The sequence below is a fragment of the Phaenicophaeus curvirostris genome, chromosome 1 (assembly GCF_032191515.1).
Source record: "Phaenicophaeus curvirostris isolate KB17595 chromosome 1, BPBGC_Pcur_1.0, whole genome shotgun sequence".
Classification (NCBI taxonomy): Eukaryota; Metazoa; Chordata; class Aves; order Cuculiformes; family Cuculidae; genus Phaenicophaeus; species Phaenicophaeus curvirostris.
This window is the reverse complement of record NC_091392.1, coordinates 75,011,790-75,300,147: the sequence shown is the minus strand read 5'-3', so window position 1 is coordinate 75,300,147 and position 288,358 is coordinate 75,011,790. Positions and strand designations below refer to the sequence as shown.

The window sequence follows — 288,358 nt, the reverse complement described above, 5'->3', positions numbered from 1 at the left end:
AGAAACTTAGCTTGAAGTTGTGTCTCTGTCATCTCAAAATGTAGCTATTTAAATATACGCACTTTTACATAATTGAATGCTTAGGAAATATCCTCACATTTCATCTTTTACCCTCCAGTGAATTTTAAAGCAAAACACAGTCTATCTGATATAGAACCTGAATAACCGTAGCTGAAAGAGCCATTCTGTTTCTTGCTTTTCAGTTATCGCTCTCAGAACTGCATCTAGAAATTGCTTTTAGGACAGAAAAGCAGTATTAAACAGCTCTTAGTGTCATGTATACTATAGCCTCCTTGCCTGTCTTGCTCTATTGTTGTTATATCAATGCCAATATGTGTAAAAAAGTCAAGTAATTTTATAGCCCTTGCTATACGGTACATAAAACAAAAGCAGCAAAGAAGACAGGTGTTTATTCTGTCAAATGAACAAAGCCATCTAATAGCTTTTGTTATATTTTCAAGTAGTTTAATTTGCTTTTCCCCACTTCATCAGAAAGTTATGCTATTTGACTCTCAGAAGGAAAAGAAATGATATGGCAGTTGGAGAGGACAGGAGTGGTTGCACAGAAGTGAAACTGGTGGTATGATGGACAGGATCCATGAAGCCAATGAAATCCCCATCTGTAATCTAAGCTAGGCAGCCCTTTGTGGGCGTATAACACCATTTTCTGAACCATTACCATCTTTGCAGATGAGAGAGTGACTGGTGGCATAAATGCATCTCTGTTTTACATCATTTATTTCTTTGCTGGAGTGAGGAATTATTCTGAAAACCCCTCTACTCAAGAGGCAAGTACTGATTTTATTGAGTACCCCAAAATATTTCTTTGCTTTGTGTAGAGGGAACAGTTCTCTGCTGATGTCAAGCCACAATCTTGTAATTCACCTTACCAAGTAAAGAAATTCCTTGCAATTAAGACAATTATATGTATTAAACCTTTAATATTATCACCTGAATCTTTAATATTATCACTTGGCATAACGCCACACATCCTGTCCTCTTCTGCTGCTGCAGAGATAGGGAGGTTATACAGCAAAACTTTCGGGGGGCAGGAGCACCTCCACTGAAATCATTGGCTGTGGCTTGATTAGCAGTGCTCTATGTGGGACAAGGATTGTATTTGGTGATTATTATGAGGAAATATTGAGCAGTGGAAGAAAGATGAGTTCACAACTCATTATAAACAGCGCAAACAAGGAAGCTCTTATTTGAGAGGAGATGTGGCATAACAGAAAGATAATGTTTTTCTTGATGCAGCTTCAGAGAATAACGAGCACTACAGAATCACTGAGACTGCAAATGTTCTTTGAAGAGGATTGACTAAAACAAAGATAAAAAGATAGAACCAAATAAGAAATGTGATAACTTATGTCAATTATGACAATGTTTTTTATTATATAACCGTTTCTGCTTAGTGGAAAAATAAAGAAAGAAATGCCTTCTACTTCCAGTTTTAACTTCTCGGGTATAACTCAATATTTGTATCAGTCTTGGCCACGTTTTATTTCCTTTTACAGAGCAAAACATTTAATTTCAGAGTCAATGTAAGCATTTTCTGTTATTAGCAATGTTTTACTCAATGTGTTTTACTTGAACGGAAAGGGGAGAAGGGAGAGAGTTCTCCACAGATTTGTTTTATGTGGTCTGAACAGATTTAGTGGTTTCCTTGGTGGAGAAAATTATTGTGGAAGCCCAAATACTTATTTTTCTATAGTGAGCGATTCAGACAGTGAATGAAATACAGCTTAGTTCTGTTTGAGTTTTAGAGTATTTTCCTTTTATTTCTTTCTACATTACTCAGCATTTCCCATTCAGACTTTGACTCTCCTCTGTGTTGCTTCTCTCTCATTCTTTTGATATGGTGCTATGAAGCCTTTCTTTCTTAAAAGTTTAGGAAAAAATTGTCTGTTGCTCTTGTCATCTTATCTCTCCATGGCACATGGAGTGGTTATTTTCAGCCCTCACAGATTATACTTTTTTTTCTGTTCCTAAGACTCATCAACCATGAGGACCTGGTAGCTCAATCTGATCACCTAATGATACCAAACCTGGGTTGTCTAATCAATATATTCTTCCCCAAGATGGTAACCCTTCTTGCACTTAGAAGCCACATTTCAGTTGTAGCACTTCTTGAAACATGAATGTTTTACAAAATGAAAATTCAAAACATCTGCCGTTTTTGAGCACTTCTGAGAATTATTTTGTTTGTCTTGAGTAATTTCTCTGTTTTACATTCTTTTCCTTTAATTCCAGTGTGGAAAAGAAGAAAGGGGAAATAAAAAGTGGAGAAAGCAGACTGAAATAAACAGCAGAAAATATGTATTTTTTAGAAGTTAGGCTTTTGATGACTTTTTTTCCCTAGCAAGAAAAGAACAGGCTAGGGGACAGGGAAATCCGTGGAAAGCTGATTTCTAAAGATGATTTTTCTGGAGTGAGGTGAGCTTGGGGAAGGAATATACTATACAAAATCCACCTATAAACTGCTAAGTATTCTTGGTTTTGTTGACATGGGCACATTGCTATTGCTGACCTAGAGAGTGACAGGTTCTTATTTCAAGCCTTAAGGCACTCTCTCTGAATCCTCACCCATTCTTCTTTTCTGCCAGGAAGGCATGGTGGCAGAGGTATTTTACTGTTTACTCTACCAGCCAGGATTGTAGGAGGAGTATAGTTTCATTACTTCATCCAGAAGCTGGAACAGGGACAAGCAGAATAGTCAACAGTGTAGTGTGTTACCACCCATGGCTCCCTGATGCTGATGCTGATGGGGTGTAAAGCTGTTGCCCATCATTTTGTAGGCAAGATCTATTGTTGCATAGTAGAGAAAGGAAGAAAATTATAGTGACAAATGATAATGTTGTTGACTCCTTGGTAAGAAAGTGGAAGCTGTATTGCTCCACAATAAAACAAACAACTTCCTTTGCATCTAACTAATAGGTTCAGCTTGAAGCTGAGCATAAACTTTGAGAAACCCTTCTTAATATATAAAAGCTCAAAGCAAATAAACTCCCCAAACTCCATCAGTTCTTTCTCAGTGACATTTGTTACATAAATTGCAAGAAAAATATTACATTCAAAATCTCAAAATACATTGGATTAGAATGGTTCATTCTGAATTGTAAGCTCTGAATAAAGCTAATTATGAGAAAATTATTTCCGTGATTGCTTTGAGACTTTAGCCTTATTTCACAACAAAGTTCTAATGTAGCTGCTGCTTACAAGAGCTACAGTGTGCACTAGGAGCAGGCTCTGAAGACATTTCAGAAGTGCAATGGAAGAAAATGGCAGTTTAACTATCTCAAAATTCTGGGTTCAAGAGAGTGCACAGGGAGAAATAGGAAAATATTTGTGTGTGTTTGTTTGTTTTAAAGAGACCAAAACAATTAGTGTATTCATACTGGATTTAATTAAACAATTACATGTCTCTGCTCTGAGCAAAGTACATAGGTTTGAAACTGTCTTCTACAAGACCACTAAAAGTCTGGCATGAGACCTAATGGCTGTTTCTGTAAGACGATTTCTAACTTTGGCTGGATATCTCATCTGAGACCTATAACCTTCTCCTGCTGTATCCAGTAAAAGATTTCTATGCACAAAAAAGTCAAGAAGTCAATGACCACAGCTCATTTTTGCACAGTGACTATGAGGACATCACTATAAATGAAAGGACTTCTGTTCTGGTTTACAAGCCTTTGAAATGTTTCCAGACAAGTGCTTCTGTTTGCCTCCTGAAGCTACTCACAGGAAACAGAAATTTCTGAAGGTCTGAATCTCATCTCTTAAGTAATTTAGGAGACAAATGTTTCTTTGAATGAGAAAGAAGTAAACAGAGTAGTTCATCTAGCTTTGCTAAATACTCTTCAGTTTTGGAGTTAGTGTAAATCAAAGATCTGTCTGATAAACTATTTTTAAACTGCTTTTCTCAAAAAATATTAATTTCTAGGCCCCAGACTAGCAAGAACAGGAAGATGCACGTACTTGTACCTTTCCCCTAAGGCTAATGCATAAATTTGTTCCTGACAATGTAGAGTAGGCAATCATTCAAGGGTTGTTCATTTATTCAGGGGCCAGAATCTGGTATGCTTCCTTAGTAAGTGCCACGACCCTCAGAGTAGAAAGTAACATTTACTTTTTCTCAGCCAGTGAACATGACTTGTTTTCTGAATTTAGCTTCAAAAGAGGAGGTGGAATAAAATATATGAAGGGAACAGTTATGTTTCTTAACTTTTTCCAGCGGAAAAGGGTATGTAAGTCATATCTTCCTTGTACTGGCCAACATAATGAGCTACAGATTAAACATGTATGGTGAGCAGGAGTGGAAAGAGGAACAAAAGACTAGAAAGATCAAGTTCAGCACCCTTTCCACTGAAATACTATGCTTTTTAAAGGATATTGACACCGTGTTTTGAACAAATCTCCGTTCAGTTGATGTGGCATCTTTCAATCTTGTTTGCTGTTTTATTGTTTGGATTAAAAGTTTAAGTAAAGAATCTCTTTTTAGAAAAGATTAAACATCACAGAAGACCTCAATAGCAGGTTTTGTCATTGCTTTGCAACTAGCACTGCAGCTGCCTTGGGTTACAGGAGCAACTGAAACTCTTCATTTTTGTGCTAGTGAAAATTTGGAGATATGTATTTCAAGCTTTCTCGTCTTTTGTTTAATGATCTAGAAAGATATGTTTCTCTGAGGGTTTTGCTTTTCTGAATGTGTGCTAGTTTTACATCTTCAGAGCTGAAACCTCAGGGGAGGTTTAGATTGGATATCAGGAAAAACTTCTTTACTGAAAGAGTGGTCAAACATTGGAACAGGCTGCTCAGGGAAGTGGTGGAGTCATATTGGGCTGATGGTTGGACTTGATGACCTTGGATGTCTTTCGTATGATTCTATGTATTGTGTGTATATACCAAATTTTCCACCGTTTCTAGCACCAAGACATCTATACTAATACTATCATTGAAGCATGCACTTACCCTAGAGGCTGTTTAGAGAAAATATTAAATATTCAACACTATGGTCTGTAGAAGATTTTTGTCTATTATTTTACTTCTTTTCCCATCTGTGACTGTAATGATTGCTTTTGCCTCAATAGGTTTTCAGTGTAAATGAACAATTATATCTCATGCCACAGGCAGTTTAATTTCTTATTACCACATTAAATACTAAAGGCTGTTTTTGAATGACAATATCTGTAAGCACTTGTCTAAAAAAGCTTGTCTGCTTTGGAAGTCAGTGTGGTATCAGACTGAGTCACCATAAAGCTGAAATTTAGAATGTAGCTCTAGCATTCCTGATAACACTTGCAAATTTGAAGACTCTCCCGTGTTTCTTTTTTTTTTCCCCTGTAAACCCTAAAGTTAGCATATTTGAGGTTTGTCAGAAAAATCCATGTATAATTCCTATCTTAAGGAAAACAAGACATCATTTGGAGTAGATAAACATCAGTAAAAGCAATGATTAAGCATCGTACACTTACTTGATATGAATCACTTAATCTTTGCTGATATCTGTGAAAATTTCCTCATTTATCTCAATCAAGGATTTCGTTGAAGTGATAGATTAGAATTAACTGTTGTCCTTCAGTTGTTTCTGTAAGATGAATGGACCTTTCAGGACAGAAAGTCAGTTTTCAAGGAACTGAGGCCTAATTGTACAATTCATTTAATCTAATGTGCTTCTTTAATCACCTACTATATGAAGGGAGGACACAGAAAAGCATATGTCATTGAAAATTATATTGTTTGAATAACCTGTGGTAGCTATCTAGAGATTCTAGTTCAAAAGAGGATAGTGGAGGACGTGATATCTGAGTATCTGAATAAGTGGCAGGAGAGCTCAGATTTTAGCCACAAGAGAAATTGAGCTGTTGATGTACTGGTTAATGATTACAACTTTTCCCTCCTTTCCTGGTGTGTTGTATTCTTTAGACTTCCATGAATTAACTGTCTGGGTAAGCAGCATAATCTAGAGAGAAAAAACACCTCCTAGTTGTCTGATGATTTTCAAAACAGTCCTCCAGCATATATATAGTGAAAATGCAAGGAATCAATCCATGTTGCATTCTGTGATTTCTACCTGCTTTTCCCCTTTGTAATTTCTTTGCTGATGTATTGTCACTTCTACATCAGTCCTTTCTCAATCTGTGATGTGCATCTGTTATTAAGAGGCACTCTTTCAAATGCTGTCAAGTTTCCTTAGAGTCTCATGTTTGCCTACCCAGCTTGTCACAGGAATGAATGAGAAAGTCTGCAAAATAAGAGAAACAAAGAAAAACTCTATGTCCGATAGTTTTGTGGATATTATTTTCTTTCAAGACATGAAATCAAATTAGTTTTGTTCCTTTTTGGAACAACAGATGTCAGCCATTTATGTGACCATCCATCCTTCAACAGAGATCCTTAACGATCTCTAGGCTTTATGTGTTGTTAGTGTAAGACAATGACTGTGGGCATATAAGTCATTATTTCACAGATGCTAATGTGATAATTTTTCTTCTCTTAGATTTCTACTGTTAGTATTCTGTAAAACAAAATCTGAATCATGTGCCTTGTTAATGAAAAAATATGACATTAATGGTTAAGGTAAGGGATATATGAATTAAATCAGCTCCACATATTTCACAGCTCCCTTTTAATGGAACTGAAATGCTTCTCATCTCTGCTTCTTGTTGGGATTTGCATACTTGAGCTCTTCGGGATGTCCTCTGCCTCAAAAAATTAAACAGTAGGCCCTTGGAGGTCTGTATAAAGTGCAAATTCTACCTAGGGGACAAACAGAAGTTTCAGGGAAAGGAGAGAAAACCCTAGAGAATATGAATGGTGGTTCTCCTTGTTTAAGCTTATGCCTCCTCTAGAGTTGCTCTCTTAGTAGTTAATGATAAAAGCATGATTCAATGGCATACATCTTTTCCACAATTCTGCTGTATTTTAAAGGATACCAGAATTTATATATGATTATTATTAAGGAAGAAGAGGCTCTGACCTCTTCTTGGAAAATAAAGTATTCTGACCTCAGGTGGTTAAAGTTGAAAACACCATCATGCTTACACTCAATGAAAAGTTATTTTGAAATGTTGCTTAGCCTGATAAAGTACTAAAAATTGTGTAAATGGGTAAGCTGTGTGTAGCTTTCCTCTGTACTTCTTAGGCTGCTAATATGAATGCATTCTGATACACTTTAAACTCCTTTGCAAACATGTTGAGAAAGTGCAGTGCCACATTTCCTCAATAAAAATGTTCATTTCCCTGTAGGGAAAAGAATACCTTTCCACTGTCTGTCTTAATATTGGTGATTGCATGACCAATGTGGTACATATCAGAGTCATGAAAATAAGTGATTTCCAACAACTGATAACAACCAGCAAAGTCTTCTGACATGCAGCAAAATATTGTCAGCTGCATTTGAACCTGTTGATCCTAACAGGCTTTTGAAAGTGAGTGAACTAAAGTATTTACCAACATCTAGTTACTACTATTGTGGTTGCAGTATAAACATGCTCTTCCTGAAAACTGAAACCTGTTTAAGAGTGACAATATAAATTCTAAAGTTAATATAACACTCTTTTTCCTACATTGAAGACAGGAAGCAAAGGGAAATACTCCTGTGTCAAAACTGAGGTTCCCGTCTAAGCTGGGAGAGAATAAAGTAATTTTAGTTTAGCTGTCACAAATTCCATTCAGAAAAAATTAGGGCATTGCTCTAAAGCTTGAAATTAAGCATATGTGCTTCCCTGAATGGCAATTTTGATAATGCATAGGACAGCATCTTGTTGAAATCTGAGCTAAATAATCTTGATATATAGAGAAGTTTAATTTTATAGTGCCATTGAACCTACTGCTGTTGTCATATACATCCCTCCTATTGATCTCATTTAGTCTAGGTTTACCAGAGTGTGGTTTTCTACATCAGTTGCCTCTCTAAATCCATCTAAGAGGGATATTAATGTCAGGAAAAAGGGTCTAAGAAGAACTTGAAATTATGAATGTTTCTCAGGAAACAGACAACTCAAAAGCATGCAAGAGGGAAAATGGTTTTTATGCTCCTTGTTCCCATGCACTGTCACAGTGGCTAGGCTTCCAAAAAGAAGCTTGAAGGAGCAGAGATCCTGTATTTACATGCGTGTAATTTGAAATTGCATGCAGACCTTGGGAACTGATTGATTGTTTCTAATTTACCACTTAATTTTATTTATTGCACTTTTTCTGATACTGCACAATTCTTTGGCTGTTTAATAGGGATAAGCAGTCAGCTCAGCTCACTACACATTCTTTTTTCCCCCTAAACATAATTGTGAGTTTAAAGAAGTTTTGTTTGGTGTTTACTTTTACCCTCATTGTGCCTATTTTTAGGATATATTGTTCATTGTTATGAAATAAATTACCACTACAATGACAATATATTTTATTGAAATATCAGAAAAGAGTAAGCAATATGTGTAATTCAGATGGCACTCCAAGCATATAGCATCATAGAATGGTTTGGGTCAGAAGAGACCTTAAGAATCACCCACTCCTAAACCTTCTGCCACGGGCAGGGACATCTTCCACTAGATTAGGTTGCTCAAAGCGCCATCCAACCTGGCCCTGAACACTTTGAGGGATGGGCCTTACAGCTCAAGGCCTCCTGTTCCAGGGCCTTACCATCCTCATAGTGTAGAATTTCTTCCTTATATCTAATCCTAATCTACGCTCTTCCTCTTTAAAGCCATTGCCCCTTGTCCTATCGCTTACAAGCTCTTGTAAAAGTCCTTTTCCAGCTTTCTTGTAGGCCCCTTTTAGGTACTGGAAGACTGTCGTGAGGTCTCCCCCGGAGCCAACCCTTCTCTAGGCTGAGCAACCCCAACTCTCTCAACTTGTCTCCATGGAAGAAGTGCTCCAGCCCTCTGATCATTCTGTGATTCTATAATTTTTGTGTCCCTCTCCTGGACTGATTCTAACAGGTCCATGTCCTTCGATTGGTGGGGGCTAAAGAGCTGGATGCAGTACTCCATGTAGGGTCTCATGAGAGCAGAGTTGAAGGGGAGAATCACCTTCCTTGACCTGCGGGTTTGATGCAGTCCAGGATATAGTTGAGTTTCTGTGCTGCAAGTGCGAATTGCCAGATCATGTTGAGTTTCTCATACATCAGCGATTCCAAGTGCTTCTCCTTAAGGTTGCTGTCAATCCAGTCTCTGCCCAGCCTGTATTTGTGCTTGGGGTTGCCCCAACTCAAAGTTCAAGACCTTGTTGAACTTCATGAGGATTGCAAAGGCCCACCTCTCAGTCCCGTCAAGGTTGCTCTGGATGGCATCCCTTTCCTCTGGTGTGTCAACCGCGCCATGTTGCTTCATGTCATTGGCAAACTTACCGAGGACACACTCAAACCCACTGTCCATGTCACTGACGGTTATTAAACACTGTCAGTCCCAATACTGACCCCTGAGGAACATTTGAACATAACCAAGGAAGTAGCAGTCACTGAGATTGTCAGTGAGATTTCATAGGGTAAAGGAAATCAGGCTGCACCAATGCCATCTGTAAAAAAATTCAGACACAATAATCCTTACAAAGGTCAGTGGCTCCTTCATCACAGGATGACGAAATTAAAATTCCCCCCACAGTACTGCAAGAATGTAATGCACCATTACATATTAGCACAATGTATTCTGCAATAAAACAGAACCCATACAGGAAAAAAGAAGTACTTGCATTTGAGACAAATCACCCATCAAATCACCACAATTGTCAGGGATATGATCAGAGGACATATTTTGAATTTTCATTTCCAGTATTGAACCTGTGTTTGTGTTGCTGATAGGGAGGACATTAAGATGAATGCTTTTATCATTTGTACAAAATATTGAGAACATCCACAGGAGTCCAAAATTCAACTCATTCGTCTGTGTTTAGTATTTTTCTCAGACTTCATATATATCACACATGGTGCAGCAGCACATCTACAAAAATGTAATGTATGTAATAATTGCATTAGCTCTGAAAGGTAGCTCTAGCTTGTCTCCATAATAAATACCAAAATTGCTAAGGATGTAATTAAACGATCTTTAGGGCTCCATATTTCGCATGCTACTTAAGCAGTGTTGGAAAGAACTGAAAGCACCCCCTCTAAAGCACATCCTCACCTAAGTATTTGGGGAAAGCTGCTTGCCATGTGAGCTTCCCAGATCTTCAGATCCATGAACTTTCCTAGTACTTTCCAAACTGGTATATTGATCCTATTTTTGGGATAGTCCAGGTTCAGCTGCTGTGGCCCGCTTTAAAAGAAAGTGAGTTCTTTTTGCCGGCTCGGGGCCAGAGTAATTCAAAATTACTCAGAGGTAGAGTTGTACACTATATCTTTTATTAAACAAGGCACGTGCCCTTAAAGCACTGGATTCAAAGGATCAAACAACCACTATGGGACAGAGTGTAATATGGAAAAGCTGCAGCTGGGAAAGTTACCAGAACAGCCCTCAGCGGCAACACCTCATGACACTGTAGCAATCTACTTAGCTGAGCTGCGACAGAAGGGAGAGCCCTAAGGTTTCCCGGAGTCAAAAACTGAAATAAAACCAAAACTTCCTGCAACAGCTGCTACAGCCGCATGTGTTGCAAAGAAGGAAAAGGGAGCATGAAGAAAAAGGAAAAAAGATAGGAAAGGATGAGACAAATAGTTGCAAAAGATGAGAGATAGTCGCCACCTTAGGAACTGCACATGTAGCAGCACGTTTCTTTGTTCCAGTGGGTTCAGATGATGATGGGTGTCCACACACAACACACAAACACAAGAGAAGACAAACAGACACAGACAAAACCAGAGAGAGTTGTGGGCCTTTGTGGGAATTTTTAAACTCTCTGTCCCCACCCCTCACCTGATCAGATGAGGGTGGACAGGTAACAGGCTCGGGCATGTCCCTCCTCCATAGACAAGTCCAGGCATGCTCTCCAGCACTTCTGGCCTTGCCGCTGGGGCTGGGGGCAATCACCTGCTTTGATCCATCCAACTCATGCCAGGCTGGTTCCATACAACAACATAGTCAAGGAGGAATGCAGTAAGCCATCATCTGATATGCGGAGAGATGCGAACTCCCTCAGTTGTGAAACATAGGACAAGCTGTATTTCCATAAAGCTCTAGTTCCTTCTGAGGTAGCTGGAGTCATCACATGCCTAAAAAATCATTTGATCCCATATGTTCATTTGTTACAGGAGTGAGTAACACCGGCCAACAGTAAGAGTGTTGAACCTTTTTGGTAAATCTGTCTTTAGAATGTTTAGGTAAGAAAAGAGACTATAGACTAGGCCAGGAACACTGATACTAAGCCCTATAAATCCTCCACTTTCCAGACAGAGAAGTTTGTCTATCTGGAAACAGTATTATTTGAGAAGAAAACAATGAATATTCACAATGTATGACTGCATAAGATCTACTTTTGAAAAAGGTGTTTATCTCAAGTACATCTCTGTTGCATCTTACTCCTGAGCTAAGGGAACACTGTGCACCCATACAGCAGCCAATTTCTATTGTGTTCTTCCTTTCACTTATGTGAAATGCAAGAAGAGGGATTTGAGCAGGATAACTTGACAGCAACTGGTTTATCTGTCCAACGTTTTCTTTGGGGATTAAATGGTTTATTTTTGTTTGTACTGAATTCATGTTATCCAGTTTAAATACCACTTCATTTCTTCCAAATGTCCTATGCTCCACCTAACCTCGATCTTATTTAGGATGATAAATAACTAGATTGCACTGCTCATTTTTTAAGAGATTAAAGCAAATTAAACCAATCAATAAATCAAGGGCTTCAGCCCCTTGCTGAAATTCTTTCTTTCATGAAATGAAGCTCTACTTTTTCTTTTTATTTCCCCCCCAAGAAGCATCTTCTTTGCCTTCAGAAGATCTTTTCCCCCAGGGCTTCTCATACTGCAAGGCTTAGATTTTGACTCTACATAGGCCATGTAAGATTTCTTTTTCCCTTTAGGTATCATAAACATCTAAATACTTTGAGCTGCTGATTTGCTTACTACAATCTTTGAAACATTTCTGACTCAGTAAGGTTAGAATATGGAGCTTTTTGATAAATCACTTTGACAGTAGACTAAGCTAGATATTTTAAAATAATGATTGTTCGTGAAACATAGAATATGCATTTCACAAATTGTTTTCTTCTGTTTTAACTTGAAAGTAGACTAAGAAGCTGAGGAGGTGTGTCTGGAACAAGTATTTATGAATACTATTACTTTCATCATAGTCTAAACATTTGCATATTGTAGTTCCCCATTCATACAATTTTTTTGCAAGAAATTATTGTTTGGATTCTTTTTCTGATACCTTGGTGACATTTGTCTTTGCTCTTTTATCCACAAATGCCATTTTCATATCAATAACTTTCAAATCTTACTTTGAATTGTACTAAAGGGTCACCTTCCTTAACATCCTGGGACAGTTATTTCCATATGGATTATAAATGCATATGTTGGCCCATGAGAATAAAGCACATTCATGAACTTTTAGTGGACTATGTATATAATACAGAAGAGTTTTTAGAGTCCAAAATGCAGTACTACTTTGTAATTAAACTAGATGATCTCTGTATACAGGCTGTTAACTTTCACATACAGTGTTTTTCATCTTGCTCTCTCTCTAGGGCTGTATCAGCAGCTTTTATTCTACATTTAGTTGTAATTCATTGTTCTTGCAGCAATCTCTATGAAGACAAATGTCAACTAGTGACAATTCTGTTTCTGGCAGCAAACCAGACCCTAAAGCTGTTGTTTTTTTTTTCTGTTGCAGAGATTCCACTCCATCACATGTAGCTGTTTAGTCCTAATTGCTCTGGCCTTAAATTGACTATCTTTTTCAGGAACATAGCTTGCTGCTTTCTGAAGTACGAATGAATAATTCTGTCTAATGTGAGTATAATTTCAACTTCCTCTTTTACTTCCTTTTTTTTCCTGAGTTTCCAGTAACATCAGTGTTTTCTACTGTGCAAGTCTTAAGTGTTATGAATTTTATTTAACAAAGCCCTAAGCAGTTGTCTTTTGCCTTTACTATGTATGTTGCAGTTTGCTAAGTTAAAATTTGTATAAAATTTCACATGACTTCTGGGCTTCATTTAGTCTACCCGAACAGAAAGTGTTTGTTATATTTTCCATCACTATAATACTGTTGGAAACCTATAATTTTGGCTATTCTATTTGTTTACATTGACTGGAAGCATATTTATTACATATATGGCAAAGAACATGTCATGTAAGTATATCGTCTATTTATGCCAGATATTTAAATTGGTTTCACCTTCTTGAACAATTTTCTCTGCAAATGGGGACATCTAGGATTTCTATAAAATCAAAAGTTACTCTTTTGCAGCTGGGAGAATTTGGATTGGGCATGATATACCTTCCTTTCTTTTACACCAAAGTTTGTATCTCTACCCATTTTTTAAGTAACTATCTCCCTTATAATTTACATTCAGTGTGCTGCTTTGATCTGTCTCATGTTTTCTCCAGATGTATTATAAGATTTCTTGTAAACTTATAATATATACATATGTCTGACATTCAAAACCTTTCTTTTTGCTGCTCTGGCACTAAACCAGTTAGGAAAATGCTAGGGGCAGAGGTCTCTTCTGTATCACTATGTCACTAAATACAGAGCAAACACTCAAAGAATAAGTCAAGACACTTGAAAATATCCTGTTTGTCAATGTTAAATAAAGTTTCCATACTTAAACATTCTGATGCCAGGAAGTGTGAAATTTATGACTGAATTAATAACCTGACTTATGCTGTCCATGGAACAGTGAAGTAAAAAACCCCATACTTTGGCAAGTGCTTCCTCTGAGATAGGTGTGGGGTTTTTTTATATTCAATTTTCAAAACCCACAAATTTAATAGGGTTTTGTCCTACAAAATCCTCATGTAATATTTTCACTGGTCCCTAGCTAACATTGGCATAGGTAGGATAATCTCCAGCAGTCTTTCAACCTATGTATTAATATCTGTGTTATAAACCCTATTGTTGGGCTGTCTTAATAATGTAAATGTGTTCAGCAAATGGAATTTGGTGGGATGAAGATCATTTTTTAAAACAAATACATTTCCAACAGTTACTCCCTGCTTCATTGCCTGTCACAGATGCTCCCAGTGGTAATGGATTTGACTATCAACACTACGAATGATGCAAGAATGAAGTTCATCTGATGGATTAACACTGCAGAATGATAACTTATGCTAGTGTCTCACCATATTTCTCCAAGCATAGAGGGTTTGAACTGTGAAATGCTGGTAAACCTCAGACAGCTGTCTGAGTATGTTGACAATGGGAACTTGGAAAGGAGGGACTGTACGTATTATTCTCCGAAACTGAATTCATCCATATGATGATTTGCTTTATGTAGAATTAAAACTGAGCTCAACCCAGCACCTCTTTTTTGCTCAGCTCTCACTTACCATTTAGTTTCAGCCTTGAAAGAAGGAGTTTATAGTCCCTTCTCAACTTTCACTCCCTGCATCCAAATCCCCTGTGCTTATGCTGAAATGAGATGCCATTGACATTTCACTTGACAGGTTTTCACTTATCCTTCTTCTTCCCTACATTTTTATCGGCAATGATATTGCTGCCAAAACCTATACACCTCTGGCAGAGATTTATGTAAATTATCTGCCAGACTGTTTTCTACATTTGCTGATAATTTTCATGCAACTGTAAAATTTAGCTTAATATTTGCATATCGAGCACTGGGCAAAAGCTTCTAAGTGAGAGGTCAGATGTATATTGCAGTCTACACATAGTGGCCTTTTCCAAGCTCTCAGTTTAATTTGAAACAGGAAGCAATAAAAATTGCCTTTCTCTGGAGCAAATGCCATGCAGCTTGGCTCTGTGTAGGTGAGAGAGGAGACTATCAGAATATGTTGTTGCTCTGATCCAGCTCATCCTCCTTTTGCTCTTTAAGTCAGGCATGCATGTGCAAAGACACACATATGCTCTCCTGATCTTTCTCTCCTTCACCCTCACTTACTAGTTTGACTCTGTCTACGTGTTTCTGTCTCTCAGATGAAGGAAGGTGCTCAGTGAAATGTTGATATTGAATTTTTAAGTAATGTAAGTAGCATCCTTTTGATGCGGCTATCTGCTAAAGAACAAACCTCCTTGAAATAAATTTATATTGTACTGTTTGGGTCCAAACATAATTTTAAATTCAGTGGAATATTGAAGTCTGAAAAAACAGATTCCTATTATGATATGCCAAAGATTAAATTTGATGTAATAGTAAGAATAATAAAAACATTGTCAAAATTTAGGGTGGTGATTATTTTAAAAGTGCTAGTTTAATTAGAGTGACAAACCACCTGTTTTTGCAAGTTACTGTCCTTGTCTTAGAACTCTTTTGGTTTTGTTAAGTTCCAGCAATCCAAACAGATCCATACCATGCTGTTTTGTTTAATGGAAATGCAGATTATAAAAATGAGTTAAAACAGTCTGTCTTTGATTGCTTTGCCATGCTCTTTCCTATGCCAATGGTACAGCTGGTGGAAGTGTTTGTTAGAATGAAGTTATTTGTTTTTAATGCAATGTTTTAATTTTTTTCAAACTACAACTTTAAAGAGCACTGGGAAAGTTCTGGTGGGTACACATGGGTATGTGCTTAGAAAAAATGCCTACAAAAAAAATGAAGGTAGAGTATTGCCATCTAACTGTAGTTTCTGAACCCATCAACGAAAGGAACTCTAAACTTCCCAAATGCTTGAAATAAATAAATAAACTGTCAATTACTTACATCTTGATTTTCAGCCTAAAAATATTCACAGCTATGTTCAGGAAAGTGAACATTTCAAATGACTGTTTTTGCTAGTAATTTGTTGTCACTATTTGCACAGGTAATTTGATGAGTTAAGTGAATAAAGGGATTAAAATGGTGAGAGTGGGAACATATGTTTTCTGTTAAATATGTTGAATATTATGATTCGGGATATCTTTTCCTTCTTAAGCACAGTAATAACATATACATATGTTATTAACATATGATATATATGTTATAATATATGATGTCATCATCTGAAATAAGCCTCACAAAAGTTAATAAACGTTCAAGAAAAAATCTCCCAAAAATATGAAAAATAACTTGTTGTGGAAGATATGACATTTGAAGTAACTCTGCACAAATTATAACTTTTTGTGGCACTTGTTTGTCCATAACAGTGAAATGCTGTGTGGATGTAAACATATCAGATATATTGAGATTTGGTTTTGCTGTAGGGTATTTTCCCTGTTAAAATACACACATACTTAATACTGGTAAAATCTTCAGCAACAGGCATTGTCCTGCTGAAAAATTATCTTAAAGGAAAAATTTCAGAAAAGAAAGGGAATCTATGTGTTAAGGAATTCCCTTTGGAAAACTTAGTCTGTTTTATATTGACTTTGATTCAGAGGCTAAACTACATTTGAGTATTGTACTGCAATACTGCCTTTCAATAGGTTATAAATTATTCACTCAGCAGCTTAACAGATAACTCTGGAGCGCAAACTCTCTGTGTCTTAAAGTGCAGATTTAATAGAATAAAAAAACTTCCAAGTTTTTATTTATTGGAAAACAGATGACAGGAAATCTAACATTCTGCTCTGTATAGTATGAACAGATAAACTAGAAATAAAAGCAACAGGGATTGCCTAGACATTTTTTTAAAATTGTTTTTTGAGTAGTCACATAGTGCAATTCCACAATTTATATAAGATTTTGTGCCCACAGTTATGTTTAGAAATAACCTTGATTTTATTTTCCTACTATAGCTTTCACACAGGAATGGAAAAGACAAGTACCCTGTTCAAAACTCAAGCTGGTTCTGAAAATTTAACATAATAATTCTTAACATAATAATTCTTTAACATAATAATTCTTCAGGACTGACCTTATAATATCCTCCTGTGGCATATTAAACAGACACGGACTCTGCTTTCATTTCAAGCTAAGACCAAGTTTATTGTTGCAACCTCATCTTTATACCTTAGTGAAATGTCAACAACAGTCCTGCAAGTCCTTCATAAAAATTTCCACAGCTGTTCTTCTCTTTCCCAGCTCCTCATGACCACTGTTATTGTTTCTATGCCTTCTTGTTTTTGCCACTGATGTTGAATTTTCTCAGGCTGGAGGCTAGCTGGTTATCAAAGCTCTCTGCAGTTTTATCTCCAGAGGCTCTGCAGCATTCATGGCCATTTTTGCTCAGCATCTCTTCTGACATCCTCCTGCTGAAAAGGAGACATCATGTGGCAGCAGAAGTATTGCTGTTCGCTGCTACTGGGACATTTGCAAATACTGCCACTGGCCATCCAGTGACCTTGTGTGCTGCTTTTACTCAGCACTGCTCAGAAAACTGGGGAATAACTTGGAGAAAGGACAACAATCACAGAATCATAGAATCCCTAGGTTGGAAAAGACCCATGAGATCATTAAGAAAAACCATACCTGTCCATTACTAAATCATATCCCCAAGAACTTCATCTACCTACCTTCTAAACATCTCCAGGGATGGTGACTCCACTACCTCCCTGGGCAGCCTGTTCCAGTACTCGATAACCCCTTCTATGAAGAAATTTTTCCTAATGTCCAGTCTAAACTTGCCATGATGCAGCTTAAGGCCATTCCCTCTTGTCTTATCACCTATCACCTGGGAGAAGAGACCACATCCACCTCTCTACAGCCTCCTTTTCAGGTAGCTGTAGAGAGCAATAAGGTCTCTCTTCAGCCTCCTCTTCTCCTCAAGGCTAAATAAGCCCAGTTCACTCAGTCACTACTCATAAGACTTGTTCTTCAGCCCCTTCACCAGCTTCATTGTTCTTCTCTGGACATGCTCCAGGACCTCAATATCTTTCGTTCAGTGAGGTGTCCAAAACTGAACACAGTATTCAAAGTGTGGCCTCACCCACCAGTGCTGAGTGCAAGGGCAGAATCACCTCCCTGGTCCTGCTGGCCACGCTGTTTCTGATACAAGCCAAGATGTTCTTGGCCTCCCTGGCCACCTGGGCACACTGCTGGCTCATGTCCAGTTGGCTGTCAACCAACACCCCCAGGTCCTTCTCCTCCGGGCAGCTTTCCAGTCACTCTTCCCTAGGACTGTAGCTCTGTACGGGGTTTTTGTGTCACAAGGGCAGGACTCTTCACTTGGCCTTGTTCAACCTCATCCTACTGGCCACAGCCTATCGATCTAGCCTGTTCAGATCCCTCTGTAGAGCCTTCCTACCCTCCAGCAGATCTTCCAGTTTAGTGTCATCTGCAAACTTACTAAGGGTACATTTGATCCCCTCAGCCAGGTCTTTGATAAAGATATTGAACAGAAGTAGACCCAGCACTGAGTCTAGGGGACACCAATTGTGTCCGGCCTCCAACTGAATTTAGCTCCATTTGGCACAACACTTTGGGCCTGGCCATACAGACAGTTTTTAGCCCAGCAGAGGGTGCACTTGTCCAGGCCAGTGGTAGCCAGTTTCTGAAGAGGAATACTGTGAGAAACAGCGTCAAAGGCTTCACTGAAGTACAATTTCCCTCACCCATTAAGTGGGTCACCTTGTCAGAGAAAGCAACCAGGGTAGTTTGGCAGGACCTGCTGAGCAGACCTGATCACCTGGTGTTCCTGTGTGTGCTGTGTGACAGCAATAAAGATGTCCTGCTCCACGAACTTCCCGGGCACTGAGGTCAGAATGACAGGCCTGTAGTTTCCCGGATCCTCTCTGCAGCCCTTCTTGCAAATGGGTGTAACATCAGCCAGCCTCCAGTCAAGTGGAACGTCCACAGTTAAATAGGACTGCTGGTAGATGATGGAAAGCAGTTTGGTAAGCATTTCTGCCAGCTCCCTTAATACCCTAGGGTGGATCCCATCTCTCCCCATAGACTTATGAATGTCTGATTGGCTAAGCAGGTGTTTAACCATTTCCTCGTGGATCATGGGAGCTTTGTTTTGCTCTTCCTCCCTGTCTTCTGGCACGTGAGGCTGATTACCTGGAGGACATCCTACCTTACTATAAAAGACTGAGGCAAAGAAGACATTAAGCACCTCAGCCTTATCCTCTTCCTTTGTCACTAACATCTCCACAGCGTCCAGTAAAGGCCTGAGATTCTCCTTGGCCCTCTTTTTGTTGCTGATATATTTGTAGTAAGATTTTTCATTATCTTTCACAGAATGGGCCAATCTAAGTTCTAGCTTGTCTGTAGCCCTTCTGATTTTCTCTCTACGTGATCTGACTTCATCCCCGTAGTCCTCCTGAGATGCCTGCTCCCTCTCCCAAGGTTCCCTCTTTTTTCTGATACCCTCACAGATCTCTATGCTCAGCCAAACTGGTTTTCTCCCCTGATGGCTCTTTCTGGCACACAAGGATGGGGATGGTTTGCTCTTATACTGCCCAGATTTCTTTCTGAAAGAGCATCCAGACCTTGTGGGCTCCTTTGCCCTTAAGGGCTGTCTCTCACAGAACTTTATCAACCAGCCTTCTGAACAGGCCAAATTCTCTTCTGGAAGTCAAAGGTGGCCATTGTACTAACCTCCACCCCTTACTTCTCCTAGAACTGAGAATTCTATCATCTCATGATCACTATGCCCTAGGCGTCTTCCAACCATCAGATCTCTACAAGGCATTCTCTGTTCACAAAGAACAGGCCCAGCAGGGCACCTTCCCTAGTCAGCTCACTCACCATTCACCAGTTGTGTTAAGGAGTTGTTTTCCACACACTCCAGGAACCTCCTAGACTGTTTAGTCTCTGCTGTATTATAATTCCAGCCGGCCTCTGGTAATTTGAAGTCTCCCACAATTACCAGGGCCAGCAATCACAAGACTTCTCCCATTTGCTTACAGAATAACTCATCAGCCTCTTCTTCTTGGCTGGGTGGTCTATAGCAGACTCCCACCACAATATCTGCCTTGTTAGGTGACGTTTACCCATAACGTAACTTTCCACCAAAAAATATTTTCAGCCATTCCCCCTTGGGAATGCTGGGGGAACACTGCCATTATTATTTGCAATAACATTAGTTCCGTTTCGTGAAAATCTAAGTGTACAATGAGGACTCCCTCAGCACTTCCCCCATTCCAGTTGCACCATTTTTTCTTTTTCACAGTAAGTACCCGAGAGGAAGTCCAGGCTAGATGATGCAGCTTCAGCATCATCAACATGCTGAAAACCCATCTCTATTTTTCACTAAAATAAGAGGCAATAGCATTACAGCTTTCTCATTACTGAGTTGACAAGCTGACTGATGAAATAACATGCTGTGGTTCTCAGAGAACTGCCTTCAAATCAACCTCTGCAAGTCAGGGGACAATCCTTTTAGCACAAACATCCAGTGGTTTGAATTGGTATTGGCAGCAATTACTGAGATGGTCCTTCTGCTCTTGTCCATTTACTTTGCAGCCTGTGGACCTTTGTGTCTGCCTTTGTTCCTGGGTTGCAGGGACAGTTCTTGTTATCATCTGGGGCAAACCTGGAAATCAAGATTTTCTCTCCTTTTTTTGTTTGTTATTTGTTATCTGCACTGTAAGTATCTTCAGCCAGTTTAACATAGTAGGTGGGGAAGAACACTTAGCTTCCCATTTAAATATCAAAGTAAATTACTGAATTAATTTCGCAACAATATTGTTTCAGCTGATGAACAGACAGACATCTATTTGCAGGTCTCTTGGTGAAGTGAACCACCACAAAGTTTCTGTGAGGATGCCTTACAGTAAATAATACTCCTGTATACAGGAGAGGTAGGGAGGATGATTTTCCAGTCTTCTTACTTATACTTTAGCAAATTGAGAAAGTGACACTCAAAAACTGTTTGTTTGTCAACTTTGACTATCCATGATAAAGACTCAATCCTGCTTGTCTTCCTAGAGTAGTTGATTTGAAGCTGATAGTGTTTTAAACTGCATCCGGTGAGAAGGATTTGTAATATAGAATGAGGATAGCTGGCAGGAATCTGTGAAATAATCAGCACACAACTAAAACATATCAGAAGATCATCCCAGCTGATCTCTTCCCAATACAATTGCCAAACTAATTTAAATGTATGGTTATATCAGTGCTATCACAGACAGTTCTCCACAATTTTTCCTGTTTTATATGCCTTGTTTTTAAGTCAAGTGTTTATTATGAGATGGTCCTTTACAGAAACAGAGTAAGAGAAGTTTCCTGCACCAGAGATTTTTCAGATAAGTCTCAAAAGTGGAAAAAAATTCCAAAACGATACATGTATCTTTTTTTTAATAAAAAAACAAACAAAACCCAAACTCCACAGGAATTACATCTCGCGTACTTTCTGTGATTTTTTTTTCAAAATTACAGTGATTTCTGGAAGCCTCTATGTGCTTTAGAATGAGTAGAAATTATTTAAAAATCTTTTTCTAGAGAAGAAGTATTAGCCTGTGTATGTATTTGTATGGGCAGAGATGAAAAATTCGTACCTTTACTGAACAAAAGCCAAAGTGAATATTTCTTTCAAATAATGAAATACAAAATAATTTTAGATGTTTCAGCCAAAACATTGATTCATCCTCTGGCAGAAGATAACATATTTTTTTGCCTGTGACTTATTCTTCAAAATCTCTGAAAAAGAGATGCATGAAATATGTTTTCTATCTCCACACTTATGCAACTAAAATGGGCTGTATTTTCCACAGTGCCAAAGGGCTTTCTTTGAGATTTCCCATGGAAAAAGAGACCAAAAAAAGTCTGCAACATAATTTAGTTGTAATATGTAGGTCAGCTATTTTTCAACTATTTGTTTCATTGCCTTTATGGCCACTGAAAGGGAAAATAGAAGGGAGAAAGCACTGCAGAGTCCTCTGGGAACAGTTTTTGCACAGTTGTACTGATTCAGTGATTTCTTCATGTTACCTTGTTTATTATCTACCTATGTGAAAGATGAGGAGGATCACAAGTAACTTCCTACAACTGTACCTGCTGCCATGTGGGTAATGCATATGTTCCTATAATTATCCTCACGTTGTGCTCTAGGAAAGAGTGAAAGCATGTACAGCATATGATGGTGGCACAATTGCTCATGCATGAAATGAATGTATAGGCAAGCATCAGCAAAGTTGTGAATCTGGTAAAATCAAAATGAAATCCTAACCCAGCAGCTGTTCCAAGTATTCACCAAAACATTTCTGAATGTTGGATGATGGGAAGAAACCACAATAAAAATTTTTTTTCCCTAAAAGTTCTTCAGTAATAGTCTGCATACATAGCTTTTCAGGTGCATGAGCTTATTGTTGCAATTTTATTGATTCTAACAAAAAGAAAAAAAAGACACAAATAAGCTGTAATATTAAGTATTGCTTCTAGCCTCATCTTATTAACTGAAGAGATAGAAACATATGCAGCTCTTTGTTGATCAGATTTACACTCAGTTTCCCATCCTATGATTTCTTTAATGAAAGAATTAAAATGTTGTGTAAAAATAAAATAAAATTAATAACCACTTTTTATTTTCACTGTTGAATTTAGTGCAAATAGTAAAATCGTACAAATGATGAAAAGCAATTAAGGCTATTATCTTAATAAAGTGTACACATGATTAGTTCCATCAAACCAGTTAATTTACAGCATGAATTTTTTAGTTATTTAACATGCTTTCAGCATTAATAACTTAAGATGGACTATTTTAAATAAGTATTTTAGGCTTTGCACAGTGCTGCTATTTCCTCTGGCCTCATTTGCAGTGAGATCTATATGAGGAGATTAACATACAGACCTGCAAAGAACAATTGCCTAAACTGAAAGGAGTGAGGAAAGCTGTACTATCTATGCAAAGACTGGATAAAAAAGACTGAAGACCTACAAAGCTAAGTGAATATGAATGAGGTACTGAAGTGGTTGCCTTTTCACCCAGAATATGTTAGAAACAAGTAGATGTCAGCGCCATTTTGGGAGCATATGATACTTTTTTTTTTTTTCCTTAATATTCACCTTCTGTCAAAGTATTTACCTTTCTTGGAACGAAGAGAGGAAAGAAAAGAATTAAGATGTTTGCTGAGTGAGTAGTCATTGTGCATTGCAGCTACATGCTATGCTAACAAACCTCAAAGGATGTAAGAAAACACTTATTTAAAGCAACAGATTTTACATTCCAGTGTAAGAAAACAGATAGCAACCCTAAGGCTTTATTGCGAATATTTTCAGCCCTGCAAACAAAGGAATCAATTAAAGAATGCTCCTAAATGACAAAGAGAAGTTCCTCATATTTTCCTGTATACTCACATTCTTACAAGGAATTAATTTTTTACATTCTCATCAGAAGAAATCACCATAGGATCTGATCGAGGACAGGGAGGCTCCTCGAAGAGTTCTAAACAGTCTGGACCACTGGGCTGAGACCAATTGCATGAGGTTTAACAAGGCCAAATGCCGGGTCCTGCACTTGGGGCACAACAACCCTGTGCAGCTACAGACAAGGGGAAGGCTATCTAGAAAGTTGCCTGGAGGAGAGGGACCTGGGGGTGTTGGTCGACAGCCGACTGAACATGAGCCAGCAGTGTGCCCAGGTGGCCAAGAAGGCCTATGGCATCTTGACTTGTATCAGAAACGGCGTGGCCAGCCGGTCCAGGGAGGTTATTCTCCCTCTGTACTCGGCACTGGTGAGATCACATCTCGAATACTGTGTTCAGTTCTGGGCCCCTCACCACAAGAAGGATGTTGAGACTCTGGAGTGTGTCCAGAGAAAAGCAACAAAGCTGGTGAAGGGGCTGGAGAACAAGTCTTATGAGGAAGGGCTGAGAGAGCTGGGGTTTTTTAGCCTGGAAAAGAGGAGGCTGAGGGGAGACCTTATTGTTCTCTACAACTACCTGAAAGGAGGTTGTGGAGAGCAGAGAGCTGGCCTCTTCTCCCAAGTGTCAGGGGACAGGACGAGAGGGAATGGCCTCAAGCTCCAGCAGGGGAGTTTCATGCTGGACATCAAGAAAAAATTTTTTCACAGAAAGGGTCATTGGGCACTGGAACAGGCTGCCCGGGGAGGTGTTTGAGTCATCTTCCCTGGAGGTCTTTAAAAGATGGATGGATGAGGTGCTTAGGGTCATCGTTTAGTGATTGATAAGAATGGTTGGACACGACGATCCTGTGGGTGCTGTCCAACCTAGTGATTCTATGATTCTATGAATAGCTGGCACTCTTAAAATTTTAAGGATCGTTTCCCTCATCTTTTAGTAAAGCCTGTTTAGGAATCCCTATAATAGCTGGGATGCTCATTATTCTTGTTTGAATAAAATTGCTCATAACCCAGTATCTCCCTACAGAGATAACACTGCTAACTCCCACGGACTCAGCGAAGAAGTTGGAAGAAAAAAACCCTTCACATTCAGGAAGGAAGGGAAGAGAAGGAGGGGCACCCACACACATACACACAGCCACAAGGCTGGGGTTTTCCATTTTTTTTCTTATCTCTCTCTCTTTTCCTTTTTGTTAGTTACTTTGAAATTTTACTTCTCTGTGCCTCTCACATTCCCAGGTCCCAGGTGAATCTACCTGTTTGCCAGCTTAGTGGACATTTGAGATTGAAAGATACCAGAGATGTATTTCTAAGATTAATCAAAACTAATTTGTAAGTCTTATAAATGTTTGAAGCTTCAAGCACTTTCTCTCCGGACGCGCCTCTTGCTTTTCAGTGTAAGCAAGCTGTCCTGCCTAGTTTAGCCACATAATACTTGAAACTACTTGGTGGTGCAACTGGCCAGGGCAACTGGCTGTCAACCTGAAGGTCAGTAGTTCAAGCCCACTCTGGTGTGCCCGCTTTTCTCCTTACTAGTATCTAAAGTTTTAATTCCTGCCAAACTCCAGCACTTTATCATACATTAAACAATTCACGGAGCACAGAACAAATTAACAACACACAACAATCAGAACTCCTCACTCTTTCCTGCATCTCAAACACACAGCCGTTCATTTCGGAGCCAGCCCAACTCACACAGTGTTAGTCACAACCAGTCAACAACAACAGCAACTATTGGATCCATAATTTCTGATGTCATGGATATTCAAATCACACATGGTACCAGGCACATATAACACTTAAAATATGCACATGCCACAGTTATTACTCCAATCCCGTTTATTGTCCCCGTAAAGTCCCATGCGTTGAACTTAAAATGAGCTCTTAGCAGTGTTAAAATATACATGGTATCGGGACAGAATACTTCCAGCAAATGTATACAGTGATAGCTATCCCCAAAATGTTCTCCAGCTATTCCAGCAGGGAGAACTGTCCAGCACACCATGTGTTCTGACACCTTACAAGGTCTTGGCAAGCTATAAGAACACCCTGGCTCACCTCACTACGTGTTCTGATGCTGGTCTTGTCAAGCTATACTATTTCCCTTTGGGCCCAACAATTCTAACTCCCCAGGGCGAGCAACATGGCTCTTCATCTTCACGTGAAGCATCCTGTACACGGCTTACAGACTCATCCCCTGCCCCTCCTGCAGGTAACCCAAGTCACATACCTTGTCCACCCACTGATGAGCCATCGCCCTCCCTGCAGCGACCAGAAAGGGATGGGAGATTCTCTGGAAAAATAATCCAGCGGCGCCTAGAACGTCCTACTCCCCACTGGTCCTGCAGCCAGATAGAGAGGTATGTCCCATCTGGGGTACAAATTGTTTTGCGGAATACAACTCTATAACTCAATTAAGGGTTATAAAGTAGGTATGCGTTTATTCATTGGCAGGTGCGAGGGGGTTAATCCTCCTAACTCATGCACCATTCTGTTTGGCAACAGCTACTCATATTGTAAAGAGGTGCATATTCATAAACGCCTACTACATATTCATGACCTTTCCCACTTCCTATTATAATTAGATTTGAGAAGCTTCTCCTATACTGGTGTAGGCTCAGTGTCTCCTGGTGGTCGTGGCCTGGGGTCTCAGGGATGAAGTAAGATATCTTCCTCTCTGTGAACTTCAGTAATCTTGTTCCTTGCGCATGCTCCTTGGGTCCTTGGCATTCCTCCCAGTCCCAAGACCATTCTTGACCTGTTTGAGTTGCATCCTGAAAGCAGCAAGTTTTGCTCCTTATCAGAGGCTGGCACAGTGTTATCAGGAGCTTCTCTACACAGAGTCCTTGAGCTGAATATTTGAATAATTGTTATTCTATTCAACCTTAAACATTGAAGCTTAAATATCACCGAATGTTAGTCCCCCCGCTCCCTAGCCCTGCATCAGATTCTGCTAATTTTAATAATCCTACTACATGCCCAGATGTACTCGACAGTTCTCTGGGAACGCCTACCAATTCAAGTGGTATTTTTTCCTGTTTTACAGATTCTGTGTTTTCTTCAGAAATTATTTCAGACCACATAACTACCGACTGTATCTCTGTTGGAGTTAAGGAGGTAAGTGCACCAAATTCCTGCAACAGGTCTTGTCCCAGAAGAGATACAAGAAAATTTGGAGAAATGACAAATTACTTTAGGGGAATATCAAAATTCAACAAAGACAAGGTCACTCCTGTGACTACCAAAAAGATGAGAATAATACTGTTTACCATTGCAGAAATTTGCCTGCACTCATCTACCTGAATTCCAAATGGCTCAATCCTTCAGTTCCCAGAGAAGGCAAGTATCATCTGGTCTACTGTGAGCGCGTTCTTGATTGATCTAACAGGTGGAGATCCTCCTTGTTCTCCTTGCAGAGTAACAAGTCTCAAAGGACAACTTCTCTGAATGTGTCCTCAATTTTCACAATAAAAACATTCTAAAGAATTAGAATATTGTGAGATTGGTATCGGCTGAGGGGAAGGATATCTATCCAGGACCCCTCCTTCCCTAGGTCTACCATGTGGAAATCCCTTCCCTCTGCCATGCTGGTGTAGACCGTGAATAAGAGCTGCAACTAACAGATTAATGTCTCTTTCCTTGTCTTTTAGCTCTTGCTTTCTTTCAAGTTTCAATTTCTTTTCTTCCTGGTTTTGCTTCTCTTCTGCCATCAAAAACAAAGGAGGAAGTACTCAACATTTTAGTTAATGTTTCACTCTGCCACCTCGGCATATGTTTTTTATAATATTAACTTATATCAGGAGCCGACTGATCCACAAAAACACTAATTGCTAAAGGTTCCTGAAAATTTTCACGTGTCATTCCTCCATATTTCAATAAAATAGCTTTTAATCATGCCCAATAATTGTTTGGATGTTCATCATGTCTCTACCTGCATTCCATAACCTTTGCCCAGTTTTTTTCTCTTTCTCCTGCCTGGAAAATTGCCTCAAGCTGCTGGATAGCAGCTTTATAGATTCTTAGCCCACCTTCTGTAGCAAAATCCCAACTGGGATGCTGCTCAGGCCAGGGAGTTAAATCTTGGCCTAGCTGAGCAATCTCCTTATCTTTTGGGAATTTTTTTCTCTTTCCTCCGTTTGGAAGAGTTCTGTTAATAAGTTTCTCATATCATTCCAATTAGGGTTATAGTCAGTGATAATTCTGGACAATAATTGAGCACATGTCTCAGGACTGTCCTGTAGTCAAGGCATTTTTGACTGCCAGGCAATCAAATCTCCTTTTTTCCAAGGTTCATGCCTCATGATCACATTGACTGCGGGCACATCAGTTGCAGCACCTGGCCCTGCTCAGGGGTTTGGGATGTAGTCCAAGCACATTGGATACATGGCAACCTCTGGGAACAAAAGCTTAGTATTCTCAGCCTCAGGAGCTGTGGGAAATAAGCTTTTCTGAATTCTTTTCCCAGGATATCTTCTCCTCAAATGCTTGTATGTAGGTCTTTAGCATATACTAACGTCTGAGAAACAAGGTGGCTTTTCTTCTTCTTTTTTGCATCCTGTATTTGTTTCATCCAGCAAATGGTGGGTTTGAAATACTAGCGATTAGTAATAACTGAAAGGTCACAGTGTAGCAGTGGAGGTGGGAACAACAGATACATGATCACAGGATGAGGTCCCTGCTTCTGTCTGTCCAGTGCTATATGTGAATTCCTGGGTAGGGTGTGATCAAGTATCCCTTTTTACAGGTAACTGTTCTGGCAAAAAAAAAAAATATTACTTCCCCTCAGCTCTCACTACCCATCTGGCAGAAATTACTGCCTCTCCACAGACAGCATAGCTACCAGAAATGTCCAAAAATATGTTTCCAATGAATTCACCATAAGAAGAAGCCCATGAAGAAGACTTGGGCAATCATGACTGCTAGGTCAGTGGGGAGCAACAGGAGATGGTAAAATATTGCACTATTAATTCTGGATGATTTTATATGTCCATGTCTATAGAGTGCTTCACTAATGTAACAAACCAGAAGAAATTTCCAAAAGGACAAAACCTCAAACCTTCATGTGATTTGGTAGTCCTAAGGGTGAGTTTTGCCCATGTCTGTTATATTCCTCAACAATATTAAAACCTTCAGTATAATCACTTCATTGTTTTTCCCCTCTGTGGCCTCTCAAGTGGAACAACCTTACTTTTCCCTGCAGTTTAGCAGCTCGCTCCCCATTTTCTCTACCAAGTTATTAATAAATATTCAAATACTAGGTGCTCCACTATCTGAACTCTCCATTAACCTCTTTCCTCTCTCAGAGAAATATGTTCTCTAATTCTTTATTTTCTATTACTTCATCAGTCATTTTTAAGCCTATGAAAGCACTAACAACCTCCCATCAGATTTTCTAGAACAGAAATAGAGGGTTTTTTTTCTCATTAGCAGTATAGGATCAGTTGGACTTTTCTCCATAAAAAGGTGTGTGAACGGGCACTGTATAGTTGATTTTTCTGTCTGCAGAAGGAGTAGCTTAGAAGATCCCCTGTTCTTAGATGTACTCACTGCCTTGGTAAGGGCTCATGCTAAACATTCTGTTCAGCACAGAAGTAGCTTCCCAGTTTCATAATCAGTGTCTTTAAATCAGACATGAGCACCGTTCATGAGCGGTCTGTATGCCAAAGATGACACAACAGTGACCCCAATCAGTTCAGCAAAATGTCTGAAGGCAGTCTTCATCTTGCCTATGATGATCTGGGTTTTGTACATTTTTTTTTTTAACTCCCTCAGCCTGTCTCCAAGCAGAATTGATTTTGAGGCAGAAGAAACAGGACAGTGACTGAGGCAAAGGTACCTATATGGAGACAATTTGAAACTGGGCTGGTCAATGGTGCATGGTTGGGTCAGGATCAGCAGAGCCCACATCTGGGCAAGAGTGATTGGAGGGCTGTCCCTGGTTCAAGGCCAATGGCAGAGTTGGGGCTGGCAGTTGCTGCAGCCAAAGGGCCAGTGTGACCATGCCACACGGCAGCTGGGGCAGCCCCAGCAGGCTCTCTGACCTGCCTGAAAGGGGAAGCCTTTAGCTTAGTTTTGTGCAGGGCTGAGGCAAATCTAAGAAAATAACCTAACAGCTCAGTGGTACATAACTTCTTGTGACTATTTCCTGCCATAAAACATATTTACTGTTCTTCCTGTAGATCAGAAACTAAAAAGGGTTTTCTAGTAGATTTTTATAGTATACCAGAATATAGAGTATGCCTCTACCCTGCATTAGTACAATTACTTTGCACTGTTATTGTTGAAATCATTACACTGAGAGAGGGTTTGCAGCACTTACTGTATGCCAGGATAAACCAAAGGAGGGTCCTGGCCCATCACACTACTTCTGTCAAAATTGCCATCAGATCCTCAGCTCCTTGTTGGTACACAACTATAATCACAACACAGCTGGATTCATGGAGTCTGTGTCTGGGTTATTCAAAGACCCCCTCCCTAATGAAGATCTTTTTGTTCTTTTCTTTTCCTTTTTAAGTATACAAATGCCTGTCCTTTCTTTGGTGCACCATCACTGGGGTTTTGTAGGGCCCTACTGTCATGTTATGCACCTGTGCCCTGGGAAAGTCTGTATCTGCAATAGTGAATGGCTGGGAGTGTGGATGAAGATGCTCAGATTTTGCCAATCTTGAATAGCTTTTTTATCTTGCATGTGGGTTTTTATGGAACAAAGAAAAATATTTTCCTCTGCTGCCCATAAAACAAGGCTTGTGGGAGAGAGAAGACAGGGAAACTCATTTAGGAAGGTGACAGAATAAGTGGATGGGTTCTATGGTGCGGTTTTTTTGGGGTTTTTTTGTTTGGTTTTTTTTTGGCATACTGTCATACTATAAACACAAAAGCAAATGGTAGCAGAAGTAGCCATAGCATCCAAACCTTGGTCAGTGAAATTCTTCCTAAGAAGTAGCAATTATGGCCTTCAGGTAGCAGAGAATAAGACCTCATTATACTCAACCTTTGAAAACTTTAATTTGCACTGCTTTTAAGGCAAAAGGAAAAATTATGAAGGAAAAAACCAAATAGGATTGCCTTTGTTCTCCTCTGGGGTGGATGATGGAGTATAATAATATAAGCAACAGTAATCTCGTCACCATTCTTTCACTCTAGAAAGAGAAAAAAGGATAAACATACTCTGATCCTTTTTTAAGGTTATAAAAGGTCAGTTACTCTTTAGTGATGGTTGTAATATTCCTTCTTCCTTCTAACTCTCTAACCCCAAATTAAACCCTTCTGAAAGCAGCAAAACATTGAAAAACATTTTAACTGAGAAGTAATTAAGTTTTCCTCCTGGCAGAGGTGCCAAAGGATAAGGGAACCCTTTTCAGCTAAGCCTGGTGCCAGGAGGGTGGCTTCATGGCAGAAAGTCTGGGCTGGAATCCAATGCACCTTGAGGCTTCAGGTATCCTGCTGGAAAGCTAAGTGTGCTAGTTTTTTGTATAACAACACCTCAGGCTGACTTTGCTACAGTTTGTGAGAGGCTGAGCCATCTTCTAAAAGAGTTGGACTTGGGTGCTCTCAAAATACGTGAAAAATGAGCCAATAACACACACATCCATTGTTGTTTGATGATACTCTGAACAGTGAGGTAGTATGTTTGATGTGCTGAAAATTTAGAGCAGCAAGAAAGTTGGTCACAAGCAGTTTGTAATCAGCCCTTTTTTAGGATCTGAGTTATCTTTATACATAACACTGTGAAAGAAATAAAGCTTGTTTGGATGGATTGCCAGAGAAGATGGGGTGACCTGGTAGCAGGCATATTTTGCATCCATCAAAAGAAATAATTTAAAATTTCCTATTGGAAATATTCTTCATGAACATTAGAAGTTTTAAGAGGAAAATGAATTTCTATTTTAAAACTTCACTTTTAGCCAGTTTGAGAAAAGAGGTTTTGAAGTCTAACTGCCAGCCAACAGCTATCACACCAAAAGCATATATCTTCAAGAAACTCTTAAGACCCTCAAAGAGGACCCTAATAGAGCTGATATTTTATAAAATATTTGCTAAAAATAATAGGATTTTGTACTCAAAGCAAGACTACAGGACTTTGTGGATTTCTTCCCCTTTCTGCATCTTGACTCACCTAATCACAGAATCACTAGGTTGGAAAAGGCCCGTAGGATCTTCGAGTCCAACCATTCCTATAAACCACTAAACCGTGCCCATCAGCACCTCATCCATCCATCCCATAAACACCTCCAGGGAAGGTGACTCAAACACCTCCCCGGGCAGCCTGTTCCAGTGCCCAATAACCCTTTCTGTGAAAAATTTTTTCCTGATGTCAAGCCTGAACCTCCTCTGCTGGAGCTTGAGGCCATTCCCCCTTCTCCTGTCCCCTGACACTTGGGAGAAGAGGCCAACTCCGTCCTCTCCACAACCTCCTTTCAGGTATTTGTAGAAAGCAATAAGGCCATCCCTCAGCCTTCTCTTCTCAAGGCTAAACAACCCTAGTTCCCTCAGCCGCTCCTCATAAGACTTGTTCTCCAGCCCCTTCAACAGCTTCATCACTCTTCTCTGGACACTCTCCAGAGCCTCAACATCCTTCTTGTGGTGAGGGGCCCAGAACTGAACACAGTATTCAAGCAGCAGTCTCACCAGTGCCGAGTACAGAGGGAGGATAACCTCCCTGGACCTGCTGGTTACACCGTTTCTGATACAAGCCAAGATGCCATTGGCCTTCTTGGCACCTGGGCACACTGCTGGCTCGTGTTCAGTTGGCTGTCAACCAGCACCCCCAGGTCCTTCTCCTCCAGGCAGCTTTCCAGCCAGACTTCTCCTAGTCTGTAGCACTGCCTAGGGTTGTTGTGCCCCAAGTGCAGGACCCGGCATTTGGCCTTGTTAAACCTCATGACATTTGTCTCAGCCCAGTGGTCCAGCCCTTTGCAGAGCTTCCTGATCCTCCAGCAGATCGACATTTCCACCCAGCTTAGTGTCATCCACAAAGTTACTTCGGGTGCGTTCAATCCCTTCATCCAGGTCATTGATAAAGACATTGGACAGGGCTGGACCCAGCACTGAGCCCTGGGGAACCCCACTTGTCACTGACCTCCAGCTGGAGTTAACTCCATTTACCACCACTCTCTGGGCCTGGCCATCCAACCAGTTTTCCACCCAGGAAGATATGCGCCTGCCCAGGCCAGACGCTGACAGTTTCCTAAGCAGAATGCTGTGACAGGACAAGAGGGAATGGCCTCAAGGTCCGCCAGGGGAGGTTTAGGCTGGACATTAGGAAAAAATTCTTCACAGAAAGGGTCATTGGGCACTGGAACAGGCTGCCCAGGGAGGTGGTTGAGTCACCTTCCCTGGAGGTGTTTAAGGCACGGGTGGACGAGGTGCTAAGGGGAATGGTTTAGTGTTTGATAGGAATGGTTGGACTCGATGATCCGGTGGGTCTCTTCCAACCTGGTTATTCTATGATTCTATGATTCTATGAGAAACTGTGCCATAGTCTTTAGTGAAGTCCAAGAAGACCACATCCATAGCCTTTCACAGCCTTTCAGCTCCTTCAATACTCTTGGATGGATCCCTTCCAGCCCCATAGACTTGTGGGTGTCTAATAGGGCAAGCAAATTTCTAACCACGTCCTCTTGGATCATGGGAGCTCTAACTCCTGAGGATGTACACACAGGGAACAACTTTCTTTACAATTAAAGAATGAGGCAAAGTAGGCATTAAGTACTTCAGCCTTATCCTCATCCTTTGTCACAGTTGTTCCCTTTGCATCCAATAAGAATTGAATGTTCTCCCTGGCCCTCCTTTTATTATTAAGTTATTTATAGAAAGAATTTTTGTTATCTTTCACCGACTTGGCCAATCTGAGCTCTAGTCGGGCTTCAGCCCTCCTGATTTTACCACTGCACAATCTCACTTCCTCCCTGTATTCCACCGAAGACACCTGTCCCTTCTTCCGAAGTTCATAGACATTCCTCTTCTTTTTGATGTCCCTCAAGATCTCCCTGCTCAACCAAGCTGGCTTTTTTCCCCTGCCAGCTCATTTTCCAGAACAGGGGGATGGCTTCGTCCTGAGCTGCTAGGATTTCTTCTTTGAAAGCCCTCATGGGCTCCCTTGCCCTTATGAATTCTCTCCCATGGGACTTTATCAACCAGGGTTCTAAACAGTCCAAAGTCTGCCCTCTGGAAGTTAATGTGGCTGTTCTCACCTAGAGCTGAGAATTCTACCATCTCCTAATTGCTTTGCCCTAGTTGTCCTCTAACTGTCACATCCCCGACAAAGTCTTCTTAGTTCACAAACAGCAGGTCCAGAGTGGCAGGAGCCTTCCATTGTTGGCTCTTTCCCCAGTTGTGTGGAGAAGCCGCTATCCACACAGTCCAGGAACCTCCTAGACTGCTTCCTCTCCACTGTATTGTACTTCCAGCAGACATCTGGAAGATTGAAGTCTCCCACAAGCTAGTGATCTTGAGACTTCTCCCAGTTGTTCATAGAAGAGTTCATCAGCTTCTTCTTGGCTGGGTGGTCTATAACAGACTCCCATCACAATATCTGCCTTCTTGTGGGAGCCTCTGATTTTTACTCGATCCTGTCATCACCATAATAGAGCTCAAGGGTATCAAAGCACTCTCTAACATAGAGGGCTACCCACCACCTCTCCTACCTTTCCTGTCCTGCCTAAAGAGTACACATCCCATCATAGCTGCACTCCAGTTATACGAGTCGTCCCACCGTGTTTCTGTGATGGCAACTATGTCGTCATCTCCTTGCCCTACAATAACTTCCAACTCCTCATTGGTGTGAATGCACTTTGGCTGGGATGATAATCTCTCAGCTCTCATAATGGGAATAGCGTTCATTCCCAAATGACTTGGTCCTTGGATTATCTAACCCATCGTTGCCAGTTACATCCTTTCCATCACCAGATGTACTCGACCCCGCTCGCTCTGTGTTGATATACTGGAGGTCCTCACCAGTACACCATCTCTCAAGCACTGGAATTCCACTTCCAGGCTCCCTCCTGACTAGCCTGGCTTCGTCCCCATCCCCCTTCACACCTTGTTTAAAGCTCTATTTATGACCCCAGCTACATTTTTGGTGAGGATTTTTGTACCCCTAGGAGACAAGCGTGCCCAATCCCTAGTAAGAAGCCTGGAGGTGCATGGGCCAGTCCATAATCAAAAAAACCAAAGTTTTGCTCCTAATACCAGATTTGGAGCCAGGTATTAATCTACTGTTTTTTCTTGATCTCTCCCTCTTCATTCCTTATTGTTGGAATGGAGGTAAACACTACTTGTGCCCCAGAGCCCTTCACCATTTTCCCCAGATCTCTGAAGTCCCTCTTACTTGCCCTCAGCTTCCTCCTCTGTATGTCATTGTTGCCTATTTGGAATACTAGTAGAAGGTAATAATCTGTGGGTTTCACAAGGGAAGGAAGTTTTCTAGTGATGTCTTTCACTGAGGCCCTCGGCAGGCAGCAGACCTCCCTGTTCTGTGGGTCCAGTCTGCAGATAGTTCCGTTCAGAAGGGAATCCCCCAAGATAATCACTCTTCTTTTCCTCAGAGGTTGTTTTGATGTTCATTTGAGGGTGGTGCAACCTAGGGAATGTTTCTAGACCGTGGGAGGCATCCTTTTCATCTGTAGGGATTGATTCCACTTGAAGTGCTTCGTATTTATTCTGCAAGGGAACTTCGGGGTTTGTTGTGTGAATACGGACAACACGCTTTCTGTGCCAGGCAGGAACTTGCTGCCTTCCCCATCTTTTTTTTTCCTCAGTCTTGCAGTTGGTGGATGGGTAGTTCACAATTGCGCTAGCTCTGGCAGCCTGCTTAGTTTGTGAGAGGGCACTGCTCCACTGGTCTGTTTCCCTTTCACATTCCCTGATAATCCTCAGCCTAGTTACTTCCTCCCTTTGCTCTGCCACCAAGCGGAGGAGTTTCCCAACATGAGCACAGCTTGCAAAAGTGAAGTTAGTACTGGTGCTGTGAGTCAACGTGGGAGCCCAGTGTCTGGATGGTTGCATGTGCCCACTGAGACTCTGTGATTAATCACATCCAGACACAAGAATGAATTCAAAACAAAGAAATATTTTAGAAGACCAGACAAATGCTTAGATAGAACATTGACTGTATCGATTTTTCTTTCACCAGCTGCATTTTGAAATTCTTCTCTTTTGTGATGTGGTTCGTCCTCTTGCCTTTTCTACTAGGAGGTCTTTGAATGGCACTTTTTGTCTTCCTATAATCCAAAATCAAGATCTTCCTAGTGGGACCACAGCAATAAATTCTTCAACCACAAAACACAGTGCTTGTTCTGATAAGAGGTTACAAAACTGTTACCTTCTACCTCCATAGAACAATCACAATTTCTCTTCAGATTTATCATTTGACTTTTGCATTGGCTTTCTAAAATACTTTTGGTCTCTCAGGGCCAACAGCCAATAATAAGTGCAGTTCCTAACTAATATGCCCTAATTTATATGCATAACCTTATCGTATTATGCATCTACAAAAAGTGGTTTTACAGTTGTTTTCACCCATGGAAGCTCACTGAGCTTAAGCAGGTCAGCCAAAGCCTTGCATAGACCCACAGGACTTCTGTTGCTCTCCTGTATGGCGTATGTGTTTACAGAAGTCTCTGTAGAGAGTGAGTGGGCTGTCTCTTAGACCAGCTGTTACAAAGTTCCTCTCTTTGTTGGTAAATACAATACGATTTTAGCAGAAATCAGAGAAACCCAGTGAAGTTAGTACTTTGATTTCATTTTCTCAGAGAAAGTTTTTATACAATTTGCAGGAAAGCTAACAGAAATAGCACTGTTTGTATAAGCACTCCAGGGAGCTATGCAAACCTTTTGATTTTATCAATAAATAGAAAAATTCTGTTCTCCCATGGCTTGTAAAAGCATGAGCAGGAAGAAGTCAAATGTGGTACCATTTCAGAGCTAGGACTTTGATAATAGGTTAAATGTAAAAACTTGAAGGTTAATAATAATAATGATCCTAATAATAATATTCAGCATTTTATTGACCTGACTGCATATAAAGCTGGACACATATTTTGACCTAATTTTACCTGTTTGAATTAATAAAGAACACGAGTCCCTGACAGAACAAAACCAAAATCTCAAAGTGCACAGTAAGTCCATAGCAAGATGATAGCTGAGTAATGCTGCCCATCTGCACTTTTGCCATGTGTTTACATAGCAGAACACAGATGTTTAAATATTAGATATCTTACAGAATAGAATCATAGAACAGTTTGGGTTGGAAGGAACATTAAAGATCATATAGTTTCAACACCCCTACCATGGGCAGGGACATCTCACTAGACCAGGCTGCCTAAGGCCCCATCCAACCTGGCCTTGCACACCTCCAGGGATTGGGCAGCCACAGCCTCCCTGGAAACCTGTGCCAGTGCCTCAACACTCTCATGGTGAAGAAATTCTTCCTTAAGTCTAGCCTAAATCTGCCCCACTCCAGTTTATGCAAATTCTCCCTCATCCTATCACTACAAGCCCTTGTGAACAGTCCCTCCCTTGTGGATGACACTAATCTGGGTGGAAGTGTCGATTTGCTGGAGGGTAGGGAGGCTCTGCAAAGGGATCTGAACAGGCTGCACCGCTGGGCTGAGACCAACGGGATGAGGTTTAACAAAGCCAAATGTCAGGTCCTGCGCTTGGGGCACAACAACCCTAGGCAGTGCTACAGACTAGGAGAAGTCTGGCTGGAAAGCTGCCTGGAGGAGAAGGACCTGGAGGTGTTGGTTGACAGCGACTGAACATGAGCCAGCAGTGTGCCCAGGTGCCAAGAAGGCCAATGGCATCTTGGCTTGTATCAGAAATGGCGTGACCAGCAGGTCCAGGGAGGTTATTCTCCCTCTGTACTCGGCACTGGTGAGACTGCTGCTTGAATACTGTGTTCAGTTCTGGGCCCCTCACCACAAGAAGGATGTTGAGGCTCTGGAGAGTGTCCAGAGAAGAGTGATGAAGCTGTTGAAGGGGCTGGAGAACAAGTCTTATGAGGAGCGGCTGAGGGAACTAGGGTTGTTTAGCCTTGAGAAGAGAAGGCTGAGGGATGGCCTTATTGCTTTCTACAAATACCTGAAAGGAGGTTGTGGAGAGGACGGAGTTGGCCTCTTCTCCCAAGTGTCAGGGGACAGGAGAAGGGGGAATGGCCTCAAGCTCCAGCAGAGGAGGTTCAGGCTTGACATCAGGAAAAAATTTTTCACAGAAAGGGTTATTGGGCACTGGAACAGGCTGCCCGGGGAGGTGTTTGAGTCACCTTCCCTGGAGGTGTTTATGGGATGGATGGATGAGGTGCTGATGGGCACGGTTTAGTGGTTTATAGGAATGGTTGGACTCGAAGATCCAATGGGTCTTTTCTAACCTAACGATTCTGTGATCCCCAGCTTTCTTGTATGGGCCCTGGAAGTTTGGTGTAAGATCTCCTCAGAGCCATCTCTTCTCTAAGATGAACAATCCCAACTCTTTCAGCCTGTCCTTATATGAGAGGTGCTCCAGCCCTTTGATCATCTTTGTAGCCCTCCTCTGAACCCATTCCAACAGTTCCATATCTTTCTTATGTCGAGGATTCCAGAACTGGGCTCAATACTCCAGGTGAGGTCTCACAAGAGGGGAATAGAGGGGCAGAATCACCTGCCTCGACCTGCTAGACATGCTTATTTTGATGCAGTCCAGGATAAGGTTGGCCTTCTGGGCCACACTACCAAGTCATGTTGAGCTTCTTACCAATCAGCACCCCCAAGTACTTCTCTGCAAGGCAGTTCTGAATCATGTCATCCCCTATCCTGTATTGAAAGCACAGATTGTCCCTACCCAGGTGTAGGACCTTGCACTTGGTGTTGTTGAACCTCATGAGCTTCTTATAGGACCACTTCTCAAGCCTGTCCAGGTCCCTCTGGATGATATCCTGTCCTTTCAGTGTGGTTACTGTACCACTCAGCTTCGTGTCATCTGCAAACTTTTTGAGAGTGCACTCGATCTCACTGTCAATATCATTGATGAAGATGTTAAACAGCACCGGTCCCAGTATGGACCCCTCATGGACACCACTTTTCACGGATCTCCATCTGGACTTGGAGCTATTGACCACTACTTTCTGAATATCACCATCCAACCAGTTTGTTATCCACTGAACTTTCCACCCATCAAATCTATACCTCTCCAATTTGGAGAGAAGGGTGTTGTGGAGGACCATTCCAAATGCTTTACCAAAGTCCAGATGGATCACATCCGTCAGTTTGTGTCCACTGCTGCAGTTATCCCATCATAGAAAGCCACTAAGTTGGTCATACAGGATTTGCCCCTGGTGAAACCATGCTGGCTGCCATTTATCACCTCCATGTCCTCCATGTGCTTTAGCATAGCTTCTGGAAGGATCTGTTCCATGATCTTCCCAGGCACAGAGGTAAGGCTGATGGGTCAGTAGTTCCCAGGGCTGTCTTTTCTACTCTTTTTAAAATGGGCACAATGTTACCCTTCTTCCAGTCACCAGGGACTTCTCTTGATTGCCATGACTTTTCAAATATCATGGAGAGTGTCTTGGCAACCATGTTGGCCAATTCCCTGAGGAGTCTGGAGTGCATCTCATCAGCTCCCATAGACGTATATGTTCAGGTTCCTCAGGTGTTCATGAACCTGATCCTCCTCTACTGTGGTAGAGAGAAATAGACACATAACAGAAATGTTTGGGGAAATTATTCAGCTTAACATCGTAAGAGGTCAAGGAAAATTAGCACAGCTGTTGGAGGCTGAAAATATGCAGAAATGAGAATCTTCTGGTTGGAAAACTCCAAGGAGAAGAAAGCCTGGGAGATTACAAAATGGGTCTGTGCTTATCTGTCAGGGCCATAATCTTGGTTTATGTATAGAATCTGTTTATTAGAGCTGTAATAAACTGTTCAGTTCACTTTGTTCGTGTACTAGCTTGCAGACTTAGGGACAAAAGCCAGTGCTTGAAGACCCAAGGGACTAATTAAGTACACAATGTTTAAGGTAATCAACATCCTAATCAGATGCTTTCAGTGACAGTAAACATATTATGCTGTTGTTGCTCTGCCCTAGAACATCCTCAGGCCAGTTTTTTTAAACACTTTTTCTGTAATCTATTTTATCCGTTAACCCAGAGAAATGTCAGAGATTCTTTAATAAATTTATAAAATAATTCCTTAGCAAAACTTGTTCTTTCCAAAGAAATCATTGTCATGACGAATCATGGAATCCCTAGGTTGGAAAAGAACTTTGAGATCAAGTCCAATCATACCTGTCCACTACGAAATCGTATCCCTAAGCACTTCATCAACTCATCTTTTAAATATCTCCATGGATGGTGACTCAATCACTTCCCTGGGCAGCCTGTTCTAGTGCTTGATAGCCATTTCAGTGAAGAAATTTTTCCTAATGTCTAATCTGAGATGACCTACACAGTGATCCTTAAAATCAATTATATGTGCATCAATTCATACGAAATGAACTTATTGGAAAAAGATTTTTTTTGCAGAGAGGTGATGCCAGGGTTTTGTACTGCTTATTGGATTATGTTGTCTATGTAAATTAAACAACCAGTTAGACATCTTGTTGTGTATTGACAATTGCATTCCCATGCAGTACAACTGAACTAGTATCTCTTGTAAAAAGTGGCAGCCTAAGGACCAGTGACAGTAAAAATTATGCATCTGATTTTTAAACAAGCATCAAGTTGTCAAAGGAATATCTAATCTGGAAGAGCAGGTCAGATGAAGCTTTAAGAAAGTGTCCAAAATTAACAAAAGTTAAAAAAACTCAGAGCCAGTAACAAGATTTAATTTCTAGTGAGTTAGTTCCTTCAGTCATCATGAGATGATACTAAGAAGGCATTGTTTCATGACTTGTTAGTTGAGGTCAGTTTATCAGTGTGTTTGCTTAACTGGGTTAACTGTTTAGCCTGATAGGCTGAGATGTCTTCATCTTCCCTCATCTTTTTTTAGTGAGTGGTAGACTTGATTTCTGAAAGGCTCCTGTGAGAGATTATAGATAATTTTCATAATTTTGTAGTCTTGGAACTATTTGTTAGACTATTTGTTACCTTTGGTCACAAGACTGAGTGTAGCCCTTCTTATTCCTAACACTTTTGCTGGTTATATTAATCAAAGAATTCAGGATGTATTGCCTTTATTTTGTTCAGATATTATCAAAACTTACAGCCAGCCCTCACTGGCTGTAGCTAGCAAGTAGCAGGCTTGTGCCTCAGAGTGCAAAAGTTGTTTTAGACTTTCACCTTCATGCACTCACATACAGTTATCATCTGCCTGTCAGCATTCTGAGTTCAAGTCTATTTTTGTTTACTACAAGAGCCAAGTCCTGAGGCAGCACAGTATTATGGCATACAAAACTTGACTCTGTTCTCTCCTATATGTGACTTGTATCATCATAAATCAGCCTTGCAGAGATTTACATTATGACTGGGGCTGCTGTAAGGTGTACTCATCATAGCTCTTAGTGTGTGCTCCGCCAGGATTGTTGAGAATCCCCAGAGCAGAGATGACTGGCAAGCAGCAGAGCCCACTGGAGGTCACAGTCTCTGTCTAGTGGATTTGTGGTGGTGGAGTGTTATTTTGTGAAAGTTTTCTTCAAGTATTGTGGTATAGATCTCTTTTTTAATGTTAGGTATTATCAAACATTCGTCTATTTAATTTCTACAGAGAACAGATTCTCTAGGTATCTTTATTAACATTTTATCTCCATGCAATCTGAACTTACATGTAGTTATACTTCCTAACTTTCCTGCACAATCAGTGAACAATAAGCTTTAATTTGCCATAGATTAAATATATTGACTGAAAAGTAGTCCCATTTGTCCTCTTTTCCCCAGACTGTTCCAGTTATTAAAGAGTCCAACGGTACACTGTACTCAATCGTAACTTTTATTCTATGGACATAATTTTACAACAGATATCATTGCTGTGAAATAACAGCAATAATAACATTCCCTATTATCTTCCCTTACATTTGTTTCTTTATACTAATAAGTAACTTTCAGAAAGGAAGAGGTGCTACACATATGGAACAGTAGGGATTTGGAAGGAGTATCACAAGTTTTATTTTGTTTTCCTTACTTTTTACATGTGTTGGTGCAGACACATTTATTTAAACCACTGAGTATAAAATCCATGCACACATGTGCATTTCTGAGATATAAGTCTAATTTGTCTCATTGGAAATGCTTTTGCTGTTAAGATAACAGAGTTTAAATTTCTCTTGAGGCCTGAGGCAAGCTGCTCCTCTGTATTTCATGAGGATAAGCTTGACAGATGACCTTGTTTGTATGAAAACCAGTTATTTTAAATACAGTTTAGACTTACTGTAGTGGGGACTGTACTGGGGTCCTAGTGGCCAATAAAGAGTAAATTCTTAAGTACATTTTAAACTGTTTTGTCCAACCACATCTGATAAATTGAAGTAATCCTTATTAGACTATGTTGTATCATTAACATCTCCTCCAATTTTAATTTATTATGGGCTGCAGAAATTCTACTCATGTCCTAGTTTTTCTGTTAGTCATTGTGGGAACTAATAATTTAGAAGAAATTCTTCTCAAACCATAGGCAGGCATAAATGAGCATGGGAACAGGGAGCAGTATTATAGGAAACGTGGCTACGGAGTCCTCCAACAGCTGTCAGAGCTGCGTGGTTGAAATGAACGGTGTAAATAGAAAGTCTGGATACATTTTCTATTGGCCATATGGCCAGGATTTCACTTCTTATTGTTGAAGGAAACAAGAAAATTAAGAGCTAATCATGTACAGTTTACATGTAGTCATAATGAACTAGCTAAAAAATATCAGAACTCCTTCTGTCTGCTCAAGGTCAGATACTATCACTGAAATAAAAGGCTGGAAGTGTCTTCCCTTTCTCTCGAGTTCAGGCAACTGTATTTTGTAAGCTTATCTCTACCTAATACATGAGCTGTTTACCTCTTTTTCTTTTTTGTCTCCCATTGATCCTAGTAAATGGTTATTACTCAAGATCTGTGTTCAGATTTGGCTGGCTGCATTTCTGCTAACAAGATATTATCCTCAGAATCAGTAATTCTACTTAATAATGGCACTGAAGGTTTTTGAGGAAGTGTAAAATGCCCCAGAGTTGTCTTTGTTGTGCCTCAATATTACTGCTAGACAATATAGCAGTATCAGTCAGATCTTTCTTCGAGTCCTGGGATGAAAAATACTGAATGACAGCAAGGGAGACAATCTCTGGTTAAGAAACAATTGAGTTTATCTCTTGGTTTCTTGCATATCAGCAAGTGAGAGATCTGCTTGTATGATGATTTATAGATATGTGTTGAAATGAATTGCTTCATTTTGAAACAATAATTTGCAATTGTCATACCAAAAAAATGCTCAGATGATGCTGAGAAACAATTCTAATTCAGGCTTTCCTCCCTCTTTATAGACTTCTCCTGTGGCCTCAATGCATTTAATCATATTCCTCCTTGGTTTTGGCATGTTTGTATCACTTGGCATTTTTATGAGCTGTAATTTATTTTCCCCTTAAAAATAGCTTCTCCGTCACTCTCTGATCTGTTCTACTTTGCAATACTTTTACTGATAAATCTATTTATTTTGCCCGTGTCAGAGATGCAAAAATATAGCAGCCACATTTTTAAAGAGTCCTTCATTTAAATTGTTTGTGAATCTGAGGGACATCTCAGCCCTTTACCTTTATTTAACATATTTGTCCTATAGTGTCTAAGTGCAAACCAGATGAGCTCTTCTGTGTTAGGCTTTGTACAAGCAGAAGTGACTGTAGTCCCTTGATCCATCTGTATGACAAAGTAGGGAGAAGAGGCAAGCCAGCAAGGTAGGTTTGATAAAGGAAATAATAACAGGATCAGAATAACAAATACGTATACAAATAATTATGAAGTTGGAAACACTAATGAAGTGAGACATTTTCTCCAAAGTAGAAGATGATTTTGAGAGCACTTGATAGAGAATGGTTTTACTTTTCCCTATCTAGAGACCTTCAGATTTGTAGTGGCTTGGCTACAGTTCAGTACTATTTCTCACAGCTAGAAACATAATCCAGGATAATATGGTCCCTCTAAAACCATGATTGGAGGGTTTGTTTTGTTTTGCTTTGCTTTGTTTTGGTTTGGTTTGTTTTCATGAGGCATGTACTGTTATAAAGAATTCATTGCCACTCCAGCTTGAATTAAATACATCAGTTAATTTTTAATATTGATCTCTTACAAAGTAGCATCAAACCTTAAATAGTCACAAATTTCCTATGGAATGCTTGTTTGTTTTCTGGCTGTAGCTTCTGCAGGCCCGAGACTGCACACCAGTCGATGGTTTACCATTGAGCAACGTGATAATTCGGAGGCTGGAAAGGATGAATTAAAGTAAAAATGAGATCAGGTAGCCTGAAGAACGAAGGACTGAAGAAGGGTATGATAAGATTTAAGAGATGTAAGAGGCTGATGCCGAGGAAAGAGAATAATAGTTTTCAGTGTTTGTAGCAGAATAGGCAGGAAATAGTTCAGTTCAATTGCAAAACAGATGACTTGATATTAAAGCATACTGGCACTGCAAGGTTACATGTTCTCAGCTTCTGAATGGGTGTAATACCTGAATAATCAGGACAGATGGAAACTTCTCCTTGATATCTTTTTCTTTTTCTTCAATGTCAGTAAATATTTTCGAAGTACACCTTATTTAGTCAGTGAGGGTATGTAATAAAAACAAACTGTATTTTCTTATCCGGCGCCTCAACTCCCATTAAGTTCCTCACAGCATTTATTGCAGCCTGCATCATCAGCCTGAGGGAAGTGGAGCCCTGAGACTATAATCACAATGCACAGGCCATTACACATGCATGTGCTATAGGGCAGCCATAAAATAACTGGCTCTAAAGGTGCCTCAGGAAAGAGAGTAACAATTTGATTCAAGAGTCAGCTCCTCAAGGAGAGGCACTCCCTCACACTTTCCACACGGCAGTTTGAACCACCAGGACTAGAGTCTTCATTTTGGGGACACCAATCTCTCTATGATCATTTTCTGTGTAGTAACTGGTAATGTGTTTCACAGGCTCATAGAGTAGCTGGAATTGGAATGGACCTCTGAGACCAACTAGTCCATTCACTGTGTTTAAGCAAGGTCTGCTGGAGCAGGCTGCCCAGGGTAGTGTTTGATTTGACGTTTTATGTAAAAAAAGTACATTTCAGAGTGCATGTTCCTGTTAACTCAGAGAAAGAGCACCAGCTACCCGGAGGAGGGTATGGGGGACAGCGCTTCCTCCACTTCCATTGCAGTCACAGAAATTAAAGGAGATTTGCCATACTAGGATAAGAGACCTTGTTAGAAGGGGATTGTATGATGTAGCTCATTATCTTTGCTTGAGTGTATTTTCAATGGAACATAGAAGGAATTCTCTGCTACTACTTATGTGTCCCCAGAGCAATTACTAGAAGATAAATGGGAATATTACAAAAATTAAATTCTGAGTCATGGAGCTAATGATACTGAACTTTGATGCAGCTGAAGTTTTGGTTTTATTAGCGTGCCAGCTTGCACAAAGAGATGATTTTCATAGCTTCTCAAATACATTCTTGGAATTGTTTCTCAAACAACAGTGTTTCCTGGGCTTGTTATGCAGTTAAACAAAGTTAGATGATGGGTCCTTAAAACTCTTACAGCAATTTTGTCCAAACAGTGTCAGGAAATGATGAGCAATTTAAGAAGAATTCTTCTTCTGCTAACTGGAATATCATTTTTAGAGAGAAAAAAATGCATTCAACTACTAAAGAGAAGAAAAAATAGAATTACTGTGATGTTTATTAATCTGATATATGCAGAAACTGGAATGAAACTGTACAACTGACATGAGTGGAAATAAAATTATTACATCATAAACATTTAACTTGTCACTTGAATAACAAGCAGACACTTTCAACTTGTTACTTGGATCTATGTGTCTGCAGAGAGAAACCTGCTGTAAATCTTCTTCTACCTTTTATTTGACTTGTAATATTTTCACTTCCACATCCAGAATAGCTCTCTTTGGACACTTGCTGGCATATCTGACTAGGGTGTTTAGGTGCAAATTAATTCCTTTTTGAACGAAGTAGGGTTGTACTCCTGCAAGTCATTATACCAGACTTGCTGACCACTCAGCAGTTGTTCCCCATGCAAATTCAGAACACTGTCTGCAACCTCATCTAGCCAGCATTTTACCTGTGCCAGAGCAGCAGGGATCACAAGCACTGAGAGATGGAGCTGGCTCCTCCTCTCTTTTACGAATCACTGTTGTAAAAATTATAGCTGTGAATCTGTCTCTGTAGTGCAATGTAAGGCTGTGAAGAGTAACATCAGGCTGCTGTTGGTGGGTAAATTGACAAAATCCATCAGTCACAGATACAAGTGGGAGCGGAATCTGACGAATACACTGGGGCTAACTAAGCATTTGATAATAATAATTATATCACTTAGACAAAGAAAAGAGGTAGCAAAGGTGGCTTACACAATTTTAAACTGTAAACTGATTAGGATAAATGAGAAAATAGGACAGCTTTACTTGCAGATTCAAGCTGTATTTATCAAGGCAGGTGGTAGTCAGCAAAGAGATATTTCTCTTCTAAACAGCACATATGAAGTGGATTCACAACAAAAATGGAAACCTAGGGTGCCATTTTTGTCACGTACACTGTCAGAACAGAACTGCATTTGGACCTGTTTAAATAATATGACTTTTCACACTGAACTAACATCAAAGACAATTTTCAGTCAGGTACTTGTCCTTAGTCACTGTAAAAGTGTTGAACAGACTATTGAAGAAGGAAAACACTTCACCTTACTTTCTGTAGTTTTTTTCATACATATTTCAATTATTATTTTAATTTTATCCTATTTACTTCAGAAAGTAGTGAAAACAGGGCTTTAAAGAGTCAAAATATATTTCTCAGAGGGTAGGGAATAAAAACCATGAAAGACTGACAAAATTTCAGTCAAAGTGTTAGTCTGGAGTCAATAACAGTGAGCGGTACAGATATTGCTGAGGACAGCTGTCAAGCTGACAAAGATGGCTTTAAAGAGAGGAAACAAGAAGGAGTCACAAATAACTACAGAATGGATGCAAAACTGATATTTACTGTCTCATACAGATGGTTAGGGAAATGCATTTATACTAGCTCAAAAAATCTTGAAATTAAATCAAAATAACTGCTGAATATATCAGCTGAGGTTTTTATTTTTAAGCTTGATCAGGGCTGGATAGAGAAGAGTGACTCATCTGACTTGCAAAGTATTTCCCCTAGGGCATTCCCAGGAAAGACTTGTAGGGATACCTAGAACTAAATTATTCTAACATTGCCAGTCAGCCACATTAACAAAGCTTTTCAGACATGACTGAAATATTCAGATTTCTGGATGTCCAGTTACTGGGCAATGCATAAGGCTTTACCTTCAGTGGGTAGGTACTGAGCACTTTTTAAAAATTGTGTCCATTCACTGAATTGTGTTTGGGTATCTAATAACAGAAACATCTCAAATCATTAGCCACTTCTGAAAACTTTAGCGATTGATGTGCCATCGATGAAAGCATAAATTGAATGTGTTACATTACTAGATCTCCACATCATGAATGAACATTTGGCCATATTTCTTCTTCTGAGCTCACTGAGTTTCTTTCCTTAATGTCAGACCTTCTATGTACATAGTATTGAGGAGTCCTCCCAGCTCCTGGCCGGGACAAAGTTGCAGATGCGCAATGATTTGTGGCTCTACCCAACTTACCCTAGTCAGCCACTGAATTCTTGTCCTGGCAATTTTCTGTTGGTGAACTAGTGATCAATGAGGTATAACATGGTTCCGAGTTCCTCCTTAAACCAAAGTATTCCTTATTGAGAGGTGGAAACAATTGTGTTTGAAAGGCATATTTTCAGATCACAAGTCCTAAGTGATTATTTTTTTCTTCTCTGTTGAATTTTCACCCCAGAGGTACATAGGTTTTCTTCAGACAAAGCTCTGTCTGCATGTGCCATAGTTTCAGTATGGCTGATCTAAGAGAGTTTTCTGCCTCTGAAAGAAGGTGACCTTCTGGGCAAATAGGTCTCCTTTAATTTTCTTGTCTTCTTTAACTTTTCCTGTTTTAGAGTCCTTCATGTCCTCCTGAGTGAAAGAAGGCAGTTGAAGTTCTTGTGAGCTAGTCTTACTGTTTCATTTCCAACAAATGCCCAATTATGTTGAACACAATGCACTGTAATACAAAAAAATTTAAAACAGATAACTGATAAATACTACAAAGCATTCCTACATCCATCAGTTCACTTCATTTTGTTATGTATAATCTTCTGTGCAAATGTGGCACATTTCTGCAGTGAATTCTTTTTCTCAGGAAGTAGCTTCACTGCTGTTACCAAAATGAAAAACAAAAAGTCATGGACATCCTAATTTGCCCGATGCTATATTCTAAGGAACCATCATCATCCTGATGATGATAAAATTTTGCAATAAAGATTTATGGATCTTGTTAAATGAGCAGTTTGGATTATTTTTTCATATCAAAGCCAGCAAATTATTAAATACCAAGATGCTCCCAATTTATACCATGCTTATATATCTTACCAGAATTCTCAATTCTCCTCTGTGGTGACACTAATTTCTGTATGTATTTATGTTCTTTATCAGTGTTATTTCTGATTCACTGTATCTTTTTTCCTCCTTGGCCTTTTGATCCTCTTCTCAAACTTGATTCCTGCTATTACAGTCCTGACTTGCATCTTAGCAAACCTAGTCAATTATCAGTAAGCTTTAGTTGAGATCATTTGGTCAACCCAGTACAATTTAATCATACAGATCCAGAAAGAATAATTTACTCATTTTTTTACCTCTTATTGAATCTGAGTCAACATGCTTAAAGTTCCTCTTTATGACCACATTCACAACAATGTTTTAAAATACTCAGTAGTCCTTTGATAACAGCCTAGAAATTAATGCCCAAATGATTGGGATGTCAATAGCCATTATATCAGCTGGGACTGGCGAACTGGTGATGATGGAGAGCTAACTAGAATGCAAGTAGATTATCATCTTTTTGGCTCAATCCATGATCTAAATCTTCTAAAATTTGTGACAGTGACAGCCAGTGTCTATGAGGATGCTATCTTGACCTTACCTTTGTCAACAGAAACATTGTGAGACTTTTTATGAAGCTGTTACCAACTCTTTTCCGCTCTTCAAGCCCTTCCCAAAAAGGTTACAGAGGTCTTAACAGTAAAGCTACTGACCTTATGTTGCTGTTTTCTTCCAGGACAGTCTCACTGAAGAATTTGATGCAGTAGTATAGAAAGGAGAAACAAGGGAAGGAAAGTTGTGAACTGTTTGTTGAAGCAATGCACATGCTCACTGCAAAACCCATTCTAAGCAGCTTTCTGAGGAGATAAATCTGTTTCCAAATCAGTAAGAGACATGGTGATCAAAATAAAGCCTATAATTATATGCATGAAATAGACCCATTGACTAAAGAAGCCACCATAGTTGGCAAAGGATTGGCTTATATATGGGGACAAAGAGAAGACAGGCCTAAGTGGAGTTCAAAGAGTGAATGAGTGTTACTCACAAGAGAAAGATCAAAACTAGGAATAACCACATGAAAGTTTATCTTCTGACCAGGACAAGCAGTGTCATGACAGACCTGGCTGTACTTTTATCTCTGAACAACAAAGAAATCCTGAGAATCACAGGGTTTTATCTCATAAGAGTTAATGTGGTTTACTGGACTGAGCTATGAGTACTGCTCAGAGTGGGTTCTGATGAGTTATTTCAGAACACATAACTGCTTTTAAAAGTATTTTTCACTTGTGACAAATAGATCTGGGCTGGTGAAGAGCAGCCCACCATCTCCAGTTCATACTTCTTCATATGAAACCCTTCACCTTATTGGGATAAAAGATCTGAAATACAGAAATCAGAGGTGAAAAGAAGGGAGAGAGCAAGCTGAAGGTAAGAACAGAAAATTTTGATCAAGACAAAATGTATAACTGACAGACTAGGGGAAGTAGCTGAAAAGAGACAGACTATAGCACCAGGCTGCTTTGTTAGGGTGTGAGAGCCTTCCTCCCACAGTTGACACACCACCCAGCCCTCTGCTGTGAATGCAATGGGAAGTGTGGGAGCCATCAGCTTCCTGAAACCAGGCTGCATGTAGGACAGTGGCTGCTATTGGCATTGCTTGCTCTGCGGGCTCCACAACAGAGCTGTGCTGTGCATGTGACAGATTTTAGACTTACAAAAGCCTTTAGGCATCATTATGGTCATACTAGAAGAATCCTGTACCTTGTATTCATATTTTTTAGGAAACAGGAATGTGCACAGACGTTTGCAGCCCTGTGAAAAGCTAAACAGTGACAACAAACACAGTTCCGTGTGCCTCCTTTCAGTCATTTCTGACTTAACACTATCAAAGCTCTAACAGAAATGTTGAATCAGTTTCAATCTTAATGCAGATATCCACTGAAGAACTGTGCTGTCTTAACTTTGCTACCTCATACAATGGCATAAGATTTCCCTCAGCATCTCAGCCACTTAACAAATAACCTCTACTGGATTTAGATATGCTGGTGGAAGTGGGAGCTCCCAGATGCTAGTTTACACCTCCTTCTTTGAGGCTGCCATCTGAATAATGTTCTGGCAAAGTAGGCTGTGACTGCTCACTAAAGTGTTTAAGACACAGTCAGCTGGCTTGCCTTAGTCAACAAGTTCAGACCTCATGAAATATCTTCAGTGTAAAAGGAGATGTTCTCTGACAGTACAGTTCTGATGTAATCCAAATCTTGTCTTGGGGTTAGATGATTCTCATCTCATCCTTTTTGGGTAACCGATGTATTTGGCTACTAGCATGCAGAAGTAACTTTTTATAATTACATCCCCCAAAATACCATACAAATCTGTACCTAGCCTGTCAGAATGTATACAGGAGTCTTATTTGTATATACTTTAATAGTTGTTATGGTAACTTTATTCAGTATTGTTCAGAGTACAGTGTTAGATCATTGTACTAGCAGATGGAGAGAGAACTAATAGTGCTTCAAAAAAAAATTTATTTATATGAGAGCTGTGAGACTACTTCAAAGTGCCCTTATGAAAATACAGTCTAATGAAATTAGCTCAGCCTGGTGTTTGAAAGTTTATTAGCTCCCATGAATATTCATACAAGCTGTGATTTTTTTTAGCAATCACATTCACTAAAAAATTTAAAATTAATCATGCCAATGTGTGCTTGCCCTGAAAGTGTTGTGAATTCTCAGACAACTGTGTTTGCATGAATTTTCACTTCTATAAAACTTACTCGAGTCCTTTTCCTTTTTCTTATAGTGTGATTGAATGGTGGAGACGACCAAATGGATGCTTTGGGGTTTAGGATGGTAGCAGCACTGTATAAACAGTAAAGAGTGTCAAAACCAAGTTTAGCCTGAGACACATGATCACAAAAAATTCTTTCTTATCAATGCCAGCCAGAATATTTTGTAGAAATGAAATCAAATTATTCCTATGGCCAAATAGCAAACACAGAAAGAAGGGTCCTATATTAAATACATTTTTCAGCCAACTATAATTAAAAACTAAGATAAGTATCCATTCCTCTTTTTCTAAAAGATTTTATCTCTGCCTTAGGATGATGAACCCTTTTGCTCTAGCCTGTGTGGTATAAGCAACAAATTATCTTAGTGCTTTACTACCAGATATCAGGAAGCGGTTTTTAATGAACTTAATACATTTGTGACATGCTGTTTATAATTCTAACAAAACCCCAACATTGTATCCTAATATTTCATAAAGCCTTAATTCTTGTAAGCTAAATGCCTGAATTAGTATGTTCCCTTGCACTGGACAGTAAACCACACATGTGTTGAACAAACCACAATCAGGAAAGGAACTAGGATGGGGGATTTGAAAAGATAAAACAAAGCTGTGTGATTTATCATTTTTTTTTATAGTCATACTTTTCCCAATTCTCCTTTCCCAGCGCTCACATATAACGCAGTGGGTATTCCTCTAACTCTTTACTATGAGTTATAGCTAAGATAAACAGCCAGATGATCATCTGCATTGTTATTAGGTGACCCTTAGCAGCCTGTCTTATTAATGGTTTCCAGAGATTAATCCCAAAAAGCTCATTCACCAGCAGATGTAATTCTAACATTGTCAGGTAGAAAAGCATGTAATCAGGAGAAGAAGAGAGAGGAGTGAAGATGAAGGGCAATATATGCTGAAGAGGAAATGAGGGTTAACTGAAGCTTCACCCGCAGAAAAGACAGGGCAAAGCAACATGAAGAAGGAAGAAGAATTCGATTAATGCCTGGCTCTGAGCCTGGTGTGATGAAAGGGGCTTTGGCTTCTTTGATCATGGGGTGGCTCACGCACCCCCAGGCTTTGTTGCTAAGGATGGGACACGTGTGTCTCCTAGGGGGTCTAAAGCCCTTGCTAAAAACCTAGCTAAGGTCGTAAATCGAGCTTTAAACTAGATGTGAAGGGGGAGGGGGTTGAGCCCAGACTAGACAGGAACGAGCCTGGATGTGGGGCACTGGTGATTCGGAGAGGGTGTGCTGGAGAGGACCACCAGTACATAACCACACAGAAAGTGGGGGAGAACACACCTCGGGGTGCTAAGGGAGATACAAGCACTCTGTTGCTAGCTACTCCAGTTACCAGGCAATTGGGAATGAACTCTGTTCCCTCTAAGAGGGCTGAAGGCTCGGCACCTCAGCTGAAGTGTATTTACACCAATGCATGCAGCATGGGGAGTAAGAAGGAAGAGCTGTAAGCTGTCATAGGGCAAGGAGCCTATGATGTCGTTGCCATCACAGAAACGTGGTGGGACGACTCATATAACTGGAGTACAGCTATGGTGGGGTACAAACTCTTCAGGCGGGATAGGAAGGGTAGGAGAGGAGGCGGGGTAGCCCTCTTTGTAAGGGAGGACTTGGACACCGTTGAGATGGATTGTGGCGATGAGGAGATTGAGTGCCTGTGGGTTAAAATCAGAGGAGCCCACCAGAAGGTAGATTTTGTGATGGGAGTCTGTTACAGACCACACAGCCAAGGAGAAGCAGCTGATGAGCTCTTCTGTAAACAGCTGGGGTTAATCTCTAGATCAATGCCTCTTGTTCTTGTGGGAGACTTCAATCTTCCTCATATCTGCTGGAAGTACAATAGAGCAGAAAGGAAGCAGTCTAGGTGGTTCCTGGAGTGCGTGGAAGACAACTTCCCTGCACAGCTGGTGAATGAACCAACAAGGGAGGGTGCCCTCCTAGACCTGCTGTTTATGAACAGAGAAGGCCTTGTGGGGGATGTGGCAGTAGGTGGACGCCTAGGAGAAAGTGATCATGAGATGATAGGGTTTTCTGTTCTAGGTGAAGTGAAGAGGGTGGTTAGTACGACAGTAGCATTAAATTTGCAGAGGGCAGACTTTGGACAATCATCATTGTTTATTTTCCAAGAAAATAATTGCTTTCTTAGCACAAAATAAACCAATAATCATGGAGGAAAAGTAGTTGAAACACTAAGGTTTTACTTGTGCAGCCTTTTCCATAGCCTCTGAGACTGACACTTTTTTATGTTAGACTTGAAGAGAAGCGTATATTCTGTTTGCTTTAAGGTGAACATCTCCCATTGCCACTAACTGGGCTCGTGTCCTACCTGCTAGCTGTAATACAGTTTGCCTTTTGAAAGATTTATCTGATTTTTGCAGCAGCTATATCCAGAATGGATGCTTAACCCTCACTGGCTGAGAGATCTCATATCAACCTTATAGGCGTTGACCTTTAACCAGGTCACTAAGGCACTAGATAGGTGTGGAAGCCGTGGAAGTACCTAAAGTAGGTACCTTAAAAAAGATTGATTAGACAACAGTAAATTATCTCACAATCACCGATAAATTTTGTAGCAACTTCTTCATTTTTTTTACTGTCAGAATCGAACTATACTGAATTCTTCCATGTCATGTATTTTTTCCTGTCTGATGCTGTTCATGTTACAAAAGAGCCATTCTGCCTAACGCTGTTTATGCATTTAGAGACTAGCATTTAAAATCTTAATGAAAATGGTGATTGTAAAAGATGGAAAATTTCTAAATTTCCGGGATCAATTCAGTAACAAATGGGTTTCACTGAGCACACGATGGATCTGGTAGTAAGATATCAGTCAGTGAGGAGGAGGAGGGAGCAGGTATGTTGCTTTTAAACACCAGCACTGTTTAACTGCTGATGTATGCTCTGTGCGAACAGACTAGGACGACACAATGAGGTAAAAATATCAAGTGATGGACATCCTAATTAATCAGTCAGGAACCTGAAATTCCAGGGAACTCAAATGACTGTTTGCACTTGAATTCAATTGTTTTTATGTGTGAAGCATCTTAAGATCTTGAAATTGCTTCATTCAAAGCTTTCTGCTCTGTATACTACAGATTAATAATAATAATAATAATAATAATAATAATATCATGAGGACAGGAAAGCTCGAACCCATGTCTCTCAATCATACCTGTTAACTACAGAAAGATGCTGTGATATATGCTTTTTCCACTCCATGTAGTGCTCTGAATGTAAAAATAATTATGCAGTAGCACTGAGTGCTGAGCAGATAATGAAGAAGTTTGGCTCCCTACCCTCTTGACTGACTTTCATCTGCAAGTCAACTGTATATCTGATGTTTGTAGAATGATGCATTCATTTCAAGCACAGCTGGGGCCTAGAAACTTATGGACTTCACAGAAGGCACTTTATTTTTCCATACCCTTAATATAGACCCTGCCCAGCTATCAGAGTTGTAGGCTACATTTGATCTAATTGGCACCAAAGACAAGGAAGAGACTTAGCTCAGATGTTTTCTGTCTTCTCTTACACAAACTGACAAAAAGGACAATGCATGGATGATTTCAGATGAGGTTTCATTTATTCAAAAAAAAGTATTTTTTGCCAGCTTTCATTTGTGTTTCTTAGCAAGCAGCAGACAGGACTTTGGTCAGCAGAAACAGGAACAAATACACATAGAGTAATACCAGCAACATATTTTGACACTAGTGAAAGAAGAGATCATTTGTTATAAGCTACTAACCTACTATAAGTTTGAATATTGTATATAGTTTCTGTGATTATAGGACTAAAACATAGGATTAGCTTGAACAATAACTTTTAGCTAGCCTGCGCCTGGATACTTATGCTTGCATGAGGAATTTTAACAAAGCTGCAGTTAGAAAGAATGGGAAAGAATGTTACTGTATCTAGTGAAGCCAGATAACAAGGACTGGTGCAATGAAAAGAGGAAGAAGAACCAACTGGAACCAGAGGTGACCTTGGACAGGGGCCCAGAGAATATAAGAGCAAGCTCAAGAAGGAAAGTTGGAAAGTTCAGTGCAATGAAGACTGCCTGCCTTTCTCCCCCCAAAACCCTGGTTGACCACTACCACTAGGAGGAGCTCATGCGCAAGGATGGGGAGATATATGTTAATGAATTATTTGAACTAATCTTACTAACCCAACCCACTCCTTGGAAAAGTCATGACTATATATGCTAATCTAATACATATGAATAATATAGCACAATAAAAATGTGCCAGCTTGGATGTCTGGTGTGCAAGCTTGGAAGAAAAATCCCCCTTGCACCCCATGCATGGCCACATACCTGCACCTAACTCTGAGCTGGGTGTCGTTATTCTGTGAGTCACTAGAAAAATGTGTCTTACATAGTGTAGCAGAACACATTTAGAAATTATTAGAGGGCTGGGTGATGCCTGACTCTAGGCTGGCAATGGAAGGAACAAAAAAGAGTTAAAAAATTCTGGACATCGCTTTACCTCTGAGATGGTTGCTAAAGGACTATTTCACTTAGTTTGTTATTTCCTGTAGGTGTACAGGTAAGAAATGAAGCACTGACACAGCCGAGACATCTCGTTCAGAGTTACGAAGACTGGCTATCCTGGCTGTGGCCAACAGAAGGGAAGAGTCCTTCAATACATGGGAGAAATAGGGAATTTCCAACAGGCTCACTGCAGCTCCCAGTTTTCTTATTCTGTTAAATACTTGGAATCTAGCCAGAGATGGGGAAGCTCTCTCAACTTTACCCTGGTCAGGATGCTCACAGAAACCGGGCTTAGTTTAGGTATTTAACTCATGGTTCATCTGAAAACATGCAAAAAATCTTGGTTTGGATGATCCTGCTTTACATTTTGTCATTTAAGCAAGTAATATTTCAGCATGGCACTTCCTCTCATGCTGCACAATGTAAAGTGACACCTCACTTCACCAGCAAGCCAAATGATTTCCATCTTCCCTTCTCACCAATCTGGAAAGACAGTAGCTTGGATAACTCCTTCTCTGGGAAAATTCGTGTTATTCTGTGTGGGAAGGGAGGTGGAAACAGCATTTTAAGCCTGCAGAATAAACTTCTCAAACAGTCACAGAATTACAGAATCATAAAATATCTTGGGTTGGAAGGGACATTTAAAGTCTTGAGAGGATTCGCTGTATACTTAGGATGAGACACTTTGCTGCTGTAAAAAACTGTGTAAGTTACAATATGTGTCATATGGTCACATAAGCCTTTTGTATCTCCCTGTGAGCAACCCACTGTAGAACCACTAGTGAGATTCTTCTTGTAAAGTACTTTAAATACAAGCATAAGCTAATTTTGTTACATTTTATACGTTAAGTACATTAATTTAGTCCCAGGCAGGTGGGTTATCATATCTTATTTAGACCTACATTAGGCTGTCTCAGTATTTCTTCGATTTTTCACTCCAACTTTTGTTTCCTCAAGTAGTCATTTAGCACCCAGAACTGGATGCTGTAGTGATTTCTAATTGATCATTCCTAAGGCACTCAACACACATTCATGTGAAAATTCAAAGTTCTACCAATGCCATGATGCACAAAGAGTTAATGTGTTATTTTAAATTAAAAAATATCCAACCCAACAACGTTTCTTGCAAGGAATAATTACTGAAGTTCTGAAAATTAATTTCTCGTTTAACAGTGAAATAATAGAAAGACCAAAGCTGTTTCTGAGATTAGAAAGCTGTCCACAGATTCTTTCTGTGAATGGACTTTCAAACAAAACTCCCTACTAAGCCAGATTTTTTTGTTACTGTTTTGTTTTGTTTCGTACCAACAGAAATGCAGATTAATCAATGGAAAATGTACAACAACTAATATAATGATTGGTATAATTGCCTGAAAGTAAATGGCTATTCTTAATTGATCACAGAGTTACAAACTTCGAAGTTCCAAAATTTCCACATCTGTATCTTTGTGTGTAGAGCTTTTAAATCACTTACTTAACACTTCCACAGTCATTGTCCATCCTCTGCCAGTCATCTAGAGCCTTCTCACAGGGCTAGGAGGCATTAGTATACATAGGAAGGATGCCCTGCTTCTGCATCATTCTGTAGGAACAGGAATAGAAATACAACGAGAAATAAGTTCTACAGAGTTAGAAATGAGAGACTTGTTGATTTTCAGAAATCTCTCTATTTGAAAATCTTCTTTAGGTCTTATTCATCTGGGATGGTTTTGTCTTTTTAAATACTCAAATAGTAAAGAGCACACATCTTGTTACTTTTTTTCTGTTCTAGAAACCTGCTTTACCCTTGCACATTCTTAAGGTTGTGTATACCTTCATTATTTGTAGTAAGTGGAATTCCACATAGTTTTCATAATATGATGGCCTTCTTTCCATATGAAATATCCTTTTCCTGTGGGTGCTATCACATCTGTATGAGATTGGCAAGATTGGCTACATCCATTCCCTGTAATTCAGTGTTTTGCCATTGACTTCAAGGGGATGGAGTGAGCCTGCATTTTGGATATCTGTAAATAGCACAAACCGAATAAATGGCTCATGGTCTTTGCAGATATAGAACAGGCAGTACAGTGTTAAGAACAGTAAAGAAAATCAAATATAAAGGAAGTAGATATTTGTGCACATCTGAATTGTGCACAATTGCTTATTTTGTAAAAGATCTGAGGTAGTTTCAGAGGAGCAGTGAAAACGTCTTTAAGTATCTAAATTGGAGAGATGAGGGTTTGATACATGGGCTGTTTTGTGGATAATAAATGGGTTGGACGGTTATATTCAGAGAGTAATTGTCAATAGCTCGATGTCCAGATGGAGATCTGTTGCAAGTGATGTCCCTCAGGGGTCCGTACTGGGACCAGTGCTGTTTAATATCTTCATTGATGATATTGACAGTGAGATTGAATGCACCCTCAAAATGTTTCCAGGTAACACTAAGCTGAGTGGTGCAGTTGCCGTATCAGAAGGACAGGATGTCATTCAGAGGGACTTGGAAATGTTGGAGAATTGGGCCTGTGTGAATCTCATGAGGTAAATGAGGCCAAGTACAAGATCCTACATCTGAGTTGGGGCAATCTGTGGTTTCAATAAAGGATAGGGGATGATTGAGAGCTCCTCTGCAGAGAAAGACATGGGGGTGCTTGTTGTTGAAGAGCTCAACGTGAACCGGCAATGTGTGCTTGCAGCCCAGAAGGCCAACCGTATCCTGGGCTGCATCAAAAAAATGTGTAGCCAGCAGGTTGACCTCACCTGGAGTATTTTGTGTCTAATTCTGAAATCCTCAACATAAGAAGGATATGGAGCTGATGGAACAGGTCCAGAGGAGGGCTACAAAGATGATCAGAGGGCTGGAGCACCTCCCATACAAGGACAGGCTGAGAGAGTTGGGCTTGTTCAGCCTGGAGAAGAGAAGTCTCTGAGGAGACCTTATAGAATCATAGAATCATAGAATAACCGGGTTGGAAGAGACCCACCGGATCATCGAGTCCAACCATTCCTATCAACCACTAAACCATGCCCCTTAGCACCTCGTCCACCCGTGCCTTAAACACCTCCAGGGAAGGTGACTCAAACACCTCCCTGGGCAGCCTGTTCCAGTGCCCAATGACCCTTTCTGTGAAATTCTTTTCTCCTAATGTTCAGACTGAACCTCCCCTGCTGGAGCTTGAGGCCATTCCCTCTTGTCCTGTCCGCTGTCACTTGGAAGAAGAGGCCAGCACCCTCCTCTCTACAACCTCCTTTCAGGTAGTTGTAGAGAGCAATGAGGTCTCCCCTCAGCCTTCTTTTCTCCAGGCTAAACAACCCCAGCTCTCTCAGCCTCTCCTCATAAGGCCTGTTCTCCAGCCCCTTCACCAGCTTTGTTGCTCTTCTCTGGACTTGCTCCAGAGCCTCAACATCCTTCTTATAGTGACCTTCTAGTACCTGAAGGGGCCATACAAGAAAGCTGGGGAGGGACTGTTCATAAAGGCATGTAGTGATAGGAAGAAGGAGAATGACTATAAAATGGTGCAGATTTAGGGTAGACATAAGGAGGAATTTCTTCACAGTGAGGGTGGTGAGGCACTGGAACAGGTTGCCCTGGGAGGTTGAGGATGCCCCATCCCTGGAAGTGTTCAAGGCCAGTTTGGGTGGGGTCTTGAGCAGCCTGATTTAGTTGGAGGTGTCCCTTCCAACTCAAACCATTCTATGATTCTATAATTCTATGATCTGCTGGAAGGCTGCATTTAAAATAGTCTTATAAATGCTGAAAATATTACTTACTCATAGATGTTCTTGCCAAGATCTTAGATCCTTTTCTAGTGATGCTGATGTTCAGCAATTTTGTTGCACTTACCCTGCTGAAGATCTAGATACTCACATGGAAAAACAACCTGAAATGACTTTGCATTAGTGCTATGCAATTATTGTAGGTAAGTGTTCACATTTCATGTATTATAAACTAGACAGCAACTCAAATTCTACTCAGTGCTTTGAATGCAGAGGATCAGCGCAGCAAAAGGCACAATCTGATCCTGCACTGCGAGGATCTGCAGTGTACACCTTCAATGTGTTTCTGTGAAGAAAATTATATCTGTGGTCAGAAGACATCTGTGAAGCTCTTGCAAGCTCTTCAGATTATATGAAGCAGATTCTTTATGAAATATGCAGTTGGAATTTATTAATAAACCTTTGTCATGCCTCTAAATATGTACAGTATTTTCAGGAAATGAGCATTTCTGTTCAGTGTGAAGTGATTGGAAAATTATGAATTCATCTGAGAGATGAGGTCTAAGCTAAAAAGCAGAGTAGGGATGATAAAAACAATATATTTACTTTTGGCCACACAGTTTGTATTCAGGCCATGTCTTCCTCCTATGTGCCTCAATTGCCTTGTCCACCCCTCCTGAAAAAGATTATTCAAGCATTCTCCCTTTAAACGGCCTCCATAGAAACAGCTTATCTGCACAATGAATTGCTTAGTCTGAGTGACAAGTTTTAAAGGTTGTGCACAGCACCTTTTCATTCATTTGTCTAGCACAATCTTTTTCACTGGCACCCTCCAGGCTCACTCCGCTCTCTGTGTGGGGGAGATAATGAATAGAGCAAATTTTTATAAAGAATATCTTCTGTATAATAGACTGTGGTATCTATCTGTTATTAACCTTCGGAGCAATGAGTGAGACAGGATTACCCTATAGGTGGCAAAATGGCCATAAAGCTGATAAACCAGGCTTCGCTAGGATGTTTCAAATTTTCTGTTTTCAGCTGCCCACATCAGAGAAGAGGGAGATTATTTAGAACTTGAAGGTGGTTTCTCTTATCTGCTGCTCACCACTCCCTGCTCCGGACATAAATATGACATGTACAAGGTAGGACTGGGTGTTTCATAAAGCCTGCTCATAAAGACAATCTTTCTTGATGTTTTTTGTGTGTTCTCAGAAAACTTTGGAGCTCAATGTGTCAGTGATCCTGAACATCTCGAAGAAAAGTAAAGAAGCACTGTGATTGTGAGCTAAACGCATGAAGCCTCTCCTTCCCGGTTTGTTTTTAAAAACATTCTGTGAAAGGTAAGCTAAATATTACATTACAGAGAGATCCAACTACTGTTTTCATTGCCATATACATATACATATGCATTTATATGCATACATTAAAGAAATAATCTACCCAGACTATTTACATGCAGTACTTTCCAGCTGATCTGTTGTTTTCTCTATGGTTTTGAATGTCTGCAGGACTTGTTACTTGAAATCTTGACAAGTGCATACCTCGGGAGTACAGCTTTGCTCCTCATACCCTCTGGGAGGTAGTTCTTAATTCAAATCAGATCTTTTAAAAAAGTAGCAACTTACTGGAAAAAAAGAAAAGTAGCTATTAATCACTCACAAGAAGAAGACAGATTATCCTTTTAAGCCATTTATCCTTTAATTTATTGAGTAACGCACAATGTATTTAGCTATAATATGTTAAATTTTCTATTGGCGTCAAGGACTGTGAATGAGGCTTCAGCTCAATTTATAGTTCAGGCAACTACTGATGTGAAGCTGTCATAAATCACAAGAAACAATATGCAATGTCTGAAAACAGTCTTCAAAGTGTAATTTCTTCTTTCTTTCACAAATAAACTTCAGTTGACATTAGATTAGCCAGTGTATGTTAAGTGAGTAATTTATAATGAACAATTAGTCTAATTGTGTCTCCTTCTGTTATGACCTGATTATGAAGCACTGAGATTGGATGTCTGAAATGATGTGTGTATTTTGTCAAAACAAGGTTTCCATGTGAACGTCTTCTGAGTCATTCATTGTGAGCAGTTGAACTTCAGCAGTGACGATGGTTGCTAAATTATATAAATCACTGGGATTGTTTGTGTTTCCCCAATTAGGTTATTTGCAAGTCCAGACAAAATACAGTGAATTAAAACTATTAGAACTGAAAACATCATGGCAGTAGAATAAAAGCTGGAAAATATCTCAACATTTGAACTTAATAAATTTGGAGGTAAAGCAAAGCCATCCAAATAACTGGAAAAATAATACAAAAGAGCCATAGATATAACTTACCTTTATTTTCCAATGAGGGGGTTATTTAAAGATTTTTTTTATTCTCCCAGGCCTAACAGCCCTTCCTTTACCATCTGCATTTAATTTCTGCATTGTTCAGGGAGGTGTCTTCTATTCCTTATCGGTTGGTGTATGGAGTTAGCCTAGGCCAGCCCCAGACAATGACATAAAATCCTGGCTGAAATGAAATTTAAATATTTTCACTGACTTCACCAGCACTGTGATTTCATTCTTTGTCCAGAATACCCCCATATCACAGAGGAATCACATCTGGATTGAAGTTTGAAGTAAATATGTGAAACATTGTTTTCTGAAAATGAAAAAAAAAAGGGAAAGTTTCATGGGAATAAAATTAAAAATTTTACAGCTGCTCATTGAGTACTGCTCACTGTAAGCAAACACATCCTTTAAAACATACTGTCTGGTCATGAGGTTGAAAGCAGTATTGAAGTACATGAACATCAAAAAAATCAATGGCTTTGCAAACTGGATCATGTTCTTTTGACAAATTCACAGTGTGGGTAAAAGGTGTTGCCTTATCTCTCACAAGGACTGTATCAGCATAATGAAGTGAAGAAAGGAGGTGGATGGGTCCCGAGAAATCAACATTTAGTAAATGTTTTATGGGGCTACGAAGAGGCATGTGAGCATAGGAAGCTGGCACTCAGTGTTTCACGTGGGAAAGAACAAACCATTTAGCACTTCAAGACATGCCCTTCTTTGCTTTGGTCACAGCACTAAAACATTGGCATTTCTAAAAAGTTGTAAAAAGCTAAGATGGAAATGTATGGTAATTCACAGCTCCTCAAACATGAGAGTTTTGAGAGAAAATGGCATGGCATCAGCTGTTCCACCCAGACTACACCTGACTAATACAACCTAGGTTTCTTTCCTATCTATATAATTGCCTTTTTATGTGTGTTCTAAAACAGTTATATGAGGGGATTTTAATTATTAGTGGTCACTAATTTATTCTATCGATTACTGCTTTGGTCATATCTATCTTCACAGCTGGTGTTTAGAACTTTAAATCAGAAATTTAGAAGAAGGAAAACTGCACCACATAGAGCTAAAAATCACTAACTTACCATGTGATGTCCAGAAGGTCTCGGAAATGAACCCTGTTATGTGATTCATAGTCTACATTCTAGTTGGTTTGTTTTTTACGCAGAGCTTCCTACCCCACCATTGCTGCTAGATAGTTAATATTTAGGTTTGCCTCTACTGGTATGCTTTTACAGTGTTGCCAGCTTCCACAATCATTTAAAGTTCGGAAATAAAGGAATTTACAGATTACTTGTGCTTAACAAAATAAATATTTTGTTTTATAAGAAAAATGAAAAATCCAATCTACTTCTCGCTAGTCAGTCAAAGACTGACTACCCATCAATCACAGAGGCATTCAAATGAACTGTGGTAAAACAGATTTGCAGATCAGAAGTCCCATGGGTTTCTGCAAGATCTACAGGAGCATGAAATAATGGATTGTGCCCTAAAAGAATCCACTGTTTTACTGCTGGAATTTGGCCCAAGCTGGAATAGTTTTCTACTCAGGGTGGAGATAATGGTGCCTTAGCCCCATTAGCACTGGCTGGGGTGCAGCATGTGCTCATATGAAAAGGGAATAGCACCTCCCAGAGCTGTTCCAGCCACCTCTGCTCTAAATATTAGTTCTGGTGTGGCATCAGGTCTTCCCGTGTTCTCTCTCTGGAACTTTCCATGGCCAAGAGGGAATCCCAGCTACCAAGAAGCAGTCTCCACAGCTTCATTCCAGCTTCTGAAGCCATCAAAACTGCAGCTTTGTCTAGGCAACCACTGTTCTCAGTATCCCCTGTTCACTTTTCTCTTCCATGTTGTATATGAACTCAATTATACCAGTATCCAGTTAACCAGGAGGTGCTTGCAAGATCCATTGCCACTCTGCATCATTTACATTTGTGCTGTGCACCTCACTGCTTAGATGACATTCACCTGAGCCTGAGGGTAGGTCTGAGGTTCTTTGCCTGGTCAGGGTGCTCACATGGGAAGTCTAGTTGGCTTGGCATTTCTCTGAAGTTCATCTAGCTGGATCCAGAGAGACAGGTATTTCTCTGCCTCTTCACTCATTGGACAAGGGCCAGAGCATGTCTTCACATTTGTCCTAGATATCGTGGCTAAAGTCTTCATGCTTGTGGGTATTTAACATGTATGTGCTATGAAAAAAGATTAATGAACTCTGGTTAAGGGCATTAAAACTCCTTCATACACTTTTGTAAACAATATTCTCTCTTAAATTTATGAAAGAAACCTCAGACCTTAACATTTTGTCATTTAACACAGCAAACGTCTTCCTGTCATGTTGCAGAATAGGTGAAAAAGACACTGTTTACTAGACAGAACGCTTCCACACATTCATACACAACTGAAATGTTGACCTTTACAATAAGAAACTCTGCATTTTGCCTGCAAACTTTTCTTTAATGTCTTAATATTGAAAGTTGGGCAAAGCACAAACTAAATACGTAGCTAAATCTCTTTTCCGATTGTGAAGTACTGTCACTCAGTCCAGGCACTAGAGTCACACCAATACAGATGAGCAAAATGGCTGAGTTTGAACGGGTTCTCAGCTTAATTAAACTGCCCTTTCTTTCATTTTCTGCTCTCATTTCTGATACCTTTGTCGTTTTAGGAGGTAAGCCAGACTGAAACTAGTTTTCTGCTATCAGCTTCTTGTCCACCACTAAGTCTTTCATACATTTGTAAGAGGAAAATAACTTCTAAAATTATTCAAGTTGACAGTCAGTGCTTTCTGCCAATCAATATTGCATTCAATTTCATTTTTTCATTCTTTTGGTGCTGGTGGTGTTTCACACTGATTAGAGCTTTGCATATAAACAGGCTTCGAAGTTTAGACACAAGATGTAAAGAGAACAGTGCTGGATTCTTCCAGGTGGGAGCTGGATTTGATTAGCTCACAGCGGGCTGGGGAGCTTTACTTTTTTTTTTCTTGGAAACCTCAATTCAATTAGAAAGCTTCAATCCACAGCACTGATCTGTCTGATCTCTGTGTGTGGCTTTTTCTGAGACTAACAGAGATTTAAATTAAAATGTATTTGTGAACATTTTAGTGGTGAGCACCTAGGACCTTGCTGACTGTGTCACTGACGTAATGATGTGTCAGGAGGCGTTATCCCCTGGGGCCACCCTGACAAATGGCTTCTGCACTTTGTTCTGAACAAGTTTCCAGTGTGGTTTGGTTAGATGCAGACTCCTTTATTCAAGACTTGGGCTGATACAATTATAAGAAATAATGTCTTGTGCAATGGAGAGAGTAGATCAACATTGCTGCCCATTCCTCACTTCTGCTAGTGCTTCTGCTGCACTGCCTGGTTTCCCCATGCTTTGATATATCCTCATTCCCAAAACTGCATGGTGGGAGATGAAAAAGACAGGCAAGAGGCACCTGGGACAGCACAACAGTTGGCACCCTCATGAATTACTAGGACCTTTTGAACAAACTCATAGAAGATAATTTAAAATAAGTTCATGCATAAAAATGTATATATCTAGAATATTTTTTGGAGAAATGGGCAGAACAAACATGTTTTCTGAACCGCATGAATAGGAATTGTGTCAAATGCAGCATGTTTTAGAACTTACATGGGTAAGAATCTTACATGGTAAGACAACCTGAGTAATTCCCAGTCCCTCCAGAACTACACCTTAACAAAACCTACAAGAATTAAGAAAAAGCAATTCCTATTCTGTAGGTGGGAAACATAGTAGGTTAATTGTAAATTATCTACAGCAAATGACCTCAAAATCATTCAGTAATAGGTGTTATTTTCACTAATACCTTTATTACAGCTTGGTTTTGAGTCCAGTGTACAACAGAGATAATGTATGTGCAGACATAATTCACGTTTCTGCATGTAACTTTGCCTGTGTGCCTGCTTTTGGAGAGCCAGCAGAAGAAAACTGTCACTATTTTCTTGCCGGAGGGAAGACTCGCACAACCAATATGATTGATAAGCAAGCTTCGTTTATTCATCAGAAGGCACGCATTATATTGCTCAGGTTCATTGATAAGCACATTTGGCAAAATCTAATTGGTTAATTATGTCTCTAACATTAACATACACGATTAACCATTGGTTATTGCTTATTGGTTACATTTACATAAGTTCCTTATTTTTTGCCAACTAACTCCTTCTCACTGCTGACCACAACATCCTTTTACGGTATAATGCTCTCGTCAAGGTCGTCTTACTTTTATGGTATAATGCTCTCGTCAAGGTCATTTTGGCCTTCTCAGCACAGCACATCTCGTGCATGTTAACGTGTCCTTTGTCACGTAACCACTTCTCCACAGAAAACCTTCCTGTTGAGGTTGCCAACGAAAGTGCCAGGGTGTATCTGTTGGCATTTTCTGATGTAAGTATATGTTCAATGGAATCCACTGACATAATTTCATACTTCCAGAGTGTTATGTTGGTTTGTATTTAGGCTGAAGTTGCAGAGCCAGAAATGAAGTCAGTGTTCCCATGTGACTGTAGTTTATTTCTTGGATAAAGTGTAATACATTTCTTTCACTTATTTGCTGGAAAGATGAAAGAACCAAGGGTCATTTGGGAATTCTTTTTCCAGCTGCTTTTGTAACTATCAGGGGCTTTCTTGATGGTAAGATATGGATTTGTGTGACATGAAGTGATAGCCTACTGCAAAGAAACAGCACAATTCTTTCCATGCAAAAGCGAATTTGATATTGATCTTTCACTTATAAAAAGCAAGGATAATTCTTCTAGTAAAAACACCTTTCATCAGGGCTCCTGTGGTTCTATGAATTCAATCTGAATTTCTGAGCACTAAAGAAATCTCATTATTGAGGAGTGAAATAGCAGCTCCCCAGGCAAAATGTCACAGAAGTGTGAAATAGCCTTTGGACTGTATTCAGCAGCAGTTCCTGAATACATGCATTATTCATCCATAAGGTCCGTGATGTTTAAATGCCATCTACAAAGAAACTATGGAAGTAATGATATGGGGTTTGCTGACAATAAAGGTGAATGAAGGTTGGAAATTATGATAAAAAATTAAGAGGCTGAGTGAAAAGCCTTGACCTTCAGAATGTGGCAGCCTTGTATTCCCATTAACACTACCTAAGTGTGTGGGGGGGGAAAGCATTGAGAAATAGCATGCAATCTGTATGGAAAGTCTATATGGAACTTGTAATAGCATCTACAGCGCAGAACAAAACTGCATCATTGCACAGAGCGATACTGCAGGCTAAAGCTCTATAACCAGACAAGTTTCATTTATTATAGGAAGAGAACACAAAGTTTCTTTCTTTGGCTTCTGGCTCCCAGAAAATTTTACTCTTATTTACTGTGTTGATCTGACCTGCATTTTAAGACATGCATCCTTCATCGGGTAAAATCCGCCCCTTACAAGCATATCCGCAGTAGTCACTAATGCCTGTGCCAATTCAGCCATTGGCTGGGCACAGATCGTCCTTCTGTTGTGCGTGTCTTGCTCTTTGATGCTATAAAATGCATTAATTTATGCTTTGTAGCTACATCCCAGATGATCGTGGTTGTATTTTTAGACAAACAAAATTAAAGAGGGAGGATATGTGCTCTTGGAAGATGCTGTAGTTTAGCAGTAGGAATTAGAAAATACTTTTTGCTCTGAGCAGTTTCTAGCATAAAAGCTATGGTGATATATATATATAATGTGAACGTAAGCCTTATTCAGATCCTGCATGTGAAATTCAGATTCTGTTTCTGCCAGAGATGTCTGAGTGCTTTCCCTTGATTTCCATACCCCCACCCACGTGAACACACACAAACATACACAAACACATAAACATACACAAACACATAAACATACACATGCACATGCATATACCCATACGCATACTCACTTTGTTTCTCTCTTCCAGGTTCCCACAGATCTTTGAAGGTCTATGCTTATCTGTGGTGGGCAGAGCCGTCACATAGAACTGAAAGTAAAACAATTCTCTCCCCTGCAAACATGTTCTATTGTTGCCTTACTGTTTTTACCTTTTGCTGCTCTGCTTTTCACTGAAGCGTGGGCAGAAACTTACACATTAAAAGGTGTATTTCTGAAAAGGATGCAGATACATTCAGGGGAAAATGATGAAATGTTAGTGATTCGTTATAGGTTTCTACCTCTGTAAAGGATCGTTCTGTTGTTCCAACAGAAAAAGACACAGTGACACCTCTGCCTGCATAATCCTTCCTGAAAAGTCTGCGCAGAGACTATGAATTTGTGTCTGGGAGAAGTGTAGGCATACTTCAAAATCATGAATGAAATCACAGCAATTTTCACTGTGGGTCAGTGAGGCTGAGCCTGGAAATGACATGCAGATGCCTTCTAGGAAGAGAAGATGCCTTGAGGATGATGTTTGAGGCTAGTGTCTCCAAACAGAGTCTAAGAAACAGTCTGTTCTCTGACCTGATATGGGGAAAAAAAAATGCCAAAAAAATTCTTAGTTCTGGGTAAAACTTTGCTTTCATATTTTGCTTTGCTTTTTGGTTTTATAGTGTCAAGCAAGGCCTTGTATGATCTCCAGTTACTGGGGAGATGAACTAGACAATCTTGTAAAATTATTTTTTTAGCTCTATTCAATTTCTGTTGGGAATACTGATTTTAGGATCTTACAGGAAATGCACTTATCTACAGATAGAAAAACGCTTTCTCTGTGTTCACTTTCCTTATTTTACATGGTAATGAAATCACAGCTGTGGTCTTTTGGCACAAAAAGATGATTTATTAAATAACAAGAATAAAGATCTTGAATAGTACTAGTCTTTTTCTCTAAAAAGGGTATAAATGTCTTTTGCCCTTTATAGGAGCTAACAGGAAATATACAAGTCAAGGCAATGCAAAATCTGAATTGTGTGGTTGTTGACATGATGTTCAAATCCCAGCTGACAAACTCCATTTAGCAGAAATCTCTGACAGGTTTCAGAAGCTGGAAAATGACAAAGAGGAAAAAAAGCCCCTGACAATTTCTCCCGTAATTGCCACCTGCAATTCCAAAGAGCGGAGGAGGAATGAGGCCATAAATAGCAAGAAAGATTTGTCAGGCTGCAGAAGATCAGAGCACTGATTCAGACTTGATTGGACTCCCTACTGCTGTCTTTTCGTTATTTATGTCAGGCTAGCCTCTCACTTTCAGCAATGACATCAGTTCCTCATCATTTGAGGGAACATACTGCTGTTTCCATTTTGTCAGCTTGTTTTCCTTCTTCTGACTAGTTTGGAGCTAAGATGCTGGAGTGGTTTTTATTTAAATAATGCCTGATTCAAAATAAATGTTCTTACTTTGAGATAGGACATGTAATAATACATAGTACATTATATAAAACCTACCAAGAACATTCAATATGAGATGAAAACCATGAGGACCTAATGTAGACGTTTACAAAAGGAAAAGGAGGAGGAAAAGAACAGGCTGTGGAAACTCCCAGACCTTTGCGAAGGTCTGCCTTGTATGAAGAAAACACTTTTCAAATACCCTGTAGTTGTGCACAATACAAAGGTGTGTGAGCAGGTGCGTATGTTCACTTGTTGCTAGAAGTCTGCTTCTATTCATTAGTTGTTCCAATAAAGTTTGACAGTTTTATTTCTATTTTAGATTGTTTCCAGGTCGAATGGGGTCTATTTTCGAAGGACATCTTTGTAAAACTGTTTGGTGATTTTCCTTTTCTCTTCTCCCATGCATACTGTTTGCTCAGTGCTTCGTTTTTGCTTGTATGCAGCAACTCCTGCAGGATCCCCTGACATTTCTTGAGCAATACTGGCAGGGAAGGAACCTTACAGTACTGCAAACTGTGCTCACAGAAAAGCATTATGTATCTTCTCCTAGAGATGTTTCTTAGTTTACCTTTATGCTTATTTGCCAAACAAACTGCTGTGCTGGAATAGCATAGAGACTCAGATGCCTTCTTTCATCTCTTTTGTCTCTGTTCCTTTCTGTGTTCCTAAATTGTAATGACAGACTAGAGCTTCATGCAGAAGTTATAAGCTTCATATGAGAGTCATTTTGTAAAAATTAGTGATTATGAATTATACAGGAGTCTAGCTGATAGCAAGTAATAAATTTCTTTTAAAATGCTTCAATCTCCAGTTTTAATCTTACAATTTTATACACGGTTACTGGTTTCAAGGCAAAAGAAAAAGAAGAAATACATAGCATTTTAAATGTTTTTTGACATACAATGCTTGCAGTGCTGTAAATTTAATTCTGGTGTTGATTCTAGCTAAGGTCACTTTATCTCTTTATTCTAGCATTCCCCAGGTCAAGTATTTCTTTGCACTTTGTACGTGATTAATGTAGTATACCCACTCAAATTCTTAGCTGCATATTACACTGTGTCTCATCCGATCCCAAGTATATTGTTAGTACTTAAGTAATAATAATAATGATTTTACCTTAAAGGAGATAAGATACACATGAGCAAGATAAGAATCATAGAATCATAGAATCATAGAATCATAGAATAACCAGGTTGGAAGAGACCCACCAGATCATCGAGTCCAACCTTTCCTATCAAACACTAGAAACTTAATAAGAAAGATTAAAACTTAAGAAACGTAAAACTTAAAACTTAAGAAACTTAATAGTCAGGAAAATCTTCACTCTGAAGCTTCTTCATTGCTGAGAGAGATCCATAAAAATCAAGAAAATCTAAAGTAGGTTATTGTATAATCTCCATATAGACTGCTTTCACAATCTCCCTCCTTATCTCCCCACTTTCTTCCCGGATGGTGTTTGACTTTGCCTTCATATTTTATCCCAGGTTTTCTACTATCAGAAACCATTGCTGCTTATGGAGATTAGCATTACAAAAGCAAAGAATAAGAAAATTTGTGGAATTTCCCTAACTCTTATCTTGACACAATAAGATATTAAAAACAATTACTGCTATCCCATGACATATATTGTTGAATCAACAAGGCCGAGTGACTAACTGTCAGAATGAAGGATTCTAAAATAATCCCTGCCATTTCATTTGGAACCTTGTCTTCAAAGTATTCTGCAAACTTTAACTAACCCTTACAACTTCCTTTATAGAAGAGTTTTAACCCTTATTTAAGGATAAGACGACCACGGACTACAGAAGCAATTTACTCAAAGTCAAAGAAAACAACTGGAGTCACAGCTATGCCCATGACCAGTGTTACTGCTTTCTGTGGTCAGTCATTGGGGCAGTTTTGCCAGAGATTTATCTCGATGTGGACAAGGGATTTAGGAATGTCTCAATATCCTCCATTTCTGAGACACTGTATTATCCTAAATCTCTGGAATCTTCATTACTTGGTCCTAGGTGCCCCTTGGCTTAAATATTGGGGCTTTTTTTTTGAGTGTCTTCTAAAATTAGAGAAAGCAAGACACATCTTGAAAAGTTTTGACACTCCCTCCAACTTTATTTTTTTTTAAATGAAATCATTAATACATACAATATGTACTAAGGGATTCTTCCCCTTGTATATATCTCCAGGTGAGGGACATTCTGAGTTGAATGATTCCTTAATGGCTGCCTCTGAATCTGCCTCAGTCACTTCACTGTACAACATATCTCTACTGTATTGTATAAGACATTAAACATCATTGAATACAAGTTAAGAAAAAACGTATTCAGGCATCATTACATAAAAAATCTTCCGTGGAGGCTTCACATAGATGGGAAATGTGTGTATGTGTGTGTTTAAATGCATGTACATCTATTTTAAAAGAACATAATGAGAAGATGTGCATATAAAAATAGTTAAAGATCTTTTTCTAAATCACCAGAGCACACTTTTTCCTCTGGTTTCTTAATTTTCTAGTACTCCGAGCTGTTCCTGATGATTTCTCCCAATGAACAGCCATGTTTATGGGACTCTCTCATATCATGATGTGTGGATTACAAGATAATCAACACATTCACAAGTTTACAGTCTCCCTGTGACAAAGTTGAAAGCAACTTCCAGGAATTTTTGTCCAGTTTTGTCCAATTACCAACTGAAATAGACAAAGTATCAACAGAGAAAATTGAGGCTACCTTACCTAGGTACAACTGAAAGAAGCACAGATAAACTTCAATCAAGAATGAAAATGCTCTGTTTTCATTACATTCAGATGTTTTGACTTCAGATCTTCAGACACAGTGTAAGAAAAACCTTGACTACACAAACCAGGGATAAATCAGAGATAAATTAATCTCAAAACGATGGCACATCATTGTTGACTATTTGTAGGAATGCCCCACTATCCCCATTTCTGGGATACTGTATCATCCTGAATGTGTTGCACCTTCAACTTGATCCCAGGTGCCCCCTGGTTTCGATATTGAATTTGCACTATTTTCCAAAACTGGAGAGAACAACAAAAATCTCTTGCAGAATTCCACACACACACCACTCTCAAGTTATAAAAAAATGAAAAAACTAATGTTTTTTGATCAGCGTTAGTACTACTGTAACCCAAATTACCTTCAGCCTTGTATGGTACACCAATTAGCAGTGACAAAGAGGGGAGCAATAACTAGGTGTGCAATTATTCTGCCAATCTTTACAATCTCTTTTATGTGGAATTCTACTTCAAAGTGCCTTTCTTGTTTGTTACAAGATCACTTACATAAACAACTATCAAATGTGACTAAAAATAAGTATTTTGTTATTCCTTCATGTCTTTGTCCACAGTCACTGAAAATCTGTTCCTATTTTCCATGCCTGTTCTTCATAGTAACACCATAAAGCTGTCTTTTCTATGTATGCTTTTAGCTTCTTATAAATTTATTGTTTTATCTTAATTTTTTTTCTCATCTTGTGCACCTCATTTTTTGCAGTCACCTCCACCATCATTTTTAAGGGGTGCATGAGGATGCTGAGAGTAGGATTGTACACGCAGAAGAAGCAAAATTTTAAGTTTAAACCACTTCATTTATTCCTGGTGATACTAGTTTTAAATGCAAAGTAGAATTACTTTAGGGTAGCCCAGACTCAGCTGCTCAATTGGCAGAGCTGTTTCTTGCAGCCTGAGAACTTTGTGCTGTTGACACTATCACCCTGGCTAAGCCGCCTCTCACATTAGCAAGTGACTGGGATTCTAGGTTCCTGCTTCTACACAGGGAAGATGATTTTTCTTTCATTTGCACAGGTGCGTATAAGGATTAAATCACCTGAAATGAATATTACTTTTCTGGTGTATGCTACTGAATACATTGATTCTAGAAGAAAGTAAGCTCCGAAAATTCTGCTATCATACAACATAATTTTGCTAAAATATTAGCTGAATCAATTCTTAACAGAACGAACTACTGCAAGTACCACCTGTTCCTGGTTTCAATACTCAGTCTTAACCTAGAACCTTTTAAAGGAGTTGGGTTTTCTGGAAATAGTGCACAGCTCAAGTTAATTGGCTACAAGTGCCTCTTCTGTAAATATGTGTCAGGCATCGTAAAGCACTCCCAAGAATTAGTCATATCAGAGATGTTAAATACAATATTCATTGGTATACTTGCAGAAGGCCCCCACAACAGCAGTTGTATCTACTTACAGCAACCTGTTATTTATGAGGACCAACAACATTTTGCAAGAATCGGTAAGCTTGATAAAAACATCCCTTTGTAAGAAGAAATTGCAATGGAATTGGTGTTGTGAATAGAATTGCAGGATCCTGACACAAGAAATGATTCAACTTTTATGGATTAAAAAAATGAAACATGAAAATCTCTCTGTTTGGAATTAGTAGCAGTTACAATTTCCATCTGGTGCCTCCACCCTTCAATCGCAGTCCTGTATCTTTGCCTAATGCCGTATTTAAAAGCTTTAATGAGTCTTAATGAGTAAAAAAGTAAAACGAGTAAAGCTTTAATGAGTGTTAGTGACTATGACTTGAATTAACAGGCAGAACAAACAAGGTTAACTTTGATAGTTCTTCCTACTGCATTTTTAAAGCCGGGCTCAGTAAGAGTATCTACATGGCAAAGGCCATGATGTCAAAAAACATGACCGAACTTATAATTTTCTTTTGTGAAACCTAGCATCCCAAGGTCCTGTTGAGTTAGGTGTTCTACAGAAAAGAGATAGTGTCTGTCCTGAATAACATTCAAGCTAGAGAAACAAACTAGAAAAAGAATGGTTCCAGAGAAAAGCTTTCAATTAAGTCTGAAATATGTGAGCGAATTTCCCAAGGGGATGGCAGAGAGGTTGAAGTGTTAATCCAGGTAATGTCTGAAAGTGAATCTAAAAGGAATTACGCTTTTTGCTTTGTTTAAAAATATTAATTCAGCACTGTGCTTCCTGCTAGAAACTCTGAAGAGATTGGTGACCCTTTATGAACTTCACTGGCATACACTTTTCATCGCTGCTATTGTCTTTGAGACTGCATATATATTAAAGGAATGGACAAAATTCAAATAAATTAAAATATCTACTGTTGTAAAGGCTAGGAGATTTAACAGATCTGTGTGAGAAAAATCTGGGAGTTCCCTTTCAAGCTAATTTAACATTGAGTGATTCATATTTCCTTTTGAACAGATGATTTCTGTCTCTGCTCCATAAAGCGCAATGCTCTGGACCTGGATGTTATTCCCCTCTCCATTCACATCCAGTTTAAAGCCCTGTCTACAAGTCCTGCAAGCTCCTGAGCAAAGATCCTCCTCCCCCTTTGAGAAAGGTGGCTCCTATCCAACACTTGTAGTCCTGGTGCCATGCAGGCCATCCCATTGTCAAATATCCCAAAGTTGTTGTGGTGACACCAGACACGGAGCCATGTACAGACCCGTCTAAGCTTTAAAATGTCACCACCAGTAACTGTAAGGAGGGAAGAAAAAATTGTTTGGGCCCCAGATTCCCTCAGTAGCCATCCCAAGGCCCCAAAATCTCTTTTGAACCCCCCTTGGGCTTTGTACTGTGGCTTCATACCCTCTCACATGGAGCAGCAGTAACAGGTTTGTAGGCCTCATCAGGTTGGGAAGTTTCCTGGCAACATCCCTTACCCGGGCTCCTGGTAGGCAGCAGACTTCCCCGTGTGTGGGGTCTGCTCAACATATTGGACCCTCTGTCCCCCTCAGTAGAGTCTCCTATAACTATGACTCTCCTATCTGTCCTCATGGCAGTTGTGGTAATACAATGCGTATGCTGTTGCGGTCTCTGCCCTTGCTCTGGTGTAGGTACATCTTCCTCCATGTTTCCCTCCAGTCTGTCCTCCACATTGAGAGCCTCAGATCTGTTGTGGAGAGATACCTGAAGACGTGGGCAAGGAGGGGGTTGGTATTCTGCCCTGTCAGTGGACTTGCTTCCACTCACTACTTCCTTCTGAGGCCTTGCCTACAACCTTAGTGGGGGAAGATACCAGATCTCTTTGATCCTGGGCTTTTTCCTGTGGCTGAGTCTGCTCCTGTATCCTGGAGCTTAGGTTGTGGTTCCACCAGTCTGTCTATAGCTTACTCTACTTGATGCTTTTCAGCCCCTCTTCTTACTCTTTCAGCTCTGCTGCCGGGCTGAGGAGGTATTCCACCTGCTCACATCTTATGCAGCCGCTGCCCCTGCTGCCCTCTTGTAAAGACAGACTATGTTTCTGCCTTTACCTTAAACGTTTTGTCTGAAGACTGCCCACTTGTGTATTTTGTGACACCAGCTTGTCTGTGGCACCAGGTTCAGCAGAAGGGCAGTGCAGGAGTGGGCACTGCTCTCCCTTGCTTGGCTGAGCTCGGGACCCGGAGCTGGCTGCCGTAGGGGAAGGTGATGAAGCAGCGGGTGCTGCCCTTGCCCCACCTTCCTCCACTCACCAGACTGCCCAAGCCAGAACCTCCCGAAAGACACGTGGCAAGACCACTGCAACATGTGCGGATGGGAGTCGGACAGGCCTTATAAAAGAACTCACAAGGAACCAGATGGGGCTTGCCCTCACTCCCACACTCTCATGCTCCCTCTGGACCACTTTGATTGGACCACGCGGCCTGGAAGAAGCTGCTGCTGCCAACATATGTTCCCGAGAACTGCTGCTGGCATTGGTGTGGTGATTTCTTTCTTTCCCCTTCTCTCTCTTTCTCTCTGTCCTCCTCCCATTGCCTTGTGGCGCGCGTGTCAGATTGGATGTGAGGGACCTGGGTTGTGTTCTGGGATTCGTTTTGGTAACTTTGGGTAGTTGCACCCCAATGTCTCGGCTGTGTACCCCACTATCTTGGTGCGTTTAGCTTTGCTGGAGCCAGAATAAATATTGCTTTTGGTTTTCACCCTTATCGGCCTCTGGATTGCCGCACAGTACATCCACTTCCACAGTACATCCACTTCCCCCCAGTCAGGCCTGTATTAGAGTGTGTGTCTCACGGATCCAGGGAGTGACACCTCTGTTTCCAGCACAATCTGATGGCACTCCCTTTAGCCTGAGACCTGGACAGCTGTGTGCTTTCCTGGGAGCTCAGTCTGGACTGATGTTTCCCTTCTGCAAGTGCAGAGCATGCAGCCACTTGCCGGGTGGACACCATGGCTGGGCTCCCACTCACCAACCGAGCTCATCTCTTGAGAATGGAGTCCGCGCCCTCCCCAAGTGCCCTGCCTTCGTGAACTGATTTTGCAAACTGTTCAAGCCTGCCCATCTGACAAAACCTGCCCCTGTTTGCGCACTCCTGTTTGTGGCAGTCCCTGGAGACCATTTAAATCTCTCACGGCCGCTTCCAGGACCGCCCTCCACGCTGTGTCAGCCACCACATGGGAGCCTGTGTTTCCAGGAGTCTGAACCTGCCCGCTGGGCTCCCTCTGGGGTTCCTGGGCTTTCCTCACTCTGGCAAGCGCCCTTTTGCCTTGATCTATTGCTCAGCTGCAGCACTCACCGTGTCTGCTGCCGATTAACCATATTCGATTTGCCATGTTCCCCAACCCTACTTGGCATATTGTTTATCCTCACGCGATATTAGTGTCTGTCAGTCAGATTCCCCAGGACTCTAGGAAATTTGGTGGGTGTCTCTAAAATCTCTTCTGGTAATAAATACTCCCAAAGATGACTTTTAAAGAGAAATGTCTGCATGTTTTATGATATGATTTTTTCAGTGAATGTTAGGAAATAAAAACAGTCCTGTTGCTCAGGAAATTGTGTTTGTTATTTGCATTTCTTGAGTAATCTCATTCCTTCAGCTGCCTTGTAAAATATCAGCAGCCCATGAGCCTGAGCCATTCTTCTGCTTTTAGCAGGATTATGCTCCCAAGGCATGAATAACTTACAAAAATTACTTTTAGTATTTTAAAATTGTTTAAGAGAGGGCATCACAAAACTGTCTCACATCCTGAAAATATCTTCCCCCTGCCTCTGTGAAGGAAAGTGCCAACAATGTTTAATGCTACCAAAGGACCTCGAGATAATCTGCTGATGATGGTTTAGCACTGTGCCCAGTTTATCACAACAGGTTTGCTCATGGTCTGTGGGAGGCAGGCAATGGATGCCCTGTCAGTAACATGTGGGTCTGAGGCTCTGCCCTGCCACCAGCTTAACCCTGCACCCGTGGAGTATGCATTTGACAGAACTTTAAACTTCCTTTCCCTGGTAAGGTTTGGCAGAGCTCATGTGCCACTGCTGAGTACATTGGGGAAATATGGCAGCTACTTTTTTCTGTTTCTTCTGTCTTTCTGAGTCTCTCTTGATATGCAGAATGAGAGTAGACTGAATAGAAGAAAGAGACACAGCAGGTCTAGGTGCTAGGTCATGAACATTTCCAAACACCTGCAGGAGAAATTTCTCCCACAAATCAATTCAGCTTAGAGGCTGCCATGAAACAATTAACCTGTAGCAAAAGCTTTGATGATACATTTTCACTTTGCACTTTTAAGAATTAATACCATGCTCCAAATGATGACTGTGCACCACTTACTGAGGAAACAAAGTGATAAGTAGAACAAAAGATGTGAAGTATCTGTTTCCTGATTGTTTTTAACTCTGCTTAAGAGACTACCAAGCCGATGCAGGTGTAACCTGTTTTTCCTTTTTTTAGTGACTAGTGATCTATCAGCCATGTAGATCTATACTTTAGTAATGTTGTCTTTCCAGCTTAATACCTTTATTGCTGTCGATATTATTCATAAGGTCACTCATACATCCTTGGAAAATTATTTGTGTCAGCTGAAAAATTAATTATATTTGAATCAGTTTCCAAATTAAAAAAGGCATACTAGAAGCAATCTGAAGCAGAAGCTTTGCTCACAGTTTTGTCTCCTGTGAAAATGTAAAGGAGTAGGACTCCTCTAAATTCTGGTGCTCACACCTTTAAAAAGCTGGATCTCATGTTTTATAGTTAATGGTAACACCATCCTCTATAGGTTCCTCTTTCAATACTTTTTCTTTGCTCTTTTCAAGAACAAATCCTGATTTTTCATCTCTTGACTAAATGCCTTGACTTGGCATTTTAAAATGAAAGGGCAGAACTATCTGCCAGTGTGTGATCCAGGCAACAGTATTCATTTCAGAGGTTCTAAACAGTGTAAAGAACAGCCTTAGAACTGAACATGAAGCAAAATATATACCATAAAATTTAAGTAGTATTTAGGTATTTGTGCAGCAGGAGGCAATATGTGAAGAAGCAAGTAGCTATTGCTGACTTTATGCGCCAGCATAAGGCAGAGATTAAAGAAGATAAACGGGTTTTTTTAGATTTAAAATGCCTAAAGTTTTCAGATATTGTGGTCATAGGTGTGCCGTTAGTGTCAAAAGAGGCAATTTCATAGTGATCAATAGATCATAACCAGGTTATATACACAAAACCATGGGATTCTGGGGAAAAGAGCTGTTGTAACTCTGTTTATTAGTGGTATAAAACCCCACCAATTCCCATGACTATTTCATTTATCCATGTCAGAGTGTAGGAATGAAACTAGCACCAAAGAGTGCTCTTTTCATTGACCCAATAGATTCCTGATTCCAGTGGGAATAAAGCTGTCTTGTCACCGTAAGGGTATAAAATGAGAAATCAAGAGAAAATAATATAGTACATTGCCCAGTCTATTTTCCTCTTCATTATATTCTGAAATTATATATCTGTCATAAACTTAGAGAGAATACAGGTAAGTGCATATTTTGTATATTCGTTAAAGGAAGCTGAAACAGAAGAAAATACTGTGTGTGAAAGCTCAAAATATTTCAGCCCTGTTTAAGTTCTGCCCCAGGCCATAGATGTGTTTGTTTTCAGTACATTCTTGGTGGTCCTTGTGCCTTTACTGTGGGTGATGCATCTCCTGGATAGACCCCTCATGTGAGCTTGACTCCAGTATTGGTTTCAGGACCCATCTCATTTACTCCTAGATGGACTCTCTGGACCCAGTTCAACCCCCTTGCAGTTCCTGGGACTCTTGGCTGATCCTTTTACCAGCACCCAGCTCTGGCTGTGCTGTCTTCAATCTCTATAGGACTGTGTCCAACAGTGAGGGCCCAGACTGTCCCAGGGCTGTTTCTGGTTGCTGGCTTGCTTTGCTTGGGGAGCAACTCACTAGTTCAACGTTCTGATGCCTGCAAAGGTAACTTAAATAACCGACTGCTAGTCTTGAACTTTGTGTTAACAATACAAAGCTCTACAGACACTTTCTGTTTTTAGTGCTTCAGTAGCTGGTTGATAAAGTGTCTGATAAGTGTTTGCGAGGCTTCATATGGTTCAAAAAAAATATGTGTCATGGAATTTGTTGTCAGTTCTCAGTCTCTCTATCAGTGCAACTATGTGATTATAATACAAAAATAAGGGTATGTGGAGTAGACTACATTTAGATAAACCTCAGTTAGAAAGGGACACGTTTTTCCTGTCATATTCTCATGCCATTGACTCCAGGAAGCAGCACAGGTTGCGAGTCTAAGTGAGCGCTTGAAAATGGGCTAGTACCTGGCACGTAAATGTACCTGAGTGAATTCCTTCACCCCTGAACCTTGGCTATCAGTTCAGGAGAGAAAGCCATGAGCTGGGTGCTGAACATGACTGGCACCTGGGGCAGAAACTGTGGTTTGAGGCAGTAAACACACTGGAGAGCGAAGAAAATCCAAGATAGGTATGGGAAGAGGCAGGCACAAGATCAAAGCCAGGGAGCAGGCTTATGAGACGTGCTGAACATGGATTCTGCAAAGAGAAATTGTTGTGCAGGTAGAAAGGAATCCAGACCAGTCTGAGAAGGGCAGTATTGAAAATCAGGGATTGCTCAATAAAGCCTGGAAGGGCAGCAGTAGGAGTAGGCAAGAAAAGTTGGGAGTAGAAGATCAAGTGTGTTTATAGGAGAAGGGAGAAGGATGCTGGAGGTTAACTGGCAAGATGGGTCAGATGTGAAGTCAGATAGAGCCAGGATGTGATTTGTTGTAGGAGTTCATGCAAGCTCTATTTATGTAAGGTGATTGGTACTGAAAAAGTACTGTCTATCTGAGGTTGGACTTCTAAACGTCTGTTCTTCACCTCTCTGTTGAAGCCTGCATTTAAAATTACTTTTGCAGAGGTTTTATGAAGACAAATTAATATCTTTTGAGTCCTTGGAAGAGCTCATCAGGAGACCATTCAATCATCCAAATCCTGTGCAAAAATAAACCCTTGCCTGTTAATTCAGTGACAGGAAATAAGTCTGGATGGCTATTCACCTGTAGAGCACCGCTCATCTGCTATGCTCAGTCTTGGGTATCCCCTAAAAGAAACAGTACCTGCTGTGTCACAAATAACTGGGCTCAAAGGAGCCACATTGAATTTCAGTATGTAAATCTTGTTCTGGATCTTTCCTTAACCTGAGTACTTCTGCAAAGTATTCAATTCAAAATAATGTGAGCCTGAACAAAGCTCCTAGATTCCCAAAATTATGGTCAAGTATAAATCCACCTTCAACTGCTCTTTCTGACATGCATTCCCCCAACTGCTATTCCCTGAGAAACTAAGCCTGAAATATTCAGATGGCACATTAATACAATCAATACCTGGCCCAATTTTCTGATTCACTGATTCTGCTGCAAATTAGTGCAAAATAGAGATTTAAACATTGAGCTGTTCTGACTATTCACATATTATAGCACCCAAGTTTTTCATGCTGCTTCCTAGTGGGAATACGTGTGCCAGTTTGATGCTTAGGTTTCTCCATGGGATACTTACCCTATAGCAAACCATGAAGCTGCTTAACCTAACTAGGAAATAAAGGCTAAGAGAGTTAAATGCCTCAGTGACATGCACTAGGCCTTTGCATCTTCTTTTAGTCCTGTGATTATTTTCTGAGGTGGTTCCTCGGCTGAAGATCAGCTATGTTTTGTCAACCTTTTGTTAACATCCCGGCTGCATGAAGCAGTGGAGGTTTATGGCATGAAACAATTATGGTTGAGATGTTCTGAGTTAGACATCAAGGGCTGTTTGTGGGCTTGGTGTGTCCATCTTCCAGTTGTAAACACTACCAGAAGATCAATGGATCAAACATCTTGGTTATTTTCAGCTGCACGTAGTTCACTTTCCATAAAAGCAAACACAGTGGGAATTCCTGGCAAGTTGGATCATTTGGATCTCCTGCTTTTAAATTTCAGTTCTTTATTGTCTACATAATGATTCACCATTGTGTTACGGTATGAAAGTTAGCTTCAGTTTTAGTAAGCTTCTAGCTTATATGTGGTATTCCAGGGAACTTTTTCAAAGCAGTTAGTTGGCAACTACCTGCACAGTACTTTACAGAGGTAACTGATATGTGGGCTTGGAAAGTGCGAGTTCCTTAGAAGAGGATTGTTCATGGTGAATAAAGAGACCCACAGTACTAAAGTCTTCAAAAATTAAGGGCAGTACGAAGCACCCTGAGTACTGATTTTATTAAGGTAGTAAACAAAAAAATCTGAAAACTTATTATTTTATATTCTGAGGACAAGCAGTTGGTTGCTTTAGGAGCACCATGCTCTGGTATTTGCATACTCTTTTGTAGGTCTTACTTTTAGACACTGAGTAGATATCAGATTAAACTAAGGACTGGAAGGGGAGAGATTTACTTTTAAAATAGTCGCAAGGTGAATACAGTGCTTAGACATGGAAGATATGACCTTGACTGCAGTTGTGATCTCTGTCTGTGCGAACTTATATCTGCATCTCTGAGGAGTAGACTTCACCAGCATATTTTCTGGCTAGGATTGGCTTGGGATAGCTGTTCTTGCTCAAGTGGCTCTGCAGTGTCATGTTTGTATGCAATGCAGGCTAGTCTGGGGGCAAGAAAATGTATACACATCTGTTTTATGAGAAAGGAAAAAAGTGAGATGCTAGTGAGTTAAGGTTTTCAGAATAAGAAGAACCTAAAATCTGTACAACTTCTTCATGGCAGTAGTGTCAACACGTAGGTGGCTGCTGCAATGTTCTGGAGGCTAAAAGAACTGAAGCATTTTAGAAACCTCTGCTCTAAATCTACAATAGAGAATCCCATTGTCTCTCCTGTTAACATACAATGTGCTGGGTGGCTCAGGGTGCACAGGAAGGATCTTTGGGTCTTATCTGGATCACCACCCTGGGGTCTGAGGCAAAGCTATGGACACCCTGGTGGCTTAGCTAGAAGCAGTGAACTAGATTCTTGGGTGCTTTTTGCTTCGATTTTTTTGGTCAGATTTCTTTGAATATTTGCTGTCTTAGTAAACCTATATTTCATTGGCTTAAATTTCAGTGAAGTCAGCCTTTGTTGGCATCATATTAAATCATCTAGTCCTGGAGAGTATGAACAAAACCAAAACATAAAAAGCAAGAATTTCAATTTGACTCTTGGCTATATGGAAAATCATATTAATGTCTAGGTCCATTTGTTGCAGTATGTCATAACCTTTCAAAATACTGTTGAATCAGCAGACTTACAATGCCTGTTCAAACTGGAGAACCCCAGAAACTCAATATTACTCTTTTCTATTAAAGTACCCAATTTGAAAATTATGCATCCAAGCTACTGTAGTTGAAAACTAATTAAGGTTCTCAAGTATGGTTTCCAAGGAAGCCTTATTATGGGATGTGCTGAGAATGTTATTAACAGCTTGTCCCCTGTGATAGTGTGATTATTTTTCTGAAGTTACTGTCTTCTTATTAGAGTTTAAAGACTTTTCTTCCCTTATCTACCAATGCTGTAACCCCATCACAGAAGGCCACCAAATTTGTCAGGCACAATTTGCCCTTAGTGAAGCAATGTTGGCTGTTACCAATCACCTCATTATTTTCCATGTGACTCAACAGAGTTTCTGTGAGGATCTGATCCTCTTGTAAAATATTGGGATTTTGAGTTTTTTATTTGTGTTTATAGGCTTGACTATCACAGCTAACAGCCTGATTTTTCCAAAACTGGAAGGTGTTCAGTGAGTGCACTTGACAACACTGGTATCAGCAACAATGTTTTGAAATTTGTCTGTTTGTTTTTCTGGATTTCTTCCTTGACCTTGTTCAAAATGTAGCTGCTCAAGCTAAGGAGGTGCTGTGTTCTGCCTAGGGGTATAAGATGCATGGAGTGGGAATAACTTCACTAAGCATTTCCACTGAAAGCTCTTTCTTGAATTAAAAACAACCTTCAGTTTCACATGAATCTAGAGAACCATCTGGGACTTGGATCTTGATCTCGTGTGGAATAATTACCAGCTTTCACCAACAATTGGACTTTCTCCATTTTGTCATTTTAAGAGATAAGGTTCAAAGTAAGTTATAAATAGCATTTAATTCCTGTGCAATTTTCAGTACTCCATTTATTATGGTTCTCATGTATTTGAATAAGAATGCTTCATAATTGAATTGTCATATTCACAGAATTTACTTTAAGGGGACAAAAGGGAATTTCTGCCTAACTTTGTTTCTTCTGACTCTTAGCCTATTAATAATAGCAGATGTGCCCTCTCAAGAAGAACTGCTGTTCTCCCATCCTTTAAAAAATAAATTCCTCCTCTGCAGGCACAGCTGCTGAACTGCTGTAGTTTACAGCTGGTATGTAGGTAAATTTGCTATGACTTCGTTTTCCCCATAGCATGGTAACTTCTGACACCACAGCCGCTATTTCAGGACAAGATGAGGTGTCTCTGAAGCAGTGGGAGCAAACTACTGAAAGTCAAATGGAAGGGACACTGATGAAGTAATCCCCTTCTGAGAGCTGTCTCATGCAAAGAGCATAGAGACTTCATTTTCTAAACTGAATCCTATCTTAGAAGATATGGGTTGTCATTTTTGTGTTCCCTGATGGATTGTAGTGAGGTGTCTGAATCTGTGTATGCAGCTACAGTCAGATTACATGATCTGAGGGGAACAGGGATGGATGTTCATGTTGAATAAGGAAGTAGATATCTGTATCTGTCTTACTCACACTAACATGATGGACATGAAAGACAGGTGGGCTTAAGTGATGTAAGGAGCCGCGTTGCAGATTTTACCATCAGTAGTTGTCTGTCTAAAGGTAACTGTCCCAAAGTAGGAATAAAAGCAGATACTGCCATATTTCACCCACCCCATTCATGACATGGTTTGGAACACTCAAATATATACTGCAAATATGCCCAGGCCAAAATTAAGGTGTAGGTGCATTCCCTCTTTGGTGGCCTAGTACTGGGGCAGAAGGTGGCCACATCTTCTCAGACAGCTACTGTGTGCCCTAACATTTCATGCATCTCTGAAACCCCTCACCCTGATAGCATGGTCACGTCACTGGTATTTAATCATCACTGAAATGTTTCTCATTTATGCAGCTAGCAGAAATTCCATTCTCTTCCCAGTTTAATAGACAGTAATGGACTCTGTGTTTCAGGTTTTGGGATGTCCTTTTTCAATTTCAGCAAAGAAATAGGTAACTCGCTATTCTCTTGGATTCCTTTTCTGAGTATAACACCTCGCTCTTGATCACTGTTACTTTTAGACTATTCTCACTAAACTATTTTAGTTTATACTTTAATTTTAATACTACTTGTCCGTTTGCTTCAGCTCTTATCTTCCGTGTCCTGCTAAGCTGTTTAGTTTCCCACCATTCATCAACTTCCCCCTCAATCCCCCAAATTTGGGGATTTTACAGTAGCATACATAAAATACTCGTGTGGCTTTGCTTCTTGCAATGACAATATGGAGCTTTCATCTCTAGTCACTAGTACATGTAGAAGCTTCATGTATCTACTGCTACCAAACCAGGCCAAAAGAAGTGCCCATCGCCTTAATTTGCCTGTACAAGCAGGTTTTGTATTTACTTACACTTAGTTCCCATTTTATTTATATCCTTGTAACATACTCAGTGAAGTGCATTGCAGAAGCACATTAGGTGATAATGGCTGCCATCTGTCATGTAGAGACTTTCCTTTCTGCAGAACTCTGTTCTGTTTCTAAAAACAGTTTACACGTCTGTAGTCTCGTAAATTGTATAAATGGATTTTGTTTATTTTGACTAATTCCGACTTAATCCTAGGAAATCTGACTCCAGATACAGAAGAACTATAAGCATTTTGCACTTTTAATTGTTCAAAATACTGTGCATGTTCAAAATACTGTGCATGCATTCACATCCATGGAAATAAGCAGGTGATAGGAAGGATCAAACACAGTTTTTTCTGAACCTTGACCATCTGCTCACACTCCCTGTAAGAGTTGCATCTCAAGACTATTTACAGCACTTAAAATCTGTGAACTGTTTTAAAGCAGCTGCCATGTTTGTCTGGTTAGAAAAGCAGCTTCTAAAGTAACATTCCTTCTCTCCCTATGTCTCTACTATGATGCCTGAATATTGTGCTCAGTTTTCAAGCATTTCCTGGGAATCTTCTAATGCAAAAATGCAAACAGCCTATTGGGAAGGAATAGAGTGTCCTTGGCTGTATTAAGATAGGGAAATAATACAGACTATGTGCACACACGTGTACACTCATCCTGAACAACCTGTGGTATGTATGTGTCCTGCCTTCAGAATTACCCTTGAAATCAAGTAAGGTTTGTAAAACTATTGCTGTACACAAGAGATCCTTCCTACTGAGCTGTGTATTTCCTTGCATACATGTTTGTTAGCTATCTTGTATAGGCCTGAACTATCATAGATAGAAACCTCTTTTTCAGCTTTATGTGTGTGTATGTACACTACTGTGTGTTTACCAGGAATAGACATCACTTACACACATTACTTGCTTCCGTTGTCTGCTTTTGTCACACAGAAGCTATTTACTACACACTGGTTATTTTTGTCTCACACTTATTCATCGACACAAGCTACATGGCATCTTAACACTTTTTATCTTGTAATAACATGCTAGAGGCTTATATAAGTGACTGCCCTTTGGGTCAGAAGCAAAATCAAACACACGAACCCCTCTACTTCAAATAGCTGCCCTTTCCCCTTCTACAGAAAAACTATAACTCTATGCAATAGCTGAGTCTGGCTCAGATCAATTTGCTATAAGCAATTCTGTTGCATGCACAGAATTTTTTACTAAAAATTAAAAGAACTAATGCATGTTGCACTCTAAACCAGGTTCTAGATGTGAAAGCAACTGAGGGCATTGGCATTTTCCTTTCTGTCAATGCTGTGCTTCATGCCATCCTATTTAATTTCCTTCTCCAGGGATATAGAAGGAGGATTTGTAGACAGATATTAAGTTTTTAGATAAATAAATCTTGTGATACAACCTTTCTGGTATTTATTGATTGCCTATCTGCATTATTTTTATTAGCCTGCATTTGGTTTTACCTCTGCTTTTATTGAGGATCTGCTTGCTTTGTTGTCGCAAACTCTGAAATACCCTGAAAGGAATGCAATTCCTACTCTAACATCATTCAAAAGAACAACCTGGAAAATCAGACTATTTCTTCTCTGAAACTTGCCTGACAGGGTAAAAATGGGAGAGAGGATGGATAAGTCTTTATCTCTGAATGCAGCACCAAAAAGCCTCAATGCTCAGGAGCCCTAGGAGAGGTAAAAGGAATAATTTTGTTTGGCTTGTGTTGTACTTACCTGCTTAGTTTCCCCTCCCCACACTTCAGGGAAAAACTCTAAGATTGGTCTAAGGTCTTCTTGGCCACCTGGGCACACTGTAGGCTCATGTGCAGTTGGCTGTCAATCAACATCCCAGGTCCTTCTCCTCCAGGCAGCTTTCTAGCCACTCTTCCCATAGTCTGTAGCACTGCATAGGGTTGTTGTGTCCCAAGTGAAGGACCCAGCATGTGGCCTTGTTAAACCTCATGCCATTGGTCTCAGCCCAGAGGTCCAGCCTGTTTAGATTCCTTCGGAGAGCCTCCCTACCCTCCAGTGGATCCACGCCTCCACCCAGCTTAGTACTGTCTGCAAACTTGCTTTGGGTGCATTCCATGCCTTCATCCAGGTAATTGATAAAGATGTTGAACAGGACTGGACCCAGCACTGAGCCCCAGGGGACACCACTTGTGACTGGCTTCCAGATGGAGTTAACTCTGTTTTACCACAACTCTTTGGGCCCGGCCATCCAATCAGTTTTCCACTCAGGAGAGGGTGCACCTGTCCAGGCCAGAGGCAGCCAGTTTCCTAAGCAGAAACTCTGTCAAAGTCTTTACTGAAATCCAAGAAGACTACATCCACAGCCTTTCTCTCATTCAGTAAGTGGGTCACCTTGTCATAAAAGTGCAAAGGATCCCTGCTATGTATGTATACTGTACAGCAATTATTTCCTGATTGCAATCTTACTCCTCACAAGAAAACTTGCGAGAACAAAGACAGTACTAAATGGTCCATTTCAAGGTTTGCTTTATGCTTATTTTACAAATTAATTCCCTGAGCAAGTAAAGAACCTTGAAAGCTGGGAAGATGCCATTACTTCACTCTCCTGCAGGCAAAAAGAATCCCTTGAATGTTTCCAGTTCAAGGCTCTTTCCAGACAAATACTCAATCACTGAACATCAGGTGAAAGTAAGATTGACTAACAGTAATTATTGTCAGTAGGGGAAAGCAGAGAATGTCTGTACTGCTTTACAACCTCTGGATATTGGTACTAAAAAACCAAAACAACATCTTTTCCTGGCAATCCATTAAAGGAAAGGAAACAGAAAATGTGTCTGACTCAACTAAATCTTTAGTAACATATTAATATTTTGTTTGCTAGTAAGTACATAATATCTGTTTCCATGGGTCTAACAAAGGAAATATTGGCTAAATATGATATAAGACAAGGAGAAAGTTATTTCTGAAGCAGAATGGTAGCAGGACTGGTGATGAGACAGCACAAGAGATGGTAGCTGTTTGTGAGTTCTTATAGTTTGACAGATCAGTGATGAGGAAATTCTATTTGGAAGTTTTATCTATGATTTATGAATGAATTATGTGACTGAGCCTCTAAGTCAATAATCTTTTCCTCTATCAAGGTGTCTTTAGGCTAGAAACTTGGACATGCAGCAGCTGATGTTCACGTTAAGGGTAGAGTTAAGCTTATGGCATTGATGCCCTGCTTAAAGTCAGGTAGAAATTTCACATTGACATTTTGTGTATAGGATAAGTCAAGTTAATAGCCTGCATTGTGACAAAACTGTGGCTTGAAGAGTTTTCAGCTCCTTTAAAGACTGAACTAAGCCTCTCCTGACATATCAAGAGAATAACAACTTGTTTATGTCCAGAGTAAGCAACTTTGCCCTGTAAGCCTTGAAACCTGCTAGGTGAGCCGTGTCCATCATGGATGCTGCCCTCCTGTAGATATTTACATGAAAAAAATAGATAAGGCTCTTTTCCCTTTAAGTGGTGAATAGTGTGGTATTTTCCAAGGGACGATATGAAAAAAAACCTCAGTCATGACCAGAACTGTTACTGAATATAAAATTGTATTTTCAATGTTGCATTATTCTGCAAGCTTAATTGGCATCTTTAGAACCCCTTTCGATCTGGAGAGATGTAAGTTAAATTTCAAGCCTGAATCTTTACATTTGTGAGAAGTTATCTTCATGCTGGTTAAACACTGTTCTAAGATATCTATGCCATCTACTGTATAAAGCATGTGAAGCCCATGGAAGTTCAGTAAGCCTGAAGAGTATACTTTATGGAGGAGGATATAGGACTTAACTTACTTAGAAAGATTCACAGCCTTTAAGACCAGGATAAACTTGGCAGGTAGCAATGGCAATGTCTTGGCTCTGTTTAAATCAGGAGAAATAATGAATTTAGTGATGTACAGGAAAGAGAGTGATGCAGATGATTGAGAGATGTCCTGCTGCAACATCTGCTGACTCCTCCATTCATTGAGATTAATCCCATCAGGCCCCAAGTACTTCTGAGCATTCAGCTGATACAGTATACAAGAAGCTTAGGGTGTTGTAACCCAGAAGGCAAGGGACCCAAGCCTTTGGACATTTCTTTGGCCCATTCTTTGGACATATGGCTTCACGGATGTGTTAGCTGGGCAGCAAGCAAACATAAGCAGAGGATATACTAAAAGGGTTGCATTATGAGGACATTAAAACCATTGAGCTCTTATTTTCCATGTTTCCACAGAGAATGACTTTTGTTTCAGTCAAACGTACCATGCTTCTCACAGGCCTAATAGCAGATTAGCTCCTGCTCAACAGGGCTGACACCTTCATGCCACTGTGCTGCCAGCACAGATCTTACCTGTGGCAATTGCAGTCCCATACGACTAAATAATCTTGGCTGTGTCAGACCTAGCTTCTAATTGACCATCTTCCCTTGCATCTGTTCTCCATCTATCAGATACAACAGGGAAACTGGGGACTCAGGTTCTGTGAAATTGTTCCTAGACCGTGTATTACAAAAATGGTCATAAATACTGAACTGTCTGACAGTCTGACAACAGACCCTTTCCTCTGAAAATGTTCTCCTAACAGCATGCTCAATGACCCAATAATACTCAATGTCATGAAAGTGAATATTTTTGACATTTTGACTTATGTAAATCCCTAAGGCAACAATAGGAAAGAGAAGGCTGTGAAACCTCTGGAAAAAAATGTCATCATGGGATCATTTGGCATGCTTAGGAGGAAAAGGGGTAGATCAGCAGGAAAAGCATCTCAGCACCATCTTCTCTCTCTGCTTACCAACAGCAGTCAATGTGAAATGTGCATCCCCATCACAAGGCAGGGTTGTCTTCACTGCTTCATTAAAATGGGGTCTAGATTTGCGTGTTTTACTTCCTTTTACATATTGAGATCTCCAGATGATGTAGTGCAGATGGACTACCTTAGCCTGAAGATCATGACTGGTGTTCTCTCATCTGCCCCTGACAGGTGATGATTTCCTACTATTCAGTTTAAGATGTTAGCTGTCTATATTTTTATGAGAATTTCAGGTTTTTATAGGAGAATTTTAATATGCTAGGTGTTTCTCTTAAAACAGTTATTTCTACTTACAGTTCCTACCTACACATTCAATAATGCACGTAAAGTATAATAGAAGCTGAAAAGGAATTACTGCTAGTATCTAGTTTTAAATTAAGCATCTTCCTCTGTTGTTATATCCAGCATAACTGGAATGTTGTAATGATGGTTCAGGAGGTAGAGGATTATTTTGGTGGTAAAGAGTAGAACTGAAAATAAGACAGCCTGTAGTTTTGTTCTTCTTTTTTGACAAGACTTTTATGAAAAATCATGAATATAATTTAATACCTGACTTAGTTATTAAGATTTTTGTTTGCTGCACCCAGTTGCCTTGGAATCTTAAAACTGTCTTTAAATATTCTCATGGTTAACATGGAAAGGAAGTGCATTTTTAAATTGTATTTGTTGAGAGATGGCAAATGGGCAATGATAGGGCTTAGTACTTGAACTTGTAAGTCCTGGGTCCTGCTTTTGCTAATTCTCCTGCAGTTTCTATGGTGGAACTATCTCACTGGGAAAAGAGAAACCACCTCTTCCTGAGGCGACATAATTTGCTTCCCCTTCATTCTCCTGAGAAGGCAGTGAGGTTGTCTGGAGTGAGTGTCATAACTATAAGGCTGATGCATACAGGAAGAAGCTGTCACCTCCAGTGCCTCAAGCTGTGTTTAAAAACACATTTGCTTTGTAGCTAGAATTGGATAGAAAGGGATAAGAAGAAAGAAGATGGAAAGTGCTAGCTCATCTGCCCCTGGGCACTTCAGTTATTTGGCTGATCGACCTGTAACACTTGTGTTGCTAAAGAGGGACCAGGGTGTCTTGAAGTGGGATTAATACTGTGTATTTCATCCATTAGCAGTCTCATTTATTCAGATACTATGACTGAATAACCCTTAGGAATATATGTGCTGCAGAAAATCTGCTTGCTTAAGGGGATGCTTATAAATATAGGCTCTAGTTTAACTTAATCACCTCCTGCTTTTATGTTCCTAAGAAACATCTTTCTGATTAAATAGCTAGAAATGGCAGCTGGGTTACTTACATTTGACAGTGACTCTTAGAAAAAATGCTGGTTGTTTACATATAGAAAGTGAGACTTCCAGTTTTACAGTTTCAACAAATGAAAGCCTCACAAGTGACACTGCATGGAGAAAAACTTGAATTGCTTTTTCCCTTCCTTTGGCATGCCATAAAAGAAAACTCTGAAGTTGTATTTGAAAGATTGTTTTGGTCTGAGTTTTCAGACTAAAGAAAGGTTCCACTCAGTGCAAAAATGTTTCCAAGAGAATGAGACTACTCATTCTAAGTGTGCATGTAGACCCTGCCATCCTTCTGAGCATACAAAGATAAAAACAAACTTGTAAGTACACTCTTCAAGTGAATGGAAGGTTCATCTCCAATTACTACATTTACTTTAGATCAGAAAGGCCAAGTCTCCCATGCTTTGATATTTGCTTTTATTATGACATCATCACAAAACCTTAAACAGAGTCCTGAAAGGTCTTATGGACAAAAACCAAGAGGGCAAGTGAAGGATGGATTTTATATGCCTTCCTATAAAAAATACTGTGACAGAAAAACCACCCCAATTTGCTCAAAGTCTGCCTAGGAACCTGTAAAGAATTAGAAAATCAACCTTGATTACCTAAGTCCCAATACAGTACCTGTATCAGGCCATTGCTATCAGCTGTTATTTAAGGTAAATTTCCTACAGGTTTATATAAACTGCTTCAAGGGGAGATAAATCCCTACACTATTCTTGACAGTTTTTCTCAAGTCATTGTAAAAGGTCTAGACCCTTTGGATATGGAAGGGTGGATTTACTGATCCCTTCAGGGTTTCAGGCTGAATGAGGTTTTGAAACTTGGTTTGAATACGAAGAGAAGTGATTTCCTGTCTGGTTCACTCAGTTCTGGCCATGAATAGAAATTATTTCCTTGGAAGAAAAAATAAAAGAGGAGTCTTGATGTAGTGATTTTCTCCCACTTTTCCACTAAATAGGAATAGTGTACAAAAGCATTTTAAGTAAGAACAGTTTTTTTCTTATTGCAAGCGGTAAAGACATTTCATTCTGAAACTCATTATTATTCTGTTTAATAAAAAGATCTTTTAAAAGGAGGTGACTGTCTCCAAGTGTCCTCCATAAAAATAAGTTTTTCCCCTTTTTTGTCTTTCCTGACCATCTTGAATTGCGTGGTCTGTGATGGAAAAAAAAATTAACATTCAACTTATCTATGTATTCTCAGTGAAAATTATGTAACCCAGTTTGCATATTGCTCCAGGAAGTGTTAAAATTCTGGGTTATTGGGAAAGAGGATTTAATCCTACTGTAGTTAAAAGCCAAACTACATTTAACAAGTCTAACATAACAGGTTCCCTTCTACTAGCTATCTCAACCTTGCCATCAAGCAACATCTTTAACATTTTATTTCTTTCTAAGTGTTGGTGGCAAAAGTTGGAGAGTTGATAGGCTTCTTAGAAGAAATAGCAGGAGTAATGACAGTCTTGTGTTGTGTTAGATCAAGGCAAAACCAGTGGCATATGAGTCTTGTTCTACTTAGTACTGAAAAGCTCCAGAGTACAAGCTCTGATTTTGCTGTGTGATATGAGTAAAATGACCAAAACTAGCTTTTTGTTAACAAAGTTAATTAATTCATCTGGATTTTTGTTTGGAGAACCCTTCTCTAGTCTTAATTTCTATGTAGAGCAGGCAACGGACTTTTTTCTAAGGGAAAATTTTGACTTGGATATGTAATTCAGAAGTAAATTTTTTTAGTATTGCTCTTATTTTAATTCCTCACAGTTACAAATATTAGAGGAAGAACTGCTGAAGTAGACCCTTGAAGTGGCTTTTTAACATCATACTCAAAAGTGCAACTTCCACTAACCCAGACATAAAAATGTATTCCTGATGAGGAAAGCAATTACAGTGTTTTATGACATAAATATTCACTTGTCAGGCAAAGTTTTACTCACCAGATTTGAACTATATAGATAAGAGATCTGCACATAGAAGCAAATGTTTAATTTAATTTTTTTTAGTGTTCCCAATGAAAGTATTTCCCAACAGCCTTTTCATTCCTCCTTTTGTTCATATCATTTTCTTCAAATGCTTTGGCCAGATGTAAGCTGCAGAGTGGTTAGGTTGAAAATAGTCTACACATTTTTTCATCAGCTTTATTCTATTTTCCAATTGTGCCTTTCAAAAATTCTAGCAGTGCTGAGATAAAATGAAACTACCAATTCTGTGATGCACCTTGCAGGTGGGAGGAACCGCTGAAACAAATGGGACCACACACTGTAAGATTATTGAGACTCCTCCACTTTCAGTTGGGAGCAGTTTCATTCATGTGTGTGTGTTCATTGATGCTTACCCTCTGCTTAGGCTTTCAAAATTATATCCTTTCCTCTTCCATGCTTAACATCAAGCAATTTCATAACATCTTCCCACTGCTTTGCTCCCTTCTTTTCCCCTGCCCACATATACACATTCATATTCCTCTTCAAACGGCATTTATACTGAAAAGAGTTCCAATGCAAATGACAATGGGAAAAGTTAATTTTAAGTCTAGTTTTATCTTAGTTTGGTGCATGGGATTGGTTAATTTAGTTTGCGATGGACTGCAGTGCAAAGCAACAGCTTCCCACAGGCAACCTGCAGGACCTATTACTGCAAGTGGCAGGTCTACAGAAACTACAGTGGCAGTTTCCCTAATGTAGGCTCTCACACAAAAAATACTGAATCAGTCAACCATAAAGCTACTCTCCTCTAGCAGAGCTGTAGAGCAGAAGTAGTACTGAATTTGTGTACTTTCATTTATTTCTTACAGCAAGGTGTATCTTGCTAGCAGGTCTTCCCTCTTTTAACTGGTTTTTGTTTTGAATTTTGTTTTTTACAGGTATTATTCTATCTCATGTGAAAGACTTTTGGGTATGTCTTTGAACTTCATGAGGTTTCTTCTACCGCTGCAGCCTTTTGAGGTCCCTTTGAAAAACAACAGCCTTACCTGCACTGCATGAATCACACAACCAGTTACACCTCATCTTTGAACTCACTGATGATGCCTTCCATCCCAATGGTCAAGACATCAATGAAAATGTCGAACTGCATCAACCCCAGTATTGAACCCTGAGGAACACCAATGGTAACTAACTGGCTTCAAGTGCAACTATGAACCGTTGATCATTACACTATCAGTCCAGCCAGATTTTACGCATCTTGTAGTCCATCCATCCAATCCAGTTTGGCTACAAGGCTGTTACGGGAGGCAACATTGGAGACTTGCTGAATTCAAGACCACTTATATCTTACTACTCTTCTCTGGTTTAGAGATAGTCATTTCATCACACGTTGAGCAGCTGTGATTTCCTCTTACTAAATCCACATTGGCTATTCCAGATCACTGCCTTATTCTTTAAATGCCTGAATTGAAAATATTCCCAGGGAATGAAATGAAACTGATTGGTCTGTAGAATCTTGGAGCCTCCTTCTTGCCATGTTTAAATAGAGACATCATTTGTCTGTCTTCAGTCACTGCAAACATCACTCAAGTACCATGGCTTTTGAGAGATGATAAGAGTGGCTTTACAACTATGTTAACCAGATTTAGATGCATCTCTTCTGCTCCCATTGATCTGAGTACATCCAGCTGAGTAAGTGGTTCCTAATTTCTTCCTTTTCTACTGTAGGTAGAAATTCTACCACTAGCCTTTGTCATTCTCATTCCTCACTGGTTTCAGCTTCAGTCCAACTGTGCCTTCTCTAGCTGTATCTTTGCCTGCCCAGGCAGTGTTATACTATGCCTCCCAGGTAGCCTGTCTCATCTTCCATATATTCTTTTGTATTTGAGTAAATCAGGAGTTCCCTATTAAGCCAAGCTGTCCTTCTGGCTTGTTTGCTCACTCTTTAGCACACTGGAACAGACAGCTCCTGTGAATTGTAGAGTTTGTCCTTGAAGATCAGTCAGATCTCCTTGGCCCTTTTGCCTTCCAAAGCAATGCTTCACAGGATCACACCCACCTTTATAAACAAAAGTTTATTCTCCTGAAAGCCAAGGTCTTTGCTCCTTGACTGCCTCACTCCCCAATGGTTTTAAACTGCAAGTCGTGATCATTGTAGTCACGACTACCACTGCCAGAACATCCCCAATAGGTTCTTTAGTCATGAGTAGAAGGTGCAGCAGCGCGCCACCTCTAGCTGCCTGTCCATCATTTGCAGCATAAACTTTCCCAGACATGTTCCACAAATCTCCTGGATTATTTACATCTTACTATATTGCCCTTTCCATGAGTATTATGTAGTTGAATTTTCTCATGAGAGACAAGGCCTGTGTTATGACACTTCTTCCTTTTGTTCCAACGAGGTTTTGACTGGAGGGGTTGGGGGGGGTCAGTATGAGACCTCCGCCATAGCTTCGCCTTGTGGCATCCTCTCTAATTTTGGTCCATAACCTCCTAGCCCCCTGCCACTAATCCTGTAGCAAAGATCTATGTATTGAGAATTTAAGCTGAACACAACTCCTTGTCTTCCTAACCTGTTCTTCCTAAAGAGTCTGTATCCAGGGCTTCTTATGAGCTATCCCATCTGTTTCATATTATTCCAGTTGCATCTTATCATTGCAGGTTCATACAGATCTGCCTCATCCTCCGTTTCATGTGCTGCATAATCATGTACAGGCATTTCACATGTCTCTCTGGTTTCATCACTTTTGCAGGAAAAGTGAGAACTTCCCTTGTTATGCTGTTGGGTGGGTACCATGCCCATTTCCTCAGTTTTCGTCTGTAGTTTTTGATCTTCATCCACCAGTAAACTGTGCTGAAAACCTTCTTTACTACTTCTAGCAAACCTGTTGAAGACATGCTTGTCCCACTTCATTAAGTAGATCTAATCTCTCTCCAGCCAGTCTTGCTACTTAAAGAGCACCTCTTGGGTTTTAGAAGCCAAACCCTGCCGGTGTGCAAGGAGAACAGCTCCTGGTCCCCACGCACTTCTCTTCTGCCCTCAGACATATAAAATGCTGTAAAGATAAATTCTGGCCTTTGAGACGTTTGGCAATGAAAAACATAATGTATCTCTTGGCAAGGTAGTCCAATGTCTAACTTTCTTTACTGTAACTAAAATTAAAGGAAAATGACACCATATTTATGCTCTATTTTTTTATGAATAAATCTAGTTTCAACTTCTTCCAACGGGAAGCTTCTTCAGGAAAACTTTATCTGCTAAATTAAAGAAATACAGGAGAGATTCTGTAGTTAAAAGCTCAGATCAGACTTTCAGATGCAAAGAAACATTGGGTCTAATCATCCTGAAAATAGCAGAGTGAACTAGGAATTACAGTGTGAAGGTAGGATAAAAATAAGTTATGCTCCAGAACCACCTGTTTAGACTTTTAAAAGCAGGCATCTTTATGACTGCCTCTTACGTGTTTAGGTTCATTATGTGCACTCTTACATGAAGCATACTTACAGTTTATGCTTAAAATGTTTCTTTGTTTTGTATGCTCAGGAGATGCTCTTCTGTTTTCAGAATTCCTGATTGGATGGATTATAAAAATATCCATGAGCTGATGAGCTCTGATCCATTTTTTTTGTTTTAAAAAGTAAGCAAACCTCATACTTATCTATATTGGTATTTAAAATTGCACATAGTTTTAGACAATCCATGGGCTGCTGAGTGGTTTCGCTGTGATGTACAGGCTTTCCCTTAGAGACATCACGTTCTGCTTCCTGTGACCCCTTATGGTATGCATGTTAAAGTTGCCTTTTCTATCCTTCTTAGTGTTATAAACATGATATCTTATCTTTTCCCATCAGCAAGATGGAAAAGAAGCCTGCAACTCCCCCACACTTCCACCTCCGTATTCACAACTGGGCTCAGAGCTGTGTGAAGAAAAAAATGACAGGCTGTAATTCTGAAATTTAAAATCTTCATAAATCTCTCCTGCAATTCCTGTGTAGAAAGGGATCATGTGCTAACTATAAATCCAGAGAACCTAAGAAGACAGTCAGGGAGCACATGGTTAGGAAAAGAAAAAGCCTGCAAATTGATATTGTGATGGCAGGTTATCAAATGCTTTCTGTGAGTTAACCCTGCATTGAAGACTTAATCAGATTTTGAGTCAGAGTGGTGATTTAGGTGACTTGGAGACAGGTGGCTTTAAAGAACATCTTGACATTTTGCTTTTGTCAGGGTGAGGACAAAGAAAGACTTTACTTTGGACAGTGTTATGGTACTGATATATAGGAAATCTGCTCTCGGATGAAGTGATGCTCATTCAGATCTACAGTTCATCTGAGTATATGTGAAGCTTGGAACAAGTTGATCAGTAGGCAGCCACTTTGAAATCCATCATTATTTGTTTCTCAGACACATCAGTGGTAACAACTGACTTGCTAACAAGTAATGTTATTTATAGTCCTTCTTGTAACTATAAAAAATTGCCTATCATCAATTTTGGTCTTAGTTAAGGTACTTATATTGCTCTCTTAAATACTTGGCAACTCATTTTCCCTTACAGTTCATCAGCAATATTTAAATGTGTAGTGCTCTAGCTAATGCTTGCCACCGAAGAGAAGTCTTTTGACAGAATTTTGGAATTTGCATTAAAACAGAATATTTTTTGAGTTATTATTCTAGGGTTTTTTTCTTGGAAGCTTTAATATATGCCAAAAAAAAGAAACTTGTAATAGCTGTAATGAAAAATTGCTGGTGTTATGTTAGAGATTTAATGGTTTTTTTTATCTGACTAGCAAATTAGTCTAGATTTCTCTGTCAGGAAGCCAATGGCATGGTCTCAAATGACAAAGATTTTTTTTCTGAAAAGACAGCAATTGCTATTCCTCATGTTTTCTCCTGTAGTGTGTGGGAAACCTCGGCTGCTCCAAGGGATCTGAATGCAGGCTTAACGTTGGCCATGAGCAGATCTTTGATGTATCCTTGATGAAGCTGCAAAGTGCCAAGAAGAGCTGAGTAAACAAGATGAGGAAGTTCTTAGTGCGAACTCTCAGTTCTAGGTGAGGTGAGGAGGGGGTTTAGCAGAACAACCACATTAAAGTTCCAGAGGGCAAACTTCAGACTGTTCAGAAGGCTGGTAAGGCTGGTTGATAAAGTCCCATGAGAGACAGTCCTTAAGCGCAAGGGAGCCTACAAGGGCTGGGTACTCTTCAAGAAAGAAATCCTAGCAGCTCAGGACCAAGCCATTCCCATGTTCTGGAAAAGGAGCTGGCAGGGAATAACACCAGTTTGGTTGAGCAGGGAGATATGGGTGGACATCAAAAAGAAGAGGAATGCCTATGAACTTTGGAAGGAGGGAGAAGCATCTTGGGTGGACTACAGGGAGGAAGTGAAATCGTGCAGAGGCAAAATCAGGAGAGCTAAAGCCCAACTAGAGCTCAGATTGGCCAAGACAGTGAAAGATAACAGAAAACCTTTCTATAAATACATTAACAATAAAAGGAGGACCAAGGAGAATATTCAGTCCCTATTGGATGCAAAGGGAACAAATGTGACAGGGGATGAGGACAAAGCTGAGGTACTTAATGCTTACTTTGCCTCAGTCTTTAATAGTAAGGAAAGTTGTTCCCTATATGGACATCCCCAGGAGTTAGAGGAACAGAACAAAGCTCCCGTGTTCCAAGAGGAGGAGGTTAGAGACTTGCTTGCCCAATTAGACACTCACAAGTCTATGCGGCTGGATGGAATCCACCCAAGGGTGTTGAGGGACAGTACGTACTTTGGGTATACACTTAACCTCACATTCTTCTCTGGATTCTAGAGTGCTTTTAGGGAATTTAAGTAGATATGGAACTGGGTAGCAGAAAGGAGTTCCATGTCATTTAATATGTATTCATACAGGAAATATATATTATGTGGAACTTCAGATTTGAATGTCCTTCAGAACAAAAGGGCTTTTTCATAGTTCAGGAATGGGAAAAGGTAGGGGAATCCGCCTGAGTCTCTTCCAAAGTGACCTGAACTTAAACATAGCTGTCCTAACTAGATTTAAGTAGAATAGTTGACAATTAGAGTTGCTAACAAGTTGTTCCCTCTGTGTACATGCTCAGGAGGTAGAGGAGGAGAATGAGGCTCCCATGATCCAAGAGGAGGTGGTTAGAGACTTGCTTGCCCAGCTAGACACCCACAAGTCTATGGGGCCAGATGGGATCCATCCAAGAATATTGAAGGAGCTGCCAGGTGTGCTTGCCAACCCCCTTTCCATCATATTCCAACAGTCCAGCCTGACTGGGGAAGTTCAGTTGACTGGAGGCTGGCTGATGTTGTGCCCATCTACAAGAAGGGTCGCAGGGAGGATCCAGGGAACTACAGGCCTGTCAGTCTGACCTCAGTGCCAGGGAAAGTCATGGAGCAGGTGATCTTGAGTGCTATCATGAAGCACATGCAAGAGAATCAAGTATTCAAGATCCACATGTGTTCGTGAAAGGCAGGTCTTGCCAAACTAACCTGATCGCCTTCTATGACAAAGTGACTCGACTACTAGATGAGGGAAAGGCTGTGGATGTAGTCTTCTTGGACTTCAGTAAAGACTTTGACAATGTTTCTCACAGCATTCTCTTGAGGAAGCTGGTTGCCTCTGGCCTGGACAGGCACACGCTCTCCTGGGTGGGAAACTGGTTGGATGGCCAGGCCCAGAGGGTGGTGGTAGATTGAGTTAATTGCAGCTGGAGGCTGGTCAGAGATGGTGTCCCCCAGGGCTCAGTGCAGGGTCCAGCCCTGTTCAATGTCTTTATCAATGACCTGGATGAAGGCATTGAATGCACCCCAAGCGAGTTTGCAGACAACACTAAGCTGGGAGAAAGTGTTGATCTGCTTGAGGGTAGAGAGGCTCTCCAAAGGAATCTGAACTGGCTGGACTTATGGGCTGAGACCAATGGCATGAGGTTTAACAAGGCCACATGTCAGGTCCTGCACTTGGGGCATAACACCACTGTGCAGTGCTACTATGGGAAGAGTGGCTAGAAAGCTGCCTGGAGGAGAAAGACCTGGGGGTGTTGATTGACAGCCAACTGAACATGAGCCAGCAGTGTGCCCAAGTGGCCAAGAAGACCAATGACATCTTGGCTTGTATCGATCCAGCAGATTGAGGGAGGTTATTAGTTGATAGGAATGGCTGAACTCGATGATCCTGGAAGTCTTTTCCAACCTAGTGATTCTGTGATTTAAGGCAAAAACTGTATTTTTGATCCAAATTGCCTTGTGAAAGAGCAGATAATTTTTTCAAAGTACTTAGGGTATCCAAGATTATTCCTCTGCTTAGGGTGCAAATGTGCTATGCTTTTTCTCTGCTGAAATTCTGCCTGAATTGATGATGGCCAAAATAATTTGCAAATGGGTTCTTCTAACTCAGATTTTAACTGCCTGGCTCTGAAGATGAATAAGTGAAATATCATTATTCTGAGAGCTACATTATCAAGCCAGCTCACAAAATGTATTCATTTCACCTTCTGTTACTTCATGGCATATAAAGTTAAGGCATGACCACCGTGAAAGTGTCTTCAGGTTTTGGGCTCCAGCCAATCCAGAATATGGGATGCATGAATCAGGTAGTCCCTGTGAGGTTGTGAAGGATCAGCTAAATATGAAATCTTTATATCATATTCCTCCTGTGAACCCTGTTAGTATGTATGTTATGGTAGGGCATGAGCCGAGGTTGAAGTATGCTAGTACTGGAGCCGAAGAACTGAAAAAATTCTAGCTTGTCCATCTCAGAGGTCTGCAAGAAGAATGACGTTGAATCCAGTCGGCAAAATTCAACAACTTCTGAATTGCAGTTTTTGTTCAACATTTCAGCCATGGGACTCTCCTTCCTCTTGGAAAAACTTTACTTTCTGTGTCTGTATATCTAGTACTTTTCCTCGGTAAGTAACATGCTTAAACAATGTAAAGCGTGTTGAAATACTGCAGGAACACCAGCAGTATCTTCTCCATGACTTTTCACCATACAAGCTCAGCAGATTGAATTGTGCCGGTTGCGAGGGTGTTGTTTCCTTCTGCTCATCCTCTGAGTCAGTAGCAGACAGGTCTGGCCAGGACTGGTGTGTGTGGCTGCAGTAGTGGAAGACAAACTACCCAGGTCTTTACTGGGGAGTCCAAGAAAGCAGGTTATTAAGTCATCTATTTAATGCTGCAGTAAGTGTTTAGTTGATGACATGTAAGTTGTCTCCATATGAAAAATTTATTTATTATGATTTAGAAGATACTTCCTCTTTCTTTGTGGGTGTCAGCCCACCTTTTTTGCGTGTAGATGAAGTAATCTGGTAATTTATCCTGAAAGAAAATTTTGTCTTGTACAGCTCTAGCCGTGCAGAAAATGCTATTCTTGACTCAGGATGCTATTGAGATTGAATCCTTTCTTGTGCTTAATGATGGTATATTTCTTATCAATGGGTGATAATGTCATACTCCTCTTCTGCAGTCAGTGCAATTAAACGTTTAAACATTGAAGCCACAACTGACCAAAAATAGTTCAGAAGTGCAGGCAACTGAGTTAAAAAGTGTTGATCTAAGAATGCACCTGCAAAGTTGAGGCAGGGAAGAGAAGAGTATCCAGCGTTTTCCAGTTAGCTCTGGGACTGGAAGCCAGACATGTCACTTCAGGCCTTGCAAGTGAGAAGTTCATCAGCCAACTATAAAGTCACTCCCATTAACAATGGATCAGGCTGGGAGAGATGCTTCAGGGTGAGTGGACAAATATTCCCTAATCATAAGAAGAAGACTAGAGTATTTACCAGGTTTTAGGGAAATCTGCTTGATGGACACCGGTAGCTTTCTAAGGCTTTCTAAGGGAAGCGTATTGTCCATGTTCTCTAGAGCAATGTACTCATGGTTACAGAAATCTTTTAAATTCAGTTGTGCATGTGACTGTAGTATACATAAATGATTTGACTGCCACTTATCTCCATGAATTTTTCTAGAAGTACATGATACTGTACTGAGGGAGGATGTGAGAATTATTGATATGCATTGTTCATAGTTTCAGAAGCTTTATTGAAGAATCATACACCATTACACTAGTAGCTGCATGAGTAAAACACTAATAACCATTAGAGTTACTGCAGGAGGGGATTTCTTCCCTGCAGCTTTACATTTCGTTATACTGCAGTGAAGTATTTTAAAATTAGACGAGGTGTGACATTTTCATGGTGATACAACAGATGTTTTTGGAATAGATCTATAGCTGTTCCACATATAGTGATTTTTTTGTTACTGCTATTGTGTTCAATGTTGCTACCATTTTCAATTTAAAATAAGAGCATGTTAATAGTGCTACTGCCATAATTAATTTCTGGTTGCATGGGTCTTCTTCAGTGATTATCTAGATCTTGTGCTATTCTGAATTTCTATTGCTTTGCCAAATTTAATGATGTATTCATACAGTACAGGGGACTTGTCTTTTCAGTCTAGTGTTTGATCTGTTACTTTATCTGGTTTATAATTGGACTAATATCCTAGGAATTGTTCTATGAGCAAGGACACACGAAAGACTTCCATGGTCTTGGTCCAGACAATGTTGGACTAGAAGCTTAGGAAAAAAGTGTATAAAAATGTGTATAAAACCAATACTATGCATATTACAATATAAACATAAACAAAATATACATTTCATATACATACCATTTCTCTGAAATAAAACATGACTAAAACCATATGCTGAAAGAGCTGCACACTTCTATCAAAGGAAACCATGTACTACAGTAGCAACCAATTAAAACTTAGGGTCATGTTATCCTCAGAGAGAAAATGATGTTTTGAAAAGTTTTAAAGAATTTAATGCCCAGCAGGAAGAGCCCTTCAGAGAACATTCGAGGAGCTTGGAAGTCTAAACACAGATTTGTTGTGATCTTAACAGTATCATGGTGCTCTGCAGATGAGGAACTAAGGCATCTGAAGAGGATAAACTAATATACTTTGGGTATACATTTACCCCCACATTCTTCTCTGGATTCTAGAGTGCTTGTAGGGAATTTAAGTAGATATGGAACTGGGTTGCAGAAGGTAGTTCCATGTCATTAAGAGAATCAGGTGATCAGGCCCAGTCAACGGGGATTCATGAAAGGCAGGTCTAGCCAAACTAACGTGATTGCCTTCTATGACAAAGTGACTCGACTACTGGATGAGGGAAAGGCTGTGGATGTAGTCTTCTTGGACTTCAGCAAAGCCTTTGACAGTTTCTCACAGCACTCTGCTTTGGCAGCTGTCAGCCTCTGGACTGGACAGGCGCACACTCTCCTGGGTGGAAAACTGGTTGGATGGCCGGGCCCAGAGAGTGGTGGTAAATGGAGTTAAATCCAGCTGGAGGGCAGTGACAAGTGGGGTTCCCCAGGGCTCAGTGCTGGGTCCAGCCCTGTTCAATGTCTTTATCAATGACCTGGATGAAAGCATTGAGTGCACCCTTAGCAAGTTTGCAGACGATATTAAACTGGGTAGAAGTGTGGATCTGCTGGAGGGTAGGGAGGCTCTGCAAAAGGATCTTAACAGCCTGCACCGCTGGGCTGAGACCAATGGCATGAGGTTTAACAAGGCCAAATGCCGGGTCCTGCACTTGGGGCACAACAACCCTACACAGTGCTACAGACTAGGAGAAATCTGTCTAGAAAGCTGCCTGGAGGAGAAGGGCCTGGGGGTGTTGGTTGACATCCGACTGAATATCAGCCAGCAGTGTGCCCAGGTGGCCAAGAAGGCCAATGGCATCTTGGCTTGGATCAGAAACAGTGTGACCAGCAGGTCCAGGGAGGTTATTCTCCCTCTGTACTCAGCACTGGTGAGACTGCGCCTCGAGTACTGTGTTCAGTTCTGGGCCCCTCACCACAAGAAGGATGTTGAGGCTCTGGAACGAGTCCAGAGAAGAGTGACAAAGCTGTTGAAGGGGCTGGAGGACAGGCCTTATGAGGAGCGGCTGAGAGAGCTGGGGTTGGTTAACCTGGAGAAGAGGAGGCTGAGGGGAGACCTCATTGTTCTCTACAGCTACCTGAAAGGAGGTTGTAGAGAGGACAGAGCTGACCACTTCTTCCAAGTGTCAGGGAACAGGACAAGAGGAAATGGCCTCAAGCTGCACCAGGGGAGGTTCAGGCTTGACATCAGGAAAAACTATTTCACAGGAAGGGTGATTGGGCACTGGAACAGGCTGCCCGGGGAGGTGTTTGAGTCACCTTCCCTGAAGGTGTTTGAAGGATGGGTTGATGAGGTGCTGATGCGCATGGTTTGGTGATTGATGGGAATGGTTGGACATGATGATTCAGTGGTCCCTTTCCAACCTAGCGATTCTATGATTATGTGATTCTAAGGTGCTAGGAAGCACAAGGGATTTGGCATACATTCTCAAATTGACTCCTTTCTTCGTCTCGTCTCACTGAGTTTCTAAATTTAGATTCTGAGATACATACTCGAAAACAGAAATAAATATTAAGAGTTGTTTTTCACAATATTTGCGTATGAATTTCTCATTAATTTTCCTATTCAGTGTCACTCTGTGCCACTAAACAGAAGCCATCTCTTAGGTACTGGTGTATAGAATTTGAGCTATGCATATAATCGGTCTAAATTTTTATTTACTGAAGAAAAATGTTATGTGAAATGAACACTAAGTTTTGCAGAAGCACTTAGAAAATGCTGGATTCTTCACTACATAAAAAAAAGTATTTTGAATATTGCTAATATATGTGGAAGCTTTGAGAAATCAACACAAGCTGATGAACAGAGCTCTGCTTCAGATTTGTACCCTTATAGGCTTAGTTGAAAGCAAACATTTTTCGGAAGCAAAGAAACTGCAGACCCCATTTGTTTAGCCCTGGGATTTCGTAAGAGCTACTGGAAATTAAAAGGAGCCTGAGTGCCTTGATCCACTGAGAAAGGGAGCTCAGAGGGATATGGGGAGCTGAGAATGTTTTCAGCTTTCAGGTACCACCCATGTAAGAAAAATAATAGATAGCAGGGGAATTAAGCATCCTATATAAAGGAGGGAGCTGGATGGGAGATGTACACTTACGGGAAGTGACTGAACAGCAGTGTAGCATAGACATGTAAAATGGTTACCAGAGCAATAATATGAAAGATTAAATATAGAAAAATTATTAGATTAATGTACTGGAAACTAGCTGCAGATGACGTGATCTTCTCTGGACATATTGTTCTCTGCTCTTGTATCATCCCCATGGTACTAGACACTTAACTGGCAGATGAGTCACTGTGTCTTTGTGCTGCAGCTTGTTTCTTCATTAAATAAATGCATTTTTTTCCACACTTGGAGTGATGCTGGTAAGGATAGAACCCTAAAGTGGTTTCAAGATATTCTAACATTCACAGATCCTCTAAAGCTTAGGTTTTAATTGCAGAGCTGCAGACAAATTTAACACATTCTATAGCAACAAAAGTGTCTAACTGCAGTAATCCTAGTCTATGATAAATTATTTTATATTCTTGGTACCTAAGATGATGAAGAGGCTGGTTAAATTTGTTAGGACAGCATAATACCTTTGACTTCATTTACACTTACTCCACAGTGGGGCTGAAAATATTTGCTGGCTGGGAATCAGCTTGCTTTGTTTCCAGGGCAGCATTCTGTATGTTTCAAGGTTAACCTATTTCTTTATCTGGTATGGGGTATTATGCTTCGAATTTAACTGTGCTGTGAGCTACAAGAAGCGAAGTAAAATGATTCTAAGTGAAATCTGAATATATGACATGCAGCCACAATACAGCTTCTCCCATAACATATTGAATGGTGGAACAATAGGAGGAAACATTAGAATTTCATCCAGCATGTTATTGTAGAACTCACACACCAACTTCAAATGTTATGTACACTTGATTTTGTGGTCAGTGGCTTTGTGACTAAGCAGTCATTACAATCTTATCAAGTCTGCTCTTTCCATGTCAGTCTACAAATCCTGCATTGTTGTCTTAATGTCTACTTTCCTTGGAAGTAATCATCAAAAACATTTTTATTAGATCTAAGCAAAACAGTAGTTGTTCTCCTAATGATCCCATAAATATTATAACAAATATTATTTTGTAGGTGTGTTCAGCAAAGAACGGAACCTACTAGCTGTAAATAACTAAGGACATTTAGAGAATTTGAGCTTATTTAAATTCCAGATTACTTTGTAATCTAAAAGTTCATACTGTCTGACCACTTGCAAATATAGCCATTCAGCATGAAAACAAAGCCTCAGGAGTCTCTGGTTAGAGTTGCCTGAAGATATGCTGTAAGAACTATTACATGTAAAGTACTTTGCTATTTGCAACATACAAGTTACATGGTAGATAATATATTTTATAGAGGCGGATTAAGTAACAAAAACTTCAAAGTCGGTATTAATAAGTGCTATTAATAACTAAATATGTCCAGTGGAAATGTTACAATAGAGTAGTTATGGTCCCACCACTTAAAAGGAGGTAAGCAGTCTTTGCTGTACTTGACATTTTATAAGACCTTGCTCCTATATAATGGTCCTAATTTATACTTTCTATTGTGTCATAACGCTGTAAATGGGCCTTCCTAAAAAATGGGCCAGGCAAGTGATTTTTCAGAAGTCCAAATGATATTCCTTCTTACTGGAAGGAAAGAAACACAGATGGATTTTTTTCAGAAAAGATTTCTCCCCAGAACTTGCTGGTGGTATTATCAAATCTCACGGTGACAAATCTCAGCTTTCTTGGCATTTTGATGCTGTCATTGGGGCAGAAGATAGGAGTGCCAGTGATACATCTCTAAATGCAGAGCAATTACGACAACAATTATTTTCGTTAATCTCAGCCATGTTTGTTTTTAATTTGGTAATAATATTGTAACCTAATTCTTACAAAGGTCTAGAATGTCTTTAAAAGTTGCAGACAAAATCAGAAAATGAAGGGAATTTCTACAGTTTTCTTAAGCTATCTTTAACAGAGATCTGTAGCTGGCCTTGTATACCTGGTTTCCATTTAAAACAACTGCAACATGGAAGTAACTGAATGGGACTGCACGGAGACTCTTCCCTTTTAAATTTAAGAAAGCTATTGCATTGTGTTTCTCTTGAACTTTTAGATACTGTGTGAAAGCACAGTGACTGCAAATGAAGCTGTCTAAAGCATATGACCTTTACAATACAAAAGAGACTATCTTCCTAGTCTTCCTTCCCTTTCTGCTTGGAAGTTAAGTGTTTACCAGTTTTTCATTTCCCGATTCTTTCAATTGAAACTGAAATTGAACTAAAACCCTTAAATTCCTAATATTGTCCCATGTTGCAAACACTTATAGGAAAAAATAGCAGCAATATGACAGTGCTGATAATGTCACTTTTAATGTCACTTTTTTTCTGCCTTTTATCAGAGACTGAGTAATAGTAATAAAACAAATGTCACATGTAAGCATAGAGCACTTAGTTCAAATTGCTTTGCACTGTGGTCCCTCTTGCTACTCACATGAGGAATTTCCTTTGTTGCCAGCAATATCAGGTGCTGCTTTGATTTCTCCTCTTTCCTAGAGGTGAAGGAATCAGCCAAAGGGTAATGGTCTGCACAGGCTCCATATGCTACCAGGTGGGGTTGAAATTTGTGCACCAAACTTGTGACTATTAACATTGAGTTAGAAATGATGTGAGAAATGGGAAACGTGTTAGTATATGTGAAACACCTTTTTTCCTTCCCTTGCCTAAAAACCAGCCTTGATTAAGCTGGAATGGCTGGCTCAGCTCCATGAAGGTGCTAGAGTACCTCAAAGAGATTATTTGTTTCTCCTGACTTCTCTGATCTCCCCTGTGCTTTTGTTTAGGTATTGGGTTTAGAAGTCTGATATTAGCCTTAAATGTCCCTCCACTAGTTGGAGGTAGGTATTACATGATAACTACATTTCATTTTACTGTCCCCTCTGAATCTGAGGGTAACAAAGAATTTCTTTTTCAGTGTCTACAGAAAAGCTGTAAAAAATACATGAAAAAAACCTCAAAGCAAACACAGAAAAAAACCCCATAGACACAGTTTAGCTGTTAGGATGTTACACTCCTGAAATACTTAAAGTTAAGTTCAGATATCCAAACACTAAGGTGAATTATTAGACAGCTGTGGCCAAAATGTCTTTATATCTAATGCTAAAGTAGAAATGCCTTATTGTTGAAAGGGGAAATGTCTTATTGTTGAATGGGGAACTATCCATTTTTCTAGACCTAGTGCTAAGACTTCTAAGATTCCTTAAAAATGTTACTAGATACTTAGATTTTCAGTTGCCTCTAGATTTTTAAAAGATGTTTTGTGTAATAATACTGAAGTCATTCATATTTCAAATCACTGCTTTTCATTTTAGTCTACTGTTACTGTTTTAAAGCCTTTCTGAAACTACTTGTCTTTTAAGATTTCTTGCTGATTCTGGGTTGATTCTGGGTTGATTCTCTGATTCTCTGAATAAGATACTTACATGATGTTCTTACCTAAATACACTGTGTCCTTAACGTACACATATGGTAACAGATCATTTTGGTTCTGGTGTTTCATGCTACACGCTACATATAAATTATTGAAAGAAATACGTTCCAGCTTCAGACCAAATACTGAATGGGGCAAGAAGAATTGAAAATGACTTCTTTCTCCTTGACATAGTGGCCAGACATTTGTGGAGGAGAACTTGGAGATTACATGGTGAAGCCTGTTAGCAAGCAAGACAAGGCAGTACAGATACCTTCAAACTGCTGCATTCTCCAGCTGGCAGAACGTTAGAAATGCCTGTTCACAACTGAAAAACAGCCTGTAAAAATTTCAGTAGCTGTTACCTTACTAATATTTGCCAGTAATGAACTTTCACAGAAAAAGTAGGTAGGAATGGATATCCAGGTATGATATTGCCCTCTTGAGTGAATAGTGCTACATTTTATGACCCCATTAAAGATAATAATCACAGAGGTATTGGAATATAAGCCTAACTGCTTCCTGGAAGAAAAAAAAAAGTTTCTTTGCATTTAACTGTGTTGCATATCTGCTTCATACATGCTTTTGAGAGCAAGTTAAAGGGTTTTTTTTATCTGGGAAGAAACCTCTCAGTATAATACATTTAAGATCTTTCTCCCACTTCCAATGCAACATGAGCTCTTTTCCCCCATTGCTTTAATTTGTTTTTTTATAAATATTGCTTTTTCCCTCTATGCTTTTATTTGCATATAGTAACACTATTCACATTTCAGTTCTTAGGAGTTTTATTGCTGTATGCCTTACCTATATGGCCATGCTTCCAGAAAGGTGGCTCTTCATATTCTCATCAAAACCAATATTAGCATAAGAGTTGACACTTTTACTATTAATATTTAGCTTGGTTTACTTGACTAGGAGGTCCAATGTGGAACAATAGTGTGATAAAAAGCATGAAAAGTTCAGTAGTTAATTCATTAAGCTCTTGAATAATTCATTGCAGATAAATCCTTTAAACTCCCACTTATGTTGCTTATAATAATGAGGAGTTCATTCCCAAGACCTCTGCTACTTGCATCCAATATGAAGTAGAAGTAGGAAAAGCTTGGTGAAGAATCATGTTTTATCTGTAAAATAATTTCACTCACTGCAAATTTTTTTCTTATCTTTCATTCTCTTTTCACACATTTTAGTACTAGCTCCTTAAGAATCATTGCTACTTTCATCATCCCACGTGGCTATGTTACTGAAAAAAAGACATTTAACTGCAGGATATTCACAATATATAATTAGAAAAAGCAGTAGTATATTAAATGCCTTTCCCACACTCTCAATATTTTCCTTCAACAAGCTCTTCTAAAATAATACAAACATAAATGTCCTGCTCTAGGAAACACAGGATTTTTGTTCCTGCAGAGATCATAAATAAGCACCTAGTATATTTCTCAAGTAAAATTCTCCTTCAACTAAGGACTTCCCCCACTCAATGAATGGGGAGTACAATATGGCCCTCAAGTATAGAGCACTCCAGGACTTCAAGGAAACTAGCGGTCCCTCCTCCCTGGTGCTGCTTCCAACTCTGAGTAGGGTGTAAATAGAAAATTTTATTTGTAGATCCCAGGAGTTCCTACTGGAGTGGAGCAACCCTTCAACATTCTTAGTAGAGGTGACAGGACAGATGAAGCTTCTGTGAGATAAAACTGGACAAATGGTTTTAGCAAATTAAAAAATTGCTGAAAATTGTGATTTTTATTCATCCTGTAATGTGTTACAAGCTTTTAACTGTACTTTACAAAATATTAAGGTGAGAAATGCTGGAGAAAGAAAACTGTTAATCCATTTCTGCTTCATAGACTACAGCTTGTGTGTTTTACTAAGCAGTATTAGACCCCTGCTTAAAGAGCTTGTATTATTGATTTCCCAGGAAGAAGTGCCTTAATAACGAATAAATCTTATCTTTAAAATTAAAGATAAGATTGCTCATCTTGTAACTTGATAGTTGCAGAATAATGGAGAGTAAAAGGGACTTCAGGAAGTCTGTAGTCCAAACTCCTGCTCAAAATAAGGTCAGCACTGAGGCTACAACTATTTGAGGCTTTATCCAGTCAGATCTTGAAAGTGTCTAAGAACAGAAAACTACACAGCCAAATATTTGTCTGAATAATTACATTCGCCTGGGCAGGGACTGAAACTTGGGTCTCTCACTTATGGTTGGGACTTAATTGTTGGGCTAGAAGTTATCCTAATGCTCTCTGGGTAATATTTACAGGCATTTATCTTATATAGTGAAATAGTTCTGAAAAGAGGGAATAAGTTCGAGCACTCCTCTGCAGGACAGATATAAATACAGATCCTGGCCCTGAATTGAGTAATCAGTCAGAAACAGCAAGGGAGTGCCAGGTGGAAGAATGCATCCTCCAACAACTGCTATCATTTCCTCTGCTCTTGAAAGTATTCACAGGCATCAGTCTAAGTGGAACACTACATTGCATGAAACCAATCCTCCATTGTGGCCCAGGAAGAAGTAAAAGATTTCAGCACTGCTGCAAATGAATCTGACAAATGTGGATTGTGTTTGGCAGACTGCAAATAAACAGTAATAGTCAGGGGAACTGGAGCTAGAGTTCCAGTGTTTTGCAATGATAAGTTGCCTTCAGGAGATTTCTGCCTGTTCTAAGGGCAGGAATAGAGGCATGTTAGGTAGCAGAGATACACAGACACAGCAGTAGATGGAATCATTGCCAGTGGATTCATACTGTAAATTAATTCAGGGTAATAGTTGGCTCACACACAGTTCATGAAGGAAGTCATCCTATTCAGTGAACAGTGAACTATAAATGCGAGCCAAGATACTGGGAGTTGGTTTGCTGGTGCCACTTACATACTGCTTACACAGTAGGTAATTGATTCAATATTAGTTAAATAACAGATACTGTAATTTTGTAATTTTTACAGGCTATTCTTCACTTGTGAATAGGCATTACACCAGGATTATCCAATGTCAATGTCCCTACAGAGAACATTGCTCTTGATCTTCGAAGTATGCTATCTGATTAACTGATGGTTTACTGTATAAATATAGCATGCTTACTAAGGAAAAAAGTTATGTAGATGAAATTTGTCACAGAGTTCTAAAACTTTATGCTATCAGAGATGGTTTATTTGATTTGATTTCTGCTTTAAATGGGATTCTATGTGAAGCAAACATTGCTTCCAGACTCATTCAACCCCCTGCAGGGCTACGTTTCATAATTTCTTGCACCTTACACACCCCTATGACATTTAAAAGGCTAAATACTTCTCTTAAATAGTTAATGCCATTACAGTTTGAATTTTCTGTTGATATAGTTAAACAAGATGTCAAACATCCTTGTGACAAATCATTTGTCTCAGTTCACAACTGAAGGCTGTTGTGATCATCTGTGTGTGTATATGCCAGACACCATGCTTCATGTTCTTAAACAGTTTTCTCAAAGTAAGCAAGATATAGGAACGGTTGAACCCAATCAGATTAACTTAATCTACTTTAACATCCCCCCTCTCTGATACTGGAAAGAGTAAGGTTGAATTGAATCCTGCTTGCTAGTCGTTTACTGGTTTGATCTGAATAATCAATAATGCAAGATTATGAAATAATGAACAATTTCAGGTAATGAAATTGCTCAGTCAGAGACTGAGTTCAGAGCCCTAAACTATGATTTGGTTTTGATGCAGACTACCTCTAACAGGGTTTGTTGCTCTAGACAACCCAAAGATGCTTTCCTTCTACCTCCTGGAAGTACCCATACAATTTTGGAACATTTCTCTAGTGTAGTGACCTATTTAGCCAATGCAGTCTTTGCGCCTGAGACTGCATTGTATTGAAATACTACCACTGTTACCCGGCCCTTGGTTCTAGATCTAGCTGGTTCTGTATGAAAAATGAGACCTGGGTTAGCTGTGTGGGAAGGCTCAGCCTGCTGTCAAATGACAGCCATATAATGGTTTGGAATCCTCTCATCTGTGGTGCTTTGCACTGAACTTTAGGAGGTAATTCTTGGAGAGGGCACTGTGCTTGGTTTGGGTGAGCGTCTTTCAGCAGCTGCCTTTCCCTGCCCAAGAGTACATTGCTTCTCTTGGTTTTTCAGCAGTGATGCAGGACGTCCCCAAAGGGACTCTGCAAAGATTTGCAAATGCCAGCTCAGGGCCACTATTATCTATGGGCAGCTATGATTCTATACATGTACACTATAGACAGCAGAGGGAGGGAAATTAAAAGGGAATTGACTAGGCTCTACTAGACTGTTTGACTTTATTAGATACTTGTACAGTGTCATTAGTACGTTAGACGTGACTTAATGTGTCATATTTGATTCTATGTTTTACCCTTGCATGATAGCCATTACAAATCATCACGAGACAATTTATGGCCACCTACCAGAAAACAAATTTGACTAGAGTTTGCCATAAAGTAGTGTGGGCAATGACAGATAAAGCAGACTTAATGGTTTGGTTATTCATACGCAAAATGACCTATGAAAAGCAGCCGTAAAAAGCAGTAGATGTTCTAAAATAATGTGAGGCTTCGGGCAATGTGACTCACCATAACTGGCAGTCAGAACATGCTGGTTTATAGGATCCTTGCATATATTCTTGGATGAGGCTGGGAGGCTGCAGAGACCTCCACCGTTTGAGGACAGAGTATTTTGTGATCTCATCTCAGAGGAGAGAATAAATGAAGGGGACATGTCCTCTCTGCTGTCCAGAAGCTCAACCATGCCACAAGTTAACTGTAGGGAAAGGGGGACCTAGTAGCACTCATATTTTATTTAGTCCCCATTTATTTTTCTTATGTGTCGCTCCTTGGATCTCCCTGGCACACCAACTCTCCGTTGTGCTCCAAATAACTCTCAAGCGGATGAGCCACTTTAGAGAGCTATTTGAAGGAATTAGCCTTGTGCAGCCAAGCTGGGGCTAGTCCCTGTCTCCCTTTTAACCCCTGAGCTGGATGCTTCAGTGTCTTCAGAAGAGCAGAAAGTGCAGAAAAGACACTTCCTGAGAAATATGGTGCTAATTATTGGAAATAGCTTCACCTGCTATAGTAAAAAAGTTGTATTTTAATGTAACTTGATTGAAATGAGTAATAAGCTCTTCTCTAGGTAGCTTGTGCATTTCCATCCTAAAGTTCAGTCTTTAATATGAGATTTTACTTGTGCAATGTGTTGCTTTCATGTGTTTTTTTTTGTTGTTGTTGTTTGGAAGAGCCATCTGCATTTCACTCAGTAGGTTTAAAGCAGTACTATTTTTGTGCAGTGTTCTGTAAAGTGTTGTACAAATGCCATAGAGGAAGATGTCCCAGTTTTAAGAAGCCTTTGTAACCTTGAGGAGAACTACCCAATAATTTTCATGGCAAGTCATTGTTGTGACTTTCATTTATCACCAAGTAGCAGAAATAGATGCTATGTGCTCATACATCAAATGGAAGCTACTTTGTTTCCCTTGACCTTTGTCCTAACATTTTGCTTTATGTAGTTCTCTGGCTGCTGATGTTTTACAGGAAGGATGAAAAATGTGAATTGAATGTAACCAGTTCAGATAGTTAACGGAAAATGTTAAGGGAGTGGCTCCCAGGGAATGTGAACTCCTTATTAATCTATGAAAACTGCAGTGAATACTGTCAAAACTGCCAAAAATAAATTGTTCCATAGTTTGTCTGCATGAAAAAGTATGTTACTTCTAGGCTTGCAAGCCAATTAAAAAAAATAATTGTATTATCTGAATACAGTCTTTACAATAAAAAACTGGTATGAAACAAGGAACAGGGGTCAATGGGCTCACCTATTTTTTTCATTTAAAGGCAATATTAGCATCTGTATCAGAATCTATAACAGAATACATATATCCAAAATTTAATCTGCTATTAACAGCAAGTTATATGTAGGTCTCTAATTATAACTGTAGCATTATTTAAAACTCTAGGAAAATAAAACCATAGGTAAGACAGCAATTTACAGTCATTTTGGCATCCCACCTGTGAGAATCCTTTCAGCAAGAAAGTGGTAACAAAACCAGTTTACAAGTATATCTAGGTCTCTTCTTGGACAAGTCACAGGATGTATTGGAGCAAGTCAAAGGATTTATTGGAGCATGTTTTCAACTTCTGGATGTATACTTCCTAGTAGCTCCTTAATCTCAAATTTCAGAGGCTGGCCTGTGTTTGTAAGTAACAGTATCTGAGGAATCTTTCCCTTCCCAACTAAACTCTCAGAAAAATGGCTCTGGCTCGTAAATAACATGTAGTCACCTGTCCAGCCTTCCTGAAAGCACTTTTTCTACGTAAATATTTTAATAGTGTTTGGAAAAATGAGAAAATACGATACAGCGTAACTTGAGAATCAGTCTTTCAACTACACTTTCAAATGGAGAATGAGATTGTGGTCTGAATTATGCTGGCGTAAGCTGAGTGTAAGTAATGAAGTTCTGAGGGAATTGGCCGATGTAGTCTCCAAGCCACTTGCCATGATATTTGAAAAGTCGTGATAGTAAGATGAAGTCCCCGGTGACTGGAAAAAGGGTAACATTTTTTAAAGAATAGAAAGGACGACCCTGGAAACTACTGACCTGTCAGCCTCACCTCTGTGCCTGAGAAGGTCATGGAACAGAGCCACCTGGAAACTATGCTACAGCACATGAAGAACAGGGAGGTGATTCAAGACAACCAGCACCGCTTCAGGAAGGGCAAGTCCTGCCTCACCAACCTAGTGGCCTTCTATGAGAGAGTGACGATGTAAGTCGACAAGGGAAGACCAATGGAAGTCATCTACCTGGACTTCTCTGAGGCCTTTGACACGGTCCTCCACAACATCTTTCTTTCTAAATTGGAGACTTATGGATTTGATAGATGGACGATTCAGTGGATAAGAAATTGGTTGGATGGTTCCACCCAGAGGGTAGTGCCCACATGGAGATCAGTGATGAGTGTTGTCCCTCAGGGATCTGTTCTGGGAGTGGCGTTGTTTAATATCTCCATAAATGGCATATGGGATTAAGTGCAACCTCAGCAATTTTGCAGGTGACACTAAACTGAGAGGTGAGGTTGACACTCCTAAGGAACAGGACACCATCCAGACAGACCTCGACAAGCTGGAGAAGTGGGCTTGTGAAAACCTCATGAGGTTCAAGAAGGCAAAGTGCAAGGTCCTGCACCAGGGTCAGGGCAACCCTCAGTATCAATACAGGCTGAAAGGTGATGTGATTGAAAGCAGCTCTGTGGAGAAAGACCTGGGCCTGAGCTGGCAATATGCACTTGCAGCCCAGAAGGCAAATGGTGTCCTGGGCTGCATCAAAAGAAGCATTGCGAGCAGTACAAGGGAAGTGATTCTGCCCTCTAGTGACTCTAGTCTGATGAGACCATATCCAGAATACTGCGTCCTGCTCTGGAGCCTCCAGTACATGAAAGACATGGACTTGTTGGAGTGGGTCCAGAGAAAGGCCACGAAAGTGATCAAAGGCCTGGAACACCTCTCCTGTGACAAGAAGCTGAGAGAGTTGGGGTTGTTCAGCTTGGAGAAGAGAAGACTCTGAGAAGATATTTTGGTCTTTTAATACTGAAAAAGGGCCTGTAAGGAAGATGAGGGAAAACCTTTCATTAGAGCCTGTAGCAGTAGGACAGAGTAGTGGTTTTAAATCAAAGAGAAGTTTAGAGTAGATATTCAAAATACCTTTTCTTTGCTGAGGGTGGTGAAACAATGGAAGACATTGCCCTGGGTGGTAGATGCCTCATCCCTGGAAACATTCAAGGTCTGGATAGAATTCTGAACAATCTGATCTAGTTGAAGATATCCCTGCTCACTGCAGGGGGATTGGACTAGATGATCTTCATGGTCCCTCCAACCCAAACCATTCTATGGTTCTATGATTTTAACTCTTCCTTTTCCATCAGTACAGGTATTTATAGGGAATTATATTTCCTTTCTTCAGAAAATATTTGCATTACTGTTAGATAGGCTTTCACGTTCCTATTCTTTTTCTGTCTTACGTGACATGTAAAACCAGCATCTTTTTAATTTAAAGCAGTAAGGGGAAAACAAGATGACATTAAAAAACCCTGTGTGGAATGTCTCTGGGGTCTTGTAACTGAAAGAGGAAATCTTGCTTTTCCAGTGAACTTATCTTAGCTAAAACTATGATGATCGTTTTTCTATAGAATGGCTTTAGAGTTTATAAACAACACTCAAGTAAAGAAGAAATACTTACTCTTCACTATTTGTTCTGATACATCCCATAAAATGCAATATTCATTTAATTCAATACTGCTATGTGTGGATAAAATTTAAATTTCAAATTTAAATACAGCTGTTGTCATCTTAATTTAAATTCATTGGTAGGAAGCTCAGTTTAATGGTAGTTGAGTAAAAAAAAGACAATGTATCCTCTATACTCATAAATCACCCCAACATTCAATTTATTCAAAACACTGAAATAGGCACTCATCTGGGGCATTGGAGAAGAAGAAATTACATCGCTTTTATCAATAGCTTTTTGAGTATGCAAATTCATAGTCAAATATACAGGGTTTTGAAAAAACAGATTGGTTTAGAAATTAAAAAATAATTTTAAAAAGCCTCATTTAGGTAGTGAACAAGTCTGTCTCAATTTCTACCTCTCAAGCTTTTATATAAATCAAATTATTCTGGCACCTAGTGAAGAAAATTTCAAATTACCCAATCTAAAACTAGAAGTGTAACTACGCTTTGGTTTCAAATGTTAACTTTTTGAAATTAAGGGATATTATCAGTGCATATCAATGTGGGAATGAATGCCTTAGCATTTGTTATTGACATTTCAGTGCTGTCTGTCCATGACCTTTTGCAAAATGAACAAATAGCCTTCAGCTTTAATTAAATTGTTAAACTATTTTATGTTACGATCTAGTCTAACAGCACTAATTAGTCTGCAAACTAGTAGAAAGACTCTTACAAAAGTTTCACTGAGCTTTGGGTGCTAGCTTTATTGAGGCTATGTTGCTGTCCTCTCTGTTGGTGCACCTTATTGTGTAATACACAACCCTTAGAAAGTCTAGGTTCAGGAAAGCTGTTCATCTCACACCTAAATTCATCTATGAGCTTTATGGTCTTTGCTGTACACTTAAACATTTTTATCTTCATTTAGAGAACTGCCTTGATGAATGGCTGGGTTTGCAAAGAGTAGAGGCTTCACTGCTATTTGCTAAGCCAATGTAGGTGGCAGAAGAAAGTGTTAGAGCAAGCTGACTCTGTTCAGATTTTCTAGAGAGATGAAAGGTTTTCTCTATGCTCAGAAAATTACATTAAGGGACCTTGCATACTGAGGCCTGTTCCAGTACTTCTGCACACTTCTGTATCTTTAGGTGGCAGAAATATCCAGAAACAATCAAACAGTTGAGAACTCATTAAAACAGTAGTAATGCCTACAATATGTCTAATTCTGTTCCTTCCGGATCAGTAAAACTCACATTCTGCATGCTACTGCCTGTGTACCCAATGCAGTCTATGGAGATAAGGACCAGAACTATTCTTACTGACTGCAGGGATTTGTTTGTTTCTTTTTCAAGGGCCACAAAATATGTCTGAGGAGAAAATTGTTGTTATAGAAGTGTGTTCTATCGTAGCAGAAGCTGTATAGGATTAACCAACATAAACTTGCACCATATGAGGGGAGGCATTGCAAAACAAAAAAGCTAATGAATTGTATGCTGCATTAGGTTTGCGTGGATGGAGGCAGGCTATTAATTTCATATGTAAATTGACCTAAAGTCTGCATGAGGCTTCCAGAGTGGTTGCAGTCCCTGCTTTTCTGATGTAAACAAAAGCTAATAGCAGCATGTGTATCTCCCCAGTGGTTCCATGAAAGCCTTTCAAAGATAAGGCCCCAGGTTTTGGATCAGGCCCAGATTCACCTGGAAGCTGCGTAGCTGAGTTCTCTGTAACCTTGACTGCCCTATCCATGCTATCAGGGGGTGTACAATTTGATGGCCAATCTGGCAGCATTTCGTTCTGAAGGGCCCAGAGGCACTTGACATGAAACTGAAGCTTCATGGTTAGGATTTGTAGTAAGCTCTTTCAGACTGTTGTGCATAGGTGCTAGGTAGAGGGTGAGGATGTGAATATCAGTTTCACAGAGTAGTAGAGAGAGTGAAGCTCTTGCCTGTTGTGATCCTTTACCCCGCAACATCTGAGGTCTGGGAAGGATCAGAAGAAATTCATTCCTCATTTTCCCTGCCCAGCCACGTCCTGTGGGATGCCTGGCACGTATAGGTGCCTGCAGGTCCAGGCAAGGCCAGCCTCTACTGAAGCAGCTCACTTCTGCAGTCCACAGAGGAGAACGGAAGATTGTAAGAATGAAGCTAATCTCTCTCTTTTCAAAATGCATGTTTTAACTGAGATACAAAGCATGCATCCCCTAGAAACTGCTATTAACTGTAAATATTTGGATTCCCTGCCATTTTTTATTCTCACCTGCTAGCACATGTATAAGACACGTATGAGATCTCCACAGTAATTTCAGTTTGGTACTTATTGTCCTAGCTGGGAAAACCTCCTTTAATAGACTAGGACATGAGGACCAGAGAGGTCCTTAAGGTCTCCTAAATGTCTGTTTCAAACTGTTAAAGTCTGCAGAAAGTTTCTGTGTGTAAAACAAATGTCAGATTGGGTCCTGTGCTGTTCTGAATACCCAGTGACTAGATCAGCAAAACCGCATCTCCTGACATAGACCCAGCCTAAGCTTTAATTCTGCAGCCCTTACTAAAAAACACTGGAGAAAACTGCAAAATCAGAGCTAAGTTTCCTCGAGGGTCTCCAGCCTTGCAGCCTCCCCTGTCATGCCGCCCTATGTGGCTTCTGATTTCTTGGCCATCCTTCTAAAAAAGCTCCACTCTGTCCAGATGGGAACATCGCTCTGTTCCTTCATGCATAAACATCTAATGGATACTTGAGACTCAGACAACAAAGAGAACTTAAAGTCTGTGCACAGGAACACATTCTTTCTCCTCCAAGCAAGACCAAAGTGACCTCAAGTCAAGGTTTCTTGCCTCTCAGACAGTGAAGCTTGTAAAAGTAAGTAAAAAGGCAGTACTTGAGTAAATATATTCCAGTCCGTTACTGATGCCAGGGTACTAGAGCAAGATAACAGTAAACTTTTCGTATTGATTTGGTATGGTACTATGATGAACAATAATGCTGAAAATGGTTTGTTTGTCATAGTTTGATTAATGAACCTGTTGCCTATACAGTAAATACTGCAGGAGTTTGTATTACTTTAAAGCAAGATTACAGATGCAAGACAAGTTAGAGAAGATTCTCTGTATTACTGCTCAAACAGAATGATAGATTTAATCAATATTATCAGAGAGTTGACAGGAGGAGCAATCCCTTGATTAAATATTTACCTTTTCAGACATGGTGTTATCTCTAGTGTAGAAAGCAGTCTAAAGAAACATGTGATGAAAGGGCTCAGAAAGAACTCTCAAGACCCAGAAACTAGTAACGATCCTTTTGGATTAATTAGTAAATAAATTTTTAAAAATTTTATAGTTGATAACTTTTTTATAATGAAGTGTATTTTAAAAATGTTTTATCCTAAGAAACAGGATGAATTCAAAAGGTACTTTGAATATTTATTTGTACCATTGTTTACATATGTTCCTAAAACAGACAGTTAAACTGCTTTGCACTGCAATTTTTTCAAAATTGTATATCATCTCAATGCTTCATTTCCATTTTTTTTTCAGATTTTAACAATATCTTTATGATCCCTACTTAGAACCACTGACCATGCTGCGTCCAAATGACACTGTGCAGACTTCAATGAGATTATACTGCCACTAAACAGAATTTTTACACAGCATGGCTCTATAACAAACAATTAAACCTGCGATTTTAAAGCCTTGAAATTTAAGCCTTTGCATAAGGTATCTCCCCACTTAATGCAAAATGCTTCTCCAGATTTATTAAGATGCAAAATCATGTACATAATTGCCGTTTTAATAGTCTTGTTATATATACACATGAATATCAAAGCAGGGTTCAGGATGCTCCTTTGAAGGAATTTTGGAGCAGAACATCAGATACAACTGAACTGGCCCACATCCTTTCCAAAGTGGGTCAAGAATTAGAACTCGAGGTCTAAAAGAAAAGTTTGAAGTGATTTTAAATAGTAAGCAGTTAAAACAGATGAGCTTTAGGACAAAATCCATGTAAGTGTTTAATGCCATTTGAAACTCAGCTCAAGTTTGACAAGTTTGTGAAACTGGTGGGTAGGTAGTTCCACTGAAAACTTAGGATATTGGAATTTCTTTGCAGACACTGCATCTATCTGCAGAAAAATAACTAGCTTTCAAGTAACATAAGTAGTACTAGAAGAAGAGTTAGTTTTCTTCCTTTGTGTGAGGAAAACAAACCTTGAAAAACAATAGCTGCTACAACCATGTTAGCGTATTTCCAAAACAAAATGATGGTTGTCATTTCAGGGAAAATAGGATAGGTCAACAAAAATTAAATAGTGTGGAAAATCCAAATTCAACTTCTTAAAGGTCAAAGAATCTATTCAGAGCAACCGACAGACATAAATGTACGACAGTTTCCTTACTTTCTTTCAAGATCTGTTTGTGGTCCAAATTACTTCGTAAAAGACAGGCAAAAGCCCACTGAGACTAGTTAGAGATGCACAAGCTTATACAACTGATTCCATTTGATCTTCCCTTATAGAAATCTCTTTATACTAACAATTATTTTCTTAATGAAATTGTATCCAGTCTCAGCTGTACATGCTGAGAATACTGCAAAAGGACATTTAGACAGCTATGCACTCTTTGTCAGTATGTGTTGTATGCCAGGCTGACCTTTTGGATGATAACTTTTGTTTTTGCAGAATGAAGAGAGATTCATTTTTTTACTTTATTCTAATTACACTACAATGTAGCAGTACCACATGCTTTTGAGGGGTATTCAGGAAATGAAATGTCAATAACACAAACAACTACACATCTGCTCCCAATTTAATCTGACGGAGTTTGTGTTTTTATAGAAGGAGGTTATTTCTGCCACTGGCAGGAAGGTGGTAATCAGTTAATCAAAATGCATTGATTGGTCTAATTATTGCATCTTGAATAGGTTTTTTATGAATCTTAGTCACCCACGATTTAGCTTTGGCATGTTTTGCTTTCTATCCAAGGCAAAACTACAGTTTGCAAAAACTTTGACTTCATCAGGAATAACTTCTTTATTGAGATTTAGGGCCAGACCCATCAGTGCATGTTGGCAATTTCACACTAGTTATGTTAATTAGCTAGGAAAAAAACAGTAAAATCAGTCTGATGAGAAAATTTGCTCAGTTCCAAAGGTACTGAGTGTACCAGTTCTGGTTGAATAACCATTGTAAAAGAAAAATCTCTTTCCTTTATGGACTCCAAGATTTATCTGCAGCTTTTGATTTCTGAATGGAACCAATCATGATGCTATTATTGTTAGCTAGTACTACACCAATAATTTAGCTAGCGGGGAGTGAGCATGAATCCATTTGTATTTGATCCTGGTACATAAATTGTAAAACCTGAACCTGTTCATTAGGTTTTCATATGTGAATGAAGAAATCCACTGCTTCGTTTCCACATTTCCAAATTATTATAGATGAAAACCCAGGGGGCTAATAGTTAAATAAAAAAAAGAGCACTAGGGGGAAGAAAACAAAATCAACAAAAAAACCCCCAACAAAACCCCCCAAAACAAAACAAAAAGACAACACAAAATAAATGAAAACAAACCCATAGGAAAAAACCCACACAACTGCCCCAATCCCATACTACCTCTCACAGTGCTGAGGAAATGCAATGTAGAAATCTATTCCAAGAGGGTTAAATACAAAATCTCTTTTGTACTTATTTGAGGTCCCTTTCAACCTGGCCTTCTACGATTCTATGGAAATCAGCCAGGCTTTGCCTGAGTGCAAATGCAAGCCAACATGAAACTGATTCCAGGTTTAAGGTCTTAGAAATATTGACTCTATTGAATAAACAAATGAGCACTTGAAAATAAATTAGTAAATGCTCATGTATTATTTCCATGAACTGAAGCCTATGGTTAGGGATTACATAGCTGAATAACAATCACTTTTCAGATATAATTATTAAAGAAGCACCATTTTACAGGAAAAGAGCACAATTGCGTAGTATTTTAATAATGTATGTGAATATATTTGCCTACTTAGAGGTGTGCAAAAGACCAGTGGCCTTTAGATAAAAGCTTTAGTGATGCTGGTATAGTAACATGAATCTATCATAGTCTAACAAATACAAAACAGATCAGTTGTACCCCATCTGAAATAATTATGAAGGGTCCTGAAAGCGGATCAAAATGAGTACTGAAATAATTAACAGAAATAAGAAGTAAACTATTTTTCATGAGAAAAATACATCTACAATTTAACCATCTATCCGTCGAGCACTATCCATGCTGTCAGAACTCAGCTCAGCCATGAATTCCAGGAAAGTAAGAGTGAAATTCCACCTTGGGGTATGTTCCAGGGGTATGTCCTACCGTTGTAGGACCCTACTGGAGAGGATAAGGTACTGCTGGTCTGACTTGATATGACAGTTGGTGAGAACAAGGATCCCGAGCTGGCTGCCTGGACTTCAGTAAAGCAGTCAACCTATTGATATGACATTCAAAATCTGAAGCAGTCCTAGTGCAAGTATGGAATAAATGACAAAAAATGTGGGCATAAAGATTCCAGTATTGCGTGCATGCGTGGGGCAATGCCTTGGTGTGCCTGCAATATTAGCAGCAAGCACAGAACAAATGGCCAATGTTCTCATGCTTGCTAGCTTGTTGAGACCTTGGAATCTTTATTAAGACCTGTGGGTTAATAGGAAAGGAATGCACTAGGCGGAAAACACGGAGATAAGGGGCACATCTGTGGAAAACGGAAGGGTTGCACTCTGTCGCAGTATTGCGGGATTCTCACAGGTGGAAATTCACTGGAATAGCTGTTACTGGATACAGAGGGACTATATAAGGTTTACACCCTCTCAATAAGGTTGATCTCGATTGTCTCCCCCATCGACGAGGTCTGTGCCTTAATCTCTACCACAAACTTGCAAAGCCTTGTTTGTCTGTGGATTAATGATGAGGATTAATGTAGAGAGAAGAGTGAAGCTGATGTTACAGCAGGAGTTATAGCTAAAGAAGATAAATCTGTCAGGCATTTGCCCCAAAAGAGCTACAAAGAGATCTCAAGGTGGTGAGGTAATCGGGAACGGAGAATTGCCTTGGCAGCTGGGAAATTGTTCTACCACTGCTTTCTTCCATGGTGTGGTGAATAAGGAAGAGAATCTCTGCTTTGAAAAAGCATATCTTGAGATTGTCCTGAAATCAGACAGACTTCTGAGTATTAAGCCTATAACAAGAACTTCCACAAAGGGCCAGAGTGACTTTCTTGTGTTGACAACTTATATCTGGCTCCAGTCTTGATGCTCTGTAGAATCTCCTTTGCATGGATTCAAGATGATTAAGAACCAGCCAGTTAAAAGCAGATAGGAGGCAGAGGATTAGATTATTATGCATGGCTCTGTAAAGTTATCCTGAAAGGTAACTTGCCAACAGTACTCCCCATCTCTTTTTCAAGTGATGGGGAGTACCTAGTCGAAGTTTCCTTGTAGCTTCTTTAAAAGGCCTTGGATAAAACCTGTGAGACTTTCACAGATTTGGAAAACATAAGAGCTAAAATTACAAGTAATTACTTACAAGTAAGTCTAGATCACATGTCCTTTGATGTCCAACAATTCTGTGATATCTATCAGACAGATGAAGACTTGAACTGGCGAAAAAGGGTGATCAGTGAAAGAGAAATCAGATATTTATTGAGAGTTGAAAAAGTGAATACTTGATAGGATTTTGAATTTCAGACACTTTTTGTGGTGTCTGCTGGATTCAAGGAAGAGTCCTGCGTGAAAATTTATAGAAAAAACACTCTGGAGTGGCAAAATTACTATTTCAGACACATTCTTGCAATAACTGCAACAATAATTCAGAGAGGTACAAATTAAAATCAGTTTGAGAGCAGAGGTCCAGACGGGACAAGCTGAAGATTTGGATGTGAATTTTATTAAGACTGCTTGAAATGTCTGTTGATGTAACCTAGAGATAGTTGATGGAAAGAAATTGGAAATTATATCAGTCTTTGACAGCTCAGAGAGGAGAGCATCATCTTGTTTATTTTAGTTTAGTAAGCATGATTTCAGGTATGTCCAGGTGGTCTAGAGCTACGGAAGTCTCCCACTTTGATCCCATGATATTGTATGGTTCCAAAAACTCCACAGTCAAAAGAAAAAGTAGTTTTTCAGCTCCCTCTCTCCAAGAGACAAAATGTATGTCCTTGTAGCTACAACTGATTATTCAGAGAGATAACCAAAAAAAAAACCCCAAACCAAACAAAAAGCAGAAAATTCTCTATTCTCTGTCCTGTGCTCAAATCAAAACACAACTATTTTCATATGTTATGTTCTTCAGTTAGAAGGGCAAGTCCTCTCCTGCTCTCTGTTTCAGCACTGGTTTTACCTTGGTCCACAGAAACACTTCTTCCTTTATGCATATCTTCATGTTATTAAAGCCTGTAGTAGTTTATTGATACGGGTAAAGCAGTGTCGAACAGAAAACAAAAAGGTAACATTTAAAGTTGTGAATTAAAACTCATTCTCAGGTCTTTTCCATATAAAACAGTGTTGTTACAAGATTTACTGTTCATGAATCCATGCTGCTATTTATTGCATGCTTTGTCAATTGAAAGGAACTTCTTCCCTGCAAAGGTAAATCTTTCCATCTGACTAATCCTACAAACCTGCTCTAGCTCAAATACTGTCTGACATAAATTTGTGTTTGTAAAATAGCCCTCCTCTCTCCAAACTTGCAAGAACCTTTTATGGTGAGAAGTGGAAACAGCAAAGTCTGTTTATTAGTCCTTTATTGAAGTCAAGTCACTGGGAGGAATTAAGCATCTTCAACATAAAGTCTCAGGATGAAAACCCTCTAGCATGGTCAATGGCGCTAACTTTTATTTCTCCTTTTATCAAATAGTGAACTTCGGAGTAAATGATGAAGCACATTTTAATTCCTGTGCCTATAACTTTTGAATGGAAGAGAGATTTTTAAAGAGCTGTAGTTCAACAATATGTATCACTAACTGTTTATGCAATCATTCAGCTAAACCAGAACAAGTTAGCAGCAGGAGCTTTGGAAAAAAATTATAAAATGGCTGGATGCTGATGCTTGACTGGCAGAGGTATCAACCTAACCTTTTTTTTCACTTAATCAGTTTTGTCAGGAACTATTGCCCAACGGGATACTTCATAGAATTTAACATATACATGGTGGTAGGAAAGAATCACTGTGAACATATTTTCTTTTACAATATAGAGGGAACATAATATCACCAGCACTGGACAGCTGCTAATTAACAGGTCTGCAGTACAGCGAGGAAGATTCATTTAATAGTCAAGGCAGTGATATGTTGAAACACAAGCTATGTTGATGAATCTCCACTACTATGAGCTTTCAAAAGCAGCTTCACAAATTCCTGTCAGAAATGACAGAAGAATGTTGATCTATCCCTGGGTAAAAGAAGGTATACTAAAGGACCCTCTACTAAATGTCCCTCCTAGCCCTGAAGATCTATGCTTCTATGTTAAAGCAAAGTAGAAGTGACATACGCTGGCCTTTTCTATTGACCTTCCTGCCACAGAAGCTCATTGCTGAGTAAATACACCTTGACTTCAGTGACAAATTATAGTAGAAGTTTGTGTCACAGGACACACAAAACCAACTTCTTTTGCTTCCACTATGCGGATTCAAGTCAAAATTACATTTTTCTTCTGTTGACCCAAAACCAGCAGTGTAACTCTGCCTTCTTCTTCCCCTGCCCCAGAAGCAGATGATGGAGCCTGGACCACTGGCATTGGACACCAGCCAGTGTCTCTCCCTTACCCTCCCTTTGAGCAATGTCATTTAGGCTAAATTCTCCTCTCTTTTTTTCTTTCGTTATGTGATTTGTGAAAAAAATGAAGGGAGAGTTGTCCTCAGTAATTTTGTATCAGAAGGATAGCAATGTTTTCTGTAGCTGTAGGCATAGTTTTGGTTTTTTTTATGTTACTTTTAAAGCCAGAATCCTCCAACATCTGCTCTTTTACTTTTGAAATTTATTAGCAAGGTATAAAAATAAAGGAGATGGAGAAGTAACCTCTTATACCCTTGGTGAGTGAAGCACACCTTAGAGTACAGGTTTTCAAATGAAGATTTAATGAGTTCTGGCCCTGGCTTACAGTGGTGTCAGAGATAGCTTGTATTTACCAGTAATATATTACAGAGGCATTAAATGTATTGTTTCTGCAAGGGTTCTTGAAAGGTTTCTATGAAGTTGTCCTGTTAATGTAGTGTCTATAGATTTCGAAATAACTGACAATAAAGTACAAGGCAAATTTGTCCTCAGACTAGATTTTCTGACAAAATGGAACAGAAATAGGAGGAAAATGCATCTTCTGCACCTTGTTTCAGGTACAACCATGTATACGGTTCCTATACTTTCTTAGTGCTTTTATATCACTGTTATGATCGGGTGTACAAAAAACCTGCTCTTATACCTCTATTGCTTAACAAGTTGACCTTGAAGCATGTGAGAAACCTCGGCTGCTCCAAGGGATCGGAATGCAAGCTTAACATTGGCCTTGAGCAGATACCTGTGTATCTTTGATGAAGCTAGAAAGTGCCAAGAAGAGCTGAGTAAACAAGATTAAGGAGCTGCCAGGCCACAGGTGGAATCATCCAGTTATGAATTTACAACAGAGGAAGAGTCATCCAATTATGAACTGCTGGTCTTTGGATAAACCAATCATAAATGAACACACAGTCTCAGAAAGGGTATAAAAAGTCTTGTAAAACCAATAAAGATGTCCTTTTGCTCACAAATTCTATGTGTTGTTGGCTGCCCAAACTGTGACAAAAGCAAAGCATGATTATTGCCCTTGTCTTCTCCTCTTTATATGTTTCCATCAACCTCACAGCTCTTTCATTTCTACCTTCCTTTTGTTAAGCTTTAAAGCTAATACACTAGCCTGAATTTACCAGCACACTCTTGTTTTGTGCCTTGATAATGCAGAAGAACTGTAAACTTACACCATCAGGCCACACTAAGGTAGTTTTACAACTTCTGAGTATTGCCAGAGAGAGGAAAGGCAGCTGGAGTGCATGAGTAAATACATTCCACCATTTTACGTTCTGTTTTCACCAGACTGTGGGTAACTCAAGACTTGTGTTATTAACAACTCAGAGTTGGGTCATCACCTCAGTGAGCACCAAAGCCCACACAAAATCATCAGATATTTATATATATTATACAATAGGCATATTTTATTTCTTCTTCGAAAAGATCTTGTTGTTTTTCCATGGAGTTTTTTCATGAGCTCTCAATTCTCTGTTGTTCGTTGTTTTTCTTTGAAGTCACTCTTGATGATTCATCTCTGCTGTCTCATTTCAGTTCTCCCTCAAAAGTGATGCTTCATGATTCTCCACTGATCATAAAAAGCACTTCATTCTTGACACATTTCTATTTAGTCTTTAAAACTTTAAAGAAAACCCCAAGCAGTCCCATTAACTTATGTTTATATTTAATCTATGTCTATATCCAAAGTAGTTTAACCTTTTAATCATTTATTATCATTAAATCTAATACGTATTTTAGGTTTGACATTTCTTACACCATCTGTTTATTCAGCTGGACTGGGCTTTAAACCAGCCGTTAAAAAGGCTATGGATAATTGAACAGTATTGTAATTGCCATAAAGATCACTTTCCCAACACTGGTTCTGGTTGTACTCTCAACACAACACTCTACTTATCCTTAACAATATTTCTCTTAAGTGCACTTATGAATTTGGTTAAAATCATTTATAATTGGTTGATCTTACTTCACCTATAAGCTTGCACTAGAATTTCTGCCTTTCCTGAATAAAAATTTTCTTCTGAAGAAATGTTCTTCTGAAATGTTCTTGTTTTTTAATAAAACTGACCTGAGAGTATTTGTGTGCAGTGACAGCAATTACACAACAAATTATTTGTAAAGAGCAGTTCCGCTTTCCTGCATTTTCTCAACAAGCTGGTTCACATCTCATAGTCATCCTTTTTTTTTTAAAAAAGCACTAACCATAAGTCATTGTTATCCTCCTCTCACTGCCTGCAAAATAAATGACAGAACTCCTGGTTCAGCCTGTTTCTTCACAGAAACATAATCAAATGCCATACAAACAGCACTGCATTTAATAGCACTTTCAGCAGAGTATTCAAGCCTGCAGAGGACTTGCTAAGAGGATTTACTTCAAAGGAAAGCTCAACTCTCCTACCATTACTGCTAGATGCAGTTTCCAGTGGTCATTGTGGGAAATCTTATTGGGATGCTCAGGCTACAGCTGGTTAGCTTACCTAAGATAGCATAGCTTATCTATGGATAAAGAGGAGTTACCTCTCTGGGACACTAAGTGCAGTGTCACAAGAACAAACTTACTCAAACGATGAACTTGATGCTCAGCTCCCACTGTATCAGTGGATTTGAGGAACATCCTGCACCCCTTCATTACTTGAAGTGTTACTGGGACGTGTTCCTTGTTTCCGTGCAAGCAATAAAGTCTGTAGCATGGCTGAGACATGCTCAACTATCCTTAGGAAAAAGTGGTCTAAAACTAATGTGTGAGCTGTGTTTAGGAGAGTTATCTTCTAAACAGTTCAACGTGATATAAGTGGTGACCTCTGTTGGTTTTTTCCCTCGATTTCGATAGAGTAGTGGTATAGATAACTTTTTAAATAATGCTCTATATGAACTAACCTGTCTCTTAAGTTCCATTTCCTTTACCTTTCACCTGCAGTACTTAATCTTTTGTAAATTGTATTGGTTTTTAACAGAACATTTTTTTTCCAGCATAATCTTTGCAATGTCCCTTTTATAGTCAGCATCAGAAATTAAATGGCCTGTAGTGTTACCTCTACTTCAGACACAAGCCATGAGCTATGCTTACAAGCAGTAAAATATAAATGTATCTTGAAGAAAGTGAAACACCTTGCACTACCTTATCTTTTCAGACAGACACAAAAATCTAGGCATTTGAAGGCTGAACATTTTAAAATTTCAGACTTCTTCAGATGTTTCTGTCTAATTTCCTTGACCAAGTTAATTGTTGAGTTGATACATCGGTAGGAACACAAAGCATTACAGTTCTACTAGGAAAACACTGAAAGCTAGGGATTATTGATTTTTTTTGTATGAGAAAAGGGTATTATAATCCAAGTTTTAAATTAGAAAGCAGATAGCAGATTTCTTTCTTTACAAACAAGAAAATGTCAGCCAAAATATTAAAGAGTATTCCAGGGCATTAGTAGTTTATGACAAACAGCTTAGAATTCCCAAATTGCCTGATCTATCAAGGAACTCATAATTGCAGAGATTTAGTTAAAGTAATCCAAGGTTTTATGGTGAGAATAAGGTCATTTCTTTGTCAGATATGCTTGATTCGAAGACTTTAGAAAATCCAAGATATTCAGAATTCTGCACCTTTTACACATGTAAATACTATGTGAATTTAATACAACTCCTTTACTCAAAACAAACCCCAGAAAACAAGGAGATGTTTACAGTTTTAGCAATGGCTTAAAAAACTTAAAAGGCAATTTCTGGATTTGCAGAAACATGCAAATAGATGAGCCTATAAAGGATGATCTTAAATTCTGCTAAGGTTTACCTGTGCTTGTGTTTTCTACATGAGGCTTAGTCTGCTCAATATATTACTAGAGTTAGTATTCAGCAGGTTTCTGAAATGACTGGAACTCACAGTAGGTTATTTTTTGTTATTACACCACAGAAGGGAAATATCCTATTCTGTTACATTTTAAATGAATTGCTATAAAAACTCAGCAAAACAATTGACTCCACGTTACGCATATGCTTGAGAGATCAGGCAAGTAGTCAATAATCTCGCTGCTGTAATACTAATAGGCTGAAAGTCTGCTAATGATTTCTTTCTCTCATCTGGTTTACCCTGCAAGAGAAACTGGAGGGAGCTGCTTGACTTTATAGACATGAGTCCTGAAATGAGGTGTATTTTTTCCTGATTTCTAGTATTCATAGTTGCAAGCTATCTGAAGCTGGGAGATATGAAGGAGGGTTCCTTGGTTTTAAGCTTCCCTGTGTAGCTCCCCAAAGTTAGGACAGAAACTCTGTGAGGGAGGTGGGCAGGATCTGTGCTATTCTATCTTTTGATGTTTGAAGGTTATAAATCAGTTCAGAAGTGATGGACCCATTTAGAGTAATGATGGTGTTACACATGCCCAACTACCTGGTGGCAAGCTACAAGTAGAAGAGCAGCCCTGTCCTTCAGCCATCTGTTGTGTCTCCCAGTTTAAGAAGAGGGTTCCTTCAGATAATGGAAACTTTAGTGGTAAATGGCAGGGTTGGGAGGAGCAGTCATATACCAGCTACCACCTTGTCCTGCAGACAAGGTCTCCCAGGTGAAAGTTGTCCAGTAGGAGTGCTTGAAACCAGGTACCTGGAGCCAAAAGCTGATTTTACTACAGGTCCTGACTCTAAAACTGTTGCTGGTTAACAGTATTCAGATAGTTCAGTAATATCTAGGATAGAGGGACCTCTCCTCATTTACTATTTTCAACCCCAATGAGTGTGTCTGAGTAACTGAAAAGGCTAGGATTATACACCTACTAGTAAGTAATTATCCTGTTGAAAAGAATGAATCTCCCTTTTCCACATATGCAGATGAGTTCCTGAAAATCTTATACTGACCTTGTAGGTCTCATTTTGGACAGACTAGCTTTGGTGATAAATGCTAGTCATGTTTGTGACTACTGATAAGCCTGTAGTGCAGCTGCATTAAAAATAAATAGGCCTTTGCTAGTTCTGTAGCTGATGTCACTGTTGATGGCAATGCTGGAGGTGCCAAATCTGAAACAAAGAAACTTACGCTTAATAGTTTAATTTAACCATTAAGGCAGGCACACTCTATACAGCGATGGAGAAAACTTGGGATTTGTCCTCAGAGTGCTTTTGCCAATCAGTGATTTCAGAAAATTTTATATACACAGAATAGTTTTCAGCCTGGAGAAGAGGAGGCTGAGGGGAGACCTCATTGCTCTCTATAACTACCTGAAAGGAGGTTGCAGAGAGGAGGGTGCTGGCCTCTTCTCCCAAGTGACAGCAGACAGGACAAGAGGGAATGGCCTCAAGCTCCACCAGGGGAGGTTTAGGCTGGACATTAGGAAAAAATTTTTCACAGAAAGGGTGATTGGGCACTGGAACAGGCTGCCCAGGGAGGTGGTTGATTCACCTTTCCTGGAGGTGTTTAAGGGACGGGTGGCTGAGGTGCTGAGGGATATGGTTTAGTGTTTGATAGGAATGGTTGGACTCGATGATCCGGTGGGTCTCTTCCAACCTGGTTATTCTATGATTCTATGATTCTATGATTCTAATAAGTAGTGATTATGGATTATCTGATAGTGTAATGTTGTATTTTGGGAATATCAACTACCATGGTCACCTCAAAAGATGATAGGCCTCGCTATTCAGGGGAACATGTGAAGTAAGTAGTGGTAGGTATTGCGGAGATGAGGACACCAGCACCAGTACAATGACTTTACTGGCACACATATCCAAAGGAAAGGAAGTGCAGACATGTATTGTTTCTTTTAGGGAGATGACTGAAAGTTATGGAAAATATTGAAATTTCATTCAATTGTGCTGCAATAATTTAAATACAATATCATAGTTAATACTAAAATGATGTTATAATTAATAACTATAGTTATTATAGTCTTGTTATAGTCACATTTGTGTGATGTACAAACAGCTGCAGCTTCTTCCTTTGCTATAGTACCCCATCTCTCCAGTAATTAATAAAAGTGCTGTGGGAATCCTGGACGAAAACTTAGTTGCTGCTGCTTAGCCAGCATCAGGTATCAGAAAATTGCTAGACTACGTAGAAAGATCAGTTTATTTCAATAGAAGGATAAGTCCACTTCTCTAAATAAAGAACAGAAGAGGAATTTATGTACCCAAACATAGGTAGCTAAGGCTATTTTAGGTGCATTAGGCTAGCTGACCGGTCTCCAGCTGTGGCTCTGGAAGAACTCACATCTCCCATAGCTCCTGCCTGGTATCTGCCAGCCTTTTACAGACTTCTGAGATACGCTGGGGCATTTAAAATGACATAGGCCATCTCTATTTTTATACCTGAATTTCCCTCTAAGTCTGCTAAGGAGTTAATTGTGTGAACTGGAATTAAAATCTGAAGTCCTAATTATACTACATAGCCATTTAGCATTCAGAATTGGATTTCTGTCTGCTTTGTGTCAGCAGAGAAGATAAAGGGTTGGTGTTCCCCTCCTCCTCCTATTATTCTGCATGTTATGCACTCAGTGGATGCCACCATCCAACCTAGTTTTCAAAGACACAGTGTTCTTCAGAAAGATATACTGTGTAAAAATGGGAAACATTATATGCTGTGTTATGGAGTGGTTATGTTGGTAGCACAAGATTTCCAGCACATGTGAAAGACACTGTCATTGCAGGCTATTATCTCATTCCTGGTGAGGCCAAACTTTTGATCTCGTGGGAATTTTCACATGAGAATGCTGGTAGGATATGTAGAAAGGTTGCCTTTTCCCTCTTTTTTTATTCTTTCTTAAGGTAGTGGGAATGAAAAGAGTAGGCAGTCTTTATTGCAAATACAGACATTTCATAGCCAAATGTAGATGAATGAACGCATTGCAAGATCTAAGAGAACTGAGAGACATTCTGTCTTTAAAAAGAAAGAAAACTATTAAAAAACCTCAAAAATTCATATGCAATTCAATCCTCTAGAAGGTTTTGGTTTGACTTTGGTCTTTTGAGCATAAGCTTCATATCCTATATTTTTACCAAAAGAACCTGTGTTTAATGTGTATAAATGAGCAACCTCCCCTGCTGTGATTCTGCAGTCATGATGTCTGTCTGTGCACAGGTAACACGAAGAGAAATTTATATCTGATTCCCATCCCTCTAACCCTCATTAGCCTTTTATCTCAAATCCTGAGAGAGTTGCCTGTTTATGCTCTGATTTTGTTAAGATTATCTGAAGATTTGCTTTCTAATATAAGTGCTTTAAAAGGCATATACATTATTTTCACGGTTGTAATCAATATATCAGTCAAATATGCTACAATTTCAAAACAACATTTAAAAAGTTTAACTTAGAAATATGTTAAAACATGGCATTTCTGCAGTTTTGGTAAAAAGATGTGTTTTCCAGATGTTTTTGTTCAGATGTCCTCCTTTCTAAAAAGCCTTGGCCTTGATGGTAGGATACTTTCTGCTGAAAAAAAAATCTTATAGAAGATTTCTTATCAGATTTGTTTGTATTGAGGAAGTTAATTTATTTTTCTATGAAACATGATAATATGCAATGCAAATCAATCGTCTCTCATCAATATGGAACATTTGATTCAAATGACATAAACATCTATTATTAGCCTGAGATAGTAATTAGCTTGGAATAAAATGGTAGTTTTTTCACATACCCAGTCATTATACATGAAATTAAAAATAAACTAATTTAACGGACTGAAAAGAAAGCCATGTAAGCATGTTACACATTAAAATTCTAGTTTATCTATGAGATTCTCTCCTGCTCTGAGGACTGAAATGACCATATGAATTGATCCAAGTATATTATTGAAACATCTGAATAAAGTTAAGTTGTGTCTAGTTTCACCTCAAGCTTACTGTAAACTTGCAACGATCCAGTTCTGGACAAACAAAAAGAGCTTCCCTTGATTTCAGCAGCCTCCAGATCCCTGCCTTCATCACAAGGCCTTTTATTCAGATTTACTTCTACTGCCTTGGCAGGTATGAATGCATAATATGAAGATTTGAAAAAGATCAAAAAACCAACTATCTGGGAGTAAAGAATGGGAATAGGAAAAGCCAGAAATAGTCACAGTCTTCTTTATTGTAAGACTTTCTATGGCATTTTCTACTAGATCAATCTGAAATGTATATATATAACACCAGGACATAAAATCTGCAATAAGATATTGAAGGAAGGAATAAATCATTAAGAATAATAAGAATAATACAATCAAATCTTGGTCAGCTTGCAGTAAGAAAGAATGTGATTGTAAGAGGAGTTTAGCTTGTTTACTAGTTGAAACAAGGACAGACCCCCAGCAGGAACAAAGGGCAGACCTGAACTCACAAAGAGCACGCAGTGAGGAAGAAGATGAGATAAAGAGCATGAGAGGATTCTTAAGACAAAGGAACTGTGATGTACATTCGAGAGTGGGTGATATGGTAATGAGTTCTGTGCATGTTTAGCCAATACTTCCTGAATATGTAACCAGTGTTCCTCGGAATCTCCATGAATATGTATGTTTAACGAGTACAAAAGCCCTGTAACCAGCCTCAGTGGACACACACATTAGGCAAAATGATTCCCTGTGTGTCCGGCATCATATTATGTATTAAAGCAATACCTGCTTAATAATCAAATTGGCATGGATTATTGAGTTTGGACCTTTTTCACCGCATCAATATTATCAAAGGCTAGAGCCTAAATAAACTCAAAAACTAAATAAGCAGTGCTCAAATCCTAGTATGTGCAACATCTTTCACAGAAATAGTAGGTAGGCTTTTGATCAGTGACTGACTTGGTAAGTCTATTGCCATTGGAAAATAACTATGAATAGTTCTTTGCTCCCTCATGGTAGTACATGTGTCAATATTTTAATACTTAATCTTTGAAGACTGCACAGAATTTATCTATTAACAAAGACTGGTGGAGATTTCTAACAGTTTCCCATTGTGTAGGCTCTGTGTAAAAATATCTGAAATAAAAAATGTGTGCTGTACCAGCTTTAAAATATTTTGATTGCACAAAAGTTGTCAGAAGATAAAGGAAATGTAAGTATAGTGAGTTTTTTTAATCACCCCATTAGCCCATCTCTGCTCCTAGTGAAGTCGATGACTCCTATGCCAGCACTGACCAGGCAGGGCTATTTATTGACACTCTTGAAAATATGAGCTTAATAAAAAACCAGGGCAGTCTCAATATTAAGAAATACTACCTGACATAACCCCTGTAGAACAAAGAAAGTGACCCTTAAGTAAGGTCATTTTATTTAACCCCCCAAAATCCATCCCGGCATCTGGATTCGCTCAGCTTTGGGATGTATCTTTGCTATCTCAGAGTGCTTGTTGTGTTGAATGCCTGTTAATTGCAGGCATAGGCAATAGGATTTAAATGTATGGAAGAGCATGTATTGTGTGAGATGTTCAAGCAGCACAATGACAGCCTTGAAAGCTTCCTCATTTCTTTGAGTCAATAAAAAACATCAGGCACTTAACATCGGGCCCTTCTTTGGCAATTGTCCTTTAACATAAGCGAATTTGCTTTTCCTAAGATCCAGCCACTCACTTCTTCCTGAGCTGAGATTCAGGGCATGTGTTAGTTTAACTAGGGTGCTGCTTCCCTCAAGTGGGTCTGCTGCAAGGGGCAATATAAGTAGCACAGGTGGCTTCAGCACACAGGTGCAGGCTTCAAGAGCAATGAAACTACTTATTAGCACTTTTTTTAAAGCTGAAAGTACAATTTTGAGCCATTTGGTCATTCCAATGAAACACAGCGGGTATACTACTGAAACAAAGAAACTTATGCTTAATAGTTTAATTTAACCGTTACAGCAGGTACACTTTATTCAGCGCTGGAGAAGACTCGGGATTTGTCCTCAGATGGCTTCTGCCGAGCAGTGATTTCACGGAAAATTTATATACAGGATTGTTTTCAAATTCATACTATTTTCTCGAAATGACAACTGTACTTTATTCTGGGAACTTTCTTGCATATCAAAGGATAAGGGTCGTTAAGGCTATCTTAGTTAATCTTGCTTCTAACACATTACAGTGGATGTTCCATCCCACCATTTACAAATCACCATTTCACTACCTAGTAGACAAAGCATAGGTACCACTGCCAGGTGAAGGCAGAAATTGTGGTTGAGTGCGTGAGTGGTGTGGGCTTAAAAGCACCATCTGGTTTAAAATAGATATGAAGTAAGGCCTCTCCTTTAGCTTAGCATCTGTTATTTTGGCTAGCACAGCGAAGATCCTCTCACAGCCTTGGAAAATTCTGGAGTTACTTGTGTGTCATTACAAAATGCCTGATCCTCACCCTTTTTCCAAAAATAAAAAAATTACATAGGTGCAGGTTGTCCCTGAGTGTATATCTCCTCTTTTCCATCGATGTGATTCATTCGCTGGGTTCACCCTGAGTACAGAGGATCTGATCCTGAACTGTAAGTTGTTCTCCAACAAACAGTTAATTCAAAGAAACAAAACATTTCAGTATGTGTCTCCAAGCATCAGATAACCTTCTTGCAGCTGCAGCAAGGCTAGGGATAGAGGAGATGGTGGTGTACATTGGTGATTTACTGCAGCCTTTCAAGTCATGGTAGAGCTTGGCCCAAAAGAGGATGGTGACTGGTCCCCACATGGTGAACATCTGGAGAGTGGGTACACTCCATTCTATGCCAGCTATGCCATCAGGGAGACAGGAGGGAGCACATGATTACAGGTGAAATGCACCACAAAATCTAGAAATATAGATGGACCAGAAATAAAACCTTGGATTCAAACATGAGAAGCTCAGAAACAGAGCAGAGTGCCAATGTCTTGCACAAACTGGTCCTGCCTCTACTTGCTACTCATATTTTTTCCTTTTACTAGGAAGACTGTAAAGGTTCATTGGCTGAACTGACAGCATCACAGCAAGTTACTGTAAAGTGGTAACAGCAAAACAATGGTGGCAAAGAATAGCAGGAAAATTACTTTTTCTTTCTGCCCAGGGATGAAGAACGGTTTTTTTCAGTTCTACACAGAATATTGGTGCTGGGAATGAAGGTGGCAGGAAATGGAAAAATAGAGGACCTAATTAAGCCAAAGCTTTCATCTCATCCATATTACTGAAATCTACAATCCCATACTGTAATAACTCTTTCAATCTCCCAGTCACTGCATCTTACCTTTGCCTTGTGTCTGCTTCCTTCTAGCTATGACCAACAACATTCATCAGCATCTACTGTCATTCATCAGCATTCTTATACTAGACTGGAAGAAGTAGTCTTCAAAATTCAGATGAATGTGTAGGTAAGGGCAGTGTTTGCCTATAGTGCCACTCCAAATGGTGTTTGGAATTAAGTCTTGCACTCAAACTGGCCATGCTTGACTCCTAGTGTCCCAAGATGTTCACTAGACACAGTCATCCTCATATATGGTGAACGCAGCTGAAGACTTCTGTCTTGAAGCAATTTAGGTAGGACTTCAGAAGGCTATTCAGACAAATATATGTTTTAAATACATAAAGGGAAATCTGTACCTTTCTTTCTGTGTGTTTGCTGGTCTCTAAAGAAAGGCTATGAGGGCAGGATTTTGACCATGGTTCAGGAACTCAAGCAGTCGCAGGAGGGCTTTTAAAACAGGGTTTTAACACTTTTGGTAGGAATGCAATTTCCCCACACAAACTCCACAGCCACTCAAAACCACTGCTCCAAGCATAAGATTAAATAATAGATATTGGTTGCTAAACCCATGTTGTTGCAGGCTAATCAATCAAGTTGTCTCTTCCAGTCCACCTCTATCCAGCACGGTTCTGAAGAAAGACTTTAATGTCAAGTGCTAAGGAGTGATCTCGACCTGCTAGTGCTGATTTATGTTTTATAATATTAATTCTTGGATTCCTTTGTGGCAATCCTAAACTTCTGGATCCATTTTCCTTGTCTTTCCTCCATCCAACACAAGGGTGGAAGGATGGTTGCAGAGTCTAAAGGCTTTAAGGAAATAGTCACCTAGTTCAGTTAATAAAGTACAATTTTTTTCAGTCTTGTACTTGTTGATTTTTAATTATAAGTAGGTAAAAGATGTCAATATCAATATACTATTGCATTTTTTAAACCCTTTATTGTTTAATTTATGATTTAATCTAAACAGGGGGCAATTTAATTAACTATTTCCACACAGGAAAGAGATTGTAGAGATGTTACAGGTCTCCTAAGAACTTGTCTGCTCATGTCAAATAATATAATATGTCAGATAATCAAGAAGTAAATTGAATATTTGACATTATTAAGAAAGTAAGAGAAAGCACAGCTAAATTCTATGTGCATTTGTTGTGAGCTCACATTTTAATGCTTAGTGTAGTTGTGATTTCTCATTTCTCACTCTACTAGAATGTTGTAGTATTCCTAGAAAAGATGTACGAAATGGGAGTTGATGATCAGTAGTATGGCAGAGCTTGTGTTCATTAGCTGTAGGTTCAAAAAAACCACAGAGCCTGCACAAAGGCAAATTTTAAGGTCCTTACCTTAGGACCTTAGGTCCTTACCTGCGTCCATTTCCACTCCCATTACTAGCATTTTTTTGTCTTACCTGTTAAAAGAGATATTCATATTTTTCTACTTCCAGTATTTTTAATACATTTGGGTTTGATTTATATTGGCCTTTTTAGGAAGTTTCCTGATTCAATTCTGACATGCTCTAGAACTTAAGAGTTCTGATTTTAGTTTCTTCATGCTGCAGCCCTATTAGAGAAATATTCTTTTCTAGACAGTTAACCTTTACTATCACTTTTCTGACTGGATCACCAGCGATTATTTTGTCCCTGAGGAGAGTTTTCATGGCTTCTCAGAGATTCATTGGTAATCATCTTATGATAATATGGTGTCACACCCCGAGGTAGACAGAGGAGGACCCAGAATTGTATTTAAATATTTAATTTATTAACTAATTATGTTACAATTCTAAGTCAAGAATATAAGCTTACATCTAGGCCAATATTAGCATCCTATAAGGGTTTGAAAAAGGACTATATGACCTGTACACGGATGTTTCCTTGAAGTTGCTGTGGGTGAAGTTTCTGCAAACACTCCGGCGCAGTGCCTGTGCATTGTGGATGATGTCAGTGGGGGGGTCTCAGGCCAGCTGAGAGCTCCGATTTGTGCTTGCTCCTCTCATTCTCTTATAGTCTGTTCTGGAGTGATAACATCTGGGATGCCAATCAGCCCCATCTCCTTTACCTTTTGTCTGGGATTTTGATGATAGGGGGACAATGGATTGCAGTGCAACCTCCACCCATGTGTAGGAATCCAGAGAACTCCGGAGTTGTAGATCAGTACGCTTCTGTCACAAAACTCACAGCATTTCTTATTAATACTTTTGTTTTGAGGACCACCTCTGAGTCTTCGTTTTGTTTCACACCTCCACATACCTGCTTGGGATGGGGGGGGATGGGGGGTGTCACCATGGGCCAGTTTGGTCATCCTGACAGGCAAACGAGTGGCAGAGACATAATCGTCCGTTCTCCCCTACTTATCCTGCTGCACAGATGGGCTTTGATATGGCCACTGATGCGGAGTGGCCACCAGACCTCTGCCTGGCCCCTCTCCACCCCAGCGCTCAGCAAAGCAGCAGCTTCATTTCTGCTTTTCTAAAAATATTTCAGGTGTGCATTACCTAGGAGCGAGTTAATGAGCTGCCATGAGTTGATATATGAACTGATCATTGTCAGCAGTGGTTAGTAGGACAGTATGAGTCATATGAAAATGAAGGAAGACTTTGCAGTCTCATTTTATTCCGTGGATCCTTTTTGGTAATTATGAAGAAGCTGTTTTCAAGTATATCCTGCTTGCATATGTGTATTACTGATGTAATTCTTCCTTTTGGCACCTGCGTTCCTATGACTTACTTCTTTAATGAAACTAAACATCTATGAGCCCTGTCTTGTGAGTCCTCAGGGAACAACTTCTCTGTGATGGCAAGGGCGTGTGTGTGTGTATAGTTGTAATTCTTTTTCAGGTGAGGTTATAACTCCCATTCTGGTTGGAGGCCCAGCTAGATATAGGCTTATAAATTTTGTGAAATTATTATCAAGACATATATTCCATAGCCAAGGGACAGTAATTCCAGATCATAAAACCTAAAAGAGCATTTAATCCAGCTGCATTAGACAAAAATGATATTTGTTGGCACAGAACTAGTGTTCTGCTTTCTTCCAATCACAAATCCAGTGCAGAAAAAAGAGGAAAATGCAGGTTTTGACTGATGAACCCTGATAAATGTCACTGTTGATTTGCAAGATATTATCAAGCTTTGTCTCCTGTCTTACTGCCAGAGGTTACCAGCCCTCTAACGCAGCCTGCAAGGGGTGCTGCACCTTCAGCCATGATGTCTTTGTGTGGATTTCAATATTTTGTCTTAAGCTACTGAGTATTTACTAAGATATCAAGTTCTTAACTGGAACAACTGGTTCATTTCCACTGAATTTACCTTGCAGCAACCTCCACTAAGAGGGCGAGGCAGGCAGCTACGACTAGTGCTACCTTGAATAGGTAAAAGAAAGATTTGATAGAGCTCACCTGTCCAGGTTGTGCTTGTATATTGGCTTCTTTTTGTCTTTCTCATGCACACCTATAGTCTTTCCCACCATGAAGAAACAGAAGAGAAAAAAGGATAGAAATGAAAAAACAAGCTTAAGCACTTAGCAAAAGTTTAAGTTCTGTTTAGAAGCTTGACAAAATTTCAGGAACTTGTCTGAGCTAAGAAATGTATTACACATCCCTAGCTGTGGTTCCAGTTAACCATTCAAGAAGAAAGACTGTCTTTACAAAGAGCAAAGTTTGTCCCCCTTGTAAAATTCTGTACATTGAGCAGGTGGTGTTAGCCGAACTGGATGCTGGATGCAACACTTTGACAGCCATCACACACAGTAAGGATGGACACACCATATTATCTGTTATGGAATCATGAGATATAACCTGGAACCATTTCAAGACATTTGCTGTCGTTGGTGTTACTGCTGTTTCTCTGAATGAAGCAAGCTTGTGGTACTCTATTCTTTGGGTTTGTAACTTCTTCAAAAATGTATACAATAACTTGCATCCTTCCTAGAAGCAACTGCTACATATTTGACATGTGGTTAGGAATCTGGGCCCCACTGATTTTCAGTGAGACTCAGTAATTTGAATTTCAAAGTTAACTATGAAATAGGATTTGGGGCCCTGCTTCTTGAGCTGCTTATGGGAGTGCCTAACCTGAAACACTTCTTTCTTTGGTGCTGTAATTATTCAATATATACAGAAGCATTTGTAATCCTGATGTAAATGGACATAATATTATTTGCATACATTTTTAAAGTGTGATAGAAGCATAGCTGAATAAATTTCAAGAGCCTGATCCAAGACTGAGTGGCATTTTGGTAATTTTTGGAGGACTGGATCAGGATTCAATTGAATAATATTGTCTGATCCCACTAGTTGCAAGAAATGTTATTTTGGGAAACTGATGTATATTGAATATTTGAGGCCTGTATGATGACTTTAAGACATTAATGTTTGTAACTTGACAAATTTGGCATAAGACATGTAGAACCATCTGGTAGATAGAATACAGCTGTACTTCCTTGTCCAGCTACAGACTTCTTAGGATGAGATAATTAAAACTAGATATCAAAAATTCCTCTATGGAAAAAACACAGATAGGATGAATTGAAATATCTAAAGTTTAAGAAACTAAATTAAATTGTCAGAGTAATGACAGAGTACCAAAAGGAGAAACATCCACCTTCTATCTGTATTCACATATTCTGGAGAATTGTGTCTGTGAGAGGGAACTTATATGAATTCTTTATAGCGGAAAGGTCCAACTGAAATTTATGGGGTCTTAAAATATGATCTATGAGATTAAATCTGTCAGATTTACATTTATTTACTGTAAATGGGAAAATGATGCAAAAGGGATATAATAAAATACAAACAGCAGCCTTCCAGTACTTGAAGGGGAAAACAGCAGCCTTCCAGTACTTGAAGGGGATCTGCAGAAAAGCTGGGGAGGAGCTCTTTATCAGAGATTGCAGTGATAGGATGAGGGGTAATGGTTTTAAAATGAAAGAGGGGAGATTTAGACAGATATGAGGAAGAAAATTTTTACTCCAAGGATGGTGAGGTCCTGGAACAGTTTGCCCAGAGAAGTCATGGTTCCCCCATTCCTGGTGGTGTTCAGGGCCAGGTTGAGTGGGACTTTGAGCCACATGATCCAGTGAAAGGTGTCCCTGCCCATGGCAGTGAATTGGAACTGGATGATCCCTTCTAACCCAAACCATTCTGAGATTCTATGAAATGTCTGAGAAGGGAAAATATACAGAGGGAAAATAATTTCACTCTAGGGAGCAAAGATGAAACACAAAAGAAAATCTAAATGACTGCAACATTACAGTAAGTGCACTAGAGTGGCATCCAGAGGTTTCACTTATTCCTGGCCTCTGCTGTGCATTTCTGCATGATCTGTAATCATCTAATTTGGTGCACCCATTTGGGCATTTGGCTGCCTGGAAAAAAACTCCTAGCTAAATAAAAATTTGCTATCTGCTTTCAGTGTGACACAATTCCCAAGAAACTGAAGGTGTTATTAGGACAGATTGTCTATCTGCTTAAGGTCAAACCTTTTGGGGCAGGAGCACTCCCATTCAGCACATTCCTGGCAGGACTGAGTTCAGAGGGCTCCACTGTCAGCCAGGGCCTCCTGCTACTGTTTCAAGAACAAAAATATTTTCTCATGGTGTTGCAATTACACGGTTAGTTAACAAGGAACCATATCCAATACTAAAGACATTGTCAAGCCTTTTCCTTCCAGAGCATTAATGTATCTTTTCTTATTACCACCCTCATGTGGTAATTGCCTCACTGAGCAAATAATATTACCATTCAACTCACTGACAAAAGGAAGGTAAAATACAAGTCTTGTTAACATTGCACTGTGTCACAACCTGGACCCATGAGCCACACGCTCATGTCCAGCCCTGATGGGCAGGAAAGTGGATTTGTTTTTCTGTGTGGCGATCTGGAGGCCAATGAGGTCACTCCCAGGGTGAATATCAAAAGCAGTATTTATTTCTGGCTCAGGCAAGCATAAACACACCAATATACTGGGGTGCAAAACAAAGACAAGGGAGGGGTGCAACCACCCAAAATTCCAGAAATGAATCCCCGAAGACAACCCAGGTCCCTCGAATCAGATTCAACACGCAGACCATAAGGTAATGGGTAGGAGGCAGACAGAAGGAGAGAGAGAGGGGGGAAAGGAAAGAAAACACCGCATCGAAGGCAGCAGATGATCTAGGGAACATGTGGTCCAGGCCGCGTGGTCCAGGCTGGTCCGATCGAAGTGTGTGAGTGAGAGCGAGCATGGAGGTGAGAGCAAGAACTACCCCCCTGTTTCCTTGAGAGTCCTTTTATAAGGCCAGCCCAACACCCCCATCTCTACATGTCTTTTTGGCGGCCCCAGAAGCGGAGCAGGTGGGGGGTAGCAGGGGCAGCAGCCACGGCTGCATCCCCTACCCCCACCGAAGCCAGCTCTGGGGCCCGGCTTCACCCCAGTGAGGGAGAGCTGTGCCTCCTCCCGCACTGCCCCCCAAGAACCTCAGCACTGCAGACAAGCTGGTGCCACGAGTGGGTAGTCCTCAGACAAAATGTTTAAGGCAAAGAGATAAACATAGTCTGACTTTACACACTGCTATTGGCACCTTTAGCATTCCAAGTATCCACATTAATCTCAGTTCCAAGAAAAAAATCATAGTTAGATTTCAAGGTAATTGCTGTGACTATTGCTATATACTCCTTAACTGAATTTGCTATATATGCTGGATTTATTCCTGTTATCATTACACTTCAGTACCAAATAAATGGGGTTATAGGTGCTTTGGTCTTTTTAGTAACTGCTGTTACAACACACATCTGTCACTATAAACCAGACAAATCATGGCTGCTTTACAATAGAAAATGTTCCTTTGCAGACTAGTTGGAAAGATTACTGCTTCATGAATAAAGGGTCACATTTTCCCCAGGCACAAATTGAGCTGCTCACCAGTAAGATGGTTTCAACTTACGCCAGCTGAATGACTTTCTTAAAAGTCATGAATTTGAGAAGTAAGATCAGACAGAACAAAATCACTCCTATGGTGATACTGCATGAGAGAAAAATAGAAGTGTCCAACTCAGCCTACCTCCTTCAAGTACATTACCTTGAAAATCCTAAACCACACAGAAGAAGCAGTTTTAAAAATAAAATCATGCTGATGCCAGGCTCAGTCCTTTAAAATTTAACTGCTTAGGGCAATTGTGAGGGGAAGAAGAAAGATTTTAATAAAAAGGGTCGAGGGGAACATAGGCTCTTGAATAAGCAATGAGATATGCCATTGTCAAGGAAAATGTATAGCCAGTAGCAAAAAAGGAGGACAAGGAATATATTTCACTTTATGTCATCTGACTCCAATCTCTCTTTGCTTTGGTGTTAGGTACCTAGCCTACTTGGTAGCTCCGCTGTTCTCCATGGCCAGGTCACAGACAGCAACCCTCCTCCATCCCTGAACACAAAATGCACTGCAGAGGGCTGTGGTACCTGTAGGTGCCCCTGGTGTTCTGAACAACTCCTGATGAAAAGTTGCCTGAATAGAATACTGAGAGAAATGCAGCTCTCCTGTAAAACGCCATGTCATCTCACCATTAAGCATCCTCATTCACTCTGTCTACTCCAGATGTAATTGTATGTTAGTACTGAAATGTTAGCGCCAATGTATGTTTTGAAACCAGACTCAAAGATTTAAAAGTAACTTCCTGGGTTCCTTAAGAACAAGGGTATTTTCTCACTAGGAAGCATTTTTTTAAAATCTGATATAGCCAATTTACTAAATATCACACACTACTACTTGTCTGCATGCTTTGAACACCACAAAACTCCAGTACATATGCATGACCAAACTGAAAGTAAGAGACAAAGCCAGAGTCTATTGGACAGTTGAGATTTGTGAGGAATCAATATTGAACCAATTCTGAGTTGCCATTCATTTTTATAGCCAGCTCCACTATATATGCCTTTCATTCTCAAGTCCTCAAATGGACAAAATTTGAAGACAACTAAAACATAACATCTCAACACCTATGTCTACCTGACTTCCTAGTTCAGCAGTTACTCAAAAATGTATACATTGAAAACGTCTAGGTATAGCAGCAACTTAATTTTATGATATTAATTTCTACATTGCTTTCTTAATACGGTGAGAAATATAAAAGAACTAATCATAGGCTGTAGGTGCAGCGTATTCATGGTAGTAATGTAGATGAGCAAAGATAAATGTAGTAGTCTCAAAATGAAATCATGAAATATAATAATAGGTTTTCAGTATGTGATCATGAGAAAGGAATACTATCATGTAAATTAAATTAGTATATTTGAAGAGCTTGTGAGTGGATAATATTAGTAAAGAATATTTTAAACATCCCTATATCTTAGGAAGGATGCAGCTAACTGCAATCAGCTTTCTTTGGAAGTCTCTTTCAGTATTTTTTTTTAAATAACATGAAAAGTACCGTAATAGTTGTCTTGAATAAAGAGAATCAGTCAATGATAAGAGTTCTGTTGTAACGAAAGGTGATCAAAAATTCTGAAGTTATATCTTGCAAAAAGTGCAAGCCTTTGAAAAACAAACAGGTGATCAAATTCCTGAACTAGAAAAAATAGATTTTTTTTCCCTGTTAAATATGTAAAGACACTTTTTCTTTTTTTCCAGAGTTTAATTTTTCTTATTGAAGCATTCAGGCTTGCACAGTTAGCATTTGTAGGAGCAGAGGAAAAGATAGATGACTCCTAACAAGCTCTAATTTGCTGTACCTATCTACAGCTGTGTTTTACTAATGACTATAGATACAGAAAATAACACCAGAATGAGACATAATTTATTACAAGATTACCCAGACATGGAATTCTTTTGATGGATGAGGGCTTCCATGATATATGAATTAAATATATGAATTAAAGAGAAAGCAAGATGTGAAGAGTAGTACTTAATCTGCTTTTTTCAAAACAACTTATTTAAGAAAGGCCAGAAAAATAAAATCTGTAGAAAGCTGAAAATACACTACAGTTTTTGTAAAGGCCATCCTACCTCTTACTCATAAAATTCTAATCCAATCTGACATAAAAGCAAAACATTATTCTCTTTTTTCCTGATAAGATGCGTAATTGCTTGTACAAATTTTGCTGAAGGCTTTGACTGTTAACCTTGTTGTTGGTTAGGACAACTGTTGTTTAGAATAAGAATAGTTAATGCAGTCCTAATTAATGACTGTGGGTATGGAAGATTTCACCGCCACACAGGTGGAGGATAATATGGCCGATATCCTTGCAATCGTTGGCAAGAAACCATGGGACAGTTAAGCAAGAAACCGTGGGACAGCTAAGCAGGAGGAGAGAACACGGAGCTGAGCTACGTGAGGACTTCGGGGACTTTTTGATTGCTAGACAAGAGAAATATTTGTAGCAAATACAGTTATGCTGAATTGCTGTAACTGTGAGACTGAATTGCTGTACTGTGAGACTTTAGTGTGGAAAATCACCGGGATAGCAGGTTAATGAGTCAGATAAGGGTATATAAATCTTTGCTTGTGCATAATGAATTGATTTCATTACCACACCAAATGAAGTCCAAGCCTTCATTGTCACAAATGACCTCCCTACTACATAAAGGTTTTCTTTCAGGATACCATAAATGCTAAAATTTTAATAAATTAGCACCAAAAAAAGGCCAAGGGAGGTTTTATTTCAGGAAGAGATCTCTATGATTAGAAGCAACAGAAATAATTAATTACTAAAGACAGTATCTAAAAATGATAGTGGTGTTGAGTGCACAGAGGGGGCATGAAAGACCTCTGATTTCATCATTTGGAAGCCTCATCTTAGCATTTTGTTGCTATGTGACTTCTTATTAAGGATAAGTGCATGCTCTGCACAACACATGTACGTGCTTTGCTTGGGAGCCACTTGTGCAAGCTAGTGTAGCTTGTTTGCTTTTGAAAATATAGGTGATTGAGAACTCTGCCAATCCAAGACATTACCTAAGGTAGTCTAACTTTTTATTCTTAGAAACATATTTTATTTCAAGGTACTAGTAGATGGATATCAAACATCATTAGTTGCTTTGGAAAAATCATGTTCCAGGCTTAAAAACAATAAGGTGTAGCATACAGTCCCGTTTTCTGAGCTCTTTCTCTGAAAAGTACCCACAGCAAAAGGTTTACAACAGAATGAGTGAAGAGCAGAATATCACAAGCAATAAATTGTAACTACCAATAAAAAGATGACATTGCTCTCTTGTCCCAAAGTTTCTCTCTCCCCGAATGAACACATGCTTTCATTCTCCATGTAGGAAAGGATAATATTTCCTGTTAAGAGGACAAGCCAGGAATTTCACTGTGGGCATTTTTTTCCTTTTTTTTTCCATTAAAATAACAAACACACATTTATCATAGAATCATAGAATCATAGAATCATAGAATAACCGGGTTGCAAGAGACCCACTGGGTCATCGAGTCCAACCATTCCTATCAAACACTAAACCATGCCCTTTTGCACCTCATCCACCCATGCCTTAAACACCTCCAGGGAAGGTGAATCAACCACCTCCCTGGGCAGCCTGTTCCAGTGCCCAATGACCCTTTCTGTGAAAATTTTTTCCTAATGTCCAGCCTAAACCTCCCCTGGTGGAGCTTGAGGCCATTCCCTCTTGTCCTGTCCCCCGTCACTTGGGAGAAGAGGCCAGCACCCTCCTCTCTACAACCTCCTTTCACGTAGTTGTAGAGAGCAATGAGGTCTCCTCTCAGCCTTCTTTTCTCCAGGCTAAACAACCCCAGCTCTCTCAGCCGCTCCCCATAAGACCTCCTCTCCAGCCTCCTCAACAGCTTTGTCGCTCTTCTCTGGACTTGTTCCAGAGCCTCTACATCCTTCTTATGGTGAGGGGCCCAGAAGTGAACACAGTATTCAAGGAGCGGTCTCACCAGTGCCAAGTACAGAGGGAGAATAACCTCCCTGGACCTGCTGGTCACACCATTTCTGATACAAGCCAAGATGCCATTGGCCTTCTTGGCCACCTGGGCACACTGCTGGCTCATATTCAGTCGGATGTCAACCAACACCCCCAGGTCCCTCTCCTCCAGGCAGCTTTCTAGACAGACTTCTCCTAGTCTGTAGCACTGTGTAGGGTTGTTGTGCCCCAAGTGCAGGACCCGGCATTTGGCCTTGTTAAACCTCATGCCATTGGTCTCAGCCCAGTGGTCCAGCCTGTTCAGATCCCTTTGCAGAGCCTCCCTACCCTCCAGCAGATCCACACTTCCACCCAGCTTAGTGTCATCTGCAAACTTGCTAAGGGTGCACTCAATGCCTTCATCCAGGTCATTGATAAAGACATTGAACAGGGCTGGACCCAGCACTGAGCCCTTCGGAACCCCGCTTGTCACTGGCCTCCAGCTGGATTTCACAGCCTTTCCCTCATCCAGTAGCCGAGTCACTTTGTCATACTTTGTCATATCCTAACCAAGCACCTCTCATTTGAAAACTGGTGAGGAAATGAGAGATCTCACAGTCCTTTAGCTGCCTAACAAAGCAGTATACAAAGGCACAGATTTAATATAATACCATAAATGGAGCCACTACCTCATTAGCTTGGGAGCAGATGCTGCAGCTGCAAGACAGTTTTCCACAGCTTGGCATGCGGATGTTAAATTGTTATTGAAAATCTGAAAAACGTTGGTAAAGTACTGCAGGATGAGATAACCATATGAAATACAAGTACTTAATTAATATTTAGCATGATAGGAATAGCATGTTAAATGGTCTCCAACCTACCCATAACATACCAAGCTAGTATTTATAATTATTTAATTGTTACCTGTTTGCAGTGCAAAAAGAACCTCCCTTTTTAGTTCCATTCATAAATACCTTCAAGCTTTTATCATGTCAGCATACTGTTACAGCTAGGATGGCTGCTTAAATTGTTTTGAAGAAGTTCAGCACTAACCAGAATTGGAGTACTTTTGATATATGAACATCTGTTAACCCTCAAAAGGAAAAAAATAAAAAGACACAGTTGAAACATGAAACAAAATCTGGTTCATCAAACCTAATGGACATGATAAATGTTCATCTGTAAATCCACATCTGATGGCTTGTGTCTGATCTAGCATCTCAGTTTTTCCTTTGTCCTTGACTTTTTCTGACTTGATCAAGAGCTATGAATAGTAAACTGCTGAAGGTATAGTCTGCTCTGTGCTAAGGTAAGGAACCTTTTGCAGAACGTCATTGTATTGAATCACTTACCTTGCAGCAAAATAAACTAACACAACAGGACAGAGCTTAGACAATAGCTTTAATCAAAACAACAATGAGATGTGGGCATTTTCAAATGCCTAAAGCATAGTTCATCAGATCAGATATGTGAGCTTTGAGGCTGATTTATAAGCCATATCTACTTTATGCTACTTATTCCCTCCTGAAAGATCTTGTTTTGTAAGCAAATAATGAGTTTAGCAAGTGAAACGAGGTTCATATTCAGAAAAGAAACCTTTTAGGCATTACTGCTCAGCCTGGTTCCTAATGATGTTTTGCTTGATATGATTTTACTACATTAGTGGTTCCCCTTGGCTAGCTCTATGCATCAGTCAGAAGTGAAAGAAGATTTTGCCCAACCTGTCTCTCTCAGAACTGAATATAAAGCTTATGAAGGTCAAGGGCTCCCTTTACTAATTTCAACAGGCTGTTTCTCTCCCTTTCAGTGCCCATGTTTAATGAATGCCATTAGCATTTATATGTACTGAGAGAAGGCTATGCCTCGCAAGTTTTTTGCAGTTCCAGTATATTAACTGAAAGAATGAACAATATCCCTCTTAATAGTGATTTTCTTAAATTAATTCCTCTGACCTAATATAGGTTTTTCTGTAGAATAAATGTATTGTGGACAAATATACTTAAATGGAGAACAAAATACCTAGGATGGAAAGTCAAATTTGTGCTCTAATTCCTAGTGCTGGCATTGTGTGCTGGCATTGTATGCTGAACAGCTTGACAAACAGCCTCATCTGATTTGCACCCATGGCTGGACGGTCGTATTCAGAGACTAGTGCAAGCCCTGTACTGTAAAATGAGGTTTTTTAGCTCAGATTGAAAGACGTTTGTTAGGAAAAGGCAGCATGCAACTGCCTTGGGAATACAGGAAGACAGCTGAACAGAGGCCTTGTTCCCACAAAATTGTGACTGAAGAGTGCACATGGCACCAAGTGGTCCTCAGAAAGGAAAGAAAGGTGCTGCAGTATTCTTTAGCCTCTCGATTTACGATTATGTTCCATTTCCCCACTGGCATTGTGAGAGGCATTTTAATGACACGGAGGAAGTGAAGGAAGAGAACAAGCCAGTCAACCTCATCTCAGTCCCTGGAAACATGATGGAGCAAATCATCCTGGAAGTCATTTCAGGACAAGAACAGGACAAGAAGATGGCTGGGAGTAGTCAGAATGGGTTTATGAAAGGGAAATCAAGAAACAAGGGGTATAAATTGAGACAGAAAAAGGGGTATAGAAAAGATGAACCTGGGCACTAACGACATGTCAACCTCACCCCTGTGCCAGGGAATATCATGGAACAGATTCTCCTAGAAGCTATGCTAAAGTTCGTGGAGGATGGGGAGGTGATTAGCAGCAGCCAGCATGGCTTCACCAAGGGCTAGTCTTGCACGATCAGACTAGTGGCTTTCTATGATGGGGTAACAACAACAGTGGACAAGGGAAAACCAACGGATGTGATCTATCTGGACTGCTGTAAAGCCTTTGACATGGTCTTCCACGACATCCTTCTCTCTACATTGGGGAGGTATGGACTTGATGGGTGGACTGTTTGATGGATAAGAAATTGATCGGATTGTCATATGCAGAGAGTAGTGGTCAACAGCTCGATGTCCAGATGGAGATCCGTGACAAGTGGTGTCCCTCAGGGGTCTGTAGTGGGACCAGTGCTGTTTAATATCTTCATCAATGATACAGACAGTGAGATCGAGTGCACCCTCAAAACGTTTGGAGAAGACACCAAGCTGAGTGATGCAGTTGCCACACCGGAAGGACAAGATGTCATCCAGGGGGACTTGGACAAGCTGGAGAAGTTGGCCTATGTGAATCTCATGAGGTTCACCAAGGCCAAGTGCAAGGTCCTACACCTGGGTCAGGGCAATCTGCGGTTTCAATACAGGATGGGGAATGGCATGTTTAAGAGCAGCACTGCAGAGAAGGACTTCGGGGTGCAGATTGATGAGCAGCTCAACATGAGCTGACAATGTGCGCTTGCAGATCAGGGGGCCAACCATATCCTGGGCTGCATCAAAAGAAGTGTGGCCAGCAGGCCAAGGGAGGTGGTTCTGCCCCTCTCTTGTGAGACCTCATCTGGGGTATTGTGCCTTCAACCTCAGCCGACTGATCACTCCTCAGTCATAGCGCAGAAACTGTGTGGAGCACCAGAGTGGGGCTTAGGAGAATGGATCTGTTGCTCAGCCTTGCCACTAGACTGTAAATGCCTTCAGCCCCCACTCCACTCATCCCCACTTCAACTTCCCCTGATGGGGCAAGGGCTAAGCCACATTCCTCTGCTTTGCAAACACCTGCAGATTCTTTCCACCAAGGGGCTAATGCTGCTCTAACACTTGAACTTCTGCTTTAGAAAGCATTACTTCTGCTCCCATTTTAAATAGATTGTTCACATGGTTGCACACATTGCAACCCCTTTTCACTATGAAGTAATATATGAAGCAGTTTCCCTCCTATAGCACAGCTACCTGGACATATAGCTATTCTTTTCATTTTGCTGTAATCTAGAGTGTAAAGGAAGAGGTGTTGACAAATACTGAAAAGATCCATACAAAGTCTTTTATCAGTATAACCATGCATGTGTACCTATTACATCACAGATGGCTGTAATAGTAACACCAGCAAAAACCGGCCAAAACAGGTGTAAGCCTATGGTCATATAGTCCATTTGCTTTGGCAAATGAGGTACTGGAATTTATGTTATTGCACGTGAGGTGGGTTCCACAATAACTCAACATTTTACACATGTTAAATAGGATGGGTTCCTAATTTCTTTAAGCTAATTCTCAGTTCAGAGGGGTTAAAACCATCATGAACACAGTTACAAGCAAAAATTTGCAAAGCTGTGATAATTTAATAATTGCAAGTCATAAAGCAATATGCCTCTTTCTTATCCTGTTAGAGCTGGAATGAAGTGACAGTAGTGCAAAAGAAAGAAGATGGCTTTTGCAGACTTCCTAGTGTAGGGACAGGGGTTTTCAAGGGTAGTATACCAAGTTGAACAAAATCAAGTCTCCTCTCTTACTGCAGTAATAAATAATTACTGAACCAAAACAGTTAAGGACAATTACCAGTGATTTTGAGAAAGATTATTTTAATATGGAGCAGAACGTTATTAAAACAATTAAATTGCTTGTAAAAACCCCCCGTACTCAGCAGGATTTTAACATCTGCAGGTAGCACTACTGCTGTTTTTTTCAGTCAGGCACAGCTAATTTTGTCCCAATCTGTTCCATAGTGCTGCTTTTTCTGCCGTGCTTTGTTACTCCTTCTTCCCGTAGAACTGTATGTGCTTTAACAACGGGAGGAAGCAATGCCTTCCTTCTGTAGTGATAGTTCATGCAGCCCTTTTGTTTGCTGCTATGGAAATTCCTTAACACCCTGCTACACACAACTATGTGGAATTTTTTTGAATCACTTTAAATATATCTTTCTTTCCTAATTTGTGAATCAAAAAATATATTCATTGTTTTAATATGAAGGTATTTACACTGATAAAAACTGATGAGTATACCTAATGAAGCAGGGTCAGTTGAAGCCCTAATACTTTCCTGCTGTTATATCTGTCATGCATAAATATTTGCAGATATATTTATCATATGTCATTTACAGATTGTGATAACTGAAGTGACCTGGAAGCTCAGATCAAATATAATGTAAATAATATGGCTATTAGAGGTTTATCTTTTATCACAGTATCAACGGAATTACTGAGTCTTATACCCATTCTTCTCAGTTACAGACACGTCTGTAGATTTCAGGCACTGTCAGTAGAGAAATATCCAGTTGACACTTGTCCTGAAGCAGAGGAGCTAAGTCATACGTATGACAAAACTGAGTACATGGTACTTGCACTGAAGTGGGTTGAGTTACTCACAGCTGCTATGGCTAAGCATATCCACAAGTATATCCTAGAAGTGGAATCTGAATTTCATCAATGTGAGTTCATAGTGTTGATAGGTGGAGAGGTGTGTCTGTATGTGTGTGTGGGTAGGGGAGAGGCAAGTGGGTGGTCTTAAAGTGCTCAAACTCTGATTCTCAACACGTTCAGCTGTTCTGTAGTTACCTTAAAAAAAAAAAAAATTTGTAGACTGTATAGCTGTCTTTTAGTGAGTAAGGAACATCCTGGAATGCTTTCAGCATTCACCTTTACCTGTTCACATAAGACTTGCTCCAGGTGTTCTGCGTATGCAGGTCAGCAGCACCTCCCAATAGGTTTGGTTAATGTACGTAAGGTATTTGACTCACTTAACTGATGGTATAGTAGCTGACCCTTGTGGCACCAAAGAAAAACATCAGAAGTACCATCCCTAGCCTCTAGTGCATTTGTGCTGTAAGGGTATCTGTGACATCCGCATGGTAGATGTGGCACAGGACCTGCAAGAGGTCTGAGCTCTTCTGGTGCAGCAGCTGGTGGCCAGACAGGATGCCTGAGGGCATTTCAAGGGCACTAAAGACTTGCATGTGCACAATTGTATTGAACCTTCTGTATCTGCAAAATTTCAGTGTTAGATTGAATGAGAAAGACCAATCTCCTGTTCTCTTACCATCATTTGTAACACAGGCTCCCCATGCTAAGCCTCAAACTGCTTTGAAAAGAGTGAATTGACGTTGCTGAGCCTGTCCACACAGGTGTACCTCAATATGTCTTGAATTTAAGTATCAACTTCTACTAGATGATTAGAAAAAAAAGTTGATATCCCTGAATACAAATAAAGCTAGAGAGTAAAGTCTTCATAGTATCAAATGTATTAAACACAACTATAAAGCTCCCACTAGCATGTGCAGAGTAAGAAACATTATCAGATTTTTTTTTTATGTTGCTTGAACTCTATATGTCCAGGCTTCTCAACCTCATTTTTAAAAACCAGCCTAACATAGATGAGTTGTCTCAAGCTTAGTTTGCATGTAACATTCATAAGAGGAGTAGCTAAGGCAAGCAACTAATTGTACATGCCAAGAGGCTGAATTAAACTTTACTTCCTAGAGATTCTCATGAGATTTCAGAACCTTGAATTATCAGATAACTACGAAAATGTTTTGTAAGTGGCAGACATCTCTCATCATAGCCACTCCACGCATTCACAGTTTGGCATTTTTTTTGACAGAAAATGACATAAAAATTGGAATTTCTGTGTAAAATGTTCCAAAGACCTTAAAGTCAGGAATGGATAATGTCTAAGCATGATTTCTCAAATTCACATAAATGAAGAGACATTCAGCCAAGATTATTGAACACTACTGTACAAAAGCTATTTTATTCTTTTGAAAAGGCAATTTAAATCTGTCACGTACATTGTGCAAGATGTTCTCCAGCTTATCCATGAGATGACCACAGGTGTCATGCCCTGTCTAAAGCCTAGGAACAGGAATTAGTGTGAGAATGGTATCCCTAATAGGATTCTAGCTGCTTTGAGGTCTTGTATGCTGTTTACCCCATTCTTTTCGCAAAAAAATTCTATTGAGTAGGAAAGCGTCAGTCAGTTCAAGTATTAAACCTTCTTCCTACATCAGCTTCATTTGCTACAGTGTCTTTGCTACAGCACAAAATTGTGCATTGGAGAGTAGGAATGAACATCTGGCTTAGCCAAAGCTACATTTTCCACCCTCCAGAGCTGTATTACAATGAGATATAAGACGGCAATAGGTTGCCCATGCTAACATCTGGGGGATCTGGGGGTGCACAGCAAGGCAGTCAGCTCTCTACAGAGTGCTCTACACACTGATTCCTAGCATAGCTGATGCTGTATTCAGAGATTTCCTTGACATAGGAGCCTTCCAAACTGGAAATGTTCCCAGCTGTGTTCCTGCCTCCCTCCCATCTGTTCCAATGGTTGCCAAACCTTGGACACAGCACATTGCAAAGCACTTTTACTGCACCATTAACACAGCAGGGTGCATCTAGGGGGTATGAGTCATCACACGGGGCATTTTGGCAGCAGCTCTTGAACTCACAATCCTGTAAGTAAAACACTCCTAGGCCAAATACAAGTGATGCTACCTTTGAGACCTTTTTCATTCACAGTGACTGTGGCAAATGTGTCTATGCATGCCAGTATAGATCTCATTGGAAGGCTTCTTCAAGGCCACAATATGGGGAGCTTACCTTGACCACGTAGACAGAGGAAAGTTAAGGTTACATGAAGACAATTGCCAGAGAGCTTCAGGCTTTCCAGTTTTGAACTGGCAATCCATGGCAATCCACTGCCATCGTGTTCTTCCTTCCTTTCATTTCCTATCTGCCATAGGTCTTCTTCCTCAGATGGGTTACTTACATCTCTCTGACATGCCCATATATCAGCCTTACACACTGGCCTTATCAGAAACAAGGTCACCGTGGATTTTTTTGAGCAAGCTGCAGGTAAACCTGCAGTTTAGAAATGTGATCTTTTGACAGCACTCTTGCCTTTTAGCTGGACGCAGTCCCAGGATAATGCAGAGACACATCTACACAATCCCTCAGTGTTGGATAAAGAAGTGTTGCATAGTCAGTTAACATTTTTTTCAGGAGAAGCACCCTAGAGAATTTAAGTTTTCTCAGTGTTGATTTTTTTCTGCTTACCTAGTCCAGGCTAAAACTCTGCGTAGGGGGTTAGATGTTTCATACCCAAAAACATCCAGTAAGACCAAATTTATCAGCTCAATACTGGTCTATGTAGAGTTATACTGTTACAATTTAGAAAGGGAAATTCAAATGCTGACATTACATTGATGTAATTATAGTGGCTTAGCATGGCTGGAATAGACTGTGGTACATGGGAGGAAATGCATCTCTCTGCCTAGCAAGACCCCTGCCTCTCCTGAAACAGAGCTGCTTAGATATTTACCCGTTCAGAAACATGTACTCAGAAGACATACACCTTTGTAATCCTATACATAGGCATCCTCATTTTGTTGGAAAATTCCTTTCCCTTTCTGCTTCCCTTTCCATTTTTAATTTTTCCTTTTCTTTTTCTTTTTACTTTTATTCTTTCTGTTTCCCTTCCTCTTCCCTTTTTTCTTTTGCATTCTTTTTTTGTCACCTTCACACTGTGTTTATGCTTGTGATTATATGATTAGATGGTGTTCAATCTATTATCTGTATGTACTGCATCATTACATATAAACACATATTACACAGCAGTATAATTATAATGCTACAACAGAAAACATTGATTGTGTAGACAAGGCCATAATAGCTGCCCAAGTACTGTGAATAAATCCACACACTCTCATCCAACACCACGTCTGGGCCTTTTCTTGAGAGAAAAAGTTGTGTTTTATCAGTCATGCTCATCCTTTCCCAACAACAATTAGTACCTCCTGTTAGCTAAATCTGACATTTATCTTAATTCAGGAATTTAACAGCGTAAACAAAAGTAATTTCAGCACTATTTGAGTAGTAATGAAACTACATGGTTCATATCCATTATGGAATATGAGCTGTGATATGGTTTTATTCCAGTTAAACCTTGAGTGTTTTCTAAACTCACATCTGACCTATGCTGGACTCCAGAAGTTGCACAGGTGTTACACTATAAACTTTCATACTGCTCTAGCCCCACTCTTATTTGAGTCTACATATATACTACTGTCATGGAAGGGGTTAGCAGTTCCTCAACAGCAGAAGTCCCAGCCCCTCTGACACTGTTTGGGAGTTGACAGCTCTTGCAAACAGCAAGCAGACTATCGCTACAGTACTCTATTATCTTATCTAACAGAGGAATTTATGGCTATATTTAGTTTAATTGAAGAATATCCTAGAAAGGGACTAATGTGAAGTTTCATTAACAATATACCAGTTCACATACAGACGAAGTTTTAAAAAGAAGGCAGAAAAAAAGTTAATTGGAACCAGAAATTGCTTTTGGCAATGAAAATCCTTTAGTATTTTGTTCACATACAGCTTTTGTCTAGTCATTGGCTGATATGATCCATATCATATAGTCATTCTCATAGTCATTTTGAAACTAATGGTCAGAAATACGCTCAGTTCTGATGAGTAAGCCTTTATTTACTTCTGTACTCCCACCAAAATGTCTAATTGCCCATGGAGGCAACTTGTTTATAATATATTACAAAGTCTGACTTGTAGATAAAAAGCTTTTACTTTGCCCTGTACCTATGTGAAGAAATATTGTCTTCAGAGGAAAAACATAAGCAAAAACCAGGCACGTGCTTTATTGGTAGGAAGTAATTTTGCATTTTTGTCACCAGATTTCAAAATAGGTTGTTTCACAATATCATAGGATAATTCAAGTCAGAAAGGACTACAGGAGTTCTCTGTCCAGACTCCTTCCCCGAGGCAGCTCTGAGCTCTCAAAGGATGTCTTCACAGCCTTAACTGTCAGGTAAAGACTAATGTAACCTGTGGGCTAGAAGCTGAATTAATATGGTACATTGCCCAGGTTCATTAGCATGGCTGAAAAAGAGTATTTTATTAATGTTTTGATTGATTTGATTCTGATGGAGAGCTAGTTTAGGCGCCCCTGCCCGGAGCCACCCTCTATCTTGCTTTCTAACACCAACACTCCTGAAGAGGAGCTCCCAGAAGGTGCTGGTGGAGACACTGCTCAGCACGCTTGGCTTTGTAGTGTCTCCTCCCAGTAACAAATATCATACTTAACACTGTGGGTAAAAATATTACTTGGATGTATGAAGCAAGGTGCATTTGTTTGGGAAAGTGTAGTCCTGTCTGATCTTCATAGGTTTGGACACTTTTTGTAGCTTCTATGGATGGACATCTGTAATCTTAGGCTTTATCAATATTCTGGAATTGTTCCTTTCAATTTCTTTAACTGTTTTCCCTGAGATGAAGCTAATTTTCCTGCATTTTGTGGGCTTTCTGAACAACACACCCTGCTTGCTTCTATAATAGCCAGGTTTTAGTTCATGAATCCCATATAACTTAGAAAAGCTGCAATAACTGCAGCACAACTTATGCTGCAGGACCAGTTACAACATTCTCCTGTTGTCAACTTATTTACGTATCTCATGAAAGCAGTTTCCAACCCAGCAGGTCTTGTGCTAGTCTCATTTCATATATGGAGGCAGTTTTTTCCCCTGCTGATTGATCTTAGTGGGGAATTGATGAAAGCACAATGAAAACTGTTTGGACACTTGGTGATTTAAGAGCCTGCTGGCTTGAGGCTCCTGCTGTGAAGATGTCACATATCCTAATCCTTGAATCTCTGGCATCTACAAAACAGAAAAGGAAGCACCACTGCTTGAAGCCTGGCGTAGGTGGGTGATGAATTGCCATTAGCTGTCTCATTACTGGTGAAGCTGTGAAGCTTCCCTGTCCTGACTTCCTTACCCAGCTTAACACTTCATTCTTTCTTAATGTCATTTCATAGATACCAACCACCTTTTCTTTCAGAAGGTCTAAATAATTAACATAGCTAGTCTAGCACACAGAATTCTGCTTACTTGCCTTTGAACTTCGCTGCATTTAGCTTTAAAGGCTGTTGCGTCTACCTCTAAATTTAGGAAAAGCATTTGTACTCAAAAGCTTCTCTAGTTTTTATACCTCTGTTAGTGCTAGTGCTTCCACAGAGGTGACCATTTTGCAGAGAGTGAGCTGGTCACATATCCACTTCACATTTAAAGGGGTCCTGGGCACCCAGTCTAATCAGAATGACCCACGCTGTGTAACAGGGAGGCACATGGCATGCTGCCCATAAACATGCATGGCAGTGAGTCCCCAGGCAGGACTTGTATTGGAGCTGTTGTTGCACTGTGGTCCTGGGCACCAGGAGTTTCTCCACTGCTGGCTGCTTTCTCTGAGGATAGAGTGAGCTCTGTATACATACTCTGAACTCAAGTTGTGGCTGATGCGACCCCATCTGCAGGGCTCTCAGGTTAAAATACAGTTTTTGAACAGCAGTGTTTTGTCATAGTTCTAGTGAGGATCCCTGAAGAATCAAGCTGTTCCCATTGTATTGGGTGATGACAAGGCAGCTGAAAAGCAGATTTTACTGCATTTCAGTGGTATTCAGTCAAAGTCTCTGTCTTCTCTAGTATCACTGAAGATACTATTTCAGAGAATGCTCAGGTGTAGCGTTGGTAGAATTATTTGGTATAAGGATGAGGGCTTTGGTTGTCTAAGTATTTCCAGCTTTGCACTGTTTTTTAATGTACTTCAGAAGTTAATACAAAAAACAAAGCCTAGAACTTCTGTGGAAATAGAAATATGCTTTGTGAATCTTACATTTTTCACTGTCTGTCAGTAAAACATGTTGCTTCAGCATCTAACAAAACTTCTAAGATTTAGCTTGCTCAAGAGCATGTATCGTATATCCTTTACTTACCCAAGGCTTCCTGAACCCCAGAAGAAGAGAAAACAGCTAGTGTTGAATGGCATCTCTGTACAAGCTGTTTGGATTAGCTACCTGTTAAAAATCTTGATATGATAATAACCCTGGTAGTAAGAATGCATGTCCAGCTACAAAAATATGAATGTAAGCCCTACATTTAGGCATAAATAACCATCTGCCCCTAGAGTTTTCTTCTGTGCATTTTCAGCTAGGCAGTTAAATTATCCATGTATCTGTTTTGCAATAGTAAAGTAAAGCAGGACAGAGGATGGTGAAAATCAGAATGTGAGCATTAATGGTCCAACTTCACTCTTCCCGAAGGGTAATGGACTTCAGCTGAACATTTGCCAGAATGAAATTATTCCAACAGATACAGGAAATTTTCTCTCTCATTGTGATGACCAAGTCCTAGCTGTGCATCACAGGAGCTGCCTGTTAAGTTGTTATCTCCCAGAAAGTGCCCACAGGATAAGACTTACGGCAATCAAAGCTCAATTCCTTGTTTCACCATGCCTGCACTCACAAAGCGGGAATGTTGTGTGTGAGTAGGTGGTAGGAAACTTGAAGGATGATATATCAGGGAGTTTGGTATGAGTGGGCTGTCTTCGTGTCCCTGAATTTTACCTGTCCAAATAGCAGCTTTGTAGAAGCTGCAGCATTATGCTGTACTTTGGTAACTGGCAATGACCCTCAAGAGGACAAGAGGAAGGGAACAAGAGTCTAATCAGAGCAAGTATAGTAGTTTATCTTTCATATTTCAAATCAACCCCATACAGTGGAATATTATACTATCATGTATATGGGTCTTCTAGGGAATTATATGCACCTTCTGCGGAATCTGTGCTGGTGCAATTAGTCTCTACCCCCTCTAAGGAACAGGTGGGGAACATAGTCTGGCTGTAATTGTCCACATGAAATCCTGCTCTCACGATAGGACATTAGTATGCACATAAATGGTAAGTCTTAACAGACAGTAGGCTTTTCACACAGCTATCAGCAACAGAGTCTAATCTGCATACATTTCAAATAACAAATGCAAGCTATTAGATAAAACAATGCTAAGCAAAGGCAAAGATGGATAATTTTAAAGTCATGTGAATTGCTCTATATGTATCTGTTGTCCTCAGTGAGGCTTTTAGGTCAATACAAGATTCCATACAGCGTAGCATTGTTTGTTTCATTCTGCAAAGGCCAATTCTCAAGGCAAGACAAATGACAGAAGAGCAGATCCTTGCAGCCAAATATTTGCCAAAAGGAAAATCAATCTCCTCTCCAATAGTTCACTTCAAAGCTAAGCAGAAGCCTGAGGCAGTACCCGTTATTTCCTGTGCCCCTGTTCCGACAGTGCAGTACCTACTGCAACAGGTCAGGCCCTTAACTGTCCTAGGGAGTCTTGTTGATTATGGGGCCAATAATACAGGCCAATAATACAATAATAATGACTCCTCAAGCACTACTTTTGTACCATTACCAAAAGGTGATTCATGGAAATCATCCTGCTCCCGACCTGCCCTCAGAGGGTGAGTTTCTTCCTTAGAAGGAGCACTTCTTATCCCTTTGATGCCTCCATCTGCTCTCTCATGTAAAGCAGGATATAACTGCAGATGCCTCCATGTCAGGTGGAAGGCTGGAGATGGCATTTATCTGGCTGTATTGCAAAGGGTAATACGATTCAGAAAGTCTTTCTTTCCCAATTCCCTAAACCCTTTTATAGAAAGCAAAACATTATTTGGTTCACACTGAACTCTGTTGCATGTACAGTGGAAATCTGCAAGGTGGCTGACTCGGGGAAGGACACAAGTGACCAACTGCTAACCCACTCAGCAATGTCAGCAGGATCAGTGGAGTCCCAGCCTGATCAGAGGCCAGGATGAGATGGGTCAGGAAATTAAGACCGTCTCAAAAACAAACTCACTACATTTGGCATTCCCAAAGGGAAATGTGCAAGCATTTGGACTTTTACTATCTGTACAGCACCTGATAAAAAATAAGAGCCGAGCCCTAAAGATTAAAGCAACTACTGCGGTTATTAGAAAGTGGGGAAAAGCAAACAAAATTTTTGTCTAATTTCTGTGGTTCTTGGAAAGGCACCCTTAGTGCCTCTTCTTATAAAAGGTACCCAGTCCTGTCTCACAATTTGACCTTGTAGACATTTTATTTATGCCATCTTACGGATCTGTCGTTCAAAATTTCTTTTGGAAAGAAGGGCAAAGGCAGAGCTGTGCTTGCCAAATGCACATTAATTCCAGATATTAACAGTACATCCAACCCATTTATAATGAAACAGCTTAATAATTAATCCCATCATTAATCGTGTAATTCTCTAAAAATACATGAGAAAGAAGACAGGAGTTCCAGGGTTTGGAAGTTAATTTTATACTCTGTAATAGCCTTTTAAAACTATTGAAAACAGGTGGGGAGGGCAAAGGAGGATAGGGGAGTGAGGGGGGAGAGGGGGGCAGGGGTAGAGCATACTTGCTGATCCTGGTGTTTAGGGAGCCCTGAATGTTATGAAGACTCAAGTATGATTAATATTCTACAAGCAGGTGTGCGTATTATCTCATATTATCCCACCTAAACATGCAATATTTTGAAAGAAAACGAACAGAAGCTTCACACAATATATACTGGAAAATGGTCACAAATATTTTCCACAAGGAAGCTCATACAAGATGAAACATTTCACATAGTAGAGGAAATTTAGCTCAATACCAGACGCTTCTAATCTGAATAAGTGAGTTAAGAACTTGCTAGCACAAAGTAAAACAAGAGTGTATTTGTATTACTTGGTTGCATTCAGATTATGTAATGCCTTTTTTTAGGGTGTTGACTCCGGGGGAAGTGTTGTGAACTGGATTCTGGGCTTGCCATATTGAAATGATTTTTGTGTTTCTGATGTTGTGACTTGCAAGGAAGCTTCCCTGCCTCCCAGACCTCTATCACACACTTCCATTCTTCGCTCCATTCCTGTTAGAAAGAAAATATTTCTGACTTGAGGCAGACTGCTGAGCGCATGTAGCAGGGTGTTAAGGAATTTCCATAGCAGCAAACAAAAGGGCTGCATGAACTATCACTACAGAAGGAAGGCATTGCTTCCTCCCGTTGTTAAAGCACATACAGTTCTATGGGAAGAAGGAGTAACAAAGCACGGCAGAAAAAGCAGCACTATGGAACAGATTGGGACAAAATTAGCTGTGCCTGACTGAAAAAAACAGCAGTAGTGCTACCTGCAGATGTTAAAATCCTGCTGAGTACGGGGGGTTTTTTACAAGCAATTTAATTGTTTTAATAACGTTCTGCTCCATATTAAAATAATCTTTCTCAAAATCACTGGTAATTGTCCTTAACTGTTTTGGTTCAGTAATTATTTATTACTGCAGTAAGAGAGGAGACTTGATTTTGTTCAACTTGGTATACTACCCTTGAAAACCCCTGTCCCTACACTAGGAAGTCTGCAAAAGCCATCTATATGACCATAGGCTTACACCTGTTTTGGCCGGTTTTTGCTGGTGTTACTATTACAGCCATCTGTGATGTAATAGGTACACATGCATGGTTATACTGATAAAAGACTTTGTATGGATCTTTTCAGTATTTGTCAACACCTCTTCCTTTACACTCTAGATTACAGCAAAATGAAAAGAATAGCTATATGTCCAGGTAGCTGTGCTATAGGAGGGAAACTGCTTCATATATTACTTCATAGTGAAAAGGGGTTGCAATGTGTGCAACCATGTGAACAATCTATTTAAAATGGGAGCAGAAGTAATGCTTTCTAAAGCAGAAGTTCAAGTGTTAGAGCAGCATTAGCCCCTTGGTGGAAAGAATCTGCAGGTGTTTGCAAAGCAGAGGAATGTGGCTTAGCCCTTGCCCCATCAGGGGAAGTTGAAGTGGGGATGAGTGGAGTGGGGGCTGAAGGCATTTACAGTCTAGTGGCAAGGCTGAGCAACAGATCCATTCTCCTAAGCCCCACTCTGGTGCTCCACACAGTTTCTGCGCTATGACTGAGGAGTGATCAGTAACCAGCCCAGAACAGCAAAGCCAACTTTATCCTCAGTTTTATTCTCTCCCCAGCTTTGACAGTTACCATCTCAGGAGTAAATCATTTGCAGCTCATAGTGTCTAGTAACAATCGGACCCCTTTTTAAAAAAGTGTCTCAAAACCTTTCCTCTGTGGGAAGCATCACAATCTCAGTTTCAGCAACAGAGCCTCCGGGAAATCTATTCACATTCTTGGAAGGCCTGTGTGTTACTTACTTTCTTAATAATGCATAATTTATTTTTCTGTTACTGACTTAAATAAAATGTTAAATGCTGCATTAATGTGTGATGCATGAGTTGAAAGTAGATTGGAGGAAATTCATTAAGACTCGCTATTCACTTTCTTTTCCTCAGTGCCTCCATTTTGTATTGCTGGTGATACTACTGACCAAATTTTCTTTGACCAGATTTTGTCATTCCCAACAGCAACAGGTACCCCTGCCAGCAGTGGCAGCAGCTGTACAGATAAGCAGAGGAAAGGGAACCTCTATCTGCATTTATTCATCCTAAGCTCTGTGCCTGGGCATAGCACAAAGTTGGCACCCATCCCAACCCTGACCTGCAGTACATCCTGCTCTTTCTAGGGCATCTCTTGCAGGGAAGCTCAGCCTCACCAAGCTGCCTGAGCACTGAAAGCTCTTTCACTTTGTGCTCTTAAATGAATCAGGATCAACTCAAGGAACTACAGCTGCAGCAGCACAATCCAGGCACAGCACTTTGAAATGTTTTGCGTAGAATTGTTTGAGAGCTCCTGACGCAGAGCAAGATGAAGTCAGAGGTGGAAATTACTTCAGAGTAATTACTTCAGAGTAATTTATGAGCATTTATTCCTGTGTTTATTTTGCAAGAATTAGGCCTGGTAGCTATTGAAAGTAATAGAAAAGATCCTCTTCTGCAGATAGTACAGTAGAACTTGCTGTGTGAGGAGTCTGTCAGCTTGCTAGCTGTGCAGTCCAAAACCTCTCACTTATGGAAGGGTAACTTCATACATAGCACAGAAAGTGTGAGCTTTCTCTTGTCTTGCCAATATGCTGCAATTTTCATACAAAAGGCATTCTTTGCATGGAGGGTATTTTGTGTCCAAACAAAATGCACTCCTGAGTATTTTTGAAATTTGAGAGGCCTAGAAAGAATTTTCTGTTTCCCTTATCATGATCTTTTGTTTGATTTTAATGGCATGTCCCTGAGTTTCCCATAATCCAGTGTGATATCACATAATCCCTCAACCTCATCCTTTTACTCCATTTCACCAGATACATTTAAAAAAATAATAATTTTTCCAGCTCCTTATCAATGCAGAGATCAATCTTCTGTATTAGTAAGAGCAGATACTTTATTACACATGTCCCAATCTGATTAGCAGAGGTGAAGAGATATCTTAAAGATGTTTGGAGTATTTTTATTGAAATCAATCGTCTGAGACTGCAAGCTGTTTTGTGATGAAAAGCTGTACACAGTGCAGTCGACAGCTATGGTGCACTTCCAGTGTTTTTGATGCTGACGTACAAAAGGGTTCCTATGTTCCACCTATCAGTCAGCTACCTGGCAATAAACTCAGTAACAGATACACATCTTGTCCTCCTCCTGAAATGTTTCAAGAAAAGTTGCTTCTCACAAGTACCGACCTTTCCCTTAAAGAAAGAGACAGTGTTGATGGACTGCATTTGACTGGTTTTGTACTACGTTTGTAACGAGTGTGTGAAGTCACATCTGATATAGCTTAGTGACAGATGCAACAGGCTTCAGTTATTTGATCCCTAAACTAACCACCGGATAGTAATTCACAGGATGGCTGAGGTTAAAGGCATCCCTGGAGATGATCTGGTCCAGTCCCCTTGTTCAAGTAAGGACAGCTAGAGCAAGATTCTCAGAACCATGACCTGTTATGTTTTTTAGTAACACCAGTGATGGAGACTCTACAACCTTCCTGAGAAACCTGTTGCAGTGCTTCGTCACCAGTGAATCATAAAAAAATACAACGTTTTGAGTTGGAAGAGACTTAAAGATTACCTAATTTCAACCCCCCTGCAACCGACAGGGATACAGCCCATTAGATCAGGCTGCTCAAGGCCCTATCCAGCCTGGCCTTGAACACTTCCAGGGATGGGGCAGCCACAGCATCCCTGGGCAACCTGTGCCATTGTTCCACCACCCTCACTGTGAAGAATTTCCTCCTAATGTCTAGCCTAAATCTGCCCCTCTCCAATTAATAGCCATTCCCCTTGGCCCTATCACTACATGCCTTTGTAAATAGTCCCTCCCCAGCTCTCTTGGAGGCCCCTTCCAGGTACTGGAAGGTCACTACAAGGTCTCCTCGGAGCCTTCTCTTCTCCAGGCTGAACAACCCTAACTCTCTCAGCCTGCCCTTATAGCAGAGGTGCTCCAGCCCTCTGATCATCCTTGTAGCCCTCCTCTGGACCCATTCCAGCAGTTCCATATCCTTCCTATGTTGAGGATTCCAGAAGTGGACACAATACTCCAGATGAGGTCTCACAAGAGAGGGGCAGAACCACCTCCCTTGGCCTGCTGGCCACAATTCTTTTGATGCAGCCCAGGATATGGTTGGCCCTCCGATCTGCAAGCGCACATTGTCAGCTCATGTTGAGCTGCTCATCAATCTGCACCCCGAAGTCCTTCTCTGCAGTGCTGCTCTTAAACACGCCATTCCCCATCCTGTATTGAAACCGCAGATTGCCCTGACCCAGGTGTAGGACCTTGCACTTGGCCTTGGTGAACCTCATGAGATTCACATAGGCCAACTTCTCCAGCTTGTCCAAGTCCCCCTGGATGACATCTCGTCCTTCCGGTGTGGCAACTGCATCACTCAGCTTGGTGTCTTCTCCAAACGTTTTGAGGGTGCACTCGATCTCACTGTCTGTATCATTGATGAAGATATTAAACAGCACTGGTCCCACTACAGACCCCTGAGGGACACCACTTGTCACGGATCTCCATCTGGACATCGAGCTGTTGACCACTACTCTCTGCATATGACAATCCGATCAATTTCTTATCCATCAAACAGTCCACCCATCAAGTCCATACCTCCCCAATGTAGAGAGAAGGATGTCGTGGAAGACCATGTCAAAGGCTTTACAGCAGTCCAGATAGATCACATCCGTTGGTTTTCCCTTGTCCACTGTTGTTGTTACCCCATCATAGAAAGCCACTAGTCTGATCGTGCAGGACTTGCCCTTGGTGAAGCCATGCTGGCTGCTGCTAATCACCTCCCCATCCTCCACGAACTTTAGCATAGCTTCTAGGAGAATCTGTTCCATGATATTCCCTGGCACAGGGGCGAGGTTGACATGTCGTTAGTGCCCAGGTTCATCTTTTCTATACCCCTTTTTCTGTCTCAATTTATACCCCTTGTTTCTTGATTTCCCTTGCATAAACCCATTCTGACTACTCCCAGCCATCTTCTTGTCCTGTTCTTGTCCTGAAATGACTTCCAGGATGATTTGCTCCATCACGTTTCCAGGGACTGAGATGAGGTTGACTGGCTTGTTCTCTTCCTTCACTTCCTCCGTGTCATTAAAATGCCTCTCACAATGCCAGTGGGGAAATGGAACATAATCGTAAATCGAGAAGCTAAAGAATACTGCAGCACCTTTCTTTCCTTTCTGAGGACCACTTGGTGCCATGTGCACTCTTCAGTCACAATTTTGTGGGAACAAGGCCTCTGTTCAGCTGTCTTCCTGTATTCCCAAGGCAGTTGCATGCTGCCTTTTCCTAACAAACATCTTTCAATCTGAGCTAAAAAACCTCATTTTACAGTACAGGGCTTGCACCAGTATGGCTTAGCTGATTTGATCATACAAAAGTGAAATGCTGTGCTCTAGGTGATTCCACAAATAACAGTACAGTAAAAGGCAATGCTGGTGCTTTGAAGGATGGAAGATAGTGGATTACTTGCTACTAGAATTTTACTATAGATGGGATAAGATTGTCTAAAATTGCATTGGTTGCTAAAACCATGCTCTCTGTTACTTGTAAACATAATCCAATTTCAAGTGTAAAGCAGTGTTCATTGGTTATGAGGGACTTACCAGTATCTCATGGATACGTTGCTCTCCTACTGAATTCAAAGCAAGCTCACACCCTCGATTTAATTTAGAAGTTGGCAAAACTTACAAATTCAAAGTGAGACACAGTTAAACCTACAAAATTTTGCATGATTTCCAATGAAACCGTGTCCTTCCAGGGAACTTGCCTTAACCACTTTCACAAGCTGTAATACCCTCATAAAATTCAGCCCATTTTTACTGAAAGTTTCATGAACCTGAGAACCTACTCAGCTTTCAGCATAACTTTTCAGCTTCCTGCATAGACAGTGGGTGGGTGGGAAGATGGATATGCAGCAATGACATAGGTTTTCATACCTGTTTGAATTAATAATTTAGAAAACAAGAACATTAATAGTAGCTGGAAATCTAACTTCAGAATCAATTTTGTTCAGCATAGCTTGGGTTAAATATCTGCAGCCCAAAGCTTATGGGAGCTTCTGTCTTTTATGCCCCTGCCTGGAAACCAAAAGTGAATATTCAGAGTCCATCCACAGAAGGACCTGCATCCTGGCACTTCCTCATAACCACTCACTCTTCCTCAATTGCTGAAACTTCCACAAGGGAGACTACATGATTTTGGTCAATTTATTTTTGATAGATGATAAAAATCTCATTGTCAAAGATGGTCAAAAATACTCGAAGATGTTTATCAAGCCAACAAAAAGGAGAGAAGTAAGGCAGTGAAGACTGTGAGGATCCTGTCAGCCTAGTACTGGTAGTGGAAAGCTCCAGGCAGGCAGGGTGGTCTGCCTGTGAAAAAGGCTGCCATTATGCAAGTACAGCTACTGATTAAATGTAAAGTCACTGTGTAAATGCATACTCTTCATAGGTCATTTTCATTTGCTGGGTATTTTCTTTGGAAAGTAGATCATAAATCACTGGCATATTAAAAAGCAGTTTATGTAAATTATGTAAAATCCTCCATGCAAAGAAATAATTTTCAAAATTATATTAATTGTCATTAGGGCAGTTTTTACACCATGAAACCATCTTTTGATTGACTTGACTCAACAGGCAAAAGCAGCAGTTGCACTAATAAGGCATCATTTGTGTTGTAATACCTGATTGGAAACCCTAAAGACAGCAACACTCTAATGCTGTAAATGATTGAATTTTGAATTGCAGAATAGGCTGTAGCTGGTTTTGACCACTACAAAAACAGCTGCTTGGGGTTCTTTTGAGCTGCATTATCAAATTCTTTCCAGAGTTCATATGTAAAGTGTATTAAAACCATTGCATGCTGATTAAAAGAGAACTGTAGCTTCCCTTAATTACTGAAGGAAGAAAATTTGTACTTCAGAGATTTTTTTTAACTGCAAAATATGCAATTTGACTTCCAAGTTCTTCTTCACTGCAATATCATGCAAAATTTTGGCTGTCAGCCTTCTTAAGGAACTGTACTGCAAGAACACAGGAAATGCTTTTTCTTCCTCATAAAAGATTTGCCACTATTTTGGAGCCTTTTTTAATAGGTTGTTTTCTCATGGTACAGGAAAAGGTAGCAATTAATAAATAATTCAGTTAAGAGAAATTAATCAGATGTATCCAAACACTTCCATTATGGCTTCCACCTCCTTGTTCCAAGGCTAAGTAAACATGGGGGTCAAGCTGTATGGGTGCTTGGTAAGAACCACACAAAATATGCCACCTGTTGTCAGACCTGCCAGATGGGGAACATCGCTGTTCAGCACTTCCTGAGCAGGGCTCACCTGTGACCTGCCTTTTGCCACCATCTAAGGCAGTAAAAAGATACTTTGAGGTTCTTTATTCTTTCTGTGTGGGCCAGCTGCCCTCCTCTTCACAGAAGACTTGAGCTATCTGTAGAGCTGAGGAGACTGTAAAGAGTGAGCTGGGCACAAACTGAAATGTGGGTCACATTCCCTGTGAAGTGAGAGAGAGGAAGCCAGAGAGAGGACTGTAATTATGGCTGAGCTGTGGAGAAAACTCATACCATCTTGAGGACAAGAACATTGCCTTTTCATTTTCTTCATTTATTCTCAGTATCTTGGGACACTTCTACTCAGACTAAGGCACAACTTCAGGATGGTTTCAAATGAAGCCTGAGAATAGTATGTTGTCTGCAAAACAAAATGGTTTTGCAGATGGATCTATAGTCAGGTTAAATAAGGGCCTTTTGCACCTGAAAGTAATTTCAGATTCAAGTGTGAATGTAAAATGAAATAGCCATTTTTGAATAAATTCCCCATGCAGATGCTCTTGTTCTGTAACAGGTGGTCACTTATTTATATTGATTAATCCTTTTCCAAAGTATATTGTATTTACATGGAAAGAATGAGGATGTCCAGAAAAGGGGCTAGTTAAGAAACAGCAACTGCACAAGAGCTTCTATCACAATGGCTTTCTAGCTGAAGTCCTACAGCAGATGGGCACATGCAGCTTTACTGGTTTATATTCTGAAGGGTTATTTGCTCTGTCTTTTCCCATTCTGAACTAAGCAGTAGTGTACACCTGACACACAAGAGTTAATTGTCAGAGTAAGCCCTGGGAAGTTGCTAAGCAACATTACTGGGCCCTGGCATCAGCTCAGCCAGGAAACACTTCTGCTGCCACATGATGCCTGTGGTCCAGCAACCCCAGCACAGTGGAGCAGTGAAGCATTCTGAAAACTTGGCTTACTTTCTCAGATCTTGTAGTCTAATTAATCTCATCTAACAAAAATAACTAGTTTTTATATTAGCTCCAGTTGCTTAAAAGTATAAAGTTTGTACACTAAAACTAGTTTATTGAGTTAATATCTATTTATTTTAGATGTTTGAACCTGTCATCCCTACTTGAGATCAGGTGATTAGCTTTTATGATTTTAAAGTATTATTGTAATAGGCAAACATAAGTATTAACTATGTAAGTCTGAAACAGGATAAACATCTATCCAGTCAGTGCAGTAAGTATGCTTTACAGAACTGAGCCTGGGATTTTCCAATAAATTACCACATCTTTTTCTGCCTGGCATCCTAATCAAAACTAAGGTTATCAGAACTTGCAGCCTTTAGGTAAATCAACAAGTACAAAAATCATTACAAATGCAGGACTATACTTGGTCATAGCAGCCTGATTACAGATCAGAAGTTCTGGGCTGCACCATGTCTTCTTAATAGAGTCATAACATTAGTCCATGTGCACTGTGTATTTTGCTCTGTATGTAGAAGGTTATAGTCTTGAATACCCTTGAGACAGTAGCAAAGCTCCTAATCAGTAATACATCTATTGTTATATCTCTTCTTGGGATGAATCATTCTGGGGCTGCCAGAGAAAATGAAAACTGTATTTTTATGGGTTAGTGTCTTGTAGTGATTTTGAGGTCTGACTGAAGACAATGGCACTTAGCAAGTTTGCTTTCTATGTGGATTCTTTGCTCTCAAGCAAAGTAAAACTCACACAGCATCTTCTCCACTTTGCCCCGGTGCTCGTACAGTCTTGCTGTTTTACCTCACTGCACTTATAAAATCTATAGGACCTTAGCTACCAGTCAGATTTGGTTGAACTTGTACTGCTCAGAGGCTACTGGTGTAAAGATAAGAAAAACAACCACAAAAATCTCAGTAGCCACAAAGAATCTGTTTCCATATAGGCTCCCTGTCTATCAAATGTACATTCAGCCTGAGGAAGGTACCTGTAATGAATGGGTTTGTAAATTCTAACCCCTTTTTAAAGTGGTTTGCATTAAAAGTTTTTTGCAATAAGCATTTTGCATAAATAGTGATAATCATAATTTTCTAAGTACACTTATGACACCTTGTTAGCAAGTTTAGCAATATCACTCTTTTAATATATTTCATTTTTCAACTTCCTTGAATTCTGGTATTCTTGGATTTGGATTCTCAGAAACTTCCACGAGCAGTGCAGGCATTTGCAGAATGAATTTATGTTTACTGGCAATATAAATGCTTTAACTCACAGCCTTTTTAGGATTTTAGGAATACTTTATGGCACCATAGCAGCTTGCAGGCCACAGGTAGAAATGGCTGCTCTAAACTTGCCCTTTTGTTTTGTTTGTTTGATTATATTCAGCCATATCTTGAGGCTAATATCTGTTAACATCTGAACAACATTCTATAATATTTATGTAGTTGCCGTTTTTTTTGCATCTTTTGATTTCCAAGCAAATCTGTGCTGCCATGGTCTGAATCAGATTGAGTACGTGTGCTGCTGTGGGAAGCAGAACTACATCTCTGGAAACCAGTAAGAAAGGTTTTCTAGGATCAGTCAGATTGTAAAAATGATTACAGAAAAGTATAATACTGACTAGCATTTTGTACCATGACAAATACACAATACTGCTGTGGATATATTCTAGTCTTTTTCTGGTTAATGGGAGTTTTACCATTAACTTCAGTGGAATCAGAATTTATGTTTGGTCTTTTTTTATTGTTGTTTTTTCATATTTACACCAATAGACACCATAGAAGATTGAAATCTAACATACTCTGCTCTTCATCTCTTTTTTTCTGAATGTGTTTTGAAGTTCAGTATAACTCTTCTCAGCTAGACTTTATTTAATTTCTTATCTTTACAGACAGACTCCATGCGTCCTGTTACTGTTCACATAGCAATTACAGACTTTTCTTTTGAGCAGACAGTAAATTTATTGTTCTTTTTGTGTTTGGATGTGGAATTTGGAGTAGCTCTGGTGTCATCCAAGATCCATGAAGGAGCAGTAATAGCACTGTGCCTTGGCTGGCAGCTAAAAAATGCTCTGTATCAGCCCCTGTAGTGCAGAAGTGGTTAGCCTGAGGGACTGGTAATGACATAAGGAGCCTTTTCCTCAAACATGCTAGAAGGAGGCTGACAAGAACAGCTTGTTAATATTCCACTTTCATGACTAGGAATTTCTTTGCCTTTGAGATCAGTCCCTTTCCATGTATCATTTAATCATGACTATGAAAAAACACTGACGTTTGAGGCTAATAAAAATATTTTGCCTTCTGGTATACATTTTATTGTACTGAAAAATAAAAAGATCATAAGATAAAGTAGGTGATATGACATATTAAAATTCCCAGCAAAGGAAACCAGTTGAATATTTCCCAAGAATTTAACATTTCTGATTCTCCAGGAAAAGTTCCCCATCCATTATGTCTAGTGTCAGAAATTTGTCCGTAAAGATGCCATCAAAATAAAGAGCAAAAGGGTTCATCTGTTAAAGGATTGCAGATTGCTGTTTTCTCTTCATTGGTTGTGGCAGGTAGAAGACAAAAATTCTGTTATTAAAGCTAATAAACAGGCTAATCACTGTCACCAAAGTCCTGTTTTCACCAAATAAATTAATTCCATTTGTACTAATTGTCAACTGATAGCATACTGAACATTAAACTAGCTAAAGAGAAGATACAGAGTGAATTCCTGGTCACAGTCACTGTAGCTCATTCTAACATGTGCAGACCAGTGAATATTTATCCCAAATAAGTGTTATTCACTTTTGTCTTTCTGCATGTCAAACACATTGCAAAAATCTTTGAGTAAAAAAACTAACAAAACCTCAGCTTATCAAAAAGTATGTTGTAGAGCTCACCTTTTTTCTTTTCTTCCTCCTATGTTCAGGTATAAAATAAAATGAGGATTTGCAGCTTGGCTGCAGAATTACAAGCAGATGAGAATCAGCAATCTGTTCCCTGCCACATGGCCTAGATGCACCACTGGGAATGCAACAGAAAAATTACTCTGGGGCATGACTTGAAGTATGCTCATGAGAAAAGGTATTCAGTATTGTATCAAACTCTCCTTCATTTTTTTTCTTCTGTGCACTGTAGAAAAGCATTCTGATGACCAAAACAGATGGATTTCAAGTGTCCTTCACAGGCAATGATCAATGCTGCTGGAATACTGTCTTACATAAGTATGAAAAAAAAGTCATTGTGGCAATCAGAAGATGTTAAGCATATATATAAAATATAAGTAAAGACAAAAAAAGTACTGATGGAAGACATTAGATCCCTTTAAAAGTAGGGTCAGTTTTGTCATACAATGATCATAGATCAAAAAGGAAAATTTTCAACTTAGCGTCTTAGTTAATCCTTGGTAGCGTCGTACAAATAGACCACCTCAGGTATGTTCCATAAAATTTAACTCAGATTGATTTGAATCTCTTGTTCTTTGAAAAATGGCTGTCATCTCCCACTCTGTGTGTTTACTTAGTATGACCTAACCTGCTATTTAGAGTGTTGTAAAAGTGGCTTAACTGAACTCTTGTTTTAAGTTTATTTAAATGAAACAATTACAGTGTTGTGTAGATGAACTTAAATCAATGTATAGCTGCCATATAAAATTCTATCCTTTGAATTAAACTAAATCAACATGAGCAAGTTGGAAATCAATTTAGCAGTGTCCACATGTGGATTTGGTTTGTGTTTAATGAAACTGATTTAAAGAAACAATCCTACTGAAACCACTGCCACTTTCTTTTGCAGGCAAAGCCTGTATTATGTTGATTTATTTGGAACTAGAACTCTTCTGGCATACATACTGAATAGCCAGCATAGCTCTGCAGCTGCACCACTGAATAGCAACCTGAATTCTTTGTCTTGTTGTGGATTTGGCTAATAAACTTTCTTGCATGAAGCCGTGTTTCTCTCTCACTGAGATTTAACCTACACATTTATCTTCCCAGGTGGGTTCGGAGTATTTTTTTTTTGACTTATCTGCTTAAATTAATCCAAACAGGATTTCATGTTGTGTTCTTGTCCAGCCAGAAGCAGCATAAGCATCTCATATCAGCAGTTATGCTCTTAGCATAATAGTCTAGCTTTCCTGTTTGATTTATGAATACACAAACAAGAAAAATTTTAAGTTTGATGAGAACAAATGGCCACATCTAGCCAGGATGTTCTGGTAGGGTTTCCACCATAGCTATGAAATTGATGCTTCCATGAATTTATGGCATCAGATGACAACTGTTTTCAGACTGTTCCTGATTAAATAACATTATTTGCAGGACTGTAGCTCCAACTATTTGTACTTCTGGAAATTGTGCAAAGATTAATTAATCCTCACGCATATGTTTATCCTTTAGTGAACTGAGTTTTGTTTTCCTGTTCAGAATTCAGAAGTGTTTCTTATTTATGTGATTAATTTTAATGAATACCTTCAAAGGACAGCGAGAAAGAAAAGACACATATCCCCAGTTCCTAATATCTTACCTGAAAATCACAAATTGACATCCACGAAAGACATCTATAAAAAATACAATAGGTACCTATGATTTATTCTAGAGGGTTGTGGAGTTTTTTTCGCAAATATGAAACTTATGCTTATAGAAGCTATTACCACTGCCTGTAAACTTTACCTAGCTGGTAGCTGTAGGCAATTACAGCTACAGTAATGCTTCTGGAAATGCTGTGCTCATTGGTGTCATATATCCAGAACACTGGTCAGAAATTCAGTAGGAGCACGGGGATGCTAAGCTAAAGAAAAATTAATAGCGACATGATCTTTCACATCCATTTCACCTGGAGTAATTTCTACATCTAATAGCAGTGAATTTTGTACGTACTCATTATTCCATAATTGTACTGCAGGGCTATACCATATGTCTTATTTCACAGTGTCATATCATACTGAATCTTTGCTGCAGTGCCCTCTCAGGGCTATCATTCCCAGTATAGTGTGAACATACCATTCTCAGTATAACTCTAACACAAGCATCCAAACTTGATATTTTTAAGGGGCAAAATTTGGAAAAATGTCTTGGATTTGCTGCAACTATTTTCTTAAAAACTGCTTTGGTACAGTTAACATCAGTAAAATATCCAAATGAAAATACTGAAGGAATGTGACCAAGAGAACAATCAAAGATATAGAGTTACTGACTTCACGTTTCATTACCAAATATGGAAGTTTCCAATCCAATTTCTTGTTTTATGGTGTCAATATTGAGATTCAGACTCCAGAGTCTATAGTCTCTGGAGACAAACCCTCCTTATTTTGAGCTGTTCCTACCTGCCTCTGACCTAGAAACAACTTTCCCTATCCCTTGTTCCTTTGTAAACATTTTAGGTCTACCTGCTCAGTCCCTCAGACCAAAACAGCCCGTTCTCCTGCCTTCATCTCCACTTCCCCATGTTTCTAGTCCCAGATCTTATGCCTTCCCCCTGACAGGATAGAGACAACTCTCCATATTTCAAACTTACTGCCCAGCTCCTGCTCGCCACATCTTCCTGCAGTTTCATACCCTCTGGAGTATCCAAAAATGGTTTAGTTCTCAAACTACTGATCCACGAGGCAATGGTAAGTAGTCTAGGAAATGATTTCATTTTCAAATAAAGTATGTTTTCAATTCAGGTGGCGACCCACAAAGAAATCAGATGTTTGAGAGGTTTTAATGAGAAGGAGACTTAGGAATTCCTGCTCTAGTATACATTTCCATGGTTAATTTTACAATAAACTTTTTCTTGCCACATATGTACATATTTAAATAGAAAGATTTTTTTCATTCTCAGATTTATTATCTGTTGGGTTGGCAACATCTTCTATGAATTCCTTAACTGTGCACTTTGGCCTGACTTCATCTTTCATCCAAACCATCAATTCTATTTCTGTTCCCCTAGCCATCTATTTTTACACGAGGACTTCGTGTGTTACATTCTGTGCTGTGCTGGACGTTGCACTCTCAATCTTTGTATTTTTACTGTCAAATATAGCTCCCTCCTTGTATAGGTTCTCTTGCGGAATCAGACCTGTGCTCACCTTTCTGTTCCAGCACCAGCCTTTGCCATGCTGCTTGTTTATGTTGCTCCTCACTGTTCCCCATCGCATTCAGCATGAAAGCAGTGTAAAAACATGAAGTAATTTTTTTAAATGGCAAAAAATATTTATCACATTCTCTTCTGAATACTTGTATTCAGGCCTGTTTGGGAAAGCCTTTTAAATTATTTTTTACACAAAATCAGAAAAACAAATGAAAAATTCCTTTGTCTTCTTTTCGCATGTTCCTAAATGTTGCATGCTTCCCAGGATCTCAGATAGAACTATTGAATTAGGCACGTTTAAAGCTTGTCAAAGCAGCAGACAATACAAGACCAGACAATACAGCATAGACAACACATTAGAGTGCGCATTACAGTTACAAAATTAGAGATGTTCATAATAGGGAAGGGAGAGAATCAAGGGCAGAGGAGGAAATAGAAGGCTGAAATTCCTTCAATAGTCTCAGTGATTCTTAAACAATTGTATCTAGCCACATGCTCCGAATGTTTTTGAATTTTTCTCACTGCTGTCTAGGGTGACAAGCTGCTCTTTCAGTGGTGTTCCTTTTGAACAGCCAAACATCTCTTTTTTTCTGTTCTGGGCTCTGGTTTGTTTCTGTTTTCTGAAAATGCATACATTCCATGCAGGCATGATCTCTGAAGCCATTAAAATCCAAAGTCATTGTGGCCTGATGTAATACATTACAGTAAACAACATAGTGAATGTGATTTTTTTAGCATAAGTTTGTCTACTAAAGACCACTTTAATTTTGTGTCTCTCCTTGTTCCTTCAGATGTATGACTGCTGGACAGTCCCAGACAACACCTACCAGCTCCCTGTTTTGTTTATAATGGCTCTCTTGGGTGTTGGAGAAAATAGCCTTTGCCAGCTCAGACTCCATGTGTCTGACAAAGCCGATGTTTATATTTTTGTATGAAGTTTTCTGCAAGCTATAAAACCCCCTCTTATTACAACATGTGCTCTGCCACTGAGACCCTTCCAAGAGATGACCTGCTTTCATAAAGAGCTGGTGCAGTTGCTTCTGTTTTAGGGGCATTCTGGGACTTGTAAGAGTCCAGGAGTATCTGATCTACTTTCTTAATTTTAATTATCACTACTGTAGTAAAGGCAGCAATTTAGAACACTGTGTAGTATTGGGAAAGAAAAATATTTGCTACTTTGTCTATAACAATATGAGTTTCTTCAAATTATAGAAAGTGTGCTAACCAGAATCACACAGGAGACTCTTCAAATGCTATTAATTTATATTTAATAAGTAAGGAGGGTATTTGCAGAAAGGCAACAGAAAATACTGAGATATTTATGTAGAATATTCATTTTTCTACTCAAATTTTTTTCTGCAGCAGCTCAGGAAGAGATGACACTCCCTGTTCACCTCACTGGGGGACCTCAGGGTTTAAATAAGGCTTCTCTAGCTAGTTAAAATTTCTTGGCAGTTTATTACCTTGGTCCTTAATTGCATTCATTTCCCTGTGGAGATTCCTTTGAGATCCTCCATTATGTGACTGCTGAGAGATTTCCAACAATTCACTTTTTTCCCAATTAGTTTTAGTCTCAAATATTGACTCCTTTCGGGAACGAAGTGATTGTATGTCCAAGTTTCTGATTTGGAGAGTTGGATATATGTCCCATCGGGTGTTAATCAGAATGTACTATTAATTTATACCCCATTGGATGACTCTATAATGTCTGCTGTCTAGATGAACCCTCAAAGTTTTTGCATCAGAAGCAAATCAAAAGGAATAATGTGATGATGGCTTAATGCCTCCGAAGATAATGAAGGTGTCAGAGAGTCCTTAGCTCATGATGTGAGAAACTGGTGAGAATACAAGATCTGAATGCTGGAGTTGAACACAGACTGAAAATCCAGAAGTTTATAGATATGTGGCGTATTGGGCACCATCTCTCTTCTGCTTCCTTTCAGCTGTCTGAAGTTCAGCAGGGCTACACCACCGTTTAACCAAATAAGCCAGTTCTCATCCCTGATTCAGGGTGTCATTTGTGGCGTATTGGCCACAGTCAGGATCGAAGAAGCAATCCCTTTTATATCCCTGACTTGTTGAGTCAGTGCTTTTCCACTTGCCTAAATAGTTCAGTTATGTTTTCTTGTATCCAACTTTGCATAGTCTGTTTTTAGCACAATTATCTACAGTTCTTAGCAACAATCAGGGCCCTGCAGTCTCCTCCCTTCTGTATCCCACAGTCTCTTGCCCACCAAGGCAGTAATATCTTTATTGTTTTTGGTTAACAAATCACCACCTGGCCCCACTTTGATGGTGGAAGATAAACCTTTTTTCCAAGTAAGCCCAAAATATCACATTATTATTAACAGATTGAATGCAATGGTACAAATAAGTTGTCAAAAGCTGTCAAAATTTTTAACAAATCCATCTTGATTTGGATGCAAAACAGAGAACAAGAACATTTTTAGGCTCATTGCTAGGGCTCATTCTGTCTGTATCAGCTTCTAACCAGTTCTACCGGCACCGCTGAAAAGAAATATCAATTTGAAGTTAAAACATAGCATGGCATCACTGCTCTAGCAAGGGAGCATAACAGTATTAGGGTTTTCCTCAATGTCACTCACAAAAAAACAACTCTTAAACTGTCCTAGTACCTTTTAGGAAAAAAAGGCTAAGGTATGATGTGTGGATACCTGTGACCATGTCCTCCAAGCTTTCCATACTTTCAAATTCTTAATATATTGCCCTCTCATAGTTGAAAGCTTGTGTGCTGCATGATCATACTTCATGCATGATGTGTAAAGTAGCCCCATCACACTGGTGTTCTTGATGTTCTCATACCCAGAGAGTCCTCATGTTTGGAGAAATGAAAAGATTGCCCATGGCAAGGGGGTTAGAACTTGATGATCTTTAAGGTCCCTTCCAACACAAACCATTCTATGCTTTCATTAGAAATCTTCTGATGATGTTAATAATTTGCTATTTCTTATTATGTAGGGCTACTATTCTCCCCGGATCAGCTGTTTAACCAGGCCTTTCAATGATAATCATCTCTAAAGTGCTTGCTTTTTTTCAACTAATTCAGCCTGACATGAATGTACTTTTCAGAAATCACACTGCTGGTAGTCAGAGCTTGCTACATATTTGGAAACAGAGCCTGCAATATCAGTAAGATCACAGTGATTTGTATGTTTTTTTGTCAAGGTCTCTTAAAAACTCTCTATAATTGTAATCTAACTTTTCAATAGGGTGTATCTACTAGTCTCTGTCTGTTACAGACTGAAGAGGGGCTGCTTCTTTACCTTTCACTAGGAAGGTTATGAATACGTATGAATAATCTCCATCTATTGGATATACTAACTTCCAGATATTACTTACCTCTACACCCTTGAAATGTAATTACAGCACCATTGTAGTTTGGGCTGCTTTACCAGTTTGGAGCCAGACATGCCCATAACGGGAACCAAAGTACCAAAGCAACTGCAACTGTTGTCATTTTATGTGTATATACATATATAATTTTTTTTTTGAAAAGGAGAAAAAAAGGAGAGAGAAAAGCTTATACACAACATACATATAGATCAAAAATAATCCCTCAGATCTATTTTCACTTTGATGTCAGGTCCCTGAGAGCATCATCAAGTTCTGCAATCCCTTCTTCCACCCCAGGCTTTTAGCTGATATGATACACACAGGTGACATTGGGTCAGGCTGCTGGGAAAGCAGCTTCTCCCTCTAGATTGGGAGCCAAATTTAGCTCGGGAGCCAAATTTAGCTCTAGCCTTAGCCTTGGTCTTTGTTTGAGCTATACTACAGGAATTCCTTGTCTGGCACCTCATTGATCCTGACTTTGTCTTCGTGACTTGACTTCTTGCCTTAGTGCTGTGGATCTGTCCCATTATTGTGAACAGAAAAACAGAACTCTTGGCTGACCCTGGTTAACATCAGCAGACCATGTCAGTCCTCCCTTGCACTGGTACCATGACTCTGACCATTTCTTGCTGAGGATGCTGCCCCAGCCTGTCTTGTGGTTGCTCTCAGCTTCCTGAAGCCTGCCCTTGCTGCTCCTTGACATTTGGCAATATTTCTTTATTCATCTGCTAAGTATCACATCACAACGAAAAAGTAGCACTTAGCATCTCAAACAAGCAAACTAAAGAGTATTTGAGACAGCAGCAGTAGAGGGACTGGTGAGAAGATGTTATCAATATGTAGGAGATTATGTTAAATTTGAAATTGTTTTTACTTAAAGTTGATCTGTTTCTGCTATATGCTTTGCTTCTATTGTTTAAATATTTACAAGTATGTAGAATGTATTAGGAACAGAAATTATAGGGTGTTACTTACACAGAGTTGCACATTTAGCAGGATGGAACATACTGGAGCCTTGGTGATTCAGAACAAGCTGACCTTGAAGAAGGAATATTTTGCAACTCAGCATGTTAAGCAACCAAAGAAGTGACCAAAAGTAAACTGCCCTCATTTTAATGTCATTATAATACTAAAAGTCACACCCATAGGCTAAGGGACCCCAGCCCAGCAGAAGACCCTTACTCACCAGGCATGCATAGTTTTGTTGTGTAATGATGTAACTGTATGTAAACCACTAACAAATTGGATCCACTAGCTTTATATCCTTTTTACACCGTGGTGCCCAAAACTGTACACTGTACACAGTACTCAAGGTTGGGCTGCACCAGTGCAAAGTAGAGTGGCACAACCATCTCCCTCAGCTGGCTGGCAATGCTGTGCTTGATCCACCCCAGGACACGTTTGGCCCTCTTGGCTGCCAGGGCACGCTGCTCACTCACGTTCAACTTGCTGTCCACCGGAACCCACAGATCCTCTTCCACGAGGCTGCTCTCTAGCTTCTCACTCCCCAGTCTGTATGTATATTCAGGGTGGCTGTGTCCCAGATGCAAAACCTAGCACTTGCCCTTGTTAAACTTCCCACAACTGGTGATTGGACAGCTCTCCAATTTGTCCAGATCCCTCTGCAGGGTCTCTTTCCCCTCACAGGCACCAACAGTTCACCCTAGTTTCATGCCATCAGCAATCTTGGTTAGTAAACTTTTGAGTCATGCATCCAGGTTGTTTGTGGTGATACTGAAGAGATGGATCCCTGCAGAACCCCACTTTTGACTGGAGGCCAGCTTGACTAGAAAACAGGAACAAGAAATCTCAGATCCTGGGTGAGAGAGAGGGGGAAACAAGGGAAGTGACAGGGCCTGTAGAAGAGAGGGGACTGGTAGGAGCATTTCAGGATAAAAAAATCAAAGGTGATGAAAGAAAGACAAAGAAAACCCCTAGATGAGTAAAAATCACAGTACTCCATAGCTCAGCAATCTGTATTACCTTTATTTCATTTCAGCCTTCTTATCACTGCATTGTTGAGGTTATTTGCACACTACATGCTGTCAGTTTACAAGAGCAGCTTTCTTCAATGCTCCCTACAGGTTGAGTTGGATTCCGCTTGCAACTCCACAACTTCCTGGATTCCAAGAATCCAGACAGGATGACACAGAGGAGGGGTTCTGCAAGCAACTCCTTTTAAAAGCATACTGTTTTCCTGCAGGGAAACCATCACTTTGGGTGTACTCAAGTGCTGAGATAACATATCACCATCTACAAACAAATTATCTGTATTGATCTATCCAGTTAGGTATACCTGCCAACGTGTCATTAACTCCCTGCTAGAGGAACTAGGGACATACTGTGTAACATGATTTAAATGCATCCTTCATACCAATATTTAATTCCCATAAGGATGCCGTGGAATTCGATATTCCTGGATCATTTCAAATTCAAATATAATAAACTTGCTATATCTATCCAAGGAGCTATCAAAGCATGTCCCCATAATCGAGTTTATACACAAGCCACCACTGATTATCAAAAGCTTTTATCAGGGCTTATCTGTTTGTCTACCACTTGGTGGACCACTGATCCCCTTATGATCTAAGATCTTAATGATCTAAAATATATACCAGCTGGCTCTTCTTTAAAGTGCAGCCACTCTGCCAGCCTCCCATCTTATGGGTTGTGTGTTCTTGCTCCCCAACTACAAATCACTTGCACTGTATAGGTGGATCTTTCCTTGTTGTCCCAGATCTTATATTCAGGACAACTCAAATCCCAGCTGTATGTTACCCACAATTTCGTGTTACGCCACATGCATTATGTCAGGATGCAATAAACACCCATCAGTCATCCATATACAATCTGGAAAAAAATCATCATTATTTCTACAACAAAACAAATACAATTTTGTACAAACATCCCATTTCACTGAAGGAAGGAATAAGTCATGTTAAGGAAATTAATTAACTAGTTTAGCTTGTTTACTAATTGAAACAAGGACAGTCCCATAGCAGGGACAAAGGACAGGCCTGAAGACACAAGAAGGGGGGGAGATAAGATAAAGACCATCAGAGGCAAATAGAATTATAGAATCATAGAATCACTAGGTTGGAAGAGACCCACCGGATCATCGAGTCCAAAAATTCCTATCAAATACTAAACCATGTCCCTCAGCGCCTCGTCCACCCATGCCTTAAACACCTCCAGGGAAGGTGAATCAACCACCTCCCTGGGCAGCCTGTTCCAGTGCCCAATGACCCCTTCTGTGAAAAATTTTTCCTAATGTCAAGCCTAAACCTCCACTGGCGGAGCTTAAGGCCATTTCCTCTTGTCCTGTCCCCTGTCTCTTGGGAGAAGAGGTCAGCTCTGTCCTCTCTACAACTTCCTTTCAGGTATTTGTAGAGAGCAATGGGGTCTCCCCTCAGCCTCCTCTTCTCCAGGCTAAACAACCGCAGCTCCCTCAGCCGTTCCTCATAACGTCTGTTCTCCAGCCCTTTCACCAGCTTTCTCGCTCTTCTCTGGTCTCGCTCCAGAGCCTCCCAAGTGCAGGTCCCAGCATTTGGCCTTGTTAAACCTCATGCCATTGGTCTCAGCCCAGCAGTCCAGCCTGTCCAGATCCCTTTGCAGGGCTTCTCTACCCTCCAGCAGATCCACACTTCCACCCAGCTTAGTGTCATCCGCAAACTTGCTAAGGGTGCACTCAATGCCTTCATCCAGGTCATTGATAAAGACATTGAACAGGGCTGGACCCAGCACTGAGCCATGGGGAACCCCACTTGTCACTGGCCTCCAGCTGGATTTCACACCGTTTACCACCACTCTCTGGGCCTGGCCATCCAACCAGTTTTCCACCCAGGAGAGTGTGTGCCTGTCCAGGCCAGAGGCTGCCAGTTTCCGAAGCAGAATGCTGTGAGAAACTGTGTTAAAGGCTTTACTGAAGTCCAGGAAGACCACATCCACAGCCTTTCCCTCATCCAGTAGTCGAGTCACTTTGTCATAGAAGGCGATCAGGTTTGTTTGGCAAGACCTGCCTTTTGTGAACCCATGTTGACTGGGCCTGATCACCCAGTTCTTCTGCATGTGCTTCATGATAGCACTCAGGATCACCTGCTCCATGACTTTCCCCGGCACTGAGGTCAGACTGACAGGCCTGTAGTTCCCTGGATCCTCCCTGCAACCCTTCTTGTAGAAGACACAAAGAAACTGTGATATGCTTACAAGAGTGGGTATGCTCCTAAGTTCCAAAAAACAATGGACATGTAACATGTAACTGTTTAACCAGTATTTCCTGGAACCCACACAAACATGTATGTTTAACCCGTATAGAAGTCATGCAGCTGAATGGGGACTCATTACTGGGACACATTAGGTGGACTTAACCCATGTGTGCCCCGGCATTGTTTATTAAAACCATTCCTGATTAATAATCGAATTGGTATTAATAATTGGGATTGGCTTTCCACAGCATCACCACAAAAATAACACACACACAACACAACAACACTAACTTATTCACTTCTAAATGACATACAGAGACCAAATATTCACTTCAAAATGATATATAGAATAGAATCATAGAATCATAGAATAACCAGGTTGGAAGAGACCCACCGGATCATCGAGTCCAACCATTCCTATCAAACACTAAACCATGCCCCTTAGCACCTCATCCACCCGTGCCTTAAACACCTCCAGGGAAGGTGAATCAACCACCTCCCTGGATAGCCTGTTCCAGTGCCCAATGACCCTTTCTGTGAAGAATTTTTTCCTAATGTCCAGCCTAAATCTCCCCTGGCGGAGCTTGAGGCCATTCCCTCTTGTCCTGTCCCCCGTCACTTGGGAGAAGAGGCCAGCACCCTCCTCTCTACAACCTCCTTTCAGGTAGTTATAGAGAGCAATGGGGTCTCCCCTCAGCCTCCTCTTCTCCAGGCTAAAGTGCTATATAGTGCCATATACTTTCAGTTTCTTTAGTTAATGTCACTCCAAGACCTCCTGACCACACCGACAAAAACCAGAAATCAAAATTAGTTAATACTCCTGTTACAAGCAAGACCTCCTGAGAAAAATACTCCTGTTAAAAGGAAGACCTCTGCAACTTCGATGTATGCCTATAAGACACTAGAAGTCCAGCATGCGCTCAACTCAGTGTTATACAGTAAAGACTTATGAGGAGCCAAGCCAAATGGACTGATCCCCAAACCCAAGGAAAAAAATTTTTAAAGTGTACCTTTTTACCTGATGGTCCTTGTCTGTCCCCGCAGAGATCCAGCTGAGGAGTCTCTCTGGAGAAATCCCCAGGGGTACCCAAGAGAGTCCTGATCTCAAATGGGTCCTGCAGCCAGGCAGAGAGGGTCTCATCTGGGGTACCAAATCTGAAACAAAGAAACTTACACTTAACAGTTTAATTTAACCATTAAGGCAGGTACACTTTTATTCAGCGCTGGAGAAGACTTGGGATTTGTCCTCAGAGTGCTTCTGCCAAGCAGTTATTTCACAGAAAATTTATACACAGAATTGTTTTCAAATTCATACCTTTCCCCAAAATGACAAGTATACCTTATTCCCAGAACCTCATTGCATATCCAGGGGGAATGAAATCATTCAATCAGAGTCATTAAGAGTCAATCAGAGTCATTAAGGTGGCGATATCTAAGTAGTCAATCTCACCAACTCTGGGCAACAAGAAGATAAAGGTTGTTATAGTTATCTTAGTGGTTATCTTGTTTCCAACACATTATAGTCGATGTTCCATCCCACCATTTACAAATCACCATTTCAGTGGGGTGATGAAAAATGCATAGATCTGTACTGTAAAAGATGCACAGTTTCTTGCTTGGTATGCATGTTTTTGGAGGATTGATTCCCCGACACATCCAGTGCTGCTAATAAAGAATACCTGTTTAATAACAACTATCTAGTTATTATTGAGTTATTATATCGGAATCTTTGCCCAGCCGCACCTAGCCTTCCACTTCCATGAGGATTGCTAGAAAGCAAGGGGGTTTGGAAACTCTGTCCTTTGAATCATCTTCATGGTCTAAAATATATCCCAGCTGGCTTTCCTTAAAGTGCAGCCACTCTGCCAGCCTCCCATCTTATGGGTAATGTATTCTGTCTCTTTTTTTATTCTGGACATCTCAAATCTCAACCATATGATACCCACAATTTCTTGTTACACCACATGCATTATATCAGAATGCAATAAACACTCATCAGTCGTCCATATACAATCTGGGCAAAACTCACCATTCGTTCTACAACAGAACAAACACAATTTCATACAAATATCCCATTCCACTGACGGAAGGAATAAATCAATATGTTAAGGGAATGAATTAGCTTAAGCAATAATAAGAATCAAATCTTGGCCAGCTTGCAGTAAAAAATAATGTAACAAGAGTTTAGCTTGTTTTCTAATTGAAACAAGGACAGTCCCACTGCAGGAACAAAGGACAGACTTGAACTCCTCAAGAAGAGGCGAGGAGGATGGAGATTAGATAAAGACCATTAAAAGGCAAAGAGAAGACACAAAGAAACTGTGATATGCGTATAAGAGTGGGTATCCCAATAAGTTCCTGGAGAACTGTGAACATGCAACACATAACTGTTTAACCAGTATTTCCTAGAACCCACATGATCATGTATGTTTAACCAGTCAAGCAGCCAAGGGGGACTTATTAGTGGGACACATTAGGCGGACTAACCCATGTGTGCCCCAGCACTGTTTATTAAAAGCATCCCTGCTTAATAATCAAATTGGCATTGATAATTGAGTTTGGCTTTTTCACGGCATCACCACAAAAATAACACACACAACACAACAATATTAACTTGAACAAATTGAACTGGCACATAGAAATCAAATATTCACTCCAGCTTCCACATGACTCCAGCCTCTTTGGTTTATATCACCTTTACAGCCAAGACCACCTAATCAAACTGACAGAAACCAGATAGTCACACAAATCTTCAGTTACTATCAAGACCTCCAGAGAGAAATCAACTATTCGCTTTAGTAACCAAGACCTCCTTGCAGAAACCTAATATTCTCTGTACAAACAAGACCTACACACAGAAACCAAATATTCTATATTTCAAGCAAGACCTCATTCTCCTTACAACCAAGGTGTCCCCACCGAAACCGAATATTCTCCTTACAACCAAGACCTCCCCAGAGAAACCGAATATTCTCCTTACAACCAAGATCCAAGCAACTTCAATGTATGCCTATAAGATGCTAGCAGTCCAGCATACGTTCACCCTGCTTTATACAGTAGTGACTTATGAGGAGCCAAACCAAATGGACCAGTCGCCAAATCCAGAAGTAAAATTTCTAAAATGTACCTTTTAATTGGATGGTCCTTGTCTGTCCCCTCAGAGATCCAGTTGAGACGAAGAGTGTCTGCAGAGAAATACCCAGGGGTACCCAAGAAAGTCTTGTTCTCAATGAGTCCTGCAGTCAATGAGTCCTGCAGGTGGGCAGAGAGGTCCCATCTAAGTCGCCAAATCTGAAACAAAGAAACTCACGCTTATAATAGTTTAATTTAACCATTAAGGCAGGTACACTTTATTCAGCACTGGAGAAGACTCAGGATTTGTCCCCAGAGTGATTCTGCTCATCAGTAATTTCAGAAAACTTTATATACACAGAATTGTTTTCGTATCCATATTTTCCCCAAAATGACAGGCACACTTCATTCCTGGAACTTCATTGCATATCCAGGATGGGGGATGAGATCAATCCCACCCACAGTCGTTAAGGTGTGGCCATATCTGAGTGGTCAATCTCAACAACTCTGGCCTACAAGAACATAAGGGTCATTATCATTATCTGGATGGACCTCTGGTCTGACCCAGGACAGGTGGTCTTATATTCCTGAGCAAGTTAATGCTCTAAGCAGAGCAGGAGCGTGGGGTGTTTACTTTTGGCTCGGGATTTTTTCTGTACAGAAAGGTCAAAGGCCAGAATGGGAAAAAGAATGAGGAACAGAAGTTCTTCTGTAAGGTCTTGGGCTTTTCTTCTTATCAAAACTTCAAATACCAAATGTGCTTGCATTTTTTAAACACAGCATGTTTTGCATGTCTTCCCATTTCATCTTGCCTTTTTTTTCTCTCTAATCTAAATTTGCCTAGCTATCTAGAGAGTCCTGGTTTCCTTTAAACTAACTTCAAGTACCTAGCTAAAGAATCTATATTTGGATCAAGGTCACTGTAGCATCCCTTTGCAGTCAATGAAGAATGCTAGGCACCTCCAGTGAGTGACTCATATCACAGGGATCATGCATCTCCCTAAGGAAGCATGAATTAACTATGTTAGAAACCTAATGTGACCTTGTTCCTAATTTAAGCACATCAGCTAAGTGTCTAACTTGTCAAGGCCTCAAGTTAGGTAGGAACAGAACTTACTGTCCTTGTACTTTATATCCTTTTAGAGATTTATTATGTGCATGTGTTGTGAAAAAGTCAGCAACTTTTTCGAACTTCTAATCTACAGAAACTATGTCACAGCTGCTGTTGATGGGACTGTAAAATCAAGATCTTCAATAAAATGAAATAAAGGACAGATGCTTGGGATCCTCCATTTCCAGAAAGTTTTCATATACTAAGAACACTATCAGGATAAACCAGAACAAGCTCAGAAGGCAGAATGGAACAAAGATAATACCACATAAAATCAACATTTTTGCACTATACAGCCAACAACCTAGGTCCTGTTATATTATGCAGCCAATCAATATTCATTTTCAAAGCACAGGAAAAAGGAGCCATAAGGATTTTATTTGCCATACTATTGTTTCTGTTCTACTGCTCATACTATCTGTTTCTATTGGAATTCTTTTCTAATTTAGTAATCAACCTAATTCTGTACACAATAAAATGTTGTCATGATAACTTCACTTCACATTTTCCTAGGAAAGAAAAAGCAGATGCATAAGGTTTCCTGTAAGCAATCTAGTGGAATGTTTTTCTTAAAACTGAGCATGTAACAATTCTTGCTTGTAATACACACAAAGACATACAGTTACTATAGCTTTTCCCATAAGCAGCAGAAGTCTAGAAATCATTATTATGAATTTTACTTTTCTTCTCAAGAATTTCACTAGATGAGCAAGGGTGGGTTTGAGTTCTCTGTTTCGGCAGTATCCACACAAGGATTATGAGAGTTAAATGCTATTTCTCAAGATTTTACCAATTCAATTTTGATTTTATGAAGGGATGAATCACATACACCTTGTACAGGGGGTTTATGGGTGGTTTATCTAAAAGCGATTTTTCTCAGTGACGCTTTCATGTTTCTTTTGTCTGGAAAGTTTAAGTATTCTCATTTTGCAGATGAGATTATTCCCAGATTTATACACTGAAGTTCATCTCTGGTTTTGCATTGATATTGGCCATTTCTCTTGATATTGTCACAAAGCACCAACTCACGCAGGTCTTCATAAAATACTAGTGGTCATATGATAACAATTATCTGGGAAGACCGTGTTGGAGTCCATGCCAGCCACTCTAAAATAAACTATTTTGATGTGTACGAGTGACTTTTCATCCTAGTAGCAACCTGTCATGAAATGGGGTACAGCCTCAGTTTAACAGTGGACCCCATCACATCAATAGATCTCAACCTTGTCTGTTCATTGAAAAAGTTATATTTGTATATCAGTGCAGTAGTATTAAGAGATACTTGAACTAGATATCTGTCTCTGCGCTACAGACAATGTAGTTTCCTTAGCTTGGTACTGTTTTTGGAAACTTCAGTGGTTCATTTGGAGATAGCTGAGGCATATCTACATGGTGTTGTATGCTTTATATTTTAGAATTATCAAAATCAGGGATTTTAACAAATGCTGAACAGGATAAAAGCCAAGATTCCATTGGCCTTCTTGGCCACCTGGGCACACTGCTATGTTTTCCAACTTTTTTTAATATCAAGGATTAATTGGATTCTCATTTATTATAGTATCGTGTTCTTTATAAAACACAACCTGGTCATAACATGATATTGCACTTTATTCGCATATTCCTGTATTATTATTTATCTTTCTGAGTCACTAAGTATATTTAACAATGCCTAAAGTATTAAGAAATACCGTTATTCAATCAGAATTGAAAGACTAAGTTCACTTTGACCAAATAACAACCTTGTTCTATTGCTAAAACATAGCCCCATACATTTCAGTGGGGTCATACTGATCCAAGGGCAGAAGACATTACTGAATGCTAGTCAGCAGAAACTACAGAAGCAGGAGAAGACAGCGTGGACAATTCTCCCAACACATTGGAGAACAGGCAAGTACAGGCGCTGTGTTGGCACTGTGTCCTCTTCTGTGTTCTGACAATGATAAACCAAAGGTACTCTCTCAGCATAAATCATCCAGTTTCTGCCAGTGACTGAAGTACTGTGCACATACATTTTACATAAAGGAAAGTGAATGAAGTCAATCACATAATATTATGTTGCCTCTGAAAGTGAAAGGAAAGTTCAATTAATTCAGATTGAAGCATCATCAACCTAGTCTAACTTTTTCTTTCTTCTCTCTAAGTGGTTTTACATGGAAGAATGAAAATGGAAAGTTGTTTTAAATACTGCATGCTCACCTTGTGGTCTCAACAAAAAAAATCATATTTTGCTTGTCTTTTCATTGAGTGCCATAAAGGTTTGTTTGCCTTCCAATGCACAGAGCATTTGTTCTTCCTGACTGTAATAAGCTGACATTTTGGCAAAGCAATTTTTTTCTTACAAGGGTAGGAACTGGACACTGGAGGAGCTTTTTGTCATACATGGTGAGTTAAAAACTTGAATTTATCATGAACAATGTGTACATTCTTCAGAGAAGAAAGGCCCAATACCAGTCATGGCTATTTCTTAAATTCACATTTCAGTTTTCATTGTGTTGCCAATTTAAGCTACCACAAGAGCAAAAAGAATGAGATCAAGCAATGATGAGATTTGCCTCATGGTGTAATTTGCCTCACTTTGTATATAGTGTAAGTTCCTCCAAGAGACAAACCACCAGACTCACTGAACTATGAGCATGACTTATCAAAAATAATGATTTCCTGTAGCCTATAGGTCTCCCTGCTGATTCTACGTTAGTAATTTTATCTTTCCAAACTCAAACAGTATTTCAATTGGTGCTGCTCAGTAACAGCATTCTAAGTGTATCTACTATAAAAAAGGAAAGAAATTAACTTTAAAAATACATCTAATAATAAAGGATAGAAGCTTCTTTATGTCTGGTATTGTTCAAAATATGGAGGCAGGAGATTTGAGGGGAAAATAGGGGCATCATTTAGGGGAGCTTGAGAGGGGTAAATCCCATTAATGACACAATTTAATACAGCAAATTCAAAATTAAAACATCTATCATCATCTAGACTGCAAGTAACACTGAAAATACAGATTTCAGTTTATAAATGCAGTACGGCAATAGGAGAATGGGGTATCCTACTGTTAAAATAATCCTTGTCAGGAAATAGAAAACACCTGGAATTTTGTTTGGCTTCATGATCCATACACTGTCATGCCATATTCCCTGAATACAGCCACAGTTAATTATAAGTTGCAGTGTGGCATATGCTACATGCACTTGCTCTGTGACAGTAGCATATTCTATTCACTTTCATCTGTAGCCCTTATTTTGTGCATCACTGTGAACTATTTCAAACAACATTTAATATAACTTATTATTTAGTTTTTTGTTTTATACTGTGGTGCAATGCTGTTTAATACACAGGGCAGCCTATCAAGCTATGTAAAATATCATGCACTTTGAAAACAAGTACACATGAGTTGAGTTGACAGCAACATATTTCCTGAAGAATAAAAGCCTGGTGCTCATGCTCTCTGTAGCCAGTGTGGGATAGCTGTAAATAGGTAGAAATCCCCTTTCCATCACTGCAAATGATCCATACAAAGCACTGGTGACTTGATATCTTTGGACCAGCTTTCATTACCTTCTTCTGTTTCAAATATAAGAAAAGCTGGAGCCCAGAATTTCTGAAAATCAGACTCTTCAAGTTCTATATTCTGCACCTGTTCAAACCAGTATTCTCATGAAAGGAGCACAATCCTTTGGATTTGAAATTAGAAAGGCCTTTCTTGAGGCACTGGCTGAGAGTAACAGATCTGTATTGTGTTTTATCAGTTGGACACATGGATCTAGGCACACAAAGACAAAAACCATCTGGATTCTTAACCTCTTCCCTCTTAGGTAACTGTTTATAGCTCTTTAAGCATGAAGTACCTAAATTGACAACATTCTACCAGCTTATTTAAGAAAAAAAAAGGTGGAACCTCTTTGTCAAAGGAATAGAAACAAATAGAGATGGAGAGAAATCAAGGGGCTGCCTTCTCATCTTATTAACATTGATACACGTCTTGAGTTACTTCACTGGAGCCAGAGAGACAAGCTCTGTAGTAAAAAATGAAGGAGGGCCACAAAATAGAGAAGGCTAGCTAGCTAGCTGAGGATCTTCACACACCTTTAAACACCAGTTCAGTGCTATACCTCTGTATGAAATTGGCCTGTAACTTACAAGGCTTACTGTGGTTTTGCTGCCTGGTCATATCACAGGCAAGCCACCATAATCACCAGTCTTACAAAAGTGAGAAAGGTCCTAAGTTGACACCAACTTTACACCTCTATAACTGACTCCCACAAAGAAAAGCCAGACCCTACTGATGAACGCAAAACACTAGCCTACTGCTGTATTACCTTAACAACTGTTTCTGCTATGGAAATCTAATAGGTATATGTAGGCTTGCAAAAGAAATAATATCCACTGAGCCACAAATTTGTTTTGAAATGCTGGTCGTAATGCTGAGCAGAAAGCTCAGACTGTCTTATTTCTGTAGGATGGTGTTTCATTATGATTAGAGGACCTACACAGCTACACACTCTTCTGCAACTTCAGCTCAAGGGAGTGAGAATCCAATGTGGCCTTTGCTCTATTTCAGAAAAGGTTAACAGTGTCCCCACTAATGGGAAAATGCTTCACTTCCTCCCTGGAAGAAACATGGGAGAAGCTTTTATCCCAGGGGGACTTACCCATTTTGCCTTTATCAACGTCCTGCGTTGAGTTTGTTCTGCTGCACATTAGGGACTTTTTGGTTGGTATATTTTTTTTAAAATTCCTCTTGTACTGTTTCCATGAGCAGTTCCATAGTACACTAGAGGAAATACAATGCATTCTGGGGTTCAGGGATGTGGACAGCACAGTCATGGTGTTTGTAGATATTTGTGACATGTTTTATATTTTTGCTTCAGATACTCTTTCTTGTTCCTTCTGGAGTATAGTTGAGCACAGCAAGCAAGCTACTCATTTGAGTTAGGTAAGCTGAGAAAGTGGGAAGCTGCTGGAAAAATAGGATAAGATGCAATATCATTATAGGATCTTGTTTTGAATTCATTTCATCATTTAAAGTGCATGGGTGTTGGACAAGGTGGCACTGAGTGTCTAGTAAAGGAGAGTTTGCTCTATGCGTTGAAGTTCTTATGCAATACTGACGTGTTTCTTTCATAAAACTACACAGTTTTCCAAGAAAGTACATTAAATGCACTGCTCCTCTCTTCTTCCACACTTAGGGACACAGAGCAAGTTAAAAGCTGCTTGCTAGAAGACAGACAGATTAAACCAGTAAACAAAAACATTAGGAAAATATAAAAGCATATATACATAAAATACCAGAGAAAGTGACTACCTTTAATAAATATTTCTTACAGTATTTGCAATTCAAATGCTATATTGGTGTTTGAGAGAGACCTAAAATGAAAATGACTAGAAAGTAACTATTTTTATTGCAAACAGAAGGAAATACGCAAGGTAATCAACTATCATACACAAAGAAAAGCAAATTAGGTTTCTGAAACTCTTCCGGTTTTTAGTGACTCCAACGTAGCTTTTGCAACACAAGCAAGCAAACTTGTTTATTTTATAAATACTAGGTTAAATCCTTACATCCTCCCCATTCCCCTCATGTCACTGTAACACCACAGGTGATGATAAGTTGATTTAACAGCTGCTTTCGCAGCCACCTGCAAAGGGTTGTCATATCCCTTCAGCTGCATCCAGTGTAAACAGTGAGCTAGACGGAGGAGGAGGGCTGATTATGGGAAGAATATAATGTACTGGTTAGAGCTGGTTAAGGGGCAAAATAGGACAAAGCCAGCTGCATATAAAAGAGCATTATCTTCAGGCCACTCTGAAATGACAAGGGGGAGCTGAAATACAGTGTGGGTGAAGAGAACAGCAGTCCATCTGGCATGTTGAGAAATATTTATTTTCCTTTACAAAATATTAGATACTCTCACATTTTAATCATAATACCTGATTACATGTGAGATAGGTGAGAAATATTGCCAGAAAGTAAGACTATATCTCAGTAGTGATATACATGCAAACTGATCAACCCAGACAGACTGACAAATTGCTACCATTGCTCACTATTCTTCAGCATTTCTGTTTTCTAAATATTTTTTATTTTGTAACATCAAGGAACTTGGCAGTGACTCCTGTAATCTGATTCCGCCCACCCCCCTCCGCCCTTCCCATAGTTTCCCTAGGTGATCCTGAACAGGTTACTTCATTAATTTTAATTTGAATGCTGTCATGAGAAGAGGCTTGTAGGGCTGGGCTGCAAGTCTGCAGACATTCAATCCTTATTCGGACAAATTCCTATTCTAGTGGGAATTTTCTCTGTGTCAGGGCTGCAAGATTTGCAGCAACTGAATGGGCTTAAAATGCAGCTACAGTTGGATATTCTTTTTTGGTCATATGAAGGTTTATATAGATGAATAGCAGATTAGACTCTGTTATTAATACTTATGTGTTTGCCACTTGAACAAATTTTAAAAGGCCCTTCCTCAGTCTTTACTGGCTGTTTTCAATCACAGCAGGCATTGCCAAGTGAGTTTGTATTTCTGTTGGCAGCTCTGCTTAGTCTGTTCAAACTCTGGGCGAGCCTTTGCAATGAAGGAAAAAGCACAAAATAATGGGGGTGGGTGGTGGGTGGGGGGTGTTGTTCGTACCATTGTGCAGCAGAAATGAACAGGTAAATACGGTTTCCCTGAAAATCTTTTGTTCTTGTACCCATCTCTGAACGGGCTGTGAACAGCCCAAGAGAAGACCAGGCTGACTCCAATTGCAGGAGAAATCAAGCCAAATATGATTCTTCAGTAGAGGAGACCAGAGACAGTTTAAATAATTCTTACAAGATCCTTAAGAATATTGTAAATAAATAGAATGTGGAAATACTAGATTAGAATGTGAATGTGCCTGATTTACATAGCTTTGTAGGGCAAATATTGCTGTTATAATTAAAGCAATGAAAAATACTGTTTAAACAATATCCTTTTAAATGCATACAGGAATACTATAAAAATACAATAAGAGTCCGAAAAAAATAATGGAACTGTGAAAAAATAAGAACAAAAATTAAAGCAAATATTATTACATTTCACCTGTATTTTCTGCAGCTCTTCTCACATTCATTTTTGGTCCTCAGGAAACTGCAAGAAGTTCTTGAGATGCGGGACAGATGAGGAGGATATATTTGTGAATGCTTATCTTCAAAACTGAAGATCTGAAAATATTTGTGACTTCTGTTTATTTACTCATTTGCATGCTTTTCTTTGCAAGTGCTCTTGCCTCAAGAGTATGTCCAGAATTCCAGTGGGCATGATCAGCCATGCTGGTAGTAGCATTCCTGCCTGCCTTGAAAGGGCTTTTATGTGAGAGTCAACCCAACAGGATTCAGAAACCCTGGCATGTAAATGCCACCATGCATTCGGATAAGCAACCACGGTCACTGTCACCATGCCTGGCATTGAAGACCTCCAGTCCTCTAATTCTGCACACACTTTTTACAGGAGCCATTAGATCATTATAGTGAACTGATTCCTGTTTCATCCCTTACAACTCCCTGTGTATTCCTCGTTGACTTGCTTCTCTTTCTCCTTCTTTGATTCTCCCTGTATTTCAATGTTTCTTCCCTTTTCTTCTGCAATCCCTTCTTACCCACTTCTCTTTTAACACTCTGAAAGAGCTTATGTTTCCAACCTCTGTGCTCCACTAACCTCAAAGACTGACTTTTCTCTTTCCCTGAGCCTCTCCCCTACCACCTACAGCCGCAAAGTCCAGATTGCTCTCCCTGTTTATGCACAGTGAGCAGCTCAGCCCAATGGATATTACTTGGTGAGTTAGGCAACCTAAATATGACTCAATACTGACTGTTGTGCTTTCTGGTAAGATTTGGTTTATTCTGTGAGAAGGAAAAAGAAATACTTTAGCCAAGATAAACAGAAATCTTCCCAAAGAGCAGCCTGCAAAGCATTCCTTTATTTTTATGAAAATTATGGAAATACAAGCTTAATATTATGACATCAACTGTCTAGCAATTACTACTTAGAGACACTCATATTGTTTAATGTATTTTGCCCTGAAAAGAAATTCCATCAGTCATTGCTGACAGAACCCCATAGATATGCAGTCATCATTTAGCAAAGAACAGCAAAACCACAGCATCTTATCAGGTTTGTGTTGAACAGAAAAGGACCTCCATTTTAGAAGTTGTACTCTTCCTATAGAAAGACACACAGAGCATAATTTATCTAGCTCAGACGGAAATGCATGAGTTTCAACATATCCTTCCAGAAAGGGCAGGAATTTCTAATGTAATCTGGTCACCTCTGCTTGCTTTCTCCCTGGGTTTGACTGTCAGCCCATCGGTCAAAATAGTTTCTTCCGTTTCCTGTCAGTGGTATGTGGCATCTTAATGTAGGCGTGTCACCCCTCAAAAAATATATTATTTTCCTCAAAATAAATAGTGGCCCAAGAATATAAGGTTAAGGGACTGAAATACAAAGTATCCTATTTCTGCTTCTGTCACTAACAAAAAGGTATCTGGTATAAATAATTAAGAAAAGAAGAATCAGCATGAAGCAAGCAAATTTGTATTGAAGTTGCACTTCAAAGTGAAGAGAACATTTCATAATACATCTGTGACTCAGATCATCAAGGATATGTAGCTGGTTTACTCTGCTGCTTAAATAATTTTAAGGTTATGGGCACAGAAGATTTAGAAGGGCACCTAAATAATTGTCATGTTGTTGATGGATCTATTCTTGCAAAGGTCTGCAAAGGAGAAAACACTGAAGAGAAGGCATAGCAGAGAAATGAAAACACTGTATAAGCTTCTGAGAAGTTCTAGAAAATATCCGGACCATGTTGAAAGCACTGGTGCAGTTTAGTACACTGGCTCTTCATATATTTCTGTGAACGGTTGCAGTGAGATAAGTACAGAAGGAAGGATAAAGCAGCACTGTGAGGGAAGCATGTCATCACAGGGAAGGTGACCATCCTAGTTTCCAATTCACATAGGACAAGAATTTTACAGTGGAGCTGAAATTTTGTTTTTCCTGTCCATCAGTAAGAAATCCTAAACAGAAGGATGGAATACTCTTCTGGATGCAATCACTTATCGGTATTTTGATTATAATCTGTGATCATTAATTAATAAAGGCATATTTATAGCATGCAAATCCTAGCCCAAGGATGGCAATCACAAACCTGCGAACATGGAATACTGTGGAAGAGTAACCTATTTATATGATGGTTTTACTGTTTAGTTTTACAGTTTAGCTTTTCTGTGTGCTTGCTGTGCACAAACAGATTCCATGGAAATTGAACACATAGGAAAACATAAGCAACTCCACAAAGTACACTTCAATCTCTGGGTTCAGCTCACATTAAAAACCCTTTCACCCATCTTTCGCAATTCATTTCCATATGGTAGCAAAATCCCTTTGCTGGTATGGCTCAGTGTTGCAACTGCATGTTTCTCATTCAAATACTTTTTTTTTTCCTGCAAATACTAACTTCAGGGAGTATTTTGAGTAAAATGCTAAGATATAAATTATGTAAATCTTTACTATAGTATAGAGGGAGAATCAACATCTTGGCTTCTTCTCTTGAGCAGTATGTTTGGACACTTTCAGTATTTTATGTTCTCTCTGTAATAACGAGGATTAATGTAATGTACCTACAAAGAGATTACGTGAATGAATTACAGAGGAGATTAAGGAAAAATCTCAGCACTCATCAAAATAAAACCTCTCCTGACTCAAAGAAAAGCAGCTATCCTTTTCTCCCTCATTGGACCAGATCATTAAGTGTCCAACAATTAACTATAAGAGGACTGAAAGAGACTGGCGAACTCAAAGCTAACCTATATTCCCAGCAAAATTCTAAACAATCTATCCTGCAAAGGTCACTTAAGCCATCTAAGAAATACGAACATGTGTTAGTCCCATGTGTCTCTCACATGTACCATCATCCAAAACCCAGAAGGAGCATGCAGTGAGGGAGTTAGTTCTAGAAGAGCTCCTGCTGGTTCATAGTAAGCAAAACACAACAATGCAAGTACAACCTTAAAATACTTTACAAACAATATGTCACCCAGCACATCTGAGAGACCAGATATTTCTGTGTTTATATTATGGATAGTTAAACTAAAGCATTGCCTAATTGTCAAAGGTACCCAGAGAATCAAAAGCCTAGGAAAAAAACCGAAATCAACCAACCAAAACAATTCCCAAGGATCTTATGCTGTAACCACAAGAAATCTCACCCTATTTGCTATCCTCCTTGGTTTTTCAGGTATTCCTCAGTAAAATATAGTCATCACACTTCTGTGTAGTTCTTGTCATGTCAAGATATGACTCCTTTAAAAATTGTGAAAGATACAATTCAGCAGTAATGATTCCAGCCTTTAAATGAAGCCTTATTTGGAATGAAATGTAGCCACTGTTCAACAATTCAACACTGTGTAGTAGCCTCTGACAGAAAGTGAACAGTGACACAATTAAACTTGTGGAAAACCTATTAGATGACATGCATTGTACAATAATTTAAAGTCATGGAGAATATAAAACTTGTCCCTGCATTTGGTCTCTTTTTCTCTTCACACCTTTTTTTTGTGTAACTCCACTTACCTGCAGTTGTTCTTCCATCACTTTTTTGTTATCCAAGTCCAACTACTGTATCTATCTGTATTGCTTTTTTCACAACTGGAGGATTTGTCCGAACACTGTGGCCACAAAGACCACTTCTTTCCACTTTCTCCCTCCTCTCTCCATAAACACGAAGCGATATAGTCCCATCCAATTCTGACTCTTCTGGAAATGGTAACTTCTCTGACATGTGCAGAATTATTCAGAAGGGTAGGCTGTCTTCAAAAAAAAATGGTGCCCTTGTAGAGAACTATAAAGATACCTTTATTTTTAATGTCAGGCAAGAATGCTACTCCAGCTCTCCACCCTCTGATATACAAGTTGATTGTAACACAACCTAAAAGCACAGATCTATTAACCTTTTTGGGAAAAATGAAGATCATACATTTTCTCCTAGGAAATCAGTAGAAAGATAAATAGTAAGAAGTATCTAAAAGATAGAAGAGATAGAGGGAGGCTAGGGATGGCCTCACTGAGCTATTGAGTGATAATCCACCCATTGCATAATATTTCTATGACAAGTGTTAATGGGTTTTAAATGTCAGGTGTTGTAGCATAACCCGCTGTCTACACAAAAGAAGTAACCAATATTTTGTATGTGCTTACATAAAAATAGTTACCCTCCTGTCTTTCTCTCCTGAACAGCAGCTGCCTGGGTTGTGTGTGAGTGGGAGAAAGGTGCTGTAGGATAACTTGCTTAGCAATCAAATGGAGGAGAGAGCATCCTGAATTCACACTAGATTGCTCTGTGGGAGGAGGAGTGAATGTCCTTCCCTCTTTGATAACAGGATTAATGCCAGTCTCATGCATCTGAGTTTGATTTATCGGTACAAGCCCTTATCACATGCTAGCATGGCAGAGGCATCTGTACTGTGTAACGTGACCCATTCTGCTTCCCCAGATGTGAGCTTGAAAGGGAACATGTATATTCGTGCACATGTGCCTATGTGTGTGTCTTCTCATCCACTTTTTAAATACTAGTTTCTTCTTGCATACATATATACACACATATACAGACTGGACAGCAACAGTAAGCCCCATCCCTGAGTCACTTGCTCAAAATTTAGTTCTGAAAACGATTTTTGGCAGTCTTTCAGGACCATGTGGTAGCCAGGGCCATGTCCAAACCACCTGAGTTTGGACTTCCCTATTTGCAGTTAGTACTTTGATTGTTAATTCACTACAGATGTCAACAGTTCTCATCTGGAAGAATCTAAAGCCTTGGGTGTACCTTCTTAGGATGCAAGTCCTTCACAGAAAGAATATCTAGGCAAGTTCCCCTTAGATAATATTTAAAGATGAGTTATGAAAGAAGGCTGAAACAACACTTGGAAACACTCTCTTTTCCAAGTACTATGTGGAAACTGTGTTTTTGATGTCATAACAGTCCAATGAAAAAACATTTAGAATACTAAGCAATTTGAGTTAGGCGTTTTGAAAATTAACTTGATACTGACGTGTGCTGTACTTCTGTGCTTATAATGCATTATTAAGATTTCTTGACATGGCCTAGGGAAAAAGCTGTGTGTTAACAGTTAGACAGAGGGTGAAAATCCATGGAATCGCAATGCAGCTTAGTTGGCTTTGGCAAAGTACAATTCATTAGTGATGGAAATCTGTGAAATTTGGGGTCAGACCCAAAAAGGCTTATTGACATATCCTCCCCCCACCAAGCTGCTGAAGAGGACTGCTGCTTTGCTGAGTCGTGGGGTGGAGAGGGGCCAAACAGAGTTCTGGTGGCCACTTGACATCAGCAGCCATGTCAAAGCCCATCTGTGCACCAAGGATAAGTAGGGGAGAATGATTGATTATGTTTCTGCCACTTGTTTACCTATCAGGATGACCAAACTGGCCCATGGCCACCCCCCTCCCACATACCAACACAGGTATGTGGAGGTACATCATAACTGTGGAACAAAAACAAGACTCAGAGGCAATCCTCAAAACAAAAGTATTAATAAGATTTGTGAATTGAAATCTATATATGTTATACTCAGCTATGAGTTTCTTGTGATGGAAACATCCTGATCTATGACCCTGGAGTTCTGTGAATTCCTACATACTGGTTGGGGTTGCGCTGCAATCCACTGTTCCCCTACCACCAGAACCACCGACAAGATTGGGCCAACTGGCACCCCAGATGTTATCACTCCAGAACTGACTATAAGAGAATGAGAGGAGCAAGCACAAATCAGAGCTCCCTCTCAGCTGGTCTGAGATCCCCCACCAACGTCGTCAACAATCCACGAGCACTGTAGCCTTTGCAGAAACTTCACTCACAGCAGCTTTGAGGAAACATCTGAAGACTCCATCACTGAACTCCATACAGGTCATATAGTCCTTTCCAAACCCTTATAGGATGCTAATATTGGTCTAGACTTAAGCTTATATTCTTGGCTTAGAATTATAACATTATAGGTAATAAACTAAATGTTCAAATACAATTCTGGGTCCTACTCAGTCTATCTCGGGGTGTGACACTTATCTTTACTCATAACTCATGCATGCAAATTGTTACAGCATTTGGCCTCTGATATGGTTGCTTTAGCACTGAGCTCTGTTCTGTAAAGCCTAGGGTGTAACTGCGTCCTTACTGAAGTCAGTGGAAGCTATTTATGTGAGCCAGCAGAGCTGGCCTTTAAGTGGCTGAAACAGTAAATTAGCTACTTAAACGTTGTGAAGTTTAGAATAGTTCTTCTCTCTAGCTTTGGAGGGGACACAACAATGCTGTGCAGCGCTACAGACTAAGGGGAGAGTGGCTAAAAAGCTGTCTGGAGGAGAAGGACCTGAGGGTGTTGATTGACAGCCGACTGAACATGAGCCAGCAGTGTGCCCAGGTGGTCAAGAAGACCAATGGCATCTTGGCTTGTATCAGGCCAAGCAGATCGAGGGAGGTTATTCTCCCTCTGTACCCGGCACTGGTGAGACCACACCACAAATACTGTGTTCAGTTCTGGGCCCCTTGCTGCAAGAAGGATGTTAAGGCTCTGGAGTGTCTCCAGAGAAGAGCAACGAAGCCGGTGAAGAGGCTGGAGAACAGGTCTTATGGGGAGCGGCTGAGAGTGCTGGGGTTGTTTAGCCTGGAGAAGAGAAGGCTGAGGGGTGACCTTATTGCTCTCCACAACTACCTGAAAGGTTGTAAGAGGAGGGTGCTGGCCTCTTCTCCCAAGTGACAGGGGACAGGACAAGGGGGAATGGCCTGAAGCTATGTCAGGGGAGGTTCAGACTGGATATCAAAAAGAAATTTTTCACAGAAAGGTCATCAGGCACTGGAATAGGCTGCCCAGGGAGGTGGTTGAGTCACCATCCCTTAGAGGTATTTAAAAGACGGGTAGACAAGGTGCTCAGGGACATGGTTTAGTGGCACATAGGAATGGTTGGACTTGATGATCCAAGAGGCCTTTTCCAACCTGGTGATTCTACAATTCTATTATGATTCTGTGCCAGGGAAAGAGACTAGGGTTAAGAAACGATGCCTTACTTCCTCCAGATCATAATTATAAGGAAGCAGTTTAGAATATCCAGGTATGTTATCAAGCAGCCCAGTTTAAACATAGCTCCATCCACAAACAGTAAATAATGTGCATGTGGTGGGCATGAGTCATCACTCTTGCACTGTGAAACTCCCTGTTTTTGCATGATTTCCGCATTAAAAAGTAAATGAAAAAATATTTTTGTTATAATTTGAGATCATTTACAGACATTGATTTAGAGCAGTGACCTTTCTGTGGTCACAACCACCTGTTGGACTACAGAGCTGTGGCACAAGAGGAAGGAGGGAGAGGAGAGGAAGCTTTAGCCATTGTTAGAAAAGTGAGCTCCTATTTCTTCCTCTCTCTGAGTTGCTTTAGTATTTCTTTTAGAGGGGCAGGCTTTGTTGTTGCGGCAGCAAGCGCATAGTGTGTGTGCAGATGGGCATTAGAATTGCCCCTCAGTGTGGTATCAAGAGGGCTCTTATTGCTCTGTCTAAGCATGTATGCATCTGCTGAAGTTGCACCATAAAGAAACCAAGCTTTGGCTGGTGTAGAATGTGCACTTACTCCAGTGACTGCTTGATGGACAGACCCTGTCTAGCCCCAGTTATTCTAATTCATAGTGAGAGGTAGGACTTGAAGCCTTATGCTATTACTAAGCAGAGGCTGGGGCTTGCCAGCAGTGGTACCAGGCTGGTGCTTGCGTCACACTGCTCCTAGGAGATGCTGTGCCAGTGCCTTCACACATCCTCATAACGTGCTCCTTTTGCATTTGCTATGGTGCGTACAGGACCCATGGCTGCTCACTGGTACCTGTGCCAACACTCCAGGCCTTCACCACAGACACCTAAGTCCTTGCTCCAGCCAGATGGACACACAGGTGTGTAGGGCAGGGCTGTGACCTCAGATACACAGCAACCAACTATCTTATGATGCATTCTGCCCTCAGCAACTCCCTTTTAATGCATTTTCTTAGGGAACCCAAAGCAGACAGACTTTATACTGGGGCTTTCGGTGTCCTCAAGCCAGAGGCACTGGAGGACGTGGCGCCTGAGCTTTGATCCTTCCGATTAAAATGACCTCAGAGCAGATAGCTTCTTAACAGGCTGTTGAATGCTCCCAGAGTAATTTTAAATTACCGGACCGCTATTATTAATGTAATGCTCTTAAAACTGAAAGTACACTTAATCCCCAGCGCCGTCATAACAGGGTATAGAATGGAGCGGCAGGGGGGGAACCGGGCAGGAGCTGAACCCTCGGCGCTGGAGCCTCCAGCCCCCGTGAGAGGTGAGGAGCCTCCCGCTCGGCAGTGAGTTTCACTGGGAGAAGCCACCCCAGGGCCGCCGGAGAGAGACACCACACGGCACCCGCTTCTGCCGCCCTTGACCTGCGGATTCCCCCCCTCCCTCTCTTCCCACTCCGCTCTCTCCCTCCTGCAGCAGGTGCTGGCGGCAGCTGGAAGACACGTCCGTCCTCAGCAAGCCCCGCAGGAAGAGGAGGGAGACGAGGAGGGCGCGGGGTGTGCCCCGCGCACCCGCCAGGCTTCGCTTCCATCGGTGATGCCGCGGCTCTCACCAGACCTGCCTGCGCGCCCCCTTCCCGCTTCCCCTCTACCGGAGGACACCACCAGGCTCTCCTGAGGTGAGCGCCCATCTCCGGGAAGCTCTGCCCTTCCCCGAGCTGGGACAGAGCTCCGGGCACCGTCACCACCGGCAGCGGGTGGGGAATTTTGCGTGCGGGACAGCGGAGCCGCCGCCGGCGCGGGGAGCAACAGCATCGCGGCTCCTGCGTTTCATCTGCTGTAGCGGGGACGCGCGTGGGAGTAGGGAGGCACCTGGAAAGCCGGCTCTGGGCAGAGGGAGAGCAGCTGGTTGGAGCGGAGGCGGGGGGGAGGGAAGGAGAAGGTGGGGAAGCAGGCGGGGACAGAAAGGAACCGGCGAGCGTCAGAGCGGGGAGGTAGAGAAGGAGGTAGCGGCGGCTGCTGAGCACCGGCATCTTGTCGCCCGGCTCGTGGACTGGAAGCTCCGCGCTCCGCTCCCTGGAAAAATCGGCGGTGCCGCCGCCCCGGGCGCTGCTTCTGCCCCCAGCCCCGCGGCGGAGGCGAGTTTTCCTTTGGGGCTTCGCCGCGCAACTGTTGGGAAAAGTGGCTGCGCCCCGAGAGGGACTTAGCGCCAGGTCAGGGGCCGGTTCGTTGCTGGGAAGCGGTCGCGCATCGCTCCTCTCCGGGCGCTTCCCTGGAGCAGGCGCGGCGGCGGCCCCGGCGGCCGGGAGAGGAGCAGCGGCGCTGGGCTGGGCGGCTGCCGCCTTTTCCCGGCGCTCGGGAAAGTTTGTGTGCCCGCCGGAGCGAGGGGAACGCGAGGCGGTGTGTAAACAGCGCGGCCGAGGGACCCGCTGCGGAGCGCAAGCGGCGGGGCGGCCGCCTCGTCTGTTTGCCCATTGCCTAAGCTGCTGGCAAGGAGGTTTATTATGTGTGGGGGTTGAATCGATATTTATTTACAGGACTCGGGTATTAATCACTCCCGTCTTGGAAAGCTCATTAGCGGTGACTTGTTTCCATGACAACAGCACCCTTCCGAGTCTTCGGGGTTATCTGTTTGCCCGCTTTCATTTTTTTTCCTCTTTGTGAAGCGTATTAGTACCAGTATTGTGTTTTGTCACCGAGGAGAAAAACAAGCCAATGAATCTAGGTGGTTCTGTGTCCCTATTCAACGTTCCTCTAACGCTCAGTTATTGTCCCAGCCTTAATTAATGATATATGGATGGGACTGAGCAAGTGTGTGAGTTAACAAGATTTCATAGTACTTGTTTTACTGCCTTATCTCATTTATCTATAAAGTGCAGACCAAAATATGGTTTGAGTTGTCACTCGTTCAAAATACTCCTTGGATGTGTTAGTGCTGAAAAGTGTGATTTATCTTTTTGTTTGTGTATCATTTAGTAGCACAGAACCCTTTGAGAAGGATTGTATTGCCGTCTGCAGGAGAGCTGGGAATCAGGAGTGACTTACTGAGTAACTTTATCACCTTCTTGTGTGACCTTGACAGATCTCTTAATTTATTTATATCTCCCTGTGTCTCAACAAAAGGAAATGCTGCCCAATTTTACCTGTGAAACATTCTGAGCTAATCAAGCGAAACACTTTTTCTAAGATGGAGTATAGTTAAAACTGAATATATTGTTCTCTAAGGAGTAAACGTATCTTAACATAGCTTTTGTCTAATGATATAAGTCAAAATCTCACTTTTTAACTTGTCTTCATTTAACACAGCACAGTCATGTTAGCTTAAAATTATGTGTACTGTTATAATCCATCTGAAATCAATGATTATAATCCCATTTATGCTAACTACCAGTCACTGCTTGCTTAGATTGACTTAATTAATCAGGTAAAAATGCCACTCTTTATCAGTCTTAAATATCTAATGTGATGAAGAGTATACATCTAAAATTAAGATAAAACAGTAAAGAAAGAAGGCTGTAAAATTGAATTACAGTCTTGATTCCTTGCCTTAGAATTGCAACCTGAGGAGGACTTAATGCTTTCTTTGAGAGAGAGAGAGAAAGACTGAGTAAGCACACACTTTCAGCTTAACTAGATGTCAAGTTAAACATCTGAAACTGTTCTAGCAATTTTTATTGTTTTCCAAGAAATATTTCAACATGTAGTATTCTGTTGAGAAGCATTGGAAGGGAGTGTGTAACAAGTATTTTAGAACATACAATTCTAAACTAAAATACTGCCTGAGTGATGTTCAGTTATGACTATTTTGGGTGACAGGAGTACTAAGGTATGGTAGTAGAAGAACCTTAGTAAGAATCATACATTTTGAAATAATCCCTTTAAGAGTATAAACGATATCTGTTATTAAACTGTCTTTCATACTGTGAGGAAGAGTCTATCCCCAGCTCAGCTGAATTCCTAATACATATGCCTCATTCCAAATGCTTTAGTGTTCTCCAATATCTGCAAGCAAATTGCACTCCAAACATCCTTAGTTTCCAGTAAAGTTACTTTATGACAGTCCCATGAGAAGAAAGAAAAAGAAATGACATCTTAGTCAGCATCTTCTCTCCTTTGGATGTCATTGACTAAAATTTCTGTACTGAACTATTAAATTTTACTACTTACTGCTGCACGGTCAATGCAGGTAGAGAGAAAGTGATCTGGGTTTTATTCCGTGCTTTATGTCCTTCGCAAAGCTCAGCATTTTATCACTGATGATTGCAAAACCAAGATATTCCAGTTCAATTCTGAGACTCTGTGCCGTGAGAAGGAAAAAAATCTTCATTTTATTTTTTTAAAATTGATAACAGAGCAGCAAGGAAGATTATTTACAAGAAGCTGGCATTACTTTTGTGGTTATTCTCAGAACAATAATCACTTAGGATCGTAAGAAGACAACTGAGCATATGAGCTGTCACTGATAAAGATGTTCCGTTTGAGGGAGTAGGAAAAAAGTACATCGATGTGAAGGCTAAATCCATAGGTATAGGTGATTTATACTGTGTTTTACTTATTATATCAAAGTAACTTGGATGTACACTGGCTTTCATAAGCAAAATCGCTTGTAACTGTGCATATTCACTGCTCAAGCAGTGTATTGCTTAAATTTTGCTGGCATGTGGAAATAAACCTAGTATTATTTGTTTCTATAGTATTCTAAGTCCCTTAACTGGTATGGTGAATGAGGTACTGGGTATTTTGTATTTTCCCTACTCGTCCTCCCCCTATTTATCATACTTGCTTGTTTTGGGAGTGCAGGATCTTCAGTGTAGAGTCTTGTTATGGGCATACATTGTGTCCAGCCAGTTCTCTGTTGGACCAGCAAAATGTTACTGCAGTACAATAACAAGAAACAAGTCAATGTTTTTCCTGTATCGGTCACCATGGCTCTGCCTGGTCACTAGTTACTGTCTGAGAGGGAGTGAGATTGTTGCAGATCAATGTGAAGATGTAATGGAGAAATTGCTTCTAGTGCTAGTCCTTGAAAATTCCTTTTGCTAAATATATTTACAGAAAACACCTTGCAGAGAACAAGTTCACAGATCTATCCTCCAAGGACTAGAGAGTAAGTAATGGCTTATTTCTGCTTTTCCTGAACACCTATGTTTGCTGGCAAGTTGAATGTACTAGTTTTCTGGATGTAAAAATAAGGCAATCATGAATTTAAAATATGCATATTAGCAGCAAGAGGCTCATAAGGGGCAGAAATCAACAGTAAAGATCCAAGGTGGGATAATGACTTCCCCACCCCTTCACCTCCAGTGTTTTTAGGAGGGATGAAAGCAAATGAGTTTGGGTATACTTTCTGAGTTTATAAAGCACACAGCTTCATTTGGCAGATGTGAGTAATAACACTAGAAAGGTATGACAGCAGTTTCTCTTATTCCAGTTGGAAGCTTAGGTTCTTCATAAACTACTATCAAATGTTTACACTTCAAAATACAAAATACTTGGTTCAGCTATGGAGTTTGTCTTACTTTCTAAAATCACTATGCTAATCGAGAATGATGCTTTCTGATAAACCCGGCTTTTAGATTGAGGCAGGGTTATTTCCTATGAAAAGGTTACAGATGAAAAACTGAGTTTTAAAGTCATCTCTTCTCTCTTTTATACAGTAGACTTGTGTCTTTCATCAGAATTTAGCTCCCACAATTAAGTGAGATACAGCAAAGAATGTATTTTCATATACCAATGGAAGGTACAGTAAAGCTCTTCTGGTCTGATAATTTTAATCTTCTTGAGGACAGGATCTCTTGAATGTGAAGAAGTAGTAAAGCTCCTTTCTGGCTGTTCATTTAGTTGCTGTATTTTTAATGAGCACTGTACAATGATTTCAAAATGACTTAGACTTTTGAGGCCCAAATATGAAACAAGTAATATTGCACACTTGCAAGCTGACATGCAAAGTGTCTGGTCACTTTGGAAGTTTTAGACTTGGATGGTTTGCTACTTGTGAAATAAATGAAAAGATACATCAGCTCAAATTACTTCCAAATTTGAGTTCTTCCAAATCTTTTCATTGCTTAGACTAGTACTGGACTTAAGTAGTTGTAGAGTTCAGCCAATGATCAATTTGTACATCCCTGTGTGATAAACTATAGGAAGTCTGAGGACCAAAGTAAATTTTCCTTCTCATGGAGTCCCACTGAACATGATGTGGCTTCCTGCATGTAGGAAGAGAAAGCACAGAAGTTTTTATAAGGACTTAAAAATTCAGAAAGGAATACAGTACTCGGTGAAGACATGCATTAGGAAAGAGTTATCCAGATACTGGTGAATTGGATAGTAATAGTGATGTTAATGGTCACCGGAAGCCCGGTAAAAGCAGAAGCCAAATCACAGATATTGGAATAGATCAAATCTGAGAGTGAGCAGACCAGGCTGCTGTATTGCTTCAGAAACACCAAACAAGGATTATTTTCAGAGGGACTGACAACAGAGGTATTTGCTGGCCTCTATAGATTCTGCAGTGAGAAGTTTTCATTATTTCTGTGCCTTTGCCTCTGCTGTAAAAAGTTTGTCTACTGATTATGGGAAATATCAGTGGTGTAATTCTGATTCAAAGAGGCTGACTAGTGTCTAGAGATAGAGGTAAAAAACATGTGACAAACCATTTGTCTTTGCCGTATCGTATCTTTGCTCTGGCATCTGGATAATATCCAGTAGACTTCAGAAGCCTCTGCTCTTGGGAGAATCCTTGAAAACCTGAGAACAGCGTAGTGCAGCCTTTGGAAGAGTTCACATTTAAAATACTGAAGGAAAAAAAAGATTTTTTTCTTTTCTTTCCGATAACTGGAAAAATGTAGGTAAATTTATCTGCTAGTTTGTGTCTTGATTGGTAGCCCAGATGCACATATACTGCTTGCCAAAATGTAAAGAGGGAACACCCCATCCCCAAGAAATCAATGTACAGCAGAAAAACAGATAACATTACCCGCTTACAACTCACTACCCTCTGTCAATATATGATGCCTATGGAGAGGAGCTGCTGAGTACTTACATGAGTTCAGATGGCCATCTCAACCATTACATGCTGCTTCTGAACTGCCTTTTCTCTTCAGCTGGTGCAATACAGCATTGCTTTTATAGTAGGACTGGTTTGCTTAGGCTTCTGTCGTTTGCAGGAGATATGCTCTGGGCACAGCAGGTCTGCCTGGCTGGCTCTGCAGGGTGGAAGCCAAGTGCAAATTTGTGATGTTCTATGGAGATAAGGCAGGGAGAGACTGCACCTCTGCGCATGCAGTGACCCCAGCAACAGCCTGCATGCTTCTCTTGATTTGTAGGCTGACCTTTTCACACTAGTGAAGCTTAGCAGGCCCACCCAATTTTGTCGCTTTATGCCAGGATGTCTGATGTTGCAGACAGGGAGTCTGTTCCTGTGCTATTTGGAGACAAGGGCAGAATTCTCACTGATTTCCATAGGAACAAGATTTGTTCCTAAACATACTTCAGTAGCTCAAAAAAATTCCTAATAAAGAACTAGACTCTAACGTTACACAAAACATCAAGCATTGTTCTAGGCTTCAAAGCTCTTAACAGTAATATGCTTGTAGACCAAACACTGCAAACAACAAATCTCGAGGCATTCCTGGCAGGACTGTGGATGATTACCAGCTCTCTTTCTGGTCTGAGAAACAATGGAGCCTTGGTCGTGTTACTAATGCTGTCCACTTATTCTAATGGACAGTACTGAGGCCTTTTACATTATATCAGGAATGGAATTCCAGAATGGGTGAAGTGTGACATAATAGCTGTTACACAAAGTATTTACTATGTCAAGCAGCAAGATTTCAATTTACTTGAAGAAGCAAAAGATGCTTTCCTGCACTGATGTAGAGACTGTTGGAAGTTACCATGGAAAACTTTGCACTGCAATTCTTCTACTTTGAGTTGTTATACTATAGACAGACTGTTACTAACTAATTTTTTTTTCTTCTTCTGTGTATTTATATTTTCTTCTACCCCCACCCCTCATTTTACCCTTACTGACATTCCTATGTCTTACTTAACAGGAAATTTTTCAGTCACAGGCTTTTTCAGTCACAGGGTTGTTTAGCCTGGAGAAGAGGAGGCTGAGGGGTGACCTCATTGCTCTCTACAACTACCTGAAAGGACGTTGTAGAGAGGAGGGTGCTGGTCTCTTCTCCCAAGTGACAGGGAACAGGATGAGAGGGAATGGCCTCAAGCTCCACCAGGGGAGGTTTAGGCTAGACGTTAGGAAAAAATTCTTTACAGAAAGGGTCATTGGGCACTGGAACAGGCTGCCCAGGGAGGTGGTTGAGTCACCTTCCCTGGAGGTGTTTAAGGCACGGGTGGACGAGGTGCTGAGGGATATGGTTTAGTGTTTGGTAGGAACGGTTGGACTCGGTGATCCGGTGGGTCTCTTCCAACCTGGTTATTCTGTGATTCTGTGATTCTTTAGGAGGGGTTGAAATGGAGTACCTAGAGCCCATTGGATTTAGGAGCTTCCAAAAAGCTCTTTGATATCTGCAATTTCTTGCTTGCTTTCCAACATCCCTGCGTTCCATTAGTTTTGCCACTGTTCTGTCCAAATAAAGCTGTCCAGGTGCAAGTAAGTGATGGGAAGGTAGTCATTTGAGTCATATGTATCATGCTTTTGCCATTTGTGTTGCATTCCCAAATGTCAGACCTCCAGAGCTGCTTTTTCAGACAGTTTTTGGCTTATAGTAGTCAGAATACCATTATCTCCGATTACGAGTTGAAGCATGGTTATCTCCCATCTTGGCCTGGAGTTTTTTTGTGAATATTTGGGAGACTGATTCCTTCTGTGGTGTCCTAACAGCATTAACATTTATTAAATTCTTCTTCACTTACTCCCCTGCCCAACAATTCTTACACTAGTGGAAAAAAAACCCACAACAACCAGTCCATAAAGAAAAAAAGCTTTGTCTTGTAGAGCATGTGGCTGCCATGTACTTGCCAGGACATTCATATTTTAACATAGACACAATTCCACAAAGGTAAAGTTTTCCAAGGAAATTGTGCCTGCTTCAGGTGCTTTGTCTTGAATGGCAAATATAAATATTTAGTATGCATTAAGATCCAGAGTACCTGACATTGTCTTATGCAGTTAAGTTGGGTTCTTTGTTCACGTCTTGTTTTTTGACTATAATCATAGCATGTTGGTTGATGTCAGAAATATGCCAGAATAATAGCCCAAACTTTTTTTCTTGCTAAGAGACCAATCTTTCTGTTCTAAAGATAGAAAATGTTTCTATTTCTAATAGTACAGATTATCTCCAAATGCAGAACTTGATATACAAAGCTGGCTGATATAGTTGCAAGCTGTAAAAGGCACTGTAAGACTACAGGTAGAAATGGTATCAGCCCAGACTTCTATAGTCATGAAGAACTTCATACTATCCAAAATGAAGGAAATGTTATTCAGCCTTCATTCACACATACTCGACACCTTCACAGGATGGCCTTCATTGCTATTTTGTGGGGCAAAACCCCTTAAGTCTTTCATTCTTCTAAATATCAAATTGTCATTTATATCAGCAGTTAAAACTTCCCTTGTATGCCTTGCAAGAGCCCTGACCTGAATAACGTACTGGTTACATATCTGGCTTCTTGGGAGAGTTTTTCACTGGCACATTGGGCTAAGTTTGGAAAGTCATAAGAGAAATTGGTGAGTGGCTGTTCTCAGTATTTCAACTGCTTTGAAGAAGCAAGTTCAGTATAATCACACTTGTTATCTTCTTTTGATTTTGTAGAGTTTTAAGAGTAATTCATTGTAATCCTGTTGTAAAGCATTGTGACATGACAACATTTCCTTGATTAAGATATTGCTGGATTTTCATTTCTAGAAATACTATTGGCAGGGATTTGGAAGCCTGGATTCTAGCCAGATAATAAACAATCACTGAAGCCAACTGTGCAAGGAGATTCTGTACACATAAGTTGGAGACTGTTAATTTTTTATTGTGTATTGCAGCCTTTCTTGTCTGTGTTTGGGCAAGTCTGTGAACTCCCATATGAAGTAGTAGCTCAGTAGTTGTCTAACTGTTCTCAGAGGGATTGCTCTAGTGCAGGGTCATTAGACAGGGCAATGGTTACTGAGCCGTAGCCTGTCCCGTAGTCCTTCAAGGACTGGTGGCACCTGTGGGCTTGGTGCTTTTCTGCTTGTGACAGTCTTCAAGTTGTTCTGTTGCTAGAAGAGCAGCAGGGTGTACGAATCGCTATATGGCTAGCATCTTTGCTGCGAAGAGCACGCTCAGTCACTCTTAACTTCTTCCAATTTCTGTACCATTCCTTTTCACTCAGGGTAGGCTTCACTGTTCATCACAAGTGTCAGTCAAAAGCAGCTCCCTTAAAAGTTTAGAGGTGTAAAATTTAAACAAGAAACCAGCTCACATCATACATTGCTTTTTAGGAGCCTCATACATAAAACTATAAGTAAAAATTAAGACGATCTTGCAAAAGAAACTCTTCACCTTTACTTCAGAGTTGAAGAGCACAAGTGAAAAGTTACTGGATAGAACTCAAATATTTCTTTAGTGTGAAAGAACTGTTTTTAAGACCTGAATCCTACTTTTATAAGTCTATGGGCAAATTCTTGTTTGTTTGAATGGAAGCAGGGTCAAGCCCCATGTGTCTGCAAGATGCTATTGTGAAAGCAAACCCCTGCTGAGTCCCCTCTACAGAAATTGGGATGCACTCCTGGCCAATAATCTAAATATAACAATGTGAAATTTATGAGGAAGGGAATTGGCAGTAGTAATATTTCTTTGCCTTTCTACTCCTTATTGTTATCTTCCCAGACTTTTAGGTCATTCTTAGGAGAGAGCTGTTCAGTCTATTAATTGTCTTTGTTAGACAGTTTCTATCTTATTTCTCATCTTAACATATTCATACCAAGGAAAGTTCTACCCATCATTAGTCATTTAAGCCCTAGGGCCATAGTTCAAAGCTTGCTTCCATTTTTTTTCTAGAATCTATTATACTCAAGATAGTTGAATATATATCCACATGTACACATATAGGTAGGTATAGAAGTGTAGCTCACCTTGAAATTAATTTCAGTTGCATGTGTTCATTTTATATTTTTGTAATTGGTCCAATCTGTCAGTGATAATATGAGGGGTGAAACAAGGTTAATGCTAATAGTAAATTTTGGTCCAGAGTTTGTAACCCTTATAACTGTTTTCTAACTCCTCCTCGCTTCTCCCTAAATCTTCTGAGTTTGGATTGCAGTGGAAGATTTGCAGTAACCAGAACACTACTGACAACTGACAAGAACAAAAATTATTACTGTAACTATTGAACATCTTTCTAAACTTAATGCAGTGATGGAAATGAATTATGGGATAGATACGTTCACAATGCTCTAGAGTTTTAAACTTCTAAGAGATTTTTCCTTTTCTTTCATTCTTCTGTAAAGTATGAAATTTAATCCAATAATCTTGAATCAATAGTAATTGTAGTCCAACCTTAAAACATTAAGGAAGAGTTTGAACAACACAGTCATGCTTTTCAGAAGTGCCTTGTACTGCATTTGTCTCACAGTAAGCCCTAGTCAAGACTCTCAGTGCTAGGTGCTTTTTAGGGAAAGCTAAGAGGTACAATATTCTCAAAGAAGTCAGACCCTTGCTTAAGCAATTTATATTGTTTCTGTTTTGATAATCAGGCTTCAAAAGCAAGTGTTGTTTTTGCAAGCTTTTGCATGATACTTATATTACAACAAACAATTAGAAACTCTCTTTAAAATAATGTAAATGAAAATGTAGTGCTGTCATTCTTCACACTGAAAGTTGAGATTTTTCTTCTTTTAGTTTCTGAACTTGCCCTTCTTTTTCTGTTCTGTCTGCCTTGTCAGTCATGTATCCCTCTTTAGGTGGGCTTAGGCAGTGCATATGGAGGGTAATGGAAGTCCTGTCATTTATTTTAAATTACCAAAGTCAGGACTGACTGTTGTTTTGCAGTGTACTGGTGGCGTCTGGGTGCCCAGCAGCTGCCTGTAAACTTGCAAAACTTGCTGGATTTGTATCTCAAAAAATACTTATTGTGCCTTCTTCCTCTTCATATCTTGCATGGGAAATGTGCCAGGAACAGCAGCAGTGGTTTTGTTTCATGCAATAGTGATCATAACCAGAAAATTCTTTTCCTGTTTCATGAGCCTAATCCCTGCTTCCTTTGCTTTTTCCTTTCCTTTTCCTTTCTGTCTGGTATGAAGTAAATGTTCTGGTGTTATAGTTTCAAGAATCAAACCCAAACAAATGTTATCCTATTTAAACATGAACGTCTTTTCTAGTATTTTCTAAGATTTTCCAATTCAACTGCCAAAACAACAAAAAATAAGTCAGTCGCTTAACCTTACTGAAGGATTTATATCTGGCACAGAGTGATCCCCAAAACAACATGGGATTTCCTGTGAATTGAGATACTGAGCACAAGATCCTCTCTGTCTGTTCCTGGAGGAAAAGTCCTGTCTTCTTGTACAAGAGCATTTTCCATGACTGAAGAGTCAAAGACTCAGAATTTGAAGAGTCTAGGAAACCACTGAAATAACCCTTAGAGCTTTTTTTTAAGGGAATAAATTACCTATGTCCTTTTCTTTTTGTTTTTTTTTTTTTTTTAAAAAAAGTGCAGCTAGGACATAATACTCAAAGGGTTTGGCAGTTCTTAAGCCCATACTGACTATACTTACCATAGAATAACACACTTTATTAAGTTCAAAAAGTGCTGTTAATACGAAATATACTTGTTGGGTCATAGGGTAGAATTTATCTCCCATGTCATTTCTAGATGTGTAGTGAATGCAATACATGAGTATGATGGGGTTGTTCATTTTGGAAGGGGTGGAGGTTGTCAGCTAAATCAAATTGTCTAGCTATCAGTGGCAAAGCAGGCCCAATAAAGCAAGGCCTGTATTGTACAACTAGCTAGGGCTGACAAATGTAATGATGTAGCGAAAACAAACGTAATGAAATACTGAGCTTAAATTTTGAAGTACCAAGTGATGATGGATACAACTGAAATTCTTCAAGGTGACAGATTCTCTGACCTTTTTTCCCTTGTGAAGGGGATCCAGACTTTTCAGCAAGACTCGGCAGGAATGTCAGGGCTTTAAAATACATAAATAAGTACCTAAGTGATAATCAAGTTTGTTCTGTCATAAGAGTGAAGAATCTCTGACAATGTCATGAGATGAGCATCAGATCTCCCACATCAGAAAGATGAAAAAAATGTCTGAAGAATATGCCGCTTTAGTGTTTCTGTCTCACCACACCACTTAAAATTTAAAAAGTAAAAAAAATAATCTCTTCACAGTCTGTTTCCTTAGTGGTGTGCTGTTTGGTCAGCTTCAGTTTGGTCAAAACTGAAGTTCAGCAGGACAGAAATCCTGTTCCATTTTCCACCATATAAAGCACAATACAATAGGAAGTAAAGCCCTCAAAACACAGATGATCAGCAGGACATAAGTAAGGCATAAATATCTATAGAATATTAGATTCTGACCAACAAAAACTTTGGGAGGATTCTTATTCTTGTCTCATTATAACAACAAAAGAAATCAGCTACTTTCCTAGAACAATTTAAGGACTGTAGAAGTATGTTATTTTTTCTCAAGACCTTAGATAAGGTCAGAGGCCAAAACTGAAGCAATGTGCAAGCTGGCCACTTTACAGGAGTCTGCTGAAGGTTTTGCTTGTTGTACACCCTGAGCAGATTCCAGAGCAATTTTAAGTTGACTGTCTATTGTGTTGTCTAAATACAATAACAACTGCACATCAATACAGGGGGCTTTGTCCTTTAACACAAATCTGCTTTCAAGATGTGAAAATCTGTTTGAAGAGTTCTCTTGTATGCTCTGAGCCTACATTGTGACTTCATTATATTTTGTGGTTTTAGAGGATCCAAAATGGGGTCAGCTCTTCCATAGTACACAATGAAGAGTGGCTTATAACTATCTAATTGTCAAGTTTTTCTGTTTGCCCAGAAACAAACTTTCAGACAGCCTGGAGAATGTCTTCTGCTACCAAGAGATTTTGGGAAACTCTCATCTTTGCAACCATTAAAAGGTGACACTGAAATAATGACCTGGTCTTGTAGAAAAACGCTTTGGTTTTGTATAGGCATTCTACAGGGACTGGGGAGAGGGGAAGAAGAGACTGGGCTTTGGCATGGCTCTTTTGGATTGGGCAGATGACACAGAAAAAGGATGTAAGAGTGGTTTAGGTCAGGTTAAGCATCCATCTAGCATGCTGCTGTGTCTCTGATTCTGGCTGGGCTAGATGTTCTGTCGTGTAAGTACAGGGCAAACATCTTTACTGAACTATAACCTCTTAGATTCTGGCCATCTGCACTGCAGGTACTTTCTGCATTGGAGGTCATAATTTTGTGTTTAATAGGTGTTGATGGATCCGTGACATTTTTTAACTTCGTAAAATGTAAGCTTCTGTCATCAAAACATCCAGTTAAACTGCATGCCCTGTAGAGGGAAAAAACCCCACAAAAACCCAGAACCAAAACATAAAACAACCCACCTGCTTGTTTCAGAACTGGTACCTGATAATACTCTTACTCCTATATTATAAGAAGTGATACATGATTGTTGCCTGTTCAATTTGTGCATGCCACTTGTAGATTTTTGTAGACTTTTATGAGATTCCTTCCCGACCAAATCTTCCTAGTCTATTTAAATGCTTGCATACAGAAGATATTCTGCAACTCTTACTATCCTCATTCCCTCCAGTTCACTTTCCAGCTCTAGAGATGTAGATCAACCGTAAACTAGTACCATGGCAGCACAAGCTTCACTTTTATTCTCTCTCTCTCTCTTTATTTTTTTTTCTCAGCAGCTTCTGAAATTCTGCTGACTGCTACTGAGTACTAAATCACCATCTGCGTAGAATTGACTTGCATAAATTTTATTATAATGGTCACATTCTCATCTGAAGAAGCCCACCCAATGCTGTAGACCGCCACTGTGCAAAGCTAGTAAGGGAAAGGGGTTTCCTCCCTGCATTAATTTGAATTTACCATCTTGAATTTAATTTGCCATTTTATCCTGTTCTTAGCAGTATCATGAATGATGGATTCTAATTGAAGGATTTCTGGGTGAAGACAAGGAAGTGTTCTGCCATGCTGTGGATGCTTTGAAGAAAGAGTCAGCTCAGTATAAGGGAATGTATGTCTCGGGGCTGTACAGTTTTGTAGAATTGGAACTCCTAAGCTCTCTAAAATAAATTTGGTCAAGAAATAACCCTGTTAAGCCTGTGCTTTTCTTTGACTTCTGCCTCAGAGTCTCTGAAGGACTTAATGGGCAAAACCTGACAGCTAAATGAGGTTATGGAAGAGTAGTGACAAAAGGAATGTAGAAAGTCTGCCTTACAAGTTTTCAGGATCAAGAGCAGCAGCAGGAGGAGCAGAACACATGGTTCCAAGTTGACAAGAAAGAGAGGAAAAGAAACTTAGTCTCTACCAGAAATCTGTTAACTTAGAAGCACAGTATCATGGTCAGTTACTTGATTGGGTGACAGCAGAAATGTTCACAGAATATGTGTACTGTGGTCATCGTGTTTCTGTAGAGTTTTATTTTTTCTCAACTGGCAGCAGTGACGCAGTTCACCATCACTTTGTGCCTTGTTTCTTGTATAGGTTTAAAGTTTCTGGGACAGAGGTGGTACTTGTTTTTTTGCTCACTATGCAATGTTTGGGTCAGCAGTAGGAATTAGACTCCTTGGTGCTGAGAAAAATCATCTGAATTCTCCATGCTTATTCAGACTGTTTTTTATAACAGAGTATGTGTCCTCAGGGATGCAGGACTTCGACTTCTTGTGTAAGGCAATCTTAAGATGTGTCTCCTCACGAAATACAAAACAAGAAGAAAAGTCTTTAAGGTTGTCAAATCTTCCTTCTATTACAAATCCTAAGTATTACCCATGTGAGAAACTAGCAATGTCTTCAGTGAGTCAATAGATACTTAGAGGTTTTCCCTCCTGATGTCTTTAACTTGGCTATGGTATTGGTAATCATTACCTCTTGGGAAAGCAAATTTCAGTTGTAGGTATTGTAGAAGAATTTGGTTTGTTGTGGAGTCACACAGGGTGTATCTACAAAATATGCTTAAGATGAATGCTATCTAGCTAGTCTTCACATGAGTTTCTCAAGGAGACAGAACACTGAACACCATCAGCAAACAGTAGCAGCTCAGATCAAATATTTAAGAAAACAAAATTATTTTTGCAGCAACCATTTGTTGTGGCATTTTTATGGTCACATGAACAGTTTGAGTTGCCTCCATTTCCAAATGTATTTTTGATTTTATTTTTATGAGGTTTACCTTCTTGCTCTGATATATTCTGTGAATTCTAGTTCTTTCCAGAGCTGTTTAGAGTCTGATTGTGTTCTTTTGCTCTTTCTTTTAGATTAAGGCTTCAGCATCTTCAGCATTAACCTTTTATATCATAAAAAAAAAAATCTATGATCTATTTAATAACCTCCTTTGCTGGGAATGCAATCTATAGAATGCATTCCCTTAATGGTATTGTAAAGGTATTCTGTTTTTCTGACATCTTTAAGCACAACCTTGCCTAAGGTATAGGAAATATTTAGAATAATTTCTCTTTCTAGATTTCTCCCCTCATTCTCTTTCCATGTATGTGATTGATTCTTCTCAACCGATATCTAAGTTCTACCTTCTTTCATATTGCAAGTGCATTCACTCTTCGCTTTTACATGTAAGTACCCATACGACAAAAGAATCCTGCTGTAATCTGTGTCCTAAGGCACAGACTGCACTGTTTGAACTTTTTGAGCTCTGTTCTGTCCCTTTGTATATCACATTAGCATTGTTCTTGGGCCCTGCGTTAACAGTTTTATATACACAGAAATAGCTTGCCTAGTGAGCAATATGTTTAAACTCAGTGATGGAGTTAAAATGCCTTAAAATTCCTCCTCCAAGTATCCCTATGCATTGTACCCTTCTCAGTTAATTTATTTAAGCATTTTGTTCTTTATTCTCCCATTATGAAAACAAAGTACACTTGAACCTCAGTTTAATGCCTTTCCCTAAAGTTTTGGAGGAGTTTAAGTTTTTTATATTGTGATTTGGCTAACCATGCCAACTTCTGTATGCCAAAACCAAAAGTAATAAGCAGCCTGTTTGATTTCAGGCTGATAGTCTTGCTTATCTTCTTGTAAAACTCTGTACATAACTCTTAAATGTGTTATGCAAGCTCCGGTTCTTATATGCTCTTGTTTAGCTGACATAGTCCCCTTGTAGTCACTGCATCCATTCTTCATATGGAAAGAAGTGATTTTACTATCAGTTCACCATGGACTATCAGGTCCATGGGCAGCTTTCTGTACCAGACTTCTTTTGCTTGTAATAGTTTGGGTTCTTTGCAGTTTGCATATTGGTTGTCCACTGTATACTTAGGTTTGCTTTACTTGATCTTCATTTACAGATCCTCAGGGAAGTTCAAGTCTGCATCTTCTGGTGGTTTTACTCTGTTTCTATTGCATATTGTAGTTACAGCACAGTCTCTAGTTAGTGCAGTATTCCTCATTTATCTCTGAGAATGTTCCATAGTTGGCCCTTTCTGCTGGATTTGACTAAAAGACAATCAACTGTAGTCAGAAATAAGGTTTCTTAAAACTGTCTCACACTTAGGTGGTGCTCAGTGCTCATAGATAGGGTGTAATTAATCAAACTGGACCTATTCATGCATTGTGGCTTTCTCTATGCCTGTCATCATTCAGTGGAGTCAGCAGCACATTCCTTATCTTTCAAATGGAGATACTCATATTGATGTGTATGCTTCCTTCTCTGCTGAACTGAGTATAGATATAGATCTTTATGCTGGAGAAAGTTTTTAAGTGTAGGTGAGGTGTTTCCCAGGAATGTCTAAATATCTGCCAGAAGAATCACTTTTTAAGGACCCCTCTTCTATTAGCAGCATTGAATAGAGAACAATAGTCAATCCATCATCATGGGCCAGCAGACAGTCTCTAGATAATGTAAGCTTATCTAGAAGGCTTGTTCCCAGCATTCCTCTCTTCTTAGTATTTATTATTGGATACTACTCAGTCCATCTTTTGGATGAAGTTGGTCTTGGACAAGTAAAGCAAGATGATACAACAGAGCTCTAGTGCCCAGAAAACTTGAGCCTTGTGAGTTCACTACTGACTGGCAACAGCCAGACTGACATTTCAAATCAGGCCATTCACAGGTATGTGTAGCATTGTTTAGCAAGTTAATATAATAAGCAAATTAATATTTTGTTTACTGATTTTTAAGCATCATAACTCTGTAGCATGGTCTTATTGGTTTGTCGTAGTTGTTAGCATTTAAGTTCTTTGGAGATGGGAGATCAAGGAGAGGGGATATGAGTCAGTGTACAGCACACAAAGGTGCCTTTGGCATGGTGCCAGTTAAATAGCTAAAATGAAGCAGGGACATTTGGGTCTGGGGTGCTGGGTAACAAAACTGACAGTGTTTCAAGTGTGCAGGAATTGTTAGCTTGAAGTAATTTACTGTGAAGTGACTTAAATTAAAACATTGTTCGGTGCTGAAGTATTATATGATTATTGCTATGGAAATGAGAATAGTGTTTTTTAGTTCTTCCTTAGCTGCACTGATTCTTCAAAGAATTGGAGCAAGCTTTGAATTTGCATTGCGCACAACTGGGTTTTGGGAAGTTCAAAGTGTATTTAGGGCAGAAAACTCTCATGAACATTCCACTGTTCAAAAATACTTTCCCGTGTACCTTCAGTCCATTTATGAGTAGTGAGAAAATGTTGATGTTTTTAAACTAGTACAGTTTCCTAAACATCTGAAAGAAATGTGGTTTTATTACTGGAAAATGGATACTTGTTCAGTTGGACTCTAGCCTGTGTTTTGTATAAACTTGCTTCATACGTGCAGCATCCTTTTCATTCTTGAACCTTGTTGCTAAGAGGCTTTCTCCATTGCTGGTCCATCTCCTCACTCTTCATTTTTATTTATGTGCTATCTCAATAATAGTTTGTTTCCATTTATGTAGAGCACTGTTTCAGCACAGTTAATAGGAGACACTATTGCAAGGCAGTAAAAAGATTACTGGAATAGGTTTTAATACGTATTTTAGTGGGTTTGAAAACCTGACTTGTCACATTTAGCAGCTTGAGACAATATACTATGATTTCTAGCTTAATTCGGGCAGATTCCAAAAGGTCAAGCTATCAAATGGAAACACCATTATGAACTCACCAATACATAAAGGTTTTGTTTCACTGAATACACAGTGTGCATTGTGACAATGTTACTGATCGTTCAAGATTCAACACAGCTTGAGGTTCTGACTCTCTCCTGTTTTTCTGAAGTTGTTCAATGCCATTCTTTGAGTACACAAGAAGTCTATCTAACAGGAGAGATGACTCTGGTGGAATATGACTAATTTCATGCAGATCTACCAAAAAAAAAAAAAAAAAAGAAAGGTCTTCTTTGTATCATATTTTGCTTATATCATATGTATCTTTCTTCCTTCTGCAAGCCAGATTGAAAGGAAGCGAGTTAACTTTGCATTTACTATATAATTTTAATGTGTTTTTTTCTTTGTGGGTATCATGCTGGTCCTCTTTTGGCCAATTTCAAGCAGGAGTTACTGCAGTAGAAAAAATAACATCTCCATTTTATGCCAGGAAATGGTGGGTGCAGTTCTGTAGGTGGTTTGAAATCAGGGCTTTCCAGGGAAGTAAGGAAATAATGTGCCCTCAGCTGAAGCAGAGGCTGAAACACTTATCATCACCTTCCACATGGATGAGTGAAACTTATAGAATCGTTCTTACTGGGCAGGAAACATATCATTTGATATAGGTTTCTGTGCCGAACTTAATGCCACATGTTGCATATCACATATGGCACATATGCGATATATTGTACATATTGCACATGACATATTACACATATGCAATATATTGTACATATATATCATATGTTTTTTATAGAACACATATCATGTATATGCAATATATTGCATATCACACATTGCATATATGCAACATCACACATGCAATATATCGTGCATATTGCACATCATGTACCATGCATATCACGTGTCGCTTATGTTGCATATTTCACATATATATCACATTGCGTGTATCACATAATATCATGTTGCATATATATCAGGTGTCACATTGGATATATATCAAGTCACACATATCATGTGTCACGTCACATATATATCACAGATGTGTCCTGCTTTGACAAATTACAGGGAACAGCTGCAGCGTGACTTCTGAAACTGCCTGCATTATCTCAGCAATATTGATACAAGAGTGGTGCTGCTCCAAAGGGTTCCCAGTGTTATGGCTTGCTCAAAGCAGTAATTGAAAAAAGAAGAATGAGTAGCTTCCATTTTCAATCATGTAACAATAAACTTTTAGAGGGAAGTTTTCTGTAATCAAATTAAAACCAAGAATGTTTGGCATCTGTTTCTGCTCCCACATGTTGCTTAAATGAAGTATTTTTACTCACTTAAACACAGAATCCTACTTCAGTCCTACAAAAGGACTATTGATGGCTTTGCAAAATCCAAAGGGCGGAAGTCGAGCTGCTACACCCAAAGAGGGGCTCTTTTTTGTCAAGGCAGTATGAATATGCCAGTCAGATTTTAAATAACTTCCTTGTCACTTTTCATGAATGAAAATACTTTGTCTGTAAAAGGTTGAATATATTTGGTATTAGGTCCATTCCAACCTGAACTATTCTATAATCCTGCAGAAATGCTACAGAAATCTTTTAGATAATGGGATAAATCACTTCCATATCACTTGTTGTCCAGAAGAAAAACTTCCTAGTGTTTGAACAGAAATGCTGCTTGTAATTAATGACAGAATCATTTTTCTCTTCAAAAAGCTTATTCTTAAAAGAGTGAGACATTGAAAGGGCCCAAGCCTATTAAGAGGAGCCAGATCTTTCATTTTTACAGTCCAGCTCTTGCTTTGCAAACCCTGAACAAAGCAGGTTGTTTTGGTACTCAAAGCAGGCAGTTTGGTACTGACGGAACTGCCCTTGCATAAGGGAAAGAGGTTGTGCTTACAAGGCCATGTCGACACTGTAGTGGTGATAATCAACTTGAGACCTAAGTTGTCCGCTGGTTATGGAGCTCTAGAGTAACTGGATAGATTTTTAGCCTGTGTGTTGCTGGAAGAGCTGGAAGCTGTCGTAGGGCAAGGAGCCTATGATGTTGTTGCCATCACGGAAACGTGGTGGGACGACTTATACAACTGGAGTACGGCTATGGTGGGGTATAAGCTTTTCAGGCAGGACAGGAAGGGTAGGAGAGGAGGCGGGGTAGCCCTCTTTGTAAGGGAGGACTTGGACTCCATTGAGATGGATTGTGGCAATCAGGAGGTTGAGTGCCTGTGGGTCAAAATCAGAGGAGCCCACCAGAAGGTAGATTTTGTGATGGGAGTCTGTTACAGACCACCCAGCCAAGGAGAAGCAGCTGATGAGCTCTTCTATAAACAGCTGCGGTCAATCTCTAGATCAATGCCTCTTGTTCTTGTGGGAGACTTCAATCTGCCTGGTATCTGCTGGGTGTACAATACAGCAGAAAGGAAGCAGTCTAGGAGGTTCCTGGAGTGCGTGGGAGACAACTTCCTTGCACAGTTGGTGAATGAACCAACAAGGGAGGGTGCCCTCCTGGACCTGCTGTTTGTGAACAGAGAAGGCCTTGTAGGGGATGTGGCAGTAGGTGGACGCCTAGGACTAAGCGACCATGAGATGATAGGGTTTTCTGTTCTAGGTGAAGTGAAGAGGGTGCTTAGCAAGACGGTAGCATTAAATTTCCAGAGGGCAGACTTTGATCTCTTCAGAAGGCTGGTTGGCGAAGTCTCATGGGAGACAGTACTCAAAGGCAAGGGAGCCCAGGAGGGCTGGGAGCTCTTCAAAAGGGTGGTCCTAGCAGCTCAGGAGAAAGCTATCCCCGTGGTCCGGAAAAAAAGCCAGCAGGGGAGAAAGCCAGCTTGGTTGAATAGAGAGATCTTGAGGGATATCAAGAAGAAGAGAAATGTTTATGGGCTCTGGAAGAAGGGACAGGCCTCTTGGGTGGATTACAGGAGGGAAGTGAGATTGTGTAGGGAAAAAATCAGAAGGGCTAAGGCTCAGCTAGAAATTGGATTGGCCAAGTCTGTGAAAGATAACAAAAAATCTTTCTACAAATATATAAATAATAAAAGGAGGACTAGGGAGACCATACAGTCCCTATTGGACACAGAAGGAACAACAGTGACAGGGGATGAGGAAAAGGCTGAGGTACTTAATGCCTTCTTTGCCTCAGTCTTTAGTTGTAAGGAGGGTCGTTCCGTCTGTGTACTAACCCAGGAGTTAGAGGAGCATAATGAGGCTCCCGTGATCCAAGAGGAGGTGGTCAGAGCCTTGCTAGCCCATCTAGACAGCCACAAGTCTATGAGGCCGGACGGGATTCACCCTAGGGTATTGAAGGAGCTGGCGGATGTGCTGGCCAAACCCCTTTCCATCATCTTCCAACAGTCCTGGAAGACTGGGGAAGTCCCACTGGACTGGAGGCTGGCTGATGTTGTGCCCATCTACAAGAAGGGTCGCAGGGAGGACCCAGGGAACTACAGGCCTGTCAGTCTGACCTCAGTGCCAGGGAAAGTCGTGGAACAGGTGATCTTGAGTGCTATCATGAAGCACATGCAAGAGAACCAGGTGATCAGGCCCAGTCAACATGGGTTCACAAAAGGCAGGTCTTGCCAGACTAACCTGATCGCCTTCTATGACAAAGTGACTTGGCTGCTGGATGAGGGAAAGGCTGTGGATGTGCTCTTCCTGGACTTCAGTAAAGCCTTTGACACAGTTTCTCACAGCATTCTGCTTCAGAAACTGTCAGCCTCTGGCCTGGACAGGCGCACACTCTCCTGGGTGGAAAACTGGTTGGATGGCCGTGCCCAGAGAGTGGTGGTAAATGGTGTGAAATCCAGCTGGAGGGCAGTGACAAGTGGGGTTCCCCAGGGCTCAGTGCTGGGTCCAGCCCTGTTCAATGTCTTCATCAATGACCTGGATGAAGGCATCGAGTGCACCCTTAGCAAGTTTGCGGATGACACTAAGCTGGGTGGAAGTATTGATCTGCTGGAGGGTAGAGAAGCCCTGCAAAGGGATCTGGACAGGCTGGACTGCTGGGCAGAGTCCAATGGCATGAGGTTTAACAAGGCCAAATGCCAGGTCCTGCACTTGGGGCACAACAACCCTATGCAGTGCTACAGACAAGGAGAAGTCTGTCTAGAAAGCTGCCTGGAGGAGAGGGACCTGGGTGTGTTGGTTGACAGCCAACTGAATATGAACCAGCAGTGTGCCCAGGTGGCCAAGAAGGCCAATGGCATCTTGGCTTGTATCAGAAACGGTGTGACCAGCAGGTCCAGGGAGGTTATCCTCCCTCTGTACTCAGCACTGGTGAGACCGCTCCTCGAATACTGTGTTCACTTCTGGGCCCCTCACCACCAGAAGGATGTTGAGGCTCTGGAACGAGTCCAGAGAAGAGCAACAAAGCTGGTGAAGGGGCTGGAGAACAGGCCTTATGAGGAGCGGCTAAGAGAGCTGGGGTTGTTTAGCCTGGAGAAGAGGAGGCTGAGCGGTGACCTCATTGCTCTCTACAACTACGTGAAAGGAGGTTGTAGAGAGGAGGGTGCTGGCCTCTTCTCCCAAGTGACAGGGGACAGGACAAGAGGGAATGGCCTCAAGCTCCGCCAGGGGAGGTTTAGGCTAGACGTTAGGAAAAAATTCTTTACAGAAATGGTCATTGGGCACTGGAACAGGCTGCCCAAGGAGGTGGTTGATTCACCTTCCCTGGAGGTGTTTAAGGCACGGGTGGATGAGGTGCTGAGGGATATGGTTTAGTGTTTGATAGGAACGGTTGGACTCGATGATCCGGTGGGTCTCTTCCAACCTGGTTATTCTGTGATTCTGTGAAAATACAGAACCACTTGCGGCTGTTAAAAGTAGCACACTTTCAAATTGAATCAGGTTTGTAACAGTGGAGAATATATTAATGTTTGCACCAGTAGTTATTTTCTGTTGTAAAAATTACTGAGTTTTCTGATGAGGAACAGCTTTCTTTAATTATCTGATTACTTTTTTTAGAGTAAGAAAATTCTGAAGGGTTGAAGGTATAAAAGTGTAATGGGTAACTTTAGAATGTGTTTATTTTCTCATAGCATTGAGCCAATGGAAAATAAACATTTTGTCTTCATAAGAATGAACAATCTGAACAATGTTTTTGCATGACAGAACAATATGTATTATACAGAATATACACAGACTTATTTTCAATAATACATTTTATTAAAAGCAAAGAAGCTTTACTCTGGCTCCTCATATTAAAAATAGGTGTTGTAAATATATGTGGTACACTATAAATACTTGTAAGGTTCATCATTTTTTTTTCTTAGGGTATAACAAACCTTTCAAGAATGCTTTTCATTTTCCACCTACAAAGGCGAATTGAAATATGATGCAAGGTGGATAAAGAAGTAGCAGGCTAATTAGATGTCACAATGTAGCGTTGACAGGTTGATAAATCCATTACAGTGCAAATGCTTTTGCTGTAGTGCCCACTTTGTATCTGCTTGTAATAAAACCAAGTTACTTTTAGCCTTCTCACATTGCATTCTCTGTCTTAAATACACAGACATGCACATACATTTTTCTTTATCTACCTCTTCTCATGCTTTGCCAGAAACTTCCTTCTGTGCTGTAAGACCTCCATTTCTAGCCAGAGACATGTTGTAGGATGCCCCAGTGTTCAAGGGGTTGGTGTTTTCATGTACCATGCATGTCTTGGCTAGCTCCCTATTCTGTTTTCTGTTGTACAATGGGAAGGCAGACTGGAGAAAAGATGGATAATTGGAATGTTTTTCCCCTGTTATGAGACCAAGACAGAAGTTTTCACTAATATTCCTGGTGGTACTGATACTTGCTGTATGCAGGTGGTTTCAGAGACCCGCTTACATGCTCATACGCTGAGTAAGGCTGAATTCAGTTGGCTCTTGTGATCCTCCACCTGTAAACAAACAACAAAATCCAAACACCTCCTTCAGGTTAACTGCCAGCATTTTAAAGAACTGATTTGCTCTGAAACCTTGTATATGTACTTCTGTAGGAGATCTGCCTTTTAATTAGTAATATTTGCTTTCAAAATACATAGTGATCACTTTGTTCCCACAGAGAATTTGAAAATGTCTGCAAGTAGTCACATCAATGTGACTACCTTCATTTTTAAATTATTTTAATTGGAAATGCTTTGCTAGCCCTTCACGTGGATATTTTTCTGAACTGGCTGTATTATACTGTTGCAATTGAGGCAGTGCTTTTAACAACAGCTTGTTTCAAGTTCGTTGAGTGGATATCCCCACAGGTCTTTACTAAAGTACATCTATTTGTCTTGCATTGCACACGTTTAGCAGTCAGAGGTTTTCAGTTCAGAGGTCTATGGACTGCTATCACACACGTTGCTGCTCTGGCTTTTCTCATTACTTATTGGGTTGTAAACATTGTCATATTTATCTTCATTCCTAACCAGTTTTCTTTTCTGATTACTTCAACAAACAATGCCTTCTGAATTTCTATCTGGCTTCTATTTGAAGATCCCAGGTGTTTTTCTACTAGATAAACAAATAGCCTTATTTTTTCATATGTGTCAGCAATTCTTAGAAGTGGGCTTGTTTAAATATTTACCTTTATTAATTATCAAATGACTGTGCCCTGCAAGGAAGCAAACTGTGATGTTTAAGTTCTGGTTGCTACCTCTTGACTTCCCTGAAGAGGATTATCACTTCTTCGGATAAACTTTAATCTCATCTCTGAGGATGTTTTGCAATAGTCTTCATTTGAAGATCCCCTTCTTGACAAGGTTATGACATTGGAAGGCAGTTACAGTGCAGATGCCAGGCCTGGTTATGAATCTTTCTCTGAAGGATTAGGTGGAATGTAGAGCCCAGAGTCTCGCAATTTCAAGCTGCAAGTCTGATTAACTATGAAGTGTTTTTTCATAAATTCTTTTTTAATCAGTGCTGTACTTCAAGGTGAGTTTTCTTTTTGGACTGAGAGAGATTTCTGTAAGTTAGAGTGGCTTTCTTAATTATTGTTTATCACCTTCTAATATGAGGAAGATGATGAATTGTGTGACTTGCTTTGGAAATTCATGTGTTCCAAATCGCCTTCAAAAGCTGCTATGCTTAGAGCTTATGAGCAAGGTGAAATTTTTGTTTAGCATTTTCAGTATACAGTTGAGGTAAAAACAGTGGGGGGGAGATGACCCAAAAGCATCCTGCAAGAGTAAACAGCAGTTTGCTAGAAGTATGTCAGATTAAGAACAAGGCCTCCATTAAACTGACTTTTTTGTGCTTCAGTAGATGGTGTTTCTTATTGATAGGGTTTCTGAACTACTGTGATATATCTTTTTAAAGAAAACACAGTTTTTAAGTTATGTAAATAACTGATCTAAAACATTTTGAAAGCATTTTCTTACTTCAAATTAATTTATGTTTCAATACTTTCTCATTTTCTAAGTGCATCTTTGAAATAAGCGTTGTGATCCAAGCCTCATTAAAAGAAAGTTCTAGCTTCCTAATCAAGGACTCTTGAGTTTCTCCCATATTTCTCACACAACAAATGATACAAAACTTTCTCCAGAGAGTACTGAAAAGATTGAAACTGTTTATTGGAAAGTGAGATTCAGGCTTTCTTATCCTTTTAACTGATTAAAACATGAAGATTCAGGCTAAGAAAGGTAAGGATTTTTTTAAAGAGAGAGTAGGACAACAAGGAGAATACTGAGTAACAGATGACCTTTGCTGACCAAAGCAATAAGTTTAATAGTTTAGAAGACTGTTGATTACCAAGGAAGCAGAGGAATGGCCTGTTGACTTTGATTTTTGGCTATAAAAGATCGTGTATCGATGAACTTAGAGATGATGGGGAGATGGAGGAGGATTTTAGAGGCAACTAGGACACAGAATAAAATTCAGGGAACCAAAGGATTCTTCTGAAATTATCTGGTCATTTCTATTCCCACCATTTTGGCTGGAGGGACTTAATCATGATTTAAGCAGCTGAAAGTGGGAGAAGATGGGAAGGAAGGCTTGTAGGAAGGCTGGAATTCAGATTTGGAACCTGCAGCTGAAGTGAGCTAATCCTAAATATAGAAAGCTCCTCTGCTCTTCACAGACTTCATTAGATTAAGTTCAAGTACATTTGAATTCTAAGGATTTCATAATTCAGTATACATTTGATTGTATGACTTCATCCATACTGATAAATATATTGCGTAGTGGGCATCAAAAGTCTTATGATTAGTGAAAAGAAAATCACTGCAGAATGAGTATCTGAGATGGCTGCTGAAAGAATTATATTTTTATTAGACAAGAGGATAGAACAAAATTGTTTGATATGATGTTTGAGAACTGACCTTGAAAATGCATTGGGACACTAGGATTAAAGTAACACTTCCCTTATAAAATTTGCATGCATATTGGGCCCCCAGCCTTAGAAACTCTGTAGCATTAGCTTTTTTCTTGTTGTATGTCTTACGATCGATTTTCTTTGTTCACTACTCAAGCAAAATGGCTGAAACTATTATATGATAAAAAATTGACATATAAGAAATGTAACTAATTTCATTTTGCTTAAGTTCCCAAAAGAAGGGGTCATTGAGACCAGCCTGTGGAAATAATTACTTGTGCCAGTAAGGGATTCTTTACCTAGACCTTGATGAGGTAATGCATACAATGTGGCATTACTGCAGAGAGGAAATGCAGTTAGTCAGCCAGAATTTCCAGAAACAAAGCACCTCATTTTTTAAATGATTCTTGGTATTTAAAACTCTACCTTCTTATTTCACGTCTTTAACGTGTCCAAGTTGTGTCCTGTTCCTCACTCTGAGTGTGGATTCTAACGTATCTAAGCCAGTGTTCTGAAAGGGTGGTTTAAAGTAATATTGATGTGCTTGTATCTTTTCATCACACTCTTTCAATAAATTGAGGTGTATATTTAATTATGCACACATTAAATAATTCTTTTAAGTTCTCTTGGTCAGAGACTTTGTAGGAGTATTTCAGAGATACAATGGCTAGCCTCTACTTAATATCAGAAGGTTGAATGTTAGGCTTCTGGCTGCCACTTTCCAACTTTATTAGTACTGAAGGCGTGGTCTTGGACTTGTTCAGTTAACAATTGGACTTTATAATCGTAAGGTTGTCTTTTTCAAGCTACATGATTCTATGATTCCAATCTATGACTTAAAATTTAACCATTACTAAATAAGGTACAGTGGAACTACCTACCCATGCTCTATTTTATATGTAAACATTATGAAAATTATTGAAACATCAAGTGAGTTTATATTCGTATAGGTTTAGTATATATTCTTATAGGTTATATTCTTATATGTTATCTATTCTTATAGATCAGGGTTTTTTCTTTTTCTTTTTTTTTTTTTTTTAACCTGGTATTTTTCAGAGACACATGGCATTTTTAATCAGTGCTTCCTGTTTGTCTCCACTTGCCTTTGGTTATCATTTGTTTAGACTCTAAACTGCCTGGGAAAAACAATAGACTGCATGACTGCAATACTGCTTGCTAATGATATCTTTGTTGTGTGATATACATGATGAATGCCATATTTCTGTCCTTACCTATGAATTATTTGGAGTTGATCTGTTCTGTTGATGATCTATATACTGGTCTGCAACGTAAAGATTAAATTAACATCACTGTCAGAAGAACCATTTCAGAAAGTTTTGTCAGATGGAACTATTGGGTGCTGCAACTGGAAGACAAGTAGTGGAGTGTTACTACAGATGTGAGCCGATCCTGTTGACTTCAAGGCAAAATGGTCACTGACTTCAATAAAGCCGATATTTTACCCTGAGACTAAATTCTAAGTTGGCAAAAGAGCTAATCCAAACTCTATGGTAAAGTTACTTGGCACAAGATGCAGAAATAAATGCCCTTCTCTATGTAGAGGAAACTTATACAGCATAAACCAATTCAGCTGAATAAAAATGCATAGCTGGGTCATGCTTATTTTATGCATGACTGTGCATTTCCCATCTGCAAGTTATAAGGTGCTTACTGTTAGTGCACGTTGAGGTAAGCTGGGATTTAGAAGGATGCTGAAACTAGATATAATACTGGCTTCAGAAAAATGGGTAGATGGTTTTTTTGCAATGCTTTTGTTTCCCACTCTAGACCACAATTGTCAGCTCAGGGGCTGATACATTCACAAGGGTGGCAGATAGTTTCTCAGTCAGTTGTTTTGTAGTCATGAGCCTCTGTTCAGGGTCATTTGCTGTTGATTGGGATGTGGGGTAATTGTTCTACAGTCTCCAGTATACAATGTGAACCCATCAACTTCCCACCAGGCTTGCAAATGTATCAAGCAAAGGTGAAGTTGTGTTTCAAGTGTAGTTGACAGCAAAACATTATTCCAGTAGTAACGTAATTTTGCACCCAGCTAAATCCAATGGAACTGCCTCATGATCGAAACCCAAGTATATTCATCAGTCTTCATAACAGCATGCAGTGCAGTCATATTCTCAAAGCATTTAGGTTTTGCCTTTTAACTTCACTGTTTAAAAGATAAAAACTAATCATTGTCAATATTGGAGTTTCTCAACATAGTAAACTGCTCTGATAACTTTGCAGAGGGAAGCGTATATATAGGTCACGTGCAATCAGTGCCAGCTTTGTGCTGGAATGGCACAGAACACCATGCCAGACCTGTTTCAGACCTGATCCTGTCTATATGTAAGGCCTTCTTTCCAGCATCTCTCCCACAAAACTTGTTCTCTGTATATTGCTGTAATTATAGACATAAAAATGGCAAGTGTCTCAGGTGGAAGCCATTTATTAGGTACACGGCTGTATGAAGCCAAGTACTGTGTTGCTGTCAGTGGCTCATGACTGTTTCACAGGTTCTATTTTAGCACTTGGAACACTAAGGAGTACACTTTGCGTGTATGACATATGCCTGCCCACTGACCATATACAAATAAATACTAAACAAAGGAAGTCACTTCTGAATGAATTGTGGTTTCAATCTGTAATTAATGCTTCTGGCATTCCTGTGTTTTTATTTAACTCAGCTGGGTTCAGTGGAGGGAGGGTGTTCAATGCTTGAGCTACGTGAGGTCAAGAAACAGGATGTCTGTTGAATTCTATATGTCTTTTCAAGTAATTTCTCTCACATCCACTTCTGTGCACAGAAACAAATCTGCAGAAAACTCAAGCTGGATATAATATAAGCACTTTTTATATCCTGTAAAAGAAAGGACATGAAACAAAGGCTGGAGTCTCTGTCACCACCAGTAACACAGCTTTATTTTACTTCGTTTTTCATTTCCAAAAATGCATGCTTAAAAAAAATTTTAAAAAAAGAAAAACAAGATAATTTGTTGAAAGCCACTTTTCTGTTGCTCTGCATGCCTTTTTTTCCTTCTGCTTGGCAACCTCCACACCTGCTGTTCTGACTACTAAAAATTGTCCTTTCTTTTGTCCTGTAAGTATTCGTGCCTAAGAGGAGAGAACAAAGGATTCACTAGCACTTTTCTTGTTTCTGCTGCCTTGTATCTTTTAAAAAGAAGTTCTTGTTAACAGTTCAGTGTTCTTGGGGCTCCAAAATATAGGGTTTTTTTTAATTAGGATGGCTGTGAGCTAGGATGGTTGCAGTATCATAGGCATGTATTACTCTTAAAACCAGCTTTTTAATGTATTCTTTTAGTGTATAACAGTGAAAAACAGCATTTTCTGCTGCAGTGTAGGGTTGATATGTTTAATTGGATTGAGGCAAAATAAGAGGTGAAAGGAAGTTCTCCCATCTTCTACCATACTATTTCTCTCTCTAGCATTTGTTGGTTCAAGGCTCCCAGACAGTTTCCTCTTTCCTGAACTGGTACAGTGACAGCTCCTTATCCTATTCTAGTCTGCTTTAAGAACAGCCTTAATATGTGATGCAACTGAGAAATTTCAATATGTGAAATATTTGAATATACCATCACAGATGTTTTAAGGAGGAAAGCCAGTACTTTCTCAGCTTACTCTGGTGGGTGTTTTTCATCATTATCTTTAATAAGAGTGTAAGCAAAATTTGACCAAAATGTTTTCTGCAATCCAAAGTAATTTTCCTCTTAAGGGAACACTGATGGTTAGATTCTGATTTCAAAACTGAAAAAGTCTTGCCCTTTGAACAAATTCATAAAAAAACCAACCTATCCCAGAAACATCACCACCACCACCACACATGGACACAGTAGGTTAAGTGCAGAATTTTGCAAGTTCAGCCTAGGTGACTACCTGGGCCATTTTATTTCTCATAAGCCTTGTTGCTGCCAGCCCAAAGGGTATATCAACACTTCTCTGTAGTATAAAGACAACTGAGCTGATTCTGACTGAACTAACTCAAATAGTGGGAACAACCTATATTTCTTCACAGGGTAGACAAGCCTACATACAAGTCTGCAGTAGGACAGCTTTCAGTTCATTTTTATAACTAGCTTGCACTGCACATTGAGATGTTTTCCTTAAGAAAGTTGGAGTAATATTGCAAAAATACTTGTAGCACAGACCCATCTGTGTCAGATAAGCTACACGTTGTACTTTCCTCATAAGGAAAGAAAAAAAAAAAAGAGGTATTTTTGCTAGTTTAACTACAACTGGCAGCTTCTTCCAGCACTGCTATATTAATCAGGTGTTGTGCCCTTTCCTGACTTAGCTAACTATGCCAGCAAAATTAGCCGGTTTTCCCATTTCAGTGTGTCCTGAGTTTAAAATGTGTTAAATACCATAGTGACATTTTTAGAAAGCCTTTTAGGAAACACTAGCTCTAGTGCTGTAGGACAGGGCATGCTTAAAATAATAACTTTGCAAGGATTGATGTCTAGTGCTCAGCCAGCATTAAAGTACAACTTGGTATCCATACAGGGGCTTGGAATGTTTCATTAGATTGTAAGGGAATGAAGTAATAATTTGTATTTGTAAAAGGAAACATCTTTTCTAAAGTTGATGGAAAGAGGAAAAAAAAAAGTATTCATGAGGATTTCAAATTGCTTTGAATTTGAAATGTTTAAATGTCTTTTGTTTTTCCCCTGAGTCCACTTTAACTGTTGCTTAGCTTACTCCTCATTTTTTTTACTTTTAAGCAAAATCGTTTCTTTAAACTGTTTTACTAACCCAAAGTTATGGAAGGTTAGAAACCAATCTCTTTAGATACAGGTAATGATTAACAATGTTCAAGAATGTGAGAATGAAATAAAATTTAGATGTCAACAACCTTTTCACAGTAAAGTTTGTTTTCCAGGAGAGGCCATTCTGAAAAGAAAAGGTGGTGAAAGTGTTCACTATATGTAGTTCTCAATTTCTGTATACATGCAGCTGACAACATATTGGTGAAGCCAAAAATTTACTCCCACTTATTTTTTCACTAGATAAATTGTTGATATATTACTTTTTTTTTTCAAATGGATGTTAAAATACATTATCCAGGTTTACTGCCGTGTTTATAGATACACATATTCTCAGGTTTTAGAGCTATGCTGTAATACAGAGATGAGTGATATTTGTCTCTATTAGATCTGGGAGATTTTTAAAACGTGCCTGTTCTAAAGCCTGTAATCTTGCTTTCATAACTTCTTTTATTTTTCAATAACATTTTTAAAATTACATGGACAAACTTTTCCCAATAAACTAGTAGAATTTACGTTATTAATTAAAGACTTGGAAATCATAATATTTTAAATTAAAGTACATTTCTTCTGGTCCTATACTGAAAGTATTTCTAAAACACAAGCATAAATTTCCCTAGAGAAGAGCTTTGCATTTCTTAAAAGCTGAAATGTTAAGTAAACAATAGAGATTTGTAATCACTTAAAAATTAATCCTATCCTGCTCTCAAGCTCTCTTTTACAGTTTTGCGGTAACTTTCTGTTTCCTTATCATTCTTGCATCATGGGAGACAAAGAGCATTCATAATTTCAGAGTCAAAATTCAGTTGTTTCATATTACTTCGTTGCATGAATAGACCAGACTCAAGAGTTTCATCTTACTAGATTTATTTATTAATTCATTAATAAAGCAGTTGTTTCAGCTCACACACATAGCTAATCTTAGAAGTTGATAGCACAAAATCACTCTGGTGCTTTGTTTGACTCAATAATCGAGGCATACATCTGAACTCAGTTTAGTTCATTAAAAATAAGGATTCTGGGTGACTACAAGAAGTCTTTGTCAGCTGCCTACACTCAGGCTGATACATACAAATGAGAATATTTCTGTCTCTTAACAAAACCAAATGGTGTTTAGAGTATTAGGAAGGAATTTTGCTTGTAAGAAGTGAGAAAGTTGGCACTAACTTGTAGCTGAAGTTAGTTATCAGTGTCAGCAAATCATCACAGCTACAGCTGTTATTTTTACATTGCTGACTGTCTCCCCAAATTAATTAAGGTATTGTCCCCCAAAATGAAATTTAACCTATACACTGAATGGCCAGTTGTATAGAATCATAGAATAACCAGGTTGGAAGAGACCTACCAGATCATCGAGTCCAACCATTCCTATCAAACACTAAAACATGCCCCTCAGCACCTCGTCCACCCGTGCCTTAAACACCTCCAGGGAAGGTGAATCAACCACCTCCCTGGGCAGCCTGTTCCAGTGCCCAATGATCCTTTCTGTGAAGAATTTTTTCTTAATGTCCAGCCTAAACTTCCCGTGATGGAGCTTGAGACCATTCCCTCTTGTCCTGTCCCCCGTCACTTGGGAGAAGAGGCCAGCACCCTCCTTTCTACAACCTCCTTTCAGGTAGTTTTAGAAAGCAAAGAGGTCTCCCCTCAGCCTCCTCTTCTCCAGGCTAAACAACCCCAGCTCTCTCAGCCTCTCCTCCTAAGGCCTGTTCTCCAGCCCCTTCACCAGCTTTGTTGCTCTTCTCTGGACTCGTTCCAGGGCCTCAACATCCTTCTTCTGGTGAGGGGCCCAGAACTGAACACAGTATTCAAGGAGCGGTCTCACCAGTGCCGAGTACAGACGGAGAATAACCTCCCTGGACCTGCTGGTCACACCGTTTCTGATACAAGCCAAGATGCCATTGGCCTTCTTGGCCACCTGGGCACACTGCTGACTCATGTTCAGTCAGCTGTCAACCAACACACCCAGGTCCCTCTCCTCCAGGCAGCTTTCTAGACAGACTTCTCCTTGTCTGTAGCACTGCATAGGGTTGTTGTGCCCCAAGTGCAGGACCTGGCATTTGGCCTTGTTAAACCTCATGCCATTTGACTCAGCTCAGCAGTCCAGCCTGTCCAGATCCCTTTGCAGGGCTTCTCTACCCTCCAGCAGATCCACACTTCCACCCAGCTTAGTGTCATCCGCAAACTTGCTAAGGGTGCACTCGATGCCTTCATCCAGGTCATTGATGAAGACATTGAACAGGGCTGGACCCAGCACTGAGCCCTGGGGAACCCCACTTGTCACTGGCCTCCAGCTGGATTTCACACCATTTCCCACCACTCTCTGGGCCCGGCCATCCAACCAGTTTTCAACCCAGGAGAGTGTGCGCCTGTCCAGGCCAGAGGCTGCCAGTTTCTGAAGCAGAATGCTGTGAGAAACTGTGTCAAAGGCTTTACTGAAGTCCAGGAAGACCACATCCACAGCCTTTCCCTCATCCAGCAGCCAAGTCACTTTGTCATAGAAGGCGATCAGGTTTGTTTGGCAAGACCTGCTTTTTGTGAACCCATGTTGACTGGGCCTGATCACCCGGTTCTCTTGCATGTGCTTCATGATAGCACTCAAGATCACCTGTTCCATGACTTTCCCTGGCACTGAGGTCAGACTGACAGGCCTGTAGTTTTCTGGGTTCTCCCTGCGACTCTTCTTGTAGATGGGCACAACATCAGCCAGCTTCCAGTCCAGTGGAAAACAATCAACAAGTGGAGAACAAGCAACAATCTAAAATTTTCTGACCTTCATCAGCAATAAATCCAGTAAATCAAATATTTACCCTTCCAAATCCAAATACATATTGAATCGCACCAAGAAATTGATTAGCCAAGGTTTGTTTACACTACAGCTACGTTCTAGTAATATCTTTAATATATTTAGTATTTCTACAGAGACAGTGAGGAATTTCATGGTCAAAAAAGATTTTATGTTATCTTAGTGAGGTTCTCATCAGTTACATTTTGTGATTAAAAGATCTGAATGTACAATTGATTCTCTAAAATTTGTTCTCTTATAATAAAGGAATGCTTTAAATTCTGTATCAGATTCTAATACACAATGTACTGCATAGTGAGATAGGAACTGCATAATGATTTCCAACTTGCATGTGTATGATGTTTGTGTCAGGATGTAGGTGTAGGACAGGTCATGATGGCTGACTAAATATGTTAGTGAAAAGGGAAAGGGGTAAAAGGCCGGAGATTAATGAGCATCTTTGACAGTTGACAGCTGTAGTGTGTACGGGTTTCTTGGCCTTGTCCTAATAATAACAGCTATAGACTGCTTGAAGTTCACAAGATATTCTTCAGGCTGTTTTTAATAGCTTTTACTTTTAAGACTCATGCATGTTGTCTTTTCATAACTAGAAAATAGCTGGGAAAAAATAATAAACATATGGGGTAAAATAAAATAAAGCAGTTTTCCTATTCAGAGGTTATTTGAATCATTTAAAGTAGGACAACTGTCAACTAAAAGCTAGTATCTGTTTTTCATAAACATTTTCCTGAGGTTTTTGTAGTGTAAAACCAAATTTTCTTAATAAGCTAGTTTTCTTTCATGCCAGTTACATTGCTGCCTTCTTAACAAGACAGTAATTTCATTGTAATTGTGTTCATGAAGTCATATTAGGTACATTTTTTAAGCCTCTCTTAATGTGTGAAGTTAGCAGAGCAGGACTTCGAGTTAGATTTGGATTACAGCTTTCCCTTTTCCATCTAAATTTAAACAGCTTTCTCAAACGTTGTAATTGTCTTAGCCATGTTATTCTTGCCACAATACAACCAGTGGTGTTTATTGTTTTCAGGTGAGCAAGTAGGTTGACAGGAGGCCATTTCTCTGCTGGTGATCCCCGTTGTCCCAACAATGTAGGAAGTGCAGCTAAGCTAATATGTGTCTGAGATTAGAGGAGGTGTTTTCCAGGAGGAGTCTGGAGAATAAGAGATTATTGCCATCTGAGCTTTTCTAGGTATGTAATCGTAACTGTGAAAGATGACTGTGTCCCAAGAGAATTGAGGAAGAAGTGGAAGGAAGTCCATTACTGCAGCTGCTCCTGTGGTGATTCCCCATGGCCAGGTCACTGGTACTTACTAAGACTGGAATGCCTGCTGGACATTAATGTGAGAAGAGGGAGTCATCCTTAATTATGTTGCATGTGGTAGTATGCTTTTACCTCTATGGTTGTGTCTGTATGTAGATGTACCTGTCTTGGTATAACAGTGATATTACTATGTGTCTTTTGATTAACTGTGAGAATTAGCAGAAGCTCTGTAGCTCTCTGTACTTTTTTAGCACTGTAATTTTATTTTCCTTGGAAGAGTTGGCTGTTATTAGGGTATTTATTAGGAACTTCTAAGTTATATACACAACCTTGCCATGAAGTGTAGAGATGGAGTCAAAAGGAGGTATAGGAGGTAGAGGAGGTAGATTTTATTATACAGAAGGATTGTAAGAAGTGGCACTTGTTAGACTAAGGAATGGCTGAGTGAAGATTTGATAGCACTTTTTACATGTATTAAAAACTGATGGAAAGTGAGGTATAACCAACGATTCTGCAGGTAAATCATTCTCTATCCCCACTGGGGAGTGGTTCAACATGAATCAAAGCCAAGGAGCTGGAAGTTAGACATAGGAAAACGTTTCTAGCCATGAGGTTAGAAAAACATCATCTTCCAACAGTCCTGGAAGATTGAGGAAGTCCCACTGGACTGGAGGCTGGCTGATGTTGTGCCCATCTACAAGAAGGGTCGCAGGGAGGACCCAGAAAACTACAGGCCTGTCAGTCAGACCTCAGTGCCAGGGAAAGTCGTGGAACAGGTGATCTTGAGTGCTATCATGAAGCACATGCAAGAGAACCGGGTGATCAGGCCCAGTCAACATGGGTTCACAAAAAGCAGGTCTTGCCAAACAAACCTGATCGCCTTCTATGACAAAGTGACTTGGCTGCTGGATGAGGGAAAGGCTGTGGATGTGCTCTTCCTGGACTTCAGTAAAGCCTTTGACACAGTTTCTCACAGCATTCTGCTTCAGAAACTGTCAGCCTCTGGCCTGGACAGGCGCACACTCTCCTGGGTTGAAAACTGGTTGGATGGCCAGGCCCAGAGAGTGGTGGGAAATGGTGTGAAATCCAGCTGGAGGCCAGTGACAAGTGGGGTTCCCCAGGGCTCGGTGCTGGGTCCAGCCCTGTTCAATGTCTTCATCAATGACCTGGATGAAGGCATCGAGTGCACCCTTAGCAAGTTTGCAGATGACACTAAGCTGGGTGGAAGTGTGGATCTGCTGGAGGGTAGGAAGGCTCTGCAAAGGGATCTGAACAGGCTGGACCGCTGGGCAGAGTCCAATGGCATGAGTTTTAACAAGGCCAAATGCCAGGTCCTGCACTTGGGGCACAACAACCCTACACAGTGCTACAGACAAGGAGAAGTCTGTCTAGAAAGGTGCCTGGAGGAGAGGGACCTGGGTGTGTTGGTTGACAGCCAACTGAACATGAGCCAGCAGTGTGCCCAGGTGGCCAAGAAGGCCAATGGCATCTTGGCTTGTATCAGAAATGGTGTGACCAGCAGGTCCAGGGAGGTTATCCTCCCTCTGTACTCGGCACTGGTGAGACCGCTCCTCGAATACTGTGTTCAGTTCTGGGCCTCTCACCGGAAGAAGGATGTTGAAGCCCTGGAGCGAGTCCAGAGAAGAGCAACAAAGCTGGTGAAGGGGCTGGAGAACAAGTCTTACAAGGAGCGGCTGAGAGGAGAGCTGGGGTTGTTTAGCCTGGAGAAGAGGAGGCTGAGGGGAGACCTCATTGCTCTCTACAACTACGTGAAAGGAGGTTGTAGAGAGGAGGGTGCTGGCCTCTTCTCCCAAGTGACGGGGGACAGGACAAGAGGGAATGGCCTCAAGCTCCGCCAGGGGAGATTTAGGCTGGACATTAGGAAAAAATTCTTCACAGAAAGGGTCATTGGGCACTGGAACAGGCTGCCCAAGGAGGTGGTTGATTCACCTTCCCTGGAGGTGTTTAAGGCATGGGTGGACGAGGTGCTGAGGGGCATGGTTTAGTGTTTGATAGGAATGGTTGGACTCAATGATCCGGTGGGTCTCTTCCAACCTGGTTATTCTATGATTCTATGAACACTGGAAGGGAATCGCCAGTGAAGGCTGGAAAACCCCTCTGATGATGGAGATTCTGTGAGCCTTTACTGAGGATGGTTTAGATGTCCTTGATCCTATGACAGGAGGGTGGATTAAGTAATCTGTTAAATTGCCTTATATTCTATTATTCTGTACAGAGGGCTAACTTGTGAGGCAGTGCTGAAGTATTTAATAAATTCTCATACTAGTTCCTTTTGTTCTTTCTAGTAACCAAAAACAAAAAGGCAAAGTCTGCAGTGTTTCTCAAATATCTCTTCTAAACATAGCATTTCTTTTCATTTAAAGTGAGAGGAAAATAATTTCTATATAAAAGTCTTGCCACATGAAATAGTTATTTCTCTTGGAATCTTTTCTTTCCAATGATTCACTGATTTTATTCAAGAAAAGACAGCTGGATAAAACCATAAGGATTACCAAAGCAATGTATGTAGCAGCAGAGAAAGAGCTAAAATATCACGGTGTGTAAGTAAAAAGTAAAATCTGGTATAACAACCTGATGCATGTACCTGAAGTCCATGGTGAGAAGGGAGGCTGAAGGCGAATAAGTTGATTTTATGTAGTGGTGGTGAGATTGCAAGTTACAGTGTAATTGCAGGCTTTTATTTGGCAGAAACAAAACCCCACCCACTTATTGTGTCTGTTAATGCCTTGATTAAGTTGTTAATGTTCTTGATTGTACCATCACAGCAACTTCCCTTTGACGTTGCTCTCTTTGAATTTTGCAGCATATTCTGCAGAAGAAAACAAAAATCTTAGCATAATCTGGGAAAAAGTTGAACCTGTGAAAAGAGATAACAAAATACTTAAAAAAACAGGAATAAGACCATTTAATCTATTTCATAGCAGAAAGGTTAACATACAGAGTTAAAAACTGTGATTCCTGAATAATTTCTTTAGTCTACTTTGTGATGTAGCTGCAGAGATACTTGTGATTGCTAGCAAAAGGGAAGAGATAATGTGAAGCCAGGAACCCTGAAGGATATGGAAAAGGAAGAGCATTCTCCTTCCCACCACGGTGACCACGGATAAGCTTAAATTAGTTCATTAAAAATTAAAATTAGACCATCCTTCTAATCACTGATTTACAGAACTAGAAAGAAAATCTAATCTCTTAGCCTCCAGACCCTCTAATTTTATTTAAACAAAACAGAAAAAAAAAAAGAAATTACAACAAAACTGCCTTTTCTCTTTCCTTCAAATGCAATTCTCTTATTTTTAAAGTGCCCTGTTGGTCTTGACTAATAATCATAATTAAAAAAATTATTCAGCCAGATCACTGCTAATTACCTTGTTTCTACCTTCTTTATTCTGTGTCCTGTCATAGGAAGTATTCCTACATAGGAAGTATTTTGTACAATCTAGGCAATTTCTTTTAGCACGCCACCTGTTCTCCTGCCCATTTCTTCTCCCCAGCTGATTGAGCTCTAATAGCTCAGAAATATCCTCATGATACATACTGCACTAAATATGACTGCTTCAGTTGGACAACAGATGTATAAAAAGCCCTTCAGAATGGTCAAATACTGAATTATTAGTTGTATCTCTGTCCTCCTAAAAATAGTCATATTTAGTTAAATGATCACTGAATCAGTAGCTGTAAAATTAGAGTATTTCCTTGTCATCACAAATATGTATACATGTACACAGATTCTGTGACTGTCCTGGTCTTTGATGTGTGACTCTTGTGTTCTAGTCTCTCCCTCTGATCTTCCTAGCTGGCACTTAACAAACATCACAAGAGTTGGATCAAAATGCCAGTTTCATTGTTGCCAGTTCTACTGGACATGACTGAATAGGTCTTCCCCTCCCTGAAAATCTTCTCAATGTCCACATACAGTACTGACTAAAAATTACCAATCAAGTTGCATTTACTCAGTTACTAGCAAGACTGTACTTTTCAAAAAAACATGCATCTTGTTTCCAGTCTGAGTTATTCTTCTGTAACCGATATCCTATATTGTTTGGGTTTTTTTTTTATCATTCTCACCGCCTTGTCAAATTGCATGCTACTAAGTGTGATATTTTACAGGAAACTGCTATATTGTTACTACCTTTAGGCTACCTTCATCAAGGATAGCACTGAGAGAAATAAAATTTTCTTTGCCATAGGGCTACAGTGATACGCATTAGTCATAGTACTCTTCTTGATTATTTATTAATTGGATTCTGTATTAACCATTCCATTAACTTTCTCACACATCACACTCACAAGCTTGTAATTACCTGGTTTATCTCATTTACTTCTAAAAATATCCTTAGGTTTCTTAGGTTTCTTCAGGTCCTGTGAAAGATGCCATAGTTTCTCCAAGACACTGGAAAATGTCCCCCAGGCAGTTCTTCTATAATAACTGGATACATATTACCCATAACTGCAAATAACAAATTATGAACCTTAGTATCAAATAATTAATGTCATCCTAAATTGTTCTTGGTATGGAAATATTTAATAGTCTCAGCTATACCAAACACCTGTCTTCCCAGAGACCTAATGATAGTGCTTATTGATCTCTTTTTAATTAACTGTTACTAAAGCCAAGATTTCCCTCTAGTAATGAATTGCTATCAGAATTCCTGAGCTTTGGTTTACTCAGGGAAAAATCTTATTCTTTGTTCCTAACAATATTGGCAATATCTTGTTCTTTGTATCTGCTTTTCTTGATGAAAATCCTACATTCTTAACTTCTGGATTATAGTCAGTATTACATTTTTTTATGCAATTCTAACATTAAGTCTGCTTAGTGTTTTAGTTAATATTATATTCCTTTTGAAAAAAAGGTGGCAGCTTTTTCAAATAGGATTGATGCTTAGAGAAATATTCTTCAATAGCATTCATAGTCTTTTGCACTTTTTTATTCATGGTGTTACATTTTTAATTGTTTTCCCCTTGGAAGAACAGACTTATTTTAAAGCTACAAATCGATTATTTGGATATTAATCATGCTTGCAGATAACAGTTTAAATTATCATGAATTCATGATCAAAAGTTGCCACTGATTTTTAGGTTTGTGATATTATTTTTTTTTTCTATTTTCCAATGTGACTCCTTACAGAATCTACTTGTGCCAGATATGGTGTTTTCTGTTATTTAGACACAAAAGATTTCTCAACACTTTATAGATAGCACTGTGTCTCCTCTCCTGTTCCCATATATATTTCACAGAATTTAATTATTCATGATCATGTTGATTTTCACCCCCTCCCCTTTTATTATATGCAGACACTATTGTCTTGGGATTTTAATTTGATGCAGTAGATTCTAGTAGATTCTAGAATCTACTAGCTCTGATTCTAATGAGAAGACTTTTTTTAAATGTTTCCAACCATTGCAGTTGCTTGACCCACTTTCTGAACAACTGCACCTTCTAATGGGGTAAAACAGATAGACTTTGAAAGCAGACAAGTTATTTCTTTATCGTTCATATCCTCCTGGTCCTTATAGGCATAATACTACGGCCCATTCTTGTGGCAGTAAAACAAGCACAGTTTTACTGAACGTAGATTACAGAGGAGGTGTGAATAACTAATAAGGAATTTATATGATTCATCTCTACTCTGGCTTAATGAAAAGTGTAAATAGCAGTATACAGTCATGGTGAAAGAGAAAGGAATTGTAATGAAATTGTAGAAAGGAGAATTTATTTTGCATCTAAGCCTGGAAAAAAGTATGCCCGCCCCCCATTGTGTGAAGTCATCTCATTTTACCAAGTCTTTGTGGGGAGGTAAAAGTTTGAACAATTAAAATAAGATGAAACAGACACTTAACCATGATATTGCATCTTGTGAAACAGGTAATTCTCTAATGGACCAATGAAAGCCAATGATGACAAGTTGCAGTCAACAGTCCTTGAATGTGCTGATGGTTCTGCTTTCATTACTCTTGTCAGCAGGTAACTATTATACTTTGAATTGATATGTCACTGATGTGTGCTTCAGGGAAAAACTAGTTGCAATCTAATGCCTGGTTCCTAGAAAACAACCAAGATAAAATAGATTTTTAATTGAGTAATAAATAAGTAAAGGCACTTTACATTTAAGAACTGGAAGCTGGAATTTGAAATGCAATTGAAAATTCAGTTTAAAACGAAAAATTGGCAGGACACTGAATTGGTGAAGCTGAAAAATTAAAAGAAATAAAGCTACTGTTTTGATATGCAAGTTTTTCAGCTCATCTAAAAGGAAAAAGCAAGCTCTACACCACCATATAATCTAACCATTTTGGTAAAAGACCATCTATTGAAAGCAGTGGAAGTTGATTTCCAATTGTATATTTATGCACACAAGAGCATGTGAGCATGTGAAAGACTGATCTTGGAGCTTCAGCTGTTCTTGAGATGAATACATGTTAGATAGAATGCAACTAGTCTTATACATAGTTAAAAGGAAAATGCATGACAACATGATGTTTCCTCAATCTAAAGAATTCACTGGACCAGGGACTGGTTCTGGAGGTTTTTTTCGCCTGTTGCTTGGTAGATGTGTCCTAGATGCTTGATACTAGCTCACAGAAATGATTTGTGCAGAAAGCTGTCAGTTTTTAGATAGAGAATTAGTCAAACGCTATGACTTCTAGTTTCATTTGTTCTTCAAGGGTTATTTATGACACTAAGGTTTTCTGTAATGATGAATGAATATTTGAAAAAAAATTGAAAGGGTACTTAGTCTGAATAGGTTTAATCCTGTGAGTTTTTAACTCTCAGCACAACCTCTTTTATCCTCACTTCTTAAAGCATTTTTTAGTTCAGAAAGACTTTTTTTTTTTCCATTACAGCTCCTTGTCCCTTAACAACAATATTTAAAATTTTACCAGGCATTATATATCTTAAAGTATCCTTGTTCTCCAGTAAGAGTTGTTACTACTCTGTTGGCATAATGCCTATAAGATTCAATGTTAATTCCTTATCAATTAGTTCAAGCGTGCACTTTGTTGCCCACAGTCTGATTGCTTGTTTGTAAGTGTTCAAGTTGATTCTTGCTAATGATGGCTCATTATTTAGCTATAACTGACTGGCCTGTTGCTAACAGTGTCATAATATTATCAACTAGACTACTACTTTGCCTGATCTAAAAACACTACTTTCCTTTAGAGCCCTTTCACTGATAGCCCTATGTATGGCACTGCCTCCCTAGTTATTTAATGACCTTCCTGCTATGTACTAGAACCAGGTACAGGGGTTGTAGCACTTCTTCTATTCTTTTCCAGTTTAAAATAATTTTAGAAAGCTATTTTCCTGGTGAATGAGTGAAGCCAATTATTCAAGACTTCAGTGAACGTATCCCAGTGACAAAAAACATCACAAAATTTTCCCTGCTGCTCCAACCTCTTCTGTTGATTTTTGTTAGGTTTTCATACTTTTACCACTATTTATAGGGACTTCTGCTAGAAAACTATAGGGACTTCTTCTGAGATCCCCCCAATTTTAGGACCTGTGAACACTTACTAGCTGTACTAGTCATACAAGGAATGCATAATAAAGGGAGGAACAGCATGCAGTCATGCCAGAAGAGTACCCTTTCAGAGTTTATAAAATCAGGGATGACAGCAAGTGTGTATTAACAAGCAAAAACCGGCAGATTATTTGCACATTACAGTATTTTTTCTTTGAAGTAGGAAATGAACATCTGTGTAGCAAAATTATCAGGGGATCTTAAATTATTGGCATAGTGCTAAGTAAAGTGCATATATGTGAATATTTCTGGATCCATACGGAAAGCTTATAAAGACCAGCCATTCTGAAAGTCTTGGGACTTCAAAAATTAACTACCTAAATTAAAAATTTATTCAGCATTATTCAGAACTCTAACTATGAACAGCAAAGGAAGTAAAAGTTTGATGTGCAATGGCTGTTTACTTTCTAAGGTAGAATAGATAAATCTTAGGATGAGCTTAAATCAGTCATTTGAAGCATGACAAACTAATCTCCTCTCAAAATTAGTAGGAACAGAGATAGGAGCGTCTGTATCACTTACTTGCTCAATAATACTTTTCAAAAATAGTATAAGACTTTGCACATGCAACTTCCCTTTAGAAACAGCTGCCATATTTGCAATAGACAATTTAGGAGCCTTTCAGATACAATACCTTTACCTGAAGTATTTCTGTAGAAATTAGGCTCTTCAGTCCTCAGGCTTTAAGCAGATTTTTTTCCCAGGAAAAATGCTTATTAAAAAAATTACACTTAATTTATTGGTTTTGTGATTCTCAGAGAAGCAAGTAAAATTAAACAAATTACAATAAATTGATAAAGTCTTTTCACTGTGTACTAGGTCTGGCTGAGATGGGCTTAACTTTCTTCACAGCAGCCCATATGATCCTGTCTTTTAGACTGGTGACACAAACCAGTGATGGTAACCAGTATTTTATCTGCTGCTGAGTAGCCCTTGCCCGGGGTCAAGGCTGCCTGTGTTTCTCATTGTGCACCCCAGCTTGGAGGCTGGGGTGGGCAAGAGCTTGGCAGGTGACACAGCTGGCCCAGCTGACCCAATGTAGCCAAAGTGGTATTCCATACTGTATAACAGCATGCTCAGCAATAAAACTGAGTGGGAGTTTATCTAAAAACTGCCCAGGGACTGGCTGGACATCAGTCTGATGGTAGTGAGTGAGTGCTTTAGCATCACCTGTGGGTTTGCTTTTGTTGTTGGGAGGTTTTTTTCTTGCTTTGCCTTTATGATTCTTTCATCCATCCCACTGGGAGGGGGGAGTGGGCAAGCAGCTGTGTGGTGCTTATCTGCCTACGAGGGATAACCCAGCGCACACTGAATACTGTAATTCAATCCTCATGTTATATTCTTATTTGTTTATTTCTTTTAATCACTGACACACATTTTACTATTTAAGGATTTGCTTAGGACTACATTTTATTATAGACATCATTCTTCCTCTGACCTGATTTTATCTTTGTTCTCCATTTTGTAGTCATTCTTTCCCTGGTTTTCATTCCCAAATAAGTTTGGAGTTTGTTTTCCTTTTAAAATGGGCAAAGAACCCATCTAGGGATCAGGGGATACTTTCCCTTGTGCTGTTAAGTAAGCCACTTTGCAGTGATGAGCAAGCTGAACTTTTCAGAGTCCTATAGCCTTCTCAGAATGCAATATTTCCCTCAGAGTACTGAATAATTTCAAAAGCATGGAAGTATTCAATTGCTTATGAAACATGAAAAGCTAGTTTTAATTCTTATAACAGATGTGTATACAGATAGATGTATATACAGGTATTTGTGACAGAATTTGAATGTGCAGATTTGTTACAAGTGTTACAGAGGGTTTTGAAAAGATAAGTCTAAGGAAATAAAATTTCTTTACAGGGTATAGCATACTCAGATTTGAAACACACATTTTTCCCAGGCAGTGAGGAACAGATATGTAATTTGTTTTCTCAATATCTATGTTCCTTTGAAAATAGCATTCTTCTAGCCCTTTCAGTTCCTGTCTGAATTAATCTACAAAGCAATTTCCTCTTTTGCTTAAGCAATGATGATAAATACATGTGTGTGCATGCCAGTGCATGTATCTCTGTGTGTGCGTGTATATATATATAACTTTAAGACTAGTATATATGTGTATATATATCTTAAAGACTAATTTTCCTTCACTTAGAGAGCAGTACAAGTTATCTTGTTTTCTCTTCGGTTTATGGCTCTGGTTTTTGTTCTCAGCTCCCTCTACACACAAACAAAGAAGTAATCTCCACTGCCACAATACTTAAAATGTGCTAGACCTACAGAAAGAAAGTAGGAGAGTCTTGAAATGAATACATTTTATAAAACTGAGAAACAAAAGCATTAGGAATAGGCTTTTTTAAGCAACATAGAAAAAATGAGGATTAGATGGATAAAGTGTACAGATGCAGTTGCAGATCAACAGAGACTGTGTGCAGAGAGATACAGTACAGTTAAGATAAATCCATGCAAGTCATCATCTATAACCTGTGGTACTGACAAAAGAATAAAAAAATCAAACACTGAATTACAAAAGTTAATTCTATCAGTCTAAAGTGAATATCTTTTATTAACTGGTGTAACCTTATGTAGTGCAGCTACCCACAGCATCGCTGTGCCTCAGTTCTCAAATCAACGTAAAAACATTTCACTGCCAAGGGTATCCAGACTCTTGACTTCTACATTTCAGTTTCCTTAGAGTGTAAAGCCTTCACAGGATCTGTACAGTACATGTAATCTTACATGATCATAGAATCACAGAATATTTGGGGTTGGAAAGGACCCTTACAGGTCATTTAGTTCAATGCCCCCTGCAGGAGGAGGGACATCTTTAACTAGATCAGGTTGCTCAGCGCCCCATCCAACTTGACCTTGAATATATGGGGCTTCCACTACTTTCCTGGGCAACCTGTTCCAGTATTTCACTGCCCTCATTTAAAAAAAAAATTCTTCCTTATATCCAATCCAAATCTACTCTCCCTTAGTTTAAAAACATTACTCCTGTCACAGGAGGCCATGCTAAAAAGTCTGTGCCCATCTTTCCTATAGGCCCCCTTTAAATATTGGAAGGCCGTTATAAGCTCTCTCCAGAGCCTACTGTTCTCCAAGCTGAACAACCTCAACTCTCTTAGCCTGTCCTCATAGGTGAGGTACTCCAGCCCTCCGATCATTTTTGTGGACATCTCTGGACACATTCCAGCAACTCCATGTCCTTCCTGTGCTGAGGACTCCAGAGCTGAACACTCCAGTTGAGGTCTCACCAGAGCCAAGTGGCAGAATCACCTCCCTTGACCTGCTGGCTACACTTCTTTTGACGCAGCCCAGGATATGGTTGGCCTTCTGGGCTGTGAGCACACATTGTTTGCTCATGTCCAGCTTTTAACCTTTCAGTACCCTCATGTCCTTCTCTGCAGGTCAATCACATCATTTCCCCAAATGATGCCATTAGTATAACAGTTATCAGTACAAGGAGCCAAAAATTTGCTGTAGAATTTTCTGTTATCAGACTTTTCAGATGAGCCAGGAAGATGTGTGTGGTTATTTATGACTTTACTGGAAGGGTTCTATACCCTGACCCTTTGCACAGCTCAGGGAAACTAAGGTTATTGGACAGTTTCCAGGTCAGAGATGTTTGTAACCAGTACGCTTAGAGCATGGTCAGAGAGCTTGCATCTGCCCCTCCCCACACAACAGTCAGCCTCAAGTCTGCATTCCAAGGATATATATGAAGAGTATTTCTTTTTCTTTTTTCTTTATTCTGCCCTCCCCTGCCACCCACCCCCCCCACCCCGGAAAGTGACAATGAAATGTGTGATATGGTCCTGTAAAAATGCTCTCAGAGATGTAATAAACACTTTATATGAGAATTTAATAAGGGACAAATGTAAGAACTCCCAGTATTAGCTGTATTTCTGTTAGTACTTTCTATTTGCAAATTCAGAGTTGTTCAGATCTGTTGTACTGTTTAGTAATTACTGTTTCTGGCAGAATAATCCTTATCTAAGAATAAGAACAGTAGAGAAGATATTTTCTGTCAGAAACAGTGATAGTAAATCAAGTGCCATCAAACTTTTATTGCAATTTTTACAAAGACTTTGTTTTTATGAAGTCATCCCTGGAGAATGAAATGTGAATATTGTTGGGTGTTTACGGATATATATATATTTAGAACACCAGTATGAAAATGTTTCCCTAAATGTTTTGGGGCTTCTTGGCATGGAGGGCATTTTTTCTCTTCCCTTAAAAGAAATAATGGTAACAGTAAACAGTAAAACAGTAAAAGTAAAATTCAAAATATAAGAGGCTAAATAATGTAATCTTTGAGTACTAAATTTTATGATGTTGAAAGTTCTGAAATATTCATGTTTTTTTCAGAAATCAAACAATAATTGTTTAAGCTTAACCAATAAAAAATAATAATTTATAACATACAGATAGCACAAGTGACTCACAAAGTCAATATTGTTATTTGTTTTGCAGTGTTGTCTGCTCATTTTCGGGTCTGTGAGCCATATACGGACTACAAAGGTCGCTACCACTTTGGTTTTCACTGCCCTCGTCTTTCTGACAATAAATCTTACATCTTTTGCTGTCACCATAACAACACAGTATTTAAATACTGCTGCAATGAAACAGAATTTCAGACTGTTATGCAGATGAACTTTACAGGGAATGCAGATGGATATATGCATAAGTAAGTAAATGAGTTTTAAAGTACTCTTCACCAAATTGTTCCTGGACTAATAACATACTCTGAGGTGTACTTAATGATGGAAGCAATTAGAATAATTGCACATACAGAGAAATGTTACTAAAAGCTTTTTGCTGTTGCATAACTCATGAAAGAAAGGATATTTTTGCTTTGCTTTCTTTGCTTTGACCTGGACTATAAATATTGCTAGGAGAGCTGTGTGTGTAAAAGATACATGTAAATGTAACAAATATAAAGTTACATTTAAAAGTTGCAAAAGTCTGTTCCCCTGCCTTAATATGATCCAAACTATGTTTAAATGCGTATCCTAAAAACAAACCTCAAAGCTGTCGGTAGGGAAGAGAGGGAGTGATTTGACATTTTCTGTATCAACACAAAGGCACTATTTTGAATATCTGATGTTTTGAATATAAATATCTTGTAATCGCTGACCTTGGGGAACAGCATATATTTGCTTATATGTCAAAATTTTGTGGGCTCTTTGCCCTCTGATACTTCCAAGTACTGCAAGGGACTGTCCTATATGGTAAATGTCAGTAGCTTTTTTTCTGAACAACCAGTAAGTAGCAAGTAGACCAGTTACCTATTTATGATGACAAAATCTTCACTTGTGGTCCGTCTCCTATTTAGTATTTGATATTCTGGCCACAATAATCTCCTGTGGTTTCACTTGGTGCAGATGGCAGCTTCCAGCTAGTGTAAACACCTGAGGTTGAAATCTGATCAATATGCTTTTCTCTGTGATTTTTTTCTGTTATCCAGCCCCTCCAGGGCAGGGAAGGGACAGATTTAAATGCAACTGGAATTCCAGTCTATTGATTTTTGTTTACAATGGGGATTTTAGTGTTTTCTTCTGCAGAGCAAGTGGCAGTCGATGTGTTGTCCTTCATTCCTGTGGAAGCAGTTGCAAGGCTGCTAGGAGATTATGGTGCTGGAATATTGATATTGGCTCTTTAAACTCACTGTGTGCAGCAGCGTCCAGCAGCAGCCGGCTCACAGAGTCAGCAAACTGTTGTCTTCCTTAACAACCACCCCTTGGTACAGCTCTGCCTAGAGACTTTTTAATCTTGCATAGATGTAGAAGCTGCACATTCTATCTTTACAGCTCTTAAAGTGACAGTCACATAGTATAAGGAAGTCTGTGTACTGTGTAGTGTGAAAGAAAGATAATAGACTCTACCTATATAAGATACCTTTAAATCCATGTGGATCTGTATGTTCTTGTTACTGCACGTGCAGCCATGTCCTTGAGTTGAAATTTACTTGCCTTGGACCTCACAGGACTCTCATTTCAGAAGGGTTATATGCATAGTTGCAAACAGATCCAGAAACTGCTTCACATTCAGGGTGATAAAAAGAGTCTCAAAAACAGACTAGGTGGCTATTGCTCCTGCATTTTGCCAGTTCTTTGTCTTGTGCATAGCAAATTTGCTTTATTTCTTCCCTTACTGTCCTGTAAACCCTGCACCAAAACTGCTGAGCAGCCAAGTCTGCCTAACAGGCAGCTTCACCTCAGAAACTGGGATATTACCGGCAAATTGTAGTTCAGCCAAGTAGAAAGTCAATGCTTCAGGCCTTTTGCAGTACCTCCGCAGCTACTCTGTGTAGCCATGGCAAGGGCTTACTAAGGTAAGGTGGTCCTCCTGTTCTTCCCTTCACCAGCAGCTTGCAATGGGCAGGGCAATCAGCCACTTCCCAAAGCAGACATGCAAAATATGCCTTGGAATGCTGAACATTTCTGTCTCCTGCATGCTTTGTTTGCATGCCCACTCATATCTTTACATGTATACACACAGGCACACTCCCCATTAGAAACAGATAAAAGGCTGTTGTATGTGAGCAGTTCTTCAATAGGAAAAGGTAATTTGGCATTCTATGAACTACAGTATTTATTTTAATGAAAGTAATTAGAGCATATTGTAAGTATTATTTTAGTTTTCATTTAGCAATCTTTCTTTAAAAAAAAAAAATCACCTAATTCAGCTGTGACAGAGAAAGAGCTACCTCTGTAGTTTTTAGAAGTACCATATATGTCTTCAGTCTAGAATTTCCTGTGGACATTAGCTGGTCTTTTGCAAAGATATGTGAAATCATGCTAAATACAATAAAAAACTTCTGGAGAGGTAGCTTAGAGAAGTGCAAGGGTGGACCAGTATTGCCTTTATGTAGCTTACTTGAAGCGTTGCTTCTGATAAATGAGTCAGGGCCAGGAAGATGAAGAGACACTAACTTTCTACCTAAAATTCCTCCAGTGAGGTGTGGCAGAGGGAGAGAGATATCCTCACTCTGAGCTCGCTGAGACTAGTAGAAAACTTCCTGATAATTTCAGTATGTTATGGAGGGGATGAAAGAGGTAAAGTGTAGCTATCCACATTAAAAATGTTGTAAAAAGCATTGTATTTAATACACTCTGAATTTGTTTAACATATATGATAATTTAACTATTTCAATTCTGATAAATCCAGGGTTCACTTTACAGTAACTGTCAGCTCTTTGTGTAGATCTAATTTGACTGAAAAAATTTCTGGTAAAACCTACTGTACTGTGGCTGGGGAGAATGATTTAGGATGTCAGAATAGCAATGAACAGGAAAAAAGGTTTATCGTTCTCAGGGAAGAGTGATTCAATATTTTTATCTGATTTATTTCAATATTGTCATTTGGTTTATTTTCCCCCTTAGCAATTCTTGTGATCATCAAAACAAGTTTCTTGTTTTATAAAACAGTTGAGGGAAAAAATTAATGAAGTGACTTGTAACTTATTTGTCATAGCACAGCTGAAAAACACTCTTGTCTTTTACAGTCACACAACATAACTATAGTGAAGTTTATTTATATTTTTTCAGTTACTGTAACTAAAGATTCCTGTGTTTTGGTGAGTGTAGAATACTAGGCTATTATACCTATGTAGTCATGCAGAATAATCATTCTAATATTTTGACTGTGAACAATTAATTTAGTATTAAATATAGAAATATTTAGTATTAAATATAGAAATAGCAATGATGTCTATCAGACAGAAGTCCTGCCATCCAAAGCATTTTTCCATAAAACATTGTCAAATAAGTTGTTTGATTGTTCTTAAAAATAGTATTCACTTGAATCTAGTATTCATGCTTTCCCAGATTTTGTTACGCATGTTTTGGTGGATTGTTGGCAGTATTACAATGATAGGGGTCCTTAATCTGATACTGGAACAGTCTTACAGCAGTCTGTAATGCATACATGTTTTTCCATATCTTGTATTGCAGTTTTTCAGGGTTGAATGGGTTTTGCACACCACACGACAACAGTGCACCAAAAGCAATGTGAGGATAGAACAGCCCTATCTCCCATCTTTCCCCTGCAGAGCTAGTGTTTGCTTAAATATCTCCTAGAAAGTCATCTTTACAAGTAAGAAAGAAAAATAATAATTGTCAATTCCACTGCCAACTGTTGCAAAAAGAAGTGATATGGTTGGGAAGACCTCTGTAACAGATCTATACTGCAGTAAGAGATTCTACAGGAAAACACAAGACTTGGCAAAGGCCTTGAAATAATAGTAAAAGTATAACTGGGGGGGAAACGCACATTTAAAGTGTATATGCAAAAACTGCACAGATTTCCTCAGTGTTAGAAATATCAAGGCATGTGCTAGGATGTAACCCTGCATTTCCTTGGGACAACACTTAAAATATGGTACAACTGCAAGTAAAAGCCCCGTTTAAGCAGAACAAGGAAAGTAAGTCTCCATGGCTATCTACCCATATTTAAAATCTACAGTAGTAGGATTCTGCTCATAATTGTTTTGATTTGTTGAGTTTTTTAAGCCTGAATCAGTCCTAACCTGCTTGTCATCTGTCGCAAAAAGTTAAGGAATTAGATGGAGGGAATCACATGGGTAGCAATAATAGTAAAAGAACCTGTCTTTTCACTTACGTGAAGGGTTGTAAGAGAAATCTAAGCAGGATTCTGTAGATTGAATAGGAGGAGGTAGATGGTAAAAGTATTTCTTAGGGAGCCTGTTTCAAGACTCCTTGAAGTCAGAGCAAACCTTTCCATTTACACAAGTAGGCTCTGTATCAAGGCTATACCATATATACATAGTATTTCTATAAAAGAGGAGGTATCTTAAAATGAGACATCAAGATTTTCTGATAGGTCCATGAATTTTCTTGTTTAATGGAGAACCTAGAAGCTTGTAACTTTTACTCCAGATCTAGCTTTTGCACTTGGATGCCAGCAGCAGGAGAGAACTGGGCAACATAGCGTTAGAAGTAATTTTCAGTGCTGTGTTGCTAAACCTTGCATTGAACATAAAGGGAAAACTCCAGAATGACTGATAGGGTGGGGCAGGAGCACTAGCAGGGCAGGGCAAGCTTTCCAGCTAGAGAAGGGGAGGGAGGGGTTATAACCACACCAAAATAACTTATTATACTCGGTTGTCCCTGTGAAGGAACAAACCCCTGTAATATGAATTTTTGGTAAATTTGGAATCTGTTCACACTTCATTTTAAGTTGAAATGGAACTTCTGCGCAGAAATACAAGAAAATCAGATAGCAAGATGAAACTTGCGATTAAATCATTCAGTGCAATAAAATGAAAGCAAATCTTAGGAGTGTTTTCATTCCCAGATCTTTTCTCTTTCTCTGGTCTTACTGTTATCCACTGAAGAAAAATTGTTTATTTTCGAATTAAGACATCTTCTTAATGGGAGGTTTTAATTTTTGCTATAATTAGTACCCGTCAGCAAAATTAGTATTTTCTACCACCTTAATAGTTTGAGAAACAGCAAACATCAAGCAACGGAATTTCCCTCTGTGTACAAAACATACTTCTTATTAATTTTGCTTGTGATTTCTCATAAGACCCTTTTGATAGAGCTGTTGTCCCACTGTTAATTAAAAGAAAATAGTCTTTTGGTTTTGAACTTCTAAGAAACAGATGCTGTTTACAAGAAGCAGATGGATAAATAACATATGGCATGGTTAATAAATTATTGCTTTAAATTGGAACACTCAAAATGGCTCTAATTTTCACTAGCAAAAATCTTAATGGGTGAAACTAAATATAGAAACAAGTTCTTTTGAGTTAACTCAAAATGAGAAATGTTCCTGCCTCTCACATCTTGATGATCCGATGGGTCTTTTCCAACCTGGTGATTCTATGATTGTTGTCTAAACAAAAATAACATGTTCTCTAGTATTTCCGTTCTTATTATGGAGCAAATACACCTCACCTATTTGTAAAAGTGATCCTATTGCCATTAGTGATGAAGAAGAACAGGAACTGCCTCATTCTTACAAATGTCTTTCCTCCTCTGTTCCAACCTCATCCTCCCCTCTCACAATTTCCAACCTAAACTGCTTTTACACCTGACAGTCATTTTTCTTTTAATAATACTGCATCTCCCGCAGAGCTTTAGCACTTCTTCCCCTTTTTGGTCTCCATATCCTTGACCCCTTTTAATTTTTCCTCCTTTTTCCCACGCTTTCTTTAGTCACCTGTCATAGCTTTACAGCTCTGTGCACCATGTCAGCAGCTGATAATTTTCATGGCCTTTGCCTATATATATACATTATAACTACATGAACATATACATATAAATGTAGGGCATATTTCCCTTCCTGTGGAATGCATTATATAATGTGATCTTGTCAATGTTCTTCCTTCCTAAATTTATTACCAGCAAACTAAAGGATCTTTAGCGGTTGCTCTTGAAAGCTTATAGTTCTACTATCCAGCAATAATTAATATTAAAGTTAGAACAAATCCAAGCACATTAAACAACTTTCAAGATATGTGGTTTGTAATGCATGTCAATAATGAAAGTTTTCGATAATATAGATGCTCCTCAGTCTTAAATATTACTGCATATTTTCATGTGGTTAATCTTTACTCTAATAACTGCCCTGTCACTTTCAGCAGAGTGACTCTGTATGAGTCAGAATTTGCAGAGTAAGACATATGACCTATCAACTGTGTATCACTGGTATCACATAAAGTATTGCAGCTGATGGTACATCAAATTTGTATGCTGATATAAATACACAGGTGAGAGGGAAAAATAAAAATGTTTCTAAGACAGAGGGGCTTAGTTTTTGAAAACCTCCCATGTCATGTATATAGCAGTATTTAGATTCAAATAATAAATATTTTTAGGGACACATGCTTTAAAGCAGAATTTTTGTTTCATCCATCTATATATTATATTTACATAATTAATGAAACAAACAATCTTAAACTAACATGATTACCATTGCTGATATATCATATATCTTCTTTGTTTTCCCTTTTTTTATTTCACAGCAACTACAGTGCACTGTTAGGAGTGTGGATCTATGGCTTTTTTGTGGTGATCTTGCTGGTACTGGACCTGTTATATTACTCTTCAATGAACTATGATATTTGCAAATTTTACCTGGCACGGTGGGGAATTCAGGGAAAGTGGATGACACAGGGACAGAGCCGATGGATTAACCCTGCTCAGGATCTAAGCCAAGTACAGACACAGCCTCAACCAGAGAGACAGCCTCAAACTCAGCCACAGCCTCAAACATCACAGACAGTACATACTTTAAAAGGAGATCCTTTAAGCCCACCCCTGATGTCTTTTCAGAGTACATCTGCCTGGTAAGTAACTTAAACCATATTGTGATACATTTTTTGACCCTGTTGTTCTGTAGTGTGAACAATCACCTGTATTTGGAAATGCCTCCAAATTCAGACTGAATGGCACCATTTCCAGCATCTATTTCTTTATATCATGCGCTGTATTACAGAATTACTGCTTAGGAGTGATTTTTTTACTCTGGAGTATATTGAGTCATCTTTGAATACTATTCTGAGAGAGATAGATGCTGCCATTTTTCATCACCAAATAGTTTTGCTACTATGTGGTACAGAGAAACTACAAATCTTTGTTTTACACTAACGATTATAAAATTAATTTTAATCTTGTGTCGAAGACTAAATGCTATGTGTATCTATGCGTCTGTTGGTCTGGTTTTAAAAGACTGTATAAATAGCAGCACTGAAGTAGCTTCAATGTCAGATTTCACGAATCCACGCTATTTGTGATGTGAGACACAGAAACAACGTGAAAAACAGGTTAGTTTTTTTTTTTATACACAGCCAAAAAAGCATAGGTTGATCTCATTTGACAGGGTGACACAAGTAGGCTACTGTAAAGTTAAATGCTACAAAAACAAAATATCCCTACGCAAAAAACCTGAGCAAATGTGGGACGTACTTCAGCAGCGGGTAGAATATGCAGTATAAATAGAAGAAACTAAATACTGGTAGCCATGGGACAAAATGACATTGAATGATTCTGGACTGTTATTACCAAGGAAAACGTAAGCAAAGGAAGAGAGATGAATTAAACAATGCTTTGAATGAAGTGCCAAGAAAAGTAGGGATTTTTTTCTTAGCATAAATAGAGCATAAAGATTTGAAAGCAGGCAGAGAGGATACAGAGCCACTAGCGTATTTCAGAAGTGTTCCTGAAGGCTGAGTGCTGAATCTTGGCAAAATAGAGTGATCTAAGAATGAGGAGGGTGAAAAAGATGACTTCAATACCTGAACCTATAGAGCATATAAAACCACAATGTTTATCTTGGTCCAAGACCTTTGGGTAGCATTGTGTTGCAGATGGGATGATGATAGTAGTAGTCCTATTATTTCAGAATTTGCTTTTTAATTTTAAGTGCAAATCTTAAGCAAATAGAGTTGAAGGTTTTTGGGGTTTTTTTGTAATAGAAAAAGTGTAATGATAGTCTGACCAAGGAGAAGAATCAGTGAAAAAGGAAATCATTTGGCATAGTAGCTGGTACAGGATGTGTCAAGTGCAAATCTGCTTAGGGATCGTTCTAGCAAGCCTTGTCCAGACCAAAGAATCTAAGTTTGTGCTTAGCTCTTCTTCCTCTTCTCTCCTTTTTAATTCTTTTAATTCCTTCAGCTTTTTTGCACATTGATTTTCCCAGTCTTCAGTCAGAATTGCCAGGCAGGCAACTGCATTTGTAGCAGAGTAATTGTATTTTTGCTTAATACATGTGTGTATATTTAAAAATGTGATGACTACATGAATATATTTCTTTTAAAAGAATATTAAACTTGTTATACCACTTGTTAGTTTTACCATACTATTACAAACTGAAGGAAACTGTTTAATAGTTCTTGAAGGATTCTTGGTCATTTTCCATTACTAACTTCTGTTGTTCTGTTTCTTTGCTTTTTCTTAAAGCATTAAGCGGAGAATGTATGTTAGGATCAGGTGAGCAGATCCCATATGCTCCTTTTCCTGTGTCTGCAGGAGATGAGCATTGCTCATCAAAGCTATTGTTCCCTCCAGTAACCCTCACACCTTCCCCAGTGAACTGCCTGTCTGTGCTCCCTTCACTTCCCATAAAATTGTTTTGGTTTTATTCCTCATACTTTAATTGCTGAATAGAAGAAATAAGTAGATGTTTCCTTAGCAAACCATATTTATCCCTTGCATTGCACCACATAGGACGCTACAAGAGATGCTGTATTTTCAAACTTATAACCTGCAACCTTTAAAAGTCACAACCCCTTAACTAAGATTACTCAGTCTGAGTTGCATAAATGAAAATTACTGAGAAAAAGGTAGTAGACACTGATGATCACAAGTAAGGTGTTCAGCATGTGAGAGAGGTTTTTGAGTAGCAGCTCCCTCAGAAAATGACAGACTTGTGTACTATAACAATTGCTAAGACAGTGGGGAGTAAGAAGAGGTTGCCTGGCTATCTGTTTCCCTGAGACATATTCTGTAGGTTATGTATTTGAAAATGTGATAATTTTGTCATGTAGGAATTAAGTTTAGTTTCAGAGTCTGGTCCTACTGCAGACTCTATTTCATGAAAGACCTCAGTACTGTCTTCTTAAAATGTGATCACACTGTTAGTGAAGAAGTGCAATGGAATTACTGGATTTATAATTTCCATCACTGATTTTAAAATTGCCTAATCTCTAAATATGTATTTGTATTTTATATCTGAATTTCTGAATGATGACACCAAACTCTTAGATACTTTGGTAACATAAGGTTTCCAGTCTATAAAATCAGCTTTTCAGTTTGTGTTAGCATTTTTAATGTGTCCTAAACTTAACACAGCTTTTCCCTCCACAGAGAAAATAAGAATTTTCTCTATCACCTCACAAGGTGTATATATGTTTATATTTATTAGTAGTCATACCATAAGAACACTTCCTGTTTACAGATGAGCTTTCTGAAAGGACAAAATATATATTTTTAATCCTGTGAGATATGCATGTATCCCAGAGTGTAAGAATTTAAATACTGTTAAAAATATTTTCTAAAACAGTTTGCAAGTTTAAATGGTGACAGATGTTGAAATTGTTAGTTCCCTGTACCATATTTATCCTAGTACAGTTAAAAACCATGCCCATTCTAGAAGACTGTACGTGATGATAATAAGACAGTGATTCTTGCACATCAAGAATCACAGCAACACTGAAGATTTTAGGCAGAGAACATACAGTGTAAGAAACTATCCCAAGAAATATGGCAGGATTAACCTGTAGATGGTAGACCTAGAGATTGGGATCTTCCTTGATTAAAAAGCATATGTAAGTGCTTTTTATTTTATCACTTCTCTTCTTGTTCTAGTTTAAATGCTGTGGATTGGCAGTGAAACCAGTGACGGAAACAGATATATCACAGAGAAAAATCAAGCAAGTCATAGCATAAGAACCATCCCAAAGATGTTTAAATATTTTTTGTAGCAGATCACTTTATTATTTACTTGAGACAAAGAAGACCATGTATAGCCATAATGTTATTATAACTTACAAAGCCTGGAATACATTATACATGCTGCTGGCTGCTCTGCAGAGGGCTTGCAGTATTGTTCAAGGACAGGAAGGAAAACCATTAATTTCAGAAACATCAAGCCAAATTTAGAATAATGTTGCTTCATCATGTGGTGCATGGTATTTGTGGCCCAACTAATGTTGATTTCTTCTTTAGTATGGAAACCATCTGAGGGCTGTCCAAAGACCCGTGTGATCTCGAGGTCCTGGTGGATGTACCTTCTGCCATCCAAATACCATCACAGACTGCAAGCGAATAAGCTTAAACTGTTGTGACTTACCTCACGGTGGTTCCTCCAGGTCATCACTGAGGTGCATGAGCTGGGCTCTTCCACACTCACTGGTCCGTGTAAGAATCTGCAGTCTGGTTAGCCTGAGCAAGCTCTTAACAGCTGGAGATCAAGCAGCAACAAGCAGCAGGCAAATTGTTACTACTGCTCAACAAAGTACAAACCAGGGAGGTAATAAAATTAGATATTAGAAGTTGAGGAGTCAAAATCCTGACTACTGGAAAAACTTGTTCTCACAACCACAGCAATGTTGTTGATTAATAATGACTTAAAAAGAAAAGGTCAGATATCATAAGGGGAAGTGTGGGCCAGGGCAACCTGGCAGTGTTTCTCTAGTTTCTCCATGCTGTGAGAGGGGAACAGATGAATGTAATCTCTCTGCCTAGCTCTGGTGATGTTAAACTCCTTTCCATTTCCATCAAGGTTGCAGATCACAGGGAATGCTGTATTGAAATCTAACTTTGGCCTCGCTGTTCCCTGCCTTTCTGCACAACAGTACACAGAAGCAATGTCTACTCTGTATGTGATCATGTATGTTATGCTTCATGACTCATATTTTCAGAAAATTACTGGTTGTCCAGAATCAGGAAAAGAATCCGCATAGCAGGGTAAACCCTTGCTTATTTCCTTTATGCAGTTGGAATGCATTAGACAGAGGCAGGTCTTATTAGATGTTGCAGCTGTGAATTCCTCAGTCACATTGTCTTTCAGGAGACAAATACACTACTTTTTAGCCCACTGCTATTCACCAGCTACTTGACACCTCCTTAAATGACTAACAAAGCATTTATAAACAAAGAGAGAAAAAAGCCTGTAAAAATATTGGCAGAGTTTAGAGGCCAGCAGCTAACTGAGCATGTCCATAGCTCAGTTACCATGTCCATAGCATGTCCCTACTAGATGCAGAGGGAACAACAGTAACAGGGGATGAAGACAAGGCTGAAGTACTCAATGCCTATTTTGCTTCAGTCTTTAGTAGTAAGGAAAGTTGTTCCCTCTGCGCACAACCCCAGGGGTTGGAGGAGCAGAACGAGGTTCCCACGATCCAAGAGGAGGTGGTTAGAGCTTGCCCGGCTAGACGTCTACAAGTCTATGGGGCCGCATGGAGTCCACCCAAGAGTTTTGAGGGAACTGGCGGATGTGCTTGCCAAACCCCTTTCCATCATCTTCCAGCAGTCCTGGATTACTGGGGAGGTACCACTGGACTGGAGGCTGGCTGATGTCGTGCCCATCTATAAGAAGGGGCACAAGGCGGATCCGGGGAACTACAGGCCTGTCAGTCTGACCTCAGTGCCAGGGAAAGTCATGGAACAGGTGATCCTGAGGGCTATCATGAAGCACATGCAAGAGAGCTGGGTGATCAGGCCCAGTCAACATGGGTTCACAAAAGGCAGGTCTTGCCAAACTAACCTGATCGCCTTCTATGACAAAGTGACTAGACTCTTGGATGAGGGAAACACTGTGGATGTGGTCTTCTTGGACTTCAGTAAAGCCTTTGACACAGTTTCTCATAGCATTCTGCTTCGCAAACTGTCAGCCTCTGGCCTGGACAGGCACACACTCTCCTGGGTGGAAAAATGGTTGAATGACCAGGCCCAGAGAGTGGTGGTAAACAGAGTTAACTCCTGCTGGAGGCCAGTGACAAGTGGGGTTCCCCAGGGCTCAGTGCTGGGTCCAGCCCTGTTCAATGTCTTTATCAATGACCTGGATGAAGGCATTGACTGCACCCTTAGCAAGTTTGCGGACAACACTAAGCTGGGTGGAAGTGTTCATCTGCTGGAGGGTAGGGAGGCTCTGCAAAGGGATCTAAATAGGCTGGACTGCTGGGCTGAGACCAATGGGATGAGGTTTAACAAGGCCAAATGCCGGGTCCTGCACTTGGGGCGCAACATCCCTGTGCAGTGCTACAGACTAGGAGAAGTCTGGCTGGAAAGCTGCCTGGAGGAGAGGGACCTGGGGTTATTGATTAGCAGTCGACTGAACATGAGCCGGCAGTGTGCCCAGGTGGCCGTGAAGGCCAGTGGCATCTTGGCTTGTATCAGAAATAGTGTGACCAGCAGGTCCAGGGAGGTTATTCTCCCCCTGTACTCGGCACTGGTGAGACCACACCGCGAATACTGTGTTCTGTTCTGGGCCCCTCACCACAAGAATCATAGAATCACCAGGTTGGAAGAGACCCACCAGATCATCAAGTCCAACCATTCCTATCAAACACTAAAACATGCTCCTCAGCACCTCATTCACCCATGCCTTAAACACCTCCAGGGAAGGTAAATCAACGACCTCCCTAGGTAGCCTGTTCCAGTGCCAAATGACCCTTTCTGTGAAGAATTTTTTCCTAATGTCCAGCCTAAATCTCCCCTGGCGGAGCTTGGGGCCATTTCCTCTCGTCCTGTCCCCTGTCACTTGGTAGAAGAGGCCACCACCCTCCTCTCTACAACCTCCTTTCAGGTAGTTACAGAGAGCAATGAGATCTCCCCTCAGCCTCCTCTTCTCCAGGCTAAACAACCCCAGCTCTCTCAGCCTCTCCTCATAAGGCCTGTTCTCCAGCCCCTTCACCAGCTTTGTTGCTCTTCTCTGGACTCGCTCCAGGGCCTCAACATCCTTCTTGTGGTGAGAGGCCCAGAACTGAACACAGTATTCAAGGAGCGGTCTTACCAGTGCCGAATACAGAAGGAGAATAACCTCCCTGGGCCTGCTGGTCACGCCATTTCTGATACAAGCCAAGATTCCATTGGCCTTCTTGGTCACCTGGGCACACTGCTGGCTCATGTTCAGTTGCTGTCAACCAACACCCCCAGGTCCCTCTCCTCCAGGCAGCTTTCTAGACAGACTTCTCCTAGTCTGTAGCACTGCACAGGGTTGTTGTGCCCCAGATCCCTTTGCAGAGCCTCCCTTCCCTCCAGCAGATCCACACCTCCACCCAGCTTAGTGTCATCTGCAAACTTGCTAAGGGAGCACTCAATGCCTTCATCCAGGTCATTGATAAAGACATTGAACAGGGCTGGACCCAGCACTGAGCCCTGGGGGACCCCACTTGTCACTGGCCTCCAGCTGGATTTCACACCATTTCCCACCACTCTCTGGGCACGGCCATCCAACCAGTTTTCCACCCAGGAGAGTGTGCGCCTGTCCAGGCCAGAGGCTGACAGTTTCCGAAGCAGAATGCTGTGAGAAACTGTCAAAGGCTTTACTGAAGTCCAGGAAGACCACATCCACAGCCTTTCCCTTATCCAGCAGCCAAGTCACTTTGTCATAGAAGGTGATCAGGTTAGTTTGGCAAGACCTGCCTTTTGTGAACCCATGTTGGCTGGGCCTGATCACCCGGTTCTCTTGCATGTGCTTCATGCAAGAGAAGAATGGATGTTGAGGCTCTGGAGCGTGTCCAGACAAGAGCAACGAAGCTGCTGAAGGTGCTGGAGAACAAATGTTATGAGGAACGGCTGAGAGAGCTGGGGTTGTTTAGCCTGGAGAAGAGGAGGCTGAGGGGAGACCTTATTGCTCTCTACAACTACCTGAAGGGAGGTTGAGGAGAGGAGGGAGCTGGCCTCTTCTCCCAAGTGACAGGGGACAGGACAAGAGGGAATGGCCTCAAGCTCCGCAAGGGGAGGTTCAGGCTCGACATAAGGAAAAAAATTCTTCACTGAAAGGGTCATTAGGCAATGGAATGGTCTGCCCAGGGAGGTAGTTGCCTTCCCTGGAGTTGTTTAAGGTGTGGGTGGATGAGGTACTGAGGGACATGGTTTAGAGTTTGGTGGGAATGGTTGGACTCGATGATCTGGTGGGTCTCTTCCAACATGGTGATTCTATGAACTGTGAGAAAAATGCAGGGAATATGTAACTTTGCCAGTGGGTAAAAAGGCTACCTGAAATCACTACCTTTAATGCCAAATTTTGAAGCAGGATACAGACTATGACTGGAGTGAAATATCCGCATTCAGTAGGTCCTCTGGTTCAGTGATTTGTAAGAGCTGCAGATGCAGTTTTGCCTGTGTTACGTAGCTTAGGACATTGGCGCTGAAGTGGGTTAGTTGTGCAGTGTGAACATGGCTATAGTCTACCGAAAACAATAGGCACTTGGGTATCAGATGGGTTTTGTGGAGAGGTTGCTCTTAATACAAAGTATTTACAGTAACAAAGAGAACAAAATTAGTGTCCTTTTATTTTAAGTAAAGTGTTTTGAAAATAAGAAAGATCTCAAGTTTGTATTTGCAAAATCACAATATTAAATGGGATTACGATTACACTATTTTAAAGATGAGGGGATCACAGGACAAAGCATTGTTTTAATTTACAACCCCTAGCTGGAATTTTATATTATACTCAGATTAAATATGGCAAACCAGAGCAGCATTTTTTTTTAATGATGGAAAGTAATAATATTGAATACTTATATACTGCTTTTATGAAAGAACTGTCTGGGAATTATCATCTGGAGAATCTGTCTGGTAGCAGATATTAGGTGTGTTGGGTAACATCTGCCATTATATATCTGCCTCCATTCCCTTAAAAATATACTGAGTTAGAATAACAGATATTGCTGAATATATTTTCTTCTGAATATTCTTGTGTGTTTACTAGGAACAGCCCAACTGTAAAAACAGGAATTACTTAAAGCAAAAGCAAAGTTAAGGAAATCACATTCTACTCCTAAAAGAGCCAGATGCTGATATTTGCATTGCATTGTGTATCCCTTCTGCTGCCTGGCCTTCAACTTGATGTCAGGACCAACAGCACAAACAGACAGTGGGCTTGGAATCAAATACCTCAAAATCTGCAGCACTCAGTTTTGTTTCCATGCCTCAGTACTATAATAGTGCAAATAAATGGGAAGATTTAGTTTTTAATTATGTTGTTTGCATTTAAATAATTCAAGATGTGTAAGTTAGTGAGTACTTTCTTTCTTATATTTAGAAATTAACTGCTAGCATGTGAAATTAAACCAGTACACAAGGTTTCTGTCCATGTCAATCTGAATATAGGCAATCCTTTTATATACTGATAGACACCATGTCTTTTTTTATATATATGTGTAATGCATATTGTTCATTTCATGTCTTATTCTTGTTTTCCTTTTGCTCTGAAGATTATAGAGCCCATATTGCAACATATATTTCTCTACACTCGTGTTAACTGCAGATTCATTGGATTGATATTCCCTATTTTAGCTGTTTCTCCACCTTTCCATTAAACTTGGAGTGTCATCCATCAGCTCATGAAGGTCTTTCTTTTAAATGGACTGTACAGTTGAAGTGATTTAAATTAACTTAAATGTGGTCATGAATTGTCAGAAAATAGCAATTAGAAGAAAAGTGAGTAATTAAAAGATTATCTGAAGACTGTTGCTAAATGAACTCTGCACACTGAGAAGTGAAAGGTAGTAAAAATACTGTGAACTAGTTCTGAACATAGTCCATATTTAAATTTTCCTGTATATTTGAGTAAATTTTTTGCGTAAAGATCCTTGCCTCATTTATGTTATAACAAATCCAAAATGATGCTACTGAAGTAGCAGACAGCAGTGTAAAATTCATGTGAAATGAAAGGCTCCAATTAAGCCCACAATTGCATTGCATAATGTCACAAAACTGTAGCGTCACACATGGGTATGAGTGTGACACCTCAACTTTTATCAATGGATTCCTTCATCTCTGTTACAATTGAAACCACTTAGTTTTTAAAAGTGTCTCTACTTACTTTAGTAGTTAGAAAACACCTTCCCCTTACATTATCTTCTGTGCTATCTTCTCAATAGTAATTATAATAGCACATACATTTTACACATTTTATGTATGCACTGAAAAAACAATAAAGTTATTATCAAGTCCCTCACTTAAGTTTCTCTGTGATAGTTTAGAATTTTAGAACAGCTCCAGCCACTTTCCAAGTACAGCTGAATGCAACTGCTGAGCTTTATACCAATGTACATTCATGTGGTCCAGATGTTTCTCTCAATAGTACATCAAAGCTGGCTAGGCTGGCTGATTTCACTTTTATGTTTGCATTTAAAAAGCTAAGTCCAACACTCACAATCGCACCTGCTATAAATCTGTCAGTACAAATGTAACTGAAAGTTAGCCTACTTATCTCTGATATGCTTTTAAGGGTAGATGGATCTAGAGTAGCAGAAGAAAAGGTTTAAAGCAGTGAGCAGCTCCCATATCTTGTATTGAGTTATGCAGTCTCAGCTGTATTAAACTTTAACTGACAGGGACCAAAACTTCTATTGCATTGATAAAATTCAACTAATTGCTTTTAGTTTTCTAGACCAAATAAGGCAGATGGACAAGCAAATGACAGGGAGAATCAACTGCATTGCCCAAAGATACTGCAAGTGGTAGAAGTAAAAGGGGAGATGTCAGGTAGCTGGAGTTAATGATCTAAACAGGCAAGTCTTTCTGTATTTATGTAAAGTTGCAACAGGATTTCTTAGTAGGAAATTTATCATAAATTAGAGTTCTGAACTAAAAGAAAGAACTTTTCAAAAAACAAAAGGGGAAAAAAAGAAAGAAAATTATAAGTAGAATACTGTCTATCTTAACTAGGCTGTGTCCCAGAGAATTACTAAAACCGCCTGCAAAACAACTATCTTTGTACATTCAGTGCTTTTGACAGAAGTGAGAATGAAGAAGCAGCAAAACAATTAAGAGTCTTTAAAATAAAATCCCCTTGCTTTCAATATTTTGGAAAATCAGCTCCAGCATATATTTTGGATATCAAGACACAGATAAATATGTAACTTGAGGAGGAACAAGCAGGTACTAGAGCTGTATATTATGCACAGTGCAATTTATTATTAAACAAAAAGCAATATGTAATAAATAATCCTTATGCAGAGATGCAGCAGATCTTTGAAAGCATGCTACAATTTCAACATGAAATGATGGCATGCAATGGAATACCAGACAGTAACAAAATCAGTAAAAGCTTATGTGATAATGCTGAATGCATAACCATAAATATTAACAATGTCAGACAATTATTTGCAGTGACAGCAGAGGTCAAGGATCTACCACATCATTACTTTAATTGTCACTATACCCTGATTAGATCATGACAAAGATAACCACAGCAAGCATTTAGAGATTTCATCAGAGAAGTGATAAAACATGTTTGTATGACTTTGGTTTTATAGTGATGTTTGATTGCATAGTTCAGAAAAAGGCCAGCGATTAGACACAGTCAGTTTGTTCATTAGGAAGATATCAGATATATGGCTGTTTAAGTCTGAAAAGCAAAATAGATCAAAAAGCATTGAAAATTTGGAGAAATAAAAATCATTATGTTGTTCATTAAGTCATGAGAGGATGCTGATGTGAATCAGCAAAGAGTTTTCGAGACCTTAAAAGTTTTTTGAGAAGTTATGTGATCAACACTATCATAAATACTTATACACAGATATCTACAACAAAAATTGTGAAGAAAATCTCTTTGATGCAGAAAAAACATGCTTCTCAAAAGACTCCAGTATAAAACGTTTCTTGGAGACTGGAGATTCTAAAGAGGTAAAACCAGTTAAAGACATTAAATGACAGGAATATGACAAATCTCACTAGAACACAATTAGAAATACTGCTAATGTCAGTCCCATGCCAGGTGATAACATGATCCCAAAACAGAATAAAGGAGATGCATTACTTTAAGCAGCAGAGAAAACAGTTTATTCAGCACAACACTACATAGCCTCCACAGAGTAGCATCAAAGATTTAAATGGTGGAAACTGGGCACCCATCATGAAATGGAGGGTAAAAATAACTGTAAAAATAGGTATTTGAGAAATAAATAAACTACCTCACTTTACTTCTCAATAAGATAATCTGTTTCCTGGTGTCTGTGTGTATTGACAACCTTTACTTAGACTCCAAAGAATCTCAAAGGTGGAACAATTGTGAAGACATAACCATTTACAGTGAGTGTTAAGTAAGTGGAATGGTGTTAGCACAGCATTTCATGTGATCAGCTGGCAGAAAAACAACTGATGGGCTCAAATCTAAAAAGAGACAAGGTTCATCTACAACTTTTCTTCCTGAAGGACTGATGCTCTAGTACATAGTTGAATATTTATGTGCAAAGGAGCCTTCATAGTTAAGGGACTTGTGTGTATTAAGTAGCTAATTATATCTCTGAGCTGAATTCTGTATTAGAGTAATTCTTTGTAGTCATTAAAGTGATGCTTCTCTGAGAGCTGACACACACTACACAGCCTGCCTTCCTTCTGTTGAAAATCATTACTATTATGTAGCAGCCTGTGGAAAAGTAATTGCAATGAGCTACATCAAAAATTACAGTAAATTAATTAAACAGTCATTAACTATATTCTGTGTTGACTAGTGATACAGATTTTAATCAGTCATGCAGGGGAGGGAGGCAAACTTGTTTTTCACTATATTCCAAACTTCTCCTATGTGAAAAGTGATGAATCATAAGGAGCTGCCAATCCCGGCACCTTTCATCGTTCTTATGCTAACAGTTCATCTCCAGCACAGCATCACCTAAAAAAGTTCTAAAGAAATTGTGATTGGAAAGCAGCCAGAGTTCACTCTCTTCAATCACAAAAAATCCTCCAAGACTTCTGTTATGCTGCTGAAGATAAAACTGATGTAATCTAGAAAAATGCCTTCTTAATAGGTATTTTAAGACATTGTAAAGCAAATTAGATTTTTTGGTTTTTGCATTTTGCAAAGTCTTGCTCAAAATTATTTTTCCTATCTTGTCCCTGGGAATATGTAAAGCAAAAGTAAAAATACTTGAAGCAATCCAACAACCAAGCCAGGTACTTAACTTGAGGAGTAAGACCACATGATGATGACGGCTATAAGGGGCAGGTTTTTGAGGAGTTAGAGACAAATAAGATAACAGAAATCAAACATTAGGATAGTAGCAAGAGTAATCTGTATCTTCTCATTCTAAGTCCTGATCTTCCTGTGTTTGTTATGCTAATAAATTTTACCTGTGTGGGCAATCTGTGCCTTATCTTCTTTTTTTCATTTATTCTATTTAGATTAGTGCAAACCTGGTCTAGAATGTTTAGAAAACAAAGTTAGTGAAAATTAGCTAGGAGACTGGCTAGCATTTCCCCATCTTTCTTAAAGTCAGTTCTCATGACTACTGACTATACTGGAGTTAACTCTGCTCTTATACTATAGAAGTAAATGAGTACTTAATAGTCTGTAGCGTATTTATCCACACAGTGCATATGTGAGATAGTCAAGTTCTTTTATTTCCACTTGACAGATGAGACCAAAAGGTTTATCTGGGGTCCCACTGGAAGTATTTGAACATACTTCCATTATTGTAGTTTGTGTAAAATTTTGTAAATTTTCTAATATTGTAGGAGCAAGAAATTGACGCCCCACCCCTAATCTCATATTGCAGTTTCCAGAGCATCATACCTCTTCCTGTCTAGGAGTGGAAGCATCTAGAAGTCTGCAGCTTTGGGCTTCAACAGTCCCAGGTTCAGCCTGCTCTATGCACAATCAAATTTGAACACTGATTCTTCTAGTTGGGTTTTGCACCTGACCTGTCATACTATAAGAAGACCACATGGGAGCCTATGAGTAGATTCACTCACCTGCTGCAGCATGTAATCTAGTGCTTTGCAAGTCTGTAGTACGCCGTCTAAGAGAAGATGAAGGGCTCATAAAAGGATTTTCAAACTTTTGGCGCTGCATCTAGTTTCCTCATATGCCTCTCCCTTATTCTATAAAAATTACAAAATACCTTATGAAGATCAAATATGCAACAGATTGTAATCTAGCTCTCAAAAACTGATTATACTTTGCTCTGCTTTAGTATTTGAAACTTAGCACACCTATCTGGGCAACAAAACTACTGCCTCACAACACTGAGATTTTATGTTTTATGTTGCATAACAACATAAGTTTTAGGTAGTGGCACTCACTCTCTACCATATTATTCAGGGCATCACTGGTATAGAGCAATCTGGAACCATTTGAAATACCCAGTAAAACAATAGGCAACTACCCACCATCAGTTTTCTATGCAGTATGATGGCTAAGCAAGCTAATGAAATTCCTCAGTGTGTGAAGAGGAGATGCCAATTGAAGCAGGGAGCTGTTATCTCACTTAGCAGTGGTGAGACTGGTAGAGAGAAACATGCCTTCACTAGGGCCTGCAGCAGAAAAGAATTGTAATGGCAGGTTGGAAAGCATTCAGAAAAGAGCTGCAGAGCTTATTTGACTTCTGGGAAGTCTGTCAAACTGTGAGAAGGCTGATAGAATATTAAAAGGTAATTTGATCCCAGTCTGCAAATGCTTTGTGGCAAGGAAACTTAGAATAATAGAGTACTGTAGCAAACTAAGACAGAAAAATCCAATATGTGGAAGATTAATTTACACAAATCCTGACTGGCAATAAAGAGCAGGATTAACCTTAATCAACATAACAGTCTAAAAGTTGATCACCTACCAGATATTTAGACACCCTCACTAACATATTGAAAGAGGCGTTTCCAGAAGGCTACTCATTCTACCTTTCTTAGGAAGGCTTAGATCATTTGGATACTTCCCTGTATTGATTTCTTGTTATTATGCTGGAAGATGAGCTTATACAAGTTACTAACATTTAAGCAGCTGAAGTGTGACCCTGGGATTCATCTTACCTCAGAGTATATTTCTTCTCAAAGTTGGCAGTTCACCAAGGAAATGTCTTCAGATGCAGAAGGATATTCATTACTTGTGATTTTAAAACTGGCAAAGGGGCTCATGTTTTATAAGCAAGAGTCACTGGATGGGAAGCTAGGTCTGCACAGGAGGCTAAACTGAGGACCTTAATGAGAATGACCTGTAAAATCTGATTTAACTGGGGAATTTGTGGGGCTGCATTCCCAGAAGACTCATAACTAACATGAGTTGTCATAGAATCTCCTCTACTCCTGCTGGCCATATTCTTTTCTGGTACAAGCCAAGATGCTATTGGCCTTCTTGGCCACCTGGGCACGGTGCTGGCTCATATTCAGCTGGCTGTCAACCAGTACTCCCAGGTATTTTTTCACCAGGCAGCTATCCAGCCACTTTTGTTGCTTGTTATGACCCAAACATGGCATTTTCCTAGCATTGTGTTCTCATCGGACTTACAGAGCAGTCAAAAAACACAGGCCAACAGCTGCTCATCAAAAATCACACAATGCGTTTTCCAGTTGTTTTATTTTGTACCATTAGGGAACACAGAAGCCAAACATGTGGCTTTTTTCCTCTCTACCTCTTCCAATAAATGCCTGATTATGCAGCTGCTGCATAATAGCTGCTGATGTCACTGAGACTGCACAGTGATTGCATAAGCACAATAAAGAGTGAAAGTCTTTGGGCAAAGTCTCATCTCGGCACCACCTGCCAAATTCTCATTGCTCACATTCTGCCAGCACAGAAAGCCAGTGGTGATAGGAGAGCTGAAGAGCTGAAAAGTATTTTCATGTGTAAGTAATTGGCTTCCAGTTTTTTACTTGGAAATGCTGTAAGATTGTAGTAGACATAAGAACATAGACATTGACATAGACATAGCACAGCAAGATTCTCTGTTACAGTGTATGCATGTGATAGCTGTTGTTGAATTATTCATTCTGAATTATTACATTCTTTCTGCCTCTCATGTAATATTAAAGTGCACACCTGAAAATCACAATCAATGGTGAGCAACTGCAAGAAGCCTAAATGTCTGTCACGATAAAATGAACATACAATATATCCACAATACAAAAGGCACACACACAAACAAATAAGTAAATAATGAAGAGTAATGTAGAACAAACAGAGATTAACCACCAGCTGGCAGTCATAATTGTCCAAAAATTTCCATGCTTCATAAATAATCATTCAAACCAAGCCATACTAAGTGGAATACCTCGGCTGAATGACACCAAGCAAGCATCGGTTTTTTCTCTGTGACTCAAGAAATGCTACTCAGCAGGGGTCATATGTTGTCACTGATCCATGCACAAAGATCCTATTGCAACCAAAGGGCATTTTACACCCCAGCAGACCAATATCTAGGTGCAGCTGTGAGAGAATTTAAAAATAATAACCCACAGGTCCATACTAGCATCAAAGCATATTTCTTTGTAAAGCTAACAATACAGCTCAGATACAGCTCAGAAAGAGAAATTGTTTTCTTACCTCTTTCTCTCTGCTAAGATTGTCCAAGGTCTTTGGCCTCTTTCACGATCTCAACACACCTGAACTTCTCCTATGGGTTTTTACCCATAGGAAAGAGATATTTCTGCATAAAATAATCTTTCCAGTAGGTCTTCCAGCACATAGTATGGTTTCCAGTGATGGTGTTGCAGATGTTACTCTTCTGCATCTAACTGATTTAGTAGCGAACAGGTACAGTTGGATTTGATGACCTCAAAGATGTTTTCCAACCTAGTGATTCTATGATTCTAACTACAAATAAACAAAGTTTATAATTATTTATTGCTTGGATGGTTATGTGCAAGGAAACATATATTGGATCTACAACAGGAGGCCAAACAGTAACCTGATTAAATTGCAACAGCTTTACTCCTGTTTTTTTTTATTGTTGCCATAATAGTTTCACTAGGATTAAAAAGGTGCTCTATGCTCTTTTTTGAAGTATCTTCACACCTTTATTTTAAAAGAAATAGTTTTATATTTCATGCTGCTAGAAAAGCCACAGAAATTCAGTTGATGCAAATAAAAATCATACACAGAAAGAACAGTTACAGAAAAAACAACTGATTTATCCTACACTGAAATCTAGCTCTCAGCACAGTAATTACTTTCTTCAGCTCTGACTTGGAAGACTAGCCCTCTCAATACAGAAAAGTGAAAGTAGAAAATAAGACTCTTCAGTAAATGAAATAAAAACCTCAGGAAAAACATCTTTTTCTACATGCTTGTAATAGGCATTTCCAGAAATGAAAGAATTTTCTGTGTTATGCAGAGGTAAATTAAAAAACTGATTTAACTGGGAGTAAAAACTCTGGGCTAAACCACAGGTTTAGGGATCAAAATTCAAGTGCTGAATAGACCGTTCTGCAATTAGAGCAAGTTCAGCTTCTGGTGAGGCTAATGGAAGTAGCACATGCATCTTGTTTTTGTCTCTGCTGGGGGAAGCAGTAGTTATTATGGAAGGATTTCATGTACAGGAGAGAAAAATGGGAGAAGGAAATGGGAGCAATGCAGTAAGGCAAAAGAAATGCAGAGGCTAGGTCGGGACTGAGGAGCAGTTCCAGCATGCAGAGGGACTCACTGTCTACCATGCTGCTGGGCAGTTGTTGAATATAGGCACAGGAACTGGCCATTTTCCTCTTAATACCACTGTTCTGCCCCCTCTGCCCCTGAAGCACCTACCTTACCATGGGAATTATGAGCCTGGAGTATTTCAGAGTGATAACAGGAACTATGGATGATCCAGCTGGGATTCAGTTCAAGCAGTATATTAATCTATTCTGCATTGGAAACCAACTTTGCCGCCTTCTTTCAAATGGAATCTAGAAAATTCTTCTGCTTCTGACATAAATCCACTGAAATATCAGTCGCTTCCAGTTTTACTGACTTCCGTGGACCTAGAAAAAAGTCAGCACCTTGAAGTTCTGCAAATAGTACCAAAACACTCAAATCTTATGTTTGGGTAACCCCTTTCCTCCCTTTTGGCATGTTTAAACAGCTCAGTTTCCATGAATGTGTTTGGTTTTATCGTCTGTTAGACTTCAGGGCATGCTAGGCAGCAATTTTAGTGGACGGAATTTTGCTGATGCCAAGGTGGCAGGGTGCTAGGGCAAAAGATAGTAAAAGGAGCAGGATATTCACCTGATGCAAGTTAGCCTACTTTTATTTAGTTCAATAGTTCATTCTTGAATTTTACAGGGATACTAAGATACCGAAACACATAAATAGATAAATAGTAGTCTAGATAAATAGTAGATACATAAATACACATAAGTACGTATATCCATTAACATCTCCATGTGCGCTCATATCACTATACAGATGCTCACACACTTCCTTACATGCAACCATGTTTCTCCTTCACTTACTAACCCTCTATACAGCTCAATTAACTTCAGGGTACAAACCACATCCATCATCCTGTATAATAAAACTACATCTAACCTCATCTCTACATTGCAATGACCCATTACAACACTTAGAACTGACCATCCACATGAGTAAAGATACTCTATATTGAGTATAGCTTGCATACACATCCTTTTAAATTATATTCTTCATTTATAAATAAATTATTATTCACTGTATTACAAATTAATCTCAAAAAATGAAAAGGTACTAGAATTAATAGAAGAATTGTGTAACTGCCTTCCTTTCTGAATCAGGCATGACTGCTAAACCAACACTTCTTGTTTTGTTTAAATATCCCTAGTAAATCTTTTGGGTACATTAGGAGATTGTGTAAGCAAAACATTGTAGTGTCCTATCAAGCTTTGTACATATATCACATATAAATCACGTGGCAAGTTTTACTGCTTGCTTTTTAAGCCTGGCTTTCAATTTATAGTGGATCTGTCAAATTCAACTTGTCAGCCAGCATGAGGGGAGGTCTCATGTACCTGATAACCTGTACCTGAATTTTATGTAAAAGGACATGCTCTTGTAAAGCCTCTTGTCCTTTTCATTGTGCACTCTTGGATCTTAGATGTATGGGTTGACACTGCTGTATAAGTGCTCAGCAAATGTGAAGAATACTCAACTATAGAATCACAGAATCACCAGGTTGGAAGAGACCCACTGGATCATCGAGTCCAACCATTCCCACCAATCTCTAAACCATGCCCCTCAGTACCTCATCCACCCGCACCTTAAACAACTCCAGGGAAGGCAACTACCTCCCTGGGCAGACCATTCCATTGCCTAATGACCCTTTCAGTGAAGAATTTTTTTCCTTATGTCGAGCCTGAACCTCCCCTGGCAGAGCTTGAGGCCATTCCCTCTTGTCCTGTCCCCTGTCACTTGGGAGAAGAGGCCAGCTCCCTCCTCTCCTCAACCTCCCTTCAGGTAGTTGTAAAGAGCAATAAGGTTTCCCCTATCTTAGGTATGTCAAAGCCCCTTTGTGGGAACAGATTTTGAAAGCCTGTAACATCAGCTTTTGGGAAATTGGGATGAGCTGAAATCAGAGACATTCGTATAATTCAGTCCTTACTGCTTATGTAGAAATATTCAAAGGTTCACAGATGTTTTTAAAACCTTTTACAGCAGTACCAAGAGATTTCCCTGTGCAAAAAAAAATTAGAGTATCAAGCTCTGCTCCAAAGAATGCCCATCTATTTACCTCATCACAGGAGTATGCAGCATCTCTTGGGATGCTACAGTTACAGTCCTCAGAGATATACCTTTCATGCTACTCAGCCACTGGAACTTCATGAAAGAGAAAAAAAAAAGTCTTTGGGACTGCACATGGACTTGTAGGGTAAGAAGCTGCTTCTATTTCAGAGGTAGCTGTATGTGAGGAAGTACATACAGACCTTGGGGGTTTTTATCAGTCTTTTAGTATGTCAAAGGTCTTAAAGACATGAATCAAATCTGCTCCTGAATAAACCTGTGGAGAGAAGGTTTCTAACTATAACATGGAGACTACAGAACAACTTCCATGTAGTGTTACTGGATTGTAAATAGTATGGAGTTGGTTATATTTACACAGAAGGTTATATGTTTTCATGTGGCGATATGAGACTGAACATGATAGTAACAGAAATCCAAGTTCTTCTTGGCTTCTCCATGTCCAAATATTTCAAGCCATCTTCCTCTGTGACAGAAATGCAATTAAAGGGTTTTGGTCACTCTAGTTAGCTGAAAATATGTGAAAATGACCACAGTCTCAAGTGGAACAAGATGTCTGAATTTGTTAGATGATACCCATATTTAGTTCGGCATCGTGATTCACTGAGGTGTTGAAAAGAACTGAAGGCAGTTCAAACTGCATACATAATGAAACCAGTGGATTTTTTTGTGGATCATGTAAATTAATTTGCCTTCAGGTGCATCAGTTCTTTAAAGGTTGGCACACAGTATATGTGGTTTCATTTCTCTCCCACAAACCCAGCTGATGGGACAAAAGATTACAATTACAGATATGCCAGAAACTCTGCAGGAAACTTGCTTTCTCTCTTAGCTTTGGTCTGTTAGCCAGGCAGCCATGTTAATACAAAAGTTAAGCCAGCTGCTGTTTTAACACCAGCAGTTCTGGTAGAGAAGATGCAGAAGGCAATTCTTCACCTGCAGCAGCTCTCCAGACTTACTCCAAGGGCCAAGTATCCTCCTGCGTGTCTGTGAGACAGACATGGGATTCAAGCAGATCCCAAGCTTCATTTACCACAAAAGCAGCCATATCATTGATTACAAGACCATATGCCATGCCAAAACCAGCACTGTTGCAGGGTCCTCCTCTTCATTGCAGAGGAGAGCTGGGAGGTAATTTCTAAATGGGTGCAATTTCTTTCTGAGATCTCCAGCTACCAGCTCAGCACTGTCCCAGACACAAGTCTGAATTAGTGGACTCACCAGTATGAAGCTCAAACACGTGCTATAGACAAGGTGTTTCTCTGAAAACTATCTTTGAGTTCTGTATTAGCAGGAAGAAGTCATAGAATCAAATTTTAAAAGTAATTTAAATAAGCAAACAAAGACCTTTCACTTGTGTGACTAGCCTTATCTCATGTGTGACTACACGCCACTGTGGGGCTTGGGTATCATTAATTAGCAGGTCTTAATATTGGTTTTAGATTTAGCTGGGGAATAAGCAAAAGTAGAGTGTAAATCCTTCAAGTTCTGCATGTCCCTTTTGGTATGGAGTGTACCTCTTACTTCCCCTGACCCATCAGCCTTTCTTCTACTGGAAAGCAGCACAGCCAAGGAGGTGCCCTTATCTTTGGCAGACCCCATAGGCAAAGGGACTAGATGATGTTTTATTTCTTTCTGGTTTGTAATACATTTATACATCTGAATCGCTTTTCATTTGGTGCTTGTCCTGCAATTCATTTCTCATATCCCATCCTTTCAATTTTTTTCAGAATCTAATGCATTGCGTTTTATCCTCCCTTGTCCTTCCATTTATGGGGAAGCAGGACATTCCTATTGCCTGTAATAACGAGTGTATCTACCAAGGTCTTCTTAATACAGAATAGTGTTTGTTAGCCTGATATCCAAGTTCGTCCTGTGAACAGAGTGAAAGCTTTTCTTCCACCCCCAGCATGAATAGATTTGAAGGCATTGCACCAGAATCTCAACAGGCACAGGCCAGTGGAGGTCTGCTTAGATCAGTGTAATACAGTTTTATGCCAGAGCATGATATGGACATTTTCAGAGAACATTTACTTTGTTATTTCAGGTCTAAAGGGGCTGTTGTGATTGATGGTGCTTTTATGTGAACACTAACTTAGCAAGAGGCCCTAGAACGGTGAATGCAGCCGCTGTTAATTTGTCAGAAAATTACAAAAGTCCCTGAAAAAACACTTGGTCTCCAGGGGCTCTGAATCATTGTTTCATTATTAATGGATGCCGTTTTTTCCAGTGGATCTAAGTCACCATGCAAAGTTATTGCTGTGGAAATAGAAGCAATCCTTTAGCTAGCTACTTCCTTGCCAGGCAAGGAAAATCAATGCAGACTGACTGAGTGCTGTTCAGTGAGTGGTCACGTAGAGCAGCAATAGCAATCGGGTGCTGCATATTGACAATAACCTTTGCTAGTGAGTATGAGCAACCTGAGCCACCTCCAGAGCACACATTTCAGCTCTAAATACATTTAAATCCTGTAAAAGTGACCAGAAGTGACAAAACCGCAGGACATTTAAACGTAGCTAAGCCAGCAACACTGCTCTTTCGGTGACATCCAGCAGCAGAACAGTGAGTACTGCAGCGGGGTGACAATTTGTGGCAGTGGGACGCTTCCCAGAGCCAGGGAAAGCCCAGGAAAACCCAGGCATGAGCGGGGCAGGCAGCTCCAGGTTCCTGACACCCACCAGCTGCTGTTCACGACAGAGGGGTCAGTCCCAGTGGCTGCCATGGGAGATTTAAACGGCCCCTGGGGACAACCACGAGCAAGAGTATGGCAAACAGGCACAGGGCTTGTTAGAAAAACAAGGCAGCTTGAGCGGCAGTTCGAGCAGGCAGGGTGAGCAGGGAGGGCGAAGAAAGGGGACTGGAGGCCAGCCGGAAGGGACCGAGGACCATGGTGGCCACCCAGCATAAAATTAAGGCTGCTCTGGGTGCTGCAGCAGCCAGGACCGATGCAGCCATTCAGACAGAGCTTCAGCGAATACATGCAGCAACCCAGACATGGGGCTGCAGGGAGCGCCCCCCTCCCACACTGACTCACACCATCGGTACTGACATCACTTGTGGAAGCTGTTCCCCTAGTAGGGGTCCTCCTCTGCTTGGTGGCAGAGCTAAGGGAGGAAGTAACTGGACTGAGGACCATTAGGGAGTGTGAGAGGGAGATAGACCAGTGAAGCAACACCCTATGCTCCCTCTCACAAACTAAGCAGGAAGCCAGAGCAAGCACAGTTAAAAACCTGCCATCCACTAAATATAAGACTGAGGAGAAAAAAGATAGGGAAGGCAGAAAGTTCCTGCCCTGCTCAGAAAGTATGCTGTCCCCATTCAGATGACAAACTCCCAGGTTCCCTTGCAGAATAAATACAAAGCACTACAAGTGGAATCAAACAACAAAGAGGAGGAGGATGGCTCCGACATGGCCCCCTCAGCCTCAAAACATTCCCTAGGCTGCGCCATCCTCAAATGACCATCAAAACAACTTCTGAGAAAAAGAAGAGAAGAGTGATGATCTTGGGGGATTCCCTTCTAAAGGGAACACAGGACCCAATCTGCAGAGCAGACCCACAGCACAGGGAGGTCTGCTGCCTGCCTGAGGCCTCTGTGAAAGACTTCATAAAAAAGCTTCCTTCCCTGGTAAAGCCTACAGATTATTACCCTCTGTTAGTGTTCCAAGTAGACAATAATGATATCCGGAGGAGAAAGCTGAGGGCAATTAAGAGGGACTTCAGGGCTTTGGGGAAAATGGTGATGGGCTCCGGGGCATAAGTAGTGGTTTACCTCCAACATTCCAATAACAAGGAATGAAGAGGGGGAGATCAAGAAAAATCAGTCAATTAATACCTGGCTCCAAACCTAGTGTGAGGAGCAAAAGTTTGGGTTCTTTGATCATGGGTTTGCCTATACACCTCCAGACTTCCTTACCAGGGATGGGGCACACTTGTCTCCTACAAAATTCTTAACCAAAAATCTAGCAGGGCTCATTAATAGAGCTTTAAAGTAGATGTGAAGAGGGAGGGAGTTGAAGCCAGACTGGACAGGAGTGAACCTGGAAATGGCACTCCAGTACCTGAGAGATGGTGTACTGTCAAGGACCTCCATTATATCAGCTCAGAGTGAGTGGGGGCATGTACGTCTCATGATGGAAAAGTAATTGGCACTGATGGGTTAGATAATCCAAGGACTGGTCATTTGGGAATGAACACTATTACCTTTATGAGAGCTGAGCGATTATCAGCCCAGCTGAAGTCCATTTACACCAATGCACACAGTATGGGCAATAAACTTGAGCAACTGGAAGCTATTGTAGGGCAAGGAGACTATGACATAGTTGCCATCATGGAAACGTGGTGAGACAACTCACATAACTGCAGTGCTGCTATGGTGGGGTATAAATTCTTCAAGCGGGACAGGAAAGCTAGGAGACGTGGTGGGGTAGCAGTCTATGTTAGGGAGTGCTTTGTTACCATTGAGCTCAATTGTGGTGATGATGGGATCGAGCACCTGTGGGTAAAAATCAGAGGAGCCCACAAGAAGGCAGATATTGTGATGGGAGTCTGTTATAGACCACATAGCCAAGAAGAAGAAGCTGATGGGCTCTTCTACAAACAACTGGGAGAAGTCTATCTCAAGATTGCTAGCTCTTGTCCTTGTGGGGGACTTTAATCTGCTGGATGTACAATACAGCAGAGAGGAGGCAGTCTAGGAGGTTCCTGGAGTGTGTGGAAGACAACTTCCTCACACAACTGGTGAAAGAGCCAAGAAGGAAAGGCGCCCTCCTGGATCTGCTGTCTGTGAACTTGTGGGGGATGTGACAGTTGGAGGACGCCTGGGGCAAAGCGATCATGAGATGCTAGAATTCTCAGTTCTAGCTGAGGTGAGGAGGGGGGTTAGCAGAACAGCCACCTTAAAATTTCAGAGGGTAGACTTTGGACTGTTCAGAAGGTTAGTTGATAAAGTCCCATGGGAGACAGTCCTTAAGGGCAAGGAAGCCCAAGAGGGCTGGGTACTCTTCAAGAGAGAAATACTGGCAACACATGAGCAAACTGTCCCCATGTGCTGGAAAATGAGCTATTGGGAAAAAAAAAACCAGCTTGGTTGAGAACTGGGTGAACATCAAAAAGAGGAGGAATGTCTATGAACTTTGGAAGAAGGGACAAGCATCTTGGCTGGACTACAGGGAAGAAGTGAGATCATGCAGAGGAAAAATCAGGAGGGTTAAAGCCCAACTAGAGCTCAGACTGGCCAATTCTGTGAAAGATAATAAAAATTCTTTCTATAAATAGATCAATAGTAAAAGAAGGACCAGGGAGAATATTCAGTCCCTATTGGATGCACGTGGAACAACTGTGACAAAGGATGAGGATAAGGCTGAGGTACTTAATACCTTCTTTGCCTCAGTCTTTAATAGTAAGGAAAGTTGTTCCCTGTGTGGCCTCAAGCTACGCTGGGGAGGTTCAGACTAGATATCAGAAAGAAATTTTTCACAGAAAGGGTCATCGGGCACTGGAGCAGGCTGCCCAGGGAGGTGGTTGAGTCACCATTCCTGGAGGTGTTTAAAAGACAGGTAGGCAAGGTGCTCAGGGACATGGTTTAGTGGCAGATAGGAATGGTCTAAGAGGTCTTTTCCAACCTGGTGATTCTATGATACATGGAGTTTCTGTTGCCAAGCTAGGAAGGCTGGGATATAATACTCTGGCTAACTGCACATGAAATTAACATTCATCTTTCTTAGGAAAATGCAAATATTGTCAGTGATCCCACTATTACTAAACAATCTGAAGCAGTACCTCTCAACTTTACTGGTCCAACCATCAATTCGTCAATCACACACCTTCTTCACTTCTCACTAGAGGAAGAAGATCTTTTAACCTGGCGTCTGTCCTGTCAGGGTTTGGTTTCAGGCAGAAGATATTGATTCTGCACCAGGCTCAGCCTGGACCTCAGAAAACACAGGATGATTATTTCATACTTTATTTCATACCCAGCTTTCAGAGCCGAGTGTGGTTTATGTGTTGTTGGCACTGCTGTTCACATGCTCCCGCTCATTCTCCCATAGCTTTATACACACATTAGGGGAACTGGCAGAGAATTTAAGCTACTTGCATGAGTGATATTTTATCTTCTGTGCTGCATACAAATATTCATAAACTTTCCTATAGTCTTTGGATCCAGGAACTCTCATTTTACACCACTTTGGTGACACTCTTGATTTTTACATTAACCTTGGAAGAAGGATCTGGCCAAGAGCGACTTTGGGACTCTCAGGTACAGGAAAAGAATAACTGACTGATGGGTCTGACATGTTTTAAATTGCATTCTGTCCTGGAGCACACAAGTGCCTGCTCTACTTGCTCCATGATCTCTAAACATTTATTGTGAAATATATAAATAAGTAAAATAAGCCCTTTCTTTTTGAACAATCTAGCGATTTAAGTTATGCAGATTGTAGATTAGTAAAGCATTTTCTCTGAGCTAAAGCGCACATAGAACTGTACAGAAAACTGAAAAGAAACAACTGAAGGTGCTGTGAAGGATGTAAATGGCTCCAAGCCATGATATGTGCTCATATTTTTCAATTTGTCTCTCCCTTGAAATTTTTAATTTATAACTAAGTTTCAGGAGACTCTTCTAGATACAAACAACTTGTTTGAAGAGAAAAGTTTTCATGTTTTGTTAGTATCTGTTTCTACAAACATCAAAGAAGGACAGTGACAGAATGAAACAACGCAAAGTAGGTTTTTTGTCTTTCCAACATGAATAAAGCTGCCTAGGCTATTGATTATTAGAAAGCAATTAACTGTCAAACGTTGACATAGGATTTATTTGATGGAGTTTGGGGTGAAGACTTAAATCCTCAGAGTTAGTTAGGAGACAATTGCATATTTCTGCTCAGAGGTCCTCCCTGACTAACAGTACTGTGAGAAATTCCTAAGTCTGAATTAAGCTAATACACTTGAGCAACAGCTCAAGTGGCTGCCTGCATGAATGTGCACTTCCAAGCAGACTCACCACTGCAATTTAAACAAAGTTATGCTGACACAAAATTTGAGACTCAAGACTCAGTATGAGTAGATTTGATGAGTAAACACTAGATATCCTGAAACATGCTGATTCCCACAGATATTCTGCTGTCTGAACCAGATGTTTCTTTATATTTTGTACATTAATGGAAAGCAATGTGTATGATGTAGCATGTAGATTTGTGAATACCCCACCATGTAAAGAACTCTGTCTGGTGGGAGGAGTTTAAATAAAGTATTGTTGCTACCAGGATACCAAACTGTGCCTCTAACAGCTTGTATTCACACCATTATGCTTGCTTGCCTGAGCAAAGAGATGCATTGCTTTAATTGATTATGATGACTGCTAATCTTGGTCTACCTCAAAACTTTCCCTAGCTGGGCTTTCGGCTAGTTTACCCACACTGCCCCATATTTCATTTATGGACAGATCACATAGCCAATGACACACACACACACACTGCGGAAGGTGAAGATGGCCAGATTTAAAGCATTTGTTATGTCTAGGAAGCACTGCAAGCAAAACTGAAGAATACTTACAATCCTTCTTTGAGAAAAACAGATTAATATAATATTTACTCATTTACATATATGGATATATAAGTGCATTTTCTCATCATATCGAAGGAATAAGGGGTAGAGTAAGCAGCATATGCTTTGTCTGATACATATCTTGGTAACAAGAGCAGTGGAAGATGCAGTGCTCTTTGATAAAGGTGTTTGCTGTATTGTCACAGGCACACTTTACTCATGTAAACAACTCCAGTGAGATTGTCCAAGGAAATAAGATTTACTACAAAGTAAATTTATGGCTGCACAAGGAAGCCCTCTGCACTCTGTACTTTCACAGCAGACTACAAGTAGTAGAAATGAAGTGCTTATCAGTTCTTTGCATTCCCTCTTTCACCTTTTCAGGCAAGTATTTGATCTTTTCATCTCACAGGCAGTAGACAACACAACAATGTGGAATGGGCACATTAGCATACGTGCAGAAAGAGGGATGTTGGGTGAAATCTGATTTCGCGAATCTAATGTATAATTAATGTTCTGCAGGACCAGGACCAGTTTAATATGAACAGGAAGAAACAAGATTAGCCTCCTACTCTGACTTTATGGAAAAAAGAGAAGGAGAGTACAACTATCCATATCACTCAAACTCATACTGGGCCAAATAGAGCTAATGAGGAAAGGCAGAGGCCTCCTAACATCTCTTCTTTTTTATTATGCTTTTTCTTCCTTTTTTCCAGCTTCCTCAAATTAAATCCATGAACTGAAAAACTACAAGTTTTTCCTTACAGAAAATACTTTGATGTGTGCTTATGAAACGTTACGGGAACTTTTGTGGTTTATGTCTTTCAGAAATTTATATTGATGTGCCTCAAGATGGGAGAGGTAAGATGAGACTTCAAGGAGCAACTTTCAAGAAAATCAACTAATGACAAGAATTGAACAAAATGATGCATAAGCAGGAGAGAGAAAGATTATAAGAGGAAGATTGAGCAAGTCACCTGAAGAGAAACACTGTTCAGACAACTTCTATAGGCAAACAATATAGAGTCTCCAGAAGAAGGTAGTCTGTAAGCAATATTTTAATTCTAGACTGACAGTATTATCTCTGTAAGGAAGCATCATATTTAAGAAAATGCTCAAGAGTAAGAAAATTAAGTTGCTTTGGCATATCCACACAAAGACGGAAACAGTTCACAAGACAAACCTTTGGTAGATAACTTTTCTTTGCCTCCCCATCCATATATTGCCATTTGAGCCTAATCTAAGTGTCAGAAAATTGAATGTGACTTTTTTCCAAAATTCTCTGGTAAATCTCTTGTTACAATAGAGTAGATGCTGGCAATCACCATCACTGTTATGCCTATTGTTATGTCATACGCATTACAAGGTAAGTAAAGCCATTTCTTCGAGTCAAATTGCAGGGTAGCAATCATTTAAGCATTATTGCACATTTTAAGATCATTGGCAAAGATCCTACTAGGACATCAAACATCTGAGCACATCTTGGCTTCAGTTTCACACGCTCTTCTGAAGAGAGGAGCTTTATTAGGCAAGGGATCCCAAGTAGCTGGAAGCAATACCATGCATGCCTCTGCCAGCACTGTATCTTCTCCACACTCCCACACTAGTTCCAAGAACCATAACCCCTTTAGACACCCGACAAAGTACATATCTACAGTAATCAGTCTTACCTTGGTGCTTTCCAGTAACTGTTCATTCCCTTTACCTTCTACCAGCACCTACTTTCATTGTAAGGTGATGACCACTTCAGAGAGCTTTGTAAAAAGGTTATGTTCATGAAGGAATTTGTATTAGATACTGGTTTGTGTGACTTACTGTATTTTGTAAGGGTTTTTTTCCCTTTGGGAATTGTGCGTTATTAATGAGCAGTTTTATGCTTTACTTCTAGTACATGTATACCTTGTAACTGATGTGCTTTTTGTTTGTTTGTTTGTTTGTTTTCTTTTATTCTGTATACAGAGCCAGTTAATATAAAACAGATATTCTCTGGCTAAATTTGCAATTTTGCCTATCAATTTATTTATGGATAAATTCATGTAGCTGATGAACAACTGTTCATCAATTGTGTTGTTATAATGATCTGATAGCCTCTCAAGTGTAGCAGAATGTAAGACTCTGAATAAGACTAATGCTCACTGAGCCTTAAACTAAAGCTAAATAGTACACCACACTTTTCACTACCACCGTCACTTTCAGCCCTTCTCCCTTGACATTTGGGACATTGTAGAAGAGCACTGGCTAGACAGTCACCTGAGCATCTCAACCATCTATGTAGCAGTGCTCTGATATACCTCTGCATTTACCTGATCAGAATTACGGTGAATAAGATAAATTGCAATGAATTCTTCACTTATTTCTGCAGAAAGAGACTAGTTCAAACAGAATATCTCTCTAAAAGAAAAGGCATGGACTGAAAGAAATACATTTTCCTCTTTGTCCATCCTGATATAGTTATAAAAAGAGAGGATAGAAAGTTAACATTTACAGAAGTGTATCATTACCTTGTACACTGTGTTTAACAAAGGCAGCTCTCTGCCTTCAGTGGCTATTCATGACCTTCGTGCTCCAGAAGCCTTCTTCCTTGTCCAATTAATTTTCTGTCTTCAGTTTTACTGGGAACTGAGTTTCCAACTTCTTAGTAATTGCTGTGTGTAACATAGGACATAAAAAGATAAGTTATAAAGCTTGTGCAGGATTTGGTGTTGTAATTAACCATCTTTTGTGCCTGGTTATTGATCTTATAAAAACACGGAGGGAAAACAATCTGGCCTCTTAATGTATACTTCAGCATATTGTAGCAGCTATTTTAGATAACTGGTTTTAATAGTTTTATTATGGCTGTAATTTCTATAAGAGGACTGTCTAGTTGAAGAAGTGATGTCAAAGTGATTTTTTTGTAAAGTCAGTTCTATCTCGCCACCAGTAATGGTATATGAAAAGTAAAGCGACTAAAACAAAACCTCACCCACTCATCAGGAGTAAACATCTTTTCTCAGCCTTGAAAATTATCTTGTATAAGACAGGCATTTCTTCTAGTCCTTCTTTTACATATGTAGTAAATCACTAAGAAGATAATATATACAGCAAAATAGTCTATTTGAATAGTCAGCAGTCAAATTTTAGGCTAAGTAAGGTAACTAGCAATTCCAGGGTTGCAGTTTCTCCATCTTTATTAATACATCAGCAATGATACTGTTTACATAACACTCAGTGTTTGAAATCAATACATGCCAGTGTCCAGTGATTTGCTAATCTAGTTTTTGATCTAATTCTGTTCTATTTTTTTGCAGCATTCTCTAACTTCATATTATGAGCCATGTTGTCTTTCTAAAGTGATTGCCAAGTAAACCAAAAATGTGTTCTACACTGCTATTGCACTGCTCTTGTCTTTATATACTGTAGTTTTTATAAAGATGTCCTTAGGTTTTAATAAATGAGTGTAACATAAACTAATCTCTGTAATAAAAATTGTTTTAATGTTTCAAAGACAGTCTGGAATATCTGTAGAGATTTGAGTTTCCGCTTCTTCCTGTAGCTTCAAACGTCATGTCTTCCTTTCCACCTGCAGGGAAGCCCTCATATACCAGTACTCCATTGTTTATTCAAGTAGTTTATACAAGGAGATGTGAAGAGAGTGTATTTAGTGCAAAGAATGTTGCTTGGATTTGGAGGGAACTCCCCAACCAAATGACACCACAAAAATACTGCTAAGGCCATAAGGCCATTGCATAAATAAATACAGATCCATTTAGTCTGCATCATATTTCCAGCAGTTGCTAACACCAGATACTTAACAGGGAAGTGTGAAGTATTGAAAAGAGGCTGCTAAGCAATAAACATAATCTTTACACTACTCAGCGCTGGCTGAGATGGGCAAATGTGCAACTGAGGAGAAAGCAAGCAACATTTTGATTTCCATGCACAAAATGTTCTGTCCCACATGAATGCAGGAGAGGGACTCTTGGGGTCTTCTCACCTCTCAGTACAGATAGCTTCCCTAAACATTAGCCGTTCTTGCTAGAGGACTGTTCTGTGGCTCCCATGCGTAAGTTTTCCCCATTTATTACCCTGTCCAGCTCTTGTCCTTCTTAGTTCATCACAAATCTTTGATGTCTGAGTGAAACACTGCATTTACAAACACAGGGTGTACCTTTTCACATTAGAGATTATGATTTCAATATCAGATCACTAACTCTAGACTATAACAGACACAAACACACCCTGTGCTGCAGGAATACACCTGAACAGTCAAAAATACAGAAATTTTTAAGTGAAATTAAAAAAAAAAAAAAAGATAAATCCTTTGTAACATCGTTTATTTCATGTAACATTGTTTATTCCTCCAGCTTCCATAACTACACTCATTAGCTTAAAAAGGGAAAAGGATCATTTTCATTAAACTGATATTTCAATAATACTTTAGGGTTTTGCCACTGTAAGAGACTATAGTTACATCCCTCTGTGCTAAGATTTATGGAGACATAGCGGAGAAAGAAAAACAGGACAGAAGACAGTTTTAAAAACACAAAAATACATAAAAATACAAATAATTACAATCCAGTCCCCTGCTTAAACCACACTAGCTAAATTTGCATGAAAAATGAGAAGAGAAACGGTATATTGATATACTGGGTATGTGATGACTCCCTTACCATGTTTCAACAATTTTTACAGCATTGCTCTAGCAATTGAGCAAGAATTATATTCAACACATTATACTCAGCAAGAACAGCTTTTATACACTAAGTGAACAAATTAAATATCTCTGGAATTTCCATAGAAGATGTTAAAATGCTAATAGTGACTTACAGACTGCTGTTACCAGGCCATTATCACCAAGTCATAAACAAACAGAAGCATCACACCCAGTTGCTTTAAATGAAGCGTTTGTTCTTACTGGAAAGCAGAGAAGGGAGTTGATCTGTTTGTCTTTCACATGTACAGAAGGAGAG

At 39.8% G+C, this 288,358-nt stretch overlaps 1 protein-coding gene across 9 annotated transcripts; it reads left to right on the top strand.

Moving 5' to 3' along the window:
* Positions 1-96,345: 96,345 nt before the first annotated feature.
* On the top strand, positions 96,346-284,549 carry SHISAL1 (shisa like 1). 9 transcript variants are annotated; one of them, XR_011338118.1, is made up of 7 exons: positions 204,020-204,113; positions 244,105-244,203; positions 250,231-250,444; positions 256,751-257,074; positions 257,457-257,551; positions 258,687-258,716; positions 284,235-284,549. XR_011338118.1 is itself a non-coding variant. In XM_069865136.1 (6 exons), the coding sequence occupies exons 2-6, from the start codon at positions 244,134-244,136 to the stop codon at positions 260,116-260,118; spliced, it is 663 nt and encodes a 220-aa protein (XP_069721237.1). In that variant the 5' UTR covers positions 96,346-96,704; positions 244,105-244,133; the 3' UTR covers positions 260,119-260,829. The 9 variants fall into 9 exon arrangements, 6 of the variants coding, with proteins under 6 accessions (XP_069721237.1, XP_069721253.1, XP_069721246.1 ...); XR_011338117.1 differs by lacking the exon at positions 284,235-284,549 and adding an exon at positions 260,454-260,829; XM_069865136.1 differs by lacking the exons at positions 204,020-204,113; positions 257,457-257,551; positions 284,235-284,549 and adding exons at positions 96,346-96,704; positions 260,094-260,829.
* The last annotated feature ends 3,809 nt before the right edge of the window (positions 284,550-288,358 follow it).

Bases quoted from the DNA above. Each gene is read 5' to 3' on its own strand.
- SHISAL1 (XM_069865136.1), top strand. From the start codon at position 244,134: ATGATGACAAGTTGCAGTCAACAGTCCTTGAATGTGCTGATGGTTCTG. The intron at 244,204-250,230 runs GTAACTATTATA...TTTGTTTTGCAG, and splicing joins TTCATTACTCTTGTCAGCAG to TGTTGTCTGCTCATTTTCGG. The intron at 258,717-260,093 runs GTGAGCAGATCC...TTCTTGTTCTAG, and splicing joins AGAATGTATGTTAGGATCAG to TTTAAATGCTGTGGATTGGC.